Genomic DNA, 263,218 nt, shown 5'->3' on the forward strand with positions numbered 1-263,218 from the left:
AGAAAACACAATTCACCTCTATTTACCTGTTTGCTCTGAATGTTCTGAGCGAGTCAATACTTCTGCTAAGAGGGGCTGAAGAAAGTTCATCTGTACATCCATATCTGTCATTTAGAAATATTTAATGCCACTCCTTTGAATCCCAAAGCAGCTTGAAAACAAAACAATAAAACAGTACAAACTAAAGGGAAAAAAGGGGGCGTCACATTTAAAATATCACTATATCTAGCAGCAGCAGCAGCAGCAGCAGCAGGAGGAATAGTAAGCAAAAATCCTGCTTTATTCCATGTCAGACAATTTGTCCCTCTAGCCTAGTATGCCAAGATCTCAGACAGAGATCTTTATAATAGTAATTTTTAATAATGTTATTATTTATACCCCAGCCATCTAGCTGGGTTGCCCCAGCCACTCTGGGCAGTTTCCAACAATATAAAGACATAATAAAACATCAAACATTAAAAACTTCCCAAAATAATAATAATTTTATTATTTATGTCATCTGATACCTCATTCTTTAAACTTGGATGTGCCAGAGGCTGGATCTGGCACCCAGCACATGAAAAGCACATGAAAAGTGCATGCTGCATTACTGAGCTTTGGTTGTGTCCCAAGGGACCCCCCTAAACAACCACCTTTCCACAGCTCTCCCAAAGTTGAGCAGTGACTGAGTCAGGCAGACCTCCCTCAGGAAAGCCTGGCACCATGTGATGTGGCACCATGACAGAGAAGGCCTTTGTGTCCCTGTCCACCTCATTTCTGAAGGCAAGGCGAGGGAACATGTGCCTCAGGTTGAGGCATCTGATCAAGAATTGTATTTTAAAATGACCTTAAAGAAATATATATTTGTAAATGTTTGTATCTCTCATGCCAGGCAGAAACCATACTCTGGCAGCTGTTTATCTTCTTGATCAAGGGCCCCCCTGATCTATAGCAGTGCCTCAGGGTTGTAAAAGGAAATTACAGGCTGGGAGCAAAAGGTCACACTGACCATACAAATTATAGAATAATCAAGTTGCAAAACACAATTAAGAGTTGGTAAATAGTAAGAATTATTGTGCCTCCCATTAGAGACTTGAGCCACATTTTCATAAGGTTAAAAGGGCAAAGAAACAGCAGCTAGACTAGGCAAAGCAGCTCTCTGAAACTGCTTTGAATCTTTAGAATTTAGAATTTAGCTTAGCTTTTACTAAGTTCCCTTTCTTCTAAAAAACTATATATGTTATGAAATATATTGGCTTAAATGTAATTATGCAAAGGATTTAGAAAGTAAGAAATGTTAGATTCTTATTTCATAGAATCATAGAATCATAAAGTTGGAAGAGACCACAAGGGCCATCGAGTCCAAACCCCTGCCGAGCAGGAAACACCATCAGAGCACTCCTGACATATGGTTGTCGAGCCTTTGCTTAAAGACCTCCAAAGAAGGAGATCTTTCATAGATGGTGTGTGAGGAGGTGAACCCAAAATATCTGTTTAAGATAAAAATTAGAACCATTAGCCATCTGTTTTGCAGGGAATAGGGCAAGAGGGGCCAAAGGTTATCTGGTAATTAAGGTGCCTGGTCGAGGTAAATGTAAGATATATGACTACTTATTTGCCAATTATAAATAGAAGAAAATATAGCTCTCTGTCTCCCATAAAAGGTAATAGGAAATAGGTGTATCTTTTATGATTGGTTCTAGCAAACAGCCAATAGGAATTTCAACCAGGCTGATTGGACAGAGGCAGCCAAAGGAGGAGAAAGGGGGCTGGATTGAGGAAATATAAGTGCTGGCCATAATGGCAGGAGGGCAGGCCAGAGCTTGGTAACCATATACCACTGTGCCTCTTATTTATTTGTCCGACAAATAAATTATTATTTTAATTTCTCTATTGCTGCGTTGAATATTTCATTCCAGCTAAGCGTTAACCGCAAGCAGGGTGCTACAAGGTGATGGCCTGAGCAACACACAGAGGATAGTTTCCTTCAATAGCAATCAAATAATGCCTTTATTAGTATCAATTGAAAGTCATAAAGTACTGAACTAATTTTTGAGTTCACCTTAGCCTAGCTATTAAACCAACAAAAATAAATAAGAAATGGGGGCGAGGGAGGCACATGTCTGTGATGCAAAGCATATTTGGGAGCCATATGTGGCTATCTTACAAATCTAATGCAGGAAGCTCTTTGCATAATGATTAAATTAGTTTATGTCAAGCGCAAAAGCTGTCATGTTGCACCAAAGCATGTTGGGAGAAACAAGGAATGGCTACTCTCCCTTTGGGAAATGTAAATGCTGCCTTATTTGCATCTGTCTCTAGTATTTAATGGAACCCACAAGTTTGCAACATGATGGTGTGAATGCGGATAGCTGATTCCCGACTGTTTTAAAGGTAAAAAAAATCCCCACAAGGTGATTTTTCTCACCAATATTCATGTTAAAACTCTCTCTCACACACACTTAAATTTCCCCACTTCAAATATGGCATTACCTACTCTTTTCCAGGACATCACAACTCAGGAAAGCAAGGCTACCTTACTTCATTGGCCCTTCACTGCCCTGAATATCTTTGTCAGAGAAGGAGTCACCTCAAGGCAAGATGGAAGTGCACTGAAGGCACCTCTGAAGGTTAAACAGTTATTGTGCCAAGACTGGGAATATTGCCAAATACTTAATTGGCAAAGACATGGTGTCTAGAGCTGTTAAATCATTTCCTGGTTTATTAAATATTAGAGTTATTTTGCATCTAACTAAGAAGCTCCTAGGGACGTGGGTCGTGCTGTGGGTTAAACCACAGAGCCTAGGTCTTGCCGATCAGGAGGTCGGCGGTTCGAATCCCCGTGACGGGGTGAGCTCCTGTTGCTCGGTCCCTTCTCCTGCCAACCTAGCAGTTCGAAAGCACGTCAAAATGCAAGTAGATAAATAGGTACCACTCCAGTGGGAAGGTAAACGGCGTTTCCGTGCACTGCTCTGGTTCGCCAGAAGTGGCTTAGTCATGCTGGCCACATGACCCGGAAGCTGGACGCCGGCTCCCTCGGCCAGTAAAGCGAGATGAGCGCCGCAACCCCAGAGTCTGTCACGACTGGACCTAATGGTCAGGGACCTTTACTTAAGAAGCTCCTAGGGTCCTGCTGCAGTTCAAGAGGTTCAGGAGAAGCACAGTCAGGGGATGTGGTCAGTACAGTGGGCAAAGAGCCAAAGACTCAGACCAAAGGAGGGAAAAGAGGTAAAATAGACTAAACAGAGCTGGGAGGAGCAAACCTGGGACTCACATCCAGCTGGACAGAGATGGCAGGGATCAGCCACAGGTAGTAGCAGGGAGTCGCTTTGAAGTGAGATGCTGAGATCTCAGGTGTGTGTTTGGGAGAGATCTGTAAAAGAATTTCAAGGAACATGATTTAAGGTGCAATTATCAGTAATAATGAGTAGCAACTTACCTGCACATCAGTTGCTTGGTTAGGCTTTTTATATAGAAAATGAGACTATACTCTCACTGAGGTGATAAACCTGTGCCAGAGCTCAGGTGACTGAATGCAATCATGGCACATAGAAAACTAGCGTGCCAGGGGAAATTCTGAGCCAGAACTAGGGCCACCAACATATGTACCAGGCTCCATACATGCAGAAGCCCGAGGTCCTTGGCCTTCCTTAAAAAAAAAAAAAAGAAAGCCAACCAGACATTTCTAAAGAAAGTTATGAAACAAAACATGAAGACAACTCTCATGCTCTGGCACTTGGGAAGCAGCACCATTGCTAAGGAGACTTAATCACTTTTGCTAAGGAAGGGATGTTGACCACCCCCGTTTGGGACTTGGGAGAGAGCCCTCCCAGAACAGCAGAAAAAGTAAGAGAAGCTGAATGGAGGAGGGACCTGGGGCATAAAAATCAATAAAAATACATAGTAAATGGAGGTTCTGCCCCCCCAACAAAAGGCATGTCCCCCCAGCAAAAATCCTGGCTACATGCATGACCTGGGGTGTGTTTGTTTAAGCATTTTCCTCCTGTCCACATTATTTCATTAATTCCCTCTAGTCTAGTGTGCTGCTTTTACAGAATAAAACACAATTTTTGGAATGTTTTGCCTGGAAGTAAGTCCACTGAGAATGCAGGCACAAGTTTGTGCAGAAATGTAAGAGGCAACCCAGATCCAAGGTGCCCTTAGACTATGGTTACCAGAGGCCCCCATTTCCCGGGGACAGTCCCCAGATTTACAAATCTGTCCCCAGATAAAATCCATCCCTGGAATATGTAGTTGGGAGGTAATTGGTCACCTCAACTTTTGACTTATGCTCAGTTACAGCTACCCATCTCTCTGTGTTAATATTATTTGATCAGTGTATATGCCTGTTGCATGTTCTATTAAAATTTCATTTTAATGTCCCCGGATTTATATTTTAAGTGTTGCAGATTTGTTATTAGGGAGTGAATGTTGCATGATTGGTTCAACGGCACAAGACACATCATATGGGGACTTCTGGCGAGGCAAAATGGCGGGCGCAACGGCAGCGAGCAGCTCCTGAAGCCAGCCAGAGCCAACTGCGCTACCAGGCTGGCTCTGGGCTGCTGAGACTGCTGCTGCTGCTGCCACCACTGCCAAAGGGGGCACCGGGATGCCTATCGCATCAACTGGGGGAACCGCTGCCCCCCCACGACCCAAATCGAGCCGGGAGCGAGAGCACCCAGCCGACTGCCCAGAGGCACTCCGGGGCTGACGCAGGGGGAAGGAGGAGAGGAGGAGAAGGAAGAGAGAGAAAGAGGAAGGAGAAAAAAGAGGGGAGCCACTGAGGAAGAGGGGTAGGAGAGCACTGGGAGGGCAAGGACACGTGGCTGAGCCCAGGCCCAACCTGAGCAAACTCCATGGGGCCCAGAGCAAGTCAGGGTCCTGAGGAAGGTCGCGTGACAGAGGAGACCACAAAAAAGAAGATAAAAAAAAAATTAAGAAGTAATAACTTTTTTTCTCTTTTCAAAAATAAATAAATAATGTCATCGGATTCTTTGAAAAAAATCTGGTAACCTTACCTTAGACTGCTTCTCATACTGACTCTTAAACCCAAGACCTGCCACTGCATTAGCAGAGACCAGTAAGCCCAGGAGTCTCAAGCAGGCTCCATGTGGACTGCATATGTCATATGCGCACAGAGATACCAACTTGAATAAAATGTTGGGAGGGGATTTGCAATTCTGCGTGATGTACAAGGGCTGGGAGGAAGCAGGGGTGGAGCCAAGCGCGGTGGCAGCGGCTGGGAGGGTGCTGGGCTCCCGTAGCGGTTCCTCCGTCCTTTTCTAGGCAGCCCTTTCTGCCCCTTTCATCCACGCCTCGATGAAGGAGAGAGGGAGAGACCCCCGCCACTGACATGCAGGACTCCAAGACACACCCACGCCGAACAACTCTAGAGCTTATCCTGCAAATTTGCCCTTTAAATTGTTCAATCAGGGCAAAGGCTTCTGTTTCTGAAACAAAAAAACAGGAAGGGGAGGGCTGATCTCTCCACCACTTTTATTGCAGTTCTGATGAAAATTGCTCCAAACTAAACAGTTATATTACTGCATTTTAATAGAACATGCGACAGGCATATACACTGATCAAATAATATTAACACAGAGAGATGGGTAGCTGTAACTGAGCATAAGTCAAAAGTTGAGGTGACCAATTACCTCCCAACTACATTCCTGGAAAAGCCACTCTGGAGGTTTCCAACTCAAGGGTGGGAGAGCTTCAGATCGGGTCAAATTGGCTCAAAACCTACAGAAACCCCAAAGGCACATCTGGATGGTACAATACATTACATTATTTGAACAGAGTGCTTTACCATTTGCTAAAGTCTGTCGGAGACATTGGCAACAAAACATCAAGCAATAGACCTGTTTCTGTTTCCCGGTATATTCTGTTACATCAGTTTCTAAGTTAACATTCACACTTACAGCTGAAGGTAGTTTTTATTTGTCCCGTAAGACGAAATCTCCACATGGAAAACCTTCATTCAAAACTGTATTTTCACACACACCCCGCCCACCGCCTCCCCCTGTTTATACTTGGGTCAGTGAAGCAAGTTCATAAAGTATCATCCTCCACACCAGCTTGGCCTTCTAGCCGCCCTTGGAAAGCTGGACTTCCTAGCAATCTGATTTTTACTTGGGTGGCCTCATGCTTAAATGCACCTTCGCATGAAAATATCCTGGAAGATGCAAGGATCAGTCCTCTGCTTTTTGAGATGTTTTTCTTGGAACAGAATAGACACTGCTTTATATACTGCCATGGTGGGAAGCTGCCGTGATGAGTTCAGAAGCCTGTGCTCCCTACCCCCAATGCAAAGGGCCAAATTTCCTCAGGGAACAGTCACCAGGGGCTGCATTCTGGTGGTAGGCAGGGTCAAAGCCCCAAGAGGTTGGGGGCTGGGGCCCAAGCATGCACACTGTGCTGGTCCCGTGGGTTACCTGAGAGGCGAGCTCCAAGTCCGGTCCAGGGTCAAAGGTGCAACGTGGAGGCAGTCCGTAGCAGCTGAAGCTGGATGCAGGGCAGGGAGTCGGGTGAAGTCAGGAACAGGCATGCAAGCAGGGAGCCAGGGCGGGTCAGGAGGTCAGGCAGAAAGGCAGGACAGGGTCCAAGCAGGAACTAGCAACTAACAATGTTGCTCCTGCAACTTGGGACTGGGGCTGGCCGGCTTTTATCTGCCCTGAGGCATAGGACGGCCCCAATCATCTGGTGACTTGCCTCTCCTGGCCTGGAGGCGAGCACTCCGCCTGCGGGAACTTAGTTCCCTCCGCCTCTCTGCCCTGAGCCTCTGTAGCTCAGGAGAGGCTAGAGTGTCACCAGACCCAGAGGCAACCTCCGCTTCCTCTGATGCGGCTGAGAGTGGAGCTCTGCAGGCAATGGGTCCTCCATCACCTCAGGAGCCAGAGCAGACTTAGCTGATGCCTGCACCTGAGGATCCAGCACAGCACCTGAGGATCCAGCACAGGTGAGGGCCCTTCAGGCTCATGCCCCAGCCCCAGCTCAGCTGGTTCTGGAGGTGGGGAATCCTGTTCAGGCTGGGATCCCTCAGGTTCAGCATCCGAGTCCACATCCCAGGCCATCACACACACACCATTCTCTCCCCCTGCCCCCACCCCACCTCTCTCTCTCTCTCTCTCTCTCTCTCTCTCTCTCTCTCTCTCTCTCACACACACACACACACACACACACAGAGAGAGAGACTATTTGCATTAAAAAAATTGGCCTCCTTTTCTCAGTTTATCTTCCTCTCTGCCTAGATAAAGGAGACCCTCTTGTCATTGTATGCAGAGGAAATACAGAAACCTGTGCCTGTCCAGCGGCTGACAGGGCAGAGCACTGTTCCCAGCTTCACCAACCGATCCAGCTTCCATTACCAGCAGAGGAAGTGGTGAGAGTGCTGGGGGCCATATTCCTGGTGGGCTGGATTTGGCCTGTAGTTCCACATCCCTGACTCAGGCTGGAATTGATTACATTTTGCAGCTCAACTGGATCATATTGAAATGTTACAAAAGCAGAGATGTAAGCAGCTTATGAGAGCAGTAGTATTTCATACTGTATAAGTTGTCAGCACTTACAGTGTAGAAAAACTGAACTTCTAAATAGGCTGCAGTAAAGTGTACTGTTTGTTTTAAGGGCAGCAGGGGCTCAGACAGTCCACTGAAAGGGTTGTTAAATGACGCTACTGAATGCAGAGGTCTGGGGAAGCCAGTACAGGGGGGTCATGGGAAGCAGGCAATGGTAGGACAGGATATGGAGGGAAACAAAGGTAAGCCCTGCTCAAAGATGTTGGTTCAAGGGGAAAATAGGGATAGAAAGAAGAATTACTTGGATGCCAAAATCCAGGTTTGGGGCAAGTACTCTTTGGGGAGAGAACTCCAACAGATTTAAAATCACAAAATATGCAGCAAAGCTTGGAAATATAGGCTGTTTGACCTTTAAAATATGCCCTTCTGAGTTCCAAAATGCCCCTCTTCCCCCAACATAGAAAAAGACCACACATTTGGTAAGTAAAAAATTGGTTTACTTACAAACTCTTCAAAGGTCATGTCCATGTGCTTTTCCTACATCACTCAGAAAAAATTGCATAGGCAGTAAAATTTGGCTTCATTAGAAAGTGGTGAAAGTTCCTAAATTGTTGATATACAAACTCAAGAGAGGCTTGTTAGAGCCATGCAGGCTGAGCTTGGAGCAAGCAGCTCAGACCTCTTCACATGCTGAGCTTCTCAAGTAGACTGGAGGGAACAAAGGTTTGATTACCTAATACCTCCCAAGATGAGCTAAGCCTGAAAGGACAGCTTTCTCTATTATTTTCATGCATTACTTAGACTTAAACATGTTGCTTATATAAGGCTGGTTATCCCAGAATAAGGAGTCTTTATTTTATTTTTAAATCTTACTGAGTAGCACAGGCTTTCCTTAACCAATGACAAATGGGGGGAAGTTCGTGCAATTGTTGGCTCCCCCACCCCGCCCAGACAAAGAGCAGGTTTAAATTCTAGACAGGGTTTTGCTGAATTTGTTACTTGCATGCCCCATCAAGAAATGGAATTTCTCTTTCTTTTTTTGCCCTTGCCACTACAGTGAATACGAAGAGGCCTGATGGTATCCAGGTGTGAGAAGGGAGGGGGGCTTATGGCGAGCTTGTTTTGACTTGCCTCCAATATAAGTCAATCACACTTTGGTGGCCTTTGATTTTTAGCTCCTTGAAGATGAAACGTTCCACAATGAAACTACACACACATATAAATAAGATTTGTGGGTTTGTTTGTGTTCCTTTGAAAATGCAAAGACAAAAAAGGAATTATCATTTTTAATTGGCTGGCTAGTTGGTTCAGAGAACATTAAGTTAACAATAATGGAATACAGTATTAGGAAGGTTTGCAGCTGTTTGATCTATTTGCTGTGTTTAAGGGGCGTGAAACTAAGGGGCTCATACAAAATAAGTTGCCTGACTTTAAGATAGCTTGGCTGTTTCATTTCAGTTTTTTATGTCCTCTACACTGGGTTGATGAGGATACTCACAAAAAGGTGATGGATGGCTGATGAAGGACCCTGGGTGAGAGGCAGGAAGGGGAAGAATTCCCAGCATGGGAGGCTGGGAGAAGAAATGGAAGCTCCTGGGTGAGACTTGGGATGGCCCACCCCCTTTGGTGTGAGATAAGGATTAAGATCTACCCCTGATAGACGGCTTTGCATTCTCTCTCTCTGCTATCTCAAAAGCTTTCAGATATTTGGGGAATGGTAAAGCAAAACATGAAGAATTGAATAAGTAAAAACATTTTTTGAATCTAGTTTTCATTAAAGTGTGAATTTTCTCTTTCTTTAGGACTAGGAAGATGCTGTCTGGGACAATTCTAATCAGGGGCTGGACCCTATATAAAGTAGAATCACAGCATCATAGAATTGTAGAGTTGGGAGGGACCAACAGTCCTTTTTTCTAGAAAAGTAGGCGCTGGTACTCACCATGAAGTTGTTACAGTAAGTGCCACACTTTTAAACAACAATAAGAGGTGCCGCCACTGCGTACCCTTGAGTACCTCCAGAAAAAGCCCTGGGCACCACAAGGGTTATCTAGTCCAGCCCCTGCATTGCTGGAATCTTTTGCCCAACCTGGGGCTTGAACTCCCAATCCTGAGATTAAGACTCTCATGCTGCTTGGGAGGAAAAGGCAGGCGCTAGCGTAGTTCCTCTCACAACCAAGCAATGCTGCTGACATCTCCTTTTTTTTTTAAAAGAATATTTATTAAATTTTCCAATTTTTTAAACACAACAAACAAACAAAACAAACAGAAACATTAAACAAAAGCATAAAATTCATAAACCATACTTTTAGATAACAAATTTCTCAGACCTCCTCATACTTCTCCTTCTTGTATCCCAATTAAAATTATTTGTTCAGCAAATCTATCATTTAAAGCATTACAGCTTGTAACATTACCTTATTTTTCATACCCTTTCCCCCCCCATCTATGTTCTTATATATCATTTCAGCTAGAAACCTCTCAATTTCAATCCAACACCATCTAACTTACTTAAATTTTACAATATTTCTGTAAATAGTCCTTGAATTTTTTCCAATCTTCTTCAGCCGACTCTTCTCCCTGGTCACGGATTCTGCTCGTCAATTCTGCCAGTCCCATACAGTCAATCAGTTTCATCTGCCATTCTTCCAGGGTGGGTAAATCTTGTGTCTTCCAATACTTTGCGATGAGTATTCTTGCTGCTGTTGTAGCATACATAAAAAAAGTTCTGTCCTTCTTTGGCACCAATTGGCCGGCCATGCCCAAGAGAAAGGCCTCTGGTTTCTTCAAGAAGGTATATTTAAATACCTTTTTCAATTCATTATATATCATTTCCCAGAAAGCCTTAATCCTGGGGCACGTCCACCAAAGGTGAAAGAATGTACCTTCCGTTTCCTTACATTTACAACATTTATTATCGGGCAAATGATAGATTTTTGCAAGCTTGACTGGGGTCATGTACCACCTGTATATCATTTTCATAATATTCTCTCTTAAGGCATTACATGCTGTAAATTTAATCCCAGTGGTCCACAACTGTTCCCAGTCAGCAAACATAATATTATGTCCAACGTCTTGTGCCCATTTAATCATTACAGATTTAACCGTCTCATCCTGAGTATTCCATTTCAGCAGCAAGTTATACATTTTTGACAAGGTCTTAGTTTTGGATTCTAACAATTCTGTTTCCAATTTAGATTTTTCCACCTGGAAACCAACTTTCTTGTCCAAATTATACACCTCCCTTATTTGGTAATAATGAAGCCAATCTCGCACTTTATCTTTCAATTTCTCAAAACTCTGCAGTTTCCATCTGTCCCCTTCTAGTTCCAAAATTTCCCAATATTTTGGCCATTTAGCCTCCATGTTAAGTTTTCTCTGAGCCTTAGCCTCCATTGGTGACAACCACCTTGGAGTTTTATTTTCCAATAGATCTTTATATCTAGTCCAAACATTAAACAGTGCTCTCCTGACAATATGATTTTTAAAAGCTTTGTGTGCTTTCACCTTGTCGTACCACAAATATGCATGCCACCCAAAAACATTGTTAAAACCAAGATCCAAAATGTCTGTGTTTTCAAGAAGCAGCCAATCTTTCAACCAGCAGAATGCTGCTGATTCATAATAAAGTTTCAGGTCTGGCAGGGCAAATCCACCTCTTTCCTTTGCATCAGTTAATATCTTAAATTTTATTCTAGGCTTCTTGCCCTGCCAGACAAATTTAGAAATGTCTTTCTGCCACTTCTTGAAACAATCCATTTTGTCCAAAATTTGCAAAGTTTGCTGCTGACATCTCCTATCCCGCTTCTGCCTCCAGTGAGGAGTCTGTGATTAGGTCTTGAGCAAGGACATGTGTGATCAGTTGACCACTGGTGGTGCATGTTTCTGTGCCTGCACATTTGCAATTCAAGGTTGTGAGGTTTAGAATCTCATTAATGGTTCTGCGGTGCATTGTGAGTCTTTATTGTGGGTATTCCATATATAGACCCTCAAGCTTTAAAATGCCCAGATAAGTTTAATTCAAGAAAATTTAAGGAAGGCATCAAACGCAATGTCACAAGTTCCTTTGATACTCATTTTCAGCTTGTAATTAACAGCTGACTTTACTGACTTTTAATTAAACTTCACAGTCATAAAACTGTGTACGTATAATAGATCATTGTATAATAAATCATGATGCTGCTGACCTTGAGGCTTAATTGCCTAGCATTAGCTAAGCCCTTGAACTGGGACAATGGTGAAGGGAAGGTTGAACTCTGACCTCCTGAAAGTGGGCAAAACACACCTTTCATACACCTACGTTTAACTGAGTTCACAGATGAGATTTCTAAAAACAGCTTCTTCACATACTCTTAACTGCTGGAAAAAAGAGTCTTAATGTTTATTTTTCATGAGTCTTCACTAACAGAGAATCTTCTTGCAGCCCCCAAAACCTCCACTGAAAAGGCATCCTTTGAAAGTGTTATAAGAATTTTAAGATTAGATGTTAAAATCTAAATTTAAGATTAGATATATTAGATGTTCATAAATGTACCAAGCAAACACATACAAATATGTAAACCACATGTCTGAAACCCACAGAAAAGTCCTGAAACCATTTTCTCTCTTCCATATCATCCTCAAATATTTCTCTGCAAGGTCGAAGTAAATGGGGAGCCTCCCATTGTCTCTCTGCTCACAAATCCTCTCTCAAGGGCACATTTAAGATATGAATAGGGTGAGCCTGTGACCCGCGACCTGGATTCAGGAGTTGAGTAGTTATCATAACAAAAGAGTGGCCAGGATGCCCAGGTAATCCAATCAAGTAACCTAGCAGACAGGAGAAAAACAACGCACTCAGATTTCTGTTGTAGTCCGCCCCTTCTCTGATCTATTAAGGGGGTGGTCTTGGGCTCCAGGGTGGGCAATTTCAAAGTCTCTATAAGGGCTTGCACACCACTGTCTGGGGTCCTCCTCCCCTCTCCTGCATGTCGGGGGAACACCTTGTTGCAACAGCTTTAATAAAGATCAGGCTTATAGCCGCTTTGTTTTCGTATATCATGGTCTGGTCTCATTTCCCGACCAGTTTGAGCCTTAAAAGGTACGCTTTCTCCGAAGGTCCAGTCTTCCTTAAGAAGCGGAACCCCTTGAAGGGACCTTTCATTATTATTTCAAAAGCATAACCCATTGAGCACTGGAGGCTCTGCACAGATGCTTGAGTAACTTCCCGGGTGTCTCAGCCTTCTTCATGGATGAGGGGGCTGTAAGTGAGTGGGGGAGGAGTGGGGGTCCAAATATGTATGGAGGGCACTCTTGTTCATGCTGCTGGGTCTCAATTGCCCCTCTCTTCTGGGCATGTCAGCTGCTATAATATCTGCCATTCTTACAAGCTCCCCCACACATCACTTCCCATAGGGAATCTTAAAGATTTTTTAAATCCTGAATCATACATTTTGACACAACATGGTTTAGGTTTCCTTGGTGCAGAATCTGGTCTTTGAGTTGGCTACAAAGCTGGCACAGACTCACCCTTAGCCTTTGACCGCTGATTCCAGGGCAAACTATAAAGAGAAAGCAATTGGGGAAAGCGCGGGGGGCGGGCAGGCGATGGTCCATGATGCCATCTTATTAGATACGCAAAGTTGTCATGGCAACTACTGCATAATTAAAGGCTCCTTCTCTGTTCTTGCATGCTTCAATTGTGCTGCTGATGGCTCGCATCATCTGAGCTTGTAAAGCAAAAGGCAACAATTTCCCTTTGCAAAAACAAGCTGCATCAGCAGCACTCTGGTGCATCAAACTGGTCACAGTCTTTACAAACAGTGTTTTCTCAAACAACAGCTTCAGCCAAACAGTTTGCTTCCTTTAAGTACAATTTTTCCAATGAAACAGAGCAGAGGAAAAAGAAGAAAAGTTAACCTGAAACACTCCTATACAGTATATCAGTTTTATGTGGGCTAATTTCAAAATTATAGTGATATCTCTGGCTTCTGGCATCCAGCTTTCACAACAAATGATGACTGGAGATCCAAAGCTCAAGAAATGCAGTTCAGTTTTCTGTGGGATAAAAACAAACAAAACAAAAAAACAAAAAAACAGAGTTACAGCAACAGCAAAAATATAAGGGGAGGGGACGGATAAAGAAGGGGGCAAAGCAGATTTTGAGCAGCAAGTTTCTTCTCCCATCTTAAGTCCCACATACAAAATATATTTATATTTTGCATTAATGCTGGAATTCAAAGAAGACTGTGGGAAAGTCTTAGCATACAAAGTGATGTGTTCTGCCCACCTCTTTACAAACAGCTGGGCAAAGATCTTTTCTACTGCAGCATCTTTCATGATCCTTATTCATATAGCCACCTTGGTCTCATTTAGGAGGAAGGATGGGATACAAATTTAATAAAGAAAGACATTATTATGCATTGCGAGGTCATATGGGAGGCAGACATAATTTTCTCACCATGCAGTGTAAACTAGGATCAGGAGAAAACATGGTAGCAGATGAACTCTGTTTACTCACAAAAGTGAAGTCAATCTTGCTTAAGTCACCTCAGGAATGCAGTTAGAGATGGAACCAGAAGTGTGTGTGTAGCTTCTGAGTCTACTTCATTGTTTCAGAGGCTGATGACATGTCTCACCCCTTTGATTCACTGCCTGAGAGTGATTCTTTTTGTTGGTGGCACATAATCAGTTGGCTGATGGCAGTCTTTGTCTTCCCAGTTCACAGTTCACAGTTCACAGGGCACAGGGCACAATGAACATACCAGCTTTGTGTGATCATTATTTATTGTGGAATTTAAGGTCAGTCACCATGGATCACTGCACAAATGCTGAACAGCCACTATTGCAACTGAAGTCAATAGGAGTTCTACTATGGAATATAAATATAAAAGTCTCTGAGCAGTAATCCAGGAAGATCTAAGACTAGTCACACCGTTACTGCTTGACTGGAAACCTGATCTGAAAAAAACCAGCAGAATCCTTTGACTTCTGTGACAGTTCAGAACTTTTAATGTATTTGAAAGCCAGGCAATGTTGACTTTGGAAAAAGTGCAGGAAAGGATGATGGTTCCACAGGTTCCCCTGCAATTCTGTGTAGTGACTGTGGAGTCTGGCCATGAGGGGTGAGATAATGCCTTTCAAATTTCTTAGTAAGGTAGCCTATAAATAAATTTGTAAATAATAAATAAAAATACATTATGGCAGGAGAGAGGGGAACAAAATATACTAACTGAAGTCTAAAATTTTCTATTCATCAGTGTAAAAAGCATTTCATGAATTTTATTTTTAAATGTAAGTGTTTTAAATGAAAAAAAAATTGAACATGTAAAGCATGAGTGTGTCACCTATGTGGATAATACATGATTTGTTGTAGCTCCTTGTTGAGTGTACACAAAAATGTACATTAAGTGATTCCCCCCCCCCCGCGCATAATGTGTCAACTGGCTCAAGAGAAAAGGCCCTTTGTTGCTGTCAGCAATAGAGTGGTCACTTATATGTGCCAAAAATAGAACACAGATTTGCAGAATGTTTACATATGATTATATACACATAACTTTATAACATATGCAAATTTATAAATTATAATAATTCAGCATGACTCACCATAGTGGAAAGATTGTGATCAGGTGAGCTCTGTGCTTGCTCAGTCTGCTCTGCAGGTGTGCCAGCTGTTGGCAGGTGCCTTCAAGGCTCCTCCTGCCAGAGGCGGAGCTGGCTTTTCCACCCGGGGGCGGGGCGAGCATCCTGGGGGCACTGCCCGCAGCGAGCGGCAAGCAGCCCAGGGGGCGGGGGGGGCAATGTCACCCCCCGGGATGACACCCGGGGTGGGCCGCACCCATCACACCCCCTTCCTCCACCAGTGCCTCCTGCTCTCCCTTCTGCACATTTTTTATTTGTAAACTGAGTTTGGATCAGGCAGTGCATCATATAAAATATGCCTTCAAACCGAGCATTGACCTATTTAAAGTAGGACACACGGCCAACCTAATAAGCAGTTAATATTTCAAGAAACTTGACATTCTTACTCTAGTGAATCCTTGGCTGAGGCTGATGGAGTCCAACAATTTGGGAGGGTCACAGCTTAGCCACCCCTGCTCTAGTTTAGTGCTTGCTTGTTTTGCAATTATGGCTTTCCCTGAAACAGTTCCTTTCCTCTCTTTTTGTCACCATGCACACACAAAGCTTAATTTGCATGAACGTTGTCAAAAATCTAGCTACAACTAATTTCTATGATCTCATCTCATTGCTGTGACCTTAAGCTGATAAGTTTAAATTCTTAAACAAGCAACCCTTTTCTAGATCTTTCCCCTCCCCATATTTCATAAGGCGCTGCCTCTAATGAGCTACATTCTTTGCATGCCACTCCTATTATCTGTCTAAAGACTTTCCATCTTCTCAGTCTTTGCTCTGCCTTTCTGAAACCAGATGAACATTCAGAGGAGCAAACTGTTAAGAAACTAACTTGAGGGTGGTGGTGGGTTTTGCACAGAAAGAAAGAAAGAAGTAACTTGCTCTGAAATTGCTGATTTATGTTTAGTTGTTTTTCTCCAGGGGGACCTTCTGTTCTCACTTTTCTGTTTATAGACTTTGCGAGTTCGTCAAACTCAGCATTCACATAATCTTACTGTTGTGCATCTTTAATCTCTGCACACCCCTTTACATAACAGGTACAGGAAGGCATTCTGGCCAGAGCAGAAACTAAATTTGGCAGAATCTAATGGTGCAACCTTGAGAAGTATGTTGGTTTATTTTTATTCTCAGTCCCCTAGTCTTTCAGGCTTCTGTTATTGCCATTGTCCACTTTGGCTGGAAAGGAAAACAAGGGGAACTGGGTAGGTTACTGTTGTCATTGGGTTTGCTTGTTCAATGTTTATAACGCCCTTTTAATTAAAAGCTTAGGCAATGTACATGGCCCATGTTCTTATCCCCAGATCAACCCTGTGAGGGAGGCGAGGCTAGAGATAACGATTGCCAAGGCCATCCAGTGGCTCAGCAGAGATTTGACATTCAATTTCCCTCACCTAAGACAACTCTCTGGTCACTACACCACACTAGTTTTAGTAGTTGTCCTTAACAATGTATTAGTTCCAGTTACAGAAAGGTAGCCGTGTTGGTCTGCCATAGTCAAAACAAAAAAATTTTTTCCTTCCAGTAGCACCTTAAAGACCAACACTACACTTCAGATACACTAGTGTATCTGAAGAAGTGTGCATGCACACGAAAGCTCATACCAAGAACTAACTTAGTTGGTCTTTAATGTATTAGTTACAACTCTCCTTCATGGAACACACCAAAGCCTGGCGTGCTCTGATCCATGGGGTCATGAAGAGTCAGACACAACTAAACAACTAAACAACAGTTACAACTGGGGCCTGTGACAGAATATTGCAGCGTCTTTTCACCACTATTTTATCTACTTGCTTGCTTGCCACAACTGTATGGCCGCCTTGAATGGGAGAGTTGCAGAAATTAAAATTAAAAAATCTAAAAATCTAAAAAGAAGAAGCATAAAACTTGTTATTTCTGGCATAGAAAATAGTGAAACAATCTACAGCATCCATAACAATAAATCGAGGTACTTGGGTGACAAAAACACAAGTTGCTTAAAAGGCCTGACTGAAAAATTGGTCTTTACCTGTTGCCAAAGAGACCATAAGGACTTCACCAGGCAAGCTTTGCTGGGGAGGTTTTCCATAGCCAGAGTTCTACCACTGAAGAAGACCCTCTCCTGCCTGGCCTCTTTTGGTGAGGGCCCTCAGAACAGGGCTTCAGACAAATATCTGAACATTGTCGTAGGACATATAGGAGCAGGTGATCTTTCAGGTAACCTGGCCACAAGCTTAAAAGCTTGAATCTTAAAACCAGCACCTTACAATCAGCCCCAAATGTACTGGGTCTGGAACCAGTGCAGCTGACCCAGGGATGATATTTTTAGGAGTTTGTGGTGCTAGACACCATAATATCCTGGGTCTAATAGGTGTCAGAATTTAATCATGACCCAAGTGTCAGACACCTCTTTAATCCTAGGGAATCCACAAGTGTTAACAGCTAATTAAGTCAGGCTAATTTCCATTTGAGGTGATAGCCTGGAGAAGAGCCATTCAAACAACACAAAGGGTAATTCTCATTTGCAAATGACTGGCTCTCTCCTACTCTCAACTGAGAGTTAGTTTAAAAGTCAATGTAGTGGTTTAGGGATAGCAGTTAGTCTACAACAGAGATAGTAAGGTAAATTAATCTAGTATTTTCTTCTCTGTTCCCCTCCCTCCCTGGAAATACCTTTGACAGTGATCCAAATCTTTGTTGTTATTATTTTCAAAACACCAACATGAAATGAAGTAAAAATAGAAGGGGGGGGGGAGAGTCTCTATGCATTCTTATCATAAGAGGCAAACTGTTTTTTCTAGGCCAAGGGACAGTGCCTTTCTACTTCCTTTCACCTGAACCTGCTGATTTACATTATATTGAATTGCTAATCCAGCAAGTCTTGGGTTCAGTTTTCTGAAGTAAAGATTAATACCTCATTACCCACTGGCCATGTAAAACCAAGGCTGTGAGGTGAGAAAATGCTGCATCCCATTAAGAAACAGATGAAGAAGTAGAAATCTATTGCCCTGTGTAGGAGATTTCAAATGCCAGTTGTACATCTATGATCACGGAACAATAGCAAGGCTGCTATCGCTTTATTTGGATTAATCCTTTTGTGCTAGAGATTGCTGAGCTGAGGCTTCTGCAGCAACTCAGAATAGAAAGATTATTTCAAAATACATTAAATGCTGTTTAGGATTACTACTGGAGGTGAAGGCAGAAAAGGAATTGGCATGGTCTGTTATCCTTCATGCGCCTGTCTACTGTGGGATAACTGCTGCAAACATGAATTGTTTTTATTTGTCTTGAGTTCAGGCTCTGTTTAAAACCAGCTTGACCCTGCTTACATTCATGCTTACTACTTTTTCTTCCTTGGAGCAAATACATATAATTCTATTTCTGTGGCACTTTGTTCAAATTTTGTCCATCTGCTGCAATTTTATCCATAGAATCATAGAATTGTTGAGTTGGAAGGGACCCCGAGGGTCATCTAGCCCAACCCCCTGCAATGCAGGAATCTCAGCTAGATCACACATGGCAGATGGCTATCCAACCTCTGCTTAAAAACCTCCAAGGAAGGAGAATCCACACCTCCTTAAGAAGTCTGTTCCCATTTCCTCTGTCATCTCGGAAGGGCAAATCGGGACCCGCCCCCCTTGCACCATGCTGCTGACTTACCTTCACTGGATCACGCCATGCCAACCATAGAGCACACACGACAGCAGCCACGTGGGAACATCCTGGGCAGGCGTGCCAACCGTGGGCCCCTCTCTCCCGGGGGCTGATGAGAGCTGCAGTAGAGAAGAAGGGTGCCATGTTGGTGGGGGAGAAAAGCAGCTCTCATGCCTCCTTCCCAGTCATAGGAGCTACTTCCGCAACCCCTGTCCTCAGGCCGCAAGAACCAGGGCACCCCGGGACGAAGGCAGAGCCTGGGGCACCTTCAAAGGAATTGTGAACATCCCGCTTAAAACAAGGCACTTAGACTTTCCACTGTCAAAGAGCTCTTATATCAGGAAGTGCTTCCTGCTTTTAAGTCGGAACCTCCTTTCTTCTAACTTGAAGCGATTGCTTCGGAGCATGGGTGTAGCCAGGATTTATTTTAGGGGGGCAGGCTTTTTGTTGGGGGGGCAGAACCAAATTATCTGCAATTGCAAATGGTCAATTAGTTAAGTATTTCTATTTATTTACTTGATTTAGGCAGGCAGCTGCCCCCCTGCACCTCCCCAGCTACACCCATGATTCAGAGCCTACCTTCTGGAGCAGGAGAAAATAAGCTTGCTCCATCTTCTATGTCACAGCCCTTTAGATATCTGAAGATGGATATCATAATTTCCTCTTTCCTAGGCTAAACATACTCAACTTTCTCAACTGTTCCTCGCAAGGCTTGGTTTCCAGACCATTGATCAACTTGGCCACCCCCCTCTGTACACCTTCCGGCTTGTCAACATCCTTCTTAAACTACAGTGCCCAAAAGTGGACACAGGACTCCAGGGACTCAGCTATACAGCTGCAAATAAAACATTTTAAGTGTGTTTTTAGTGCAATATACAATGTGATGCTAGATGGCAATGGAGAATTAAATTCAATGTATTTTTAAAAACACTTTTAAAAAAGCATTTTCAGAACTTTTTTTATATGTGTGTAGCACTGTGGGTTAAGCCACAGAGCCTAGGACTTGCCGATCAGAAGGTCGGCGGTTTGAATCCCCACGACAGGGTGAGCTCCCATTGCTTGGTCCCTGTTCCTGCCAACCTAGCAGTACGAAAGCACGTCATAGTGCAAGTAGATAAATAGGTACCACTCCAGTGGGAAGGTAAACAGTGTTTCTCTGCGCTGCTCTGGTTCGCCAGAAGCAGCTTAGTCATGCTAGCCACATGACCTGGAAGCTGTATGCCGGCTCCCTCGGCCAATAAAGCGAGATGAGCGCCGCAACCCCAGAGTCAGCCACGACTGGACCTAATGGTCAGGGGTCCCTTTACCTTTTAGATTCCACCAAGGTGTGGTCTGGCCAACCATCTCTTTGGTTTCAAAGCAAAGAAAATGAAATTGATTGTCCATTTGACACTTTTTCATTTTTTAATCTTGAAACTGTAGCTTGATTCTCTGGTAGGAATGAAGAAGGAAATATTAGGGTTGCCATATTTTAAGAAGTAAAAATCCAGACACCCCCAAAGTTGCTGAGCTTTTCTTAGGAATACCCCAAAACTGTTGAGCTTCTGTAAGGAAAATCCCAAGGTGCTGAGTGTCATATAGTGCGCACAGTCTTATTCTAGCACTGATCTGCACATTCTGTGAAATAGAGAAAAACAGCTTCTCATTTCTTCAGGAAGCAGAATTATAGTTATGTCTTCGGAAGTAGGCGATTCATTGCAGGGGGACTAGATATTATGCAATTACAAGTGACTCAGCCTTGTACTTGTAGAACATTAATAAAGCACAAACATGCTTTTGTTGTTGTCATTTGGAACCACCCTGAGTCAGACAGGAACAAAGTAAGGCAAAAGAATAATCTCAGGGGAGCAAATTAATGAAGTAGCATTTCAGTAGCATTCCCCTCCCTCCCCTCGCAAAGTTCAGCTGTATTTACTGTAAGCTGGCAGCCTAATGAAAGCTCAGGAGGAAACCCACAGAGTTTACCATTCAGCCATGTATGCTGAAGCTCACAAGTGCCAAATGATAACTCTTCCCATTTCTTGGAATGATCTTTGCAGTTGGTCATCCTCTGAGTGAGAAGAACCTCTACATATTAATCATATATTGTCCCAGAACAAATTATTTTATTAGAGCTGAGGGGGGTATGGCTTGAGGGGGTATGGCTTTCCTCTTTCATCACCATCTCCTAATCCCTTCCTTACTCTAGGAAGAACCGAGGAGGGTCTTACTCAGAGCAAGGCATGAATGCTGAGGTGGTTGAGAAGTGCCCGCTTTGCCTCTGCAGTTTGCTGGGGTAGCTAGAAACGCCCTTGAAACTCAGGAAGAGGTGAAGTTTAAAGTTACTTGGTGTGGAGAAAAATCCTGAGTCTCCTGCCCTTAATTTCATCTGAATGTTTGGACATGTCCTCCCAGGTAACTTTCCAAATACACAAGCACAGGATAGATTTCTTTCTGGTAGGAAGACTGAGAAATCCCCCTGGCAATTCCACCAGTGATTAGCATCTTCTCCTGCTCCAGGAGACATCTACCATCTCCTCAGATCCCCCAAGATGGCAGCCATACCCCCTCATCTTCCCTAAAGATTATCTGGTAAATGTTATCTGTGCTCTGATTGACTGAAAAGGTTCCAGCTGTCACTCAGCACAATGTGGGGAGGAAATCCTTTAAAAATGATCTGTGTCCATTGTTAAGTTGTGGGTGAACATATCAGACGACACAGCGATTCTTCAAACAGCTTTTGTTTATTCACAGGCCAGAACAGAACTGAGCTGAAGGGTTCAGCCAACCTGCTTATATAGAGCTCCACTAGAACACAACAGTAACCACTTTCTGTAACTATCCAATCACTGAACGTCACTTTCGATCCCTTATTTGCATATGTGGACCTGAGTAAAAACTATCTACAGTATCCCCCTGCTGGCCCAGGGTGAGAACTTCAGTACATAACATCCATGTAGTCATGTCCCTCCCATTCCCTCATGAGTTTATCATCGGTCATCAGAAAGCCCCGCAACAGCAAATAAATAAATAAGTGTTGCTGTGCTGCCATGCAAATCATCTGGTATGGTAGCGCGGCAGCAACAACAACAAAGGCACCTAGACATTTTGTTTTGGTGCCCACAACCTGGGTCCCAGGAGCCACGTGGCTCCTAGATTTCCTATCCCAGTTTCTAACACTGAGCAAGACACATCCTATAGTTTTACAGGATTCATTAGGCAGTAATACCTCTATCACTCCAAAGGCAAATAAAAGCAAAGGCAAATAAAAGGTGTTGAAATCTCGTCAGAGAGCTGTCAGAGCTGTTGTGTTTGTACTAGAAGGGATTGCGCTTGTAAGGAAAGGAAAATGCTATGAAACCCAACATTAATTGGGTTTTAATTATTATTATTTTACTAGAACTTTAGCAATCAACCGCTTTGAGATTGAAACAGTACAGTTTTTGTTAGCCATGATATGACTACATTTTCAGATTTCCTTTCCATAAGTAAACACAATTCTGATCTTCTACATACTTGGGTTTTAAAATACTGTATAACCCTTACTTAACTCGGTGTCTCTAATGCTTTGAGAAGGTAATAAACTCATATGTGAAAAAAGATATTAAAATCAGAAACATCCCAAGGCAACTTAAACACTAACAAGCTTATCGTATGTAATATCCTCCCCTGCCATTCACTTCATGCTTATAAAAGTTTGTGCTGCAATAAGCTACCTTTAAAACGCCAGAGGAATTTTTAGGTCTAGTCACATAACGGTGTAGCTTTATACTCAGGGCCAGCCTGAGACTTTTTGCCACTGTTGACCTCTTGATGGAAAATAAGCTACATTATTTTATTTTTGCACCATATGTATTGAACGCATCAAAGCAATTAAGTTGGAAGCCACAGAAATATTTTTAGACAAAGGGGGTCCTATCTGAAGAGGCCAGACAAATTTAGTTTAATCATAGGTGGAGGCTGTACTGAAATCTGCAGGCAATACTGCATTTAATTCCCCTGCCAAAAGAACCAATAATGTCTGAAATGTACAATGACTATAATCACAGCTTGTCACATTCGCCTTCGTCCATTCATTAGTATGGTTCTGCTAGATGGGGTTTAAGTACAGAAGAATCCCCACAGAAGAAGAGAGAGCCAGAAGGAAGCTGGTTTTGGTATTCAAAAGTGCCCAGCTTATTATGGGGAGGAATGCTCTTATTCAGGGTTCCAACCAGCCATGTCCTCTTCCACACATAGTAAACCGGGTACTTTTGAATGCTAAATTTGTCTGGCTTGTTCAGATAGAAACCCTTCCTCTAAAAACACTGCAGTTCCTCAAAAGCTATGTGGTAGAAAGTAAGCAGTGTAGCCCAAATCCAAAGTTGCCCAAGATTCATGCCCTAAGAAGAGACCTTGCCCACAAATTTCACCTAATTCTGGCCAAAAATGTAACAAGTTAGAGACAGTTCCTGGGGGTGGGGGGGCGTATTTTAGAGATGTTCAGCACAAATGTTCTTTGACTTATTTGCCTGTAATGTGGCAGGCTTCGACCATTCTGAAAGAGTTATTATGCCTGCAAATTTCATTCACTTCCGTCAAAAGAGAAAACAAGTTTTGATTTCCAAATAGTGATTGAGGGTGGGGAGAAGGATTTAAATTCGGACTCCTGAGCAGAACCAGCCTCTTCACTGGTCCAAGTTGAATCACAGTTACAAAGGCAAAATTGGGGTCTGAACCAAATCTTGTGGTCAATGCGCACAGGGATATTGTTAACTGGCTGAGTCCCCAGGATGATGCAGTCGAAGAAAGTTTCCTTTTGCTGCACTGTAACTATTCAAACTCTCCTTCTTTCAGCCAAGCTGAAACTGATGATCCTATCAGGCAAATCTTGTGGGAGTAGAAGCAGGCTTCTGGTTAAGTTCTCCTGGGCACTGGATGACAGACCTTCACATAGCAGAAGTACCAGAAGCTTCTTTAACAGATAGAAGTGGTATTTGACATCTGCAAAGCTACCTGGTTCTTGCTTTATTTCAGATTACATGTAAACAGCTATGGCAGTTCTATTTAGATATCACTAGGAGTGGCTGGCAGGAAGCCACTGAGAGGCTGGACTGCAAGCGGCAGCATCACTATCACTTACTGGGATGCTGTGGGTATAGGACAGGGCAGCAGTGAGGTTGGGATGGGGTCAGTAGTGCTGACTTGGGCCCCAAACCATGGGTGCTGGCACATGCATGCTACGCCATGACATCATGGCATGATATATACTGCTTGATTGTAAAAATAAATCGCTAAGTGGTTTAGCAAAAAAGAACAACAAACTGCTTACAACAAATGAGACCCCCGCCCCATTTGGGAATAATAAAACATCACCAAATGCACATTTCTCCCCTTATTTGCAGTACAAAGGCTGAGCCAGTGTGTTGCTGCTGTGCAGTTTGGTTACTTCCTTTCTTCTTAAGGAGATTTGCTCTGGGCGAACAACAGCTGCACAATGAAAGGGTCATCTTGCCTCCTGAAGAAACCTGGCAATTTCTTAAGGAGGCCCAACTTCTGCTTGGCAATCCACTGCACCAGAACACAGGAGGAAGTCTCTGTTGCCATGTCATTTCTGGATGGTGCTGATCAGGGCCATCAGGAAACAGCAAAAAGGCAAATATTCAAGGGGAATTTGGGATATCCCATCATTTTCTCAAAGCGGGATTGATTTATCAATAGTCCTTGAAAAGCGACATGCTTCTGCCTGAGGCAAAAGACAACACGGAGCCCCTTCCCCCTCTCCACCTACGGAGGCACCAGGGCTGGCAGCTGGATCTCACTTCAGCTCTGCTGATGGGCAGGTGTCCCCCTTGTACCTGAGGCAGCAGGCTCATACGGGGGTTATCCAGGGCTGTTCAGCCCTGTAGCAGAGAAAGCCCTGCAACTCTTCTTACAGTGGGGGGTGGCAGCCCTGGGGCTTAGGAGGAACAGCCAGAGGGCAGCTGCTGTCCCTGCCCACCCAGCACCTGATGCTCCCTTTGAGTAAAGGCAGGGCCAGCCCTGCTCATGGCACATCTGGCTGCTTTCAAGATCCCATGGTTTGGAGTAAACATAAAAGTGCCAGAAAAAAATACACTTGCAGACTTTTTATTTTGTTTTCTTGGGCAGTCAGCTGAACTGCTTCATTTACTGTGACCCTGAAGCACTGAAAAACAAATGCATTCATACACAAAGGCAGCATGTTTCAGCTTGCAACAAGCGAGCCGGATACAGAACTGCCAAAAGCTTATCTTGAACAGTTTAAAGTCATCAGAGTGAAGCCTGACAAGAGGCTCTTTGTTTATAATGCCATTTGGGTGAGAATTATGAAAGTGCAGATGAGAAATAATGGGACCTTCAGTTGCCGAGAGGCAGAAAGATACAAATCCCCCACAGTAGACAGTGAAATGAGGTTCTGCCCTTGTTGGTTAAGAATATATTTAATGAATCATGGATTCATAGAACTGCAGAGTTAGAAGGGACCCCAAGGGTCATCTTGTCCAACCAGTGCAATGCACTGTCAAAAAGTTATTCCTGGTGTTTAGTCAAAATCTCCTTTGTTGTCACTTGAAGCCTTGGTTTGAGTCCTACCCTCCGGAGAAGGAGGAAACAAGCTGGCTCCATCTTCCATCTGCCCTTTAGATATTTGAAGATGGCTAGCTTATCTCCTCTCAGTCTCCTCTTTACTGGGCTCCATCAACTGTTTGTCAAAAGGTTTGGTTTCCAGACCCTTGACAGTCTTGGCCACCCTCCTCTGTACATATTCCAGCTTGTCAATATCCTCCTTAAATATTGGTGCCCAGAACTGGACACAGGACTCCAGGTGTGGTCTGACCAAGGCAAAATAGAGTGGTACTGTTAGTTGCCTTGATAAGGGCACTTGATTTCTGTTGATACATTAGCTTTCTTTTGCTGCTGCATCACATTGTTGACTCATGTTCAGCTTGTGGTCTACTAAGACTCCTAAATCCTTTTCATGTGTACTAATGGCAATCCAGATGTTCCTCATCTTATATTTGTGCAGCTGGTTCTTCCAGCCTAAAAACCATTATTGAACAACAATGGGCACAGGCCAGAACCCTGCAACCCCCCACTTGTCACTTTTTTCCATTAGTGAACACTCTTTGGGTTCTGTCTGTCAACTAGCTTGAAATCCATCTAACTGCTAACTCATCCAGCTCACATTTTACCAGCTTCTTTGCAAGAATATGAGTCTTTGTAAAAAGCCTTACTGAAATCAAGACACACTACATCCACATTCCCCTGATCCACCAAGCTTGTAACTACCGTATTTTTTGCTCTGTAAGATGCACTTTTCCCTTCCTTAAAAGTAAGGGGAAATGTGTGTGTGTCTTATGGAGTGAATGCAGGCGGGAGGCTCTGCTCAGCGCTCCCTTTAAAGAGCGCACAGAGCGTGTGTGTGGCTCTTGGGGGCTTTTTCCCGCGGAGAAAAAAGCCTTCCCCCCTTTCTCTTTAAAGGGAGCGCGGCTCTTGGGGGAGCCTTCATCTGCTGTCCTGAAGAGGCTTCGCCCGGCTATCCCAGAAGCCAGAACAGCAAGAGGCTATCCCAGAAGCCAGATTCCTCTAGCTGTTCTGGCTTCTGGGATTCGGAATATTTTTTTTCTTGTTTTCCTCCTCCAAAAACTAGGTGTATCTTATGGTCTGGTGTGTCTTATAGAGCGAAAAATACGGTATATTTAAAAAGAGAGAGATTTATCTAGCATGACTTGTGTTTGAGAAACCCATGCTGGGTCTTAGTAATCACAGCATGCTTTTCTAAGTACTCCCAGGCCAACACTTTAATTATCTGTTCTAGGACCTTTCCTAGTTACCAAGCTCTTCTCCCCCCCCCCTTTGAAGATAGGGGCAATATTTGCTTGCCTCCAGTCTGCAGGGACCGTACCTGTTCTCCAATAATGCACATAGAAGCTTTGAGATTACATCCGCAAACTCCTTTAGTACTCTTGGGTGGAGCTCATCAGGTCCTGGAGATTCACATTCCTTTAAAGTAGCTAGGTGTTCCCTTACCACGTCTTTTCCTATTTTGGGGCTCCTGCCTTACTTCATTTAACCTGTTAGCACCAGGTTGGGCACTGCTTTTCTTTTGGGTGATGTCATGCATGGAGAGTCCTCCCCTCCTTTGGTAACTTCACAGATAAGAATTAAGAAGCAGTTGATAGATTTATAGTCCTTCTATTACAGCACCATGTTGCAAGCACAAATACACAGCTCTCCGCAAGGAGGGCAGTTGGCTAGTCTAATCCTCCTTCCAGCTTCTGCAGCATTTTGGGCGCCAACAAGAAGTTCCTCCCTCCCTCTGACTCCTCTGCTCTCTGTTTGGACCTCCAAGTCTGTGGTGAGGGGGGGTCCTCCATGCTCTCAAGAGATGTCTCAACTAGCTGCTCCCTCCCCTCTGGCTCTCTTGTCATTATCTTGAAACTGGGTAACTCCTCCCTAAGCTGTTCGGCTTCTGTCTCTCTCTGCTTCTGAACATGCTGTGGACAAGGGAGGTGACTCCTCCCCCTCCAGCTCTCCATCGGAGAGAAGCTGGTCTGCCATTCCCAGTCCTCGTCTTCAGGCCATTCCCAGACAGGTGAAGACAGAGGCAAAGTACTGGTAGGTGTTGAGCAGTTCTGCCTTCTCTCTGCCACCCAATAGCATTTCTTTGTCTTCTCCACACAGAGGACCTACCATCTGCTTGTTCTTCCTCTTTCTTCAAACATAGTTGAAGAAACTTTTTTATGAGACAGAGTTACACAAATTACAGGAACATTTCACCCTGCAAAGTTTAACTAAATAGAATCAGAGAATTGGAAGGAACCACAAGGATCATCTAGCCCAACCCCCTGCAATGCAGGAAACTTTTGTCCAATGTGGGGCTCAAACCTGAGATTAAGAGTCTCATGCTCTACCGACTGAGCTAGGTCAATATGCGAGCCCAGAAGGAGTGGGGAACATTTGAATATTTCCTTATGGATTTTAGAATGTAATTTCAGCCATGTAATTATGGAGAACTTTTAGATTAATTAACTAATTAAAGATCAAGTTGTAATTGGTACTCAGGATTCAGGACTAAGAAAAATATTGCCCTGAGGACCTGGATTTCATCTTGGGGAAAGCAATCACAATTTGCCAAGTTGGAGTGAGAGCAAGACAGTGGGCGTTGCAACAGGGCAACAGTGTGAGGGGTCAGATCAGTCACGATGGAAGGTTGTAATTTGAACTGTGCAAGGAATAGCCAGAATGAAACTGTAAAAGGCGGCATCAATGACTGTGGAAGCACACACAGATTCAGGCAAGGCTCTCTTTTGGACAGACCTGCCACATTTGCCACACACAAAAACAATCATTTTGCAAAAGTTTGCAAGTGAACACAGGAGTGAGTTCAGGAAGAAACCGAGAAATCAGTGTCCTGCAGTGTGAAGGAAGCAGTGCCCCACTGCGCAGGGAAGATGACAGCAGCAGCACAGGGAAAAGTTTTTCCTTGACAAGGCTGCACTGATACTTTTCTTTCTTAAAAGCTGGCTTCTAGAAATCAAGTAAATGAATTATCTGAGGTTCCTGTGCAGGAGAAAGCCAAGCCATGGCTGAATACAAACAGTTCTAACTTGCAACTTGCAGTGGAGAGTTCATTCAAACTTTGGGAATTGCCTAGGAAAACAATAACATGAGGACATTATCATTTACATTTGTTTGACGGTACATCTTATTAGGAAGTTGAGAACTTCATTAAGCTCCCTCCCAACACCACCTCCAATAATCTGAGCACTGACAGCAATACCTAAGTCTCCAGGACTCTCCCCTTCAAAGGATTCCAAGCGCTTGGGAGCCTGTGTGTCTTAAAAGGCATTCTAAAACGGTTAAGAAATCCTGCTTACATTTTTAGTCCCTTTTTTAATGAATGCTAACATAGGATTCATTAGGAAATGGCTTGAAAATAAAACTGATGATATCATTGGAGAAATTTATGATGCAACTGCACTTGGAATACTGTTTAAGGTTCTGGTTGCCTTACCTCAAAAAGGATATTGTCGAACTACAGCCAATTAACAGATGTTAGCCTACATACCTGCAATTCCATTCACCTGGGAATAAATCCTATTTAACACACCAACACTCAGGGGTGCCAACTTGAATAAAATATGGGGGGGGCAGAGAAGCCCCGCCCCACATAATTGATCACAAGACACACCACATGCAAACTATGTGGGGGGCCTGCAATGGCAGTGGCTGCTGCAGCTGTGACTTTAATTTGGAAGGGGCTATGAAGAGAGAACTGAAGCCTTAGCCATAGCCAGTGTTCCTAATGAAACTTTTCAAGAAGAAGAAGAAGAAGAATGATAGACATCATTTCATGGCAAGCGTCCAGCTCAGGTAATCATATTGTGCCAATCTGAAATTCCTTCTGTAATTCATTTTGATTTAGTGTTGGCCTGGAAAGGGAAAGTTGCCATAATGTTGAAATGTGACATGATGAACTGCTGATTGATCTTCACATTCTGAAAATGTATTACTCCTGAACAGCCTTGATTCATTTTTTGCTAAGTGACAGAATGACTTTTGAATATTTTATGTTTCCCTACTGAGTCATTAAATGTTTATGTGTCTAAATGAAGCAATGTAGATATCCTCAGCATAGCAAGAGAAGGAATCAGGCTTCTTCTGATCCACCTTGAATAGAAGCACCTCTCAAGGGGACTGTGGGCAAACTGTGTCCTGGCTCTTTCGGAGAGGCATGAGGTCACTGACCAACTCCCATCTATGTATCTCGGGGCCAGTGCAGGACTTTCTGCTCTCCAAGATGCAGCAGCAAATGACAAGCCCTCTCCACCCCCTCTCCACCCCCTCTCCACCCCCTCTCCGCCCCCTCTCCACCCCCTCTCCGCCCCTATTCAATGTGCACAGTACCCAAGGAACCTGAGACAAAAATCCCAACTGAATCAGAAAATCTCCTCTCTAACAGTAAACAACAACAAATTACCTTTCATGATACCCCAAATAAGCCTGGAGTGACTGCCTCACTCTGCCTCATGGGGGGGGGGCTGGACCTGACACCTAATAGGTACCTAGTCGGAGGTCCACCTATTCTTGGTAAAGCTGCAGGCAGGCAGGGAGGTTGTTGGTAAGCCAACCTGAGCAAAATCCCACATCACTAACTAGAGTACCACCTTGGTCAAGGAGGTTAGGATAGGAGTTGGGCGCAATGGTAGGCAGGGGTGAGAGAGCCCAAAATCTATTGACAATCAACTGCAAACTATCAGTGGACACAATGGAGAAGTCCTGTGGAGGCCATTTGTATCCAGAATATAAATGTTGACCTTGTCTGTGCCCTGTAATTATTCTTCAGTCCTGTGTATGCCTACTCTGCTCAGAAGCAAGCCCCACTGAGTTCAGTGGGACTGATTTCTGGGGAAGTGTGTCTAGGATCACAGCCAAAGTGTGCAGATGCCAAGTTCTGAATCAAGTTTATTGTTCAGACAGCTGCAATATCCTGTCTCCTACTTAGAGTTCTACAAAAAGAGGTGGGCAGGGTATAAACAATACAATTGTTGTTAATATTTCTGGACAAATTTGTGGGGGCAGATCAACTGGTACTTGGTAGAAGAGGAGGAGTTTGGATTTGATATCCCGCTTTATCACTACCCGAAGGAGTCTCAAAGCGGCTAACATTCTCCTTTCCCTTCCTCCCCCACAACAAACACTCTGTGAGGTGAGTGGGGCTGAGAGACTTCAGAGAAGTGTGACTAGCCCAAGGTCACCCAGCAGCTGCATGTGGAGGAGCGGAGACGCGAACCCGGTTCACCAGATTACGAGACTACCGCTCTTAACACCATGCTGGCTCTCACTATTGACTATGGAATAAATGTTACCACCCATTTGTGCTTCATATCCTTTTTGCTGACTCCATACAACAGGCGGGCCCTGAGTTTATTCTATTGAACCGACACAGGGATGCAACTCACAACAGAGTGGGTGAGCAAGATAAAACTAATCTGTTCTGTTTCCCATGCCGGCAATCAATACTGTGCTGAAAATAAGGCATGAGAGCAGGCACTGAGTATCTCCACATTTAGGAAGCACCAGCAAAGAACAAGGCAATGCAAAGAGGACTGTAGTGATTTACTAGCTGTCATAATACTTGTACCACCAGAGGCTACAAGTACATTGCATTTTAAAATGCAGCCTCATGTTAAATCTATTACAACAGCAAGCAACAGACACAGTACGATGGCAGCTACATTTATAATGCTCTGCTCTTCCCTACTTGACGCCTGCTAGTTCAGATACTGGCAAGTAACTCAGTCCTGATCTGAAACTCTCATTTGCACCATTTCTGGTCAACTCTGAGGTCTGAGGAAAGGCCACGGAACAGTTGCTTTGATTACAGAATGTCCAGGCTCAGTCTCTGGAAGTTCCCCTTGAAAACCTTTTGATTGATTAAAAGGGCACATGTAGACAATATTTTTAAACAAAATTTAAAGATTTTTAATACAACAGACCCTCCAAGTGTGCATGACACAAGCACGCCCCATGGCATGCGTGAGTGATGTGAGCACTCCCTGTGGCATGTGCGCATGGCCACCACAGAATTAGGGGGCCCAGCCCCCCCTTGAAAATGTTGGGGGTCCCTTGGCCCCACAACCCCTGATGGCGCCCCTGGTAGGACATCCCTATTTTCATCGGAAAAATGTTGGAAGGTGTGGAGTTATGTGACCCCTGAGCCAAGGAGATAGGTAACTACACAACCTTTAGAAAACCTCTGAAGGCAGCCCTCTATAGGGAAGTTTTTAAATGTTTTATTATGTTTTTATATATGTTGGAAGCCACCCAGAGTGTCTGGAGGAACCCAGTCAGATGGGTGTGGTTTATTATTATCATTATCATTATCATTATTGAATAGGACATCCCTATTTTCATTGGAGAAATGTTGGTGATCATGATACAAATACTAACAAAAATGCAGACGGTAAGCACTATTTTAAAATAAGCACTCTAAACAACAGTAACCTGTGGCTGAGGGAGAATGACTGGCCCAGACTCACCCAGGTTGCTTCTTGGTTCAGCGTAGAACCTCAGTCTGCCTGGAAAAACTCTCTCTTTTACACTACAATGACTCACTAGCTTTCATTCTGCCTTTCTGTCTAGACAATATACCTGAGGGACAATCCTATTAAAATTTAATCCTAAATTAACCCCTGCTTAATTTAGGATGAAAAGAAAAACATCAACTTTTGCATATTAATTAGCAGCTTTAGGCACATGTTCAGGCTTTGCCCAATCATTCCACGTCCTGTTGCTCTCAGATGCACCTAAGCTGACTATCTTTAGATGCACTAAAGATTGAGATCCTGCTATCTCCCAAACTAGTTAGGGCAGAGAGTCTGAATAACAGCACTTCCTGATGCTTAGTGCTAATTAGATAATCTATTGTTGACTCAATACTCAGACTTGATTGTAAATGTTAATTTTACAGGTGTGACTTTCTAAAAACTTCTTCAAGCCAATGAATTGAACCACACTGGATGGATGAGTGGCACAATGGCTCTTGCTAGGACTGAGGAACAGTAACTGGTGCAGGAGCCTCAAAGTAGTCCTGGTGTAAGGACTTGGGTCAGGGCAACACACCAGTGCAGTTGTTCCATTGTGCTGGGCCTAAGACTCTTACCCAGGATACTCTAAAGAGAGGTTACATGGGCTGAACCAGGGCTTATGTTACCTAAAAAATGAGGTGCTGATGCTCATATATTGATAAAAGTGCCATGAGTACGGACACAAAATGACTGCCATGGGTAGCAACAAAAGAAGCACCAGTACTTCATATTGGTCAGTACTGCCATAAATAAAACACACCCTGGGCAGAACTAGGTATATTATGGCAACCCCAGGTGTTGGACCAGCAAGTTGCCGGGGAAAACTGGTGAGGGAATTTTTGAACCCACATTTGTAAATGTAATGTATCTTCACCCAGTTTAAACAGATGGATTATCTTGCATACTTTCTCTGGATTAAGAGATGCCTGAACATGCATGTGTATGCCCACTGGTGCTGTCTGACGACAAAAGCATCTTTCTCTTACCACATCTAATTGCAGCTATAAATCAAGAATAGTTACAGATCTGGTGTAACAGACTTTGTGGGTGCCAAGGCACCCATAACTGCTAAAGATAGGGAACAATAACATTTTGAGTTTTGAAGGGAAGATGGCAGAGCTTAGATTTAAAATGCAGGCTAAACCAGGAAATCACAGTCTTAGTGCCTGGAACCCCCAGGAATCTTGCTTGGCAGAGAGAGGCAGAGGCACCCAACTTTTGCAATAATATCCCTTTCTTAGCTGGACCAGATTTGCTACTAGTAGCCCCATCCTAGGGATTATTGTGCAAATATAAGGAGGAAGAAATAAGCCTTGCTCCAGGAGTGTGAAAAGGCAGGGAGGGGAGAGGAAGAGAGAGAATGAAGCGGGGTGGGGGGTGCAATCCATTGCTAGAGAAAGCGGATGCACTGAGAGCCAGTGTGGTGTAGTGGTTAAGAGCGGTGGACTCGTAATCTGGGGAACCGGGTTCGCGTCTCCGCTCCTGCTGGGTGACCTTGGGCCAGTCACACTTCTCTGAAGTCTCTCAGCTCCACTCGCCTCACAGAGTGTTTGTTGTGGGGGAGGAAGGGAAAGGAGAATGTTAGCCGCTTTGAGACTCCTTAAAGGGAGTGAAAGGCGGGATATCAAATCCAAACTCTTCTTCTCTTCTTCTCCTTCTCCCATGAAAGATAGAATGGGCAAAAAGGTACACAGAATACCAGAGAATTGCTTTGGGAACTGTGTCATTGTGTACTTTTATTTTTAAAGAGTGACAAGAGTGCTTGTCTGCTCAAAATAGTGGTCAGCTTTTATGATTTATTTTTTTAATGATGATGAGCTTAATTGCAACCCATGGATCATGCCCTAGGGGGGGTTGGGGATCCTGTCACGGAGAGTATAGGGGAGATTCCAACTGGGCCAGGAAAATGGCCTGCTGGATTTCTCTAGACAATGTCAAACTGTCCCCTTGGTTTTTCTGGTCAATTTCACAAATAAAATTACCTTATATTGTTGTGGTCTTGCCATTTTTTTAAAAAAAGTCAAGGGCAGCAAAGAGATTGAGGACATCTTGTTTCAGGAGAGGAAGTAATTAATTAAGAGTTTGTGAGAGCTGAAGTGCTGCAGGCAAAGTATTGCAGAACAGGCAAAAGTCTTTAAAGAAAGGACTTGTGGTGCAGGAAACAAAAGGAAACGCACAATGAGAAATCAAGAAAGAAGAGGCATCTCAATACACCATCCAGCTTTCCCAGGGATCACCCCCCCCCTCCCCCAACCTGGCCTCAGCTGGATTTTTCTGTTCACACCTGCAAACAGATTGTGTTGTTATTATGCTCTTTCTCTCCGTAACACATTTTTTTCAATAACCAAAAACATGGGTGTAGCACTGGGTGTGTGTGTGGATGATCTAGTGCCACATGGACCTCCTGCAAAATTAAACAAACCATTACACAAAAAGCACCTCATCTGGAAACAGCTTGTTGAACTGGCCGCATGTGGCTCACAGGAGGAAGACGGCATTTCAGGAAATATTCCTTTGCTAGGCCACCTTAGGAGATACTGCAGCAGCAATGGGATGGTTAGATGTTTTAGTGGGGTAAGCTCCACTCACCACGCATATCAAACAAAGCCATGCTGAGAAAACTGAGCCTGTGCTGTGCAGTGAGAATCCAGCGGAGTGGGCAAGTGCTTTCTCAGATTCTGATTGTGTATTTTACTACATGTAACATCAGTGGCTGCTTGTAGCATCCTGTTCTGAATATACATGAGAAAAGTCTAGACAAGTTTGGAATCAAGACTTCAGGGCAGGGATAGGCGAAGGCAGCCTTACAATGAAGCAACTCCTCAGGCAGAAGATTTTGGATGTCATTAAGCAAGACAGAGTAAGAACCAGCTTGACCTGACTTGTGGAACAAAATACTCCGAAATGAGCAGGAACACAGTATGCATTTTATGCAGCTTCTGCTCATTCAATAAAAATTATGCATGGAAATCTCCTGGTGAGTTATGCTCTGTGTTAGGAGGATGAGGACCATTAAGATCCAGTACGAACATGTCTTGGGCTGGCCTTAGAGGTGGGGGCCCTGCAACCCTTGTTGACAGTAAACAGACAAGACTGGCAGCAAACACAACTTAGGGTGCTTCCAGATGGGTGTTTATTGTGGGATGGGGTGGGTGATGATGATGATGATTATTGCAGCATACAGCACAAGATATTATGGGCTGTCCTGTGAATCCGCTGGATGAAATAGCGGAAGAACGTTGCCTCAGGAGAGTGAGGAAAATTCTCAGGGATGATTCACACCCTGGCCGGCATTTTCTTGATCTCCTGTCCTGAGGCAGAAGATATAGAAGCATGATTAGTCACACCAACAGGGTAAAGAACAGCTTCTACACGTGGGCTGTTAGGCTGCTGAATGAAAAGATAACAACAGGGCAGGTGACTTTCGAGTTTGTGGGTGTGCGTCAGTAAGGGGAATTAAAACTAAGAGAGCTGAGTGGGGTGCTCGTGTAATCTCACTGCATACAAGTTGTACAAGTGACAATAAAGTATTTCAGTTTCAATTTCAAGCATCCACACAACATTGTTAAACTCAAAATGCCAGTGTGTATTTCTCCCCACAGAAAATCAGATAAATTGTTTGTGTGATGTGGGGACTTGTATGCAGTACTAATATCCTGTCTGTTGCCATGCCTACTCATCAGAGTCTGGCTTGCATGCATTGCTATTGCCTGAAAAGGAAAGAGATGCACTGCATGTTTGGGAGGATAGAAAGGAGAGCAACCGATTTAGGAAGCTGCCCAGAGTTGGCTGAGGCAACCCAGTCAGATAGACAGGTATTATTATTATTATTATTATTATTATTATTATTATTATTAGACCCACCTGTGACAGTGGGAGTTCTGTGTGTAGAAAGAAAGGAGAGGATTCTAATTTTAACAGGAAGGAGAACAACACTGAACTCATCCCCTACCTTAGGCTCATTTCCCTCTATCCTCCCTATTCTGCTTGGAAAGTGAACATGTGAGGAGACTCTGCACCCCTCCCCTTTTGGTTCTGTTACTCTTCTCTTTCACACTCCCTCAGCTCTGTTTTTTCAGTGGGACTTGGGCAGTTCTTTGTTTGAGCACAGATCTACCAATCTCCTGTCCGGTCTGCCTCTAAGCCTAAAATAAGAATGAGGGGTGCAGTCAAGCTTGCAAAAATATATCATTTGCCTGATAACAAATGCTGGAAATGTAAGGATGTTGAAGGTACATTCTTTCACCTTTGGTGGACGTGCCCAAAGATTAAGGCTTTCTGGGAAATGATCTATAATGAAATGAAAAAGATATTTAAGTATACTTTCCTGAAAAAACCAGAGGCTTTTCTCCTGGGCATAGTCGGCCACTTGGTGCCAAAGAAGGACAGAACTTTTTTTATGTATGCTACAACGGCAGCAAGAATACTTATAGCAAAGCACTGGAAGACCCAAGATTTACCTACTCTGGAAGAATGGCAGATGAAGTTGATTGAATATATGGGACTGGCAGAAATGACTGGCAGAATCCGCGACCAGGGAGAAAAGTCAGCAGAAGAAGATTGGAAGAAATTCAAGGATTATCTACAGAAATACTACAAAATTAATGAACTTTGAAAAGATGCTGGATTGAACCTTTGTGGTCTATAGCTGTTACGATAAAGATAATGGGGATTAAACTTGCTTAAGTTATTAAATTTAGGAAAAATAGTTGAATGAAAAACAAGGTTTACTTTAAAAGGAAAGTTAAGAGATTAGGATTTACTGAATTAACAATTCGAACTAGAGAACAAGAAGGGGAGGTATGAGGAAGTCAAAGAAATATGTTATTGAAAGATTGTTATTGAAATGGATTTGTTTTTAATAATTTTCTTTTTCTTTTTCTTTTTGTGTTTATATAAAATTGGAAAATCTAATAAATATATATACAAAAAAATAAAAAAATAAAATAAAATAAGAACGAGGGGTGGAGGAACCATTACTTGAGAGCTTTCTGCACCACTGAGTTTAACCAGTCTCACGTTGCTTCCTAACATCCTGTCAATGGGTACATTTCCAAATCATTCCAGCTCTTTAGGTTCACAGGGAACATACTTCCTACATATAAGTTTAATATATAAAAAAGAAAAAGTGAAGTGTAGCAAGCTTTCCACCAACAGCAGCAAAATGTGCCCTTCAGTGATTATTTTGAAAACAATAATTCTCTACACAAAGCAGTACAATAGCACACTATTAAATGGAACATGCCTGCAATAAAGAATAGCCTATTTAAGGCCTTCAGCAATAAAAGGGATCTTGTGTCATGGTTTTGTGTATCATCTAACGGGATACACTGTGTTCTCGATTATTTTGCAGGACAGAAAACATCCTTTCAGTGTTATACACTGTATCTTTGAATCTCTTTTTAAGGTTTTGGTATCGTTTCTGATTTTCAGCTGCAGATTCATTTGACTCTAGACATTATTCTGCCAGAAAGAAGCACTATTATAAGCTCACTGGGAAAGAGACAGAAATGGGACTTACAAGGACTTCACTGGGCTAGATCATACATGCAGTGGGTCTTTTCTTTGGCATTCTTCCCTTCCTATTTTTAGCCTTTTAAGAGCTGCTTCCACTTCCTTCTTTGTAAGCAATCTGTTAAGAATGGGCTCAGGTGAACATCCATGTGGTGATGACTTCATCTCTGACTGCTCGCAGCTGCCTGCCTGCTAGGAAAAGGCCAGCGTAAACAAAATGAGCACATGCTGAAAACTCCCAGTGATGGAGCTATTATGTGAAAGATGCAACAACAACATTGTTAATCATTAGCTGCATTGCATGAACTGATGGAGTGGATTACTGATACTTGCATTGTCAGGAATATTTCATTCCACAGAACAGTTTTTCAGGGAAAGTTGAACGGAAAAAACAAAACCGATTCACTTGAAAATATTCTAGAACTGATGTTGAAAACCCACAATGGCATTTGCCTGAAAGTGAGGTCCTGCCCCAGGCACCCAGCTAAGCTCCCTGCTTGCCTGCTTACTTGGAGCTGCACAGGGGCAAGTGGGCCTCCCCTGGAGCTGTTTCTCTCCAGCTGATGGAGCCCAACTTTCCGCCAGCTTCCCAATCCACTTCACAGACCAACCAGTTCAGCAGTCTCTCCCCAGTCCTCAAGTGGGCAGCTCTATTGTCTTTTTAAATTTTTCCCCAAGTGGTGCCTGTACAAACACATTGTGAAACTCCCTCCCCACAGAAGGGCACCCGAGACACACATTTCAGCATCCTCCAAATTTTCTTGATTGTAATTTTTTAAGTGTTGTAAATATTGCCTTAACATTTTTTTGCAACCCACCTGGGATCTCAGGCTGAAGGGCAGGCAATAAATCAGATCAATGACTAGAGTTTAAAAACATATATATTTAAAAAATAGAATAATTTTTAAAACAGATATGCTTAGGGACCAGTTCCCAGCTCTACAGTGCTATAGTATATTCATCCAGCTTCTCCTAAAAACATGAAGCATGTTTCCCCTGACCTAGACTCAAGCGAGAATACTATGTCTGACATAAACATAGTGAATATACTTCCACACTGGGAACACTGCTAAAATAGGGCTCCTCAGAAAAATGGCATCTGGGTGGATAGTTGCTGAATTGGCCAAATGTCCAGGAAAAACCTGGACGTATGGCAAGTTAGGCTGTTTTTATTTTTAAAATCTGAAAAAATCAAAGAAAAGCCCCAAATATTTTTTTGGGGGGGGGATGTTCCCAAGAAAGGCTCAGCAACTCTGTCTGGATTTTCACTTTGGGGAAAATGGCAATCCAAGCTAAAATTATGTTCACCCTCCCTACAACACTGGTATGTGGTAGCCTGGGGGGGTGAACTTTCTCCATTTGTCCGTTTGCAGTGCAAGAGCCTGTGCAGAAGTGTCATGTCTCCTCTGACCAGTTCTAGCAGGGCAGTTTGCCCCTGAATGCCACCCCTCCTAAGAGCCATTCACTGAGCACTGCATTCTTGGAATAGATGGTGATGCAAAGGTAAATGAGGAAACTGAAGCTCTTCCAAATACATGCAGAAGCTGATCAAAAGAAGAAGACAAATTATTTCCCCTCTCTCCTCCACTGTTTGATGGGGCAAGTAGCAGATTGCAGGAGATGGGACAAAAGCACATCATGGCTCTTACGCTGTTTTGGGTTGGCAGATCCTGCTTGCATCGCTCTGCAGTAGGTGATTGTTCTGGAGTTATCAAACCTGCAGTGCTGCAAAGGATGGATTCTATCAAGCATATAAAAATAAAATCATCAAGCCTGCTTCTCTAAAATGCAGGGGGAAATTCACCAATAGCTCAGTTTCCTATCACCTGCACTCTCTGCTACTGTCACAAACTTGATTCCTGGCTAGCTAGTTACGGAAACATATATGAAGCTGCAATCCTATTCCCACACATGCGGAAGTTTATTGAACTCAATGAGTAACTTTTGAGGCTCCTTTGGGAAGATGGGCAGGATATAAACAGCCCTGAGATATTTGGGCAGTCTGCTTTGCTTCTCTGAAAGATGCCTGCTGCTCCTCCGTGGCTGCAGCAGAGGAGAATATATTGGCTGCCTGGACTGAATTCACAAAAGCCCCTGTGCAGATGGGACCTTGACAAGAGTCAGGAATAGAGGAGGGAAATGAGGCACTTAAGTAATTTTAAGACTCTGAACTTAATGGACTTGGGGTTCCCCTCTTGAGATAGTAATGTGCCAAAATAATGTGCCAAAATCCCTCCTTCAATTTATTGAAAGTTTTCTTCACCTACAAAATAAACTTCCATTTTTCTGCCTCACTTGGAAGGTGTTCTGGAATTTTTCTGTACAGTAATTTTGTTGCTGTGCCATTGTGCTTAGTTATTTTATCAGTATGAGGTGGCCATGAGTGATGTATTTGTCTTCCTAGGAAACCTTTTCCGCACAGCTCTGCAGTCTCCCTGAATGCCTCCAGTTACTGATCTTAGCGAAAACTCCATGGGAGGCGTAACCTCACAACATCTACCCCAGGGCTTTCACTGAAGAATGGGAAGCTGGCAAGCAATACCTGAGATCAGTGCACTGGCTTGTTTTGTTTTTGAGGGCAGCCCTTCCTTTCAATATGTGTGTGGTGGGAGGGTGGGGGGGGAGAGGGAGAAGGCGCTTTCTGCACTGATTTCTTTAAATGTGAACATATTTCAATTGAATAAAAACAATAAACAGCTGTCAGGCACATGGTAGGGGCCCTCCTGCTCCTACAGAAAGACCCAGCCTATGACGGAGGCTTTCAAGAAGTGTGGACACCCAAGCAGGCTGCCGACCATCGAGAGGATTTGAGGAGTGCTCACAGACACGCTCTGGCAACCTGGAAGGTATGGTAGAGGCCACAAATACATGGTACTCTGCTAGGGTTGCCACCTTTGTTCTAGGAAAATACAGGACAGGATGGTGGCAGGCAGGCAGGAGTGGTGGTGGTGGAGGGGGGTGGCAATTTTCTTTTCCACCTGGTGCTGAAATTACTTCAAAACACTCCATTATGATCTACTGCAGCCCAGCCCTACGGCCCCTCTGGAATTTGTCACATGCAGAAACACACACAATTATTATTATTTTTTGTAGATCTGTCTGTGCTTTGCACAAACCCTTTCACACACTTGCAGGCCAGAGCAAAATAAATAAATAAAGGCAAGCATATTCTGAGAGCTTTGTTCCACATGTTAAATTTCTGAAAAAGAGAGAAAATATGACAGAGTGGCAGGTTGGGGGGGTGGGAGAGCCTTGTGGGGAGCTACTTCACTCCCACCCTCCTCTCTCAAATATAATGCAGATAAATAACTACTGCATGTTCAGGACTGGGGCTTCTGGGCTACACCAAGACAAACTGCTTGCTTCTAGAGCCTCAGAACCTGTTTGTCTCTGAGGCGCCCAGTGCTCCCAGGCTGCAGCTCTGCAGATGCCACCTTAACCCAGCCAAAGCTGCAGGCAACTGGAAGGGACCACATGAAGCCTTGCCCTGGTTTGCTCCTCCTTGGGGTGGAATGAGGAGAGGGAGCAAGGAGAAAAAAGGGAAGGAAAGATGGGAGAGACAGTTTGTCCAGCCAAGCCAATTGCAAGAGCAGAGGCAGGCAATTGGAGAGGATCCTTAACTTGGCGCCAGTGGCGTAGCGTGGGGGGTGCAGGGGGGGCCGGCCGCACCGGGCGCAACATCTGGGGGTTAGGGTTAGGGGGCGCAAATCCACGGGTTGGGGGTGCAAATCCACGGGTTAGGGGGCACAAATTACTTGCCTTGCCCAGGGTGCTGACAACCCACGCTACGCCACTGCTTGGCGCACATGAGAAAGAGGGAGTACAGGAGCAGAGAAGAAATAGGAGAAATAAAGGGCAAACTGTCCTGTATTGAATCAATATAGGGCACAACGTTTTACTTTGAAATAAGGGACAATCCTGTCTTAAAGAGGACAGGTGGCAGTCCTATACCCCACCTCTGAAAATCCCACCAACATTTTCTCTCCCCTTCCATAATTCTCAGAAGGAAGTTCAGTTCTCATTAATTGATGGAGAACAGTTAGAAAACCACCGAAGGAATTTTGTTATTTGTAAAATGTATATATTTAAGCAACTCTCCAGCTCCGTGGCGACCCTCTTCTTTATTCCCCAGTGGGGGTGACCTGGCCTTCTGCCTCCAAGTCCTACCGGGGGGGATCAGACCCTCCTTCCACCGTCTTTTCCGTGATCGCTCTTCTGACCCCGGAGAAAGAGGCCGTGGCGCTTGGGCCTCTCCCCCCCCCGAAAGGCGGAGGGCGCCCCTTGCACAGCCCTCCGAAATCAAGGGGGGAAACGGCAAGGCTCCCGCTCGCTCGCTCGCTTGTTGTTTTCGAAGTTCCCCTTCCATGCGAGGGAGCCCGGCGGAGGGGGGGTCCCGAGGGGGCGGGCAGGCGGGCTGGGGGCGCCGGGCGCCTTCCTCATCCCCCTCCTCCGCCTCCTCCTCCTCCCGGCGGGGCGTCCCCCTTCCACGCCCGGCCCCTCCAGTGACATCAGCGAGGAGGTCCCTGCGCGGACGTCGAGGGGACGCCGAGGCGCTCGCTCGCTCGCTCGCTCGCCAGCCTCGCCTCCTCTTCGGCTCCCTTCCCGGCCGGGCGAGGCGAGGGACTCGGCGCCGGAGCGCTGCCCTCCTTGCTGGCCCTGGCGCGGGCGGCTCGACGGCCGGCGGAGGAGGTGAGGGAGCGCGCGGGCTGGGACTCCCCCCCCCCCGGGGCTCAGACATCTCCCTCCAAGTCCGGGGTCAGGGAGGCGGGCGAAGGGAAGCTTCTCGGCTGGAGGGATGGTGCGCGGAGGACCCCGAGGTGGGGCGGGGAGCCGGGGGCGGAAGGTTGGGGTTTTGGGGGGGCGCTTCTCCCTTGGAGCATGCTGGCTGGGGTCTGCAAGACCCCACAGGGATGCGAGCTGGGAGCGGGGGCGGAGAAGCCCAGGCGCCGGGCCCAGCGCCGCGCCCCCCGAGGGAGCTCCCTTGCGCGCCGCTGCTCGCCTTTCTGGCGGAGGGGGACTCGCGGCTCCCCGCGCCGCGCCTTCGGCCGCACCCCTTCCTTCGCTCCGGCGTGCTGGTGGCTTCATCCGGCTCGGGGTGTCTCCTTTCCTTGGAGAATGGGAAGAGCAGCTGGGGGCGAGCGACGTGGATGGAGGCCGGGGGCTGCCCCGGCTTTGCTCGCAGCTGGATGCAAAGAAGGGAAAATCGGGCCAAGTGGGGTCGGCGGGTTCCCTTGGGGCCCCCGGACCGGCGCCTCCTCCCGGCGCCGCGTGTGGCTTTGCGGATCCAGAAGAAGAACCCGCCGCAGTTCCCCAAGGCTGCGATCGTGGGAGTGAGCCCTAGTGAAGTCGGTCGAGTACACGTGGAGAAGGCTTATCTGATGTGTTGAAAACAATGGCTGTTCTTTTGAACCCCACTCGAAGGCGATTTTTTACACCAAAAGTTTAACCAGGCTTTGTTCTGAGGATCTCCTGCATAGCACCGCAAACGGGGGAATGTTAGTAAAACCAGGAGGGGAAATGTGATCAAGATGACCCGGTTCCTTTGGGGAGGGGTAATTCTGTGTTGGCTGGCGGTCTGGCTTGTTTCTGTCCACGGCTGTATTTTGTATGGTTGATTATAGATTATAGATGGGTGTGCTGTGGTTTTCATTGTGTTTGCTAAATAACTTAAATTACTAGGTTTTGTTGCTGTATTGCGTGAACTGCTCTCAATTATCTCTGAAGAGTGGGATATAAATAAAATTATCATTGTTTATTATCCTTATCCAAGCAGCCTATTATAAGTTGCCCCCAAATCTTCTAGTATAAAGCAGCAGAAAAAAATTGGTCATTCCTCCATGATATTGACAGGACATTATATTCTGCTGGTGCTTTTGTTTATTTTTTTAAACTTTACTATAGCTAATAGTAGCAAAAAAAGTGCTTACGGGCAAAAGGTTGTTCTTTAGTTGTGTAAATCATTGCAGCAACCTGAATAGCAGCGCAAACAGTTCCTGTGTTATGTCTCTCCCCAACCCCCTTTACATCTACTGAGATGATGATACAAACATTTAAGTATTTATAATGTACTATAAAACTAGAAACTCAGTCCGGATTAGAAAAACAATCTTTTTATGGCATTTTAGTATTTGCATGGGGATAGCTAAACTTTCAAAGCTGTTGGCTAAGGCCGCTGGTGAGGAGTCAGAAAGTAGATGTGACCTCTCTTATTCTACTGGGCAAATCAGTTCTTAGTGCTTTAGTTTGTTCTCCACACACCCTACTTATTCCCACAAAGCAGGGGGCAGCAGAACATTTACTTGGCATCACTCTGATCGGGCTATTTGCCTTCAAGTTTTGAGAGAACTTTGGTAGTATCCAATTCTAGACAGGTCCCGCTCAAGACAGTTTGCCTGTCCAAGAGGCTGCAGCAGACACAAATCCAGGACTCTTGGTACATCGGAAGATTTGGTGGTACAGTGACCAATGCCGCTTAATGCACTCTGATGTGTTACAGTGAGATGGGGAACCCTGCAGATGTTGCTGCACCACAGCTCCATCAGCCCTGACCTTTGTCCATGCTGACTGGGGGCGGGGTGACGGGACTTTGAGTCACAACCTCTGGATGGCGGAAGGTTCCCCATCCCTCTCTTAGACCCTAACCTCACTACATTTAAGGCAGCACCATAGCACTTTAAACAGTCCCTGAAAGAACCCTGTGAACTATAGTTTGTTAAGGGTGCTCGGCGTTGGGAGACCCCGTTCCCCTCAAAGGGCTGCAATCTGCAGAGTTCCCTGGGAAGAGGGATTGATTGTCAAGTCACTGTGTAGAAATTGTAGCTCTGGGGGGAATAGGGGTCTCCTAACAATTCTCCTTGACAGGATTCTTTGGGGGAGCCCAGGACTGCTTGAAGTGATGATGCTTTAAAAGTACAGGGCAGGTGAGGGGATTCTGAGGGACAGCACTTGAGCTGCATGCCAACATGAGTGACTGCCGGGCTCAGTCCTGATCCTGCAAACATAGGAGCCAACTCCATGGGGCCAATGTCCCTTCGGCCCACCCAATAAAATATTTGAGGGGCTGTGCCCCCCCAAGTTGATGGGTGTTGCCCTTCAAATGGTATGTGTGTGTGTTAATTATGTGGGGTGGGGCTTACCTGCCCCCTCCCATATTTTACTCAAGTTGGCACCCTTGCTTGCAAATGATGGTCTCGGAAGAGAAGGTCCCTTAATATTTATGTGTGGTGACAGCGTGGAAGAAACAAACCCTCGGCTCACTTGTTTTATTCCCTCTAACTGTGAGGCTTAGTCATGGCTCTGTTTGTGACAAGATAAGCAAACTGCCTGAAGTGATTTTGAGAATTCTGCCTTTCATGGACTGTGTGGATCAGACACAGGCCATTGCAGCTGAGCCTGCAAACTCTGCCTAAGTAAACCTTGGATGACACTGCAGCTGCTTCTAGATGCAGTTTGAGTCTGCTTTGCTGCTTAAGAATTTCTGAGGTCTTTTTTAACTATATGGTGGGGCTCAGATATTTATTTATTTTTATTCATTAAACTGATATCCTGCCCTTCCAGCCAAAGGAGGCCAGGGCTTCAAGGGACACCAATACACCAAAACCAGCACCTTAACCTTAGCCCAGTAGCTGATTGGCAGCCAGTGCAATTCTTTCAACAGTGGGGTGACCTGTTGGCAATATCCTGCCAGCTACAGCTTCTGGACCCACCTCAAGGGCAGCCCCACAAAGAGCGCATTGCAGTAATCCAGCCTGGATGTTACCAGCGCATGGATGGCAGCTGTCAGGGTATACCAATCCAGAAACACCCACATCTGTCCTGCTAGCTGGGCCTCTAGCAACAAAGATGAGTCCATGAGCCACTACGAACTTGCTCTTTGGAGAAAGTACAGCCCCGTCCAAAGCAGGCAATTGACCAATTATCCAGGGTTGTGAACCACCCACTCACAGTGCCTCTGTCTCGCCAGGATTCAGTTTTTTGGCTCACCACAGAGTCTAGGCATCAGCCCAGGACTTGCAAGGCCTCTCCTTTTTTGGATGTTACAGAGAGAGGTGTCCTCAGCATACAGGCATGCTTAAATATAAAAATCTGTCCTGAGTTCCAGCAGATTTGAAAGCTAATGTTTATTGAGCTAATGTTTGTAATTAGTTCTTCTTATTATTTTATTTATTAGATTTATATACCGCCCTTCATCGAAGGATCTTGGGGCAGTTCACAAGATAAATGCACAAATAAATAGTTAAAATAAAAACAACAAAATGATGACCATCACCCTACAAACACATTTAAAAGGCTGTAGAAAATTAATCATCCAAAGGCCTGGTTGAAGAGGAACTCTTCCCCCTGGCATCTAAAGATATACTGTGAAAGTGCTAGATGAACCTCCCTGGGGAGAGCATTCTACAGATGGGGAGCCACTGCAGAAAAGGCCCCGTTCTCATATTGCCACTGTCTGGACCTCACATGGAGGGGCACACAAATGAGGGCCTCCCTGGGTCCACCATATATGGTGAGAGAATGACTTTAGGAGAAATCCTTTTGATTTGTTACTTATTTGATTTATTAATTATTATGTTTTGTCATTCATAAGTTATAATTACCTGGCAAGAAAAACCTATGTATCTTGGAGCCAGGGAGACTGGTTAGCTGTGGTTATCTGCTAGTGCAGTATTTGCGGAGAAAGAAACTTGCAAGGGGTCGTAAGAGGAAAAAGAGGAAAAGCAGGTGGTGGGAGGAATAGGCAGGTATGTGTCACAGATACACACCCCTGTGACATCTCAGCTCAGGGCCCCCTTTTAAAGATAAAAGGTGTTGGGCTTTTCTTACAGACTATTGTGCGTAATGTGTAGTCTTCCTCTCCAAACCATGCTGGCTAGAACAACATGTACAAAAGGATGTAGGTTTTATCTAGCAATCAACTTTTCCAGATGCGTGTCTGCCATCACTGCACACAAATATTGGTTTTTATTTGTGCAGGGGTCTTTAAAGTCTAGTCTTTTTATTTGTGGAGCCTGTTTTCCAGGATTTCCAGAAGCCTATGGAGCATTTTTTGCATCCTGCCCCTTTCTAGCACATTAAAAAACCCAGTATTGCAAATTTGATTTTTTTCAGGCATCAGGGAGGTGTTTTTTTGTTTTTGTTTTGGTCAATAGGACAATGATGCTGTTTTCTTTCTGCGTGCAAGAATGTTATGGCCCAAATGTGGTGGCTTACAATAATATTTCTCAAGAGCAAGTGGCTTGCATGCATCTGTGACCTGGAATGTTTGAGCTATACAGACGCCATGTGGCTCCAGCTCTTGAGCGATGCCTATTCTACAGTGGTGCTCTTAGCCCCCAGGCTAACAATTTATTGGAATACATTTACTTATTAACATTTAACTTGGATTCCAGCAAGTAGTAGCCAGTGATTTAGCTGCAGTTTAGTGCTTTCTAATTTTAATATGCTTTCATTTCATCACATTCATGCTAATGCCTACCAGTCCTAGCTCTCTGTGAAGCCCCTGGTGTGTTCAGCTTCCTAGCCGTGACAGAAGTTGTTCCTGGGCTTAGCACTCTTTCTCTCCTTCTCTGTTTTCTTTCTTTTTAGCATCCAGCCAGCACGTCTGATTTCTCGACTCTTCCTTGCACTGTGTCAATATGCCTGCTTCCCTACTGCTTTCAAGAGGAGGAGACTCCCAGCTATAACTAGGATGCATTTATATTTCCTTACTTTTTCCTTAGTCTGAGCTGAGGTCTGCCCTAGTTTTGCACCCATGAAGGAACCTATGTAATTGCTTCAGTTTCCATTTGTAGATGGAAACTAAAACACAGAGTTAAATTCCTTGCCGTCACAGGTCCATCTGGAAAGATGGACTGCTGTTTACATAATTATTCTGAAGCTGAAAGTACAATGGGCAAAATGCATCCGTATTGTGAGGCTGGGAGTGGGGTTGATATTAGTCTTAAATTTTGCTCCTGGTCAGTATGCTGCTTGAAAAGTAAGTGCTATTTCACTGTTGCGGGACAAATGGGGGAGTTGCAAGGACAATGCACTCATGGTTTGGCATATGACCTGTGAACATGGCCCTGTAGGATAAAGGGTAATTGATTATCAATCATATTGCATGTAACTATTTTTCCTGCCCCCATACAGCAGTGTGACTGTTTGGACATCTTGGTCCTTTACAGCCATGACTGCCGTGAAGAGGAAACACAAGTAGCACGAGGGCTGCAAGTCCTTCAGTTCTGGCGCTGTCCTTGCACAGCTCTCTCTTATTGCTCTGACATTCAGCTGCTACATCTGAAACAGGAAGCCTCCTGTACTTGTGGATGCTCCCCATCTTCCAGGCAGTGTTAGCCAGGCGCATTTTGCAACTGGCACTGGTTCAGTTGTGAACATGTGGAGATCTCTGGATGCTCGGTTGGCGACTGACATCTCCACCCAGTGCCCCCTCTAGCTTTCTTAAGCAGGTGAGCAGAAGAGCTCATTTATTGCATTCATGTCACACCTTTTTCTCCAGGGAATACATGGATCACCCACCTTCTCAGTTAATCCCTACAGCAACCTGGCAAGGTAGGCGAAGAGGCCATGACTGGCCCAAGGTCATTCAGTGAGCTCCATGACCGAGTGGGGATTTGAACCCTGATCTCCCAGGTCCTAGTCTGACACTCTAATAATCACAGCACCCCACTGGCTCCCTAGAGTCCTGCTAAGGTCAGCTCTATAAATTAAGTAGGTAAATAAATAAATATGGGAAAAGCAAAAGGTCACTTAGAGAAAGATCTGAAATATTTTCCTTGAAGCTTGCAATTGTTTTATTCCGGATTGTTTTATTTGATGTTTTAATGTGTCATAAACTGCTTTGAGATTATTCTTTAAAATATAAAGCTGTGTAGAAATGAAATGAAAAATATTTTTTGCAAAACAATAAATTTCATTGCAAAAAATGACACCTAGACATTGCATTGTGGCAACCGTAACCGAGGTTTAAGGTGCCACTTGGCAATTAGCTTATATATCTCATTTGCTAACACTGGTAGAAGTTAAAACTGCCTATTTATCCCACATGTCTGACTTTCAAATACAGGAAAGGCTGGTAGTAATGTCAACAGTGTTGCAAAATGGTGTCCCTATGCTATCTTTAAAATCCCTTCAGCATTTTGTGAAGCAGGAATTATGTATAATCCAGACATGAGATCTGCAATCACAAATGGTGACCTGAAGTTAATAGATTCCATTTGGTTTTTGTGTTATGCCCTAAATCCAAAAGCAACTAGAACGAAGTTTCAGAATAGCTCTTGGATCTTGGCTTGGCTTTCCGAGACTGATCAATTGGGAGGCTGGAGGGGGTGGGGAGGGGGAAGGGGGGCTTAAAGCCACCAGTTTCCCCATCCTCTGGACTCAGATCCTCATTTTTAAATGGCTTTCCATAGCCTTAAGTGATCATCTATGTCAAGTCTTATAAGATAAAGTCAAGTATGCAACTACACCAGCAAATAGTATTAAGTCATCATGCTGAAAGGAAGTAGTAAGGAAAAGATAGCTGTCCATTCTGCTGGCAATCGCAGTGTAAGTGTAGCTCATTTTGTTGGGCATAAACAATATATAGCTGAATAAAAATATATGGTAGAAGTTAAAATATATAGCTTGATTCCATTCTTTCTCCAGACACTGGAGTCTTTTGCAGGATCTTAATTTTCTGCAGCACAGAATTATTATGCATAATTTAATCAGATTTCACCAATAGACAAGTTCTGCATTTTGGTCTTTTTGTCATATTAGAATCAATTTTTCCCTTCCCCTTTTCTCTCTCTTGGCTGCCATATGTCCTCTTTTTCCCCAGGACGTGTCCTCTTTCTCAGGGGTAAAATTTCTGTCTGGTTGGATTTTTTGAATTTTCTAAAATGTCCGGGAGTGGGCTACTCTTTATGTTGCCTACGCAGTACTAAAGAACCAAGTGCAAAACATATACATGCTGTGTGAGTCTTGCATGATGCAGGAAAGGACAGGTCCTTGTGTTTGTATATATTGAAGGGGCATTGTAGAATGTGCCCACTCCTGCACACACATGTGTCCTCTTTTTTTCTCTTCATAATATGGCAAGCCTTCTCTTGGGGTGACATCAGTGTTTGGGTGTGTGGCTGATATGGTCTAGCTGCTGCTCCACTGTGAAACTTTTAGTTTGACTACCCATCTATAGCAGTGTTGGGAGATTAAAGGCAGTGGTGGTGGAGTTGGAACCAATCTGTCTTTGAGATCAGCCCTCCATAATAAAGCCACAGAAATCTAGAAACCGCTAATTCATATATGGATTGATTCCCCCCCCCCAGATTAAATCCGTGCAGCTGAATTGAAACTAAATGTGTTCAAATACTCCAGTAATGTGTTTTGCACAGGATTAGAACATTGATTGGAAGTTAGTTTATATTTAAGGGTTACCAACCATGTTTGGAATAGTAACTGCAGCACCGGAGCCTCCGAGAGCACACCTCTTTGCCACATAAAATGAGCAGGGAAGTGCCAGAAGCAGAACGTTTTAAAGTAGCTTCTTCAGGCTTCTAGAATGGTGACAGTTTTGGGGAGTGAATCCAGCATTGCAGGCTGCCTTATCTGCTTCAGCTACTTAACAGAACTGTAGGGAAACACAGTATGTATACTACTGAGGTGATGAAAGAATCCATTTATTGCTTCTAAGTTATTTTATTTGTTATAGTTCTTAAAAATGTCACACCATTAGAGTTGTATTTTCTGCCCTGGGCCACTTCCTGCACTTTGTGAAGTACATTGCCATCTGTGGAAATCATCAAAGTGTTCTACCGTGCGCTAGACACCTAAGCCATTTTGCAGGTGAAATACTCTAGGATAGGGATTTGTAACTAAATCCTGTGTAATCTAGTTAGTAGAGCTGCCCTCTAGTGCAGTGTAATCTCTTGTTCTGCAAGTAGGAGGGGAAACATGATTTCTTCACTGCTTTCCAAATCTGCCCTGAGGAGAGAGAACCATTTCCAAAAAGATACGGACATAAATCAGCCAAAGTTAGCCATGACCAAGATCCACTGGTAGCAGCGAGAGTTACGTGGTCACAAGTCAATCAAATAACGCTGTTTCCAGTGGGGTTTAATCATGGGTAAAATTTGCTGGGTGGGGGCCTGATATTTTGAGCATTTGTGCAAAAAAAAAGTTCAAGGCCGTCCTCTGTTCTTTCTTTTCTAAAATGGCTATTGCTGCCCTTCCTCCTCCGCTCTTTGTGGTAGCAGGACATGCTCTCGATTCTCCCTTGTTGACCAAGTTCTGCTTGCACTTGATTTTTATTTTCACAAATTTGGGGCTGCTAGCAGATTTCATTAGAAGTCTGAGGGGCTGCCCAGGTAGGCAGTGTCTTGAGAGGAAGGGTTAAGGCAGGTTTCCCAAACTTGGGCCTCCAGCTGTTCTTGGACTACAACTCCTATTATCCCTAGCTAGCAGGACCAGTGGTCAGGGATGATGGGAACTGTAGTGTAAAAACAGCTGGAGACCCAAGGCTGGGAAACTCTGGGTTGAGGAACAGTGACAGCAAGCCTCTGTGTGGCCTGTTTAGGAAGGCAGGGAGCCTTGAGGACTGTGGTTGGCCTGGGGGTATGCTGAGAGCGGTCAGCCTGTTTCTGTAGCCTGATATGGGTAGGGAAAATGGTGACGCAGTGAGACTGTAGCAAGCCTCCGCCCTTGCAAAGACAACCAGGATAACAATTCATTCCTGCGGGATCAGAGCAAAGGTCTATCTAATCCAGGGTCTTCTTTCTTACAGTGACTGACTGCAGTCAGCCAGGTGTTCACAGAGCAGACGGTGGGGCAACAAACCAACATTGGGTGAAGCAAACCATGGTTTCTTTGCCAATCTGCAAGACAGATTGTGTCCTGTTCAACAGTGTATAGAACAAGCTATAGCTGCGCCATCATGTCTGAGTGTGGCTCTGGTGTCCTTGCATAGCACGTTAAGGCTGGTACAGTGGAACCTCGGTTGTTGAACATAATCCGTTCCGGAAGACCATTCAACTTCCGAAGCGTTCGACAACCAAGGTTCCATTGTATTGTTCCTTTGGTAGATGGTCGTGGAGACAACTAAAATATATGGATAAGCATTAGAGGACATTTCTATGTTTCAATCAGTGTGTGTTTCTTGGACAGTGTTAGGAAAACAGCAGTAGCTCTAGGCTTGAGAGTGTGTGAGGACAGCCTAAGTTTGCAGGGGGGACCTTTGTGTGCAAGCCTTAGCAAGATTCAAGAAGCAGCTGTGTTCCCTGCTGCTCCATGAGTGTGGTTGGCCCTCAGTGACCGCCGACCAAGCAAGCTGCTCATTTTCAGAAGTGCTTTTTCCATAGCAGCATAAAGGAAAGCTGGCTTGGCAAAGAACCAGATCATTCTTCTCATGTTTGTCACCATCCCCTTGGGGACTATTCTTAGTTTTCTGTTACGTAACGCTCTTCGCCGTGCCATTCTTTAGCGATGAAAGGGAAAAGAATTTATATACAGTGGTATCCTGCAGAATTAAAGATCTCTGCAGGATACTGTAAGCCAAACAACCTATTTTTGGTTGTTATTTATTTATTTATTTCAAAGGTATATTGTCAAGCATGTGGGTGAGGAGGGGAAGCCTGTGGAGATCACAATAAATATATATGGTCGAGCTCTTTCCCCTCAGCAACAGTTTTCAAAGAATATACATTTCTACTGACTTTGGATTGATACAAATTTCCCCTTTTGATCCTCTTTTCATCTCTATTTGCTTTTTGTAGCTTCCAAACTCTTTGCACTGTTGTGAACTACAACTGTCAATCATCAACTGAGGGTGGGAGTTGGGAAGAAAGGGTTAGCTGCTCTTACTAACAGTTTGTCTTAACTCTGTCAGTACGAGAGGCTTCTCTTAAGCCCTCCTTTAATTCAAAGTGTATTTTATTTCATAAATAAGGCCCCTGCTTGATTTCAGTAGGCAGGGAGTTCCAAAGTGCAGGTGCTGCCACGCTAAACAGCCGAGCAGAACGGGTATTTTGTGGCACTTGCAGTAGTGCCAATTCTGTTGAAGTGGTCAAGTGGGCATGTGTAGGGTAAGGCGACCTTGTTAGGGGCTCTATATACTAAGAGTAACACTTTGAACCCAGTAGCAAATAAACAACCAGTTCAGACCTCTGAGCCTCACTCCTGTCAGCAATTGTGCTGCAGCATTCTGCACTAACTGCAGCTCCCAGATCAAGCACAAGGGAAGCCCTCCATAGAGCACATTGCAGTAATCCAACTGCAATGAACTACTGTGGTCCAGGAATGGCTGCAGCTGTCGAACCAGCCACAGCTCAGTTGGTTAGAGCGTGGTGCTGATAGGTCATGGGTTTCATCTGCATATGGGTGCATATTCCTTCATCTCAGGGGTTGGACTAGATGGTCCAGGGACCCTTCCAACTTTATGATTCTATGATTAGGCCCAACTTTTAAATATATCGTTTATGGCTCTTCCTGCTCATTGTGTGACTGTGCTGTTTTGGGATTGCTTGACTTCACAATAGTACAAATCTTGCCAAACATTCTGTTTTGTTCTGTTAAAGTCAGTCTTGGAAGCAGCCCAGCTGCATCTGAGCAGCAATGCTTTTTAAAATATTCGTCATAATTTCCAACATTTCTAAGAAGTAAAACATAAACGCAAACGACTGTACACAGAGTATGCAAGAAAATGAGTGTTGCATTTGGCGGCATGATACAGACAAAAGTGGAACCATTTTTAGCTCCCACGGATTGAAATCAGGGATTGAAGTTAGCTTGTTATGAAACTTGCCAGGGTTTGTTTTAAACCAGGATCTTGAGTTCATATGTTAACATTCACACACACACACACACACACACACACACACACACTTTGTTGCTTTTAAACAAAAACAAAAAAAATTACAGGCACTTGGCAGTGTAAAAACATTGCTGGGAATGAGCACATTACATCATAAATTCATCTGGGATGTAAATCGGTGTCCAAGCTTGTCTCTCCATGTGTGGCCAGTGGTTGTTGCCCCTGTTTCAATGAATGGAATAAAAGGATACCAAATGATGGAAATAGTCTCTTTTGTGCTTTTCTAAGCTGACAAGTTTATTTTTCAGCTAAGCAAGAGCCCAGACTCGACCATGTGTTCAGGAAAAGTCCCTTCAATACGTCCCACTTCTAGGTGCAACACTTTTCCAATGTTAACATTAAGTAGCCAGGGGGATCCTTGAAAAGTGAAGTTAACTGCAAAAGTTGTTCTTTTAGCCACTGGTGGAGGAGGAAGGTGGAGCACAATAGTCCAGTGGCGCTTTGTTCAGGCACAGTTTAGCTTTGTGTGCAGTCCTCTTTGCAATATTATCACCCCATGTTATAAATAAGGTCTGGGTCTGATAGAGAGAGAGGTATGTCACCTAGTAGATGTATGGTTATAGTGAGGTTTGAACTAGTGGCGTTCTATTTCTTGGTTCACATTCTTAGCTGCTATAAAACATCTTTTCTGTCTGTTGGTCTGAGACAGAACAAAGAACTTGAGCTTGCCAGTAATGCAACCCAAAACTGAGCAAAACACCACAAGGGCATCCAATAGGATTTAAACAACACCTTGCTCATGTGGTGAGATTAAATGTTACCAATTGTGAGTGGGAAAGCAGAACTAGGAAGAGGTGATGGGAGCACTGAAAGTTGTGCTCATCTCATGGCAGGCTGACTGCAAACTTTGCTTCTGGTGTAACAGTGGCTTGGTAGGAAGAACTTTCTGCTGAAAGCGTTCAAGGATATGCAGTGTGTCACTTCTCTGCTTAGACAGAAATACCCGTCTACTAGTTGGAGGAGCCAAAGCAGCAATTTCCAGGTCCAGCCTCTCTACGCTGTTGGCCTTCTCTTCCAATTTTGTGGTCACTTGGGAAAGGGGGTGAGTATATCTTTGAGGACAGGAAGAGCTTGTCATGTAGCCAGCACATTAATTCTGCAGGAAATAGCATGGTTAAATCAACACAAACATGGCAGATTTCATGCTGTGTGTGTGTGTTTTTTATAATTATGGTCATGCAAACATGCATCCTCATAATTGCACAAAGGGACTTGGTGGATCCAGGCCTTTTATTGACTGTATGATTCAGCTAGATGAGTGCATAAGCAAATACTACCAACAATTAAACTTTCAACATTGATAAATGGATTTTGTTGCTTTGCTTCAATGGCTCTATCAGAAACAAGAGCTACGAGTATGATTGGCTTGCACAGATTGTGGATATGCAGCATTTATTCCATGAACTGCTAGGTTGTAAACAATACTCTCATCCCCCACCCCCCTTCTTTTCTTCATTGACGTTCTCTGACCTGTATCAACTAGCAGAATACAGTGAATCAGGAATGGCAAAAGAGCCTTGATGAAGCTATGCTATCCTTGGGCCAGAGCTTTCTCTTGAAGAATCTGAAGCCATAAAACAAGCTTCTACGGTCCTAGCTTTACACCCTGCATGTCTTTCAGTCACTGAGATATACCGTATTTTTCGCCCTATAGGACACACTTTTTCCTCTCCAAAAATGAAGGGGAAATGTGTGTGCGTCCTATGGGGCAAATGCAGGCTTTCGCTGAAGCCTGGAGAGTGAGAGGGGTCGGTGCGCACTGACCCCTCTCGCTCTCCAGGCTTCAGGAAGCTATCTGCAAGCCTCGCGTGCCCGGTGGGAGCTCGGGCTTCCCCCGCCCCAGCCCCGCAGCTGGGGGGGGGGGGAAATAATATTTTTTTATTCATTCCCCCCCCCAAAGGAGGTGCGTCCTATCGGCTGGTGCATCCTATAGGGGTAGCTAACTCCGTCTTCCTCATTCTGACTGGCTTGAGAAGTTCTGCAAGTGAAGAAGAGAGTTATCTTTCCCACAGGATCCTATCTATGGTAAATGCAGATCACTAATGAGCTATCTTGTCTAGATGTGTCTTGTGTCAAATCCAGTACAGTATGTTACTGCTAGATTTGTAGCCTGTTAAAGAAAGGTTGTAATTGAGCAAAGACATTCTGGGAGGTTCAAGATTTTTCAGCAGAGTAAGTTTTTGTGTGTTTACCACTTCATTGCTTTATATCTGACTGGCTGCTATTTTTTCTGCCGATTGAGACACTGGCATTGCAGCTCTGCATTGCTCATGGCTCTCCTTCCCCCAGCAATGCTCCCTAGCAATCTTACAATGGCACTTTGTGCATGGAGCCAACTGCACAGTTGAACAGAGTACAGTTGCATAAGCCGTGTTGAGAAGCCTGTGAAAGAGCTCCCAGATGCTATTGGGTCCAATGAGAGTGCTTCTCCATTTACTCCCATCTATCTGTGGAAGAAATGAATGACAGACTAAGAAATCCAGGGCAGTAAAGGAGACTAGAAAAAGTATTTTACTCAATAGAAAACAGCTTGGTCTGGAATTTTGTTCTCCACGGAGAGTGAAATGGGGCGAGCCAAAGATGTAACGTCTCTTATTTCTGGGAGCCTTGTGAACCTTCCCTAAATTTGTGGTAAAAAGTGAGTGTAATCCTTCAGAATAATTTGGCAACAAACAAATTAGCACAGAATCTCTATAAAACGTGCGCTTAAAAGTCAGTTTCTAACGTGGCAGCATTGGTGGTTGCTAGTAGGCCTTAGTACTTGACTGATCCCGCCACAGAACTTGAAGTTCGCCTGTAGCATCATTTCAACAGTTTCCGTGTGGCAACTGCACATGGAGTTATACAGAACTGTTAAGTCTTGAGTCAAAGTGACAATAAAACATTTGGTAGCTGCAGCAGTAGCTTGTCTCGCCATGTTGCAGGGATGATTGAAGTAGCAGCTGTGAAGGCAGAGGAACACCATTAATGACAAGACATTGATGACCCTTTACTGTGTTGCATAGTCCTGTTTACTGTTGCACTCCCCATGTGTTTACTGTAATTCTTAAAAGCCTGTGTGGTGTGTACTGTAGCTCATTCTCCTACTTGTCACTGGGATGAATGAGCAATATGCTATCTATCCTATGGTCTTCCTTGGTAGGAATTTTTGTGTATGTGTGCCTGTTCCACCAGGAACGGATCTGAACAAGCAGGATTTCAAACCAGTTCAGCTCGGTTAAATTTCAGAGGAAAAGCAGTTTTAAAGGGTTAGAACAGGGTGCTGATACAGGCCACATTCATATTCCTGCATCACAGGGGGTCCAACTAGATGACCCTCATAGTCCCTTCCAACTCTGATTCTATGAAATGCAGTTGTAAAGGGACTAGATTGAAGCAGAAGGCGGGGAGAATGAGTTAGATTTCTTGTTGGAGTATACTCCTCATGAAGAAAACTAACACAATCATCACCATTCTATCATTTATTCAATTTGTATCCTGCTCCTGCAAGGAGTCTGGGGTGTGGAGGACACACGGATCTGCCTCTTCTCTGAAATACTGCATCATACCAAAGAGACCCAATTCACATTGCACAAGCTGCAATCAGAATTGACTCAGCTTTTTCCTGGCAACGGTTAATGTTTTGCTAGTTAAAGGAAAACCATTTGTTACTGCAAGAATTTGAGATAATATGTAATGGCCTTTTCAACCATTGCTTAAAAGTATTGAAATCTGTATCCAGAGTTCCCCGTCTTGTGACCTGGCTTGCTGCCTCCTCAGCTTGTCTGGAACACTCTTTCATTCAGGAAACTTCCCAAAGACGCACAAATTTCCTTGGGAAACTTGACTGTTGCTCTGATTAGCTGCACCTGAGAGACCTGGAGGACTGGATAGCATTCCTACATTGCTGGAGTCCTAGACCTTCGACTAATTAAACGGTCTATGGCCTTTAAAACTGTGGAGGTACTGTTTTTGTTTGTTATTATGGCATGCATTTTGTGTTTTTATATTGAAAATCACCCTGTGATCTTCAGATGTAAAGAAGTTTAATAAATAATAATGGTAATGTGCAAGGTTTCAGGTTCACTACTTGTCACCCCAGTTAGAAAGTTCTCAAACACTGCCTGAGACTTTGGTGGGCCAGGGCCAGTTGGAGGGATGTCCTTGTTTAGATGGGCCAGTCCTAAGTCTGCTTCCTAAACAGAACCCTCTACTTTTGCACTGAGTGAAGGCCTTGTGCATTTCTGGAAGGGAAAAGGAGTCTCCTCTTCTTTATAGGACCAGGTTGTCATCTGACAATTGATAACTGCAAGCTCTACACAAGAGTAGTGGCCACTTTATGACACCATGATGAACCATTTCTCTTTTTTCTTTTAATTCTGTTAAAATTAACAGAAGACTCTTGCTTCCTTGCAAGAGTCTTATCTCTGTCTTGTGATGACACACATTTTATGTCAGCAGTGCCGGAAAGTAAATACCGTATTTTTCGCTCTATAACACGCACCCGACCACAACACGCACGTAGTTTTTAGAGGAGGAAAATCCATAGGCATGCCACTCGTAGGCATTCCCTCCATAACACGCACAGACATTTCCCCTTACTTTTTAGGAGGAAAAAAGTGAGTGTTGTGGTGCAAAAAATACGGTATTTTCTTCTCTCAAGCTCATTACCTCCAACATTTATTTAAAAAGATTGACTCCTTTTGATATTTATTTGATGTAAATGTTCTTCTAAATAAACTTTTTCTTTTAGCCAATTAGCAGAAACAGTGATTTTTTAAAAAAGTGTCCATATGATGCTAAGAGATTTATATCTGTTCCGAAAATGCACAATGTCCCATTTAAGCAGGCTGCCCATATACTGTTCCCTACCCTAGTAGATTTGGTTTGGACAAGGGAGCTATCATTATTTTATTTTATTTTATTGCATCCTGAGTGCAACTTGTTAGAGTAAGTCTGCAGTCTCTGCCATCTGAAGACGGTAATTAAATGCAGGCTTTGTGGCCTCAACATCAAGCCAGTTTTCACCCATCTCCTCCTTTCCCATTTTGCTTAACATCCAGCCTGATGAAGAGTTGTGGAGAACTCAAAGGCTTACTCATTTGTTTCGTGATATTTTGGCTGATCCTAATAGTGGAATTTCCAAATGATGGGCTTTTGGGTTTTTCTGCACTCAGCTCTCTCTGTTTCTTGTATGCCACATCAATATGACTTGTTAGGCTTCAGACCACACTAACATGTTTGATGCTGTTCTCTGATCAGTTTGCTTGATGTTCTGCCGAAATGTAAGGAAAGGATTCTAATATGACTGGCAACTATCTCACTAAAAGGCATTGGTCTAGGATGCACGGGCTCAGGAGAGTTTGTTGCATTATGTTGTCCTGTCTTAAAATACATAGAGTCATAGAATTGTAGAGTTGGAAGGGACCTCAGGGTCATCTAGTCCAACCCCTGCAATACTTGTTAACCCATCTATCTTTCTCAACAGAATGTTGCTTCTGAGGACAGTCACCCAATTTAAGATGAGAACTCTAACCCCTGCCCCCTCAGAGTATTATAGTTATTGACATTCACCATTAAGGATAATCTGTTGTAGTATAATGGATTATTAACTATGGCTCAGATCTCCCCTCTAGCCACAAACTCAGCAGGTGCCAAGTGGCCTTCAATCTGACACTTTATGTGTCTGAATCTTATTTGCACATTTAATAATATCCCAGGCAAGATTTAATAACTGTAATTTAATTAATGCAGCTGATTAAGAACAGTACCTGACTAAAATGCTGATCTATTTTTCTTCACCCTGTGCTCTGTGATCCCTGTATTAGTTCATATCAGGCCATGGCCAAGAGCAAAATGTGTACAAGTGGTGCAAATTCTGTGTTGTTTCAATATATATCAACTGCTGTGGGGGGAGCTAGTTATGCAATTAGAGCTGTAAGAATGCCGTTTTCCTTCCCGCTGCAGCAGTACCTATTTATTGACTTGCACTGGCATGCTTTTGAACTGCTAGGTTGGCAGAAGCTGGGACACAGCAACGGGAGCTCACCCCATCACACAGATTCGAACCTTACCTTTTACCTTTAGTAAATAGCTCTTTACAAGGACTAATCCATTCTCATTTCATATCCATCACAGTCAGCTGTGTCATTAATTGGAGTAATCCGTGTTTCGGTTTGTTCTGGCTTGGCTTTCTCTGTAGATGAGACTTGGACTGCTCTTTGCAGCGAAACTGTTTAGCCTTCTTGTGCCAGTGCAGAGGCGAAGAGCTGGCCCTGGCTCCCTGCTACCCACACTTAAGAGATGGGGGGCCAAGGGCCACACTCTTGTTTCTCTGGTGCTGCCACAGTAACAGGCATCTCTGCCATGTGAGTGAATTGGTGAAACGTGTAGAGTCAGCTTCCATTTGGGTGTTTGGGAAGCACCATGCAATGAACTTTGACAGGTGTCAGTCACCCGACATCATTGACACCAGACGATTGACAAATGTCTTGTCCCACCCACCTGTCAAAACTGATCTACAGGGTGCAATGAGATAAGGCTATGTTTTTCCAAACCAACCAACCACCCCCCCCCCGCACATGGGTTTTACTTCCTCCCCCTTCTTAGTTATTTGCTGAACAGGATTGGGGGGGGGGAGAGAGGAAACAGTTCAAAATGACAGTTTTAAACTGTCCTTGAGGAATCATGAAGCAGTTTCTAGGCAACTCTGGGGTTTAAGGGGTCTCTGCTTCCAGATCAAAGTCCCAACCCATCTCATGCTATAAATGAAGCCTTGCTCACTTTTAGAAATGGTATTCAGGTTGATATGTTGTAGTTTAACGTTACTGTTTAGCTCTGAAATCTTGATTCTATTCTACTCTTTTGGTAACAAGCAGGTTCCTTTGAAGGCCTCTTGGTGGAGGGTTATTGTTGACGTGCTTCTTCTGCCCTGGACTTCTTGTCTGTCTCTCAAGCAGAGTACAGTGGTACCTCGGGTTAAGTACTTAATTCGTTCCAGAGGTCCGTTCTTAACCTGAAACTGTTCTGAACCTGAAGCACCACTTTAGCTAATGGGGCCTCCTGCTGCTACCGTGCCGCCGGAGCACAATTTTTGTTCTCATCCTGAAGCAAAGTTCTTAATCCAAGGTAATATTTCTGGGTTAGCAGAGTCTGTAACCCGAAGCGTATGTAACCTGAAGCGTATGTAACCCGAGGTACCACTGTAACTCTGAAAGGAATGGAGAAGTCCCTGACATTTAGCAGACATAAATCTCTCTTAATTTTTTAACATAAAAATTGAATGATTATCAATACGTTGAATATTTAATGTGGAAGTCAAAGCTACTGGCTCTGCTGCATTAAAAGATCTAAATTGTTGCACATAAGATCGTGGTTCTGCAGCCTGAAACTTGTGGGATGGGCTGCCAAATCTTAATTTTTTTTAATACACACCTGTACTGAGACGAGAACACCCAGGAAAACTGGGAAATTTTGGGTGGGGAAAGTTTTTTCTAAATAGAAAAAACTGGAAATTTGGGGAAAATACAAAACCAGAACCTCTTTATGTGGTACTACTTGGTCTTTTAGAATGAGTGATAAATTTTTAACCGACATAAAAGAGCGGGGAGGTTTTGGACTCCCAGACCTGAGACTATATTACGATGCGGCATGCTTTACTTGGATCAAAGATTGGATCAAATTGGATAACAGCGACATTTTGGATTTGGAGGGATGGAACAACAGATATGGTTGGCATGCCTATCTAATTTATAACAAAGTGGCAGTCCATAAAGAATTTCTAAGCCACTTAATTAGAAATGCATTATACAAGGTCTGGGTGAGACATAGAAGGTTGCTAGAACCGAAAACCCCATTGTGGGTCTCACCGCTAGAAGTAATATCGGTTAAAAAGATAAATAGTATAGGAAGAATGGCAACATACCAGCAGCTCTTAAAGGAAGAACAGGGCCAATTAAAACTAAGACCATACGATGAGGTGACCCAATACTGCACCACATGGTTACAATATCACCAAATTGCACAAATATTCAACCAGGATAAAGTAATAGGATTTGAAAAAGAAGAATCAAAATTGCAAAAAGCATTATTACAAAACTCAAAAAAAAAAAATATCCAAAATGTATAATTTATTATTAGAATGGGAATTAAAGGATGAAGAAGTAAAAGAAGTTATGATCAAATGGGCATGTGATATAGGATATGTAATTCGGCTGGACCAATGGGAGAAATTTTGGAAATATGATATTAAATTCACGGCATGTTACACAATAAGAGAAAATTTTATGAAAATGATGTACCAATGGTACTTAACTCCGGTAAAATTGGCTAAAATTTACAAATTAAAATCGAATACCTGTTGGAGATGTAAAAAAGAAATAGGAACAATGTTTCACATGTGGTGGGAATGCCGACCTATTAAACAATTTTGGAATGAAATCTATGAAGAACTCAAAAAGATGTTTAAAATATCGTTCAGTAAAAAACTGGAGGCATTCCTTTTAGGTCTAATTACAAATGATATCCCCGAAAATCAAAGGTAAGTATTCCTTTACGCAACAACAGCTGCCAGGATGCTTATAGCTAAAAACTGGAAAGGCAGAAAAATTCCATCAGTGAAAGATTGGCAAATTAAATTATGTGAATACATAAATCTGGCAAGACTCACAGCTTACATAAGGGGACAATCGGACCAGAAATTATTAAAAGAATGGGGTTGTGCTAAAGAGTATATGAAAAAACATTGTTCTGGAGTAAGTATATTGGTATGTAATGAATGATGCTTTACAGGGTTAAAGAAAAAGAAAAATGGTGTAAAAAATATATACAAAGGTGGAAGTAATCTAATTAGACACAACAATGCAGTAAGAGTAAATTTTTCGAGGTCTTAGAACAAAGGAAGGAAGTCAATTTGTGTTTATGTACGTCATGATATGGTTTTTTTTTCTGTAGATGTGTGCTTTTTCGTTTGTGTTTAGTTTAGTTTTGTTTCCTTTCCCTTCTTTTTTTCTTTTTTCTTTTCTGTTTTTTTTTTGTATGTTCCAGTTTTTGTTTGGCTTGTACAGTACTATTTTGGATTCAATGTTTGTAATTTTTGTTATGATTCTGCATTGAAAATAAAAAAATTCAAAAAATAATAATAGAATGAGTGATTTATTTTATTAGAGTAGTGGCTTAAAATAATCCTGCTACAAAACTTGAAAACATGGTTTCAAGTTTGCTTCTTTTGAACGCAGCTTGTCAATTCAGATGAAATAAACAGGCGGAAAACTCACATCTGAAATGGCAATGTCCAGAAACCAGCAGGAAAACATTTCAGCTTTCCAGGTCACTCTGAAAAGAGGAGCTTTGAAGGGAGACTCCAGCATGAAACTGCTGAATTGCCTTTTGAACAGAAACTCAATTCTAGCACCTGCAACTTGAAATGACAAGATTTTTTATTATCCTTCATGTGTTAATTAGCTTACCAATGCCAGGATGTGTGTCTTAACACCAACGCAGCCTTGTTAATCATTGCTGTAACTTGCTTTTACATAATTATTATTTTCTGTCCTTTTTGTTTTCTTCTGACGTCAACTCCATTTCTTCCTTCCCCCATATTCATGCAAGCACTGTGTTTGCATCTATGCCTGCCAATTTATTGCAGTCTGCAGATGAGGACTAGGCCATGTGAAAAATAAATGTGAGATTTTAGCTGCAGTTCATTCATTATCAGCTTTGTATTTTTGCAGGGGTGAAACTGGGCTTTCTTTCACCCTGACACACACCTGTGCGGACACACCCACCCCTCAACACATTTGTTCTTAAAGGTGCATATTGCATAAAAAGTAGGCAATATATTGTTTGACATCGTGTCTGTTATGGCATGGGCAGCTTCCAGAGGCTTCAGCTGAACTCAAGATTTGCACTCTAAGGTTTAGAAATATTAAGAAAAACTTTTGCCATAAATTTTGAAGCTTAAAAGTTCCCCCATGTTTAACTTGTCTTTAAAAGTAACATCCTGACCTCCGCAGCCTAAAACATGGCCAGTTCTGAGAAAGGAGGAAAAAAAGGGTGTGCTAATGTTTGTTGTTTGAAAGTAGCTGGGGAAAAGTTAGCATCTCCAAATAATAAAAAAGTAAGTGTGTGTGTGTGTGTGTGTGTGTGTGTGTGTGTGTAGATCTCCTCAGAGAGTAATAGCTCATTTGAGGAATCCTAAGAACTATTATGACTGTATGACCAAAGAGAAAATGACCGTCCCTTCCAATAAAAGTAATTTGTTTGTTAAAAGTAGAGCTTCCTTGTACAGCAATTGTCTATCTGAGGTTGGGTTTTGACTTGGATTTATTTAGTCAAAGGATCATTAAAAGGCTGTATTTCCATAAGATCAACCAAGACCTTCTGGTTCCCATTTAAAATGTTTTGGGGTTTGTTTGTTTTTTTGTATCTTTGAGGATTCCTTTTAATTTTATTTTTGTTTGATTAGTCATTTCAGGAGATGATGCTTTCCTATGTATTAAAAAATAAAGTTTTCTTAAAAAAAACCATTTAAAGGAAGCCGCCTCTCCCATTCTTATTTCAGACATCGTGATATATTGGTATATCACGATGTTTAGCTGGTGATATATTGCGGTGTTGAAAACCAGGTATCATCCATCCCTAGTTGGCACTTTGCAAAATAAACTGGAAACATCAGCAAACTATTAATAAAACAAACCCCTGGTCTTGGAACTGAGGGAGACCCTGCGCATGTGGGAGGCATCTTCACTCTCATGATAGTGTAAGGAGCTCCAACCTGAACCCAAAGATGTGTCCCAGTTTACGCAGAAGCTTCTGCATGCAAAGGCAGGAGGACGACTGCTGTGGAATTTCCCTGCCCAATAGCAATAGTTTAACGGTGCCAGCATGTCTTTAATAGCACTGACCAGTGCTTCTTCGCTTCTGCTTGCAATTCTTTGGATCCAACTCGTTACCTTTAGTCATTAATACGCATCTAATGTCATTGTTGAGGGACGCGGGTGGTGCTGTGGTCTAAACCACAGAGCCTAGGGCTTGCCGATCAGAAGGTCGGCGGTTCGAATCCCCGCGACGGGGTGAGCTGCCGTTGCTCGGTCCCTGCTCCTGCCCACCTAGCAGTTCGAAAGCATGTCAAAGTGCAAGTAGATAAATAGGTACTGCTCCGGCGGGAAGGTAAACGGCGTTTCCGTGCGCTGCTCTGGTTCGCCAGAAGCGGCTTAGTCATGCTGGCCACATGACCTGGAAGTTGTACGCCAGCTCCCTCGGCCAATAAAGCGAGATGGGCGCTGCAACCTCAGAGTCGTCCGCGACTGGACCTAATGGTCAGGGGTCCCTTTACCTTTAATGTCATTGTTACTTAACTGAAACAGGAGTTGAATGTTCCTATTCATAAACAAGGACTTAAGTGGAATAATTTTTGTTAAGATTGCTGGTAGTGATTAAAGGTTTTGACCAGGGGCATCATCATAGCAGTTACTAGGCATAAAAGTAATTGTCGCTACATTTTATGCACCTGTTGGTGCTAGGATACTAAATGTGGGAAACATTTATGGAGAGCAGTCAAGCACTCTGGCTGAGAAGCACTGGTAGAATAACTACTTTGGGAGTGGATGTCCACTTGGCTACATAGCTGGTTAACTGTTCACACCCTGGACAAGTTGCTGGAAAATGTGACCATCTACCGTATTTTTCGCTCTATAAGATGCACCAGACCACAAGACGCACCTAGTTTTTGGAGGAGGAAAGCAAGAAAAAAAATATTCTGAATCTCAGAAGCCAGAACAGCAAGAGGGATTGCTGCGCAGTGAAAGCAGCAATCCCTCTTGCTGTTCTGGCTTCTGTGATAGCTGCGCAGCCTGCATTCGCTCCATAAGACGCACACACATCCCCCCTTACTTTTTAGGAGGGAAAAGGTGAGTCTTATAGAGCAAAAAATACGGTATATTTCCTTGTGTTTTCACCTGATGAATTGCATTTCTCCTTTGGATTTTATCTATGCTAAATCTGAGCAGTGGTCCAAGCCAAATTGCTGGAAAGACTGATTCAGTAGTGTGAAAAGTATGTGTATTCATGAGAATCTTGCGGAACACCCAAAAGAAATATATCCCATTGGTGGGCGGCTTATTTTGAACTAGGTGGAGTACAGAGAAGGTCCTCTCTAAGGAGGAGAGATCTCTGTGTCAACATAACTTAGATTCTTGTAGCTCAAACTTGCTCTGCTTAGACGGTAGTTCAGTGCAGTCCTGGCCATGTTGAGCACCAGCCAGCATGATCATTGGTCAAGGATGAGAGGTGTGGAAGGCCAGCAAGTTCTGGAGGGCTACAGGTTTGTTGGTTGTTCTACCCTGGCCAAAAGAAAACAGGTTGAATAGGATGTTGCTTTTGAAAGGTATACTGGTCAAAACCGAAGTCTGCCTCTGGTCGTACTGGATATATATGGGACAGAAAACCTTCTGTACTAGAGTGACTTGAGCAGGTGTTGTAAAGAAACTTACTCCTCCTTCAACATATTTTAAAGTAAGCAATATGGTACTTTGCAGTGGGGAAACAGGATCCTATAGCCCCCTCCCAGGTTTGCCTCATGGCTACATGAATAGCCAAAAGTAGCTTATTTGAGTTCCCCCCACCATTTCTTTGATTATTTGTTGTAGTAAAATAATACACTCAGATGTGTTTTTCAGACTATAAACTTTAGAGTAAAATTGGAGAAGAAGTTTTCTACAACAGACTCTCATGTCAAAGTTGGAAATGCTTAAGAGAAACCATGTTGTAACTCTCCCACTCTTTTTCTTTTCAGATTTGTCTCAAGTTGTAAAAAAAACACCCCCCAAAAAAACAAATAGCACCCTAAATGCACTGGTAGCTTAAAGCTTCTGAAGAAAAATGGCACAACTCTTGTAGAGAAGATGGCCCACTAGATTCTCAGGGAAGGGCACAAATCTCAAGATGGCGGCCCAGAGGATTCGTGCTGCCAATGCCAGCGGGCTCCCACGGTGCAGATCTGAGGGGACACTGATTGACCTGAGTGAAGAATTTTCTGAAACCAGCTTCAGTTCCGTCAAAGGTGAGAGGGTTTTTTGTATGTAAGTTGGAGCACCAAAACTGAAGTGCCTACAAGAGAAGGGAGTCTGTATGCACCATCACAGTAAAGTCACCAAACTAGCTCAGTAGTCACCAGTCTTTTCAGACCAGTGGGCATATTTCAAATTGTGAGAGGGAGCTCCTTCTCTGATAATGTTCTGCTGACAACAGATGGGCATTTTTATTTAAACAGAGTGCAGGTCTCTTAACTGGTTTTGATTTTTACTGGTGCCTTGCAAGCTTTATTATTATTATTATTATTATTATTATTATTATTATTATTATTATTATTATTACCACCTTTATACCACCCTTCACCCGAGGATCACCAGGCAGTTTACAATATAAAAGTACAAAAATGCATAACATAGTAACAAACAGAAAAAACAGTGCCCCCCCCCAATATATGCCCTCCCAGTGTCTGAGTGGGTATCCAAATGAAGTTGGTGTTTATATGAAGTATCTTCAATTCCAGCAAGGGCATTAAGGTCTTCATAATAGATGTTGAACATTTATCCTTCCATGCCTGGAGCGGAGGGTGTGTGTGATCCTACACATGTGCATAAATGAGCATTAGGATGCTATATTGGTTCTGGCTTCCCAAAGCCAGCACACTGCATGGGCATGCAAGGATTGACATATGTGCAGGGTCATCACACACAATGCTCTTGAAGCCAGCAATACTTTTAATTCCAGATTCTACCATGAGGAGCCTTCTGTATAGGATGTGATGTGTGAACTGGCCTTAAGTTCTGGTTTTCTTTGAAAGTGGAGCCTGCATTCAGCCACATAGGAGAGTGTTTCCTTGCTGATTTATTGCGTTGTGTTGTGTCTCTATTGTTGTGGTTGGCCACCTTGAATGTTATCTGGTGGAAAGTTGGGATAGAGATTTAATATATAAACAGATGTGGACATTTGGACTGGGTGACTTTAGGGTTCCTTTAGGCCCTAAGATTAATGCGCTGTCTCCTTTAATATGCTCAGACTGTGATTATCTAGTAACCCAGATTTGTGTGCATTAAGACCTCTAAGCTTCTCAGCCGCAGATTAGTATCTTCATTTCTCCCTACTCATTTACATCAGCTCTGCTTTGGTTTGCCCTGCTCAGCAGTTATCTTCCTTAAGAATAATGGATGCAAAGCATTCCTTAAGTGTGGCTTTCCCCCTTGTCTAAGTTACCTTGAAGCATTAATGTTCTTATCATGCAGCAGCTTCCTCCCATTGTACGTGGTGTTCTGAGCCTTCTTCGGCAATGGTATAACACTTTGCCTCTTTGCTATAAGATGTAATTCCACTTAAGATTCAGCAACGTGGAATCTCATAGTTTGTTTTTCCTTTGAATTTATTACTGTGAGCCTTTGAGATCAGGCCATCGCACTACTTAATGTGTAAGCCTTCCTGCATGGACAAATTATCTTCCATGACTTGGATAAAATTTGCACTACCATTAAGACTCTCTTAACTCTTTCCAACCTGGAGCAACCTGCATTTCAGTACTGGAGAATGTGAAAGAATGTGAAAGTGGATGGGTCCCTCAGATTTCTGCCAGTTTTGACTATGGCAGACCAACACGGCTACCTATCTGTAACTGGACCTATGCAGCTGTTTGTTTAGATTTGGCTCTTTCTAGCCTGGAATTGGATTTGTAAGTTAATGAGGCAGTTGTTTAAAAAAATAACTATCCGATACAGGAGTAACCTGATGCTTGCAAATGCTTGTACAACAAATACTCGTTAAAGCCTCGTATAACAAAGCTGAATCAGTTCATGGCCAATGTCATTCTCAATCAACTTCTTTTTCCATTGTTGTGTGCCACTGCCCACATTTAGCACAGCGTCTCCTTGTGGGTCTAGTGATGAATTTGCCCACACATTAATCTCCAAACCTGCAAGTAGTTAACTCAACCACTCAACCCACCCTTTCCCCAATAGAGATTTACAGTGCAATGTATGCACATCTATTCATGTCTACTCAGAAATGAGCCCTATTGAGTTCAACAAGGCTTACTCCTAGGTAAACTTGGTATCAGATTGCAGCCTCTAATAATGCAGAATCCATTAATCTCTTAAAGGATCTCTTGAAAAATAATGTGTGTGTGTGTGTGTGTGTGTGTGTGTGTGTGTGTGTTTTTATGCATGCAAATATCCTGATTCAGAGTACAAGCAAAAGAGCTACAGTATAATTGTGCAATGCTGGTAGATGGTTGTTATCACCTGCAGTTACTCACTGCGTTCTGCTTTTTGATTTGCAGTGCCTTCTCCCAGTGCCTTGATGATAGACAATCCTACGTCATTTGGAAATGCAAAGGAAGTTGTAGCAATTAAAGACTACTGCCCCAACAATTTCACCACCTTGAAGTTCTCCAAGGGTGACCACCTTTATGTCTTAGATACCTCAGGAGGTGAGTGGTGGTATGCTCACAATACCACAGAGATGGGCTACATCCCATCCTCCTACGTTCAGCCTGTGAACTACCGGAACTCTTCATTAACGGACAGTGGAATGATAGACCATCTGCTGGAAAGCTCCGATGAGGGAGCCAAAGAGCTGGACCTGCTTGGAGACTGGACAGATTTAAACTTGAGCTTAGCCAAAAACAACCCTTTTATGAATAACATGCAGACTAACCCATTTCTGAATGGGAATTTGCAGATAATGCCTGATAGGAACAAGGATTGCTCCCACCAAACCACTGTGGATTTGTTGCTGTTTGACACAGGGGCCCCCACCTTTACAGGGTCAAGTTCTGCAACTGACAGCAGTCTAGGTAACCATCTTGATGAGGGTCCATCAATGAATGGATTTGAGTTTGAGCAGCCAAGCAGGCGGGACAATCCTTTTTTCAGAAGCAAGCGCTCCTACAGTTTATCGGAGCTCTCCGTACTCCAGGCAAAGTCAGAAAACCCAGAATCCTCAGGCTTCTTCACAGGGTTGAAATCTCCTACCCCGGAGGAATTCCAGAGCAGAGAAGACTTCAGAGCTGCATGGCTGAACCATCGGAAATTAGCAAGGTCTTGCCATGACCTGGATCTGTTGGGCCAGAACCCTGGTTGGGGTCAGACGCAACCTGTGGAGACAAACATAGTTTGCAAGCTAGATAGTTCTGGGGGAGCAGTTCAGCTTCCAGATACAAATATCAATATGCGTCTTCCTGAAGGGCATGTGGGTGCTGGCGACACACAACAAATCTCCATGAAGGCTCTTTTGGATCCTCCTCTTGAGCTCAACAGTGACAAATGCAGCACCATCAGCCCTGTGCTGGAGATTAAGCTGAGCAACATGGAAACCAGAACCCCCATCCTGCTGGAGATGAAAATTTCAGCGGAAGTGAAGAATGACCCAGTGAGCAAGAGTCTGGTGGGAGTGCAGTGCCTGCGCAGTGACATGAAGGACGGTCCATACACACCGGTGCGACTTGGCTGTTGCTATGGAGACACCATCCAGGTTCAGCTGGAAAACCTGGAGCCTTGCATGTACATAGCCATTGTGGCCCAGGGACAGAACATTCTATATCCTTACACTGTCTGGGATTACATTAGTAAAAAAATCACAGTTGGAGTCTATGGGCCAAAGCACATACACCCTTCTTTTAAAACTGTGGTGGCCATCTTTGGACATGATTGTGCCCCCAAGACTCTGTTGGTGAATGAAGTTACACGTCATGCACATTGTACATCGGCAGTGGCGCTTCAGTTGTGGGGGAAGCACCAGTTCACCTTAGCGAGGCCGCAAGACCTAAAGCTGTGCATGTTTTCAAACATGACTAACTATGAGGTAAGAGCCAGCGAGCAGGCAAAGATCGTGAGGGGCTTCCAGATGAAACTGGGCAAAGTCAGCCGCCTCATATTCCCCATCATGTCCCATGATCCCAACGAACTGTATGACTTCACCCTGAGAATACAAGTCAAGGATGCCAAGGATGCCATATTGACTCAGTTCTGTGTCCAAACACCACAGCCTCCTCCCAAAAGTGCTATCAGGTCAACTGGGCAGCGAAGGTTCCTGAAAAAAAATGAAGTGGGGAAAATAATCCTGTCTCCTCTTGCAACCACCAGCAAATACCCTGTCTTCCAGGATCGGATAGTGGCAAGCTTAAAATATGGGAAACTACTGAAAACAGTAGTGCGGCAAAACAAGAACCATTATCTCTTGGAATATAAGAAAGGGGATGCCATAGCCTTGCTAAGTGAGGAGAAAATCAAGTTGAAAGGTCAACTCTGGACAAAGGAATGGTACATTGGTTACTATCAGGGTAAAATTGGCCTTGTCCATACCAAAAATGTTTTAGTGGTTGGGAAAGCCAAGCCGAATTATTTCTCTGGGCCCGAGCTCACCACCAGTATGTTGCTGGAGCAAATCCTGCGGCCTTGTAAGTTCCTCACCTATATCTATGCTTCAGTAAGGACTTTGCTCATGGAAAACATTAGCAGCTGGCGTGCATTTGCAGATGCTCTGGGATACAGCAACTTGCCACTTGTTTTCTTCTGTCGAGCGGAGCTGGACAGTGAGCCAGAATGTGTGGCTTCTGTCTTGGAGAAATTGAAAGAAGACTGTAATAATTCCGACAGTAAGGATAGGAAGTCTTTCCAGAAGGAACTGATGTCAGTAAGTATTCTGGTTATTGGCAGTATTAAGTCAGGAATGGTCACCTGGTTTCCAGCATTCTGTTGTGTTAAGAGCTCCCATAGCAAGCTGCGGGGGAAATAACTAAGACTGTGAAAGCTGCTGCTTGTATCTAGCGCAATTGAGCACCAAAACCAGTTCTTCTTCACTGTTGCCATGTGTTTAAGTACCACCCAGGTGCTTCTCAAGAAACCAGGGTGCCTGGGGTAATGGCTGAGCATCCCCTTGTACATTACTAACATTACACCTATTGATAGCACAATCCTACTTAAAAGTAAGTTATGATGAATTCAACAGAACTTACTTCCAGGTAAATAAGTTTAGGATTGCAGCCTTGATTGTGTTAGGCTGCAGACCTAAACTTGGAAGTAGCTATCATTAAGATAAAGGGGGCTTACTTAGGAGTAATCAGGATTAGGATTGGGCTGCTATCCATTCTGCTTTCAATGACTGAAGTGCAGGTACATGGCATTGTACAATGTGCATTTCCTTGCCATTTTTATAAATTTATCTCAGGTGATTAAATCAAGAGACAATCACCGAAAAATCTTTGACTGGATCCCTTTCCCAGCTCAGAGGTGCATTTTTAGGATTAAGTAACCGCAGGTAAATTTCATCTTTGGGTTGTACCTCCCTCCGAAATTGCTCATTAAAACTTTGCTTCAGTGAGCAAGGAAGTGCACTGCAACTGACAAATTGAAAGCCAGGTCTCTCGGGATTTGGGCCTTCTTAATAAAAGTGCTACTTTTCTCATTAAGTAAAAATGACCTTCCAGAAATCCATCTTGTGGAACCAGCTATATAATTATTTTACTTCTTCCTCAAGAGTATAGAAAACTTCATGTGCTCAGGGAAGTGTTATACAGTAGTTACCCTCATTTAAAGCTGCAATCAAGCTGCCCCACCTTTTTAAAAAAGGATGTTTAAAGGAAATTGAATTGAACACCCAGCGTCTAAAACCAGGATGCACAACACATGTCATATACACAATACATGTTGATTGGTTTAATTCCTACAAGAATTCTACCTTAATGATGAAAGCTCTTTTAGAAGATGCTATAAAGTGATGGTTGCCTGAAGGGGAATCCTTAGGTTAAGCTGATGTGATACAGAATGATAAGGAAGGAAGTGGGCATTCAGTAAGGGGTGTGAGCGAAGGACAGGAGGGAGCCGGCTCTGCTTTGCCAGTGGGAGTAGTGCAAAAGTTTGCAAAGGCATGATGGTTGTGTAGCGCCATCAACGCAAATGAATTATCAGATTACCTGGATATTCTCCTTGATTTGGAAGGATGTTAAGAAGTGTACAAATAGGGGTTGTAAACTGGAAGATACTACTTCTGCCTGCTGGGAAATCAACTGTTGGAGTTCATGGGGGAGGAAATGCTCTAGAAAGTCAGAAGATGAGTCTGCTGCCCATGTCCTATAGGCCTGTCAAGCAGAGCAAGAGCAGGGCAAACTCTTCAATGGCGTTAGGGGACACCCCCCCCCTGAAATAGGGCTCATTTCAGGCTTGGTTTTGGAGTTTGGGGGAACATGCAGGAGGCAGCAGGTCTGCCTTAATAAGATTAACTTCTAGCTCCCATCATTTCATACTGAGACATACATGTGTGGTGCCCTGACTATCACTCAGCTTTTAATGGCTTGGGGGAAAATACTTAGCGGGGAGAGAATCCACTTTGTTTAAGAATTGAGGGCCCTTGCAATGGGTGCAGAAACCTGCTATCACTCCACTACCTATAAGCTACTTAATATCCAATCAGCTATTTGGAAACGAAAGTTTGCCCACTTTTGAAGCATTATCTAAATATTGAAGAGTACACACCGTACTTTTCACTCCATAAGACGCACCTTTTTCCTCTTAAAATCTAAGGGGAAAGGTCTGTGCGTCTTATGGAGCAAATGTGTGGTCCCTGGGGCTGGGGGGGGGGAACCTGGGCTTCCCCCGCCAGCCCCAACAAGCTTGGGGAGCAGCGGGAAGGCTGCGCGCAGCCTTTCTTCTGCTCCCCGACCTGCTCTTTGGGGCTGGGGGGGGGAAAAGCCAGGCTCCTCCCGCCAACCCCGACAAGCTCCTTAGCAGCTCTGGGCAGCCCGCAAAGCCTCCACAGGGCAGCGGGGAGCCTTCATCCTGCTGCCCTGTGGAGGCTTCATGCGGCTATCCCTGGCTTTTGCGGGAGGTGGGGGAAGGGACAGAGCGAGGCTCTCTCACTTCCCCCACCTCCCGCAAAAGCCCCCAAGAGCCACATATTTTTTTTCTTGAATTCCCCCCCCCCAAAAAAGTAGGTGCGCCTTATGGTCAGGTGCGCCTTTTGGAGCGAAAAATACGGTACATTTGAATTACATTCTTCCGGCACTTCTTTTGAAGTGTGACTTTTGAATTTAAAGTATTCTTTGGTATGCTGCCTGCTGCTTTGGTGTAAATGCTAAGGTATGCTTCAGAAATGGTAAGCTTCAGTAAATGCTAAGGAAGAGCATTGTTACTACTGTGAAGTAATAGCCAAGTGCCAGGCAAGTGGTCACTTTAGAGCACACAGACGAGATCCACATCCTCTTTCCCCCCAGAAATTGAAATAGTACAATTAGGAGGAATTAAAACTCCTGTTGTCAAATTTGCTAATCCCAGCAGGAGTGTAGTAATCACTTTTAAGAGCATGTGGGCTATAATGTAATTAATGCACATTATTGAAGGCCAGACCACAGGGATTCTCCTGTCTATGCTGCATATCCTAATGCATAAGCTAGTTTTGCAGTGCCTTTGCACACACGTAATTAAAATAGGATATTTACATTTAATTTAATGGAATAGCAAGGTCCTAGAATAGAATACCAGAATTGTAGAGTTGAAAGGGACTCCGAGGGTCATCTAGTCCAACCCCTGGAATGCAGGAATCTCAGTTAAACCATCCATGACAGATGACCATCCAACCTCTGCCTGAAAACCTCCAGTGAAGGAGAGTCTGTTCCACTGTGCATCAGCTCTTACCATCAGCGGTTCAGTTGGAATCTCCTTTCGTGTAACTTGAAGCCATTGGTTCAGGTTCTACCATCTGGAGCAGAAGAAAACAAGCTTGCTCCCTCTTCCATGTGACAGCCATTTGAAGATGGCTATCATATCTGTTTGACAGTGGAACAGACTCCCTCAAGTGTTATGAGGTTTTTAAGCAGAGGTTGGATACCATCTGTCATGGATGTTTAGTTGAAATTCTTGCATTGCAGGAGATGGACTAGACGATGCTTGGGGCTTTCCAACTCTACGATTCTATGATTCTATCTTCTCTCAGTCTCCTGTTTTCCAGGCTAAACACACTCAACTCCCTCAACTGTTCCTCATAAGGCTTGGTTTCCAGACCTTTGAACATATTGGACAAATTAGTTACACACTTCTATTTTGCTTGGCTTAAGAACTAAACATTACCTGAACGTACTCCTGTTTGGAGTATCTATATAACCAGACAGAGAGGGGAATATAAATATAAAATAGTAGTGGTTTTTCTCTATCTTCTGATCTCCTACAGAAATGGCCTGATGCTCCAGTGAGGTTGGGTGTCCATGGCTAACTTGACTTGTTCTGCATTCCTTCAGGCCTTGCTGAAAATGGACTGCCAGGGCTTGGTTGTGAGGCTAATTCAGGATTTTGTGCTTCTGACTACGGCTGTGGAAGTGGCCCAGCGCTGGAGAGAGCTTGCTGAGAAACTGGCCAAAGTCTCCAAGCAACAGATGGATGCTTATGAAGCCCCCCATCGAGACAAGAACGGAGCTGTAGATAGTGAGGTAAGAAAGCTTTCATGTAATGCATTCTGGGTTTTGCTGGATGGTTCACTTGGCACTATAGGTTGGAAAAACAGTTTGCTATTATGTCCAGCTCCCTTTTTGATCTTGAATGATGACAAAAGAGCACAGCAATTTGTTGCATGTTTGCTGTGGTAAAAAAAGTGGCCACACAGGAAGAAATGCATTCCGCCTTGAGTGTTATTCCTCTTCCATGGTCTTGCAATTGTTGTATTTATCGCAAAAAGGTATCAAAGTGAAATGGCTCGCCCTTCCTAGTACTTACAATCTGAATGCCAGCCACCCTCAGATTTAATCTGTTTTCCATGTTCACATTTAGCTGGAGTGGTTCAACAGAACAGGGAAAGTTGGCGCAGACAGCACTGGGTGTTTCTTTCCATACAGCTAACTATTGTCTCTATTTGTAATGTTGAAAGAGTTATTGAAAACCTCTCAGTACTTACAAGAATACCGAGCCATTTGTCAGCTGAAAAATTGAGTTAGACCCAAATTTGCAGCACACTAAGCATCTAATTTGACAGCAGTGTTTCTGGACTTTGTGTGCTGTGTCTGAGACCTTTTCCTTATTCTGTCCTCTAGCTTTTGGTTTTGCGGGAAACCCTTTAGTAAAAAGAAATGTAGCTTAGCCTACTGCAGTATTTCTCATAAATTTGTTCTGATATGGTTTCTTCTAGGACTGAAATTCCTGCCTTTCTTTTGGTCTAGTTCTCATTGAAGTCGCAGCTGGTGTCAAGGCTGTGCCACTTCAGCCTGTATGTGTTGATTCACATGGATGAATATCTTAGGTATATATTTCAGGATTTTTATCCCACGTCTGGTCCAGTCAAAAAGTGTTATAAGAATGAGACAGCCCTTGCTCTTTGGTCTGCAAGAGACTGCAGAGACGGTGTACACAAGATGGTTTGGTTTGGCTGACATAAATCCTCATGGCAGAGCGGTCTTGTATGCTGTGTTAATGCTGGTTTCTTGTTTTGGCAGGCAATGTGGAAACCAGCGTATGACTTTATGCTCACATGGAGCAATCAGATGGGAGACAGTTATCGCGATGTGACACAAGAGCTGCACATTGGCCTTGACAAGATGAAAAATCCCATCACAAAACGCTGGAAGCATCTCACTGGAACACTAATTTTAGTCAACTCCCTGGAGATTTTGAGGGCATCTGCCTTCAGCCCACAAGACCATGATGATTATGCTATATGAAGGGGAGCCCTAACTTCTCGATGCTTCTGATTTGTATGTTTTTAACTAAAACACAGTGGGAAGACACTTCTGCAAAGCCAAAGTTTTGAGCAATAGTTTCTGTGCTCAGACTGCAAGCTTCTTACTGTTGCCTCTCCCTGGTGCAGAAGACACTCAAGACTCTTGTTTTCTATGCTCTGTGGTTGACAGCTTTTCTTAATTTGTAACATTTAAAATGGAACTTTTTTAGGCATTTGCAGATATCAGCCTTGAAAGTTGAAATTACTTTGGAGAGCTACCATTTCTGTGTAACATGAAACACATTTTTGCCCCCTTTAAAAATATCATTCCTCAATGAGTCATTGATATGCATTAAAGTGAAGCACAGTCAGGCATCTTGCAAGCATTTGCAATTTCTAATGTGCCGCTCTGAAAACAGTTTATACATTAGTGTGCTAACAGCCCCCCCCCCAATCCAGTGATCCTGTCGGTCTTATAACGACTCTCCATGGTTCGCTTTTATGTACACCTTTTTGTAAGGAAGAAAAAGCACACTTCCTCCCCCACCCCCACTGAAGTGATTTTGTTAAAATTTAGGACTATGTGCTAGTGCCCAAGCTGCTTCAGATCCATGATTAGAAATAACTAGAAACAATTTCAGATTATAGGACTGATCTATCCCCTTTCACATTTTAGAAAATTGTAATGGGTACCACTTATGGTCAAATAGCATTTCACAGGTTCATCCTCTAACAGTAGTGTCTTGACCATCTCTGCTGGCAGGTGGCTGTCACCAGAAGTTTACAGTGTATTATTTTAAATGCAGAAACAAGTATTCGATAGTGGTTCTTAAGTGTGCCATTGTTTAAGCTGAAGTTTTAGGATTAGTTCTTTTGAGGGTCATTGCCCTGTGTTGAGGCTGCACCACTTGAAGCTCACATGACTGAATGTGTCTCTATTCCACACATTCTCTGGATGCAGAAAACTGGCTCCTCAAAGGGAAGCCTATAGTCCACTCCCCCAGCCCATAACACATAGAGCAGCCGTCTGCAACCCCCAAAGGTTCTTGAGCTCCATCAGCCTTAGTGCGCGTAGGGATGATGGCAGTATAGCCTCAAAACATCTGGAGGACCACAAGTTGTGAAGAGCATACTTACCATGTGAGGCCCTGCATGCAGTCTGAAGTATTTTCAGCCTAGACACATTTTCCACCTTAAGCAAGAACTAGACCTACCTCTGATCAGGTGCCTAGTTGGTCACTCAGAAATGCTTGACTTGACAGCACTCTCTCATTGTGTTCCCAAGGGTATTCTGTTTATTTATTAGCCCTTAGGTCACTCGGATTCACCTTATGTGCTGTATGAGCATTCAAGAGCTGAAATGACACCACCTCTGTGATGTCATGTACCATATAAAGCTATAGAAAGAAGTCTAGTTGAACAACTTTCAAATGAAGGTTTTGTGAAGCCCTTTAAGTCTACCTCTTGATTCCAAAATACTTCATGTGGGAAGTGTTTTCATTTTTTCTAGTGTGTGAATTGGTTTTTTGCACAAGAGATTTTCATAACACATTTACTAAATTTCCCAAGGCACTGTTCAAATGTTGAATATTAAAGGGAACGTGATCACTATTAGTAATGTTTTAAACCTGTTTTCCCATTTTAGAAACATGTCACAGCTTTGTTCCTTGGAACAAGCTGACCTTTTAAGCAACTTGGGTTATACAACACAACTTTCCTATCAACAGTTCCAGAATTTGAAGAAAGCATGATCCAAGCTTGTTGGAAAGGTGTTCCTGTTGTTTGCGTACATGTTTAATTAGTGAGGAAAGTGCTTGTCATTTATTTGCTTTCTTAGCCGGCTCCTTTTAAATGGCCTCCCTACCTACTTTCCTACTCTGTCTAATGAAAAGCACCTTAAACTTGGGGTTTTGTTGCAAGAGATTGAAGCAGATTCCTATGCAAGTGTTCACCTCACATGTTTGAAGTTGGTTAGGCTAGTGGTATTATCCTGTGCTCATGGAAATCATTTTTCCAAAGCATGCCTGTTTTTCTCTCTTGACAAAACCAGAATCTGCACATGATCCTGAGTAGCATGTTTGAGTGTAGGGAAGGAAAAACAACCCCCCTTGCATTGTAGCCCATACAAAAATATGATGCAAGATGGCAGCCAGAGCAGTTAAGAGTAAAATATTTTTAATTGGGCTGGGGGGTGGGGCTTCTCTTTCATTGTGATATTTTTCAGAAATAAAACAAGTCCATGGAATGGTTAGTCTCTCTCTAGATACACGGAAACCTGAGGGGAATATATTGCACATGATAGTCTAGGCTCCCCACAGATGGATGGGGATGTGAGAATGCAGGCCCCCTCCTGTGTATAAATGTTCTCACTGTATGTGCGCAATCACTGAGCTAATGATAATGTGTTCAATGTCGCCTTATTCTGCACCTGCCTCTGTGCCAGACGCGTTTCACCCGTGAAACAGTGATTGTGGACTCTACAGATTCAGTCACAGAGTTAGTTTGTACTTCTGTGTCTTGTAAGAGCAGAATCGAGCCACAGCAATGAGATTTTAATCAATTTTAATAGTGGGAGTTTAAAGCTGGCTATTGGGGGAGATTTCATTTCCATAAATTGGATGGAATATTCCATGAGATTTTTTTTGGGGGGGGAGGCAGGGAAATGGTCTGGTTTGCCTTTTTCTGCCATTTTTATCAAACTACCTCAGGTCTTACACACTTTTTCATGTTTTGACTTAAAGTCTAAAAGCTCCCCTGGATGATTACTACACACCACCAACACCAACACTATGGAGAACTATCAAATCACAACAGCAGCTTTTCTAGATTAGTTTGATGCAATTGCTGCATGACTGATTTTCTGTTTTGACTAAAAAAAAGTCAGGTCCTAGCACATAGTTGGAGTGGTTTGTATGTTCAGCCAAATGCCTTTCACTCAAAGTATGTCCTTACATTGTAAGCTTGCTTTGGATTTTACATTAATACACTGTACAAGTAGTTTGTTGTACATTTTTTTAAATAAAAAAAAACTTGTCAAAACTACAATTAAAGCAGATATTTGAACACTGCTTTGTTTCAGTGCGATTCATTTTGGGGGAGCTTGACTCAGACTTTTCTGTGTTTGTTCTTTGAAGCAATGACCACTCTGCATATTCTCATTGAACTGTCACATCAGATGTAGATTTTAGTCATTGTGAAGGCTGGAATAAAAACTATTGCAGAGACCCTTTCTGGGGTGGTGTCAGGTTCTCACCAGAACTGAATGGGCTCAGATGTTCCAGTTCCCACCTGAAAGCTTTCTTCCCCTAGCATCAAGAAATATACCCAAGAAGCATGATTTAAATCAATAGGAACAAACATTCATTGAACAGGTAACTTCCTCTGTGTCAGGCCAGCAGTTCAGCGCCACTGCTTACAACTTGGAGCTCATTTCCAAAAACAAGGCATGCCAGACGAATCTCATTTCCTTTTTTGATAAGAGTTACAAGCTTGGTGGGTGTGGGGGAATGTTGTGGGCGTAGTTATCTTGATTTCAGTAAGGCTTTTGACAAAATCCTGTATGATACTCTTGCAGAGAAGCTGGTAAGATGTGGACTGGATGAGATATTGGTTTGGTGGATTGTAGCTGGTTGACTGACCACCCAAAGAGTGACAACCCTCATCCTGGGAAAGTGACAAGTGGAGTGTCACAGGTTCTGTCCTGGGCCCCTTTTTGTTCAACGGCTTTATAAATGACTCGGATGAAGGTCTTGAGAGGAGGCTCATTCCATCTGCAGACACCAAACTGGGTAGCCAATGCCACTGAAGACAGAATCTGAATTCAAGATGGCCATGAGAGATTAGAGAACTGGGTCAAATCTAACAAAATGAATTTCAATATGGATAAATGTAAGGCAGGAAAAACCAGCTGCACAAATATAAGATGGGGGACGCCTGGCTTACTAGTACTACATATGAAAAGGATCTATGGGTCTTAGTGGACCAGAAACTGAACACAAGTCAACAGTGTGATGCAGCAGCAAAAAAAGCTAATGCTATTCTAGGCTGCATCAGCAGAAGTCTAGCATCCAGATCAAGGGAAATAATAATACCACTCTTTTCTGCCTTTGTCAGATCACACTTGGTGTACTGTATCCAGTTCTGGTTGCCTCAGTTTAAGGAGGATATAGACAAGCTGAAGCATGTGCAGAGGAAGGTGATCAAGATGATCAAGGATCTGGAAACCGAGTCTTATGAGGAATGAGGGAGCTGGGTAAATTTAGCCTGGAAAAGAGGGGACTGAGAGGAGATATGATAGCCATCTTCAAATATCATAAGGGCTGTCGCATGCTTGTTTTCTCCTGCTCTGGACGGTAGGACTTGAACCAATGGCTTCAAGTTACAAGAAAGGAGAGTCAGACTAAATATCAGGAAGAACTTTCTGACAGAGAGCTGATGGACAGTGGAACGATCACCCTTGGGAGGTGGTTGGAGGCTTTTAAGCAGAGGCTGAATAACTATCTCTCATGGATGCTTTAGTTGAGATCCCTGAATTTCAGGAGGCTGCACTAGATGGCTGTTGGTGGCCTGGGTGCCCTTGGTGCCCTGTGGTTCACTCTAGGAGCAAAGAGACCTGGATTCAAATACCCACTCAGCCATGAAGGTTGTTGGTGATCTTTGATGAGTCACTGTATCTCCTCCCACAGGCTTGTTTTGAGGATAAAGTGGGCAAAGGGCACACTGCTCTGAATCTGCAGAAGTAGAAAATTAATTGAAAGCAGTTGCCATCTGTACTTCTCTGCTACAACCTACCTGCCACTTACAATGAGGATGGGCAACCTGTGGTCCTTCAGCTGTGGTGGGGCTCCCAAATCCCTTTAGCCCAGACTCCATGACCAGCAGTCAGCAATGATAAAAACTGTAGAGCCAACAGCATAGGGAGACACAAAGCTTCCCATTCCCTAGCAGACTCACACAGTTCAATAAAACTGGTGTGTCTGTCCTACAGATGGTCTTGAATGCTGGCATCCATAGCCCAGCCACAGAGCACACCTTTGACATGTTCATAATGCAATTCCACAGGTGGGTATCTGTGTTGCGATGCACCCAAGGGAACAGGGGCAATTGGCAGGCCCACCTGGTTCCAGCCCACCAGCCGGTTGCTGGTCGAACTCCAGTCCTTGGTTCTGCATCAAAACCGCGACTCAGAGCTTCACAAGCCTTTCAGAAGCTGAGCACACAAGTCAGCAGAGATAACAATCTCTTTGCGACAGAAGGGCAGACAGAGGCATATGTAAAGCATATTTACAAGCAGTTTATTCAGCATAGATCAAGACAAAGAAAACATGGCTGCTCTCCTTCATGTCGAAGGGCAAGAAGCATAAGGCAAAAGCTATACACAAACGGAAGTTCCCAGCAAGCTGTGCTGGAATGTGACATGCAACAGCTCCACACATCTGTTTAGGTGAAATGGAACATCAATATCCTAGCAACCTGTACCTGTCTTTGTCTTGGGTTCAGCATTTCGCTTACAACTAACACCACCTCTGCTTCTGTTTCCCAACAAGGGAGCAGTCCTGACAGCAAGACAGCAGGTACATGCAACTTCTGTAAGCAGAAAAGAACATTCTACAGTCATGATCTTTTTTTTTAATGCCTGCCTTTTCTTGTTAGAATATAAGACCTGGACAATGCTTCAGGGGGCAGTATTAAACTACTGTGTCCGGTCATTGCAAGGAGGCTCTCTGCGCTCCATGTGTGCCCTGTGCTCTCTCCAAATCCACTCCAGAGTTTAGAGGGCTGGGTGGGAACCCCAAATAGACTTTGGGGACACTGTGGGATGAGAGGAAGTCCTGTTGTGCAAGTGAAAATCCTTGCAATGAAGGGTGCAACATCGTGCTACATTGGGTTCCACCCACCATATTTTAGTTCCCAGAAAATCTTGAGGATAGTTATGGGGCTATCCAGTCCACATTATCATACATGTAGACCTTTGTATTCTGAGCTGTTTGTTAGTGTACGCGCTGGAGATGTGTGTGAAAGCTGTCAGGGCTTTGTGGCTTATTTTCTGTATGCGGATAGCTTACTTATGAAAAATGATTAATTAGGGTTAGGAACTGAATCCTGGATTACAGCAAGAATCCATAAGCTTCTTTTGTAATGCATTGTATTGCATTGCAATCCTTTAATCCATAATTAAAATTAACAATTGGATATGTTGGACATAAACCACGAATCAAAATTAAGCCACATTATCCGTATTGCTCTAAAGATTTGCTCTGGGGGCTTTTGTGCTGAAAGAATTATATTATTACCCTTTTTTGCTGGTATAGTCACTATGGCTTTTTCTCTTGCTCCACATGGACTTGAGCTGCTGCTTTCTGGGGGCGGCAGGAGGGGGAGGAGTTGTGAATGTGATCGTGTCACAGTGACAAGTACCCAATCTGACTTGACATGGCAACACCCCCTGAAGGGGCAAGGGTAGCCAGTTCCTGCATTGCACTGCCCTCACTCTGGGTGGGGAGGAACGGAAATGCAGCTACTCTTGTGCTGCTGTCACCTTCTAACTAAAAGGGGTAAAACTTCACAGCTCTGTTTGAAGCCTTCCCTCAATGCTCCTTTCTTTAGTTGCCTGATAAGAGACTGCAGCTCTGAGGGCCTGGCCTTGCTGATTGCAAATCATGGGTTCACTACATATTCTTTAACCAAAATAACCGACTCCTTATTTGCTTTTAAGTCCAGGCAGTCCAGGTAGTTGTAGCATAAATGAAATCAACATGCAAGAGTATTCCTTGGTTTGATGAGGGCTGGGTGTTTGTCCTTGGCATGAAACCATGTGGTGTTCCACGGGAGCACCCACATTTTTAACCTGACATGCCAGAAGACTTAAGAGAGGCTGAGTTTGCATATAATGGAGCATTCCACTTGCCCCTGCTGTCTACAAGGAGGGTTGCACTGAAAAGGATGATGGAATAGAAGTTTCTACAGTCATGGATTCTGTTAACAAAGAGAAATCAAATGAGCATGAGAAACTGAAAAACATGCTTTTTATGCTCTTGAGTTTTAATGTGCTCTCACTGTGTAGCCAATGGGACTGTAAACCTTTTCTCCGCACCTTCATGCCTGGCTGATTATTATGGTTTACCCTTTGCTGGCATACGGTGTACCTTCCGTGGTCTTTAAAAATGCTATTCTTTCCAATGAATCATCATACGTAATTCAGCTAAACTTCAAGGACCATTTAAAGCCATTTGATTTTATTGTATATTCAGAGCAGTAACTGAAGGGAAAATGCTGCAGTTAAGTTCACCTTGAAAGTACATATCCTCACTTTCCTCCTGTATTTTGAAACTAAAGTGTTCTTGTACTGTAATACTTCTAATTACCTTTTTTACTGAAAAAATCTGCATCTCATTAAATGTTTCTTCCCCCACCAGAAAAGCAGATGATGAGCACTGAGCTCAGGATGCAGATTCACATTTACCCTTCCATCCTATATCGCGCTGAAATCACCCGTATTAATTAATTTTGTATACTGCCCTGTACCTGCAGGACTCAGGGCAGCTCACAGGATAAAATCACAACATAAAAACCCCAAAATACACAATCAAAACAAAAACAACTCAATAACACCCCTCAACACATTGTAAAAGGGCATTGGATTTACCAGTCTGATATTAGAAATGACAATATAGAAAAGCCAGTAAGGGAACATTTCACCTCCCAGGACAATCTCTAATGAACCTTAAGGTTGCTTTCATTGAACAAAGAATCAATTGAATTACAATGAATTACATTCAAGAGGTTCAATGCTATCACTTGTGGACTAAATTCATATAACTGATTTCTATTTTGCTGCACTCAATTATTTACTTTGTTGTCACAATCCAAAAGGCCTTCTTTGAGGGCATTTTGGACCCAATTCCTGCTTCAGAACTCTTGCAATGCATTTCCATGATTCACAGGAATCAACTGATGCTAGAATTGGAATATTAGGAGCAAGCTTTTAAAATCCATTGGATGTTATAGGTGCTGACGGAGCAAATTAATTTTGGATGTTTTCACAAAGGAAGCATTTGACCTGGATTTCTGAGGCCAGATAAAGTCAATGAACCAAGGCAAGCAAGGAAATTGAAGCAAATTCTTTTTGCATACCAGATGTCAGGACCTTATCAAGGTTGCTTAAAAGCCTGATAAGGGGTTTGAGAAGGATTTGGAAGGTACAGAAACAGGCTTAATGATTCCTCTTTACCTTCTGTCTGCAGTTTCATCTGTGTTTCTTGCTTTCTTGATAAGATCATGGTGCTTATGAGAACCACTATGGTGTGCAGGTGGTTAGAGTCTGAGGACTTTCATCTGGGATAGTAAAATTTATTTATCTACCCAATGAGGTGATTTCAGGCAAATACTGCTTTTGTAGATTCTGTTCTCTGTGGCAATAGGACTTGCTTCCAGCACAATGGTCTTGTTATGCTGCTGCAGATTCATTGTGTTGGTGTATTGTTTTGTTCCTCCACTGGCACATGCGAAGTTGGCAGAGGTGACCCTATTTTGCCCATCCAGCATAAACACGAAGATAGACTTGCTCTTTAAGAACATCGAGGGAATCTGTGGTTGAGTGCTGTTTGAACCCCACTTTTCAAACCCCAACATGATATTTACAGTAACTTGGAGGGGCAATACCCAACCAGATAGCTTCTCTAGTCATCAGTCATAAGCCCTTCTCCTTAGCAGTGGTGGAGCTTCATGCTCCAGCACCAGGAGTGCGGGTGGTGGAGAGCAGGTGTGGGCGGGGCTGGCGCACCGCTTGCAGGGGCGTGGTGTGTGTTCTGGGGGTATAGCATGCCGCCTGCAGGCGTGTGGCATGCATCCTGGTGCGGGGTACGCCACCTGCAGTGGCGTGGCGCCCAGCATAGGGGGGGGGGCAGCCACGATGGCATCCCACTGGGATCGCGCAGCTGGGGGCGGTGTGCTACTCCCACACTCCTCTTCCTCTGCCAGCGCTCCTTAGTTCATAAGAACATCTAGTATCTTGGTTCTCAAACTCAATCTGTTCTGGAAGTCCATTTGACTTCCAAAACGTTTGCAAACCAAGGCATGGCTTCTGATTGGCTCATTGGCCCTGGAAACAATGCCGACAGCCAAACGGACGTTCGGCTTCCAAAAAACGTTCACAAACCGGAACACTTACTTCCAGGTTTGTGGCATTCGGAAGCCAATTTGTTTGGGAGCCAAGTTGTTTGGGAACCAAGGTTCCACTGTATTGTCAACTCACACCTCAGCCTACTTGCATAACCTGGTACTAATGTGGTTATTATTACCCCACTAAGTGGAAATATTAAGTAGGTCCCTTAGAGCGGAAGGAGGGGCACAAGTGATTTGCTCAGCTAAAACAGTTTTTGATGCCTAGGGTGGGCAAGGTTAAGAAAGAATGAAAAGAGAGGAGAAATAGGGAGGGGCATAAACAAGGCACATAAATACACAAAACAGTGCATCATGTTCAGTCACTTGCCAAGAAGAAGATTCACCTTTTAGAAGCGGGAGTCTCACAGGTTTCTGCCATGTTAACTCTTGAAAATAATCAGGAACCAGGAACCAGGACAGAAGTCTAGAGCAGGAGCCATGGGCACCTGTTGAGCGGGGCAGAGCAGCAGCCCAGTCCCTGTGGATGAACCATAATCTCCTGATCCCCAGATTTCATTTTAATTATTTATAGGAGTATTTCTAGCATTTCTAGAACCTGAGATATGAGGTGTCATTCTTCTCATTCCTTTGTGAGAAACTAGTCTGCTCCCACCTTCTTTTGTCACCCCCCTGGGACAGCGGAGGGTAGAGGGGGATGGCATCCCTTCCTGGGACCTCCTTGCAGAGATGGAGGAGCAGAGGAGCAGCTCTTTTTCCCTCCCCAGTTGCTCCCAGGTGTGCCAAAGAACCGCCTCACGGGCAGCTGCTATAACCAGGGATCAGTTGCAAGACAAGCAGGTTTGCTCAAGCAGCAGCAGAAAGCAGCTTCAGAATCTTCCACAGTCTTTAGCATTTAATTGGCCTAGGAATCGTACCCCATATTCAGTATCTCTTTGCTGATAGTTAATTATGCATTTCCTGTAATTTTGTCCTGACCGTCCCTGCATACCAGCTGAGTCTCTGGGCAAAATAAATGAACCACAGACGGTTGCTAGGCAACAGAACCTCAGGCTGAACCAGTGGATGTCAGTAGGTTTCTGCTTGCTCAGTCTCTGGCACTGAGGGAAATGTGAGAGGAAAACCACCATGCAGGCCACAGGCTTGGTCTAGTCCATCCCAGACCTTTTGCATGACCACCCTGGTATTCCTTTCTTTCCCCCACCCTTCATGAAGGATATGTTGTCATTTGCAGGACCTTATTTCACAGCCACCCACTTCAATCCCAGAGCCATTAAGCTAGAAGGCAACAAAAAACCATCTCCCTGCTGCAAATGAGGCCCTCTGTCCATTGGCATTTTTTCCTGCCCTAAGCAGCCCATGCAAATCTGCACTCTGGTGTCCTGGAAGACACACTTTGCTATAGACTTGTATGCTTACCAGATTTTTTCAAGGAATCTGGGGACACTCCTCCCCCCTTTTAATTTCATGCTTCATTATTTTAGGAAAGGGTTGCCCAGAGTTCTTGACCTTTTTTAGGGGCGGACCCCCAAAGTTGTTGGGCGCGCACCTCAACACAAGGCCATCTACAAACACACAAACACAAAAAAGAGGTTGGTGGTGGTGGGGAGAGAGATTGCGTAAAGGCCCTTGCTGGTCTTGGGAAATCGCGCATGGAAACACACACACAAGGCACCGCTTCCCGTAACCGGGAGACCGCTGGAGGGCCAGTGCAGTCTCTATGGAGATTTAACTGGTGGTGGTGGTGTCTCGTTACCAGAGGTGGACAAACTGCGGACTTGCACACAGCCCTCCTGAAATATACTCGGAGTCGAGAGTGGATTTCATGCTCTTTATTCAGCTTATAGTGGTGAGGAGGAATGGAAGTTCCCCCAGATTGTCGGCTTTATACACATTATTTACACAATGGGCCCCACGTGATTGGCTAATTCTGGGATTCACCTGTAGGCCAATCAGGTTGCGGATTCACTTCCACCTGGAGCTAGATTGGGTGGCTCCTGTGGACCAATCAGACTGCTGCATTTGGATCCTTTTCAACTCAGTACATAACACCTCCCCACAAGAGAGGCTGCTGGTGCTGGAGGAGGCGCGGAGGGAGGGAGGGAGGCTCCGCCTCCCGAGAACGTTTCAATCCCCACCCCCTGCGCCCCACTCCCAGCAGGAAGGCAGCACAGCAGCACCGGGGACAAGGGGCGCTGCAGCGCCTTCCTTGCCCCACCCCCGCTGTTAAACTCACCATCTCCGCAGTGGCTGTAGGAGGGAGAGAAAGCAAAGGAATAAATCCGGGGACATTAATTAAAATCCGGGGACAGATTTTGTCCGGGGACAGATTGGTGAATCCGGGGACTTGTGGGGAAGGGTCTGCCACTCTGTGGTGCACCTCTGCTTTACATGCAAAAGGTTCAAGTTTCAAACCTTGACCTCTCCGGCTAGGGCTGAGAAAAATTCCTTTACTCCTCTCTCCTTTAGTGATGGGTGGGGAGACGAGTGCTGAAAAAGCCGGTCAAGGGGGCAGGTTTACTGAGCAGAATTCTCGCCCTGCTTTGTAATCTTATCACAGGTGGAGGGTGGGGGGTGGGGGCTTCCTCTGCCACTGAGGGGGTTGGTAGAAGATAAGCAAGAGATTCTAGGAAGGGTAGCAAAATAATCTGAAAAATCTCAGGCATGCAGCATCCTTTCACAAATCTGCTGTTTATTCTGAATTACCAACACTTTCTTCATATTTTTTTTACAGGCTGCTGTCTACATGATGAAATAATTTACCTGTGGCTATGCATTTATTTTTGTACACATACACTATTACATTTTTTTGTTTGTGCCATTTTAGCAGCATGGTTTTTTATAATCTTTAATTTGCACTAAAGTGTGTGTGTGTTTCTGCAATTCAAAAGGGGTTTCAGTGCAAGGCTGTTGCTTTTTAAGCCATCTTTCCAGTCAACCTTTTCGTTAGTAACAAAAACAAAACAGTTTTAAGCATAACTTTATTTTTTAAAGTATTAATTACACAAGAGTGCCTAAAAAATGCTTTAGCACAAATTAAATTAGTGAGCTTTTAAAAACTGATCAAAAATGGATTTTTAAATTGGCATGTTCAGAAGTGGGTATTTCCTTCCAACTCAGCAAGAGTGATATGCCACACTCACCAGTGTGGACAGAATATGGAATGTGTGGAAGGTCAACTGCAGTGCCAGATGCAGCTTAGATCAACAGAGCTGATTTGGCATCACCAAGAGCCACCAGTCTGCACGTTCAGATAGTGAAAGCCTCCTCAGGGACACCCCACCTGGCAGCTCCTGAAGTTCCCCCTTAGCCAGCTCAGTTCTGCTGCCCCTCCCTGCTGCCTGCTGGGTCCAGGAATAGTGACTATGGGCTTCCCAACGCAGGCAGAGCTATGCCAACACACATCATTCTCACCCTGCTGAGGTTATTCCAGCATGTGCTGGAATAGAGAAAATTAGGTTTGCAGGTAGACACAGAAGGAAACCACAGAAGGACCCTCTTGTAGCCTTCTGCTCCCCAATTCAAACATCTCACTTAAGAAGGTTGGGGCTCTCTGTGTTGCATTTCTGTAAGCATAAAATATGGTGGGAATCTGGAGAAAGTTGGCATTATTGATTATCCCAACCACTCTTTCAACCTAGGCATTTCCAGACAATCTGTTTATTGAGTATCTATCCTGATTTGTTTGCAGGGAGGCTAGATTATTTTTTTGTGGCTGGGATAGCCCAGTTAAATGGGCAGCATATAAACTTCTTCTTCTTCTTCTTCTTCTTCTTCTTCTTCTTCTTCTTCTTCTTCTTCTTCTTCTCAAGGTAAGTCATCCCAAATCATCCCAATCCTAGGTGTTCTCTAAGAGTATACCCTGATTACGGCATGCAGAAGGATTACGTCCTGAGTTCACACATGTCTAAAGGGGCACCTTATTATTTGCTATTACCACTCATGTTCCACTGCCAAATCTTGTCAGGTAAGTTTGGGGACTGAATGTCAGCCTTCAGGAGTATTAATAAAAAACTGATAAAGGAAGAATCCAGGATGTATGGTTCCAACACAGATAAAATGTATCTAAGGTTTTCACCATCATGATACCCAGGGGTGGCCCATTCTGGTTCGCCATCACAGGCACACACACACCTGCCCAAACCTTGCTTATTGTGGCTGCACCACTGCCCTGGCTTCCACAGAGCTCACAAGATCTTGGCAGAAACCACCATGCAGCTCAGTGGTGGCCAGGCCAGCAGGCTGACCGTGGGATTCTGCCACTCCAGGAGGCTGCTTCAGTCTGCCTCCGGGGTGGGGGGCAGCCCTGGTGATACCAACATATAGAAAGGTGCTACTTTGCGCACACAGAAAAACAGCCAATTTTTCTATCTTTATGAGAGGTTAAGGCTATGTGCAACTCTTTATTTTCTATCTCCATAAAGAGTAAATTCTGCTAAGGGGACATGAAGAATGGCCTACTCCTTGCCGGTTTCAAAAGAATGCCAGAAATGTTCCTATCTCCTGAGGAATGCTGGCGCTGGATGGAAGTCAAGAGGTGTACATAGAATATGCTTTGATCTGAGCACAAAATATCTCCAGAGGTGCCCAAGGTTGTTTTGCCAGTTCCCAAATCCAAAACTTATAACTATTTCCAACTTGCTCTTAACCGGTTTTCTACCCCTTCCGTCACGAGCGCTGTGTTCTAGGGAAAGATGTAGCATATCAGTATTTTGACAAAGTCCACAGGCCCTGACCAGCACACGAGAACCAGAGAGCCTCTTGCCTTCACAAAGATAAAAGCTACCATGCAGAAGCCGGCTGACATCTGTGGCAGGTCTGGTTTAGATCTCAGAAGGAGCACTGTGACCTAGAAAAAGAGAAAAGTGATCTTTAAATACCTCTGCTGACTCACCAACCAGCACTGCACAACACAGATGTCACTGAGACAGAGGCCGGGTGTGAAAAAGGCAAGCTATAATTCTTAGGGAAAGACTTCAAATGAAATGCCAAGATTAATTTATTTGGACCAATTATCTTTACTCGCCCCCCTCCAATTTCTATAATGTGCATCTATGAAATTGGCTGAATACAGTTGTAATGAATGTTTGGAGCAAATGTATCTTTCCCACTCACAATTTTTGTATTTTCAGTTGAGTATAACATTTGCAAATTCATTGCTAGGTTGCAGAAACCTTCCTGGCAAATACTTCAAATCAAGCAGATAAGATCTATGAACTGCACCTGAGTTGAAGGTTGCTATTATATCACTTTTGGATGAAATCTGCGGGTGGGAAGACAGGAATATTTATCTTCTTTCTTCTTCATATTCTTCTCAAGACCGGATATCAGGGACTTCTGTTGCTGTGGAACTAGAAGCTGCTGCTGCTGCAATGCCAGCAATGTGTCAGATGCTTATCTGTGTCTCAGCTGTTACCAGGAAACAAAATGTTGACCAGAGAGTTTGGCAGGGATGAGAGAAAAAAGAAATCAAGTGACAACTGTTTGCTTTAAGGAAACTGGAATGTTCTCTGCAAAAAACCAAAACCAAACAAAAGCCCTGGCAAAGTGAGGCAGGATCTGTTTCAGGTAAGAAGAAAGTAGTGGTGTGACTGGTGTTATTAACTCTTCCAATGTGGTGTAGTGGTAAGAGCAGTAGTCTCGTAATCTGGGGAACCGGGTTCGCGTCTCCGCTCCTGCTGGGTGACCTTGGGCCAGTCATACTTCTTGAAGTCTCTCAGCCCCACTTACCTCACAGAGTGTTTGTTGTGGGGGAGGAAGGGAAAGGAGAATGTTAGCCGCTTTGAGACTCCTGAAGGGGAGTGAAAGGCGGGATATCAAATCCAAACTCTTCTTCTTCTTCTTCTTCTTCTTCTTCTGCTGCTGCTGCTGCTGCTGCTGCTGCTGTAGATATACTTCTATGATGACCAATTAGCCAGCAGCAGCAATTGGCAGGCTAAAAGTGAGAATTATAGGAGCTGGGTTAAAAGTTGGCAACCCTAGGCTATGTGCCACATAGCATCGTGTTTTTAATATTGTGTTGGGGAAACCTAGCCAGATGAGCGGGGTATAAATAAATAAATTATATTATTATTATTATTATTATTATTATTATTATTATTATTATTATTACTGGTAGGGTGGCCAATTCTCCACCTCCCGCTGACCGAATTCCTGTGTCTCTAACAGCAACATATTAGGCATCTTTTCAATGGGAACAACTGTTTATATATATATAAAAAATCCTCAAAGCAACTTAATAATAAAGTAAAGTACAAAGAGGTAAGATAAGTTAAAGCCAAATTTTTAAAAAAGAAAAGAGCAACATACAAAGAAACCTCCTAAAAGATGGACTTAGTAGTGGTTGTGATCCTGGTCACTTCACTTGTCAAGCTCATTTACCCCCTTGCCCCTCCCTTTACATTTCACACTTCTTCACACACCCAACACCCCCGACTTTGCCTGCCTCTGCAGTTTGCTTGGACTGCTTGCCTACTAACCTGTCCACACTTCCCTCCTCAGCTTCCCTCCTCCTTGCCTCACCTGGGCCACCCACTTGCTGACCTGCCCATCTCCATCCTCTGGCTCTCTTCTCTCCTCGTCTCTCATGGCCCTACATCTCCACCCTTTGGATCCCTCCTCCTAGCTTGCTCAACAGCCCCACAGCTCTTTACACGGCAGGTCACAGTGCCACCTCTCTGCAGCTGCTGCCCCTGCTCACATTGCCCACCACACCCACTCTCCACCTGAAGTGAAGGACATGAGGCAGGAGTTGATAATGCAGGTGAGCTGCGCACAGGTGGGCTGCATGCAAGCTGCCGGCCAGCCCTGTGGAGCCTCCTTTTATTGAGACAAATATGCAAACCAGGCGGATACATTTTGGGCTGTGACCTTTACACATCTTCCGGTCCCGAGATTGTGGGGTGGTACAAAGTTATTTTGGCACCTGTTTCCACCGCGTCATTTCCCCTTGCCCAGTGTATGACGAAGGAGACAAAAGGTCTCAGAGACAAAGGTTACAGACAGGACACCGCAGACTACTGAGACCGCAAAAGGTTAGACAGAGGGAACAATGTTCATACAGCTGTGGCTTGTCTGGGGTGTGTGTGTGCCCTGCACCCCAAGGTCACGCGTGCAGGCAGACTGTGGCTGCCTGCTGGTGGAGAGTGTGCTCCCTCTGGACCCCACTCCCCACTCCACGATCATCGCTACACCACCCCCTTGACAAACACTCTCCTCCCCCAACTCCTTCCAACCCCAGCCATCCCAGCCGATCTGCCACTCCTATCCCATCCCCAATTCCCATCCTCACATAGCTTGTCCCAAACTCCCCTCTCCCCATCCCCCCTCAGCTTGCTCTAACCCAGGGGTCAGCAACCTTTTTCAGCCGTGGGCCGGTCCAGCGTCCCTCAGACCATGTGGCGGGCTGGACTATATTTTTTTTGGGGGGGAAATATGAACAAATTCCTGTGCCCCACAAATAACCCAGAGATGCATTTTAAATAAAAGGACACATTCGACTCATGTAAAAACACGCTGATCCCCGGACTGTCTGCGGGCCGGATTGAGAAGGCGATTGGGCCAGATCCACCCCTGGGCCTTAGTTTACCTGCCCATGGCCTAGATGAACTCAGTTGTGTTTTTACTATTGTGAACAAAAGCCGATTGCCATCCATCAGTGGCGTAGCGTGGGTTGTCAGCACCCGGGGCAAGGCAAGTAATTTGCGCCCCCTAACCCGTGGATTTTAGCACTCGAGTGCAAGCGCGCCCCCCCCAGATGTTGTGGCCGGTGCGGCCGGCCCCCCCTGCACCCCCTCACGCTACGCCACTGGGGCTGGGGGCGAGCGAAGGAGCCAAGGACCCCCCCCAAAGGCTCAGCAGGAATTTATTAAATTTATTATTTGCGGAGCCCCCGTGGGCCAAGGCAGCCGAAGCCCCCTCCCCTCGGGCGCCTCCCCGCCCCCTCCTCTCCTTGGGCTGTAGGTGGAGCCCGCGCTCCGAGGCGCTCCAGATCCGGGCTTGGCCTCTCCTCCTCCGGGAGGCGCCTCTCCTCCTCCCGGCCGGGTCCGGGGGCTTCCAGCCGCGCTCAGTCCTTGCCCCCCCCCCGCGGCTGAGACTTGCGCTGAGAGCCGGAGCCAGTGGCACCCCCTTCCGCCGAGAGACCCTTGCCCGCCCGCCGGCTTCGTCTCGGAGGGTTTTGGGGAGGGCAGGGCGCGTCGAGGCCCCTCAGAGCTCTCCTCCCTTCCAGTCGGCAGAAGCAGCCGCCGCCTGTGGCTGGGCCAAGGGGATGGCGGCGGCGGTGGCGGCGGGGTGCGGAGGCTGCCCGTGCCCGGCCAGGCGTCGGTGGCGGCGTCGGCGCTGCTGCAGCGGCTGCTCCTCCTGCGAGCAGTGAGTGGAGTGCAGCCGCAGCGGCGGCGGGGGGGCGCGCGCGCTAGGGCGCAAGGCTGGCGGTGGCGGCGGGAGCCCGGCGGAGGAAGGAACTTGTCCCTTCCCTCTGGACTCGCGCCCCCCCCAGATGTTGCGCCCGGTGCGGCCGGCACCCCTGGCACCCCCCACGCTACGCCACTGCCATCCATGACTTCTTTTCCTGACCTGTGGATGAACCTGCATTCCTGACAGTCCCTGGATGCTATGAATGCCAAAATTTGGGATTCCCTCCAACCCGTGCCAATGTTTTGCAGCCATTTTGCAGCCCCCCAAAACAGAAATTGATCCATCAAACCAGGGTTCGTAGTTAACACCCCAAAACCCAACAGCGTCCAAATCACTTCAAACCAGGGCCAAAGTTTGGCAACAGTTTTGCCACAAAAACTCCACAATTTCCAGCCCCCCCAAGTGAGTAATTTAAACTGAAACTGAAGGTCATAGGTATCACCCCCAAACCCAACGTTGTCTGATTCACTCCAAGCTATTAGCCAGTAGTCCAATAGCAGTGTTTTTCAGCAAATACCCTAAGTTTGCAGGGCCCCACCAATCTTAGTAATTGATACTCAGACTTGAGGGTCATTGGTATCAAGCCAAAGCCCAACACTGTCTGGTTCTTGTAAAAACATGCTGACTCCCGGACCGTCTGCGGACCGGATTGGGAAGGCGATTGGGCCGTATCCGGACCACGGGCCTTAGGTTGCCTACCCCTGCGTCTAATCCCATGATCCGCCGCTGCTCACTCTGCCTACTCATGCTGCCAGGCTGCCTGCTTTGCACAGTTACTCTGCCTGCTATTGTCATGTTGGAGTTTGCATAGTCACCTGTGGGAAGTGCAACATGGTGACACCTTACATTTCTATGTATATAGAAATGTATATAGAAAGATGTAATTATATACACACACACACATATATACATCTATATTTCTTAGTTCCCTATATATATAAGGTACATGGAGACTAATAATAATAACTCTGGGCAGCTTCCAACGAAAGATTAAAAATACATTAAAGCAGTGGTGTGTAGAAGGTGACTGCATTGCAATATGTTCCATGGGGCTCACACATATATAACTTGAAAGGGAAATTTATTGCTGCAGCTTGTGAAGTTGCAGCGTATTGGTTACAAAATGTAGTCATATGTTAGGCTTATGAAGGGCTCACATAGGTATGAATTTTGGCTTTTATTTTCTAAGCAAACATGAGAAGGGCCCTGATCCTGTCTCAGTCATTGCAAACAAATATTTTGAGGGAGTGGGGCAGGGTGATGGGGGGAACTCATACACGTAACAAAACTCTGTGCCCTTCATAACTGATGCATGAGTCCAGGAAAGCTTTTGCAACAATAACACTCCATTGCGTTATCTTTCTTACAATTGATATCCCAGAACAGTTTTCTATGTCTATGTAGTCTGAACCACTGCAGAGTGAACTGGAAATTGAAAAGATTCTTTGACCTTTCCTAGGGTAGCAATAGGCATTGTTTCACTGCTTCAGCTGGAAGTCAAATGGGATACTGAACCTGAACCAATTGTGGATTGATTAGCAATGTAAGAGTTGGTTTACTTTGATGGGCTCTGTTTGGGAGATTTGATGTGCTCTGTTTGGGAGCTAGCCTAGACAGCTCAGTTGTGACATGCTGCACAATTTTTAGCACATTTATCCACAGCAATGCTCACTGAGGTCAGTTTCAGACAGTCTGTTGACTGAGCATTCATCCTGATAGGTTGTCTAACCTCCCTACAAACACATCAAGCAATTGTCTCAAACTTTACAGTGCATTTTCCTGTCACTTTCCTTGCTACAAAAGTCTGGGGTTTTGTTTTGTTTTTTATTGGAAGGTGGTTTGTAGCTCAAGAGCTCCAAATTCAATTGAACTGTGCAACCTGAATTTGCCAGTGTGATTGAATCCCACCCACAAAATAGGAACAGTCTCAAAGTACCATGAGTTACAGGGAGCTTACTCCCAAAGTAAAAACACAATTTACCAAAGCTGTTTTTAACCAAAAAGAAAACTAAGGGCCGTGTCAAACATGAAAATAATTTCACTACTTGGAAAGCAGGAAAAGGTGGGCAAACCACATGTTTGGAGACTGATTTATCTGAATAATACTTGCATTTGGTCATTTTTCTTCCAGCACCTGTGATGATCAAGGCACATCAGTTTTGCTGTGTGTACACATGATATACATGTACAGCTTGTATACAGGCAGAGAAGAGACATATACCAACATTATGCATGGTGCATGGTATGTTCATGCTTTTCCCTACACCTAAGTATTTTGAGGAAGCCCTGTTTGTTTTTAAAGTCACATTTTGCAAAACTGGGAAAAGAAGTGTGCAACTGCATAGCTGATTTTTTTTTAAAAAAATACCTCTACCACCACCTACTGGACATAGTAAATAGTGTAGCATTATTCTTCAATGACAAATGCATCCATCAGAGCAACTTTTTCATTTTCCACATCTCTCTCTCTCTCTCTCTCTCTCTCTCTCTCTCTCTCTCTCACACACACACACACACACACACACATGGTCTTGGTCCATGGGAGTGATCCAGCCCCTGGCCAGTAAACCTTGCTGACCCCTGGTCTAGCTCCTACAATAGAAGGGCAATCAATACCCTGTCCTATTCAAGGGACTAGTAGTTAACTGCAGGAAATGGAGAATGACTGTTCATACTGGGGGAAGTGGCTATAATACTGGACCGGGGTGCATAGTATATAACCAAATAAAGAAAGGAAAAGGTAAACTTAAAAAATGTTCTTTTCCTGCAACAGATGAATTAGTGGAAGTAAAAGCATTTGTGCTCCCTGCAACAATTGAAAAAGATACATATGCATTATACAAGCTGTTCCTTTGGCAATCTGTGCTTCTATTGTGTTCTGACTGGATATCAGATCTGTCACTACCTATCCATACATGCTCCCAGTCACCATATTTCAAGCATTCAACATGAATGATCTGTCATGCACGCTTCAACTTAAGGAAAGAAGAACTACACAATATTATTTGAGATTTATTTGCAGAACAGCAGTCACAGAGATCAGCAGAGTTTAATTAATTAGCATGGCACAGTGATTTCAAATGGGGGAGAAACTCTCACTTTGAAGGTATGTTAAATACAGTTAGGAGACTGATTTATCTGAATAATACTTGCATTTGGTCATTTCTTCCAGGTGACCTAGCCAAGGTGCAACTGCTGGCCTAATTAGAGTTTCACCTGGCTTGCCAGTAGTATATATGAAAAGGATCTTGGGGTCTTAGAGGACCACAAGCTTAACATGAGTCAACAGTGTGATACAGCAGGAAAAAAAGCTAGTGCCATTCAAGGCTGCATCAACAGAAGTATAGTGTTCAAATCAAGGGGAGTAAGAGTACCACTCTAGTCTACCTTGGTCAGACCACACCTGTGCCACAATTTAAGAAGGATATTGACAAGCTGGAACATGTGCAGAGGAGGGCAACCAAGATGATCAAAGGTTTGGAAACCAAGCCTTATGAGAAACGGTTGAAGGAGCTGGGTATGTTCAGCTTAGTAAAGAGGAGACTGAGAGGAGATGTGAAGGCCATCTTCAAATATCAAGAGCTGTCACATGGAAGATGGAGCAAGCTTGTTTTCTCCTGATCCAGAGAGTAGGACTCAAACCAATGGCTTCAGGACACAATAAAGGAGATTCCAACTAACATCTTAGATTCTTAGAGTTGGAAGGGACCCCAAGGGTAATCTAATCTAACCTCCTGCAATGCAAGATTCTCACAAAATTATTGTTCCAAGTTTCTGAATATCTGTCTCTGTCTCATAAGACTAGACATAATGGACACCTAACGAAGCCAAATATTGGAAGATTCAGGACAGATAAAGTATTTGTTCACACAGCTCATAGTTAAACTATGGAATTCCCTCCCCCAAGAGACAGTGCGGCCACCAACCTGGATGGCTTTAGAAGAGGATCAAACATGTTCATGGAGGAGGAGGAGACTCCCAATGGCCACTAGCCATAATGGCCCTACTCTGGGTGGAAGCTGTAATAATTCTGAATACCAGTTGCTGGAACCCACAGGAGGGGAGAGGGCTCTTGGGCTTGGGTCCTGGCTTGCCAGTTTCCCACGGGTATCCAAAGTGACTACCATGAAAACAGGATGCTGGATTAAATGGACCACTGATCTTATGTTTCTGTGTACAGGATGTTTCTGAAAAGGGCCCCTTATAGACAGCCAAACCGGCAGTATTAGTAAGGTGCTCACAAGGATGTTCACTGTCTTCTTAATATTACAGGAGTTGCTGTCACAATAACATTTCTGAAGTTGGAGGGGAAACAGGAGTTTGTTCTAATGTTCTAATTAACACTTGCAGCCAACAAACACGGCTGTGCTGCCATTTCAAAGGGAGAGGGTCATCTGTGAAGGCATTTATGTTTGGAAAGTGCTTGGACTTGGATTGACTTTAGACACCAGTAACCCACCCAACTAACACGGGAATGGCTCATGGATACCATTAATAGCCAACCTTCTCAGTCCACCAGCAAAGCAGGTTCCACTTTAAATATATTGCATATGCCTGTCCTCCTTCTCCTTATATTTAGTGGCATTATAAGGCCACACCTTGTTCTTCTCTTTCCAGGATGAGGGGGCAGGGGGTTCCTATGGAAGGCGGCATTCCCATAAGCAGCTTTTATCAACCTTGTGCAATATGATCCACTTGTCAGAGTCCACTCTCTCACTCAATTGTTAAAGGTAGCCCAGCTTCCTTTCTCTGCTATCTGAACGTTGTGTTTTCCATCTCTCTCTTCCTATTAAAATAAACCTCCCTCAAAAACGCTGGTGGCACCACTGACCCCATGTGTGGACCTCGACCCATCAGTTCAAGATAAGTTATGCAAACAATTGATTCCCCAACAGATCAATCGACTACAGAACTGTGGGATTTGTATGGAAGTTCACAGGTCCCTTGGCTATCAGATTGCTTGTTCATTGACTAAATTAGTTTGAATTCATATATAGGCATGGAAGTGACCTTGCAAATCATCATGTATGTGTTTTTAAGAGCTCCTGCAAATTGGGAATGAGACTGAGGAAGGATGCTTTAAGACAGGGGTAGACAACATAGTGCCCACCAGATATTTTGTACCACAGCTCCTGTCGTCTCTGACCATGCTAGCTAGGTCTGATGGGAGTTGCAATCCAAAACCTCTGGAGGACATCATGTTGGCTGCCTCTGCCTTCTGAACCCCAAGAGCAGGACCCAGTTTCTTCTGTTCCTCTTCATCTTCATGCTCCACCCCATTTCAGTGTGATTTTGATTTGCTTTTCTTGCTCATCCTTCCACTTTTACAGCAACACTTTCTGCAGCAAAACAGGCAGCACTTCAGTGAGATAAATAGGGCAAGGAGTACAACAGCCAGGAGGAAGGCAATGACGTCAAGAGAGTGATACTGGATCCAGTTGAGGTCATGTGCTGCCGGCCTCAAGTGGGCAGCCCCCTTGTGCTTCATCACAAACTCCACCCAATGCACCGCAAGGTCAAGAGGTTCAATGGGCCTGTCCAGGTGGAGAGCTGAGAGACGCTGGATGTTCTCTTTATACCTAAAAGAAAAGAACCTCTTTAGGAAATAAATATTACGGGGAAATAAAACACACAGCATAGAAGCAGATTTCCAAAGCATTTGAAATCCAAGTGGGGTTGATACTGTTCTGAGAGACTGGGGACATGGGATGCAAAACCCCTCCCCTGTTCCTGTGTGTGCAGATGCACACACTTCGGGATACTCTGTATGCAGCTTATACAGGGTGACTGAGGCCAGAGTTCCGGTGCTTTTAGTAGCTGAACCCTAATTTTTCTCTGGTGGATCTTTCACACAGCTGATCTGTCTCCTACGTGACAGCTGCTGCTAATCACAGGTCCTTGGAGATAAAAATGGAGAATGATGCAGTGTCCAGGAAATTCTGTGTGGCAACTGATGAGACTGGTGACCCCCAGCAGGTGGCAGTTGGAGGAGGGATGATCTCAGTCACTGAGCAGTCTGCTGATCTCACTCAGCAGAATGTGGCCTGCTGAGGGAAGCAGGAGCTGGTAGGTGGTCAAGAACAGGGCCACTTCCCAATGTGGAGGGAGATGCCCCCTGCCTTCACTGCTGCTTCCTGACAGTTCCTCCAAGGACGTCCTTTTCCATTCCCTTCAGTTGCCCCTCAGTGACTGCGTAAACTGGAAGTAGGACGGTATGAATCAGCACAGGGTATAATAACAAACGGCAGATTTGCTGGCTCCCCTTGGCAGAAACAGCATTGCCAAGGAGCAGAGATGGAATATTGTGCAGGACAGTGGTTTGTGACGGTTCTGTCTGTGAAGGAACCCCTGGAAACTCCTGCGCATTATGGAGGATTTTGGAGAATACTCCAGGGCACTTGGCTCACCTGGAGCACTGGCGCGGCTTCTTGGCCCTCCCCCCTGCCCCCCCTACTCCAAACTCTCTTGCAGCTGCTCATTGTAGTGAAAGCTTTCTTTTACAGAACGTTGCCATTACTTAACTTTTCATTGATATTGCTCTGATTAGCTTCTGAGAATGCCACGGTCTGAGAGAAGACATTTTTAAAACCACTACTGTAGAGGACCCAGAGTCCCGATAAAGAATCAGAGCAGTAAAAACAGAGGGGTTGTTTAGAAGAGACTTTCTTCTTCACCTGTCACCAGCAACCCCCGCTGGTTTCAGTGACAAGCAGTGGCTCTGCCCCCTTGCAGGGCCCGAATCACCAAGCAACCGCCGTGCTGCCCTCAAGCTCCCATCCCACCAGGAAGTCCACCCCCAGCAGCCCCCCTGCCACCCAACAGACCCCCGTGGCCCCTACAACCCCCCCCACGCCCGGGGCAGAATGCTCCGCCCGCCCCTGCCTAGCTACACTCCTGGTCACCAGACATTATTTTATTTCCTCTGAATAACCAACAACTGCCAGTGAGAAAGACAACAATGCACTGAAGAAAAGAAGAAAGAAATTTTCCATGGTATATTTCCATGGTATACTTCCTTGCATATTCTGATTTTAAATGTACTTTGGGGCAACCCTAAAATGAGTTTTGTACCACTCATTTTGTACCACTCATTACTCACTTTTTATCATAAATAACAGCCTTCAGTGCATCAGATAAATCCTTGGAAGTCATTTCAACCACATTCAGAGTCACTCCTGCTCCTCGTGATTCCATCCGCTTTGCATTGTCCATCTGATCTCCAAAAAGCGGCATCAGCACCATTGGTACTGCATTGCAGATTCCCTCATAGACCCCATGGGAGCCAGCATGAGTGATAAAGGCCCTGGCTTTGGGATGAGCTGTTGAGGAAAGAGCAGGAGGTGGAGAAATACCAACAGGTTTATCATTCTGCTAACGGCAACGTATCTAGGCCAAGTTTTAAAATTGCATTTTTATGGAAGCAGCCAGTTGAAGTTCAAATTAAACAGCTAAATGATTAAGCTGATCTCCTTGGACTGTTATGTACAGTCTAGCAAAATGTCTTTCAGAAGGATGGTACAGAACTGTGGGAGGAGAGAAGTGGCCCCCTTCTAGGACATCTAGGCCAGGGGTGGGGACCCTCTGTCAGCCAAAGGGTCACCTTCCTTCATGGACAGCCTTCTAGGACTTCAGACCAGTGGTGGGTCCTGCCACTCTCCATCCAGGCAAGGAAGAGGTGCTATCACAGTTCAAGGGCCCAGTCCAGGCAGGTAGGGTGCAGAGTAGGGCCAGTGAAGGATGTGGCCTGGGGGCATGGCCTGTCTTGAGTCCTGAAGGCCAGATAAAGAGGCTTGGGTTCTCCATCCCTGATCCCTCTATTCAGTACAAAGGGTGGAGACCCTTTGGCCTGAGAGCCAGAATTGACCCACCAGATTTGGCCCGTGAGGCTGTTTTCTTCAAACCACACCCACCTGCCCCATATTTGACACCACATGTAATGTCAGATGTGGGACACGTAGAGACACAGAACTGAACATCAAGTGATGGGCAGGGAGTCCCGTCCTCTTGGGACCAAGTGTGCACCTGTAGAAAGCAGGATATCAGCTGCCTCCTGTTTAGTTTGGTGCTAAAGTCCATTAAAGCCAATGGTACTTTGGTCAGTCATGGTTTTCAATAGAACTGAATGCAATTTTCACTCCAGCAAGTGGTTATGGGTAAAGGTAAAGGTACCCCTGCCTGTACGGGCCAGTCTTGACAGACTCTAGGGTTGTGCGCTCATCTCACTCTATAGGCCGGGAGCCAGCGCTGTCTGGAGGCACTTCCGGGTCATGTGGCCAGCGTGACAAGCTGCATCTGGCGAGCCAGCGCAGCACACGGAACGCCGTTTACCTTCCCGCTGGTACTACTTGCACTTTGACGTGCTTTCAAACTGCTAGGTTGGCAGGCGCTGGGACCGAACGATGGGAGCACACCCCGCCGCGGGGATTCGAACCGCCGACAATGCGATCGGCAAGTCCTAGGCACTGAGGTTTTGGGATGAGCAAATCAGTCAGTTTTGGTTTCTCCCAGTTTCTCATCTTACCAGTCTTACGTTCAGTTCTCCATACTTCTATGCCAGTTTGCAATTATTATTATTATTATTAGTCATCATGAAAACTCACCAGTTTTAGTGTGAATTTCTCCTAATATAATGGATTCCTGTAGGTTATTTTTACTTCTTTCAGCATTTTTATGCATGCCTCACCATAGTATATACATTTTGTACATTACCTGCATTGCAGAATACAGAGCAGTGTGAATTTTGAAGGATGGCTGTGATTCAGTTCACAGATTGTTTTGGATAGTGCGAATGAAGCAAGCTTGCCTTTAAATGCGAACTGAATCAAATTTCCCCCTCACCCCTATTTCATGGCTCACATTTTGGCATCTGTGCCCACTGTCCTTTCAACCATTTCCTTATGTTTTTATGCACACTATAAGCATAAAGCTCCAGGCAGGGTTTTCTTTTCCTAGTCCAGCTTTTGCAGCTACAGGGCTTTGCTATGAGTCTACATGACCAAGAGCAATGTGGGAGCATGTCCATCCAACATCACATTACTTTACAGTACTAAACAGTATTTAGATACACTCTGTTATGGTATTGTTAAGAGGCTAATGGCATTGAAGCAGCGTTAAGGGCTGGTTATAGACAACAACATAATTCCTGCCCCAGACATACCAAGCAGATCATTTTGCGGTAGCCACTTCACAAGCTTTGTGTTCTTTGCAAGATTGGGGGGTGTTTCTCCTGTATATCTCCATAGCACCTTCACGAGGAAGGAAACACATAGATTAGGAAATGTATTTTTACACTTCAAACACTTACAAAAACTACAAATTGCACTTGAACAAGCATTCTCTCATATCTCTTACGTAGGGTGCAATGCCTCTTGGAAGAGCCCCATTAGTTGGAAAGGTGGGATATCGGTTAACAACAAATAAATAAGGTACTGCCTGTATATAAAAGAATGAAAGTGCACTTCTAGTTTTTACCCATACATAAGTTTAACTGAAGAATGAAATATCAAATCTTATTATTTTCCCCAGGGGTTGTGAATGCATATTTGTATCCTTTTATTTTGTGTGTGTTTAATTTTTATTTTTATGCAATTGTATTATGTCCTATTTATTTCTTTTTAAACATGTTATTGAATAATATGATTTCAATTAAATAAATAACAATAAATATTTTTAAAAGAATGGATTAAAATTAACACATTTTTTTAAAGGTTACAGTCCTATTCTTTATGCGAAACTGAATAACATATATCACCTATGCTTAAAGCAGTTCTATTCCCAATTTACTGATGGAGAATTCAGGCCTATTTAACACCCAGTGGCTGTGTTTGGATGATCATATCTCAGCTTCATAGGCTGAGATACGAACAAGCCTTTTGCCCCTGCTTGCAACCCCTTTGCTACTCCCTTCTTGGCACAAGACATCAAGCCAAGATTAACCATGGTTCCTTATTTCATCCAAACCAGGAAACTATGTGGTCAAACCTTGGTTACAGAATGTAGTTAAGGAACAGAGACCTTAGCTACAATTCTCAGTTCAGATGACATGCTATGCCAAACCTTGGCTTAGCTGCCATGCCAAGCTCAGGTTAAAAACCCAACAAGGAGCAAAACATGTGTGAGTTCCTCTTCGGGAGCCATCACATAGTTTGCCTTGCTGTGACGTGTGAACCAGGCCAAAGAGTTAGCTAGGATTTGAATCCAGGTCTTGTGTCTAAATCCAGCACATTTCAGTAGATAGCAGAGGGAAGATAATTCACTGCAAATGCTTCGCCCTAAGTTAGGCAAATATAAACAGAAACAAAGAATATTGCGCACTCTCTGTGACTTTAAAAAAATGTAAAAGCTTACAAAAAACCAAAACACAAACCACTCTCAATCATTTATCTCATAAAATAGCATGTAATCATGACCATAAGTCTGTAATGGTCTGAGTCTGCATGGGATCTCAGGCTAGGATAAAGTAATATGGAATTAGTGTCATGATTATCCAGACACTGAAAAATAATAAGAATTATTTCTTCACAATATTCAAAGGGAATACTTTCAAATATTTAAAAGCTTTCCTCAAATATGATCCCGGACACCAAACAGGTTTAAGAATGTCCTGGAAGACAGATTTAGAATGTGACATAACTGAATATACTTGGTTTACCATGGGGAAAAGCTCCTTTTCATAATATATCAGCTGAATGTACAAGAAGACTCTTGTATATAAATTCATCAGCTTACCCAAGGTACTGGAGGGGATGTTCAGAAACTGGGCCATTCAGCCACCTATGGTGGGGTTGTGTTAGAGTGCAAGAATTTTCAGCAACAGCATTCAGAGAAATGGATAAGATCTTAAGCCGCCACATTATCCTAACATCTCAATTAGCCCTTTTATTTTTACCCTTATATTTGAGGGTAATCAAAACTTGCACAATTTGCACAAAGTTCTGATAATACAGCTGCTTATTGCAGCTTACTAATGACCACCACAGTTTTGGGGGAAAATAGATGGGGCCAATCTTTCTGTGTGATATTGCCCTGCTAGAAAAACTAACTAATAAGCTGAGAGTCCTTAGGGGCCAAAGAAAGAAGGAAGATTTTGTATTTGTTTAGTTTGACTTCATTTCAGTTGTAAGCAAAGAGAAACATGGCCAAGGACACCCTCAGCCTAGAAATGAATATGGCTCAGTGACTCAGGGCATTTGAATACTTTAATCACTTTCCCTTGGTATAACAGGGTCTACGTTTTGTAACTTTCTCTTGTTTAACCATTATGTCTGTGCTATAAATAGCTCCAGTCACTACCTCCCACACATTCACTTACCTGTAGTTTATTTATTTTGGTTTTATTTTATGTCCGCTTTTGTCCAACAGTGATCTATGATTTTATAAAGAATTTGTATATTTTCATCAGATCCTGTTTGTAGAATTTTGTAAACCATTTCTCTCCTTTTCTTTTGAAACTTAACAAAAAATTATTTAAATAATAAATAAATAATAATCCAGGCACTGAGAGAGCCTATTTTTATATTACCACGGCAACATGGTTTCTTCCCCACCATCGTGATGGCCTCCAGTTGCTCTGAACTACAGCTCCCATCTTCCCTGACCACTGGCCATGCTGGCTGGGGCAGATGGGAGCTGTAGTCAAATGCATCTGGAAGCACCAGGTTTAGGAAGTCTGACAAAGGGCAACAGGATGGAGGCCGCTAAAGCAGCGATTTCTTACTTCCAAGAAGGATGAGGAAAGTTTGGGAAATCCATTTATTATTGACTCCTTTCACTTCTTAGCAGTGAAGGAGCTGTATTCTCAGAGGAATGAGGAAAGAAGTCTCATGTTATGGTAGCAAAAAAATGCAGAGGAGGCAAAATTTCACTAGTTTCTGGACTGGTAATTGATTAGTTGACATGGCTATACTACAATCTATCATCACTAAAACTTTTTCCAATAGATGTCCCTAGCCTCTGGATTTCAGGTGGTGTGCGTGGATAATCTTTTAGCCCACCCTCCCCAACTTAAAGAAACAAGGCCTAGTCCATATGATCTGAAATTTAGTTGCAGAATGTTGGTTATGAAGATCAGCAGGGTTTTCTGCATTGTTCCACTTGCGGTTACTGTACAATTAGGGGAACCCGCCGAGGGCTCAACTCTGGCAGCTTTATCTGGAATGCAGCCAAACGTGACAACTGTCAGGGAACTATTCACATCTTGTTCCCCTGTTGTCTTCTTGCAGCAATATCAGCTGTAGCTGTGCGTAGCTTTTGAGCAGGGTCTGAGCCAGCAGCTGGCATCTAAATTACCATGGCAATATTTCTAAAGAGCTGTATGTGAACAGCTTCCCAGTTCATGCTGTGTCAAGCTGCAAGATTGCTTGTTGGACTGAGGCAAAGGGTTGTGTGTCAACTTCAGCTTCGGAGCCACTTTTAAAGCAGACAGCAACACATGCATAATGAACCAAAATATTTAACATCCTAGGTGAATACCATTTTTCCTTCTTACCGTCTGAGGTATTGTTCCAAACGCTTCAGCAATCTCCATAGCTTTTTTCATTGGAATTTCAGAAACCATTGAACCCAAGGAAAACACCACAATGCCATGTTCGCCAGAACTGTTTACCATGGCTTCAAATTCCTAGGCAAAACAAACAAACAAACTTTTGGTCAGAATTCTGCGTCACGTGGGAATATTTTCATCTCTCCCAAAAAGCTAAAAGAAAAAGTAACCTTTGCTGGGTAAGTGTGTGTGTGTGTGTGTGTGTGTGTGAACATTAGACCATTTCTAGGACCAGATCTGTTGTGGGGGGCAGTGTCGGATCCAGAACAAATCCTTCTGTGGAGGCCCTCCTGTTGCCCCCATCTCTCCTCTGCCCTCCCCAGCAGGGACTCTTCCTCTCCCCCCACTTACTTTTGCTGTTGTTGTTTTGCCACTACTGTAATAGCGGCAGCCTCTCCTCCTCCTCCTCCTCCTCCTCCTCCTCCTCCTCCTCCTCTCTCCCCTGCCCTGGCTTACATTTTTCTTTTGCCCCTGAGAAAAATTGTCCTAGACCAGCCTAATGGTCTACCTGCCCTCACATTCAGTCTTAGACATTGGTCAGGATATTGAATTTCAGGAATCTCTGTAACAACATATCATATGTGTTCATTCATTTAGGATATTTCTAAATTGCTCTTCATCCCAGAAGTCATCACAGAAAACAACAGAAAATACAAATGCAATAAGTACAGCAGCCAATAAAAATAATAAATAATAATCATACACAATAAAGTTTTCCACATCAGCAAAGCAAGTTAGTAGGCTGACATAAATATGATATAATAAGGCGGTTCACTAAGCTCAGCTAAGGTATTAGGCATTAGGATTTATAAGCCCAGGGCCTCTGTGCATATTATTTTAAATCTGCTGCTTGGTAATTGCATTGTGCCTCTTGATTCCAATATTAAGTCTCCCTTCCAAGTACTAAGCAGGTCTGACCCTGCTTAGCTTCCGAGACCAGACAAGATCGGGTGTGTTCAGGGTAGTATGGCCGCAGACATTCTGATATTATGTCAAAAGGGAGATGGCACCATGCTATTAACTTTTCCAATCTACTGAAATATCTTAGTCCTAATTCCTTTCTCAGCCTCCATTTTTAAACTTTTGAACCGTCTCGGTAAGGGGGAGTGGAGAGGTGGATTCCGACCTGAGTTAGTGGATTTTCCTTTGCACAGTTTATACCCCCAATGAAGACCATGTTGGGCATGATAGGCCTGGGATATTCAAAAACAAAGTCATAGCGCAGGAGCCAAATTGATGCTTGACTATAAAGGTCTGCTACTGTCACATCTTGGTGCAGGAATTCCTTGTTCAGTGTTCCATAGGGTGAATAAAGAAAATAGCATATCATGAATTCCAGCGAGCCGATTAAAAAATTCTTCACTCTCTGTTTAAAGTTCATGTGATCTGTATTGCCCGAGAAAAATTTTGGGACATAAGAATGTGGGTTTGGACACTGTGTTGCCACAAAGTCTAAACCACATGGAATTCCCCGCAAGTAGTAAACAGAAGGAAGGGATAAATACTCAGCCAAGATCTGCCCACATGGAAACACTGGATCCATAACTACAATGTTGAATTTGGTTTCTTTAAGGTAAGAAATCAGTTCTTTGTTGTATAAAAGCTGCTTGCAATTATTATATAGAAGCATTGTAATATTTCTTATTCTTGAAAATGTCCCAGTCATTCTTTCCAGGAAAGGCTGACGTGCAAAAATCCTGTGACCAAGCTTTTGGAATTCTGCTTTCAAGTATTCCTTTGAGTAGGGCACGGCAAATGTTTTCAATGTATAATGTACAGATGACTTTATCCATAAATTCGTCTCAGGAGCAACGACAACTACTTGGTGTCCTCTCTGCTGAAGATGTTCCATAACTGGATGGATACTGAGCCAGTGACTGCCATCATGGGGTATTACCAACACCTTTCCTCCATCCGTAAGGCTCCAGAAAAAGAGAGTAAGCAAAACACAAATGCCTTGACGCATAGAAATCTTCTTGCTGCTTGCATTGTGGCATAATTCTAACCCAAAATGAAATGAATGTAAAAAAACCATTGCGAACAGCACAGGAAACAAAGCCTCTTGTGAGCCTTTAGCCCTATCTTCTTCTGCAAATATTTATTTTCTGTGACACATTTATTAAGGCAGTGTGGAATGTCTAAATCTTGGTCAAAGGTCGGTTTTGCAAACCAACCTGGATTGGGTGATAAGGAGTCTGCAGGCTAGCCTGTTGCATAAGTGTCTCTACTACCACTTCTGTACTCAGCCAGTGACTTCCATCCTGTGGCATCACCAACAGCTTCCCACTTCCAGCACAACGCCACAAACAGAACCAAAAGGCAAGGCCAGCAGCAGCTGGATGAGACCTTCATCCTTCCTGTCATGGAATCAAGGAGCCCTGAACTCGCTATGCGCTTTGTGTGCCTAATGTATGAAAGCAGATGTTGCAGAATAAAACACTGGTGCAGCCCACAGGATCACAGATTCTAAGCATCAAGTAAATGTTTAATTTGTTGCCTCTGCTGAACCTCTTGTCAGGACAAATAGCCCATACAGTGGTACCTCGGGTTAAGTACTTAATTCGTTCCGGAGGTGCGTTCTTAACCTGAAACTGTTCTTAACCTGAAGCACCACTTTAGCTAATGGGGCCTCTATTGAAGCACTATTTCTGGGTTAGTGGAGTCTGTAACCTGAAGCATATGTAACCTGAAGCGTATGTAACCCAAGGTACTACTGTATATCCAATTATAAGAGCAATGTCAACTGAGTTGATGTTTTAAATGGCTCAGGACCACAATACCTCAAGGACTGTCTATCTCAGTATGAACCGACTCAGATCCTGCAACCATCCTCTGAGGTACTTCTTCATGTGCCTCCTCCAAGAGAGACCAGGAGGGTGGCAACATGAGAACGGGCCTTTTCTGTAGTGGTTCCCTGTTTGTGGAATGTCAACTGGTGCCTTCATTATACATTTTTAGGTGCCAGGCAAAAGCATTCTTTATCAACGAAGACTTTGGCTAATTAACAGTCTACGTCCTTTTGTGGAATCAGGGTTATTGGTTTGTTTGGGTTTTGTTCTTGTTTTGTTCTGTATTTTGTGTTATTATTCTGTATTTTTATGCTGTGAACCCCCATGAAGTCTTCAGAAGAAGGGTGGTATACACATTGAATAAATAAAATAAAACAAAATAAAATAAACCCCCCAAACCCTTTAGCCAGCAAATAAAACTATTATTTTTAAAAATCAAATACAGTACAGTGGTACCTCGGGTTACATACGCTTCAGGTTACATACGCTTCAGGTTACAGACTCCGCTAACCCAGAAATAGTGCTTCAGGTTAAGATCTTTGCTTCAGGATGAGAACAGAAATCGTGCTCCAGCGGCGTGGCAGCAGCAGGAGGCCCCATTAGCTAAAGTGGTGCTTCAGGTTAAGAACAGTTTCAGGTTAAGAATGGACCTCTGGAACGAATTAAGTACTTAACCTGAGGTACCACTGTACTCAAACTAAAAAAATACTAAGAATAAGCAGTACAATCCAGGGATCACTTGGGAAATACTCAAACTGCTCCACACAGGAGTTTACTGTCAATTTTCTGTTAGTCATGTGTATTAGTAGAGTTTTTTGCAATCTCCATTTGACATCATTCTGAGCAAAAAGCCAGCACCCCCCTCCAATTTCCATTTAATCTAGATTTCCCACTTCCTAAATAATTGGATAAGTAAAAATGACCAAGTACAAAACCACAGTTGCTGACGGTGTGGAAGCTGTGTGTGTGTGTGTGTGTGTGTGTGTGTGTGTGTGTGTCACATGGGTGGTTTCCTTATCACTGCATCCCCTACATTTTGCTGCTCACCTGAACAATTCTTGGGTTTCAAATAATGATGACTACAGTTCTTGAAGGTAGATTAGCAGAGATACAATACATATGTTTCTTCTCTTGCAGATTGGATGACCTTCCTCACTATCTGCTCAGTTGCATACAGTAAGCCCACAGTTTATGCAGGGGTTATGACGAAAGAAAGAAAGAAAGAAAGAAAGAAAGAAAGAAAGAAAGAAAATACCTGCATCACTGTAAGCAATGCTAGGCTAGCATTTCTGCTTCTACCTTTGCATCTAAGCAACAGCTCAAAACTCCTTCTAGCTATGTGAGGGACTGTTTCTCCTATCCAAACACACTTTCTGTTTTTCTCACAGCAGATTTCACGAACCCTCAGCTTGCTAAATGGCATTTTCAGCAGTTAGGTAGGTGATCAGTATAGCAAAGGACAGTACCATAGCTCAGGGGCAGAACAGAAACCTGATGGGGAACATGTCTCTGGCTCAGTCCGTGGCGGTTAGGGGGTAGAACTCAGCCGTAAAAGTACCAGCCTAACCAGTTTCTTCCTTGGGCCTTTCAGGCGCAATTCCCTTCCCCTGCAGGTCTGAAGCAACATGGACACTCAAAAAAGCAGTAAAGATAACAGGCTTTTCAGTTCTGAACAATTAATTGGAACAACAGAGTTTTTGGTGCATGGACGAACCGGAAAGTGCCTTAGCTCTTCTCTAAAATTATTATTGCTGGAATCTACCACTTCATTTGCACTAAAGAGTTGGTGGTAATGGAAAAAAAAGAGCTTTGTTCCATCAATGGAGCAACTAGGATGTCTATGTCCTAACACTTAAGGAGATGCACAATAGGAAATATCATTCATGAAGGATAAGGCAAGTGCCAGAAGGTCACGAAAGGCAGCAAATAAACAACAATTTCACCATAAAGAATTGCAAACCTTGGATAATGGCTTCTTCTGGGCACAGTTAATCCCTCCAATGAAGACCATGTTGGGCATCACCGGTCTGGGGTAATCAAATGCAAAGTCTTGTCTAATTAGCCAAATGGATGCCTTACCAAAAAGTTCTAAGAGTGTAATTTTCCTTTGCAGAAATTCAGTTGCCAGATGTTCGTATTTTCCATAATATGAGTAACAATATAAAGAAGCTAACATCGACATTAAAACATTCTTCACACGCTCAGTAAATGTCATATGATCCGAGTAAGTTGTAAAATCCGCTGGGATGTAAGAAATGGGGCTTGGGCACTGAGCAGCTTGGAAGTCCAAACGACATGGAAGTCCACGCAAGAAGTAGACTGTAGGCAAGGAAAGATATTCAGCAAGGATTGGAGCGCAAGGCAGCACAGGATCAGAAAACACAGCATCAAAGTTGCTCTGCTGGAGGAACTGGATGAGTTCTTTGTCGTATAAAAGATGCTGACAAGCAGAAACAAACATGGTAGTAACTTGAGATATGTTTATATACATCTGTACCATGTTCTCTAGGAAATTCAGATTCTTAAGAGAATGCTCAGTCATCGAACTCAGAAGTTCATTCAGCTTCTCCTGGGTGTAAGGCACGGAATGTGTTCTTACAGTAAAATGCTCAGAAGACGTTTGCATGACCAAAGTGTTTTCTGGCATCACAACCACAACCTCATGTCCTTTTTGCGCAAGCATCTCCACTACCACTTGCATGCTTAGCCTGTGACTTCCATCTTGAGGCAACACCAACAGCTTCCCACTTTCGGCACAATGCCACAAAGAGAACCAAAAGGCAACTCCAGCAACCAGTTGAGACCTTGAATTCAGCCTTGCCATCGTGGTATCTAGAAGTCCTGACTTCCTTACACGCTTTGTGCCTAATATATGAAAGCAGATGTTGCAAGTATAACGTTGGTGCAGCCAATGGACTCACTCATACTAAGCATCAAGTAAATGTTTAATGTGTGCCCTCCACTGACGCTACTTTTATCAGGATCAAAGGCTGTGCATGAAATAATATTGAACAGATAAGAACAGGGCCAACCAAGTTCATGTTGTATGTTAACAACAACAAAAAAGAAAACTATTCAGCCACAAGAGTTGTAGAAGATGATTTAGCACAATTACGTGGTGTGCTTCTGTAACCCTCAGATTTTAAAATGTTAAATAGAATAAGCAATGATGGAACTTCAAAGAAAGGAGAGGAATTTAAGATTGAGAGCTGTCCCAGAAAGTGAAAAGGAAAGTTTGGCAGAGTTCCTTACAAGAGAATTTTTGGAATTTTGGCAAGTAAGTTTGAAAGAGGAGGAATTCAAGATAGTTACGGCCTTCAGACTGGGCAGAAGACAAAATAGAAAGAATCCAAGGGACTGCCTGATAACTCTAAGATCCAAGGAGGAGAGAGATAAAATATTAAACTTACAATATCAAAAATCTTTGGAGATTGAAGATTCTTTTGTGCAGATTTACAAGGATATTCCTAAATATATCTTGGAAGCGAGAACCTACTACAAGGACTTGACCACTCTGCTGAAGAGGAACAATATAATATACAGATGGGAGTACCCACAAGGCCTGTCTTTTAATTACAAAGGGGAAAAAATTAAAATTAAAACAGTGCAAGATAAAGAACAGTTTCTGGATAGGAACCAAGAGGACCTTGTGAAGGAAGTGGTGGACCTGACTACTGAGGTAAAAGACTTAGCGGACATCTCGAATTTGTCATTTGGACTTCAAACTTTAATAAAGGAAGAACAACTGCTGGGAGCTGTTGGGGGAGTATCTAAGTAAATAACAAGATGGCCCTACAATTTTTAAGTTGGAATTGTAACGGTTTAAACCTTCCCAGAAAAAGACGTGAGGTTTTTCATATTTTAAAAAAAGAACAATTGGATTTGATTTGTTTGCAAGAAACCCACGTGATTAGAACACATAGAAAATTACTTGTTAATAAAAGACTGGGACAGGAATTTATTTCATCAGACAAAGTGAAAAAAAGAGGAGTGGTGATTTATGCCAAGGAAAAATTGGCCCCCAAGTTGATGTTTAAAGATGAACAAGGAAGATACCTGGCAATTGAAATACAAGTCCAAGGAGAAAAATTATTGATAATTGGGATTTATGCTCCGAATGAAGGGAAGTCAGAGTTCTTTAAGAAACTACATGGGATATTAATGGATTATATGGATTATAATGTAATTATGATGGGAGACATGAATGGAGTGGTCTCTACAAACATGGACAAAGCACTAAGACAGGTGGTTTCTAAGGATGGGAGACTACCTAAGACTTTCTTTGAAATGACAGATAATATGGACCTGATTGACATTTGGAGAACAAGAAATCCTCTGGAGAGAGAGGGAACTTTTTTCTCCGAAGCAAAAATGACCTGGACTAGAATCGACCAAATTTGGGTAACTAGTGGGATGGCACCAAAGATAAGAAAAGTGGAAATCTGCCCAAAGACTTGCTCCGACCATAACGCCGTAAAGATGGAAATGAACATAACAACAGCTGGCTCCTTCAGATGGAGGATGAATGACTCCCTATTTAGAGACGAAGAGGTGTATAGAAAGGCCCAGAAAACAATCAAGGACTACTTTGAAATAAATCTGAAAACAGAGGTGGAAAAAAGAACAATTTGGGACGCAAGCAAAGCCGTTATGAGAGGATTTTTGATACAGCAGAATACTTTAAAAAAGAAGAGACAGAATGAAAAGAAAGACAAGATTTTGGAAAGAATAAAAGAAGGTGAAAAGAAATTGAGATCAAAGCCAAAGTCTCATGAAATTTTAAGAGAAATAAAGTTTTATCAGAGACAATATATGGAACTGATGAACCAGGAGATAGAATGGAAAATAAAACAAATGAGACAAAGGACATTTGAATCGGCGGATAAATGTGGGAAACTTCTGGCATGGCAATTGAAGAAAAGGCAAAAGTTGAATATGGTAACAAGCTTAGAGGTTGAAGGAAAGAACATTTTTAGGCCAAATGAGATCAGAAACTGCTTTCAGAGTTATTTCAGAAAACTTTATGCACAAGGGCCGGTGGACGAAAAAGAGATAGAAGAATTTCTTAAAAAATATGGATTACAAAAAATATCTGAACAAAGTAAAGTGACTTTGAATCAGAAAATAACTGAGCAAGAAATAGAGGGAGCCATTCAAAATATGAAATTGGGAAAATCTCCAGGACCAGATGGCCTGACTTCCAGATATTATAAAGCCTTGAAAGACTGGTTGATTCAACCGTTTAAGGAAGTCTGTAATGAAATTTTAGAAGGGAAAAAGGCACCTGAATCGTGGAAAGAAGCATATATTACACTTATACCAAAATCTGAGACTGAAAAGAATCAGATTAAGAACTACCGCCCTATATCATTGCTGAATGTGGATTATAAAATTTTTGCAGACATTTTGGCAAAAAGATTGAAGAGGGTTTTGGTGGGTGAGATTCATAAAGACCAGGCTGGCTTTCTCCCGGGAAGACATTTATCAGACAATGTGAGAAATATAATAGACATTATGGAGTTGCTTGAAAACAATATTAATACAAAGGCAGCATTAATATTTGTGGACGCTGAGAAAGCCTTTGACAATATCTCTTGGAGTTTTATGAAAAAGAATCTCAAAGGAATGGGGGTAGGCCAGGGTTTTGAGAATGGTATAGGTGCAATATACTCTGAACAAAAAGCAAAACTAATTGTAAATAACGTGGTCACTGAGGAAATTGCTATTGAAAAAGGGACACGACAGGGGTGCCCAATATCCCCATTACTTTTTATATCTGTTCTGGAGGTGTTATTAAATATGATTAGAGGGGACCAGCTGGTAAAAGGGATTCAGGTCGGAGCTAAACAATATAAGTTGAGAGCGTTTGCAGATGACTTAGTTTTAACTTTGCAAGAGCCAGACACTAGTACGAAAAGAGCCTTGGAGATAATACAAATCTTTGGTCGAGTAGCAGGTTTTAAGTTAAATAAACAAAAAACAAAGGTACTGGGGAAAAATTTAACAGTGGAGGAAAGAGAGAAGTTTCAGAGTGAAACTGGATTAATGGTAGCAAATAAAGTGAAATATCTAGGGGTTAATTTAACAACTAAGAATGTGAATTTATTTAAAGATAATTATGAGAAATGTTGGACAGAAATTAAGAAAGATTTGGAAATATGGTCAAACTTGAGACTTTCCTTGTTAGGCCGAATCGCTGTTATTAAGATGAATGTTTTGCCAAGAATGTTGTTTTTGTTTCAAACATTGCAGATTGTGGACAGAATGGACTGTTTCAAGAAGTGGCAGAAAGATATATCGAGATTTGTCTGGCAGGGCAAAAAGCCCAGAATAAAATTTAAGATATTAACTGATGCAAAAGAAAGAGGGGGGTTTGCCCTGCCGGACTTAAAATTGTACTATGAAGCAGCAGCTTTTTGCTGGCTGAAAGACTGGCTACTTCTTGAGAACACAGACATTTTGGACTTAGAAGGGTTCAACAATAGGTTTGGTTGGCACGCATATATATGGTATGACAAGGTAAAAACTCATAAAGGTTTCAAAAACCATATTGTTAGGAAAGCATTATACAATGCTTGGATTCGTTATAAAGATCTGTTGGAAAGTAAAACCCCTAGATGGTTGTCACCAATGGAGGCTAAGGAAGTTAAAAAACTTAATATGGAATCTAAATGGCCAAAAGATTGGGAAATTATAGAACAAGAAGGTGGAAATGTGAAATTACAGAGCTATGAGAAACTGAAGTCCAAAGTAAGAGATTGGCTTCATTATTACCAGATAAATGAAGTATTTAAACAGGACAGGAAAATTGGCTTCCAGGTGGAAAAGTCAAAGTTAGAAACAGAATTGTTAGAACCCAATACTAAGAATTTGTCTAGAATGTACAATTTGCTGCTGAAATGGAATACACAGGATGAAACGGTTAAATCAGCTATGATTAAATGGGCACAGGACATTGGTCATGACATTATGTTTGCTGACTGGGAACAGTTATGGACCACCGGTATAAAATTTACGGCATGTAATGCCTTAAGAGAGAATATTATGAAAATGATTTATAGGTGGTACATGACCCCAGTCAAGCTTGCAAAAATTTATCATTTGCCCAATAACAAATGTTGGAAATGTAATGAAACTGAAGGTACTTTCTATCACCTTTGGTGGACGTGCCCAAGGATTAAGGCCTTCTGGGAAACGATATATAATGAAATTAAGAAGGTGCTTAAGTGTACCTTTCACAAAAAACCAGAGGCTTTTCTCCTGGGCATGGTAGGCCAATTGGTGTCAAAGAAAGATAGGACGTTCTTTATGTATGCTACAACAGCAGCAAGAGTTCTACTAGCAAAGTATTGGAAGACACAAGAACTACCCACACTGGAAGAGTGGCAGACGAAGGTGATTGACTACATGGGACTAGCAGAGATGACGAGCAGAATCCGTGACCAAGGGAAAGAGACGGTGGAAGAAGACTGGAAGAAATTTAAATTGTATCTTAAAAATTCCTGTAAAATTATTGAGTGTTAAAATGTCATGGGTAAAGCATAGCAGATTTGCAGCGATAAATGATTAGACAAGAGGAAAGAAAAGGGTTAAAGAAAGGAATTAATAAGTAATTCAGACCAGGGGTTGCTGATAAAATTTAAAACAGGGATGCAGAAAAGGGAGGCATGGGGAAGTCGTTGAAATTGGGTATACGAAAAAATTTATGAAATTATACATGTTTATACGTTTGTTTGTGAGTGTTTGTTGCTTGTATTGTAAGAGGCAGCTATTCAGTAGCTGCATTCACGGGGCAATACTTTGTCCCTTGTTGGCTTAAGCGATTGCCAGGCTGATTGTCTTTGCCGCTCAGCAGCTCCCATTCATAGCCCCCAGGTTTGAAGTACAACAGGAAGCTTTGCATAGTGGCGGGGAAGCCAACATTTGGTTTTTGTCGTTGACAGCCTATTGTTGGGGGCTTAAGGGGCAAGTGCTTCGCCTTCCTATTGCCAACTTGTCCCTGCTGCTCAATTAATTTCAGTGCTTTGGGGCTGCTATATGGAAATTGTTAGTGCTCACTTTAGTCCAGTGCTGTGTAGCTGAGGGGTTTTTTCTGCTGCTTGGAAATTGAAACTTGGTAGCATTGATAGGGCTAGTAGAATACTTTTATTGCATAACCACCCAGTAATTGCTTACTTTCAGTGACATTAAAACTGACAAGTTTACAGAGGTTGAGCAGTTGATCCTTCAATTAATTTTATTAATTAATTGGTACTACAGCAATAGCAATTGGCGGTTGATCCTTTTTTAATTAGTTGATTTTATTGATTAATTGGATCTACAGCAATTGTATCGGGCTATTGATCCTCTTTGAATCAGTTGATCGTTCAATTAATTTTAATTAATTTGGAATAAAGCAATAGCAACCGGCTGTTGATCCTGTTGGATAAATTCGAAATTTTATCAGTCTATTTTAGACAGTAGGGTGTAAATTAATAATTTCTCGTTAGTAACTATTTCATTGTAATATTTGTATAAAATAATTAATTAATTAATTATTACTAAATAAATAAATAAATAAATCATAAATATTATATAAATAATAATAAAAATAAAATAAAATAAAATAATAATAATAATAATAATAATAATAATAATAAATAATTAAAAAAATAAAATAAAAAAATAAAATATAATAATAATAATAATAATAATAATAATAATAAAATTTATAAAATAATAATAATAATAATAATTAACATTAATTAATTAATTTTAAAAAAAACTTTTTCCTTATTAGGATAGTAGTGGGATAAGGTTTCAAGCTAGGTGTACGAAGCACATCTAATGGCTCCCAAGAGAAAGCGCGCGTCTGAAGCAGCACGTAGCTCAGCTGCCAGCGCACCCCGGGGGCAACGGGATAGAGGCAATAACCAAAAGCCCATTTCTCATTTCCTTAAAGCATTTAGGTCGTTTATAGATGACTACGAACATCGCTTCCCCGACGAAAACCCCAGTCCCCCATCATCTCCCGATTTGATTCCTGATACGCAGGTGGTTCCGGAGAGTCCACGATCTTCCCAATGGGATGATCTACCCAGCACCTCGGCCGCCCTCTTTAATGATTCTCAATTGGCAAGGGCAGGCACGAATTTCAGGACGGAACCGGTTAGGACCAGGTCAAAGTCACAGTCTTCCACACCCGTGACTCGGGGCCAGGGGGGGAAGGCGACATCTAAGTCTACCCGCGTAAATAATCCTGTTGTTCCTAGTTCTTCCAGATGTTTGCAGGATAAAAGGAACAGGGTGCAGTTACCGGAATCGGCCTCTTCATCCGAAGCTGAGGAGGATCAGCAGGAGTCGGAGACAGCCAATACTACAGAGCCCAAGGAAAAGCCTTCAGGGAAGAGGCGCGAGAAGAGAAAACACACTTGCAAGAAAAGCAAGTCGAAGAGGAAGGATTCAGATGATGAGACAGGTAGTTCTTCTTCTTCAGATTATGATAGTGACGCGTCCTTGGGTTCTTACTGGGGAAAGGGAGAGGAAATATCGGGTCTCCCAGACTGGGCTCTAACTAGGAGAGCGAACAGTCATCGGAAAAAGTTTGGGGGGACACAGGAGTGGAAGGACGGGGCCTTGGTAAAAGATTCAGTCACGTCCACCTATTCAACGGCAGATGTGATCCCAGGTGATCACTTATCCCCAAAATTGCGCGCAAAAATTCTGAATGGGGAATTTGTTGACATGTTTAAGTTAGTTCCCCCAGCAGAAGAGCTAGGGCGGGGCGAGAAGCGGCCTTCCCATGGGAAGCGTAGGACCAAGTACCCGCCCGTGCCAAGGACATTCGAGAACTGGTTGGATGGTTTCCAGGCTTTCATGGGGACGATTGTGGCAGCTTACCCCAAGAGGGCGGTCCACCTAGTCGCCTACCTTTCGCACATCCGCACCGCATGTGCCCTGTCAGGCGAAGCCGCTGCCATAAGTTATGATAAAAAGTTCCGTAGGAAGGCTTCCAGGATCCCATCAGCGCGCTGGGACCAGATTGAGAATGGCATCTGGTCAATAGCAGTGGGCCCATACGTTGAGAAGAAACCAGTAGAGTCCTTCAGATCGGCCAGAGCTGAACCCAGAAGGGAGTTTAGGCGTAAGGTATGCTGGGAGTACAATAAGGGGTCATGCCAAAGGCCGGCCTGTAAATATCCACACGAATGCGATAGATGCGCCGGGGCCCATCCTGCAGCATCCTGCTTTAAGGGGGGAAAGCAGCCCTTTCGTGGAGGCCGGGGGTTCCATCACTCCAGTTCCAGGGGAGCCCCCGCGGCCGGGAACAGAAGATAAGGCAGTTTCTGAATTGGCGTTTTCCCCTATTAAGCTAGCCCCACTTTGTGATCTCCTAGCCTACTACCCAGATAGACAGGCGGCTTCTTATCTTCAGGAAGGTTTTTCCACTGGTTTTCGAATCCCAGTAACAGGTTCCTTGACAGCAAAAGATTCACCCAACCAGAAATCCGTTAGAGAGAGGCCGGAAATTGCCGAACGGAAAATAGCTAAAGAAGTGAGTGCCGGCAGAGTAGCTGGCCCGTTCGATAGTCCCCCAATACCAAATCTACATATATCACCGTTAGGGATAGTGCCCAAGAAAACCCCTGGGGAATTTAGGCTCATTCACAATCTTTCGTACCCTAAAGGGGGATCGGTAAATGATGCCATCCCAACAGAGTTAAGTTCAGTGAAATATGCCACATTTGATCAGGCAGTAAAACTAATTAGGCGCTTTGGTCAAGGGGCACTCTTAGCCAAGTGTGATATAGAATCGGCCTTTCGTCTTTTGCCAGTGCACCCCAATGACTTTTGGCTGCTGGGATTCAAATTTCAAGAGAAGTATTATGTAGACAAGGCTATGCCGATGGGCTGCTCCATAGCTTGCTCGGCATTTGAGTCATTTAGCACCTTCTTGGATTGGGCTCTACATTTTCGAACTAACGCCACTGGGGTCACGCACTACCTAGATGATTTTCTTTTCGTGGGGAAACCAAACACTGGGGAATGTGCCTCCCTGCTTGGGGCCTTTTCAGCGCTGGCCCAGGACTTGGGTGTTCCCCTTGCAGCCGAAAAGACGGAGGGCCCGACTACGTGCCTCACGTATTTGGGCATTGAGCTGGATACAGTTGCCCAATCATCCCGCTTACCGGAAGAGAAGATTGACACCCTTAAGAAACTAATTCATGCCACCCTCACACTTAGGAAAATCACCCTCCGACAGATACAATCCCTGTTAGGCCATTTCAATTTTGCTTGTAGAGTGGTTTCCCCTGGACGCCCTTTCTGTGCCCGCCTAGCCAGGCTTTCGGTGGGTCTCAAGCACCCACACCACAGAGTCCGTCTTCCAAAGACAGTTAAGGCCGACCTAGAGGTTTGGGCGACATTTTTGGAACACTATAATGGAGTGTCCCTATGGCAGGATGTCCTTAACTTGTCCTCAGATTTTCAGGTACAATCGGATGCAGCAGGCTCTCTGGGCTTTGGCTTGTATTTCAAGGGTCGATGGTGCGCCCAACATTGGCCAATGGGCTGGCAGGGCAAGGGCATCACGCGGGATCTCACTTTTCTCGAGTTTTTTCCAATAGTAGTGGCTGTGCATATCTGGACGGAGGAGTTCCAAAATCGCAGAGTGTGCTTCAGAACCGACAACCTGGCAGTGGTGAACATTCTAGCGAGGCAGTCATCCCGGTCTGAGAGGGTCTCCTCTCTCCTACGGTTGTTCGTTCTTCGGTGCCTTGAGTACAACATAGTCTTTTCAGCCAAATTCATACCGGGGGTCAATAATGATATAGCTGATGCATTATCTCGCTTTCAGATGTCTCGCTTCCGGTTGCTGGCACCTGGAGCACAGCTGTTGCCCGAACCCTTTCCGGAGCACCTGTGGAACGTTGGAGACGCAAAGTGATTAAGGGAGTATTAGCGTCTGTTGCACCCTCCACTCTCAGGTCTTACAAGAAGGCCTGGTGCGATTTTTTGGGCTACAGGTCTGGCTCTTCGGGGCTTTCGGCTAACGCGCCTCCCACCACTGATGACGTTTTGCAATACCTTGCGCACCTAGATGACCTAGGGCACGCGCCTAAAACATTAAAAATACACGTAGCTGCCATTAGCTTCTTCGCTAAGGCCACGTTCTCCTACGATCCATGCAGTGACTTCCTGATCCGCAGAGCTATCGAAGGCTGGGGCAGGTTGCAACCCCCTAGGGTTCAGGGCCGTAAGCCAATTTCTTATGGGTTGCTCTCTCAAATACGCAAAAAACTTCGGTCAATCTGTTGGTCCCGGTTTGAGGCCCGCCTCTTTTCCATGGCATATGCCATCGCCTTTTTTGCCGCCTTAAGAGTGGGCGAGGTGGTAGTCGAAGGTAGCCCAAATGGTTTGATGCGTGGCCTCCTTATGGAAGACGTGCAGCTGTCTGAGACGAGCGTGATGGTACGGATACGTCAATCCAAAACTGATCAGGCCGGTAGGGGTGTCCTTCTTAAACTCACAGCGTCTGGGGGGCAGGGCCCATGCCCAGTAAAGGACACTAGGCGGTATCTTTGTCTCAGACCGCCTGGCCAGGGTCCGCTTTTGATTCACGAAGACGGGTCCCCCTTATTGAGACACCAATTCACAAGGGTACTCCGCAAAGCTATTGATGCTTGCGGTTTAGCTTCCTGGGATTATGCTGCCCACTCTTTTAGGATCGGCGCTGCCTCAACTGCTGCGCGCTTGGGCTTGCCCGCGGACAAGATTAAAGAAATGGGCCGATGGAAATCCAATGCTTATAAAGGGTACATCCGCTAGTTTCCCCTCCGCTATGTTGAACCTACTTACCCGTTTTTCCCCCTTTTCTTTCGTCCTCAGCCGTTCTCAGGAGAAGTGTGTGGATTTGCGGCCACAGTATAGTCCATTGGGCCTGCGTTCGGGCGGTCAGCTGCGGCCTTACCCACCATCTTGGTTTGCCACCTGGGATGCGAGTTTCCTGGTTTTCGAAACGCGGCATGCGGTGGGAAGAGCTTATGCCATTGCTGATTGGGCAGAGTAGCCACGTTTGGCCCTCCAGACATCCTTATCATTCACTTGGGAGAGAATGACCTTGCTAATATGAGAAGCGTGGACTTGTTGTGGAACATAAAAAGAGACTTGGAGGCGATCGCGGCCTTGTGCCCCAGAACAATGGTGTTCTGGTCCTCCTTCTTGAAAAGAATTGTTTGGCGCGGTGCGCAGAGCTGTATGGCCATTGAAAAAACCAGGAAACTCTTGAATCGGGCGGTAGCCCGTTGGGTACGCTTTATGAATGGCCGAGTCATTTATCATGACCGTATCCGGATCGGCGACCAAGCCATATACCGGAATGACGGAGTTCATCTAACAGACATTGGGAATGACATCTGGTTGGACAGCGTTATTAGTAGCATTAGGGATTGGTTGCAGCTGTGAGGGTATTGGCGGCGAGCCCCTTTGCGGCTCGGGTGGCGGTTAGGCATTGGATTCATGTGTTGTGCTGTGTCAAGGGCTAGGTGTGGCCATCGCCTATGCTATCTACCGTGGGTTATTCCGTTAAAGGAATCTGGCGGTCGTGTATTCCGTCCGATGCCTGCTTGGCGGGAGGCCATGGCACGACCCTCGGTGACATCAGGGGTGAGCCTATAGTTGGATTAGCATCAACAGGCTCCACCTACTGTTGAATAAACCCACCTCCTATAGTCATCCAATGCCTAAGCCAATACCTTTTCACTGCTGTAATCAATAAAGTTGTGGCCTTTCCTTGCCCATTAACCTTATATCACGTGTCCTTGTGTATTTATTTCACTTAGCGGGGGTCGGGCCCTCGATCCACAATAAATTGCTATAGCTGACATACAGAAAGACAGAGGGCGTAACACTAACAAAATAACTACAAATGTCATGATAAAGTGTTACAAACCTTGGATAATGGCTTCTTCAGGGCACAATTAATCCCTCCAATAAAGACCATGTTGGGCATCACAGGTCTGGGGTAATCAAATGCAAAGTCATACCTCAGCAACCAAAGGGATGTTTTACTAAAAAGTTCCAAGGCTGTAATCTTCCTCTGCAGAAACTCAGTAGCAAGCTGTTCATATTTTTCATAAAATAAGTAGCAAACTAAAGAACTGAACTGAGCCATTAAAACATTCTTCACACGCTCAGTAAATGTCATATGATCCGAGTAAGTTGTAAAACCCTCTGGGATGTAAGAAATGGGGCTTGGGCACTGAGCAGCTTGGAAGTCCAAATGACATGGAAGTCCACGTAAGAAGTAGACTCTAGGCAAGGAAAGATATTCAGCAAGGATTGGAGCGCAAGGCAGCACAGGATCAGAAAACACAGCATCAAAGTCGCTCTGCTGGAGGAACTGGATGAGTTCTTTGTCATATAAAAGATGCCGACAAGCAGAAACATACATGGAAACACCACGAGATACATTTCTATAGAATTGAACAACCTTCTCCAGGAGGTGAGCATTATTAAAAATATTCTCACCTATTGCCCTGTAAAATTCGTCCAACTGCTCCTGGGTGTAAGGCACGGAATGTGTTCTTACAGTGAAATGCTCAGAAGACGTTTGCATGACCAAAGTGTTTTCTGGCATCACAACCACAACCTCATGTCCTTTTTGCGCAAGCTTCTCTACTGCTATTTGCATGCTCAGCCAGTGACTTCCATCTTGAGGCAACACCAACAGCTTCCCACTTTCGGCACAATGCCACAAAGAGAACCAAAAGGCAACTCCAGCAACCAGTTGAGACCTTGAATTCAGCCTTGCCATCGTGGTATCTAGAAGTCCTGACTTCCTTACACGCTTTGTGCCTAATATATGAAAGCAGATGTTGCAAGTATAACGTTGGTGCAGCCAATGGACTCACTCATACTAAGCATCAAGTAAATGTTTAATGTGTGCCCTCCACTGACACTACTTTTATCAGGACCAAAGGCTGTGCATGAAATAATATTGAACAGATAAGAACAGGGCCAACCAAGTTCATGTTGTATGTTAACAACAACATAAAAGAAAACTATTCAGCAGCAAGAGTTGTAGAAGATGATTTAGCACAATTATGTGGTGTGCTTCTGTAACCCTTAAATTTTAAAATGTTAACTAGAACAAGCAACACAGAACAGAAAGGCAAGGCCAGTGGCTCGTTGAGACCTTGAATTCATCGTTCCTGTCATGGTAACAAGAAGCCCTGACTTTGATATACTGTATGCCTAATGCACAAAATCAGATGTTGCTGAGTATAATATTGGTGTAGCCCACAGCATCACTGATTCCAAGCATCAGGTAAATGTTTAATAAACGTCCTCCGCTGATCTTATGACCGGGGCTACATTCAAACTTACTAAATAGATAAGAATAGGGCCAAATGACTTTATGTTGTACATTAACGAAACAAATCTCTTCAGTAGCAATATTTGCCTGCAGATGATTCAGCATAAGTTTGTAGTTTTATCCTGTAGTTCACGGAGGTCAGGCAGTATAGTTACCATAATGTCATATATTGTACTCTTTTTTGTGAGCTTCCTATGGAGCATCAACTTTATTGTTGCTAGAAAGGGGACCTCCCTAAACCCGATAAATTAATAAATGGTAGAATTCTGATTATTTGGGATATGAAGGCAAAATACAAGCTGCAGAAGTATTTCTGGGCTAGTTTATGCAAAATAACCTAGCAATGTAGGGCCATTAAAAACAACAAAGGGCCATTGGCAAGGCAAGAGTCCTTTCCTCTGCCCTGAGGTGTGAACAGATATGGGGAGATGGGGTTGGAAGGTTGACAGGGTAACTGGATGTCAAAGGAGCCAGCCTCTGCAGAGGATTGGGGGGCAATGCAACATTGTGCAATGTGCTGATGTCCCATGTGCAACATCATCTGAATATTGAGGATGGCTGCCCCTCAAAAAAAAAAAAAATATTCAGGGGGCTGAAACTGCCTTGGCCCCTAGAAGTTGGTGCCTATGCTGGGTGTGATGTCACAGAAGAGTTTGGGGCCTTTGGCACAAGGCTTGGAATAGCTGAGAACAAAGGACAGAACCATTTGGGCAGGCTGGCTGAAGGGAGGCTGGGAGAGAGGCCTTGGACTCCAGGGCTGCACTGCTGTGGGGAACAAGCCTCTTTTGACATGACCATACTATAAGATCTGGACTCCCTCCAGGCAGACTGAAGGTGTAAATAGGTGAATAAACCATATTTCTTAAAGCTACGACAGTGCGTCTTCAATTCCCCAAAGGAGCACAGACCCTGGTTTATGGCCAAGACCTCTGGAATCCTGTGCACGGCTCAGCAGGAATTGGGGTGGCCAGTAACAATATTAAAGAAAACATAATCTCTTGTACATATTTCTATGTAAAAGAGAGGACAAGTGGAGCCGGAATATCTTATTTCTGATATCAAGCATTACAGCTAGCAACTAATTATTGTGAGTTTCCTCATAGAGAGGAAAGGCAGAAATTAAAGGTATTATACAGCCTGCCCCCATGACCACCCAGAGCGAGGCAGATCGAAGAGGCAGCAGCAGATAGGCCAGCAGCAGACCAGGAGTAGCCAGTGCCAATTGCGGCATCATCCTCTCTTGTTACTTAAAAAAACAACAACACATTTTCTTAGTCAGATGGCAGCAAGCCAGTGTAGCATATGGTAACAGACATTCATTTTAATATTTTTATTTTAAATATATATTGAGATGTATTCAATTCTCCCTCTCTTTGCTTTGTGCAATGAGTGCAATGGGACTCCTGTTTCCTCGGCTTCCCACATCCATCTCCAGAATATGCAACAGAGGGACTTCCAACCATCTGGAGTTGATTTTGAGGGTTTTTTTGGGGCGGGGGTGGGCTTGAAGGGAATAGGAAAGGACAGAGTTCCACTGCCTGCACAAAGTCAATTGCACTGGTGAAGCTTCAGCACTGGGTATCACCCACTATCCTTTTTTTACATGAAAATAGTGCTTAGCTCCAGACAAACATGTTTGGCATCAGTGGAGTAGAAACAAAAGCAAATCAGTTTGTCAAGGATCCCAACATATTGAGTAGAGTTGCTACCTCCTTAATAACACTAGTCAAGGCACAGATCATAGCATAATGCAGGCGACGGAGGTCCTGTAAAATTGCAGATATATAGTAATTTCATGAGAAAGTGTTTCAAACCTTGGATAATGCCTTCTCTGTTCAGAGTTTATCTCTCCAGTTAAAACCATGTCTGAGGTAATCAAATGCAAATTCATACCTCAGCGACCAAAGGGATGTTTTACTTTTAAAAAAATCCAAGATTGTAATCTTCCTCTGCAGAGATTCAGAAGCAAGATACACATATTTTACAAAAAAAATAAAGTGCAAAATAAAGAATTTAAAACCATCATTAAAATGTTTGTTACATGCTCAGTAAATGTCATATGATCTGAATAAGCTGTATAAGTTCCTTGATAAACTAACGGGAAGGATCCGAAACCGGCGGGACCAGAAGTTTACCAAGGACTGGAGTAAATTTACGGATTATTTGAAAAGTATTTGTGACGACCAGATGACGTTTGTAGGTTTGCAAGAAGTTCTGTGAGGAATAATATTAGAAATATTGCAAAAATGGAGAAGGAGACGTGATATGTTAAGAGATGTAAAGACAATAGTAAGTTAGGAAATGCGTAAGAAGTGATTAAGACGGAGGATTGTCAGAGGTGCTGATGGAAGTCCAATAAGAATATATTTGTGATAAATTGTGTGGTATGTTTTATAATTTTGTATGTTAAAAACCAATAAAAATATTTAAAAAAATAAAATAAATAAAAAAGAATAAGCTGTGTAAGTTCCTGAGATATAAGGCAGGGGGCTTGGATTCTGGGCTGCTTCAGAATTCAAACCATATGGAAGTCTATGCAAGAAGTAGACTATAATCAAGGAAAGATATTCAGCCCAAGGAGCAGGGGATTCTAAGATGCGGCATCAAAGTTGCTCTGCTAGCTCTCTGTCATGCAAGTAGAAGCAAACATGGAAATAATCTGAGATATGTTTTTAAATACTTGAACAACCTTTTCCAGAAGTGAGAATTATTTAAAACATTCTCACCTACTGCACAGCAAAATTCACCTAAGCAGGCAGGGGCACGGTGTGTGCCCTGGGGGCATGACATGTTGCCCCCAGGGGCATGGCGCGCATCCCGGGGGTCTGGTATGCCGCCCGCGAGGGCATGGTGCGCCACCCGCAGGGGCGTGGCACATGTTCTGGGGGTGTGACGCGCCACCTGGGGGCGTGGCACCTGGCGCACACGTGGGGATGTACGGCACGTGTCCAGGGGGCGCCGCGATGGCACCCTACCGGAATAGTGGTGCCGGGGGCAGTCTGCTCCCTCTACACTCCCGTTCCTCTGCCAGTGGCCCTGAACTCATCAAGTAAATGTTTAACGTGTTGACTCTGCTGAACCTATAGCCACCAGCATTAGACCATTATCTAATCATAAGAATTCCAGTTGAGTTATTTACATTAACGAAATCTTAAGTTACTACAGTTATAGAAGATGATTCATCACAGTTAAACACTTTGGTTTTGTAACAAGCGGAGGTCATAAAAGTTCATAACTACTTGTTGAAGATGTTAAAGGTTATTACATTCCAGCAAGATGAATATTTTGTTCTTTTTTTCTTTAAAGTTTATTAAATTTCTCGCTCCTAAATTTTTCGTCATCTACATGGTGATGTCTAGGTGGTGCTTTTTATCACCACACACCTTCTGTGCGCTGCTCACCTAAATACAATCTAGCAACAACTCAACTCAAATGATCTTAATTCGTCTATTGCAGGGGTCAGTAACTATTTTCAGCCGTGGGCCGGTCCACCATCCCTCACAGACCATGTGGTGTGCAGGACTATAATGAACAAATAAAATAATGAACGAATTCCTATGCCCCACAAATAACCCAGAGATGCATTTTAAATAAAAGCACACATTCTACTCATGTAAAAACATGTTGATTCTCGGACTGTCCGCGGGCTGGATTGAGAAGGCGATTGGGCCGCATCCAGCCCCCGGGCCTTACGTTGCCTACCCCTTGTCTATTGCCACTGACTGATGCTCACTGAAGGCATGCCCAAAAGATCTTTGGCGACTGTAACTGCAATATATATATACAACCCTTAAATAATGTTTCTAACACAGAGGTCTTCTACAAGACTGTTTTTGCACAAGTCCTTTGTATTATTTTTATTTTAAAAATATAGATGCCATTGCAAAAGTTGCAAGCTTCTGTTTTGCCCATTAGCTATTAGCTTGATTTGGTATTTATTTCATCTTCTTTTTTACCTACAGTTTAGACTCAGTGGAGCACATGCTCCTTTTTCTGTTGCTGTTAAAATAAACAACAAAAATGGAGAGGACCGGTCTCCCCATCAAATTGCTTCCTTACAGAATCAAGAGTTTAAGCTTTTCTATCTGGCTTGCTTGGTTTTTTTGAGAAACAAATACAATATAATGGATTCTGGTAGGTAGTCGTGTATATCTGAAGAAGTGTGCATGCACACAAAAGCTTATACCAAGAACAAACTTAGTTGGTCTCTAAGGTGCTACTTGGGAGGGACGCGGTTGGCGCTGTGGGTAAAACCTCAGCGCCTAGGACTTGCCGATTGTCAGGTTGGCGGTTCGAATCCCCGTGGCGGGGTGCGCTCCCGTTGCTCGGTCCCAGCGCCTGCCAACCTAGCAGTTCGAAAGCACCCCCGGGTGCAAGTAGATAAATAGGGACTGCTTACTAGCGGGAAGGTAAACGGCGTTTCTGTGTGCTGCACTGGCTCGCCAGATGCAGCTTGTCACGCTGGCCATGTGACCCGGAAGTGTCTGCGGACAGCGCTGGCCCCCGGCCTCTTAAGCGAGATGGGCGCGCAACCCTAGAGTCTGGCAAGACTGGCCCGTACGGGCAGGGGTACCTTGACCTTTACCTTTAAGGTGCTACTTGACAATATAATTGAATGCTGTAAGGTTTTTTGTTCTTTTAATGCTTTAGTTTTAGTGACATGCATTGCAGGTTGGGAGCTCCAAAGCTTTTGTGTGGCCAAGTGCCCAACGTCAGCCCCATGGCCTCCACATACTGTAGCGCTAATTTTCAAACCATCTTCAAGGGTAGCTTCCCACAGAGCACATTACATTCACCCGAGCCCATGTACACATTTGATCAGAAAGGGAATGTACGGTAATCACCTGGTGCCCATTACCGGATTTATATAAAGTCACTCAGATTCGGGAAGAGGTAGACTCCACCATGGGAGCAGGGCCAGGGCAGGAGAGTGCTAGAGTCCTGTCTAGTCAAGTTGCTTGGGATCAATTTCAATCTGTTACCTCTGAGGATGTGGACAGGCTGCTTGGACGAGTGAAGCCAACCACCTTGATCCTTGTCCATCCTGGGCGATGGGCTTCGCAGGGTGGTGAATGCTTCTCTCTGTGAGGGAGCCTTCCCAGACCCGCTGAAAGAGGCGGTCATTAAACCGCTTCTTAAAAAAAAAACTCTAGACCCGGGCAATATGGCCAACTATCGCCCAGTCTCAAATCTTCCATTCTTGGGCAAGGTGATTGAGCGAGTGGTTGCTGAACAACTCCAGGCACGCCTGGAAGAAGCGGACCATTTGGATCCCTTCCAGTCTCCTGACTCCTGATTCAGGCCTCATCATGGGACTGAAACTGCCTTGGTCGCGCTGGTCAATGATCTCTGGCGGGCTAGGGACAAAGGTGAGAGCTGTTTCCTAGTTCTGCTGGATCTCTCAGCAGCTTTTGATACCATCGACCATAACATTCTTCTGGACCGTCTAGAGGGGCTGGGAGCTGGGGGCACCGTCATACAGTGGTTCCGCTCCTTTCTCCTGGGCCGTGTTCAGAAAGTGGTGGTGGGGGATGAGTGTTCAGACCCCTGGGCTCTCACTTGTGGGGTGCCACAGGGTTCTGTCCTCTCCCCCATGCTTTTCAACATCTATATGCAGCCACTGGGAGAGATCATCAGGGGGTTTGGGCTGGGTGTTCATCAATATGCGGATGATACCCAGCTCTACCTCTCTTTCAAATCAGAACCAGTGAAAGCGGTGAAGGTCCTATGTGAGTGTCTGGAGGCGGTTGGAGGTTGGATGGTGGCTAACAGATTGAGGTTGAATCCTGACAAGACAGAAGTACTGTTTTTGGGGGACAGGAGGCGGGCAGATGTGGAGGACTCCCTGGTCCTGAATGGGGTAACTGTGCCCCTGAAGGACCAGGTGCACAGCCTGGGAGTCATTCTGGACTCACAGCTGTCCATGGAGGCGCAGGTCAATTCTTTGTCCAGGGCAGCTGTTTACCATGCATACTTGGCTTCAGACACATGCTGAGCGCATGATAGATGTCATACAGTCTATACAGTCTATATAGACCCCGATCTTTCCACAAGTGGAATTGCTCACACCTCTTCCTGTCTGAAGGCTGGATGATTCCAATATGGAAAGAGCAGAGAGGTGCCCTGGACCAGAGAACTTCTACACTTCCTCCACATTATCAATGCTCTCTTCAGAAAAAGATGAGATACATCCCTTAATATAGGTCTAGATATACTAAGAAACAGCAGCACACATATTGAAGGACTAGAGGGAATTAATTCATAGGGTCTCTTTGGCTATTTTAATTAGCTGCTTTAGATGAAAAGCCTCAGGATAGTACTTCAGATCAGGCATTCTCAGTCCTTCCTTCATCCAAGGTCTATAGAGGGTCTTACTGGTCACATGACCACGCTTCCCCAAGCGATAAATCCATTGAGCAACAGTTGCCATTTAACAAAGGTATCTGAGGGGATAGTTACAGGGAGGGTTTGAAACAAAAATGGGAATCTTGGTAAAACAGAGGTCTTAATTGCTGCAATCCAGTCCAGGCAACTAAGCCGTAGGTGTTTCCAAGACTTCAGCTCGGCTTCAATTGAATTATGCCATTTCCCCAAATTCCTTGGCCAAAGTTGCTTGAGATCGTTCATGATAATCATTGTTGCAATCTAGCTCATGGAGAAAATTGGAACATAATTTTTGAGCCATTCATGACTTGATTGAGAATGAGAATACCGATATTGCTCATGTTCCTGAAACCTGGGAGGATGAGCTGGGATGAGCTGTTCTGACTCAGCTGTGGCTGCCCAGAAACTAGACACAACATCAGCGCATGCTGCAGGCATGCTCCTTTAGGCACCAGGGGAAATCTCATTCAGGCAAGCATTTTCAGTTCAGTTAACGAGGTGTTATTAGGAGAGTTCTTACCACTTATAGATATTTTGTATATTTTATAGACTATTTATAGATTAGGTATTTAGTGAACTCATTGCATGTTTTCTATTGAGTTTTTTTTTTGTTTGTTTTTTTTTGCTGGGGTGGTGGTTGGAATTAATATCAAACTGTACCACAAAAGAAAAAATAGCACTGGTTGCACCAAACTGGTGATTGACTAGAAAGTCTAAAAATCATGCTTCTACTCATAAAAGAAATTCTACAGAATTCAGAATCCTGTCGTAATAAATTTAACAACAACAAAAATAAAATAATCATAACAATAAGCAACAGCAGCAGCAGCATTACCAACCTGAGATAACGGCTTCTTCCAGGCACAGTTTACCCCTCCAATTATAATCATATTTGGCATTAATGGCCTTGGATATTCAGCCACAAAGTCCATTCTCATCAGCCAAATGGATCCATGACTTAGAAGTTCTGTGAGACTCAGATCTCTCTGCAGAAACTCTGAAGCAAGACTTGCATAAGGAGAGTAGACAAAACTGCAGAGGAAGTATTCTGCCAGGTGGAACAGCAGATTTTTCACACGCTGGGCAAACGTCATATGATCTGAGTTTCCTGTCATACCTCTTGGGACATAAGAAGGAGGCCTCGGACAGTGCGTAGCTTCAAAGTCAAAACCACATGGTATTCCTCGTAAGAAAAAGACAGAAGGGATGCCAAAGTAGTCAGCAACTATCTGGCCACAAGGCATCATAGGATCTGTAAAGAGAGCATCAAATTTGCTCTCCTTGATATAGCTCATCAGTTCTTGGTTGTATAGTAAATGTGTGCAAGCAGCTAAGAACATAGCATTTGTCTGTTTCATTCTCTCAATTGCTCTAAAAAACCTGACCAAAAAAGGAAGCTCTTGAAAATTGTCATTTCCAAATTCTTTAATAGAGATATCCATTTCTTCTTGGGTGAAGGGCACTGGATAACTTTTCAAAGTATAAACATCATCTGACGCTTTTATGTGCATATTGATTTCAGGTGCAACGACGACTATCTCGTGTCCATTCTTCTTGAGTTGGTTCAGGATGGATTGCATGCTGAGCCAGTGGCTTCCATCCATGGGTACCACCAGGAGTTTCCCACCAGAAACAAAACTCAAAGAATATAGAAGCAGCATGAGGATGGAAACGTATGCCTGGGAGCAGGCCATAGGAGCCATTTTTCTGGTCTGTCTGCTTGCTTCTCTCTCAGAAAGTATCAGGTGTATGCTCCAAACCAGCCCCTTATATACTGAGTGCAAAGTCTGACCTGGTGTGCCCTCTTGAAGTAAACATTTAACTAAAAGCCAAGGCTTCTGGTTAAACATTTACTTTGGGAGGTGCTAAAGCTTATAAAAGGTACTACTGGAATTATACAAAATGTTTAGCCATCCTTCGTTTTCTTGTTATTGCTTGCATTGTTACAGAGAATACTTTTGCAGTTGTTATGTTTGAAAACAATAAAAACTTTCCATTGTAATTATAATAAAAGAAGTGAGCGAATGAGTAGTGGTTAGAGCCTGCTCAGCTAAGGAACAGGCACAGAGTCAATGCAGTATTTAATCCCATCCTTGCATCCATCAGATGCCATTGTCATAAATGATGTCAGCCGATGGGCAAGTACAGCTGGTGGGCATCTGAGAGATTCAGGAAGGGGTTGCACTGAAATCCATGCTAAAATGAAGGGGGAATACTTGTTTTACCAGCTTCTTGCAAGGTGTTTTTAAGTCTCAACTTCAGGACTTCAAAGCACCTTGCCCACAGGGTCAACCCTGAGAAGGATCAGGCCAGTGGAAGCAAGATATTTCTCCAACCCTGCTAGGAATTTATCAGTGTGGACTTGATAGTTCTTGTTCTTACATAATGAATCCTATTTATTCTTCAACTGAAAACATCATTGCTCTATAGGATTGTATTTGTGTGACACGTTATTTAATTTAAATGTTCATATTAAATAAACTTATTGCACAGTTTCATCACCACCTAATATAACACTGTGCTCTGCAGGAGTCTTTCAGCTTCTGAGCTGACTCATCATTATCTGAGCAGTGATAATGTGAGATTTTATCACCAATAGCCTCAGATTTACCCATAATTCCCCTTCCTACTCCTCACAAAGTCTGATACAGTTCTTTTAATTGTGTGGTGCCAGGGGAGCATGTTTGGGATGCAGCTATGACAGCGACACCGCCATTGCCAGCCTTATCATGAGCCATGCTGAGCTACATCTCTCTTCTCCCCATTTGCGCCTATCATTCCCCGCTCTTGCTTTCCTAGCCAGCTGCCGGCCTGACACAAGGGATGTGGGAGCTCCTGCTTTCCCCCTGAGGAAGGGAGTGCTGGACTTTTTTAAAGAACCCATTTATCTTAGCCAAATGGAGCTGTAACACAGACATCGGAGATATGTTAGGTGTCAGTTTGTGTGCTGGTAAGGAAAAGAAGTAATAATTCAGGTTCTGTTGAATCAAAGTCAGGCAACACAGAGGTCAGATAAGGCAAAATTCAAAGAAAACATAGTATCAGCATCAAGTTTTATTTCGGTCACAGACCAGCAAAGACAACATAGCACCTTGGATAGCTCCTTGTGACTCTCAGGCTGACAGAGCAAAATCTCGGGCAGCAAGATTCACAGGGGCAGCAGATTCAGTCTCTAAGAAATGCATTGCTGGCTGCTACTTGGAGGCACGTCTACCACCTCCTTGGCAGCCCACCCCCAGGCCACCTCTACAGAGGCCTCTCTGCAAAAAGGAGGCACTGCTCATCTCCCACCCATAGCAAGAAAATGGTGAGGGCTGCCCTCTGGGGTCTCCTGGGTTCTGCACCCCCAACACAAAATAGTCTTTGATTCCCACTTCAACCATTGGGTAAGGCTGATTTGATTCCCCCCGCTCTTGCTGTAGATCTTTACTTCCTCCTTGTTCTCTACGAGGATCTTTATTACCCCTCTGTTCTTGATCTTCACTCACCCCTTCTTCCCTGGTGGATTGGGGGGGGGGGCATTTTTTGGTTCACCTCAGGTGACAAAATGTCTTGGGCCAGCCCTGGCTCTAACTTACTTCAGGAGCAGCTGAGTGATGGTGCTGGGACATCCAGACAGGAGTCTGTTCTGCTGGGACGTCCAGACAGGAGTCCAAGGATGGCAAAGTGGTGCTGGCAAAAAGGCTCCTCCTGTACTGGAGTCTCCAGGACACAGGAAGGGCTTGCGGTCAGTTCAGATCCTCAAGCAGTGAGAGTGATGTTCTCACCTGATGAGGTTTTGCCTTTCCACCCCTCCCAATGAGACAAGAGGATCTGAAACCAAGCTTATTGTACAAACACCAAAGAGAAATGTGCATGTAATTGCAAATGCAAACAGCCAATACTGTAACTTCGAGCCTTGGCAATTTTAACATAAATATGGGGCATATTGTAAATAAATGTATAGATTCTGAGGGAGGATGAGAATGGCTAAGACCAACATTTGTTCCACAGAGACCCCTGACACTGAAGTGGAAGACTTTTCCCAAGCAAAAGCTCCACTTTAACAAAAAGAGGATACTACACAAATATGCCTCCATAAGAACGGAACAATGGGAAGCCATATATATTTACAAAACCACTGCCAAGATCTGTAGCCAGACTCTGCTGCCAGAATCTAGAGCATGGGCAGAGAACATTTTTTAAGTCACAGGTCACAATGCTTTCACAGGCAACTGCCTCATGCCAGTGGTGGGCAAGGCCAAAATCAAAATAAGTTCCAATTAACACATATTTATCCACACATACATGCTACTTTCAAAAACTGGTGGTGTTGAAAATTTTCCACTGCTGTACTTTTCCATTTAAAAATGAATTTCTAAAAATGAATAGTTTTGTTAACCTAATTGGTAATGTAATGAATGGAAACAGTCAAATTGAGCAGTTTCTGCTTGTAATAAACTTTTTCAGGTGTCTGTCTTTAGGAACCACACTTGCATGTATTATATATAGCCAAGCCGACTTTAATGTATTTTTAGGAACCATCAGTTGTACAATTTCAGGATGGTCCTCTGACCATTTAGTTTCTAAAAATGCACACACTAAAAGATACAAAGTTGCAGAGCGAAATGAAATGGAAGTGAACATCATAAGTGACACTTTTGGCACATCATAAAAGTGTATGCTAATGGGTTGTATATCTTAAAATATTTTCAAATTTTCAAAACACCTTTTTTAATTGTCTTAAAATATTATAATAAAATGATATCTTATTTGTTGTATTTCTATTTCTGTTTATAGTTTTAATAATGCATTCCAATAAAAATGCATTCCAATAAAAATGCTTAACAGTGGTCTAAGAATATTTTTAAGTATTGTAAATAAAAATTAAAGCTTTGAATTTGTTTAGATGTGATATTAAAAAATATTAAGTATGTTTTCTTGAATCTCCAACTTACCTACTTCTGACCATGTGTGGTAGTGATAACAGCTCTGAGTTTGCCCCTGGGGTCAGAATGGGCAGGTCAGAGTACTGATCACCTCCACCTGTTATTGATGTCAATGCTCTTCATACCAAGTTCTGCATTGGATATGGCAGATCTTGTAGGAAGACACAAGTCTGAGGAGCAATTTTAATTTCTGTTAATGTCCCATGATGGTGTCTCCTCCCTGAAAGGAATGTTGATCCAAGATGATGCTCAGTTCCTTCAGGGAGCAACAAAAGGGTAGGACATTTCCTCATATCGCCCATCTTCTTCAGTCCAACTATTGTGGCTTCTAAAAGGGGCCACTTTTGCACCCGCTGCCATAGGCTCCTGGACGGGGTTCCTTCTCATTGTCCCAAGACCTGACGTGCAGCCACTCTTTTTTGCCAGTTGAAAGAGGCATGCAGTCCTGTTAATCTGAATGCATACTGCAGTTGCTAATCCCTGAATCAAAAAGGCATGTACTTACAAGGTGACTCTGGAGGAGGCCCAGGAGAGTGTATTGTCCCTCTGTCCCCCTGCTGGCCACGGGTCTCTCTCTGCCTTCAGAAAAGGAAGTGGAATTACCAGAGCAGTAGAAGGAAGCACAAGGGACGCGGGTGGCGCTGTGGGTAAAACCTCAGTGTCTAGGACTTGGCGATCGTATGGTCGGCGGTTCGAATCCCCGTGGCGGGGTGAGCTCCCGTCTTTCGGTCCCAGCTCCTGCCCACCTAGCAGTTCGAAAGCACCCTTAAGTGCAAGTAGATAAATAGGTACCGCTTTATAGCGGGAAGGTAAACGGCGTTCCGTGTGCTGCGCTGGCTCGCCAGAGCGGCTTCGTCACGCTGGCCACGTGACCCGGAAGTGTCTTTGGACGGCGCCGGCTCACGGCCTCTAGAGCGAGATGAGTGCACAACCCTAGAGTCGGTCACGACTGGCCTGTACGGACAGGGGTACCTTTACCTTTACCTTACATGCTACTTTCAGAAAACCTTTACCCATCAGCATCCTCCCTGCCTCCCTTCCAATCACAGCAATTTAAAACTCCCTTCCACCTCACTTCTTCTTTGTTTATTTCTCTTTTCTTTCCCTTTCTCCCCCTGCAGTTAGTCTTTTAAAAAGGTCGCATTTCCCCATTAGTCTCATTGTTCTGCAGGAAGGGTGTGATTTTGGAGGTAGCTGCCGCTGTCTCATAATCCTGTGCCTCATCCTGGCACAGCAATTTGGGGGAAGTTCCCATGTACTGAGACTAATTGCCAAGTGGGGTGCAGTTAGGGGGAGATGGCAACAAATGGGGAGAAAGTTAAGGCTTTTCTCCCCAGCTGCAGAAGACATGGCCAGTAGACTAGGAGAAAATGTCCCACCCACACTTCTTTGGCTTTTGTGCTTCACTTTACACTTGCTAACATTGAATGCCATCTCTTTTTGTTTTCAGCACACTGAAGATTTTGTATCATCAGCAAACTTGCCTATTTCACTGCTCCTTCAACGACCCTCAAAGCACATGTTCTCCCACCTTGTGGGCTCTAAGTATGCACAGCATAAGCCAAGGGATATAGCCCCATTTGATTCCCCTGTATAGTAAGCCCACAACTTACTCACATTTAACTTATGCGCATTCAGCTTAATTCACTTGGCAATGAATGAATAAATAGGGGGCAGAGGGAGGGAATAAAAAGGGGAGGGAAAAAGTACTTTGGCGATACCACCTGCCATTGTATATTGACTATTCATGGTTTTAGCTTTAGGCACAATCCCTGAAATGTACCCCTGTGTAAGCTGCAGGCCTACTGTATACTGGTGCGCTGTGACTGGGTGTCAAGTTGCACAATATCCTATCATCCATCATAGTAACACATGCAGGAATGTACTGGCAGGTAGTGGGGGCTGTCACTCCTTATCAGGGCATTAAGTACTTGCTACCACAACTCTTTTAGACCAGAGCTTTCCTTATTGTGTATTGCGACACGTTAGAGTCCACCTGATTCCTGAGTGATGTAACATGATTGGCCGACCCATATTGGGGGCTGCAGGTCTGCAGTTAGGCTGCCAAAGTCTAAAATAAAAATTTGCCCCCATTTTCTGTTCCTTCTCACACTATCCCCTTGGTTCACAATTCTCTGTTTTATCTGGAAATGATCCCCGGCAAGAGCTACGAGGTTAGGACAGGATGCATTTCTCAGTTCCAGTCAACACCCCCTACTGAAATGCAGATGAGAATGCCCCAGACTTTTTCTGCTGACTTGACAGCTGAACTTGGAAGAGCTAAAGTCATGTGTTCCCTGTTTGATAATTCAATCAAAACCACACTGTATCACTTATCAGTTGGCTACTGAAACCTCTGTGACCTTCCAATAAGGCTGCAAACACAATTAAAGCTCCCCTCACAAAGAATCCTGGGAACTGTAGTTTGTTAATCACAGAGCTACAGCTCCCAGCACACTTAATCAATCACAGTTTCCAGGTTTATTTTTCCGGGGGGGGGGGGTGTGTGCTTGAAATGTACGCATCCATCTAGAGTCAAGCATTCCCTGATGTCAAGGACATCTCATTAATTCTTTCCTTTTCTGCACCTTGATACTTCATTGCAAATGCATTTAGTTCGTTTGTTTTTTCTTTCTAAGACTATAACTGAGCTTAGACTTCTGAAACCAGTGTAATTTTAGGGGAGCAGTTAGTGGCATAAACCCAGGCAGGCTGACTCTCTTGAGTCTCCTTGCTTTGAGCCCCCATCCCTGTAGCTGCTCATCATGTGATCCTTGCCCAGTAAAACATTGTGCTCAAGGAACGCCTTCCTTTTTAGATTCACCCAGGCACTCTTGTTCCCCCTCCATTTTGACATGTTTCTCATATAGTTTGTAAAGAAGGCCAGGGATATAACTGCACACATACCCATTTCTTCTATTTCTCTCTCCTCCTTCTCCCCAGCTTCTACTACACTGCTCTTTTTAATCTGATCCAGTTCTCTGTGGGGGTGTTGGTTTGTATCGTACTCAAATAACACCTTTTTCATCCCCCCCCCCACCCTTAACCATCCCTCCTGAATAACAGTGTAGCTTGCATGGGGCCTATTAAAGAGGTTGCAACTAACTTGTGACATAAAAATATAATAACAATTAAAAGTCACAAATGAAATGGAAAACAGTAGATATAGTTTATACACTATCCCTCAATATCAACAAGCACCAGAAATGCAATTTTGATAAACCCCTGCTGTAACAAGTCAATACGGCCATGTTTCTCAGATCAAATAATCACAGGACCAGGCAGTTTTCTTTAAGCAAAGGTTTATCTCCACAACTGCTGAGCTACAGCCACAAATGTCCCATCCCATGCCCCTACCGACGTTGTTTTCAAACAGGAGTACAGAAATCAACATCTCACTATGATAATTCATTCAAGTGTGGCTGTGTTGGTAGCAAAGAACATGGTAGCGACACAGATCTAAGCTCAAAGCCATTGATACATAGCACCTACCTGTGGCAGGATTTTGCCTTCCTCACAGTTAATTCCTCCAATGAAGACCATATTTGGCATCACAGGTCTGGGATACTCAAATACAAAGTCATATCGTAAAAGCCAGACAGAGCCATTTCTGTAAAGTGTTGGTAAGTGAACGTCTCTCTGAAAGAGTTCTGAAGCAAGCTCTTGGTAAGGAATGTACAGTCTCTTAAAAAGTGGCGTCTCTAAGAAGCTAATGAGCTGGTTCAACACTCGCTGGGCAAATGTCATGTGATCAGTGTGGCTGCTATAGCATCTCGGGACATAAGAAACTGGGTCTGGACATTTGCTGATAGCATTCTCTAAACCGCATGGGAATCCACGAAAGAAGTACACAGAAGGGATGGAGAGATGTTCAGCGAGTATGACTCCACATGGCAAAGCTGGATCTGTGAAAAGTGCATCAAACTGAGTCTCTTCCAGGTACTTCATGACTTCTCTGTTCCTCAGAAGGCTTTTGCAGTTAATGAAAAACATCTCAATGAGATGCATTAAGCTCCTATATGCTCCTAAAACCATGGCAGGAAAAGAGACTTCATCAAAGGGCTGGTTGCCAAACGAACGGAAACGCTGGGAAAGATCATCTGCCGTATACGGCACAGCAAATGTTTTCCTCGTGTAATACTTTGATTCTTTCATGAGCAGATTAACTTCTGGAGCCACCACAACTATCTCATGCCCTCTTTCACTGAGCTTCTCCACCACAGCACGCATGCTGAGCCAGTGGCTTCCATCCTGAGGTATCACTAGCAGCCTCTTCGCCTCTCCAAAGCAGATGAGAACAAAGACAAAACAGACAGCACTGCCATGAAAGCGAGGCAAGGCGGAATCCATCTTCAGTGACAGCCTATATTTGTTATGTAATCATGTAACGCTACCTTTTAAATCCTGAGCAGCGTGCCGTTAACCTTGGATTTACCTGCCCATATTGTTAATGATTGGTATAAAGCACAAGGTTGCTGATTAATGAGAGTCCCTTTCCCCAGTGACACGGGTGAAATACTTGCACTGGATCAGTTAGAAATTTGGCCTGATTTTGTAGCTCGCACAAAATCTTCTTCAGGCATGGGTGCCCAAAATAATGTACCAGACATAGCTGGCTTCTTGTCTGGAGGTGACCTCCTTAATACAGCATGCACTTCTTCACATGTTTGTGGCGTGATCTGCTTGCTGTTCCAAATTGATCCCTGAGGGTCAAACTGCAGGCAGCACTACTCATACATATGCTTGCATCAGCTTGCTTTGTTTACCAAGTGATATTTGACAAGCGGTGTGCCACATGATGTCAGTTACATGAATGATCAAACAGGAGTAATATGAACCAACTTTATTCAAACAAACTTGCTTTCAACTCCCCAACTCTCTCTATCTCCGGTCTGTTTCTGCTAACTCAGTTCCTGGTAGCTGTTCCCTTACATTTATCTCCCTGACTGCTGCCCTAAACCCTCTTTACTTAGTTCCATTATGCACTTGGAAGCTTTAAATCCAGAGCAGAAAGCTGCTCTCCCTACCCATCAAGAAGGAGCTCTTTTTTCTCTCCATGGAGTGAAAAGCAAGTTGTGGGTCATTTCGACTGGGAAAATGGCATGTTAGTATGGCCATGTTTTAACTCCAAGTAGCTGCCTATCTATGGCTGCTTTGCACAAAAATAAAAAACCATTATGGAATTCTAACTGTCAGGTAATTTAACCTTAAGGCTGTACATTTCACTGTACTGGGCAGAGGTGGGAGAAAAGTGAGAATGAAAATTTGCCATCAGGACCTTGGAGCCTTTGCAAAGGAGCAGCTGTTGGAGGAACTGGCCATTCAAAACAGTTTCTTGTTTCCCCCCAAACTTAATTTCATCTAATTCTGAAAAAAAAGGCTTAAAAAAGAAGACCATAGTAAAGAGGGAAGTGTAATGCTTCAGTTTTCCCAAATGAAGAAGCAGAATCTGACCCAAGCTGAACAACAGAACTTCTGAATTGGGCCAGGTCAAATTGGGCTATTTCAGAAGTGCTGCATCAATCAGGGTCAAACTGAATAATAAACTCATCAAAACTGGCTTAGGATGTATTTCATCCGTCGGCAGTAAAATACCAACAATCCTCTATTGTTTTTTAATTTATTAAATTTGTATGCTGCTCTCAATCAGGGCGGTTCACAGTATTTACAAATGCAACAGTCATCTTTTGATGTCAGGCCATGGATTACATCGGTTTCTAACCTGAATGTGAAATAAAGGTTGTCTTCTTCAGTTAAAAATGCGGTTTTCTTTTTTGTGCCCACAACTCCAGCCTAGGTAGAATAAGAAATCCATGTAGAATGAGAACGAAGCCCACCGAGTCATCAAGTCCAACTGCTGAACGCCTGACCTACAGTAGGAATCCAACCTATACCTTATCAAAGGAAGAAGTACCACAAAGGAATACAGGGCATACAACTGGAATCATTTTAGCATTTTTAAGTCAATCATATTTATTTATTTATTTCACGTTTATTAGTTCAGAATGTCACTGCTGTTTAGATAGGCTGTATTTCCCCTGGGGCCAAAAACCCAGTTTGCACCCCCTACCCACCCATCCAAGCATTTGTGTACACACACACACACACACACACACACACACACACACACACACACAGGCTGGGAGCCTCAGTGGTGCCCCTCTGGAGGCTTCACCTGGGGCAAAAAACCTGTCTAACCCTGCTCCCCCCCCCCCATAGCTATGGCTTTAGGTACCTTTAGCATTACCACACATATCACAAGAGATCAGGACTGGCGTGCTCCACCTAAAAAACCCTCAAGCCCCATTACCTAATCTAATTAAGATATTTATATTTGATCACTTTGACTATAATTGGAGAAAGGGAGCCAGAGGTAACTGCAAAGTGGATAGATCAAGAAGTATTCGATCCTCTGTCCATAACAATGGAAATGGGTCCTTTAAAATGTGTGTTTGCAATGGAATTTGTATGTCAGTATAATTTGTATCTTCTTCATGGGAACCCTGTAGACGTATCTAATGGACATTAGACTTGCAGTTTATTAGGAATTCCAGATGTTCACGGTTGCCAGAAACAGACTGAAAGCCAGTGGAGCTGCTATAATAATGGAGTCATATGCTCCTTATTACCAGCCCGTCAACAGTTTGTTTGCGCCTCTTAGGGCCAGTTGAAGTTTCTGACTACATTTCAAAGGCAACCCCGCAGTAATCCAAACAAGATGTAACTAAGATGTCTCATTGTGGCCAGATCAGACTACAGGAATGGGCACAGATTGTGCACAAATTTTAACTGTGCAAATACATTTCTGGCCACCACAGAAACCTGGGTATGCAGACTCAGTGCTGAATCTACTCATACATCTGGGTCTACATGCTCAAGTCCAACCGGCTGCAACACATCCAACAAAACATACTCCAACAGCACAATATGTCTATTCAGAAGTTAGTCCCATTGAGCTCTCCCAGCAATTACACAGAAGACCCTGGCAACTCTGATATAGTTTCTATGCAGCCAGTCACCCATGCAACTATAAACCAGACTTTTACCTAGTTCACAAAGTGTAATCAGAACATTCTTTTATAATATACCCCTAGCATCCTATGTGTGTTTACCTGGAAGTAAGTTTCACTTAATTAAATGTAACTTACTCTTGATCAGCTGCAACATTAGTTTTGGAGCCATGTCTTAAATTCTATCACTTCGTGTATTCTAAACGGTTTGATTTCATTTGCAATGTTATCTGGATGATGTTCCATTCATTATGGAAATAACGCAAATCTAACCCTCATGATTGACGTTCACAATGTGCAATTTATTATTCATATCCTTTATGTGTACTATTACATGCACAAGCACTTCTTACTTAAATGCAATTTTTATTTTTATCCTTAAAGAATTTGTGAATAAAAAGTAATGGACGTACCTGTGGCAGGATTTTGCCTTCTTCACAATTTATCCCTCCAATGAAGACCATATTTGGCATCAGAGGTCTGGGATACTCAAATACAAAGTCGTACCGTAAAAGCCAGACAGAGCCATTTCTGTAAAGTGTTGGTAAGTGAACATCTCTTTGTAGAAATTCTGAAGCAATATCTTCATACTTATTATACAGAGTTTTAAAAAGTGATGTTTCTACAGAATTGACAAACAGATTAATCACACGTTGGATGAAAGTCATTTGGTCTGTGTACCTGGTATAGCATCTTGGGATATAGGAAGTAGGGTTTGGAGATTTACAAATTGCATGCTCTAAACTGCATGGGAATCCACGAAAGAAGTACACGGAAGGAATGGAAAGATGTTCAGCGAGGATGACTCCACATGGCAAAGCTGGATCTGTGAAAAGTGCATCAAACTGAGTCTCTTCCAGGTACTTGATGATTTCTTTGTTCCTCAGAAGGCTGTCACAGTTGTAGAAAAACATATTTATTATATACATGTTGTTCTGATATTCTTGAAGAATTGTGTAAGGAAAAGAAACCTTACGGAAAAGGTTGGAAGCAAACTTTCGAAATCCAGCATCAAGATCTGCCTTTTTGTATGGCACTGGGTAGGTTTTCTGTTTATAATGCTTTGATTCCTTTAAGAGCAAATTAATTTCTGGTGCCACCACTGTTACCTCATGACCCTTTTCACTGAGCTTCTTGACAACAGCATTCATGCTGAGCCAGTGGCTTCCATCTTGAGGTATCACCAGAAGCTTCCCAGTTTCAGTAAAGTTAATGATAGCAATCAAAAACAGAAGCCATGCAGTCAAGTGGATAGGCCGATGAAAAAGATAAGCCATCTCTTCATCCAGAAAAGGTCTGTCAATAAGAGGAAACCCTTGTGTATTTCTGTATTGTGTACTTGTTTAGCGCAGGAATAAAAAACTAATCCTGCTTTAGTCTATAAGCCAGATATTCTACCTGTCTGCATTAATCATTAGTCCAACATGATCTGCTGAAAGTTCATGGCCATGAAAGCCCTCCTGTTTGCCCTGAGAATGAAGCACCATAAGCAATGGTGCAATGCTACAGCTCATTTATGAACTAACAAAAGGCCCTGACTAGGAAGGATCAGGAAAGGAAGTGATAGGCTAATCTGAAGTGCAAAGTAGTAAAAACAGGTTTTGTAACAGCTAGGGAAAGCTGCTGATAAGAGACATGACAGTTCAGAGACCAGATCAAAATGTGATTATAAACTCTGGTTTTGTGATATGTCTGTAAAGGAAGGGGGGCTGGATGAGAGCCAACAACCTGAAGCTCAGTCTGGATAAGATTGAGGCTGTTAGTGGGCGATTCCCTAAACCAGATGGATAGAAGGCTGCCTGCTATAGATGGGGTGCCTTCCATCAGCTTCAGCTGGTAGCCCAGCTGTGCCCCTATCTGGACAGAGACAGCCTAGCTCCTGTCGCCTGTACTCTAGTTAGTGTCTTCTTCATTAGATTATTACATGTTATACGTAGGGCTGCCTCTGAAGACAGTTCAGAAACTTCAGAATTTGGCAGCTAGGTTGCTCACCAGGGCAAGATGGCTTGAGCATATTACGCCAATCCTGGTCCGACTGCACTGGCTGCCAATTAGTTTCCAGGCCTAATTCAAAGTGCAGCTTTTGGCCTATAAAGCCTTAAATGGCTCAGGACTGCAATTCCTCAAGGCCCATTTTTGTGTGCCCCCTCCATGAGATTTGTGGAATCTTTAGGCACCAGGCAAAAACGCTACTCCTTAACCAGGCCTTTGGCTGCTTAACATTCTATGCCCTTTTAAGTGTGGGATGGGAGTTATTGGTTTGTTTTTCTTATGTATTTCATGCTCTCATTTTGTATTTCTATGTTCTGAATCGCCCTGTGATCTTCCGATAAAGGACGGTATACAAATTTAATAAATAATAATTAAAACATAGCTTATGATCATCAGTAGCAGAAACTGTGATTTTGAATACGGGTTTAAACCATGTTTTGTGCTTACTTTGGTCGGGTGAAATATCAGAGTCATAGCTGTCAACTTTCAGATTTGAAAATAAGGGATCAGCAGCCTCACCTGTCCCGGAGACAGTGTACGGGATTTCTAACAATCCGGGATAGCAGCGGAAAACCATGCTGAAATAAGGGAATTTCCCACAAAAAAGGGGAACGTTGACAGCTATGATCAGAGTTGATAAACCATAGTTTTGTCTGTTGGTCTGCCTCTGTGCTAGGAAACTGGAGTGTTTCACAGACAAAAAGCTGTTAACTATGGACATGCTCAGAGGTTAGCTTAAACTAAGTTCTGCTGCAAAATCAGCTCAGACCAAGGGCCAAACTACACATGACAATGGCAGATTTGACACACTGGAGATGTTTGGTAATCTAAACTGGATTTTGAGGGCTCAGGCCTCACTTCAGAGTAGTTGATTGGGCTTGGTGTGCTTATGTAAAAGGAAGTAGCTCCCCAGAATAAATTAGATTACCAGTATGGAGCACCTATACACATACAGCTAACTTGTCACTGAATGTGTATGTGTTATATATGAGCAGTGGAGGCAGCAGGGCACATAATCTCAGGGGCTATATCTTTTTTCATGTGTAGTAAACACGTGGAAGCAAAGCTTAAAAAGATCTATATAAAAGTTAAGCAGTCTTCAATTTGAGTTAATGAAATTTCATGGAGTCTAGTGTGTTTTGTGTGCCATGAAAAAGTAGAGAGATTTCTGACTCCTGCCTTTTCGCTCTTAAAATGGATCTTCTGCATGATATTAGAGGGGAACTACCTACCAATTATACTAGCTAATAGGGCTGTGCATAAATAATAAAATAAAGATATTCACCTTCGAACTCACTTTTGTTTGCTCAGATAACAGGTTGCTGAGATGACAGGTTGCCTCAGCATGATTTGACATTATGTGGTTTGCATCTGAGGTGAAATGTCACCTCATTTTCTGAAGCTCCTGATTACTTCCTCCTGGACTATAATTGGAAAATTAATAACTATTTATAAACTTACAACATTTCTGATAGAATTGGATGAAATTTGGAGCATAGTACCCATTCAGACAGAATGAAGCCTGTCAAATTTCATATTAATAGGTGGGTTTTTGTTGCTGTACAGGGCATCTTTAACATTTGTGTGTTACTTAAAGGGAAAAAGCAATTAATTCCTGTAACATTTTTATTTCTTGACAAAATTATTAGAAATAAATAGAAGCTTTTGTGCTGGGTTAGGTGCCTGTAACATTTTTAAAGGGAAGTAACTTTCCCCCCTGTGGTCAATGTTATGTGACTGCTACATGCAGTGTTTTAGGGTACACAATAAAAATTAAAAATAACCCTCCTCACTTCTAAGCCTCACTTCATGATAAAGGTGTTTTGGTCTTCATTTCTTAGCCAAGATGGCTGGCTCATCACTTTGGCTTTATTTCAAAAGCAGGTTATTTTTGAGCTATTTCTAGTACGCTAGCAGGTGTCTTTCTCTCTTACGATCCCACTCTCTGCCCTTACCTGCCTGATAGGTCCAGAGGTACTGAACACAGGATTAATGCAATCAAGCTTACCTCTGGAACGTCATAGTGCATCAGTTACTACAGGACAGTATTTTGTTTTTCCCATTACCATCATCTACTCCCTCTTTTCTGCATTTACTGTCCATGCACACAAGTAGTACAAGTGATACTTCCCAGTATAATTGCATTCTTAGTCATTGCTTTCCAATGTTTTCTTTCCAAGTAAATATGCACAGGATTGGGCTACCATGTTTTAAATACTGTCAAGCAGATAAAGAACAATACAACTTTTAGAAAACACCTGAAGGCAGCCCTGTGTTGGGAAGTTTTTAATGTTGGATGTTTTATTTTGTTTTATATATTCTGTAAGCCTCCCAGAGTGGGGAAACCACTCTTGGGCAGGATATTACTGTTGTTGTTGTTGTCTTTCTAATCCTGTCTGTCTTCTCTTGGCCAGCAATGATGAAGAGGACATGTCTTCATGCAACTTAAAACAAACAGTGCATTAGGTAAGACTAAATTCTTGAAGTGACTATTTTGCAAATGAAGCCAGCAGTTTCTGTATCTGATTAATTAATATCAATCGTTCGTACAAATGGGAGCACATGGCTGGTCCAGAACATTTTGCTGCCTGAATTGAAGGGCAAAATGGCACTCTCTTCATTCATGCTGCAGAATAGGCACAAAAGTTATAGTTCTTTTAAGGTGAGCATATTTCAAAGGAACGGATTAAGATAAAAGGTCCTCTATTTACCTCTGACTGTACTAATATCTGACTAGCAATTAAACATTGGTTAGGTATCACACTGTTGCCTTGCATCAGGACTTTAGTAGATATCTCCCTGAAATTGGATCAAATGTTAAAACAACAGACTTTGAACTGATTACGTCCCTATGGATAGGAAGAAATGCATTTAAAATTCAAGCTGATTGTGTTGATTCACGCTAGGTTAATCTGTTAACTCGATTTTATAGTGGCTATTCTCAAGCTATATTAACTAGAACTTGTTCTTTCATCATCCTGTTCTTTATTGTTTTAAACAGCTTTTGTAAAATGTGCTAAAGTACCTTCACCTCTAAACTGGGTAAACAAGCTAGCTCCAGAGCTATCTTTTATATCCAACACCCCCCCCCAACTGGAGATGGTTAATCAGTAAGAAATTGTACCAGAGTTCTGAGAAAAATTTAAAAAGTTGCTGAATATTTTATATACAGTATTGAAAAAGAGATGTCCAAGTCTCAATGCTATCTAGAAACAATGTGTTCTGATCTGAAAGTCCTGGATGATTTCAATGCCATGCAATAAGTACAGCCAAGAACACCAAGTAGGGTGCCTTTCCCCCCCCCATATTTTCAATGAAGGGGCTAGGCCCTCTCAAATTTATGCGGTGACAGAGCAAGGCAGCATGCATGGGTACAGCCAGGGCTTTTTGGGGGGCCATAAATTGCCAGATCTCAGTTCCAGCACTTCTCAGCTGAGCGCCATTGCCATTCTAATTACTTTACAGTAATTACTTTTTACATTTTTTAATATTAAAGATTTCTGGGTTTACAAAGGTATGCCTAATGTCTCTTTTTTCAAGTTACATTTAGAACAAGGGTGAGTTCACGGTGAGTTCTGGCACCTCTTTTTCTAGAAAAATTGTTATGTACTGAAGTTCTCACCCTGGGCCAGCAGGGGGATACTGTAGATAGTTTTCACTCAGGTCCACATATGCAAATAAGGGATTGAAAGTGACGTTCAGTGATTGGATAGTTACAGAAAGTGGTTACTGTTGCGTTGTAGTGGAGCTCTATATAAGCAGGCTGGCTGAACCCTTCAGTTCAGTTCTGTTCTGGCCTGTGAATAAACAAGAGCTGTTTGAAGAATCACTGTGTCGTCTGATATGTTCACCCACAACTTAACAAAAATAGCACTGGATACAGCTATATGATCTAGTGTGTGTCTGAACAGCTTCACACAGAGTCTTTCACTTGTGCTCTAGCTCTAAATCAAGCATCACTCAAGCAGAATGTAAAATGCTGGTTCTACCCCGTGTCTTTTTGCACATGAAAAATGTGTTTTTAATTTGAAAGGGAAGAAACAGTATCCTACTATGACAACCTTGTAATGTAATCCACTACTAATACTGCAGGTAGGAAGTGGTCTGGGGTTAAGAGGGAGAGGTTTTCATCTACCCTGTAATGTGTTTCAGGGTTATTTTGTACCTTCAAACACACAGCTACACTTTCCCACAACAGAGTTGTCCTCCATTTACCCACTCATGGGAAACATGTGTGTGAGGGGTGGAGTAAGGTAACATGCAGTCTTGTACTGGCCAATTCAAGGTAGCCTCTTCACGGATATTGAAGTGTCAGCCCCAGACCCATCTCCAACCTGCAGTATTTACATTACAAGGTAGTCAGTCTCTCTTTCAAAATAAAAGTACATTTTTTCATGTGCAAAAAGACATTAATTAGAAACAGCATTTTAAATACTGCTTCTTAGTCGAAACGCTACCCCAAACTCTTTCTATAATTGTTACGGAAAGGGGGGGGCATGTCTTCTTCACCTTCTTCTTCGCTACAATATATCCATTTATTCCCAATTGTCAATGTCAAAAGGGACTAAAATCTATAAAATCCATAGAAAATCAACGTGCCAATTTGCTCAATTTCTCTAGGACTCTATGACACCTCCCCTGTCCTCCATAATCCCTCAAGTAAGGTGCTCTGCCAAGCCTTTCCTCCGGGCAATGCCAGGTGGCAGACTATGCATACATGGACCATTGTCTTCCCATCACCGGCACTCAGGAAGCGCTTATCTGTGCATATCTCCAGCTCTGCATATTCCCCCCTCCCTCCTCCATATGTTAATCCGGTGTAACCCAACCTCTCCTTAATGTATTCATGATGTAACTGGGATGTATTTTGCACTGTATTCTGGGACATGGGGGGAGTTTCAAAAGTTCATGTCACCCCTTTCTCGCTGTTCAATCTTGTCTTGAACCTGTTGCGCAATAAACTTGGATCTTCTGCAGTTTGCTCCTGTCCGGCTGAGCTCATTTTCTTCCGCAGGGACCCACGGACTTAGTCCGATGAGCTGGGTGGCAGAGTAGCCCCGCACCCAGATTTTAGCCGTAACAATAATGTTATGAGTTTGTGGGTTCTAGACTCCCCATAGAAGTTAATCAATGCTTGGAGTGTTAAAATCTGGCTGCTAGACACTGGATTTAGCAGTGTTCAAAGACAGCCCAAACCAGCTTCCCATGTGCAGAAAATCTCCTGAGGTGATGGGCCATTAGATAGAAGACAAAGAAAGGTGAGGAGCCCTTAGGAAAGACAAAAAGAAGGGACTCTGGGCCAGATGACAAATGGGAACTAACTCAGAGTTAGTTTGAAAGACAAAGAGCAGAGTTTGAAGCAGAATTGAGTTTAGGATTGGAGTTTGCAGGGTGTGTGACGTAGGGGAAAAATGCCACAAGCTGGAGAGAGGGTCAGAGTCCTGTTTTTGGAGCATGTTTGATTTCTGTTTGAACCCAGGGCTGAAGTTATAGGAGAATCAAGATCCTCTTGGAGTTTTCATGCTGTGAACCTCTCCATCATAGGCTCAGGTTGCATATACAGTGGTACCTTGGGTTACATACGCTTCAGGTTACATACTCCGCTAACCCAGAAATAGTGCTTCAGGTTAAGAACTTTGCTTCAGGATGAGAACAGAATTCGTGCTCCGGTGGCGCGGCACCAGCAGGAGGCCCCATTAGCTAAAGTGGTGCTTCAGGTTAAGAACAGTTTCAGGTTAAGAACGGACCTCCGGAACGAATTAAGTACTTAACCCGAGGTACCACTGCATGTGTAAATAAACCATGAATCATGAAGACAACACATTTTCTGCTGTTTCATTCCCCCCCAAAGAAACCTGGACTCTGGGTAAACATGCCTGGAATCTTGCACCACTTGGAAATTTGGGTTCTGTATAACAATATGATATGGCATCTCTTTATTATTTACGCAAGCAACCTCAACATTTTCAAGAATAATGTGTGTGTGTGTGTGTGTGTGTGTGTGTGTGTTTGTTTCTACACACACACACACACACACACACACACACACTATTTTTTCTGAATCTGGACTCTGACACTCAATCCATGGACAAATGTACTTATTTTACATACCTAGATATTTGTTTTGTTTTTCTGTTCTGTTTTTGATACTCTCTTCCAGCTGTTTCTCTAATTTTTAGATCCATTAATTTTTGCAAACCAATAACATGCAAGTCTTGATAAGCAATGCAGTAACCAAAATGGTTCAGCAATAAAAGTAAAATATATCAGAGACAGCTAGTATCAATATAACATCCTTTGTCAGGTAAACATCATACATCCATTACAAAATTGTTCTCCCCCGCCCTCCACTTTATTTGCACCTCTACACACAAACACACACCATGTTTAGCTATACCTGGAATAGCTGGAGAAAAGAAAAATAACGAGCGAAACTTGTGGGGGGGGGGAGGGAAGCATACTTACCCCACCAGAAACCTGAACTAGCTTCGTGCCATTTACTAATTTTTTTGCTTCTAGAAATTTATACACCGCTTGATTGTAAAAATAAAAACCCTCAAAGCGGCTTGCAAAAAAGCAAAGCAAGGAAGTCGAGAAAAATTCACAGCCATTCTTTGAAACACACAAAAGTTAAAATACTGAAACAGATGGAATTACGTGAACCGGCTAAGCACTTGGGAAAACTACAACTCCCACAAGGCATTGCGGCCAGCCGGCTGGGCGGCGCTCGCGCTAGAAGCCGGGGGGAGACTACAGTTCCCAGCAACCTCTGCTGCAGAGTAGAGGAAGCCCAGCGGCCTTGGGGCGGCTTTCGGGCTTCTTCCTCAAGGCGCCGTCGGCTCCGCAGGCGAGAGGGAAGCGGCCAGGCTGGGCTGGCGGCGCTGCTGTTGCTGCTGAGGTGCGCGGCTGCTGCCCCCCCTCAAGCGCCCCTGGGCTGCGGGCGGGGGGTGGGCAGGGGGAGCAGTGCCGCCGCCGCCCCGTGAAACGGCCCTTCGGAGGCTGGCGTTGCAGGCCTCGTCACGGGCCTAGTCCTCAGTGAGGTGCTTGCGCCGGGGGCCTGGGCCCCACTTCTTCGGGTGGTTGCTTGTCGCTTTTCACGTGACGCGAGCATTCGCACGGAGAGGAAACGCGTCAGGGAGAAGAGTCCCGGCCGGATCCTTCCCCCCCTCCGCCTCCCGGCACCTTTGACAACGGGACTTGTTTGCCCCTACAGGCAGCCGGGAATCGGGGCCCTCGCGTCGTCGCCTCTTGCGTTGCCCGGGGGGAGGAGGCCGCCTTCCTGAGGCGCCTCGATTTCGGACCGAGGACCGTTTCCCCGTGTGAACGCGCAGGGGGATCAGAGGCAGGTTTCCTCTCCAGTGTTTTGGGGCCTGATACTTGCACGGGGGCCAAGCATGTTGCCCGTGTGAGTAACCCACCTGCTTCCCCCTCCACGCCGCATAGGGCAGCTGGGCTGGGCGTTAGGCGGGTCCCGATGTGGGGCGTGGAGTGTTTTCACAGGCAGGTGCTGCCCCGGCTTCTCCTTTCCTTCTACCTAGTTGTCCTTGGGCTATGCTGCCTCCCCCCTGCTTCTGTTTCCTGGTGGAAATCTCCAAAACATGTCTTCTCCCACTTGGAGCTGCTCAGGTTGCTCCACAGTGTGGGTATAAAGGACTTTCCAGGTACAGTGGACGCTCGGGTTGCGAACGTGATCCATGCGGGAGGCACATTCGCAACCCACAGTGTTCACAACCTGCAGCGCCGTGTCTGTGCACATGCAGGTCGCGATTCAGTGCATATGCGCAAAGCACGATTTAGCACACCTGCACATGTGTGAGCGCCGAAACCCAGAAGTAACTTGTTTTGGTACTTCCGGGTTCAGCACGGCGTGCAACCCGAAAACGCGCAACCTGAAGCGTCTGTAACCCGAGGTATGACTGTACTTGATAACTCTGTCCTAAGTGACATATGTAATGTCCTGACAATATATATGCTGGAGGAACCACAGCCAGCTCCCATAGTGGCTCCTCTCTGCTCCCCACAACCGCCACCAAGGGGGCAAATCTAAATAGCCACCATGTCCTGAGGGGGAATGAAAAAGATGCAGTAACAGCTTTTTCTAAACAAGTTAATCCCACCCTGCCATTTCTGTTACAACCTTTTTAAAGCAATGCTTATCATTGTAATCACTTTTTGAGGTCTGCCTGAAAAGTATATGAAATAAGTAAATAAAATAAATGGATTAGGATAAATCTGCACTTTAAGTAGAAATAGGTTGGTTAGTGGAGTAGTAAACTTCCTCTTGCCGTATGTCAAGATATTGCAGATGATCAGTTTACCAGGTACTTCCATATATGCCTTGATAAGTTACTGCTTAGTGAAAAACAACAACCAAAAGCCATTTGTATTCACCAATACATTTATTTCCATATGGGGTGGGGCTCTATACAGGGCCCATCATATGTAAAAAGAGATAAGTTGTGTAAACTGGACTAACCACTTTCCTTGATCAGTCATTCTGTCCACTGTTTCTTGATTTTCATTCCATACTTATATCTTTGAAATCTATGCATAGTTGTAATTTATTCCCCCCCCCCCATGTTGTGAATGGAGTCATGTCAGAAGGATAGGAGTCTGAAGACTTCCAGCCATGTAAATTGCAATAATTTCCTCCAGTCATTAGCAAACCTCAACAAAGACATTCATTCAATGCTATCGTTGGCTATTTTCAAAGGACAAATATTATATAAGCATCTTTCTCATGGTTTTAATTGTACTTTAAAATATGGATATTTTTTCAGATAACACCAGTGTAACATAATAATGATGAAAATACAAGATTATTTTATCTTCTTCTTTAAAGGTCTGTGTTATAATTTCACAATGTTTGGAAATTTATTTGATGAAGACTTCTCCTTTTTGTCAAACAATCAATGTGGGAAGCAAAAATCAAAACACAAAGATGCTGAGCTGCTTGTTCCTAGAGAAAGCACCAATTTAAGTGGAATAAAAAATCAGGGTGGAACCTGTTACCTTAATTCACTTCTTCAGACTCTACTATTCACACCAGAATTTAGAGGTACTGTACAGTATTTTAACATTTTAAAATAGCTTTTTCTGAATGTCGTATTTTGTGGTATTTCATACAAAGTAGTTTACCTTACTTTTCTTACTATATAACCCAGGAATGAATGAATAAAAAACTTACAAAATTTATTTCTAAATGTTGTATTGGATTATAGACCAGAGAATCTAAGGATTGAGTAAAATTCACAATGAAAGATACAAAGGTTGAAAGTAACAAAACAGGCTTGTGTGGCATAATGAAAGTTAACAAATGTACACTCTGAAAAAGTATATTTGGGTAAGACTGTTGATATTTTTCCAGCATCAAATATTAGGCTAGATGGCTAACTGTTGATTCAGAGTTGTAGCATAGACTTATTTTATTCAGAATTGATTGGTGGTTTTGCCTGTTAATGTAAGTTGGTCATCACCACAGTGCCTGATCCTGAATCCAAATAATATTTCTGCTTCATGTCTGTGTGCCTCAGACTTAGCTTTAACCTTATTAGATCATCTCATCTCTCTATGGATGAATGGGCAGGGCTCGCTTGCTTCCCACTGTATTAAAATGGTCCTTTTTGTCTGCTTTCTTTGAACAGACATTAAACTGCAATCTCACTATTTTTTTGAAAAGCCAAATTGTGCAAGGACCAACACTGACAACTTCCTTAGAATAAATAAACCTTTTGTCCCATGGGGAATGGACAAAAGCAAAATGGTCATGCTAGCTGGTGCCTATGGAAATTGTGATGCAAACCCATTTGGAGGGCAAAGGAGCAAAATGAAGTCTGATTTAGAAAGTTAACATTTTTATTGCACACTTCTTTATAATTGTGTTGTTGGTAGGAGATTTGTTCTCATATTGGTATTTTTCATTTTTGTTGTAGAAGCACTGTTTTCTATAGGCCCTGAAGAACTTGGTTCTTTGGAAGACAACAGTAAGCCTGAATCAAAGGTATTCAATTCTATACTTCAATCAGCTCAGAGCAAGTGTGGTGTAGTGGTTAAGAGCGGTGGACTCGTAATCTGGTGAACCGGGTTCGCGTCTCCGCTCCTCCACATGCAGCTGCTGGGTGACCTTGGGCTAGTCACACTTCTTGAAGTCTCTCAGCCCCACCCACCTCACAGAGTGTTTGTTGTGGGGGAGGAAGGGAAAGGAGAATGTTAGCCGCTTTGAGACTCCTTTGGGTAGTGATAAAGCGGGATATCAAATCCAAACTCTTCTAGGTTAGCTTGGGCCACTCATTCGCAGCCTAAGCTACATCACAGGATCATCATGAGGATAAAATAGGGAGAAGTATGTATGCCACCTTGATCTCTTTGGAGGAAAGGTGGGGTATAAATGCAGTTAATAAATAAAATATTTATGAAGGTGACGGATAATGTATTTATAATGCGAAGCTGGGGATGCACACATTACTTCATGTGCTCATATAATCTACAAAGCAGCGATTTTCCTGCATAGATTCTGGTGCAGTGCTTTCAGAATACACACAGGTCCTGTTGTGCAAACACTCATTACACAAACCTTTAGTTATTTGCACATGAAGAATTTCTACCCTAACATCACTACATGAACATCTACTTTAGATATCTGAGCATGTTAAACAGTGAGCAGTTGTTCGGTGTCTAAAAGATTCTCTGACCAAGTGCATTCTCTGTAGTTGGAGTGACTAATCAATATAAATAATATCAAATCTGCCTTAGCCCTGTGCACTTAAAAGCTGTGAGGCATTATTACCATGCACAGGGGAAAGCCTGGACTGTCCCTTGATATATTCTTAAGAAAAGTAATTAGGTGAAATTGGGTTTAAGCATAATTATTTTTATATGGAAGAGAGAGCAAGTTTGTTTTCTCCTGCTCTGGAGGGTAGGACTTGAACAAATGGCTTCAAGTTACAAGAAAGGAAATTACATTAGGAAGAACTTTCTGGTGGTAATAGCTGATCAACAGTGGAACAGAGTCCCTCATGAGGACTCTCCTTCCTTTTAAAGCAGAGGCTGGATGGCTGTCTGTCATGGGTGCTTTGGTTGAGATTCCTGCATTGCAGGGGGTGGACTAGATGACTCTTGGGGTCCCTTCCAACTCTACAATTCTGTAGTAATGACTTGTAATTGGATACCTCATTTATATTTGTTTCGTTATGTTTGTTACAGGTTATAACAAGTTCTTTACTGATTAGCCAAACCTTTTCTTCATTGAAATGAAAACATTTAAAAAGCACTTTGGGGCTAAATGTTTTCATATGGCTATTGAATAGAGATGGGGAATCTGTGGCGCTCCATATGTTAGGCTTCAACTCCCATCATACCTGATCACTGGCCAGACTGATGGAAGTTGTAATCCTAACATCTGGAGGACTACAGGTTTCTCACCCTACTATATAATATTCAACTAAACAGATGTAGTAGTTTGCTAAATGCATGATCCAGCCAAAGCTAAGCAGACTTCAGCCTAATTGATATAAATGGAAGAACTGAACTGTACTTAATTCTTTCCCACTGAAATCAGTGTAAGTTAGAAATCTGGTTGAATCATGCCCTAATATTTTTTGAGGCAGCACAGTTAGTTATACCGTAGCCTGCAGAGGTTCATCTTGAAGCAACTTGGAGGAGGGCATTCTTTGTTGTGGCTTCCAGGCTGTGGAGTGAGCTCCCCACTGAAATAGTGCAGGTATCTACTGTGGTGAACTTCTAATGGGCTGCTTAAAATATATCCATTTACTCAATTTTTGCCTCATCTTTGATTACAGCTGGAAGATTTCTAGCTACTGTAAATGTGATGTTTTGTTTTTATTAGATTTTTTTATTGTACATTGAATTGTTTGGATTGAATTGTGTTTTTTGCATACTGACTTGGTATTTAATGAAAGGCAGTACAGTGGTACCTTGGGTTACAAACACTTCGGGTTACAGACTCCCCTAACCCAGAAGTTGTACCTCAGGTTAAGAACTTTGCTTCAGGATGAGAACAAAAATCGTGCACTGGCGGCAGCGGGAGGCCCCATTAGCCAAAATGGTACCTCAGGTTAAGAACGGACCTCCGGAATGAATTAAGTTCGTAACCAGAGGTACCACTGTATGTAATTTTTTTAATTTAATAAATATCTTCCTTGAAGGTTAATGGAAAGTCAGCTTCTTAAAGTTTATGATCATTTCTGTTTAGGTTCGAATAATCCCATTACAGCTCCAACGGTTGTTTGCCCAACTTCTGCTCCTAGATCAACATGCTGCATCTACAACAGACCTCACTGACAGCTTTGGATGGAATAGTAATGAGGTACAATATAGTATTCATTGATAGCATCGCTTGCCCTGAAGGTGGTTTTCCCAGTGTTTCCTTTTCCTTCCAGAAAAAAAGGAAATAAGAACGGTATATTTTGTCAAACTACTTTTGTTCAGAGCTTCACTGAAGGTAAATATCAGTTTCCTTCATAAAGGAAGGGAATATGAATATTTATATGGTATCACTACATTTGCCAAATAATTTATTAATAATGTTGACAATTTTTCAAACCTTTAACATTTGTATGAAATCCCTCCGAAGTATTTTACTAGCCTGGCTGCCTATATTGTCAGCCATATATTGGCCTAGGGTAGGGATGGTCCACAGCTCTGCTTCTCAACCCACACCCCTATAATCCACCCCATTCATCATAGTTTCCTGACCCTCAGGAGAGGCTCGGGGTGGCAAGATACTGGGAAGGATCCAACCCTTTGAGGTGGTTCCTCCCTCCTTCCTGGTTAATATTTCATAGGTCTTCAGACTTTAATTTCATTGGTAGTTTATTAATTTTAATTGGTAGGCATACAAGTTAAGGGCATAATTATTTTTGAAGATTCTTTTATTTCAGGTATGTTTTTGTAATAGGAAATGAAAGGCAAACTATTAAAATTGTATAATTTCCCAACAATTAGTGGTAGTTCATGACATGTTTGCGCTCTTAAAATGCTTTCATATGTTGCTTTCAATATAGCTTCATCTCGCCTTTGGAACGCATGAAAGATGCTCAGACAGTTAAAATGGGAATTGTGCTTTGGGCCACAGGTCCATTGCAGACCATACTCTAGCACAGGAATGGCTAATGTGATGTTCTCCAAATGTTACTAGATTTCACCTCTCATCAGCCCCAACCAGCAAGGCTAATGGCCAAAAGCCAGTGGGAATTGTAGTCCAGCAACACCTGCAAGTCACCACATTGGCTGTCCCTCCTCTAGTAGATATGAGGACATCCCATAATGGGAGTTCATGTTATATAGCTATCAGTTGGAAAGACCACAAAGATTCCAATTTAGTGGGTGTCCCTGACACCAGAAGAACAAACTAAAATGACAGATAAGCAACCACAAAAAAGACACTGCTGGGTTAACATGACATCTGTTGAGCACTGCTGTGGCAAGAGCTTTAGGGACGTTGTAAATTAGGTTAATTTGCATAATTGGATCATAATTGAAATGAAGAGGAAAACTCTTTTCAAGCAATGTCAATTCTTTTTTTAAAATAATCTCTTATCTTGCAGGAAATGAGACAACATGATGTGCAGGAGTTAAATCGGATTCTATTCAGTGCTTTAGAAACCTCCCTTGTTGGGACCTCTGGTCATAATCTAATAAACCAGCTATACCATGGGACTGTTGTTAATCACATTGTCTGTAAAGAGTGCAAGAATGTCAGTGAGAGACAGGTAATTCCATGGGCAAGTTTCAGAACAGTATTCTGTGCGCTCTCTTGTGTTTCCAGTGACAAATTTTTAACCGGGAGTCCTCTGCAGCTTCACATTTAGCAATGCAGTCCTGTTAGAAATGTGCAGATCAAATTTTAGTCAAGTTAAAATTTCTCAATACAGCTATCTGTTGTTCAGAACTCAATGTGATTATTAGAATTAGTAATGTTTTTAAAATAAACATTATGGTACAAATGTAATCTTAGAAACTAGTCCAGTTCTCAACCTTTGCCCAAAATTTCAAAGATCCTTGGGATTGCAATGCAAATCGCAATTGTATATTTTTAACTTTTGCTATGCATAATTGACACAGCTTTTGAGCTAAAATAACCTTACAATAAGCCAAGGTATGAACAAGTCTTTCACCTCACACAGCCCTAGCAAGCAGAAAAACAGGAAAATTTCCATTTAACAGTAGTTTCCCATTTTATCGACACCAGGAAACTGGTTGCCATATTCTGAACAGGCCAGGATAGTAAATCAAGGTTTGAAGTTAGCTTGACTTGTTCTGAACCTGTTAACCATTGTTTCCTGGCATTGGTGGACTCGGGTTGTAGTTTTCTTATGAGCTATACAAATAAGTCCATAATGTCTTTAAAATACATTTTTAAAGGAGGGCTTTCCTCTCTGCTCGGCTTGTAGGAGGATTTCTTGGACCTAACAGTTGCTGTCAAAGATGTATCTGGCTTGGAGGAAGCCTTGTGGAATATGTACGTGGAAGAAGAACATTTTGAGAAAGATAACTTGTATCGATGTGGAGCATGCAATAAATTAGTTGAAGCCACAAAGGTAGTATTTTACAGTATTGCTTATTCAGATGTTGAGTATATAACATCCTAAAATAAGGCTAATTATCTTCTGCGCAAAATTCATTTAAATGTAAAATCGATTCATTGTGTCATGTGCTTGGATGGTTGTACTCTAGATGATGGAAACTTATTCTTCTTGTAATTGGGAGAAATGGCCAGTGAAATGTTTTGTAATCATGTGCAGAGCTATGGTAATTCTTCCAAGATGCTCAAGTCACCCCTCTTCAAAATGGTGCCCTGGATATGTTTTGGAGGGCTTCAGGTTGGGGAAGGCTGACATAGATCGTGGGAAGGGCAAGTATTCTATTGCATTTCTGAAAGTCCTACTTCCCTTGAAATTTAAAGGAGCTTCAAGAAGTAAATATATTGCAGAACTATGATCCTCCTGCAAATGTAGGGACTTGGTGCAGACCTGCTTTCAGTTCTTATTGTCGAATATGGATTACTAGAGTGTGAAAATATGAGATGATTTTAACTTTTCCAGAATGTTTAAAATATATTCTCTTGTTAAGTACTTTTAATGATTATGAATAAAATCTGTATGCTTTAATTTATATATATTTGCTTGTATAATTTTACCTTGCAAAATTAGGCTAAGCTGTCTTCTCTTTGGATCCCCCCCCCCCCGGTGTATTTTGTCTTACTCATGGACTATCATTATATTTGTAAAATTTACATTCCACCTTTCCACCCAGTTGTACTGGTAGCAATAAGATACAAATAAAATAAAATAAAATGCATTAAAATGGGAATAAAATAAAACAAAAAATAGAAAAACATAGCTTTGGTCACCAAAATATGATCACTTTCCTAAAAACGTTTTACTTATTTTACAGTCTGCTAAACTACGCAAGCTGCCTCCGTTTCTCACAATCTCCCTCTTGAGATTTAACTTCAATTTCGAGAAGTGTGAACGATACAAGGAAATAAGCAGCTATGCATTTCCAATCCGGATAAACCTCAAGCCTTTTTGTGAGCAGGTTGAACTATTTTTATGTGTCTAAATTTTCATCACTTTGAATCATTAATGTTTTATGCTGGGTGATTTGGGGATAATTGCAGAAGCTGTGCTCTTGTTTACTGGTACAATCTTCACTTAATTCTATGTCCAGTTTCTTACTGTAAAGGTTAGAAGAGGTACATATCTTACTATAGTATCCCTTAGGGCTGCTTGGTCAAACATTTATTTATTGCACTTACACCCCACTCTTTTCTTTAAGGAGCTCAGGGTGTCATACATGGTTCTCCGCATTTAATCCCTACCACAATTGTCTGAGGTAAAGGTAAAGGGACCCCTGACCATTAGGTCCAGTTGCGGACGACTCTGGGGTTGCAGCGCTCATCTCTCTCTATTGGCCGAGGGAGCTGGCGTCATGTGGCCAGCATGACTAAGCCGCATCTGGCGAACCAGAGCAGCGCACGGAAACGCCGTTTACCTTCCCACCAGAGTGGTACCTATTTATCTACTTGCACTTCGTGCTTATGAACTGCTAGGTGGGCAGGAGCAGGGACCGAGGAACAGGAGCTCACCCTGTCGCGGGGATTCGAACCGCCGACCTTTTGATCGGCAAGCCCTAGGCTCTGTGGTTTCACTCACAGTGCCACCCGCATCCCTGTCTGAGATATGTTAGGCAAAAAGACAGTAACTGTGCACAACCGTGCAGGAGTCTAACCTGGAGTAAGTAGGTTGTCCACACCATGGAGGAATGGATGAGAAGAGTTCCTGATGGTGGCTATTTATATTATAAATGTTCAAGTGCCCCAAAACAGCTGTATCTCTCACATTGGAATATCCATGTAATGGCCTGTACTTTGATATTTCCAGTTCAATGCATTCTGTTTTTCTTGCTCTGTCTTTGATTGTTTTTACCTCAGTTGTGGAAATAGCTTTTGATTATTGTTGTCTTTTTTTTTTTAAGACTGAAGTGGATGATTTCAAATACATGTATGAGCTCTTTTCTGTTATAATACACAAAGGTGGCTGTTATGGAGGACATTATCATGTTTACATCAGAGATATTGATGAACTAGGAAACTGGCAGGTGCTAGTAAGTTGATTTCTATACTTGTATACTTCGCAAATAAAGAATTAAGGCATTTTTATATGAACACACACTGGAGTAAAGCATAAATCATCATTCCTCCAAGGAGCTGATGACCACATATATGGGAGTTATCCCATTGTATCTTCATGCCTAAGACTGTTAAATGCAGTTCCTGTCGCAGTGTATAGATGAGTTTCCCCTTTGTTATTTTCTCAGTTACTCTGTATAAAGAGACGAGATCATATAAGTTTAGATTTGATTATTTACTTCCCTCCTAAAGCATCTTATGTGATTATTTAGATAAGTATAAATGATTTCTAGTATTTAAAGGTTCTGAGTTCTCTGTATCAGATTTTACATGATTTCAGGACCGAAACTTCATCTCCGAGGCCAGGCATCTCATATATGTTGTATTGTAGAGCACAATTTTACATGAAGGTTCAATAGTGAGAATTGGTATTGATATACATTAATAATACATTTAATAAAAAGCATGAAATAATGACAGTTGAGTACTACATGATAATCAGTGGAAGGCAGGTAGACGTTTTAAAAATGCTAGCCTTCCTTTGGCATAACAGAATGCATAGCTCTGTCTTTCTAGTTCTTTTTTCTTTTTTGAAGTTGTTTTTGATCTCTTGGAGGAGGAAAGCAACATGAATGATGAAGATAAGGATTTGAAAGATATTGAAAATGCAAAAGAGAAGGAAAATCCATTACGAATTTTAAGAAACATCTTATTGGAGGTAGGGTACGCCAGAATACCTTTCATGCTCCTTAATTATATTTAAGCTGATATGTATTTAAACTGTACATTTCAACACTGCTGTTTTAAGTTCAGCTCTGAGACTGAACATTTCAGATTTTTCTTTTTAAATATTGAAGTTCAAGATCTGCTGGAACTTTATGTGTGTTAAAATAATTTTCTTTTTGTGTGTAAAAAAAAATTTATGTGTTACACAAGTTAGCAAAACTGAGAAGCAAACACAAGATTTGTCTTTGAAACAATTTCCCACTTATGTCCTTCAGCCGCTGACTCTTATACATGAACCAAGACAGTCATGGAGTCAGTAGTTGGTACATAAAGAGGAACTTTTTAAAAAGCCACTTTGGTGCCCACAGTTCAGAGGGTGTGTTAAAGGATCTGTTTGTGTTTGGGAGTGATTAGGTGAGCTGTATTATAATGGGGGAAGGGACCATGTTTGGGACCCGATTTGGCCCCTCTGCTAGCACTTGCCTGTCCCATTTTGAGTAATAATTAATTTTAGTGTCTGCAGATCAGTCAATAGTTATCTAATCTTGTAGGAAGAGTCTAAGGAAATTGCTGTGGATCGGTTGGCACAGAAACTTTTGGAGAAAAAAAGTGTGTCCTGGAACAAGAAATACCGTAAACAGCATGGACCAATACGGAAGGTATTTGAAGATAATTCTGTTTTATCTCTGTTGGCTTTAATCCTTTTGCACTTTACAATATGTCTTACACAGATCAGCATAGAAAGTGATACTACCTGAGTTAGTGGTGATTTTCCTGTGGCATGAGTGGCCATCCTGTTGTTTTACACTTCCCAGCAGGTCTTGCTCCTGCGGAGCAGTTGCCAGGACTGAAGGTCCCTGCCTTCCACCCTTTCTCAGGCTCCTCCTCTCCCAGATGTTTCCCAAGCAGACTCAAACCGTGTCTGCACACCTCTGGTTTCTGTTCTGCTCTCCTCATTATTCTCTGTGTTCTTGAAGATCAGGGAGGAGGGGAGTTTGTTGCAGTGGGAAAGTCCCTGGATTCTTCAGCAGCCTCTTGACCCCGCAGGCTCGGTGTCTGAACTGCTCCCTGTCGCCGGCTCTTCCTGCTCACTGAACCCTGTTGCCCCTTCAGCATCCAGCCCCTCCTCCCAATCCTCTCCCTCTGACCTCTTCTCTCTGTCCCACTACCAATCCTCTGGCTCTGAGCTTTTGGACTTTGGGCTTTCCCTTGGTTCCCCAGCTGGTGCTTCCCACCACCCCTCTGTCTAGCCATTCCCTGACAAATAGGTATGCCAGAAGCATTGATTTAGCTAAACACAAAGCTAACATATTTGATTTTTATATAGGGTGGTGTGATTTTTACATTGTGTTCAAACCAGGAGTGTATGCTGCAACACTGAACAAAGATTGTTAGCTCTTAACTTGTTACCTTTGTTCCTGTGAAGCTGTGATCTATTTTTATATTTTGTTTTTTCTTTAATGGTTGGTTGACCATATTGAATATTAGATTGACTGATTCTATCAAAGCCTTTCCTCAGATTATGGAAAAGAGACCAAGTACAAACTAATATAACAATGAAGTATACAGAAAATCTCCAAGTTTCCAATGGATCTTACATATGCTTCCCTACATATAAAGAGAAAAAATATATTAAACACATTATCTTCCATTAGTAATGATAGGTGAATAAAAGTTGGGGAAGGCCAATATATGTTGAACAGCCCTTTTCTTTGCACCTCATAAATCTTAGGAATTGTTGGGAGATGGAAATTTTGCCTTTAGTTTTGACTAACCAAAAGTTAGCATTAACATCCAAACATGAACAAACTAGTTAGGCATAACTATGATTATTATTATTTTTAGCCAGCTTCAAATTTGGCTTATGATACTGACTTGTTTTAGTTACCTTAAGCTGCAGCTAATTTTAGATATGGTTAAGGGTGTAACACCAAATACAGTAGCAGAAAACAGAAGAGTGAACTTCTGAAGATACAATGTGAGAGAGAATAGGTGGGAGCAGCTCATGCAGCCAAATTCAGAAAAAATCAGTTCATATCTGAAGGAAGTTAATTAATTGATATTAAGTATAATTAATTGATAGTTGTAACATTTTAAACTGGATTTTAATAACACCTTTTTGTCACCCCCTTTCTCTTTTACCCTTTAGTTTTTGCAGAGTCATTATCCAACATTTCTTCTAAGTTCTGATGAAAGCAAAGTTAAGCTGAATGATCATCATAAACTCCATTTTGGATCAGCATCCCAAAGCAACCCTCTGAACCATGAGGTAAAGATGTCATCAGAAAAAGCAACAACAGGTTTACGGGAATATTCATCCGAATCCCATTGGTTTGATTTGAATGACTCCAAAGTCCAGCCAATCAGAGAGCAAGAGATTGAGAAACAGTTTCAGGGGAATGAGAGTGCCTACATGTTGTTCTATCGACAATCCCAAATGACAAGACCATCTGAAGGTACAAAAAGTATAAGTGTGTACTTTGGGTCTTCATATTGCTTTTGGTTATTTCCTCTTTATTAAACAGTCATGAAGTACCAGTTTGTACAAGGCTTAAAAAGACAAAATTTTAGAGACAAAGGTTGAAATAACGTAGATCAGAATGTTCTGCTGACTTCAGTAGCAAAACTTGTTATTAAGTGTTGTGAGGAATGTAGTCTTACCAAAACAGTTGTTGTGTTCTGAGCAGTTAGCTTTAGGGATTTCCATGATCCTTCAGCATCTTTTTTGAGGAATGGAAGTTTTTGAGTGACTTTCTCTTAGTTTGTAGTTTAATAAACTGTAAGCCAGAAGAAGAGTACCCTAGTGATGTAAAAAGGATATGCATGAAAATCTGAATTTCAGCACTTCCTAGCCCTTTTAATATGTGTTTTCAGTTATTCAATTAATCAGTTTATTTTGATACAGCTCGAGGAAATCCAAGATACCGGGTCCCCATCCATCTCTTGAATGAAATGGATGCCGCTAATATCAAACTGCAGAAGAAGAGGTAAGTCAGCTCTGATGGCAAACGTGTGATGTGTAGTTCATGCAGGGCTTCTGATCAGGATTGCAAAGATCATACAATCACCTTGCAGCTTTGGAAGGCTTTTTGTTCCGGTGCAGGCTTCTATGAACAGAACGAGAAGGGAAGGGAGGTGATAGTTGCAAAAACAAGCCACCCACAGCTTTCTTCTGCAAGCCCCCCACATCCCTTGCCAATTTCCATGTTGTTCCAGAATCTCCCCCAATGTTCTTGAGCAATTGGATATGTGTGCAGAGGTGCAGAAGGAATGGGGAATCAACCAAATTACCTTTCTCCATTGTAATCACAGAAGTCTTCACTGGATCAGAGAGCCTTCTCTGATCAGAGAATCAATTACACTTTTTGAAAATACTAAATTCCTTATAAAATTCCTGCACAGTGCAACATGCATAATTAGTAAAAAATAAATAAGACTTTTAGAATGACATTTTATGAAGTAAGATACAAATGAAAGAACTTGTCTTTACTGTGGGAAGTTTCTGAAGGTATGATTTGTAAGAACATTAAGTTTTTTGTTCAATTGTGCTCAGATTTTTCACTGAACATACTTTTCTGTTAATACTTCTTAAAGGGCAGAATATGACTTGGCAAACAACAATATTGATTTACATCTCCATATATGTTCTCACTATAAATTTTACAATGGAGCTCTGCACCCAGTAGTTTCTCAGAAGGAAAGTGTTCTAGATCTTACTATTGATAAGAGAAAAACACTGGGAGAACTTCAGCAATTGGTATTTCAGGTATTTGCTGTTATTCTATTTCCCCAAACTTTCACAGAGTTTAAGTTTCTTTAGTAATAATAGGCTTGCAGAACAAGCAAGATTGTTTGCCTACATACTTTGATATGTACCGTATTTTTCGCTCGATAACACGCACCTGACCATAACACACACATAGTTTTTAGAGGAGGAAAACAAGGAAAAAAAATTCTAAATGAAACAGTGGATGTATCATTTTTGTGCTTCATGCTGTGGCCACAGACATGTGATTTGACGGTGAGTTTGGGGTAGCCCAATGCAAAAATCCTGAGAATCCATGTGGATCTGTGCTTTGTAACCACGTTTTTGCACCATTGCAGTCCCAGGCAACAGTGGGTACGTGATTTTTTTGGTGCAGGCTGTAGCCATGGATATGCTATGTGATCTGATGTTGAATTTGGGGTGACCCTATGCAAAGATCCTGAGGATCCATGTGGATCCATGCTTTGTAACCACGTTTTTGCACCATTGCAGCCCCAGGCAACAGTGGGTGCGTGATTTTTTTGGTGCAGGCTGTAGCCATGGACATGCTATGTGATCTGATGGTGAATTTGGGGTGACCCAATGCAAAGATCCTGAGGATCCATGTGGATCCATGCTTTGTAACCACGTTTTGCACCATTGCAGCCCCAGGCAACAGTGGGTGCGTGATTTTTTTGGTGCAGGCTGTAGCCATGGACATGCTATGTGATCTGATGGGGAATTTGGGGTGACCCAATGCAAAGATCCTGAGGATCCATGTGGATCCGTGCTTTGTAACCACGTTTTTGCACCATTGCAGCCCTGTTTTTGCATCAGATCATTGCTATGTGATCTGATGGTGAATTTGGGGTGACCCAATGCAAAGATCCTGAGGATCTATGTGGATCCGTGCTTTGTAACCACGTTTTAAGTGGGGAGGGAAGGAAAAACATAGAAGGGACAAGGAGCACCGAGAGGGGTGTGCGGAGAAGCAGCTGGCTAAGAATGCAGGAGAGGGGTTTTACCGGAGGGAGGAAAGGAAGGCAAAAGTTCCCCCACCCACCCACCCAAGCCAGGCAGCTAGCTCTCTCTCTCTCTCCCCCCCCCCCACCTGCATGTTGCCTGCGAGTCCCTAGACGCAGGAATTAGAAGGAAGGACGCTCTGCTTTCCCCTCTGCTTGCCTGGAGGGGAGGTGTTTTCTCTGCTCTTTGTTCCGTTTGAGCAAACACAGTAACGAAACAGAAGCGGGTGGGCAGTAAGACCCTGAGGCAGAATGCAGGAAAGCAACAGCTTTCTCTCTCGGGAGGCTGAACGCACGTGTGGCTGCCTGCAATCAGTTTACCACACCGAGAATGAAGATAAACTGGTAAAATAAGGGGGCTGGGTTAAAGCTAAAGGGAAAACCTCAAAGATCCCTCAAGAACAAGGCAGGGGTTCAGGGCTCCCAAAGCCGAGCTGCAGCCTTAGAAGGGAAAAATGGGGCTTTCGGAGGTGGTTTTTACTGCCCCGCTGCTTCCAATTTTTTAAAAGGCAAATTGCAGGAGAAGATGCAGCAGTCAGTCACTCTCTCACTTCCTCCAAGCACCCACGCTAGCCAACAAACACACAGGCAACCACACACTCACAAAGCACACACGCTAGCAAACACACAGTCGCGCTGCAGAGTGGCCAAACCTCCTAGCAAGCACTTCCCTGGCTTCTGCTGACCGCAACGGAGACGACCCTCGAAGAAAATGTGTGATGCACTCGGGCCAGTCGGCTTCAGGGACCACACATTCGCTCAATAACACGCATAGACATTTCCCCTTACTTTTTAGGAGAAAAAAATCTGCGTGTTATAGAGGGGAAAAATACGGTACTTTAGTAACTTGTAGAGTGGATTACTATAAGATGACTCTTATGTATTATAAATTATTTAATACTATGGCATCCTTCAGGAGAGCCACAGCTACTTGTGTGAATCGTTTATAAACAACATGATTTACATAGCCATATCTGCACTTCTGAAATATATTCACTTTTTGTGAATAGTTGCTGGAATTTTGGGAAGGAGACCTAGTTCTCAGCCTTGCAAAGCCTCTTCCAGCTGGGCTGCATATATACCAAACACTTGAAGGTAAGATATCTTTAAAATTACATACATGTAATTGTAAAAACAATCCCCCACTCCAAATACTTGTAAGGAGATTAGACATATTTACAGTGGTGCCCCGCAAGACGAACGCCTCGCAAGACGGAAAACCCGCTAGACGAAAGGGTTTTCCGTTTTGGAGGCACTTCGCAAAACAAATTTCCCTATGGGCTTGCTTCGCAAGAAGAAAGCCCATAGGGAAATCCCCGGGGACCTCTTTTAAATGCTGGCCATCGGGAGCAAAGACTTTCGCCCACCGCCGGCCTTCAGCGCGGCGTTTTCCTGGGGCGATCTGAAAATGCTGGCGGGCGGGAGCGAAGGCTTCGCTGCCGCCCGCCAGCATTTTAAAAGCCCCCGGGACAACGGAGAAGTCTCCGCTGTCCTGGGGGCTTTTAAAATGCTGGCAGTCGGGAGGAAAGCCCTCCTGTCCCCGGAGCTTGCGGGGTGGGAGGTGGGGAGAAGGGCTTTTCTTCCCACTGCCAGCCTTCAGAACAGCCTTCTGAAGGCTGGCGGTGGGAAGAAAAGCCCTTGTCCCCCCCCCCCAGCCTTCAGAAGAGGTCGGGGAACAGACTGTCCCCGGACCTGGTCTGAAGGCGGTTTCCATAGGAACACATTGATTGATTTTCAATGCATTCCTATGGGAAACCGTGCTTCGCAAGACGAAAAACTCGCAAGAAGAAAAAACTTGCGGAACGAATTAATTTCGTCTTGCGAGGCACCACTGTATTGGATTATGCTGGAGTGACCAGTTAATCCTTTCTTCAAATATACGTATGCATCAAAAAGCATCTTGATTGCCATGGTAGACTTCTTCACTAATATCAGTTACCATAGAATTAAAATTTTATGTATGCCACATTTCTAATATGCACGATTACCTTCCTCTTTTAAACATGGCATTGAGACACAACATTGAGTCAATGAGCCATAGCAATAGTGGGGAACCATTTTCAGCCCAGGTGGCAGTAGCGGGTATTTGTGCAAGAAGCCAAAAGTGGGTGGTGCAATGGACACGACTTACCTTTGATATAGTAGATTACATCCAAAAGTCAGAAAGTTTCTACACACACACAATCTCTGTTCCCCATCTGCAGAACAAGCTACGGAAAAACAGCTTGCGGAAGGCATGGAGCAGCAGGGCTGATGAGTGGTTTGGCCTGCCCTGGGGAGAGAGGGGGTGACCTGTGAAGAGTCCCAAGGGCTGGAAAGAAAACTGAAGGGCAATAGCAACTGGTCCATCAGGGCAAATGGGGCACTATCCAACCAAACTCAGCCTGCCCTTAGTCAGCCCCCACTTGCCATCCTCCCATAAGGGAATTCCCTTATTTCGAATAGGATTCTTCGCAAGAAAAAGGAAAATTTGACAGCTATGCTTCCTCCTTACTTACAACCAGCCCAAAGGATGGCACTGGCTCCTCCTTAGTCTCAGTGCTGCCTTCATAGAATTCAGCAGGGTATAAGAGGGGACAAAGCCAGAAGTGGTTGACTCTGGCTTAGCCTACTGTCTGCCTCCTTGCCTTCCACCCATCCCTCTTGCTCTCCTGGCTTCAGAGATAGCTGCGCAGCCCGCATTCGCTCCATAAGACGCACACACATTTCCCCTTACTTTTTAGGAGCGGGAAAAGTGCGTCTTATAGAGCGAAAAATATGGTAGATTTGTCCTTTGTCTTGTTTACTAATTTTGTATGGTCCTACTATTTCTTTTCTATGTGGCAGAAGTATTAGACTGACAAAAAGATCCAAATTCTTTCACAATAAATAACTCAGAAGAAGCCTAACTAAAGAATACAGATTAATTAACTTGATGCTGTAAATTGGCTTTTGGGCTGCATAGTTTGGGGGTTTCCTCCGTTTCAGAAGGAGAAAGCATTTAGGTATAAAGTTACACTTTACAGTGAAATGAAGTCAAATGTTGTTGGAGATTCTTTAGACATAATTGGCTTATATAATTTTAGAGGGCCCTTTTACTTTTCAGTGTGTCTTTTTGGAGTTAAAAACTATTTTGTTTGTCAGGGGATGATTCTACGTTGAGTGGCATTGGACTTTCTGATGGAGCCAATATATTCGTGTGGAATGGAAAAGAGGTACAAAACTATCTACCTTGTGAATGGGACAAACACGTTTTGTTGTTTTTAAAGTTTATTTTCACTTTAAAGCTTATTATTTGTTGAATTGCATACCATATCTTAATTAATGGCTAGAGTCTGTTTATGCCTAGAAGAAACATTGGTTTCATTTCCTTGTGGCAGGATCTTGTTGTTCTGCTATCATTCTTGTGTCATTTGCTTTTCTTGTTAGGAGTTTGCTTACCTGTGCCAACTGTGTGCATATTATTTCAATTTTCACAAAGCTCAAAAATTAAATGATAGCCACAATAGTTTCCTACACAAGGGCACAAGCACACACAACTGGATCTCCCTATCAACCCTGTTCTCTCCCCCCCCCCTGCAATTTTACTATTGTATAACTAACACTTTTTCTCAACTAATGGCTAAATGCATTTTTTATGAGCGTTCTGTGTTTTATTTTGATTTGTGGTTGAAAATGGACTTTGTTGTTGGGTGTTCATGCTATGCATTTTAAACATTTGTGGTGTGATAATGTATTATGTTTTTACCTGCAAGTTACCTAGAGGCATTTCACCCCCTTCTGAATAGTTGCATATGAATGGATACTAACATCTATTTGGATGCTTTAGTTAAGATTCCTGCTTTGCAGGGGGTTGGACTAAATGACTCTTGGGGTCCTTTCCAACTCTACAGTTTTATGATTCTAAGATCTGACTTGAATGATTTGCTGCTTTGTATGTTCTATGAACATTTAGTGATTTAATAAGAATACAGTAAAATTACCTGCCTTTGAAACCAATTAAATATTTCAACACAGAGGCTTGCCAACTCCCTGATTAAAGCCTTCACATTTTATTACACCTTAACACAGTTTTGAATATTAATTAAGGATATTGCTCAAAGTATACTGCTTGTGGCATACAAGGAAGATCCTGGTTTTACAGAAACCTGCACTTGAAGCATTAACTAAATGTTCTCTCACCTCATTATCTGTGCTCAAATAATTCTGCTTTGTTTCTATAGGTTGATGGAGTGGAAGTTCTGACTGGCATTGACCATGAACCTGTTCTTATAAACGTTCTGCGTTTAGCTGGACATAATGAAGGACGAGTGGGACAGCAATTTATGGAATCCCAGCATGTATTTCCATGTAGTTCAAACCTGAGAGCTATTTGTGATGCTTTAATGTCCCCCGAAGGGATTGTCTTAAAGAACCATTCAGGGTCTGAGAAAGACTCTGAAAACTGGAAAGTCATTCCTGAAGAAGATATGAAACAAACGCTCAGAAATATTGGGCTCAAGAATGGAAGCTCAGTCCTAGTTTTAGACAGCCATGACCAAAGGTAAATCTTGTGAATTGAATTGAGATTAAGTATTTATTCTCCTTTTATGTTTCATTGTGTAATTCAGTTGTGGAAAGCTATATGACAAGCCAGTTATGTGTTTGGTGATTTAAAAAACCCTCTAGGACCCATGCAATATTGAGGGCAGTTTATGAGGAAAGAGTGGGAAATGGCCATCTCAGGGCCCACTCACACAGGTGTCTCTTGACTGTGATCCAAGTGAGACTCAACAGAGGTCCTCATTTTCCTGTGAGGCAGTTTTCCCCAAGCCACACCCACCTACCCTATATTTTACCTAATATGTAACATTAAGTGTGGGACAGGTGTTGATGTGACGGCAAAGAAACCTCCTATAGTTTCTTGGCAAACTGGGTTTGTTATTGGTGCGTTTTAAATTTGGCACCAAATGCAAGCTGTACTGGGACTGGTTCCACTTGGGAGCTCCTGATCAGAATTCCCAAGTGCAGCCAATCCCTGCAAGGTTTGTAGAGATTTGTTGGTAAAACCTGCAATCCCCATTTTGATAGGGATGTTCCTTTGCAGCCTGACTGGAGTTTAAGCCAGACTGCAAAGGAAGAAAGGAAAAAATTAGAGTGCACTTAAAGTGCCGTCCCAATTCTTTCCTTTGACGATTGGCCACCTGAAGCCATGGTGGCACCAGGTGATTGACAAGTAGGCACCCCACCCACCTGTCAAAGTGTCCCACAAGGGGTGGAGGAGCCCTACTTAATCCCGTTTAACCCTGAAGAGGCTGTTAGGGTTGGGGGCTGTGCCTTGCAGTGTACCCTCATTGCACAAGGAGGCTTCAGCAGTGGGAGAGGACACTTTTTTCCTTTCTTGTTCTCTAGAAATGGCTTGCTCCATCCTGCTAAGGCTTTCAGGTTCAAGCTGACAGTGAGAGGTTGTTTCAGAAGAGTGAGAAATGAAATATTTCAACCCTTTCTCCTCCCGCTCCCAGTTTTTTCTCACCTCCCCCTCACCCCGTGTGCCCTGAACAGTGCTGCAAGGCACCTAATCCAGGTTACCTGGGACCATGAACAGGAATTCTCCTACTAGTGCCTGTGACAGTAATGCTTTATATATATATTTTTTTGCACATGCCACCACTCTATAAACATCTTTGATATAATTCAAGTGGGATTCTGTTGTCCTTCTTCTACCACCACCTCTTTCCACTATCTCAAGGACTCACAGCTGGTAACAATGTTTTTGCAACCAGAAGCATAAATATATTGAGCAAGGTCCATCAGTCTGTAGCTGCAGCCTGGTGTAAAGCTCAGTGGAGCCCCTTTTCTTTCCCTCCTCTCTTACACGATTTAGGGCAAAGAACATGTAGGCAAGAGATTAGTTCTATATTTAAGAGTATTTGCTAAAAGTCATGCCAGCTGAGAAGTTTTATATGAAAAAGATTTATCACGGTAAATAATTCTGAATGTGACTGGGATGTGTATTCCAGAATCTGCTTTCTTTTTCAACATTTCCTTCTAATCTTTTTGTGCTGGAGCTCTTTTTCAAGATGCCTAAATTACACTGCCGCCTTCTTTTCTGTCTCTTTCCATAGATCCACTTCTGTGAGAGAACCTAAATTAGTTTCATTCCCACATTTATTACCTAAACCCACTAATACAGAGAGTTCGTGTGTCTTTTTGTATAGTTTCATTTCTGTTGATGTGGGAATGCATATTTCCAGTGTACTTTGTTAGAGATTCTGTGTTGGCCCCATTCGCATTAGTACCCTATATATACATGATGTCAGCAGGCTTTGACTGGATCTAGGTCCTGGATTATGTGCAGTCAAACTGGAATTTTAAGGCACCTGAAGGGTTTCTGTGGGAATAGGATTCATAGGGCATACTTTAAGAAATATATGGGTGGATGTTGCAGTATAGGAAATTAACATATAGACAACGTTGAAGTGTTTTATCAGCTGTGGTCTGAGCTGGCCATAAAAATGCCAGCATTGCATCCTGAGCAGTCCATCAGATTATCCAAAACTAGTGTTGTGGTTAGTTACGCAGTTGGCTCAATCAGCAGCAATATGGCTAAAAATCGCCACCAGCAGATTTAAACCACAGCTATCATGGATGGGTTCCAAAGCTTCTGCAGGTTCACTCAAGGACACTATGCCATATCAAAACTGCTTTTGAAAGTCTCACTGATTTCAAAAGATGATTGCTCTGCACCATACTTTTCAAAGCAGTCAGAAGCCCCCAAACCCTTTGGACCCAGAATTCTAAGGGATCTGTAGCCCATGGGTTGAAAGGTTTGAACAGATTTGCACTAAATATATGTATGTGCAACTGCATTAATCTTGATATGCAGCTGGTTATCTTTTTTCTTTGGGCTAAACTCTAGGTTGAAATCTGCGTGGAACAGACATTAAGGCACTAAGATTACTTAACTTAGAAGTGTGCCATACATATTCATTGCAGTGTTTGAGTAATTAACAAATAACCAAAAGAGGAGAAGGATAAAGAACAAGAAATCTAGTAGGCAGATGATACTGACTAAAATCAGATTTACCACCTGGTGTTGTGACTTCTGACACTTGCATGTCTAGTACTGCCCACCACAGTGTCTCCTTGATGACAATGGGGGATTGGGGTTGTGCTGCGACTGATATTTGCAATGTTAGTTTATTACATAAGAACGAGACCCTACCTTGCTGGGTCATTTAGTTGCTTAGATTAGTACCATTGTTTAGAATTCATTTCCCTGCATTTTGTCTTACATGTGGTGCACAATTATGCATTCTAAGCATGTGTTGTTTGCAGCATGGTGAATGTGGCAGGCGGCAATTTGACTGCTTTTACGCATGATATCAGCTGGTTACAAGTAAAAAATTTCTGTAGATTGGAGGCTGAAGAGATACAAGTTAAAATTACTGCAACTATTGAAACAGTAAGTAAAGCAACTGTGATTGCACGGCTCTGAGAGATTTCATCTCCACTGATTCATTTCCTTCCATTCAATTCAGCTCATCTACTTTGTTTTGCTTTCCAAATTGTCCAAGTCCAGAAAGCTGTTTACCTTGTTACTTTTGCCTGCTTGTGTTTTAGATGCTTATAGGAAAGTAGGAAGATGTGCATATATTTGTAACACCCCTAGTGTCAGCTGTGAATGTGAGGACTGATTCACACATTGCTTTTTAAACTAGGGCACAGAAACACACGTTTCAAGTGCTAAACACATATGGTAGATATACATTTAAATAGCTTTGCTTGTCTTCAATAAATGGGTTGTACTCAGTACAGTGTTAAGCAGATAGTACATCAGCACAAGAATTTCTCCTTGCACGGCGGAGCAGTCACCCCCTCTCCTCTCTGTGCGCCCCCTAAATCTGTTGTGGGGTTTTCTCCACCCTCTGGAGCAGTTCAGGGGATGGTGCAGGGGCACACACAAGGGAAGGAGGGGGAAACCACATTGTGCTAGCACTTTGTGCTGTTTAGTTTCATACAACCTGAAGTATTTATGTATTTACTGTTTGTACTTGGTCACATATGTTTGGTATTTGCAGCTGACTCCTTGCATAATTTCAATACATGTGTTACTGGACATCTTGTCCTTTACCTGCATGCATCTTAAGAACACAAGTTGGGAAATGTGATGTAGGAAGTAGTCTATTACAAAAAAGGACTGAAATGCAATTAAAATAAACAAGTTCCATATTACACACTTTTTGTGTCAAGGAAGTTAAAAATGTTTTAGTAATAGCTCATTAGGTTATGGAGAAACATAATTGATGCAAGTTGGGGAGATTCTTTTAAAATGCAAATAGCTGCATTTTATGGCTCAATAATACATTTAAGTCTATATTCATAGTCAACATACCTTATTGACTTTTCTATATAAGGTTTTTCCTGTTCAACTTATTCATCTGAAAATATACAAGGTTTTATAGGAGTAAAAGAAATGCAGTAAAATGAATTTTTTGGCTGCTAATAAAAATGTTTTAGCCATCAGCTGTTAAGGGGGTTAAGTACTAAAACATAAACATTTATGAAATCTGCATTCCTATGCTGAATCACATTTGCATTTAATTAATGGTTTTTATTTTAGGTGATGGCAGACATCAGGATTAAAGCAATAGAAGAAATGCAGTTGGACAAGGAGCTAGGTAAAATAGTTTTACAAAATTTAATTTTGTTCAGTTGGTTATTTCAGAGTTGGTGTTGAAGATACCAAGTGGTATCAGATCCAACAAAAGCTGCTACTGGAGGAATTTCCCTCCATTTCTTCCTTACCTCTGTGGCAGCTTTTAAGAGGATATAGGCGGCTGCAGGAGGAAGGATGAGTAGCTGAAAACAGCCTTTTATTCACCCTGAACTGCATTTCCTCCAGCAGGAGCAACCTTGGGAGCAGAATTATATGCATGGGACATGTTAATCCAACCCATTTATTCTTTTGTTTAAATCGTAGATAAAACAATAGGCATGTGGGTTTCTATCAGTTCTAACAGAAACTGCTAACAAAATGTATTTGTGTACATACAAAAGCTATCAAGGGAAGAAGAAATGGTAATTGCATATTATTATACAGGTATGAGAGCACCTGTGTGATTAAGGCAGAGGGATCAAACACTTTCTACTACAGTAAGTCCACAACATATACAGGGGTTACATTCTGAGGATCACACCTAAAGCCAAAATCACATAGAGACAAAACTCATTAGATTCAGTGGCAGGTGGGATTGCCAAAGTCATCTTTCCCAGAACCCTGCCCCCTTTCCATTTATATTTTTGCCACAAACATAAAGCTGAATGTGCACGAGTTAAATGCACATGAGTTGTGAGCTTACTATGTTTCAAAGACTGAACATTATAATGGTTCTAAAAATAAGACAATTTGCCCCAACCACACAGTTCATTTTCTGGAAATGTTTACACATTTCCTTGAACATCACATGTATCTATTTTTGTAAATGTTTCTAATCTCAAATTAATTTAATCTCAGTGTTTGAAATTTGTTTATTTTGAAATGCATATAAATGAGCAGAAACTCTGGCTTGGAAGGGATAGCTCAGTCAGTAGAGCATGAGATTCTTAATCTCTAGGTTGTGGGTTTGAGCCCCACATTGGGCAAAAAGATTCCTACATTGCAAGTGGTTGGACTAGATAACCCTTGTGGTCCTTTCCAACTCTACAATTCTGTGATACTAAGACCCTGATATTGGGAAAGATTGAGGGCACAAGGAGAAGGGGATGACAGAGGACGAGATGGTTGGACAGTGTTCTCGAAGCTACCAGCATGAGGGAGGCAGTGGAAGACAGAAATGCCTGGCGTGCTCTGGTCCCAGGGGTCACAAAGAGTCGGACACGACTAAACGACTAAACAACAACAACATTTTGTTCTACATTCCAACCTGGAGGAGCAGTTGTCCATTCAATTAAATTGCCTTTCTATTAATGAGGTGAAGAAAAATTCAGGCAAATGAAACTTCATAGATTTGTATTGATTCCATCTTTATTCTCTTTTTTTATGCTGCAGTTAACAATAGCTGTCTCAGGCCCATTAGCAGAAATGGAAAACTTCTTTGTCCAGGTAAGCTCACATATCAGTCCTCCAAATACAGCTTAATGCAGCTGTATGTTTGTGGTTGTGCTATCGTTTTTTTAAACAGAAGAAGTAGGGTTTATGATCAGGCAACCATTTGTTTTGTCTTTGTTATTTGCAGCTTTTTTTAATTCGACATCAGATTCAGCTATACAGCAGCAAATAAAAAGTTTAAAGCAGGGGTCAGCAAACTTTTTCAGCTGGGGGCCGGTCCACTGTCCCTCAGACCTTGTGGGGGGGCCGGACTATATTTGGGAGGGGGGATGAACGAATTCCTATGCCCCACAAATAATGCAGAGATGCATTTTAAATAAAAGGACACATTCTACTCATGTAAAAACACGCTGATTCCCAGTCTGTCCGCGGGCCGGATTTAGAAGGCAATTGGGCCGGATTTGGCCCCCAGGCCTTAGTTTGCCTACCCATGGTTTAAAGTGTGTTTTGGGTGCAATATACAGTGTAACCCTAGATGATGATGGTGAGCCTTATGGAAAATTCAATGTATTTTTTAAAATGCTGTAAAAAAAGCATTTTCAGAACAGTTTATATGTGTGTAGATTCCACCTTATGGTTGCATTGCATATTATATCATAGAATTGTATAGTTGGGAGGGACCCCCAAGGGCCATCTAGGCCTAACCCCTGCACTTCCCTTCACTTTGCCAAGCTTCATAGACATTAGTTTATTCTTGTTGGTAAATAGGGGAAAGGGTGTTTTGATTTTTAAACTTTTAACATTTGCAAAGGAAATCGTGTAGGCTGTTTATGTTGGCCAGATTTAACATGTTTCCCTCGGCGGTAGTGAGAGGAAGATACTTAGCTATCCCAGAATCAGAGCGTCTCTGTAAATGCAGAAAACAGGAACCCAATACTCTAGAGCATATATTCTTTTCCTGTGATTTTGGCAGCTATGCCAGAAGACAATTATTTGAGGCCCTAAAATTTAATAGACAGTTTTTTACACAACCAACTGTTCAGGACCTGCTGGCGGACAGTGATGATCAAATTACTTTAATAGCGGCTGAATTTTTAAGTGCTGTCCATGAAGAAAGAATGGGCCATGATAAAGAGACTTAGTGGTTTCTAATGGTAGGTGATGTTGCTGTGTTGTATTATATTATTTATGTACATTGATTTATTTTTTGGAGTTAAGAATAGGACTGGGATAAATTGTGTTCGCTGAGCCCGTATTTTATACAGTCTGTATATGATGTTTGTTTGTTAATGTGAGGTGTGATATGCCTAATAAAGGATTTTGAATAAGAATTTGCAAAGGAATAAAGACTACCCACCCCCACATGGCGCCGGGTAAGAAAGAGGGGGTTAGTGTTGTTTTTTACTGAAGCCAGGAGGCTGAGAACAGAAGCGGGGGCGGGGGGGGGGAGCAAGAACTGCAGAATGTTTTACCTGGAGGATCAGCATAAAAAGAATCTTTGAACTGGTGTGAATTGCTTTCACAGAAAGAGGAAACGAATTAAATCTGGAGAAAAGGATCAAAGGATTTGCCAACAACAATAAAACAATTGGAACTTTGCATTTGCATGTTACCAGGGGATTAAGTTCTTTGAAAGAATAATTATTTTAAACTAACATCTATGTAGGTCTCTGCTTTTTAAACGACTAAACAACAACAATAATAACTATGTAGGTTGGCAAAGTGAAGAGTAATTATATTGGATTTATTAAAAATACCTTATAGTTAATTAATAGTACAAGCACTAACTGAAATATGAACAGCCAGTGGAAAAGAATAAAGGAAAAAATAATTAATGATAAAATGTTAAACTATTTCAAGTAAAGGACTGAGAAGCAGAGGTTCCTGGATGTGTCAGTGCCACCTTCCATGGTGTTATTAGGTATCATCTATAGCAGGCATGTCCAACAGATAGATTGTGATCTACTGGTAGATCACTGGACGTCTGCGGTAGGTCACTGGAAGATCATTGGCTCCCCCCAAAGAAGCTGAACAATTGTGACTCCCCTAAAAACAGCTCAACATTTTACCTCCTCCCTGAAAAAACTCAAAAAAGCTCAACAACTTTGACTGCCAGTTTTTAACTCTGTGAATAGATTGCAGTCTCTTGGGAGTTGCCCCCCCCCCATCTATAGATAAGTTTCAAGGTGAGTTCCCTTCTTTTGGCTGAGATGGATTTAAAGGGAGGTTTAGACTACAGTTTGGTCCATTGGGTTGTTGTTGTTTAGTCGTTTAGTCGTGTCCGACTCTTCGTGACCCCATGGACCAGAGAACGCCAGGCACCTCTGTCCTCCACTGCCTCCCGCAGTTTGGTCAAAGGTCCATTGGGTAGGGTCGTGCTAAACTCAGCGCCCTGCACCCCTGCCACTGGTAAAGTTTTCCACCTCCATTGACGGCAGAAGCTGGCTGCAAACGGCATCGTCCCTCCCCTCCAAATTCCGGGGGGGGGGGACGGGGACCGGATAAGCCTCCTCTGGCCCCCCTCCCTCCCTCAGGCTTTGGAGAGCCTCAGGGGAACTACTTCCATGTTTGTGGCCAGAAACAGAAGTCTAAACCCAATCTTTCTAATTTGTATGAGGTGCAGTGCATTTTGGAGTTTCCTGGTTAATTTTTACATTACTGCTTTAAAAAACAAAGCATGATTCTTTGTTCCTGTTTTGGGCTACTTAAGTGCCTGAGGATTATACTGTTAAAGAAGCAGAGCTGAAAATGGGAAGCCTTCTAGGACTGTGCTCTGGGAAAGCTCCAACAGCCACTGAGGTAAGACAAACTGTATAAGAAGGTTTTACAAGGGCTTTTGGAAACATTTGTCACTATTTTTATTCTTGTCATTTTGTTGTTGGCACTGTTAGTGGCAGAATAAGGTAAGTGTACCTTTGGATGAAGCCCACGCCTTGCTGAAGTTTAATACAATGCTTTGTTCCCATGGATTCCTCCACTAAAATAAGCTGAGTGGAGGCAATTTTCTTTCATTTCCCCCTCCCGGATTCAGTTTCTGCACCACCTTCCATGCTGTTGTAGAGGGTCTTGAGCAGTTTTGCAGAGGGCTGCAGTGGGTAGGGAGGGAGAAAATCGCCTAGCTTCCTCTTACATAAGCAGAAGCTTCTGTTGGATGAAAAGCAGTCATGCTAGCAGAATGGTAGTGTTAGATTCCACCCACAGTGTGTTTAAGGCATGTCACTGCATTGTTCACAGCTAGTGTACTGAATATTAGTAGTTTCCTTTGAAATTCCACATAACAGTGTCTTGTTTATAAATTGTTTCCTTAAATCCCAGCGCTGGGTCAATCTTTTATTAGCAATCAACAGATTGGATTGTTTGGGTTCAGAAAAACTGTGATCTTATAAGGGGTAATTGAACCATTGCTCCCTAGTTATTGAACATAGAACTAAATGAAACTTATACTGTCAGGGTTCAAATTAGTAGCCTGAATGACTAGCATCAGCTCCCAATAGTGTCTGGAGGGGGAAAAGTAACTCTTAACCTTCTGCTTTAGATGCTTTAACTGAAGATACCAGAGAATGAACCTTAAATCTTTTGTATATGTGCTCTGCCATTAACTTATGCCCCTCCCAAACTAAAAATACAGTTGAAAAAGGGAATTTACAGAGCAATCCTATTGAGTTGGGGAGAGGGAGGATCAGTGGTGGATGAGCAGTCATACACTAAGCTTTGGTGGGCTCAGGCTGGCAGGGTGGAAGGTAAGGGGAAGGCATATTTTCTTTTTGGTCCAGTGGGAGTGAAAATAAATGTACTTTCCTCCAGCAGTGTGTTTGGCGTATGTAGTGGATTTGATCTAAGCCTTGGGAATTCCTCCATTGTGCCCTCTGTGCTATTGTAGCATTAATGGCAGCGAAATACAGATGGTGGTACCCCCCAATACTGTCTGAGAGGGGGCTTACAAGGGCAGATCATCCAGTCTGCAGGTGGATCTCCTCCTCCTCCTCCTCCTCCACCACCTGTGGAGAGAGAGATCCACTAAATTCTGTAGCCCTTGGGACGCCATCCCAAAGAACATAGGATTGTGCACTTGCACTTGTTTTCAGCCACATACTTTCATTTTAAATTCAAAACACATTATGGATGCTTACATTCAGATATTCATATTTCAGACATAGAAATATTTCCCCTCCCCGCAATCACCTGTGATAAGCAACATTCTTCCCCAGAGGATTAAACAGGGGAGCTTTTGTTAATTGAAAGACTGTTTTGTTACTGTTTTAGGCCATTGATATGTCACTAAATGCCAAACTTTACAAATTGATTTGATGACTTATTTTCATGGCTGCCATGTTCCGTATTGGATTATGTGTCCATAAAATGCCTTAATCTTAAAATGTGAAGTATGCTAAGCTTAACTGTATATGGAGCAAGAAACCTGATGAATCATCTTTCTTCTAGCTTTTTCTGTATTATATTGTGGGCCATGAGCTTCAGTCTAGTCCAGAGATGGAGATGGTGGTGCAGGAGACTACAACTGTAAGAGAGGTAAATACAGGAGCTATACATTCTGTGTAAACACATTGCTGTAGAGATATTTCAAAATTCTTGCTTGGCCACTCTAGTACTACCACTATAGCACTGTAGTGCTGTTGTAGACATTGGTTCAAAATTGAATGTTCCTCTGGAGAAACAAAAAAACCTTAAAATGCAAAAATGAATTGGCTTTTTAGGTTTACATAATTTGATCAGTCTAATCAGAGATCAGCAAAAAAGTTTAAATAATTTAATAATAAATAAATAAAATGAGGCTATGAGCAAATGACATATCTATTTTGTTCTGTGTGGTGTAATAGGGAATGAAAAACAAAATCTTAAAGATGGCCTTTTTAAGGTTGAAGTGGTAGTTTTTAATTTAAATTGTATGTCTGCTGTTAGACTTATGCAGACAATTAAGAATATACCTTCCCACAATACTGACCTAATTCCTGGTTTTAACATTTTGTGTGTGTGTGTTTTTGTATGGTTCTGTGTTCTGTTTCCTAGTTCTTCTGGATCTCTCAGTGGCGTTTGATACCATCAACCCTGACATCCTTCTGGACTGTCTAAAGGGGCTGGGAGCTGGGGGCACTGTTATACAGTGGTTCCGCTTCTTCCTCCTGGGCCGTGTCCAGAAAGTGGTGTTGGGGGATAAGTGTTCGGACCCCTGGGCTCTCACTTGTGGGGTGCCTCAGGGTTCCGTCCTCTCCCCCATGCTTTTTAACATCTATGTGAAGCCGCTGGGAGAGACCATCAGGGGGTTTGGGCTCTACCTCTCTTTTAAATCAGAACCAGTGAAGGTGGTGAATGTCCTGTGTGAGTGTCTGGAGGCGGTTGGAGGATGGATGGCGGCTAACAGATTGAGGTTGAATCCTGACAAGACAAGTACTGTTTTGGGGGGATGGGGCAGGCAGGTGTGGAGGACTCCCTGGTCCTAAATGGGGTAACTGTGCCCCTGATGGGCCAGGTATGCATCCTGGGAGTCATTTTGGACTCACAGCTGTGCATGGTGGCACAGGTCATTTCTTTGTCCAGAGCGGCTGTCTACTCTCTCCATCTAGTACACAGGCTGAGACCCTACCTGCCCACGGACTGTCTTGCTTGGACTACTGCAATGCGCTCTACGTGGGGCTACCTTTGAAGGTGACCCGGAAACTACAATTAATGCAGAATGCGGCAGCTAGACTGGTGACTGGGAGTGGCCGCTGAGACCATTTAACACTGGTCCTGAAAGATCTACATTGGCTCCCAGTACGTTTCCGAGCACAATTCAAAGTGTTGGTGCTGGCCTTTAAACACCCTAAACGGCCTCAGCCCAGTATACCTAAAGGAGTGCCTCCACCCCCATCGTTCTGCCCAGACACTGAGGTCCAGCTCTGAGGGCCTTCTGGCAGTTCCCTCACTGTGAGAAGTGAGGTTACAGGGAACCAGGCAGAGGGCCTTCTTGGTAGTGGGACCCGCCCTGTGGAACACCCTCCCATCAGATGTCAAGGAAATAGACAACTCTCTGACAACGTCAAACATTAAAAACTTCCCTAAACAGGGCTGCCTTCAGATGTCTTCTAAATCTGAAGGCAGCCCTGTTTAGGGAAGTTTTTAATGTTTGACGTTTTATCAGGGGTTTTAATAGTTGGGAGCTGCCCAGAGTGGCTGGGGAAATACTTTGTTTAGAAATATTTTTATAAATAAAATAAATGGTCATGATGTACCACAGTGAGTGCTGTTCATCAGTATTTAAATTTTACTAACTTTGGTTATGGTGTATTTTTCTTTCAGTGTTTAAATTTAATGCTGAAGAAGTCTGGCTTAGCTGGTTAGTATAAATTTAATATAAATGTTATTATCTTTATTTTAGTTCTTTATTGTTATTAAATATTACTGTTGTGAAAATTTTGAAGCCAACAACAAGAATTGTGCCATAAAGCAGTCTTTACAAGTGGCAAAATATTGTTCGTGATTTTGGTGCGCTTTGGCAGGAATCTAAAAGTCACCTAGTCTAAGGAAAAATCCCCCACATCTAATTATTTGCTAAGTTGGTATAATTGAAATACAATATTCTCAAAATGGCATCTCTCTTGCTACTCCACCTCAGACCTCTATATTGAGTGATAACCCCACGTTAGTCATACTCTGAGTAGATCAATTACATTCAATAGACTTAAGTAACTTAAGTGTTGATTATCAACAGATGCTCTCTGAGTGTGGCTTATGAGGCAATGCAAGCCCCAGCTGGTGGGGTTTCACTTAGCAGGGCTACACCTGCAGCCCTGCTCTGTACAGCAACCAGGGATGAAAGAGGGGGGCAGGATTATCCAAGATGGAATAGTCATGAGGTCTGCAGGTGCCAGCTCAGACCTTCCCTGCCTCTGGAACACTGTTTTTATTCAGTGGGCAGAAGGGGAAGCTCTGCACATGACTCTGGAGCTACTCTGGTGGCGGCGGCAGCCTGCAAGATGCCAGCTGAACAGAGTGAAAGGACATCTGCTCAATCTCAGTGCTCCCCAGCTCAGCACAAGGAGGATTTGAATTGCTCTGCCCATTGTATATGGCCCGCTGTATTTAATAAAATGATAAATATGCAGGAACAATATTTGTGATGTGACTCTTGTTATTTTTTATGTTTCACTTTGACGATTTCCTGGTTTCTTTTGCAGGGGACAACTGGCACTTGAGAAAGATTGACTGGTGCTATGAAGCTGGGGATGCGTTAAGTGAGGAAGTAAAAAAGCTAATTTTTTCCTTCATTTTTTACATTCATTTGCATAAGTATTCCTTTTGATATTACTTCTATAGGACTTTGTAAATACTGTATAAAGGTTATAGCTCCTGTGAACATACTTGTTAGTCCAAAATACATGTGCAACTGTAGCCCCATTATTTAACCCATTACTACTTCAATACTTTTAGTGCCCTTTACAAAATGGAAATCAGTTATTTAAAAATGGCATTGAGATTCTGCTATAGGCAGACAGGGTATACTGCTTACAGTCCCTGCCCTTTTTATTTATTTTTTATTGTGTGAGCTTTGGTTAGGTGCACTCCTTTCTTTTGTACACAGGTGGGTAATACCGTTACTGGGACAACCAAAGGGTCACCCAAAATGTGGCAAACTTTCAGGCTTTCTAGAGCTCTTTTTCAGGCAAAATATTACATAGAGCAGGATGTAGTGCAAGAAGGAAAACTGAAATGAAATGAAAAGTAGGAAATGTAAGTTATATCTTGTAACCATGAAATCAGCATGTAGACTTGGTTCCAAGATGGAAATTGCAGGTTAAGTTAGTCCCTCTCAAAAGTAATGAGTAGTATTAACCGGGTGGCGCTGTGGGTAAAACCTCAGTGCCTAGGACTTGCCGATCGCATGGTCGGCGGTTCGAATCCCCGCGGTGGGGTGCGCTCCCGTCGTTCGGTCCCAGCGCCTGCCAACCTAGCAGTTCGAAAGCACCCCCGGGTGCAAGTAGATAAATAGGGACCGCTTACTAGCGGGAAGGTAAACGGCGTTCCGTGTGCTGCGCTGGCTCGCCAGATGCAGCTTGTCACGCTGGCCACGTGACCCGGAAGTGTCTGCGGACAGCGCTGGCTCCCAGCCTCTAGAGTGAGATGAGCGCACAACCCTAGAGCCTGTCAAGACTGGCCCGTACGGGCAGGGGTACCTTTATCTTAATACTACCATATATGACTTCAATTGACTATTTTACCTAATACAGGAGGCTTCCTCAACCTCAGCCCTCCAGATGTTTTTTTGGCCTACAACTCCCATGATCCCTAGCTAGCAGGACCAGTGGCCAGGGATGATGGGAATTGTAGTCTCACAACATCTGGAGGGCCGAGGTTGAGGAAGCCTGTAATACGGCATCCAAAATCAATCCCTGGCTTTCCCAAGATAAAGGCTACAATGTTTCTCATTACTTCTGCAATCTTCTTACCCAGGAATCTGTGTATTTTCTTTAAGATGTGGGTCAGATCTGGAATTCAAGTCAGACTGTGTTTTCTCAGACCATGGGAAAGGGTTTATTCCAGAACCATAGGACGGCTGTGTGGGACCTAGCCTGCAATTTCCATCGTGGAACTGAGTACATGTTGACCTCACAGCAACAGCATCTAGTCAGTGGGTGGGGAACAGAACCTGGCAGTGACCTGGATTCTCAGCTTTCTCACCTCCAGCAGGCCCACCTGTTAATCACCTAACACCACCCTGAGTCAGGTGGCCCAGTCTACCTTCGCAAGGCAGCTTGAGTTGAAGCCACGCTGTAAAGAGAAATCCTAGCCAATCCAAGCAGGACTTGAAGTCCCTGATAATCAGCTGATTGGCACTGACTTTGAAACCTCACTTTTGACAAGAATCAGCTTCACTCAGGATGTCGGATTGGAATTTCCTGAGTGGAACTAATCCCAGAGGGGTTTGCATTTGGTGCCCTTTTTTCTCATAGGTGTATTGTTCTAACCAAAGACTTGTAGCAATAGTATTAATAAAATAATACAGAACTTACACCTGTAATATAAGCCAACATCTATTTTGGAAGAGAGAGAAGATACCAGACACCCCAACAAGCACTATCAATACGCGCCCCACTTGCCAAGGAACAATCAGGAACACATTTGAAGGTTCCCAATTGTTCCTTTGCAGCCATGTTGGTACACCTGAGTCGTTGGGGGGTGGGGGGGGCAGGCTTGGGGCAGAGGATTTCCCATTGATGAAACAAACTTTGGAGGGTTTTCCCCCTTATGGATAAAACATTGCTATCTTTTGCGTTTTCTGTATTCTCTTACATGTTTACTTTTTTTTAAAAAGATATTTATTAAAGTTTCCAAAGTATTACAAAAAGAGAAAAAAGAAAAAGAGAAAATACAAAATAAAAACAGTTAAAAACAATTCAATCTTTCCGTCTCCTATCTTTCATTTGCTTGTTTCCCAGACCTCCTCACACCTCCCTTTTTTGTATTCCAGTTCAATTTATTGGTTCAGCAAATCCTTTCCCTCTTTGTTTTTATCCTGATCTTTAATCTTAATATATTATAGCTTTAAAATATCACCTGTTAACAATCCATTTTTACATATTCCTGACCTTACTGCTAACATCATTCTAACATTCATTAATTTTGCAATATTTCTGTAAATAGTCTTTAAATTTCTTCCAATCTTCTTCCACCGACTCTTCTCCCTGGTCTCGGATTCTGCCGGTCATTTCCGCCGGTTCCATATAGTCCATCACCTTCATCTGCCATTCTTCCAGGGTGGGTAGATCTTGTGTCTTCCAATACTTTGCAATAAGTATTCTTGCTGCTGTTGTGGCATACATAAAGAAAGTTCTATCCTTCTTTGGCACCAATTGGCCGACCATGCCCAGGAGAAAGGCCTCTGGTTTCTTCAGGAAGGTATATTTAAATACCTTTTTCATTTCATTATAGATCATCTCCCAGAAAGCCTTAATCCTTGGGCACGTCCACCAAAGGTGAAAGAATGTACCTTCAGTTTCTTTACATTTCCAACATTTATTATCGGGCAAATGATAGATTTTTGCAAGCTTGACTGGTGTCATGTACCACCTGTATATCATTTTCATAATATTCTCTCTTAAGGCATTACATGCCGTAAACTTCATACCTGTGGTCCATAACTGTTCCCAGTTAGCCATCATAATGTTATGTCCAACATCTTGTGCCCACTTAATCATAGCAGATTTCACCGTTTCATCCTGAGTATTCCATTTCAACAGCAAGTTATACATCCTTGACAAAGTCTTAGTTTTGGGATCTAACAGTTCTGTTTCCAATTTTGATTTTTCCACCTGGAATCCAATTTTCTTGTCCAAATTGTATGCCTCCATTATTTGATAATAATGAAGCCAATCTCGCACTTTGTTTTTTAGTTTTTCAAAACTCTGCAATTTCAATTTATCTCCCTCTTGTTCCAAAATTTCCCAATATTTCGGCCATTTGGCCTCCATATTGAGCTTTTTCTGAGCCTTTGCTTCCATCGGTGAGAACCGCCTTGGGGTTTTATTTTCAAGTAGGTCCTTATATCTTATCCAGACATTAAACAATGCTTTCCTGACAATATGGTTTTTAAATGCTTTATGTGCTTTGACCTTATCATACCATCCAAATACATTATTAAAACCTTCTAAATCCAAGATGTCTGTGTTTTCAAGAAGCAGCCATTCTTTCAACCAGCAGAAAGCTGCTGATTCATAATAAAGTTTAAGGTCTGGCAGGGCAAATCCACCTCTTTCCTTTGCGTCTGTTAGTATTTTAAATTTTATTCTAGGCTTCTTGCCCTGCCAGACAAATCTAGAAATGTATCTCTGCCACTTCTTGAAACAATCCATTTTATCCAGAATTTGCAATGTTTGAAACAAAAATAACATTCTAGGCAATACATTCATTTTTATCGCAGCAATGTGGCCTAGCAGTGAAAGCTTCAAATTTGACCAAATTTCTAAATCTTTTTTCACTTCCGTCCAGCATTTTTCATAATTATCTTTAAATAAGTTCCCATTTTTAGCTGTCATGTTAATCCCCAGGTATTTCACTTTCTTAACCACTGTTAAGCCTGTCTCGTTCTGAAACCTCTCTCAATCGCTGTTAAATTTTTCTCCAAAACCTTTGTTTTTGACTTATTCAGCTTAAATCCTGCAACCTGACCAAATTCTTGAATCAGTTCCAAAACTCTTTTAGTACTAGATTCTGGCTCCTGTAATGTCAATACTAAGTCATCTGCAAATGCTCTCAGTTTGTACTGTTTAGCTCCGACTTGAATACCTTTAACCAACTGGTCCCTTCTAATCATATTCAACAAGACCTCCAGGACCGATATAAAAAGCAATGGGGAAATTGGGCAACCTTGTCGTGTCCCTTTTTCTATCTTAAATTCCTCCGTCACCACATTGTTAACAATTAATTTGGCCTTTTGTTCAGAATAAATTGCACTTATACCATTTCCAAAACCTTCACCTACCCCCATACCCTGTAAGTTCTTCTTCATAAAACTCCAAGAAATATTGTCAAAAGCTTTCTCCGCGTCCACAAATATCAAAACTCCCTTGGTATTAATATTCACTTGTAGTTTTTCTAAAATATTAATTATGTTTCTCAAATTGTCAGACAAGTGTCTACCCGGGAGAAAGCCTGCTTGGTCTTTATGAATCTCCTCCACCAGCACTTTTTTCAATCTTTTGGCCAAAATATCTGCAAAAATTTTGTCTTTGGTGCCATTCCTCTAGTTACCCATATTTGGTCAATTCTTGTCCATGTCATTTTGGCTTCAGAAAAGAAGGTTCCCTCTCTTCCCAAGGGATTCTTTGTTCTCCAGATATCAACTAAGTCCAAGTTGTCTGTCATCTCAAAAAATGTTTTCGGTAATCTACCATCCTTGGTGACTACCTGTCTTTGTGCCTTGTCCATATTTGTAGATACGACTCCGTTCATATCCCCCATCAAAATCAGATTATAGTCCAAATAGTCCATCAAGGTCTCATGCAACTTTTTAAAGAATTCAGATTTCCCCTCATTAGGTGCATAAACTCCTACTTTCAGAAATTTCTCTCCTTGTATTTGAATCTCAATTGCCACAAATCTTCCTTGGTCATCTTTAAAGATAAATTTCGGTGATAAACTCTCCTTTGCATAAATCACTACTCCTCTTTTTTTAACTTTATCCGATGAGATAAACTCCTGACCCAGTCTTTTATTAATCAATACTTTTCTATGTAGCCTTATCACATGTGTTTCCTGTAGACAAATCAAGTCCAATTGTTCCTTTTTTAATAAATGAAAAATTATTTTCCTTTTCTGGGGGAGTTAAGACCATTACAATTCCAGCTTAATAGTTGCAGAGCCATGATGTGGTTACTTTGCTTTTCCTCCAACTGCACCAAGTGTTTATTCTTGTTCTGTCGGTGGTGTCATTTTCTCTGAACTATGCATTCCAAAAGATAATTTTTCTATGTCTAGTATTCCTCTTTCCAGTGCTCTTAGCTCTTCTCCAGATTCTTTCTGCAGGTCTTCTCCGTGATCTTTCAAAAATCTTTCTTTGTCGTCCACTGATCTTATCTTTATCTTCCTTCCTTTGAAGCTAAAAGATAGGCCTTGGGGAAATTCCCAGCTAAAAACAATTCTGTTACTTCTCAACAGGGCGACCAAATCTCCGTAGTTGGACCTTAGTTCCAAAAGATGTTTCGGAATGTCTTTAAATATCTCCACTCTTGACTGATGTATTTCCAAGGTCTTCTGGAAATGCAGATTCAAGATTTTGTCTCTCTCCTCTTTTGTTCGGAGGGTAATCAAACAGTCTCTCACCTTGTTCTTCCCCCCCTTCCAAGCCTAAATGCACTCACTATCTTGAATTCTTCCTTCTCCAAATCTGGTTTCCAAAAGTCTGCAAATTCCTGCATAAGAAAGTCAATCAAATTGTCTTTCTCAAGTTGAGGTACAGCCCTGATCCTCAAATTCGTTTGTTTCTCCTTCAAGTCAATCATAGACAACATCAACCTGTGGTCCTCAAGTTGCCTATATATTGGTGGTATCTTCTCTTCAGCAGCAGCTGCTATCTCCTTTGCTTCTTCAGCTGTCTTTCGGGTCAAAGTAGATTCCTGTAGCAGTTTCTCAATAGTTTTTGTATTAGTGTTCACCTTCTGTCCCAAATTATTAATGCTTGTAGTGTTTTGATCAATTTTAACTGATGCTTCAGCTACTTGTTTATTTGTTTCAGCCACTTGTTTACTTAGATTTTCCAAAGATTCATTAATTTTAGCTAGTGCCAAAGCTAAAACATCTTCAGATGCCATTCCTTTTGGTTTAGATTGTACAGGTGCAGCCCCTGATGGTACAGAGGGGTCTGATGTTGATGCTCTTCGCTGCAACCCGGTGTCTGTGCGGAAAGATCTACCAGACCTCGTTGTTTTTTCTTGAAGCAACTCTATCTTTTCTTTTCCATCTGCCATAACACTCTAGTTAAAACCCAAGGTCAGTCCCCCGGCCAGAGTTTGTTTTAAAGTGGAAAATTCCCCTGGCCCAGTTGTTATTGTAGCAGTTTCAAACTTCCTCTAGGGGGACACAGTAGCAGTAACAGAACTTGTTATCTTAAAGAAAATAACTTTTTTTAATCCCCCAATTCAGAAAATAGACGACAGTTTCAATTTCACATAATTTCCAGTTACTTTAAAACCAGGAGAAGCCAGCCAGAAACACTGTATCTCTCTTGCAGAGTTAGCTGTCAAAAAGTACTCTATTTACCAACAGCGCTTTTCACAGTATGGCATTCCTATTGTCCATTGGCAGTCCGTTCCCAGGTTTTAAGCGATGGATTTTAGCTTCCTTTCCTCTCTTTTTTGCAGGAAAATACAGTTCAAACCTTTTCCCCCTCCTCTCCTGCAACCAGGGGGGGGGGAAATCGCTTGTTTGACGTTAGGATTATAGTCCTTTTCAAACGTCTTTCAAGGTTTTAGCTTACAGTCTCATTGCTTTAATCTATTTACAAGAAACGGAAGGCGGACTTCCTGTTTATACCTCCCCGCTTCGGTACCGAATCAAGCCTTTTTTTCTTCCTTTATTTCCAATCTTATCCTACTCACGGGTAGTTGCTTTTTATAGCCGAATTGTCACAGGAAAAAGTCAGCGCTCTCCGGTAACGGCTGTGCGGCTTCGCTCCGCGGAAGAAGCAGTTGACTCACAGCACCGCGCCGCTTGCCCCGCTTAGCTCCGGAGCCCGTAGTTGGGTTCCTTTGCAAATTGGGGGGGGGGGGCGCGAAAGGTGCCCGCCAAGTACCACGCTCACAGGCTTCACCCGCCTGTGATTTTTGAAGGGTCCCCGCTTCGCCGCAGCGGTGCAGACCCGATTCCCGCAGAGCTGGTCCCTCAGAGTCAGAGGGAATCCGCCATTACCGATGGCGCCAACCCTGAAGTCCTCTCTTACATGTTTACTTTTGTTTCCTCAGGCTGCCACACTAAAAGAACTAAATATCTGCAGCGGGGATATACTGAATGTTGCTGAGGGGAAGCTTCCGCCAAAGGTGAAATAACATTTTTTGTACTAAAGTTTAGTATCTAGGAAGCTGGCCTTTCAGTTTCAGCATAGCAGTGACAACAGCATGCTGAAGTAATGTAATCAGTTTTCCCAGAGAAAACCTGGTAGTTAAACCTGAAAAAATATGCTTATTTTCAATAAAGGCTGGGGGAGAGATGACTGTGTGCCATCCTAACGCTGCATCCCTCAACCTGGGGCAGGGCATTGGGATTTATCTGCAAATCATAGACTACTGAGCACTCTGCATTGTTTTTGCTTAATCCTTTATTCAGAAGTATTACAATTAGTATCTGTTCTAAAGCCAACACTTTTTGTTTCTTTGTAGCAGTAAATTATAGAATGTTTTTCATTAATTCCCAAAGGGGTTCCTGAAAGTGTCTGTCTGGTGGTACAAAGCCTTCTCTCAGTCAAGGCACAAAAGGAACAGGCAAGAACAAGGAAACTCTGTCTGCAAAAAAGTGGAAGCTCTGGAACTGTCCGCATCTGGAGGTAAGTTATAAGTCTCCTAGCAGTACACAGAAACAAACAAAAACAAAAACTAAATATATTTTCAGCCCTGGAAGTAGCTATTTAGCCATCCCCATATCACCATGTCAGCAAGAGTTTGTGTTTGAATTATTATTATTATTATTAATTATTTTTTGAAGTTCAATGTAAATAATCATTTCTTGGACCAGACACTTTCTTAAAAAGAAACAGGGGAAGCCCTTGTAAGGCACTGAGACAGGGCTATTTATTTCTCTTTTAATTAGATAAGGGAGAGCACAGAGCTTGGAGCTCCATTTTAGTTTAGTATTGATAACACAATTCATGTTTTACTAATTGTGTAACTGAAGAACTCTAAATTTAATTAAACACTGACTCTTGATGTTCTTTAAAGATACACCAACATTTCTACAAAGTGAAGTTGACCTATGTTATGTGGGTGATATAGAGATCTCAGGAGACGCTTTCCTGGAAGACCTAAAGATGCAGGTTAGATATTACATTTTGTTAAGCGAAGACAAATCTACTCATTAAGTAAGATCTATTAATATATATTTTTTATTTCCTTTCCTCTGTCTCCAGTATGTTCTGATATGGCATTTGCTTAGATGCCATTTTCAGTGGTAAGTACAACCAGGGACTTTTGAGACACTTCCTAATATCCACTTCTAGCAGTTTGTCATCTGTTTCATGTGTCCTTAGCTGCAAGACTCATGTGACACTTCCATCAGAATTGCAATTTCTGTATGTGAATGCAGAACATGCAGTATCGCAGGAACCGCTCTGCATTTTGACCCGAGTTCCTTTATTAATGGTTTTTGTGTATGTGTCCTTCCTGTGTGGGGTGTAAGAGGTTGGTGGTAATATTTGTGAAATTGTCAGTTTTAACTAACGGGAAACTTTTAGGTGAGGTGAAACATGAGCATAAACAGTTGCTTCATAATGAATCAGGCCATTGCTCCATCTAGTCCAGAACTGCATTCTTCAACTGACAGCAGCTTTCTAAGATCTCAGACAGTGCTTTTCCTCAATTTTGCTATCTGAAACCCTTTTTAATAGGTTTAATCCTGGACACCTTCCCAAGGTCTTTTGCGTGCTCTACCACTAAGTTCCTGAACAGTAATCAAATTCTTAAAGGGGGAAAAACCAAGACATACAACTTTCATTGAGATTTCACTGCATTGACAAGGAAAATTGGCTGTAGCCCAGTTAAGACATAGTTTAATACAAACTATGTTTTAATATGAATGAGTTTTTCTCCAATCGAATCATAAATGTTAAAAAGTTCTGATCTTGGCTTATCACTATAAATTGTTTGTAACATGAAAGCCAGTTGTGTACCGAAGTTTCCATGCTCAACTAAGCATTGTTCCACCTGATTCTGGTGTTAAGCTTTATGCTTTATGCATAAAAATAGAGTGGGTATAAGTCTGAGATCTGCTCCCAGTAGCACTGCATATAGAGGTTGCAGTGTGGGGAATTATCTTTTGAAGATTTTATGTGATGTAGATTTTAACAGAAAATTAAAAATTCCTAGGACCCTCTGCAACATTGCATTTCAATAATATTGGGGGAAATAGTAAAGTTATTAAAAGAAATGTGATGTGGTGGTTAAAAATTATGCTTACATTTGTAGTCCTGCAAATTAGAAAATGACTAGTTTTCTGAGCTTAAACTAACATTTATTCTAAAATTGCTAGCAAAGTACTTTTCTTTTCAGGTGATGACTTTGCCATTCTCTGAAGAGTTTAGTATTCCACTACCTGAGTTTCTCCGAGTTTGGACAATGGAAAATAAGTGCCCTTGCAGGCTTTTACGAAACAATAAGCAGCAACTCCAGTAGGTTTCTATGTATAACATTCAGTTAAATAAATGTGAATGAAATATATTTTTACCATTATTTTTAAGTATCACTGCAATCCTACACACTTAACTAAGAGTAAGTCGCTTTGAATTTGGTGGGATTATGATTCACATACTTTGAGGCTGAAATCCAATTTCCTAAAAGAAAGTTTTCAGTGGGTTTTACTTTTCAGTAGGCAAATTGCTGTCCTGCAAGCATTCATTCAGTTGTTCTTTACTATCGTAAGCAATTAAAACACACTAAGCATCATTGATTGTGGCCTAGACCTCTTTTTGATTAATTCTTTTCAGGAAGGTAATCTGTTCTGTCTGTATAAATTAGGCAGAGGATTTCTAACTACCCTGTGTATAAGTGTTCTGGCAACAGTTAAATTGACAGTCTATGATATTTCAAAATCCAACTTCTAAATGTGGAACTTGTATTTTTAAAAACATATTTATATCCTGCCTTTCCTATTCTGAATTTAAAATATTTACTATGTTTCTTTTTCAGTAAATTCAAACTAGGAAACAGAGTGGAAATTTGTATAGAGCCTTTACACAAGGAAGAGAATCTTGGGTAAGATATTCAGCCACAATTCATCAAAACAGGTTTTAGAAAACCTTGTAAAATATTTCTTTCAAATCCCAATTATTCTGAATTTTCCTTCTATAGTACTTTTTTTTCAAAAAGAGTAGGGAATCTATGGATTCTCTGTGACATTAATGTAGACATATATTTTGAGAATGTTAATTGCATTGTGTATGTTTCTTATTACAGACCAAAGGATTTGCTTCTGCGAGTGCAGATGGGCATACCAGGGGAAAGAGATTATTACCATCCTGTGGATTTGGTATGGGATATCTCCAAAGAGTGTACAGCATGTGCATTGAGACAAAGAATTGCTTCATACTACTCATTACCAGCGGAGCAAATTGAAATTGCTAAATATTCTCCTGAGAAGTTTGAATGGATACCAATATGTAGTTGGGTAAGCTAAGAGATGCCAGAGACATGGAGCAATATTGTCAACAATTCTTTGAATTGACATTTCACATTATCTTAATAAAAGATCCTGTGTAACAATGACATTTAACACAGGAAGGGTTGAAAGAGAGAGAAACAGGATAAGTTTTTTAAATATTGTTCTTACCTGTTCTTTGTGCTGACTGACACTACTGTACTTAATTAAATGTAATGTGCCATCGAATTTAACGTGTACCCTAAATTTCGCAACGTAATTTGTCAAAAACAGGTGCACATTATATTCTTTCTTCCATCTGATCCCTCTTCCCTTCTCTCTGGCCGGGAAGGGAAAAGAAGGAAGGAAGGAGGGAAAGGAAGAAGGAGAGCAGCTGCGATCTGGGCTGGAGAGGGAGAGATGAAGGAAGGGAGCAGAGTAGTGCAGTGTGTAAGGACTGCCGCTACTGGGGTCAGGGAGCAGAGCACCAGGAAACAGGGCAAGCAAGGCACTCTAGGCACTCACACTGGCAGACACAGCCAGCTCCTCTTTGAATTGTTGTGTCATCCTCATCATGGTAATTAGTAGTAGTACAGGGGTTGTTTTCTTTTTTTTCTTTTTTTCAGAAAGCAATAACGCACCAAAAAAGAGAGAGAAAAGATTCACAATGTAGGGGTAAAAAGTTAAGATTAGGTGATGGGAACAGTCAAGGAAAATTAACATACTGTATTTATTCGAATGTAATGTGCCATTGAATCTAATGCGCACCCTAATTTTCATAACGTAATTTGGCAAAAAAAGGGTGCCTTACATTCAAGTAAATATGGTAATTCACTGCCTTTTCTCTTTCCCTGGTTTACAGCTTTGGCACCACTTCTTCTTTTTTAAAAAAACAAACCAAAAAACCCCCAGCTTTATTCCTGAGGTGGTCTCATCCTGTCAGTGATAAGTGGGTGGCGCTGTGGTCTAAACCACTGAGTCTCTTGGGCTTGCCGATCAGAAGGTCGGCGGTTTGAATCCCCGTGACAGGGTGAGCTCCCGTTGCTCAGTCCCAGCTCCTGCCAACCTAGCAGTTCGAAAGCACGTCAAAGTGCAAGTACAGTGGTACCTCGGGTTAAGAACTTAATTCGTTCTGGAGGCCTGTTCTTAACCTGAAACTGTTCTTAACCTGAGGTACCACTTTAGCTAATGGGGCCTCCCGCTGCTGCCGCACCGCCACCACATGATTTCTGTTCTCATCCTGAAGCAAAGTTCTTTATCCAGGGTACTATTTTTGGGTTAGCGGAGTCTGTAACCTGAAGCGTCTGTAACCCAAGGTACCACTGTAGATAAATAGGTACCACTGCGGAGGGAAGGCAGCCGGCATTTTCATGCGCTCTGGTTTCCATCAAGGTGTTCCGTTGCACCAGAACTGGTTTAGTCATGCTGGCCACATGACCTGGAAAGCTGTCTGTGGACAAACGCTGACTCCCTCGGCCTGAAAAGTGAGATGAGTGCCACACCCCATAGTCCCCTTTGACTGGACTTAATTGTCCAGGGGTCGTTTACCTTTTACCTTACATTTTATTACATTTATGTTCTGCCCTTTTTCCAAGGAGCTTGAGGCAGAGAACGTGTTTTCTTCTCAAAACAAAACTGTGTGGCAGGATAAAGACAGAGACTAGCCCAAGGTCACCCTGTGAGCTTCAAGGCTAAATGGTATCTCCCGGAGTCTCATCAGTCCTAGACTTAACAATCTAACTGCTACACTACACTGGCTTTTAATGTGATGTCATCATCATCCTCATGCAGCCAATCATATTTGTGTATGTGATAAGATTACAAGCCAAGTGGGCAAACCCTGAAAACACCCACTAAAATGGGAAGTGGCACATTTTACATGGGGGCAAAATGTATCTCCCCTCCCCCATTTGTATGTGTTAAAAAAATACACACACACACACACACACACACACACACCCCACACACACGTACGTGCTTGATATTTGAGACATGGAAAATGACACTGGATGAGATCCAATGTGGTGTGAATGGATTTCTGCTCATGAAGTGGGACTTGAGCTTCATCTCCTCTCCTCTCCTTCACCCCACATCCCCCAACCTGTTCTGGAGGGTTGGGCACCCCTCTGAAGCAGATTTTGGGGTGCCCAGTGGGCTGGAGGTGTGGAATAGAGAAACAAAATCCTATTGCACAAGCATTTTTGTTTTGCAAAAGCTCAAGATGGAGAACGTAATCTATTTCTAGTGCTCCTAAGCAGGGAAGCATTTACACTTAGCAATAAATATTAATATTTATCCTCAGAAGTTTATTGAGGACTTTTTTTTTTAGCAAATCCATATATCTTCACCCCTAATCAGTTTTTGTTTTTAAAATTTTAAATTACCTTTCAGTTGTAAAAACATGTTTTATTTTTTACCTGGGAATATAGGGAATATAAAATATTCTCACTCTCTGCACCAAAATCACAAGTAACCTCTGTTAGTTTATGAAGCTTTTTTCATGTTAGTTCTCATTTGCATTCAGACACAGCAAGTTTCAAAGCGAAAAAAGAAGAAGAAAGGTGACAGTTTACAATTAAGCCCCTACAACTTGAAGGATGGAGATATTATTGGTGTGAAGGTAAATAAACTGATTTATCCACAAAATTCCTCTGCTTAATTCCAAGTGATTTCTCCACCACCACCACTGCATCTCCAGATAACAGAGCCCACAAGTTTTAGCAGGTTTTCATGAACCACTGAAAGAGGCTTTTCAGGGAGTACAAGTTGCTGCAGGCAAAGTTGGAAAAGAGAAAGCTCCACAGTGTTGGATCTCCATACAACCCAGATTTAATAAGCTGTAAATTACAAAATCTAGGTGAATGTGTGCAGAAGTGTACAATGCTTTTGAGGCCCTAAATTATGTGCTTTTAAATTGTGTTTTGGTGTATCTTGCAGCCGTAGATAATGAGGCCAGTTCATTTATGGTAGCCTATCTTTTGTTTTACTTACAATCTGAGATTTTTCTTTTGGGAGATCTGGTTTTCTATCACTCCCCATTTCTGTCAGGGGCGTTCCTATTCTGCTTATAACTTCTAGCTGTGTTAAGGGGTTTTGATCTGATAAAGCAGGATAGAAGTTTTATAAATAAGCATTGTGGGGTGGCTTTGTCCTCCTTTCCAACTGAGGAAAGTGCTTTTGCAAGAATTTTATTTTGCATGAAGGTCATGTATTTCTACAAACAAAAGAAAAAAGAATAGCAGTTTAATGTCATTAGTAAAAAATACCACTTGTAAAAATGTATCTGCCTTTATAAGGAGAGTACTATTAGGAATTGTTTTCACAATTATTTCATTAATTTGCACAACAGAATCTCCTACTTGATGACAGTAAAGACTTCGGTACCATGAAAGATGACATTGGAAAACAAATGCAGAAGCAACTTGCTATGGAAAAAACAAGGTATATCTTTAGTTTTTTATAGAATTTATACCATGCCTTTCTCTCAGCAAGAAGCCCATATAAATTGTCTAAACATAGAAAGCAGTAAAATGAATCCAGTTGTGTCCTCAAATGTGGTGATTGGATTATTTTATGTAGATTTGGAATTTGAATAGGCAATTGGAAAAGAGGCCTGTTAACAAAATGAAGAAGTCCTTGTTATATAGAAAGGTTTCACATTTCTGTTGACTGCACATACATCTGTTCTAGAACAATGTAACTCTGGTTGTTGTCTCACTCTTTCCAAAATATGTATTATTCAAGACAACAGCATGGTCTGGAAAAGATGTTAGGGTTACAAAGGATTATTGTAACGCATCTACTTGCTTGCATTGTTGGGCAGTGACCAGTTTGGCATCAGGGAATATGCAGGGCTAGAAAACCATTCAGCTGTATTTCCATATGATGTTCAATGAGTCAAATGAAAGATTTAATTACAACAAAGTATTATCTCAAAAGTTAGTAGGATGAATTATGATTTAGATTTTAATGCCATAAATTCAAGGGCTATTCAGTTGCACTTGTTTGCACATTTGGTCTGCTGCAAGGTAATAAAATTGATTTTGAAAGAATGTGAATAATTGAAAAATGAAATTTTAAACCACCATATTATAGGATCTGATCTAGTTAAAGTTAATCATAGCCAGCATTAACTAACACCACATGAATGTGCTGGTCCATTTTTGTTTGAACTCTGGGTTTGAAGGAATGCTTCTATGGCATCAACCGAGGAGCAGAACAGGCTGTTTTTATCCAACCCATTGATCTGTAGTGACCTTGCCTTTTTGGAAATGAACTCATTTATCCACTATGATATGCTGGGATTCTGCCCAATTTTCTAATACAGGATTCAAGTTTATGTGTTTTACAGCACATTTAGGATATTAATTATATACACTTCAGGGTTTGCATATTATAAATGTGCAATAACGAAAAATCCTGCAGAAAGAATTTATTTGCAATGGATTTCTATGATTCACCTCCCAGAGCAGTTCATCAAGATACTATTCCACATTTCTCCTCAGTAGAAATGCCCATCAAAATAGCCTGCAATTGCTGGGAGAGCTCAAGCTGTGGCCTGCCAGCCAGATCCTGCTACGCACCCCTGCTTCAAGGAGCTTTGTGTTCCAGACTCAGGTCTGCCTTGCATATATTTCTAATACTTGATTGACTAACTTTAATAGTGTATCTGCTTTTTGTTTTCCAGTAGCCAGAAGCCTGACTGTCTGCAGAATGATCATTACTCTGAAAAAAAGATGGCTAAGAATCATAAACCTGAAGCAGCACTCTCCATCAGTGTAGGGGTTTTCAGCTGACTCCCTGAACAAACCTTGTATCTTACTGAATAGAATGGAGTTGCCTCAGTTTGGCTAGCCAAGGAACAGTCTTCCTTGAGACAAGCGCTCTATCCTGTTGTGGAAAAGTGCTTTAATTCTATTATAGTTCAAGCACTTACTATCAGGGTGGGTATCTGCACTTTAATAATGAGAACATATACAAATATCTTAATCTTTCAGTGGTTGGTTGTAATAACCATGTGCTTTAATCTGATCATATGCAGTATTATCACTGCAGTGATTGCTTTCCCCCTCATGGATTTATGTACGTGAAAATATTTATGAAAATGTAGCCTGAAAAGTTAACATGCGCAGTGAATTCAGAAGGAAACTTTTGTCACCCATGCGAGTGACTCTTCAGACAAAATGTGAGAACTATTAGTTGAATTTAATGCACCCCCCTTTTGGCCTGGTTCAAAATACACCAGGCCAAACGTCTCTCTATGCACATTGGGTGAAGTGAGATTATGTCTTTTTAACCCAACTCAGAAGGAATTCCTCTCCCACCTGATAACCACATGTGGGAGAAATGTTTGCCTATGGCTTAAATGCATACAGTGTAACATGGCATAATCTGGGACGTTCTTCTTCTTTCATACACCTTCCTGAAACATTGCCCACATATATCGACAGCTGCTATCCTAAAGGGTGGAATCGGTGTGTTGGGTGGACTGTGAGGACAATATACTTTTGCTCTTCTCCACGTATGAGAGAGAGAATGGAGGAAAATATGCTCTAAACCAGGCCTTTGTGGAAATAGATTTTTCTGCCAATATTCTGTGCAATCCTATATAAATAATACAGAGTTCAGAAATGTGGTGTACTACTGAAGTAAACAGAGATTTAAATAAATGGGGAAAGGGTACAAGGTAATATCAGGATGTTTGCTGACCTTTTTTGTATATCATTTCCTAAGAGGCAGCCTGTATTTCTCATGTCAATGTATGTCTTTTGTTCATATAATTGCTGAAATGCCTGTTGGGAACCATATATCGTGAATGAACAGAATCCACCAGGATATAGGTGCATAGCATGTTTAACATTATAGAAACATTTCTCCAAGAATTTCCCCAGAATCATTTTTAAAATGATTTAGGAAAAAGCTAACTGTTCCAAAAAATGTTTTTGTCAATAGTCCTTCATAACTTATTTCCACAAGGTATTTGTCCCAATGCACACTGTACATTTTCACCCCAGTATGAACTCTAGCAAATAATGGTCTAACCTTAAAAATTGGTATTTGAATACATATTTTGGAGAACAGGCCTGGGAAAGAAAGGCCACTGAGAGTGTAAATTGAAATTGAGATAGAGGTAACTGGGATTGGGCAGGAAGAGGCAGCTGTTTGTATAAGCAAACTTTGTTGTCATGGTTTCAGTTTACTGACTGATAGAACTATTAGCAAGTTATCCCTGTTCATTGGGTTTTCACATTTTGAAGACCATTTTGCTGTTTGCATTCTTAACTGAAGTATAGATTTAAATTTATCACCTATCCAGACACTGTACTGACATAGGATTCTCCAGAACCAAGTATCTTAACTGACATATTTAAAGATCTAGTGTGTCGCAAGGCGGAAACACAAGTCATAGCATGCTGTATCAGAGGGTATAAATAAGTTTAATAAAGCTTGTGCAATCACACCTGGGGGTGAGGAGGATGCTCCTTAATCCTTCATGTAGTGATCACTTGGGATTTGAGCAAATGCTGAATGTTCAGCATCTGTCCACCTGCTATGGAACCCCGATCTCATAACAAAGAGGCACCCAAGATGTAGAAAAATTCTGCTAGTTGAGGAATCTGGGAATACTGCCTCATAAAGCAATCCCATGGGAGATTTTTTAAAAATATTACGAAGTTATTTAATGAACATGAGACTCAGTGGAACTATGTGCCTTTAATAAACTGTAATGCAGTAATGGCTGCAGGAAGCCAATACCAAGTTGCTTGTGATGTTGGCTTGATTGTTTTGTTATAAAATTATGGGACGTTCCACAATCGAACATTTTGTGAAAAGTGATACCTTTATAATGGAATGTCCAGGATTCCGCAGTTCTGGTTGTATTACAATGCAAGTAATTTTTTATAGTTAATTTTTAATAAGTCTGATTTTTCTTGTACTTGCAAAAGAAATAAAGAGCTTAAATGTTTTGTTTGTACTGTATTTATAATAAGGTATTTTATTTTTTATATTTTTAAATTGTTATGTCAAATCAAACACTACAAACAATAAACACAAATAAATATCAAAAACAAACATAGACAAAACCCCCCGACATACGTTTACCGCAACTAATATTTCACCAACGTGACTTCCCTCTACCACAACTTTACATCCTTAAGCCAGTATTTTTTATTTTATTTTTATCATCATCATTCCCCAGCCAGCCACTCTGGGCAGCTTCCAGTACATACTAAACATACTAAAACATCAGACATAGTTATTTATCTCCTTGACATCTGATAGGAGGGCGTTCCACAGGGAGGGTGCCACTGCAGAGAAGGCCCTCTGCCTGATTCCCTGTAACCTCACTTCTCGCAGCGAGGGAACTGAATCCCAATTGGAAGGGATCTAAATGGTTCACATCCTCTAGGCTTGCCTGGAGTTGATCAGTAATCACATAATCGCCTTGCCCAGGAATAGAAGATTTGAGACTGGTCGATAGTCGGCCATAGTGGCCGGGTCCAAAGAGGGTTTTTTAAGAAGCAGTTTGATAACTGCTTCTTTAAGCGGGTCAGAAAAAACTACCTCACAGACGGAAGGATTCACCACCCCACAGAGCCCATTGCCCAACCCTGCCCAAGCCACTTTTTATGAGCCAAGTGCTTTGTTTCAGTAATAGATTAATAACTGCCTTTTTAGGTAAAGGTAAAGAGACCCCTGACCATTAGGTCCAGTCGTGACCGACTCTGGGGTTGTGGCGCTCATCCCGCTTTACTGGCCGAGGGAGCCGGCGTACAGCTTCCGGGTCATGTGGCCAGCAGGACTGAGCCACTTCTGGCGAACCAGAGCAGCGCACGGAAACGCCATTTACCATTTATCAAGTTAGCGAAATTTTTCGAGATAAATGGGAAACAAAATACAGATATAAATGTAGTTTGGGACGCAAGTAAAGCGTACATGAGGGGTCTTGGAATACAACAAATGGCTAGGCTGAAGAAGATAAAAGACAATATCCAAGAGCTAACTAAACAGATAAGAATTAATGAAAAAGAGTTGATCAAAAATCCAAAAAGTCATGAAATAGTACAAAAAATAAAGATAGTGCAATCCCATATCTCTAGTATATTAAATAAGGAAGTAGAAAATAAAATTAAATGGGCAAAACAAAGGTATTTTGAGTCCGCCAATAAGCCCGGTAAGTTGTTAGCATGGATGATAAAGGAAAAGAAAAAAATAAATAAATAAAATTTTGGACCAAGGGGAGGAAATAACCGACCCAGTAAAAATAAAAATAAAATTCTTAAACTTTTATAAAGACTTGTACAAACAAGAACAATTAGATGTTAATAAAATGGAAGAGTATTTACAACAAAATAAATTACCAAGAATTGAAAAAGAAGAAGTTGAGGCCCTAAACTCCAATATAGAAATAGATGAAATAGCACAAGTAATAAAAAAAATGAAAGGTGGCAAATCGCCAGGTCTTGACAGAATCATATTAATGTACTATAAGAACCTGGAAGAAGTAATCTTCCCTATATGAGAGCCAGTGCGGTGTAGTGGTGAACCGGGTTTGCGTCTCCGCTCCTCCACATGCAGCTGCTGGGTGACTTGGGCTGGTCACACTTCTCTGAAGTCTCTCAGCCCCACTCACCTCACAGAGTGTTTGTTGTGGGGGAGGAAGGGAAAGGAGAATGTTAGCCGCTTTGAGACTCCTTCGGGTAGTGATAAAGCGGGATATCAAATCCAAACTCTTCTTATTATTATTACAAAGAATAATGAATAATGTACTGGGAGGGAAAGATATACCACAATCATGGAAAGAAGCACTGATCACTCAAATCCCGAAACAGGGAGTGGAGTTGACAGACATGAAAAATTATAGACCAATGTCCCTGTTGAATACAGACTATAAAATCTATGCTGGAGTGATGGCTAATAGATTTAAAAAGATTCTAAACAAAATAATCAGCAGAGACCAGGCGGGCTTCTTACCGGATAGACATATAAAAGAATATAAAAGTCATTACAAGAATAATAATTGACCTTTTGGAGTATGTGGAAATGAAACCAAGTAAAAAGATGGCCATGTTATTGGTTGATGCAGAAAGAGCTTGGTTGTCAAACGCCTTGGTACTCGTACGTTTCGGCTCCCAAACGATCGAAACCTGGAAGTTTTCCAGTTTTCGGGAAAAAATTTGGTAGCTGAATGTCCAATGCAGCTTCCGCTATTGTTTCTGGTGCGCCTGCACCTTGGTTTCTGAATGTTTCGAAAGTCGGAACGGACTTCCAGAATGCATTCTGTTCAAAAATCAAGGTATGACTGTACTAATCTGTTACCAATGTGCGTGTACTCAATTTTTTAGGCTCAGTACAAAAACTGTACACCATAGAATTGTAAAGTTGGAAGTGCTCAAAGGGACATCTAGTCCAGCTCTCTGCAATGCAGGAACCAGTTATTCTAAACATTCTGGAGATGACAGAAGCCCAAGATAGATGCAATAACGTTGACTTAACATGGCTGCTCTTGGTTATATGAGGGTCTTCACTAACTTAACTGGAATGTTTTCCTTTTCTTTGAACATGCTTTCATTATCTTTGAGCATACCCATGTGCCATATCAAGCTGCTTTTAAAACCCCCTTCCATTCCACAAAGCAGTTTATCATGCAATGTTGGGTTAGCACCTCTGTTTTAGAACAGTGTGTGAAGCCACTCTTCACGAGTCACTGGCTCTTCCGAGGAGATGCTGGGATACTGTTTACCACAACGTAGTATTAACATTGTGCATTTGCACTTTAACATTTTCTTCAAAATTGGATTTTGCCAACCTTTCATGGTTTCTTTTCCACATACTTCACTATCAAATAAATTGTTTCAACCTAAAAAGGCAGTTTCCTGCCAACCTAGCAGTTCGAAAGCACATCAAAGTGCAAGTAGATAAATAGATACCGCTCTGGCGGGAAGGTGAACGGCGTTTCCGTACGCTGCTCTGGTACATCATGGTGGCTGCAGCGGCACAAAACAGCTCCTGAAGCCAGCCAGAGTAAACGGCTCTGTCTGGCTGACTCCTGGGCTCCCAGGACTACTGCCAACAGCACCGCCAGCAGAGAGGAATCGGGGGCGCCTGGTGCATCTATCAGAGGAGCCAAAACACCCCCCATGACCTTGATTGAGCTGGGAAGGCACCCAGCCACCCACCCAACAGCCCAGAGGATCTCTCCCAGTCCCACCAGGAGATGCTGGGGACTGAACCTGATGCCTTCTGCATGCTAAGCAGTTGTTCTACCACTGAGCTATGGCCCTAGCTCACAATATTGCTGTCCGGATAAAATGGAGAAGGTGGAGGCTGAAGTGTGTATGCTCTGTGGAGGAAAGGTGGGATAGAAGTGTAAGAAGGAATAAAGTATGTAAACTAGCCTAGAAGTGAATCAACTACAGTATATTTTTAGCTTACTCTCCTAATAATTTGTATATAAATTATAAAAGTATATAAATTTTGTTAAATGAAAAAGAGGAAATGTTCAGACTTTCAAACAGTGTGTTATGCCTCAGCCTTCATTGCTGAAACTCCCAACAGCATTTTCGTGCTCACAAACACCTGATGAAGGAACCATTGTGACATAACCCATTCAAGCAGATTTAAGGGGCAACAGGCTGTCAACAGTGGCAGTAGTTGGGAGCTCCCTGCTATTAAAAAGCCACAGGAAGTCTTTTCGTACTGCCTGAGGAATTAATCCCTTATTTAACGTTCAGAATTGCTGGATCGATTGAACAGGACTGGAGCTAACATTTGCTTGGATTTGGCACCTTTGATAGGGAACTGCCTGCTGCGTCCTCCGCTTTGAAGTCACCCTGGTCTTTGGGCCTCCAGCACCTTCTTCAGCATGTCCAACCCATCTAAGAGGCGTATGATAATGGTGTTCTACTGGGTTAGGAAGAAGCCCCAGACAGAGAAGCCGTGCTCTACCACCTCGGCCAGACCTTCTGCCTCTGCACCGGCTTGCAACACTCCTCACATTTCGCCCTACTTCACAAGGAGCAAGACACAACCCGCTCCGCTCAGGAGGTCCAGCAGGCGCAAGGTGCCGCGATTGCCGAATCTCACCGACCCCAAGTTTTTAAGATCGGTCATTGGCAGCGTTGGCCAGAAGAGAGCCCGCAGGCGTGGCAAGCCAAAGAAGGCTCCAGCGGGAACAAGAAAAGGGGAAGCGGCCTACTGGAGTCGCCACTGACATACACTCTCAGCCAGAGCCAGTTTGCCAAGCAGAAAAACTCCTGGCCAGCCCCGAACAGGGCAAGGGCCACGTCCACGGCCAGGCCAAGAACCAGCCAGCAGCCCAACTTGGAGGAAGGGAGATGGCCCTCCGGGGAGCGGGGCCAGGTGACAGCGGCGCCTGCGCAGTGAGGGGGCAAGTGGGCTTCCCTGACGAGCTCGAGGGAGCTTACAGAGAAAAACAAGCTCAAAACACAGGAGGAAAACAATTTTTAAAATAAGAAGAATTGAATATGGATAGACTTTATAGGCTGCGAACCGCCCCGAGGCCTCCAGATGAAGAGCTGTATATAATAAATAGTAATAACATACATAAATAATTACAATAAAAACATAAGGACTCTAGCAAAAAGTACGTTCCCTGTTTTGCTTTCTATTTTTATCTGCCGCCCTTTTCCTTGACAGGAACTCAAATTCAGCGCCTCAGCGCCTCCGGGGGAAGCGGTCAAGCGGCACACAGATACCTCCGCCTTCCGGCCGGGCTCCCGGGGCCTCCCGACGTCACCTTCCCGCGTCGCCCAATGCGGGCGCCGGATGCGGAGGGGCGGGGCAAGCAGGCCCCGCCCCGGAGCGGCCTTCTGTTGCTAGGGCCGCGGAGTCGGGTAGCAACGGCGAGGAGAGGCCGGAGGGCGTGCGCCCCGCGGAGCGAGCGAGCCAGCGTGGGTGGCCGGGAGCGGCGTGCCGGGGCCTCCTCGCTGGGCGCCTGGCCTGGCCGGGGCTGCGGGGGCCATGCCAAGTTTTTAAGATCGGTCATTGGCAGCGTTGGCCAGAAGAGAGCCCGCAGGCGTGGCAAGCCAAAGAAGGCTCCAAGACTTCTGGTTTAACCACGGACATCGTAGAAGTGCGGAAAAACGTCTCTGATGCTTTTCGAGCGGCACGGGGGCTCTGGGGGTGGTGCAAGGGCACTGCGCACCTCCAAAACTCAAGGGGATCATCTTTGGGGGACAGAGGCACCCAGCGGCGCCACAGCTGCTCCCCTGTTTTCTCGGGGTTTTTTTTAAAGGCCCGAGAGCGGGACGGATTGGCAGGCACGAAAGGGAAAGCACCACCACCCCCGCGCTGTGCTGTCTCTAGAAATGTATAGAAATGAAGAAGAAACTGTAAGAGAAGATGTATATTAAGAAAACCGCAACTGGGAAGGAAGGAAGTCGAGGCGTGATTTTACGCAATGTAAATAAGATGATATTAAGAATGATTGTTAAGACTGTTTTATTTTGTTTGTGGGAAAATTCAATAAAAAGTATTATAAAAACAAAACAAAAGAAGACTCCAGCGGGAACAGGAAAAGGGGTGAGGGCTAGGCTAGAGGCAAGAAGGCTCCAAAGCTATTTGCGGGGTGGGATTGCTTTGGAAGATGCCTTCTCACAATCTCTACCCTTGAACCACGTGAGGACATAAGAAGTGCCTGCTGGATGAGGCCACATTGGCCTGTCTAGTCCAGCATCCTGTTCTCACAAGGCCTAACCAGAGGCTGGGGAAACAAGAGCATTCTGTATTCCTATACTTTCCATCAACTACTATTCACAAACATTACTGCCACTGACTGTGGAGGTAGAGCATAGCCATTGTGCCTAGTGGCCATTGATAGCCTTCTCCTGCATAAAACCATCCAAGTTGGTGGCCGTCACAGCTTTGTGTGGGATTGAGCTTCCAGAGGGGTAGCTGAGCTGCAGCAAAAACAGGCATTAAAAGCACATTTCTCCCAAAGAAGTACTGGGAACTACAGTTTGTAAAGGGTGCTACAAATTGTAGCTAGGCGGTAGAAGGGTAATCTACAGTTCCCAGGATTCTTACAGGGGAGAAGCAATAATGCTTTTAATGTATGGTGTGGTGTTGTTGTTGTTTAGTCGTTTAGTCGTGTCCGACTCTTCGTGACCCCATGGACCAGAGAATGCCAGGCCCTCCTGTCTTTCACTGCCTCCCGCAGTTTGGTCAAACTCATGTTCGTAGCCTCAAATTAGCTACGCCACCTCTGTAATACTAGAGCAATGATTATAATGCATATTGTTGTTGTTGTTGTTGTACTTTTATAAATATTATAAAACCCATTCCTGCAAGCCATGTGGTCTGGAATAAACTCAGTCACCTCTCCCATCATTAATTGTAGTCATAGGAGTTCCTACATGCAAATGGAGTTCATTAATAATAACTAATAACGACTTGGAAAAGAACCTCCTGAAGCTTCGGAAAGACCAGAAAGGTTAGTTGGTATGTTGCAGGGACGACCTCTAAAGGTGTGTGTGTGTGTGTACTGAACTTAATTACGCAGCAGGTGCCCTTTCGCAAAGTCTTTTTTTGTTCTTTTGAACAACAGCCATGGGAAAGTTGCGAGTTTAAGAAGAAAGACGGGTGAGAGGAGAGGTTGCTTGACCCTGCGCCCTCCTGGCATTTTTCTGATTCAAAACCTCCCACCAACACCGCAGGCTGCTTTTCTACTAGGGTGGGGAGGCTGTTTCAACTTCTCCCCTGCCTTGAAGAAAGGCGCAGGTCAGATGTGTGCCCAGACCTGGCCACGCTTCGCAAGAGAGGTGTGTTGGTTCAAGGTGGCCACGCTGCCTGCAACTTGCACTCCTTCCTGACATGTCTTCCCCAAACCCCTTCTTCCAGAGGCTGTGCTGAAGATTTCCATCACGTGGAACACAAACTCGCGGAACTACCTCGAAGCTCAGGCAGCGGTGGAAACCCTCCTCAAGCATGAGACGGCAGAGAGCCTCTTGCAATACGAAGGGATCAAAGCAGCTGTGGAGTCTCTCCTACCATACACGGCACTTCCAGAGGCTGGGCCGGTTACTGCAGGCCTCCATGTTCCTCGATTTCATGTGGCAAAAGATGAAGCTGCCTGACGCCGCCAAGTGGGACGAGGAGATGGACACCTGATGAGCTTCGGGTGCCAGCGGCATGCGGGGCAGAAGAGCTGGACACTCCTGCCAAGTTGGTACTGCTCTCACCTGTGGAATATGTTGAATTGGTTTGTTAAAAAAACTCCCACAAATGCACGTTTTTCATTTTGTAAAGGCATAAATCTCCTGAGAGTGTCTTCCTACATAAATCCCTTCCCCATCCCTGTTAAAAATGAAATAAAATTATTTAGCATTTAAAAAAATTTTTTTTTATTAATTTTTCAGTTTATACATCTCAAAATAAACATTTTACATAATATGATGTAACAATTGACTTCCATCCTTCCCCTTTCATGGTTCATTCTACTTATCAACATTCCTGCATATTTTACTATAGCAAATCTAATCATTTCTCCATTTGACATCCTTCAAATATTTACCATACTGTTGAATTTATCTAAACACTACCAGCATTTTCAATTGTACACAATTGTTTTCTAAATATTCAGTAAAATTTTTCCACTCCTCTTTGAATAAAGATTCTTCTTGCCCTCTTATTCTATGTTAAACCTGCTGCTTCTGCAAATTCTATCATCTTAAGTTGCCGGTCTTCCTTACTAGGGATCTCGCTCATTTTCCATCTTTGGGCTAGTGTGGAGGTGGGGGTGAGTGTATGTGCATGCACTTTGTTTGATTAAAAAACCTTTCATCACTGCCTTACTGGCATCCCAAACCATATTTAGATCTGTTCCTTTATTAAGGTTGAGGTTGAAAAATTCTTGTAGGGAACATATTCCCTTATTAACAATTTCTATATGATGTAGTATCGTATCATTTAGCCTGCCATGGTCATAAGAATACCATTGTGATCTGATAACGTCCTTGGTTATATCTCAACCTTTTTCACTCTAGTTGTCAGGTCTTTCAAAGCCCATAACAAGTCTTTTCTACTTGAAGAATTGTTGCCTTTGAGGGAAAAAAGTGGATTCCCGGACCAGTGGGTGTCTGAGACACCAAAGATCAGTTAGATCCATGTTGGCCACCATGTTGAAGAAAGCATTAGGTAGTTTCCCTTTAGAGTCTGATTTTTTTATAGATCAGTCTAAATCTAGGGACACCACACCATTAAAGTCACCCATCATTATTAATTTGCCATCAAATATCAAACAGTTTCTCTTCTATAGTTTTGAAGAATTCAGCTTTCTGCTTGTTAGGAGAATATACCATATTTTTCGCTCTATAAGACGCACCAGACCATAAGACGCACCTAGTTTTTGGAGGAGGAAAACAAGAAAAAAAATATTCTGAATCCCAGAAGCCAGAACAGCAAGAGCGATCGCTGCGCGGCGAAAGCAGCGATCCCTCTTGCTGTTCTGGCTTCTGGGATAGCTGCGCAGCCTGTATTCACTCCATAAGACGCACACACATTTCCCCTTACTTTTTAGGAGGGAAAAAGTGAGTAGAGCAAAAAATACGGTAATAGCCATGGTGGGCTCTGGTTGGAAGTGGGATTCCTTCCTTTGGTTGGAATCCATCTGTCTTGGGAAACTGGAAGAGTGCACTTTTGGGGATGAAATCAAACTTTGAGATTTACAGCGTCGGCTGCGTCTCTAGAGACTGATATCACCCATCTCCCTTCTGCGCTGAGTATAAGACAATCCCCAATTTTGAACACTGTTTTCCAGTTAAAAAGCTAGTCTTCTACATGGAAAAGTATGGTATGTCTCTCTCCACACACACACACCCCATTCCCTTGACCCTCACAACTGTAGGCCAGACCAAGAAACAAAGCAAGTGGCATCTAATTGCTCATCTAATTCCAGCACTCCAGCTCATTAACCCCTCATTTGCTGAATCTTCAGCAGGCAGCGCATTTCCATTAAACCAGCGCTTTTCAAACTGTGTGTCACAACACATTCGTGTGTCAGCCGCGGTGTGTAGGTATGCTGTACAAATGCTCCCCGCGCTCCTCTTGGGGCTAGAAATTGAGGATTCTCAGGCAATCTAAACTTCACTGAATTGCAGGTCCTGGTGCATGCACAAGATGGTCAAAACACGTGTGATCCATTTATCCTGTTGGCTAATTCTCAGGGGGCAGCAGTGCTATTGTTATTTTGCATGCGAGGGCTCTGTGACCCCCTCACCCCCAATAGAGGAGAACAAGCAGGCAGGACAAGGAGTGTAAGTGAAGAGTGGGCCAAATAGGCCACAACTTTATTGATTACAGAAGTGAAGGATTTGCCTTAGGTCGTTGGGCAAAACATTTGAATTCCAGTCCGACTGCTGGGTGTGTATTCTTGGGTAAACCCAACGGGGGGGGGGGAGTGTCCTATGACCCACATCAAATAGAGGCATCCCCTCCCCCCAAAGTGTCCCTGTTTTAGGTGTGCTATGGCTCTAGGCCCCGCCTGGGCATCCAAAGAAGCAACTGCTCCTCACAGATCCCTTGAATGGGCAGGCGGAGGCTACAACCTGCCCTCCATTTAAAGACTAAGGCTGACCCAATGCCCAACCGCCTTACCAGTTTGCCAAGCAGAAAAACTCCTGGCGGGGCCCCACAGCGTCCATGACCAGGCCATGAACCAGCCAGCAGCCCATCTTGGAAGAAGGGAGAGGCCTGCGCAGGAGCCCGCCTTGCACGGGGGCTGCAGCCCACTGCGGGACTGCGATGGGGTGGGGAACGGGGCCAGGTCACGGCGGCGCCTGCTCAGTGAGGGGGCAAGCGGGCTTCCCTGACGAGCTCGAGGGAACTTCAAGGGTTCTTGTGGGGCCAGGCCAACTCCAGGTTCTGACGGTCCTCTCAGGCAGTGGAGCCATCAGGCCAGGAATCTGGGGCAAATGTCCATGGGCCCCACTTGGCACAATGACCAGAACCCTCTCCCCCCCCCCCAGTTAACTAGGCTGGCGTAGCACATTTTAAATTTCATTCTGAAAACTCAGTATGCTAAAGAATTTCATTTCATTTTTAAAGGGGATGAGGAAGGGATGTATGTAGGAAGACACTCTTGGGAAATTTCCCAATGCTCCAGATATTTTGCATCTGTTAGACTAGGACCTGCAAAAGCAGGGTTCAAATCCCAACTCAGCCATGAAGTCCACTGGGTGACCTTGGGCCAGTTCCTCTCTTTCCCTCAGCCCAACACACAGTAACACATTCAGTTCATACACCACCAGTCTTCAGCTGGTGGGTTGGCACACACTAACATGCTGCAGCCCCATCCAAGGTGGGTTGCAACCAGAGAGCTACCACCCTGCCAATATATGGGGAAAGATTAAGAAATGGGTCCCCAAATGCATGTATGATTAAAAGTAGGTCCTGGGTCTTCAAAGGCTGAAGCTACTTGGTTTGCGCTGATTGGCAGCAGCCCTCCAAGATTTCAGGCAGGATCTCTCCCAGTCCCACCAGGAGATGCTGGGGACTGAACCTGATGCCTTCTGCATGCTAAGCAGTTGTTCTACCACTGAGCTATGGCCCTAGCTCACAATATTGGATAAAATGGAGAAGGTGGAGGCTGAAGTGTGTATGCTCTGTGGAGGAAAGGTGGGATAGAAGTGTAAGAAGGAATAAAATTGTATGTAAACTAGCCTAGAAGTGATTAAATAAACTACAGTATATTTTTAACTTACTCTCCTAATAATTTGTATATAAATTATAAAAGTGGTATATAAATTTTGTTAAATAAAAAAAGGGGAAATGTTCAGACTTTCAAACAGTGTGTTATGCCTCAGCCTTCATTGCTGAAACTCCCAACAGCATTTTCATGCTCACAAACACCTGATGAAGGAACCATTGTGACATAACCCATTCAAGCAGAGTTAAAAGGGGCAACAGGCTGTCAACAGTGGCAGTAGTTGGGAGCTCCCTGCTATTAAAAAGCCACAGGAAGTCTTTTCGTACTGCCTGAGGAATTATTCCCTTATTTAACGTTCAGAATTGCTGGATCGATTTAACAGGACTGGAGCTAACACTTGCTTGTTTTTGGCACCATTGATAGGGAACTGCCTGCTGCGTCCTCCGCTTTGAAGTCACCCTGGTCTTTGGGCCTCCAGCACTTTCTTCAGCATGTCCAACCCATCTAAGAGGCGTATGATAATGGTGTTCTACTGGGTTAGGAAGAAGCCCCAGACAGAGAAGCCGTGCTCTACCATCTCGGCCAGACCTTCTGCCTCTGCACCGGCTTGCAACACTCCTCACATTTCGCCCTACTTCACGAGGAGCAAGACACAACCCGCTCCGCTCAGGAGGTCCAGCAGGCGCAAGGTGCCGCGATTGCCGAATCTCACCGACCCCAAGTTTTTAAGATCGGTCATTGGCAGCGTTGGCCAGAAGAGAGCCCGCAGGCGTGGCAAGCCAAAGAAGGCTCCAGCGGGAACAAGAAAAGGGGAAGCGGCCTACTGGAGTCGCCACTGACAGACACTCTCAGCCAGAGCCAGTTTGCCAAGCAGAAAAACTCCTGGCCAGCCCCGAACAGGGCGAGGACCACGTCCACGGCCAGGCCAAGAACCAGCCAGCAGCCCAACTTGGAGGAAGGGAGATGGCCCTCCGGGGAGCGGGGCCAGGTGACAGCGGCGCCTGCGCAGTGAGGGGGCAAGCGGGCTTCCCTGACGAGCTCGAGGGCGCTTACAGAGAAAAACAAGCTCAAAACATAGGAGGAAAACAATTTTTAAAATAATAAGAATTGAATATGGATAGACTTTATAGGCTGCGAACCGCCCCGAGGCCTCCAGATGAAGAGCTGTATATAATAAATAGTAATAACATACATAAATAATTACAATAAAAACATAAGGACTCTAGCAAAAAGTACGTTCCCTGTTTTGCTTTCTATTTTTATCTGCCGCCCATTTCCTTGACAGGAACTCAAATTCTGCGCCTCCGCGCCTCCGGGGGAAGCGGTCAAGCGGCACACAGATACCTCCGCCTTCCGGCCGGGCTCCCGGGGCCTCCCGACGTCACCTTCCCGCGTCGCCCAATGCGGGCGCCGGATGCGGAGGGGCGGGGCGAGCAGGCCCCGCCCCGGAGCGGCCTTCTGTTGCTAGGGCCGCGGAGTCGGGTAGCAACGGCGAGGAGAGGCCGGAGGGCGCGCGCCCCGCGGAGCGAGCGAGCCAGCGCGGGTGGCCGGGAGCGGCGTGCCGGGGCCTCCTCGCTGGGCGCCTGGCCTGGCCGGGGCTGCGGGGGCCATGCCAAGTTTTTAAGATCGGTCATTGGCAGCGTTGGCCAGAAGAGAGCCCGCAGGCGTGGCATGCCAAAGAAGGCTCCAAGACTTCTGGTTTAACCACGGACATCGTAGAAGTGTGGAAAAACGTCTCTGATGCTTTTCGAGCGGCACGGGGGCTCTGGGGGTGGTGCAAGGGCACTGCGCACCTCCAAAACTCAAGGGGATCATCTTTGGGGGACAGAGGCACCCAGCGGCGCCACAGCTGCTCCCCTGTTTTCTCGGGGGTTTTTTTAAAGGCCCGAGAGCGGGACGGATTGGCAGGCACGAAAGGGAAAGCACCACCACCCCCGCGCTGTGCTGTCTCTAGAAATGTATAGAAATGAAGAAGAAACTGTAAGAGAAGATGTATATTAAGAAAACCGCAACTGGGAAGGAAGGAAGTCGAGGCGTGATTTTACGCAATGTAAATAAGATGATATTAAGAATGATTGTTAAGACTGTTTTATTTTGTTTGTGGGAAAATTCAATAAAAAGTATTATAAAAACAAAACAAAAGAAGACTCCAGCGGGAACAGGAAAAGGGGTGAGGGCTAGGCTAGAGGCAAGAAGGCTCCAAAGCTATTTGCGGGGTGGGATTGCTTTGGAAGATGCCTTCTCACAATCTCTACCCTTGAACCACGTGAGGACATAAGAAGTGCCTGCTGGATGAGGCCACATTGGCCTGTCTAGTCCAGCATCCTGTTCTCACAAGGCCTAACCAGAGGCTGGGGAAACAAGAGCATTCTGTATTCCTATACTTTCCATCAACTACTATTCACAAACATTACTGCCACTGACTGTGGAGGTAGAGCATAGCCATTGTGCCTAGTGGCCATTGATAGCCTTCTCCTGCATAAAACCATCCAAGTTGGTGGCCGTCACAGCTTTGTGTGGGATTGAGCTTCCAGAGGGGTAGCTGAGCTGCAGCAAAAACAGGCATTAAAAGCACATTTCTCCCAAAGAAGTACTGGGAACTACAGTTTGTAAAGGGTGCTACAAATTGTAGCTAGGCGGTAGAAGGGTAATCTACAGTTCCCAGGATTCTTACAGGGGAGAAGCAATAATGCTTTTAATGTATGGTGTGTACACAGCCTCAAATCAGCTACGCCACCTCTGTAATACTAGAGCAATGATTATAATGCATATTGTTGTTGTTGTTGTACTTTTATAAATATTATAAAACCCATTCCTGCAAGCCATGTAGTCTGGAATAAACTCAGTCACCTCTCCCATCATTAATTGTAGTCATAGGAGTTCCTACATGCAAATGGAGTTCATTAAAAATAACTAATAACGACTTGGAAAAGAACCTCCTGAAGCTTCGGAAAGACCAGAAAGGTTAGTTGGTATGCTGCAGGGACGACCTCTAAAGGTGTGTGTGTGTACTGAACTTAATTACCCAGCAGGTGCCCTTTCGCAAAGTCTTTTTTTGTTCTTTTGAACAACAGCCATGGGAAAGTTGCGAGTTTAAGAAGAAAGACGGGTGAGAGGAGAGGTTGCTTGACCCTGCGCCCTCCTGGCATTTTTCTGATTCAAAACCTCCCACCAACACCGCAGGCTGCTTTTCTACTAGGGTGGGGAGGGTGTTTCAACTTCTCCCCTGCCTTGAAGAAAGGCGCAGGTCAGATGTGTGCCCAGACCTGGCCACGCTTCGCAAGAGAGGTGTGTTGGTTCAAGGTGGCCACGCTGCCTGCAACTTGCACTCCTTCCTGACATGTCTTCCCCAAACCCCTTCTTCCAGAGGCTGTGCTGAAGATTTCCATCACGTGGAACACAAACTCGCGGAACTACCTCGAGGCTCAGGCAGTGGTGGAAACCCTCCTCAAGCATGAGACGCCAGAGAGCCTCTTGCAATACGAAGGGATCAAAGCAGCTGTGGAGTCTCTCCTACCATACACGGCACTTCCAGAGGCTGGGCCGGTTACTGCAGGCCTCCATGTTCCTCGATTTCATGTGGCAAAAGATGAAGCTGCCTGACGCCGCCAAGTGGGACGAGGAGATGGACACCTGATGAGCTTCGGGTGCCAGCGGCATGCGGGGCAGAAGAGCTGGACACTCCTGCCAAGTTGGTACTGCTCTCACCTGTGGAATATGTTGAATTGGTTTGTTAAAAAAACTCCCACAAATGCACGTTTTTCATTTTGTAAAGGCATAAATCTCCTGAGAGTGTCTTCCTACATAAATCCCTTCCCCATCCCTGTTAAAAATGAAATAAAATTATTTAGCATTTAAAAAAAATTTTTTTTATTAATTTTTCAGTTTATACATCTCAAAATAAACATTTTACATAATATGATGTAACAATTGACTTCCATCCTTCCCCTTTCATGGTTCATTCTACTTATCAACATTCCTGCATATTTTACTATAGCAAATCTAATCATTTCTCCATTTGACATCCTTCAAATATTTACCATACTGTTGAATTTATCTAAACACTACCAGCATTTTCAATTGTACACAATTGTTTTCTAAATATTCAGTAAAATTTTTCCACTCCTCTTTGAATAAAGATTCTTCTTGCCCTCTTATTCTATGTTAAACCTGCTGCTTCTGCAAATTCTATCATCTTAAGTTGCCAGTCTTCCTTACTAGGGATCTCGCTCATTTTCCATCTTTGGGCTACTGTGGAGGTGGGGGTGAGTGTATATGCATGCACTTTGTTTGATTAAAAAACCTCTCATCACTGCCTTACTGGCATCCCAAACCATATTTAGATCTGTTCCTTTATTAAGGTTGAGGTTGAAAAATTCTTGTAGGGAACATATTCCCTTATTAACAATTTCTATATGATGTAGTATCGTATCATTTAGCCTGCCGTGGTCATAAGAATACCATTGTGATCTGATAACGTCCTTGGTTATATCTCCACCTTTTTCACTCTAGTTGTCAGGTCTTTCAAAGCCCATAACAAGTCTTTTCTACTTGAAGAATTGTTGCCTTTGAGGAAAAAAAGTGGATTCCCGGACCAGTGGGTGTCTGAGACACCAAAGATCAGTTAGATCCATGTTGGCCACCATGTTGAAGAAAGCATTAGGTAGTTTCCCTTCTTTAGAGTCTGATTTTTTTATAGATCAGTCTAAATCTAGGGACACCACACCATTAAAGTCACCCATCATTATTAATTTGCCATCAAATATCAAACAGTTTCTCTTCTATAGTTTTGAAGAATTCAGCTTTCTGCTTGTTAGGAGAATATACCATATTTTTCGCTCCATAAGATGCACCAGATCATAAGACGCACCTAGTTTTTGGAGAAGGAAAACAAGAAAAAAAATATTCTGAATCCCAGAAGCAAGAACAGCAAGAGCGATCGCTGCGCGGCGAAAGCAGCGATCCCTCTTGCTGTTCTGGCTTCTGGGATAGCTGCGCAGCCTGTATTCACTCCATAAGACGCACACACATTTCCCCTTACTTTTTAGGAGGGAAAAAGTGAGTAGAGCAAAAAATACGGTAATAGCCATGGTGGGCTCTGGTTGGAATTGGGATTCCTTCCTTTGGTTGGAATCCATCTGTCTTGGGAAACTGGAAGAGTGCACTTTTGGGGATGAAATCAAACTTTGAGATTTACAGCGTCGGCTGCGTCTCTAGAGACTGATATCACCCATCTCCCTTCTGGGCTGAGTATAAGACAATCCCCAATTTTGAACACTGTTTTCCAGTTAAAAAGCTAGTCTTCTACATGGAAAAGTATGGTATGTCTCTCTCCACACACACACACACACACACACACACCCATTCCCTTGACCCTCACAACTGTAGGCCAGACCAAGAAACAAAGCAAGTGGCATCTAATTGCTCATCTAATTCCAGCACTCCAGCTCATTAACCCCTCATTTGCTGAATCTTCAGCAGGCAGCGCATTTCCATTAAACCAGCGCTTTTCAAACTGTGTGTCACAACACATTCGTGTGTCAGCCGCGGTGTGTAGGTATGCTGTACAAATGCTCCCCGCGCTCCTCTTGGGGCTAGAAATTGAGGATTCTCAGGCAATCTAAACTTCACTGAATTGCAGGTCCTGGTGCATGCACAAGATGGTCAAAACACGTGTGATCCATTTATCCTGTTGGCTAATTCTCAGGGGGCAGCAGTGCTATTGTTATTTTATAATACGCCCTTGCATGCCAGGGCTCTGTGACCCTCTCACCCCCAGTAGAGGAGAACAACCAGGCAGGACAAGGAGTGTAAGTGAAGAGTGGGCCAAATAGGCCACAACTTTATTGATTACAGAAGTGAAGGATTTGCCTTAGGTCGTTGGGCAAAACATTTGAATTCCAGTCCGACTGCTGGGTGTGTATTCTTGGGTAAACCCAACCGGGGGCGGGGGGGAGTGTCCTATGACCCACATCAAATAGAGGCATCCCCTCCCCCCAAAGTGTCCCTGTTTTAGGTGTGCTATGGCTCTAGGCCCCGCCTGGGCATCCAAAGAAGCAACTGCTCCTCACAGATCCCTTGAATGGGCAGGCGGAGGCTACAACCTGCCCTCCATTTAAAGACTAAGGCTGACCCAATGCCCAACCGCCTTACCAGTTTGCCAAGCAGAAAAACTCCTGGCGGGGCCCCACAGCGTCCATGACCAGGCCATGAACCAGCCAGCAGCCCATCTTGGAAGAAGGGAGAGGCCTGCGCAGGAGCCCGCCTTGCACGGGGGCTGCAGCCCACTGCGGGACTGCGATGGGGTGGGGAACGGGGCCAGGTCACGGCGGCGCCTGCGCAGTGAGGGGGCAAGCGGGCTTCCCTGACGAGCTCGAGGGAGCTTACAGAGAAAAACAAGCTCAAAACACAGGAGGAAAACAATTTTTAAAATAATAAGAATTGAATATGGATAGACTTTATAGGCTGCGAACCGCCCCGAGGCCTCCAGATGAAGAGCTGTATATAATAAATAGTAATAACATACATAAATAATTACAATAAAAACATAAGGACTCTAGCAAAAAGTACGTTCCCTGTTTTGCTTTCTATTTTTATCTGCCGCCCTTTTCCTTGACAGGAACTCAAATTCAGCGCCTCAGCGCCTCCGGGGGAAGCGGTCAAGCGGCACACAGATACCTCCGCCTTCCGGCCGGGCTCCCGGGGCCTCCCGACGTCACCTTCCCGCGTCGCCCAATGCGGGCGCCGGATGCGGAGGGGCGGGGCGAGCAGGCCCCGCCCCGGAGCGGCCTTCTGTTGCTAGGGCCGCGGAGTCGGGTAGCAACGGCGAGGAGAGGCCGGAGGGCGCGCGCCCCGCGGAGCGAGCGAGCCAGCGCGGGTGGCCGGGAGCGGCGTGCCGGGGCCTCCTCGCTGGGCGCCTGGCCTGGCCGGGGCTGCGGGGGCCATGCAGGGCTCCATGGTCCGCCGCACGCAGGAGCTGCTGGGGCGCGTGATCCGGAAGCCGCCCCTCACGGAGCGCCTTCTCAGCAAGCCCCCCTTCCGATACCTGCACGACGTGATCGGGGAGGTCAGCCCGGGCTTCAAGGGGGCGATAACGGGGGGGGGGGGACACCCGCCGAAAGGACGCGCGGCTTGCGCTCCCCGGTTGCCAGGCGACGAGCGGGGAAGGGAGGGATGGGGCCTCCCCTCTCCCCGCGCCGGAATTTCTTTTTCTTAAGCGGTTTACAAAAGAGGAATTCTCGAAGGCTAATAAGAATTCGCCTCCTTGGTCCTGGGCATCCCTTGGGCACGCGGCCTTGTCTAGGCGAGAATGTTCTTGGCAGGCGGCGGAAAGAGCGCAGCCAAGGCTGTCTCATGAGGCAGGGAGTTCCAGAGGGCAGGCGGGTATCCATGCGGCGCCTGCAGCAGAGGAGGGGTCCCAGTGGGCACATGCCGGGTAAAGCAGCTTCGTAGGTGAACTGCTCCCAAGTCCCTCAGAAGTGGGGGTGCCCATCACTTCACCATCCCCCCAGCCCCGCGCCCCCATCACCATTCCCAGTTGTAGAATTCAGCAAGGTCGCCCACTCCCTGTCTAGTTTCTGTGCAGCTACCCCTTTTAGCAGACCACAGGTTCCAAGCCAATAAAAAGAGGCGCAGTATTATAAAACCTCAAAATTGTATAGCCTTTGATCTTTTTTAAAAAATTAACAATCACCCGGATGAAAAGCCCTCCCATATACGCAGGCATATGAAGCCACCCTTTCAGTTGTTAGGCTTTTTAAATAAAAATAAAAATCTGATAGTAGCAGCCAGGGTTATCCCAGGTCTAGCAGGCTAGCATAGTAGGTGGAATGCTGTTCTTTTGATTTCCACATGCCATGAAAAAGCTTTACCTATGATTTTTTGTAGGTCAGCTTGCAGTTAAAGTTGCCTAGGCCACTATGGAGGGAGATAGGGGAGAGACCCTAGGGGCATTGAAGGTGGTGAAAGAATGGCACCCACCCTGCTAGCTCTTCATTGCAGGTACAGTGGTACCTCGGGTTACAAACGCTTCGGGTTACAAACTCCGCTAACCTGGAAGTAGTACCTTGGGTTGAGAACTTTGCCCCAGGATGGGAACGGAAATCGCATGGCGATGGCACGCCAACAGCGGGAGGCCCCATTAGCAAAAGTGTGCCTCAGGTTAAGAATGGTTTTGGGTTAAGAATGGACCTCCAGAACAAATTAAGTTCGTAACCCAAGGTACCACTGTAGTCTTTTAACACTGAAAAAACTACCAGATTCATTGTATCATAATTTTCTCCGCAAAATAAATTAGATGTTAAATTCTCCACTTTGGCTTGTTCCCATACTGAAGATCTTCAGAAAGACATCTAAGTAGTTTTAAGCATTTACTGAAAGAGAAAGAGTCCAGTTTGCTGGTTAATTAGTCTTATTTTTCTGTTGGCTTTTATATACTTTCACATTTTATTTTTATTACTGCCTGGCCTTTGTTAGTTACCAAATTCAGACTTAATTGTTCTGTGTTAGATCTCCCTGCCCTTGGTGGTGGTTCTCAAATAGTTTCCTAAGACTGTAAATGCTGACAACTTATTTGAGACTGTTCTATAATTCTCTATTGAGGAAGGCTTCAAAAAATGGCTTCTCTAGAACACCATGCAGGTAGAAGATGCACCTGCCTAAACATGCACTTCGTTGCCGTAGTTAGAGTCATATGACGTATCACACAGAGAATTTTGGAGCTCTTACATATTACCAGCCAATGATAACATAGCAACTGACCCATAATATTCCCATGACCTACTGGTGGCTTCTGCCCTGACATTTGAGCAATACCTTCCTGGTCTTGTAGCTTATTAAAAACTGGTTTACTCATGCTTTTGTTTTACTCATCCAATTTACTATGTCAGTGCCTTAACTGCAAGTTGCATTTGAAATGGTAATGAAGAGAACTGTCTTCAAAACTAATCAGCACTGAAAAGTTACTCATTGTTTTGGAAGTTATCAATCATAATATTATCTGAACTGAAAATTCAAGCCCCTCCAGAGTCTCACAATAATCCAAGTTTCTTTCACCTACCCATCCCACCTGCACAGATACGTATCCATGTACTTATAATATTAGTTGCTAAAAGAATGCTTAATCTCTGTACAGATAACAGTTGTAACCGAAGAGTTGTTTTGTTATAAACAAAATGTAAGAATACCATAGAGCAGAATTTCTCCAGAGGCTGTCATGGACTGTCGTGATCATCTCTACCATTATCTGTGCTCTAGTAGCAATTGTGTATGCTTTGGCACAACCCCCCACTCCTGATAGAATTCTAATATATGTGAAGTGTCATTGAAAAGTCATAAAATCTGTAAACATTAGAACCCCTATAGAAAATCAGACATCATAAATCAAACTGCCTGCCAAATCCAGAATCAAAACACATTCTTTTCTTTTATAAAGGTAATTAGATCAACTGGTTTCATGAAAGGACTGTACACAGAAGCAGAGATGAAATCTGATAATGTTAAGGTATGCAAAGCCTTTAATTGTTTCAACTTTTAAAATGAGAGTATAATACACATGCACACTAATCTGATTATATGCCAGGAAGATCACAGTTTATGCTGAAATCTGGATAATTTTATTTAATTGTGTTGCCCTACCAGGATAAAGATGCAAAAATCGGCTTCCTTCAGAAAGCAATTGATGTTGTCATCATGGTGACGGGGGAACCTTTGGCAGTGAAGCCTGCACGTATTGTTGCTGGGCATGAACCTGAAAGAACCAATGAACTACTCCAGGCAATTGCCAAATGCTGTCTTAATAAGGTAGGATCTCTACATGGAGCTTTATCCGTGGACTTAAATCTTACACAAAGTTTCCCTGCAAACACCATACTGAACTTGAGCTGGGGGAAAAGCGAGGTTGGGGAGTCACAAGGGAAAGGCACCTGGGGGACAGTTGCCGTGGAAAAGCTACATGCCTCTCTCACCACCAACTCAGTGCTTCCCTCTTGAAGTTTATCCTCCCAGTGCCCTTTGCAGTACTGTAGATACATAGCAACCAGGCATTTGTATACAAGAGTTGGCTAGTAACAGGTCTCATAACGAGTCTCCTGTTACTGAAGGCACTCATTAAGAATTCACTGTATAGTTAACTTACAGTACAATGGTATGCACTTCTACTCAAAAGGAAGTCTCTTGTGCTTAATAGGTATCAATACATTGCCTGAAACTGGTTTAAAGTCAAAATCGCAAGAGCAATTTCAAAATTTCCCATCAGGCAATCTATTGTGAATCCCTGCTTGCCCTGTTTGCATTCAGTATTGCACACTTCAGTCAGGCCTGATGCTCGCCCACTCTGTCCCTCCCTCCGCAGCCCAGCTGCCGGCCACGGTATCAGGGGCTAGCTTAGCTGGTGGGCAGGAGGCTCCCCACCCCCAAGTTGAGCAGTTCAATGAAGCTCTGATGCCCCTCCAGCTTGTGTGAGCCAGTGCGATGTTGGAGCTTAGTAGGGCTGGGCGATGTATTCTAGCTACTTCTTCCTCTAAAGTGGGGAGAAAGAAGCAGCTGAGATACATTTAGCTGCTGATATATCACAATGTTGAAAGCCACGTATCGCCCAGCTCTAGTGCTTAATGGAGTTTACTTCCAGGTAAATGGGTACAGGTTTAGACTCTGGTTTTAAAGCCTCTCCACTGGCAAAACTTAGAAGCTGGATGTCCACCTAACTGCACTGAATTCAGTGGAACATGCTCCTTAATAAGCATAATTAGGGTTGTTGCCCTAAAAGGAATTGTTCAAAATTGAAAGGAATGATAACTAAGATTGTATACATATTTTTCTTTTAAGACAGAAAGAAATCAGCATTGTGTATAAGATAGAAATGACTATTGCCAAGATTATGCTCAGTTTAACAGGTTATCTCTTTGTAGCTATCCAGTGATGAAGCTGTTCAAAGAGTTCTTGCTGGGGAGAAAGCTGATATGAAAGGAGGGATATCATCTTCTAAAACCCAAAACAGAACAGAAGAGCAAAGATCCCATAAAGAGGTGCTGCAAACAACTTTTGGGTTAAGGGGAGTATAAATAATTCTTGTTGCCTGAGCAACTAGAGAGAAGACTGTGTTACAATTTAATAATTTTACATTTTATTATATAGGGAAGAGGTGACTCAGAAATAAAAGACCGAAACTCAATTCAAGACCAAAAACCCAAAGAAGAGATAAAAGAGGAAGGGAGCAGGCGAAAAGAAAGAGAAAGTGACAAACATAAGGATTATGAGAACCGGCACAAAAATCTTGATAAAGACAATTTTAAAGAAGGTGAGAAACATGAAAGGGAGAGAAATAAGAACAGGTCAAGCAAACAGGGAAGAGAGTCAGAGAAAATCAGAGACAAAGAAAAAGGAGATGGGGAAGAAGAAAAAGAGGAGCACGATAAAGAAAAGGACAGAGAAAGGAAACAACATGAGGGTGTAAGAGAAAAAGACAGATTAAGAGAAAAAGACAAAGAGAGGGCCAAGGACAAGGAACATGAGAAGATCAGAGAAAGGGGAAAAGATCGAGAAAAAGATAAACGAAGGGAACGAGTGAAAGAGACGGAGCAGTCACGTGAACAAGGAAAGGACAAGGCAGATAAAAAGGTAAACGGATTTTTTTTTTATTTAAAAAAGGCATAAAGTAGCCGTTGATGAGAACTATAATTAGCAGATCTGTTCAACAATCTCTTTGTGTTTTTCTTTCGGTTTTGCACATGAGGCTTCTGTGTGGAATCAGGCCTGCTTGTTATGAATACCTTGGGGGTAGGGTGGGTATCAAAATCCTGCACTGGGAAGAGCAAATGAATACAAATGTAACCTGGTTTGAGGGTGGCTGGTTAAACCAAAAGGCTACTGAGAGAAAAATAAGCAGTGGCTGCTTTCTCTTTGAAAATGCAAAAGCTATTTATATAAGTTTGTCTGTAGCACTAATCAGAACGTGTGGCTCCCTTGTAAGACGGAGCTCAGGAAAAACGTGGTTGCCTTCCTATTAGCAAAGCTAGAGATGGATTTTCAGAAATAAACCACAGGAAAATCTAGGGGCATGCTTCAGTTGCTGAACTGATTAAGGGAGTATTACAGTATATAGTCTCTTGGTTAAGAGGGTGCCCACCCTGATTGTGGAAAAAGTGTGTAAAATGTATATGGGAATAGTGTGTTAACTGTGTCTGAGGAATGAAATCCGTGTTCCCAAATGCTTTTTACAATAATAGCCTAATACCTATGTCCAGTGAAGTAATGTGTGAAACAGTCCTGAACCCATCTTAGAAGCTCCACCCACTTTTGCACCTGGCCCCACCCACCAGTGGCATGTAGCCCCAAAGGTTGCTCAAGGGAGAATGTGGCCTTCAGACTGAAGAAAGGTTCCCCGCCTCTAAAGCCAAACCATGGTCTAGCTCGCAGCAGCAGGAGGACCAAGGGAGGAGAGTAGGACACTCAGTCTCCTGTCTAAGAATCCTCATGTTCTCATTTGGCTTAGCATAATTTGCATAATTAGCTCCTACTAACCATTGCAAAAGTTCAGTATAAATATTTTTCTGTAGCTTACAGGATCAGAGGAGAATGTAACTAAAAAACCGTTGGAACGATCTGTAAAAGATAAAGCTGAGCCAGAGAAAGAAGTAAGTAATCAAGTATACGCATTTTGCAAAGCAGTTCAAATGTTTCAATTCTGTACTCAGTACAAGTGAAAATCAGCTTGTGATTTCAAAATATTAAAGCTATTTAAAAACTTACTTATTTTATTAACATATTTGGTTTGACATTGCATGAACAAACCTTGTTTTATTTATCTGTATACAGCATTTATACCCCACTCCTCTGTCAAAAAGGCTCCCAGAGCAAACTACTGATCAGTAAAAAAAGACCATCCCTGCTCTTAGACCTGCAACTAAATGACACAGTACCAAAGGGAGAAGAAGGGAAAAAACCAAACTCAGGCACCAGTTCTTATTTACAGAGTTCTTAGAACGTTCAGCTGAGATGGGACCTGTTCAGTGAGAGACAGAGTGAAGAGAAACTGGTCTCTGGCCAGAGTAAATGAAGGGGTCCTGCTTGCCCTCTCCCCTCTGCCGCAGCCTGATGCAGTGGCTACTGCTGGGTGACACAGTTGATGGTTTGGCATGTGAATGAATCCAAAGGAAGATGCTTTACAGTCAGAAACCCTTGATGGGGCTGAGGTGTCCACTCAAGGGAAAAGGGAGCTTGTTTAACTATTCCTGTTTCTAATAGTCTTCCTGATTTTAATGATTCATGCTGTGGTCAGAGAAAAACATATTACAAAGAAATCACAACGTAACCTTTTTAGAATTGTGTTATTGGTTAAGTAAACCTGGTGCCTGTTCCATTTTTTTGTTAAATGTTAGCATTTTACTTCTGAAAAATGCTCCCAATGTTTTTTCATATTCCAAAATTGTGTGATGCATCTTCACCTCAAGTCTATGGGCTTCTGGGCTTGAATGAAATTTGTAGTGGAGATGAAATGTCACAAGGGATTCAACTCCAGTTCATTGTTTGGTGCATAGTTGAAGAGATGGGTAGGAAATGGGTTCTAGAGAAATTCCCATACTTACACTTTTACTGAGGTGACCAGAGGTAAAGACAAAAGTTTTAATAGTTACGTAAGAGAGGAAATTTCAGTGCCAAATAACAAGCGGTATCTCCCAAAACAGAACTGTTACAAATACAGATGCCTTGTGCTCCTTTCCCGCTATATCACTCCTTCTGGGAGCTTCTCCTATTTATCTTCTTCTTCTTTAAGAAAAGTGTGTGTGTATAAATATAAAATATGCCATCTCTTTATCATCACCTCCTTCCTTACCAATAGGGAGGAGCAGCTGCTCTGACCACAGTGTTTACACCAGTGCTCAAATTAATGGGGTAGGGGAATTTATGGAATCCACACACCCCAACCCTGCTTTCTCCCAAAAATAGTAGCAAAATGGATTGCCACAAAAGATAAAGGCACCAGGCTCCTTCAGCACTAGTGGTGAATCTTGCTTACTCTGAAAGTGTGGAAAACTTCAGTAGACTGAAAAATTGTGAGATGTGCCTTTTTAAATTGCGTGCTTTGTATATTTTTTCAAGAGTGAAAACGCAGCAAGATTATCAAGGCAACATTCAACAAAGGGACCAAGACAACGAGCCAAACCTGTTGGTGAAGGTAGCCAAAACAAGTCTTTTTGTTTCATTCTTTCCTGAGAATTCCTGTATTTGTGGCACTTCATAATCTACAGTCCACCTAAGGCACAAAGGAAGCCACGGTTTCCCACTACATGAACAAGTGCTTCTCTTTTGTGTGCCAGAGGAGCTGGAAGCTTCTGCTTTTAGTTTTTAACTAACTACAATTCTTTGTAACATGAATACAGATGTACCTTGGAAGTTGAACAGAATCTGTTCCGGAAGTCTGTTTGACTTCCAAAATGTTCAACTTCCAAGGCATGGCTTCCGATTGGCTGCAGGAAGTTCAGCTTCCAAAAGAACGTTTGAAAACTAGAACAATCACTTCCGGTTTTTTATCGTTTGGGAACCAAAACATTTGGCAACTAAGCTGTTCGAATTCCAAGGTACGACTGTAACTGTATCAGTCTGGTTTTGGGATCAAGTGTACCCTAAGAAAGCTGGAATTATAAAGTACTATAAAATAAAAAGCTATAAAAGTAAAGTACCTTTACGTTACAGAGAAGTCATTTGGGGTCAGTAGGACCCCGTGAGGTAAAGTACTTAAACATATAAGAAAGGGGTGTGAGATCTCACATATTTTAAAACACAAAACTTCAGTTAACATGTATATAACGTAATTAGAACAATTGCATAAACATAACAGTCTAATAATTACGAGGAGTTAATGATCCACAACAACAATAAACTTCACAGAGCTTTCAGCCATGGCCCACACTACTTAAGCAGCCTGCGTACAATTTCATTTTCACACCTGTATGAGTTGCATGGACGACATGAGTGCAAAGGAGATGCAAGGCCTTTCTCTTAGCCCCATCCCAGTCCTTATGCTGCTCTTGTCAGCTGTTCTTGAGTTCAGCTGTAACCTCCACAGCAAGGAACTGCTACACGGGAGGCTTGCCATGTGATTTATGACCCTGGAAGATCAAGGTTCTTAATTGCAAGGGAAATCTACATGAACAGAAAAGGTCATGCATCACAGGGACATGTACTTTAAAGTAAGAAGTGGAAATTTGCAATCTTCTTTCTGGTATGTGAAAGAGAAGGATAGGGGAGGAGGGAGCCGACTCATTCACATAGCAGGAAACTATGGTTTCCCCCCGTGTCTTTATCAGGTCTCTGCATATTTTAGTGTTTCAAAGGTTATAGTATGAGCTGCTGATGTTGTAGCAGGAGATATCTGTCAGTGTACAGGTTTGATAGTTTGAAGAAGTAGTAGCACAGCCATTTGATAAATCGGCTAGGTAACATTGTGGTGAAGATCTCGATGAAGTGTCTGCATAACTGCCAAATCTAAACATGTCTAAATGATCCTAATAGCATATAGTACACATTTCTCTGTGAATTCTCTCATGTCAGGGCGAAAGGAAACTAGTAAAAGTGTATCTAGTGGTGCAATTGAAAGAACAGCTAACATGTTAAAACAGAAAATTGAGCCAGTTATTACAGCACAAGAGCCAGGTAAGAAAAGGCAAAGCTCACTTGCTTCGTCTTTGAGCACTAACTAGATGTCAGTTTTTTATAAGTGCTATAATTACAGCTTTTGTTTTACCACGTATCAAATCAACATACAGTGTGTTGATGAAGTGCTTTTGAATCCAAGAGAGCTGATGTACTTTAGTCACTAAGACACTGTGCTACACATCAAAAAGTCCCTATTGCAAACCATGTGTCTATTTAGATCTCACTGGGTGAGTCTCATTCAGATTCAGTCACTTATCTTCAGTATAGGATGATAATACTGACGTGCCCTGCAATGTTGGAAAGAGCTACATGATAAGTATTATTACCAATCTTTAATGGCAAGAATTGCTAATACGTTTAGGGCAGGAGTTCGCCAACCTTGTAAGTGGCAAATCATTGGGGACTCCCCAAATGCTACTGCCTTCCGTAGCAGAGACATGATTGTTAAATGGAAAATTTGCCAGCTCCTTTCCTGAATATCCCAGTAAATTTTCTTCTCCTGCCTCTGATGAGAGGGAATTGGGAAGGGTATTCTGTCCTGAACTATCAGCCTAGAAACTGGAACTGTAGTTTTTGGGTTTCCAGAACTTTTGGCAAATATGTCTAGGAGAGTTTTTAAGAGGATGGAGGGTGAAAACCTGTATTGTCTCATGGCTTCCTACCACAAACTTTTATGCTAGGAATATTAATGGGAACTAATATCATTGCAGCTACACTTGCAGATGAAAAACCGGCAACTGTTTTACATGGAAAAGCTGAGCCAGAAATTGCAATAAAACAGAGAGGTAAGCAAAACAGTAGGCACTTTTCAGTGCGCTCTTTGGAAGGTTATCTTTTCAGAGCCATTGTTTCTTTGCACCGTAGAGCTTCATGTTTTGTTTTAACCTCTTTTTAAAAAATTCTCTTCCATGTCAACGCCTTCCAGGGTGTAACTTGAAGAGACTGATAGTTAAAGTATTAGCTTACCAGACATAATTATCACAATAGATTTGGAATTTTTGATTCCCCTGCCATATTTGTTGTAAAGAATAGACTCTTTTCAACATAGTTTTTTTCTCTGAAGAAGAAATAGAGACTGATAAGGTCGAAAGCAGCTATTACTAATTAATAGCTTGCTGCCTGGAGCAATTTTGCTGTTTTTTCCCTAGGGTGAAAATATGGCATCCCAGGACAAACTGAGGGAAACATGTTGTGTTTGATGTGTGTTTGCATTTTCCTGCTCCACTCCCTGAATCGTACACCCTGACCTCACAGAATGTGAGCCTACCTTTCTAGTAGATGTACGGCAACAATCCAGTAATCAAGAAGAGTGTTTTGTGTTGCTGTCCTGCATAAAAACAGTGGAGTGTCTAATCCAATTTTTAATTGTTCCTAAGCATGAGGAATAATTAGTATGTATTTATGTTGCAGGTGACTCATCCAGTGATGCAGGTAAAAATTATGCTGAATTTTAACACATAATCATTTTTTAAAAAAATTTAAGAGAATTTTAACTATGGTGAAGTAGAGCTTGGAAAGAGACAGCTTTTTCATATTGGTATATGGCTATTAATCTAATGTTAATTTGTTTTTACATTGGAATACAATAAATGTCACATAAGCAGTAAAGGAGAAATAGATTGCCAATTGGCCTTTGTTTCATATGAAATACTGAATTTATCTCTGCAGCATAATAATGGCATCTGTGTGTGCTGGGAGGGGAAGTTCTGCTTATTTCAGTATTAGAAAAGAAATTATTATTATTTATTAAATTTATATATGTTACCAGCATTTGGTATTTATACAGTTTTCAAAATGACAGACTGTTTTGTTTCATAGAAGGAGATGTTTTGAACACTGCTGCCCCTGAAAAAATTGTTGTTTCTGAAAATAGTGAAATTACTAATGAGCTTCCTCCTCAAGTCACCCAAAGGTATGTCTGTATCTTCCCTTTTATTAAAGACTAAAAATTTGGGGTACAATCCAGTTTAAGTTATGCACTTAAATGCTACTTATTTCAGTTAGAAGGATTTGAACATTATTAATTCATTAATTTAAGTCAGTGGTGTGTAAACTTACTTATGGTTTGGATTGTAACCCCATGAATTTAAACTGACAATGGCTTGATGACACATTAGATAGTAAATTGACCATAATCAGGAAATTCATCAAAGCCTATGAAATTGTAAAAGCTCTGATCAAACTGTAATACAGTGGTACCTCGGGATGTGAATGGGATCCGTTCCGGAGCCCTGTTTGCATCCCGAATGGAACGCAAGGCGCGTCTGCGCACGAGCGGGTCGCATTTCGCCGCTTCCGTGCATGTGCGTGATGTCATTTTGAGCGCATGCGCAAGCAGCGAAACTCGGAAGTAACGCGCTCCGTTACTGCCGGGTTGCCATGGAGCGCAACTCGAACGCGCTGAACCTGAAGCACATTCAACTCGAGGTATGACTGTATTACTCAGTAAACTGTGATTTGCTAATTAAGAGGTAGCTAAGAGTTCCCGGCTTCCTTTCCCCCCTTCCCCCAGAATAATTTCCCCCCTGCCCTTGTTGGCGTTAAACATGGTTTAGAATTGCAAGTGCACAAATGCTAGCCTGAGAATAATAGAACTGTAGAGTTGGAAGGGATCCCAAGAGCCCTTTAGCGTTGCTAACCTTGGTTGTTGTTAATCATAAACCACAATTTGAACCCATGGTTTGAATTCTTCCGAATTTTAGATTGTAGTTACAAGAAAACCAATTTAGGAGTAAACTGTGGTTAGTGTCATGTGTATATGTTTATAAAGTGTCAATAGGACCAATAGCACACAACAATGGAAATTTGCTATGGAGTGGGAATGTATGTCTCCAAAACTCCTAATTTACAAACAATGGTTTTCAAGGAATCAATGTAACACCTGCACAGGACCACAATGTTGCTGAAATACGACTTACTCCTAAGTGTTGTTTTCTACTGTTTTATCTTTAAAGTTTGTGGCACTTATTCTAATATGCAATATTATGCCTGAATAGAAACAACAAAGAGTAAAATTAACTGTAATACATAAATTTCAGATTAGAAACATTTGAGCTCTTACCTCTTTAGATGTAATCCAATTTAAAAGGTCGTCTTCCCCAATATAGCAGTACCTTCTGGCATGGCGTCCTTTGTTGTAGTGAACGGGAGAGCCTGCGTCCAAATCAGGGCACAAGGGCAACTGTCCTTCAGAGACTTACTCTTCCTTCTCTGCATGTGGGCCTAGAACATACCCATTGGACCTTGTAGCCATTGATTGCTTTATCCTCCCTAAGTCTGTTTCATCCTCTTTAGAAGCCGTCCAATTTCATGGCCATCACTACTACTTGGGGAAAATGTTGATTTGCATTATTAATATTAAGCTTATTAAATTATGCAAGTTGCATTCAGCAGGAAAAGATCGGCCTCGGGTTAATTTGTTATATCCCTTCAGTCATTTATGTACAGCATTGTACAGCCAATCAGCATTGTTCAATCAAAATGAAATATACCGTATTTTTCATCCCATAGGACGCTCCGTCCCATAGGACGCACCTAGTTTTTTTTGGGGGGGGGGGAATAAAGGAAATTTTTTCCCCTTTATTTCCCCCGCAAAAGCAGGTCGGGGAAACCGAACCAGGTCGAGGAACAGCGGGATGGCGGCGCTGCGCCTCCCTGCTGTCCCCCGAGCTTGTGGGGCTGGCCGATGTCTGCCCGGTGCGAGGGGCGCTCTGCTTCAGGGTGCCCTGCCCACTGGGCAGCAGGCTGCTATCTGCAGCGTGGGGAGCCCTGCGGGGAACTCCTGCAGGGCTCCCCACGCTGCGGATGTATGCCCGGCGTGCGGGGCGCTCTGCTTCAGGGCGCCTCACCCGCCAGGCGGCAGGCTGCTATCCGCAACATGGGAAGCCCTGCGGGGACCTCCCGCAGGGCTGCCTAGGCTGTGGATGTGTTTCCGAAGCACCGGGCGCTCTGCTTTCAGGGCGCCCAACGCTCCGGGAAGCAGGCTGCTATCCGCAGCCTAGACATCCCTGCGGGACCTCCCGCAGGGCTGCCTAGGCTGCGGATGTCTTCCTGAAGCCTGGAGAGCGAGAGGGGTCGGTGCGCACCGACCCCTCTTGCTCTCCAAGCTTCAGTGAAAGCCTGCATTCGCCCCATAGGACGCACCCAGATTTCCCCTTCATTTTTGGAGGGGGAAAAGTGCGTCCTATAGGGCGAAAAATACGGTATTTCAATTCCGTTGATTTCAGTAGAAGTGAAATATGTGTTTTACTGTTTGGCATTGAAATCAGGGTACTGTACTGTACTTTGGCTGGATTTGGGGGGGAAGGGGGGGTCTGGCTTTGAATCTCCTTGTGTTCTGATTAGAATACAATGAATTAAGAATTAAACAATTCTTTAATTGCATTGTATATTCTTTATTAATGAAGGCATGCCAGTGCTTGATAAGATTTTTGCAAATTGCTCAAAATAAGTGGTTTCACACACTGATTTGTGTTAAGAAAGGAAATGCTCTTTACCTCCCTTTACAGAAGACTTCCACGACCCAGCAGTGCAAGGCCAGCTCCGCCCCGGATAAAACGCCAAGAAAGTGCAGAGGTTTTAGCACCAGAGAGGTCAGGAAATATTTTATATTTCTGCTGAAGTATTGTTCTATAGTTTGTTTTATTATCAAATGTGAAGTCAAGTGTGTGTTAATCTTTCTAGGCCTTTAGAAGACTAGAAAATTGTCCTCGACACAATTTTTCCTATTGATGTGGTATATTCATAAATGCAGAAATGTGATAGTTACAGCAAATTAGACTGCAGTCCTACAGCATCCATGATGATGGCATACTCTTGAGTCTCTCCTGTTTCTGCATTAGAATGTTGAGAAACATAAGTGTTTCTAAGCTCAGAGAAGAAAACCTTTATCTTGTTTACAATATTGTCAATAGTTTTCATTTTCATATTTTTCCACATTTTTTGGGAAGTGGCCATAAGATAATGTAGACTTTTCTCTGTGTGTCCCCCACCTTCCCCAGCTTTCTGCCCTGACTAGCATCAGATGAGCAGGGCTTTGGGTTTTGCAGTTCTTGTGCCACAGATTATTTTACAACCACACACAACTGCTCTGCTCATAAATCAGTGGAACTTTAAAAATTGTAATACTAAACTGTACAAATTTCTGATCTGGTAAGTTAAAAATAATACATCTTGTGTTCTTAAAGTATGTACAGGTTAGATCCAGTTTTGAGTTACGCTTTAGTCACATTAGAATAAATGAGATTTAAGTTAAACGTTACCTGCTGGTCCCATAGTTTTCGGTGTGGATCCAACTAAAAGTAAATGTTGTGTACATTTCAGTTCCACCCCTCACCCAACTTGCCATCTTTATGGTGGTAAATAGCTTGAAAATTCCCAAAACCTTTTTATCTTTAGACAGGACTGAATACACCTTTTTCTTTTAAAAAAGGATTCTACAGTATTTTCTGCCTTGAATGATCACTTGTAACACCATGCCTGAAGTATAGTCCTGTTCTTTCTTTTAGAAATGGCAGTGCCAAAATAGTGACAAATGTCATTATAGACAAAGAGGAGGAAGAAGATGACGATCAGTTTGTTGTGGAGGCAGCACTGCATCTGCCTGAAATGGCAGAAATGGCAACGGTCGGTTAATACATTTTCTCATACAGATGTGAACCAAGCATTAACTTTGTGGTGTCTGCTGCTTCCTTTTGTCTCTTTCTGAATAGAGTTCCAGTGGCATGCTTTATGCTTGATATTGAAGCATGATGAATGGAAGTGAGTCTAAGCTGGAAGCACCCTCCAGCCCCATTAGGAAGTTTGTGTTGTCATAGTGTATGATTAAGGAGAGGAACAGTGAATTAACAGTTACAGGCAGCCTAGAAGCCTAAAGCCCTTGCTTCCATTTCATAATTTTGCCAGAGCACGAGGTGCCCCTGATTACCTTAGAACGGCTGCTGTGGAACCCCCTCCCCCTCTGTATTTTATATTACGAGGATCTGGCGCAAATCCTGTTGATAGTCAAACCACATGTCATCTTGATTGGTCCATGCTCCAAGTTGTACAATTGAGCTCCCTTTTTATTTTACAGGGACGGATGATAGAATTGTAAAATACAGTTCTCAAGTTGGCAGATCAGTGGGTGTTTTTTGGTGGTAAGGTGGCGGGGAGGCAGTCGCTATTCTTAGAACAGAGAGAAAATGAACGGTCCGCTCTCAAGTATTATTGTCTCCTTACTTGTCTAGTTTTGAGTTATTAACTTCCCTTTGATTTCTATTGTTCAGGAGGCAACAGTAGAGTTGGAAGAAGATGAGAAGCATGGCAAGTCTTTTTATTTTCTTAAGGTTTTTCTTTACTTGCTTGTTTGTGATTAAGTCCCTCATAACTTGTCACTTCCTATATCCTTGTTCTTCCTTTCAAGATTCAATGCGTATGCAGTCCAATTCATGCTTTCTAGTCAACTACTTGCTTTGACTTGAGATAACTTCAAAATCCCTTTCCATCCTTTTTGTTCCTTGTTCTTAATGAAACTTGGCACAAGTACAATGATTTTGACACTTGTCAGGTCTTCGATAGATCCAATGATTGTAATCCAATTAAAAATATGATTCCTTCTCTTGCTGACTTTTATTATACCTTAGTGGCCGTAAGTACATTATATGAGTTTCAGAAAGTATGTTTCATTTCAATGTTCTATACAGAAGAAACTAGTTGGGTGCATGAACCAAAACTAAGCCACTATAAGCACTTTTTTTGCCTTTTTAGAGAGGTCTTTTGCAGTTAAGAACTATAATTTTTAATCTTCAACAGGTGGGCTTGTCAAAAGAATATTGGAAACAAAGAAAGATTATGAATTGTCCCAGTTGCCAAAATCTGCTGAGAAGGTAATCATGCAATAAACCTCAAAGAATTGAGTGTTCTTAGTTGCTTATTCTTCAGTGTTTTCATTCCAACCTCTTTTTCAATGTTGCATTGCTCTGTATCCTACAAAGTTAAACTAATGTCAACAGATTTCCAAAGAAGGAACATTTTTAGTAACCTCTTATAAAATAAAATAAAAGTGGGACGCAGGTGGCACTGTGGGTAAAACCTCAGCGCCTAGGACTTGCCGATCGTATGGTTGGCGGTTTGAATCCCCGTGGCAGGGTGAGCTCCCGTCATTCGGTCCCAGCTCCTGCCCACCTAGCAGTTCGAAAGCACCCCCGGGTGCAAGTAGATAAATAGGTACCGCTTTATAGCGGGAAGGTAAACGGTGTTTCCGTGTGCGGCACTGGTGCTGGCTCGCCAGAGCAGCTTCGTCACGCTGGCCACGTGACCTGGAAGTGTCTCCGGACAGCGCTGGCCCCCGGCCTCTTAAGTGAGATGGGTGCACAACCCTAGAGTTGAACACGACTGGCCCGTACGGGCAGGGGTACCTTTACTATAAAATAAAAACACCTAGCAGACACCGTCACGTTTTATGAAGCACGTATGTTAAAGGCTGTCTGGTTCAATACAACCAGGAGCACTTTACTTCCCTCATCACTCCAGCAAACCTCTAGCACAAGTCATGTGTGCATCTGCTATGCTCTTGGAAGAATCTGCCCATTATCCTGTGCTTCCTAACAACAGACTTGTTGAGCCTGCAATAAGAAGATCATAAGAAACCCCACCAGCGGTGTTGGGTTAATGGCAGTGTGGGCTGGGCTGCACCGCTGATCTCTTTTCCCAGCATCGCATGTTGCAGAGAAGGGGAGAGACGAGGCCGCAGAGAGCTTGGCACAGCAGCAGGGGTGTCAGATTGGCTCTGTTGCTGTGCCACTGCTAAGCTCCCTACTGCCTTTTCCCTCCCTCCTGGTAACTGGCAGCAATGTGCAGCATTGAGAAGCCTGATCAACAGCTCCTGTTGGTTGCTACTGTTTGATAGCCAAACAACCATTGCTGTCATCAAGTGACAAACTGACTTCAATATTCTTTGTTGAGTTTTGGTTCTGCATAACTCTGCTGCCGAACATGCTGTGGCCTCAAGTTACAAACCCAAATGAATCCATCCTAACCCACAAGGCAGTTCCCAAACACAGCAAGTCACACTGGGAGAGAACCAATCATGGTTCTTTTGGACACAATCCTTTCCTCAGGCAGGTCCAAGAGAACTAGCCTCAAAAGCACAGCTCCCTCTTCACTGCATACACATCCTGTCTGCAGACATATACCTTCTGTTGCAGGCTGCATCGTACTTATGCCCCACAACCTGTTACTTTTTACCCACATTCATTATATCTTTATTATTTGTTGAAATGTGTACATAAGCACAGTCGTACCTTGGATCCCAAACGCCTTGCGACTTGAACGTTTTGGCTCCCGAATGCCGCACACCCGGAAGTGAGTGTTGTGGTTTGCTAACGTTCTTTGGAAGCCGAACGTCCGACGCAGCTTCTGCGGCTTCCGATTGCGTGCAGGAAGCTCCTGCAGCCAATTGGAAGCCGCACCTTGGTTGAACGTTTTGGGAAGTTGAACGGACTTCCGGAACGGATTCCGTTCGACAACCAAGGTACGACTGTACTTCATTGTTGCATCACTGAATCTCCCTGTGTGCTGGTGTGGATAGATTTTGGATAGATTTTCCCCAGGATTTTGACCTGGATGGATGGATGAGAGGAGTAGTTTATGCCGTCCTTAACTCCTTGAAGAAAGAATGGCATAAGAATCTATTATTATTATTATTATTATTATTATTATTATTATATGTATATGCCATCCCTCTGACTGGGTTGCCACAGCCATTGTGTAGCTTCTAACAAAATATTCAAACACAAAAAACCTCAATCCTTAAAAGCTTCCCTGTACAGGGCTGCCTTCAGATATCTTCTAAAAGTCAGATAGATTTTAATTTTCTTAACAGCTGATGGGAGGGCATTTCACAGGACGGGCACCACTGCTGAGAAGGCCCTCTACCTGGTTCCCTGTAGCTTCGCTTCTCACAGTGGGGGAACCGCCAGAAGGCCCTTGGAACTGGACCTCAGTGTCTGGGCTGAATGATGGGAGTGGAGACGCTCCTTCAGGTGTACTGGGCCGAGGCCGTCTAGGGCTTGAAAGGTCAGCACCAACACCTTTAATTGCACTCAGAAACTTACTGGGAGCCAGTGTAGATCCTTTGAGACCGGTGTTATATGGTCCTGGCAGATCATAATGATTTCCTGTAATGGTAGTAGTAGCTAGTGCTACTGAGGAAAAACCTGTTGCACCCCTCTTACATCTTTGTCATGTCCAGAGCAGGAAGTTCTCTGCTTGGAGAACTTAGTTGGTGGAGATCGCATGTAAGGTGTTTAGTCATATAGTAAGAGAGGCAGTGAACATAACATCCTAAGCCAAACAAGTCAAAAGCAGAATCTTAAATCGGCCTTGAATGTTAATGGGCATACAGTAATGCAAATAATGTAGTTTTGGCTGTGTGTCCTTTTGCATCTCTGTGCTTTAACAGAAAGTGTGCTATCTTTGAGATCATTCTTGACCTTTGCACTATTTTCCAGTGGCAGAATTGGGCTAAGGTGAGCGATCTTTAATTATTAGTATTGGTGTCATTGATGTGTCTCAGAACACACCCTTTTTCTATTTTTATCTTTTGGTTTTCAAATCTATCCCATATATTTAATTCACCCCTTAAACAACAATCTCGTTCCTTCGCTTCAGTCTGTTTGTGTGTGTTTTTTTTAACAATTAGGAAAGACCACTTTTGTCAGAAGCAGCAAGGAGAAAAGAGAAAGATCTAGTAGCAAAGGAAATTGAGAAGTTCCGTGGATCCATTCAGGCCCTTTGTCGGAGCGCTCTCCCCCTTGGGAAAATCATGGACTATATTCAGGAAGATGTGGATGCCATGAAGAATGAACTCCAGATGTGGCAGAATGAAAATAAACAACTTGAAGAGGCCCTACAGAAAGAACAAAGGTGAGAATATTTGAGAAATTGCACGGTTGCTGCGCAATTGGTTAATCCAAAACAACATGCATAGAGTTTTGTGATGCTAATCAGGTCTGGGAGGGCCAAGCTGAGGGAGAAGGTGGGGCAAGAAAGGTGTATCCCAGCAGTGAAGGCTTCTACTGCAGTAAAATATAATGGGCGGAGTTAGAACAATCCCACAAACTTAAACGGTGTGAGCTAAGTCTATTGTCATGGTAGTAGAAGCAAATGCGCAGGTGCTGTTGCCTCTGGGGTCATGTCACCGTATTAAGCTAAAGGCAAGTGGGCAACTCAGCAGCCTAACACAAGGCTTCCCACCACTTACGTGTTGACTGGCACCCAGCTGAGCAGTCAGCCAAGCTCTAGCTCCAAGGAGGTTGGGCAGGGAGGTTTAAGGAGTACAGCAGCACTGCCTGCCCTCTGCTCAAACCAACCTCCCCTGAAAGTTGTGAGCCAAGGAGCTTCCTAGCTGCTGCCTCCACTGGGAATTGTGAGGAAGTTCCTTCCACCTGTCCGGTACACGAAGAGGACATTTGTTTGATTATATATATTTACCAAGTCATCTCACGCAGTGATCCTCTAAGTAACATACAATATAAACATTGGAACATACAAAATGCCAACAATTCAAAATTGGGTGATTGGACTCAATCAACAATAAAGGACAAGTTATCTGCTCTGGCACAATCATATAAAAATGAAAACCCCTAAAACTTATTTCCAGCAGATTAGAAACTAAAATTGGAGATGCTGAAATAACATTAAATTGTTAACAGGCCTGGGAGCATAAGAAGGCCACTGCCTGGTGCTGAAAAGACATTAAAACAGGTGTTAGGCACATCTCTTTAAGGAGAGGTTTCCAAATACAGGGAAGGGGCCACCACCAAGAAGGCCCCCTCTTTGCCACCTTCCCTGCTTTGGTATGAGATGACATTCATAGGAGAGCCTCTATAGATCCTATTGGAGCTTGGGTAGGTTCACATGAGAAAAGGTGTTCCATTAGATGCTGAGGGCCCAAGTGGTGTGGAGGTTTAGAAGGTAAAGCCAGCACTTTGAATTGGTCATGGAAATAAATTGGAAGTCACTGGAAGAAGGAAAGGGTGTAATATACTCAAAACACTTGTACCAGTTAGCAATCTTATCACCACATTCTCCACTAGCTAGAGTTTCTAAGCTGTTGTTGTTGGCAACCCTATGAACAGTACATTGCAGTTGTCCAAATGGAACGTTACTGCTGAAAGATGGACTGGAAACTTTATATATAAATAAATTCCAGTAGGTGGGCCATAAAGCAGTCAGTGGGTTAGCACTAGGCATAGGTGGGTCAGCAGAAACCTGTCAGGATTTGGGGGGCTAAGACTGAAAATGCTTACCAATCTTCCTAATCTAGCATTTGTAGCTAGAGAACTACCCAAATAGAACAGAGGAAAGGTAGCTCTGTCAGTCACCAAACTATACTTCTCTTTCTCTGCCTCCCGCCTCCTCTCTGCCTAGCATGTTCCCTTTATTGCATTCTTAACAAAACTCTGACCAACAAACTTTGGAAGCCCTCCTGAGGCTACAAAACAGTTCCAAAGCCTCAGAGACAGTTATCACCTTGGACTGTTTGATATCTAAAGCAGTCTTAGATTCTGAGGTGATCTGAATATCTCCAAGATGGGGGTCCTTGACTCCGCATTCCATTGGAATACCCAGCCCTTCAAAGGAATTCAGGGTGTTAGCATATGTGGATGATCTTGTTTTATCTGCAGGACAGTCCTTTAATTAGAGATTGTGACTTAACTAAATGCTATTCATACAAGAGTATTAAAGCCCCCAGTACTACTCCCCCCCCACCCTTTTCGCAATGCAACACTGACTCTTCCCACTGGTATTAATGACAGTGGGTAGTACAAAGAAAGTTATGCGGCTGTTTCTCACCCCTGCTAAGTTATATATAAACACTATCTTTATGATTAGTATCTGCCTATGATGAGGTGTAAGATAAGGCTTAAGATAGCTATCATTCCTGCTCATATCAGCTTTGTCAGGCAGATACCAACTGTTCTTGTTTTACAGAATAGTAAACAGAGTAAGATGCTTGCCTAAAAGCAGTTGAGGGTTTCCCCCCTCTGAACTGGGATTTGAGTGTAGAACTCTCAGAGCTCATTCCAACCTCCTGCTTGACCTCCTCTTCCCCTACCCACTACAGTGGTACCTCAGGTTAAGTACTTAATTCGTTCCAGAGGTCTGTTCTTAACCTGAAATTGTTCTTAACCTGAAGCACCACTTTAGTTAATGGGTCCTCCTGCTGCTGCCACGCCGCTGGAGCCCAATTTCTGTTCTCATCCTGAAGCAAAGTTCTTAACCCGAAGCACTATTTCTGGGTTAGCGGAGTCTGTAACCTGAAGCGTATGTAACCTGAAGTGTATGTAACTCGAGGTACCACTGTATAGGCAAACATTAGAGTGTTTGTTTGTTTGTTTGTAGTATGTACTTTTAGTTTCTCCCCTTACATTTGCTCTCTTTGCTTCAGATGTGTTTGTCTAACCATAATGGATTTCACAAGAATTTTTGTGTAAGTTCCGTGTTTTGTCTCAACAGTATTACAGACAGTGTTGTGGAACCATTGAAAGTAGAACTTGCGGAGCTGGATCAGTTGATCAAAGACGAACAAGATAAGATTTGTGCTAAAATGGCCAATGTTTTAAAGAATGATGAAAAAATTCAGAAGATGGTTCATAACATCAACTCAAGGAGGTGAACAATGGAACATGAGAGCTGGAAGGGATTTTCTTCTAAATAGAAGAAATAAATCTTTGTGTTGAAAGAAATCTGTTGCATACAGCAGCAAATACAGTTTCAAATAAACTTATTCACGTGATGGTGTATGGCCTCGGGAGATTTATATTGTGTAGGTGAAATTTGCCATTTATTCAATGTTTGTAAAAAGCTTTAAAAAACAGTCAATGCAAAACATTCGCTATATTTAACCTATATTGTGATAGGTTTTCTATTGTCAGCAGAGCTCACTTTCCTGGATTGTTTAATAACAATATACTCTGATCAGGTTTTGTACCCTTCATGTCTGGTATATGTGTGGCATTTTGAGCAATATATAAATATATTGTATGAAATTTTGGGTGTAGCTTGAATTTACTGTTGGAGTAGCTTGAAATATGACCTTTTGTTGGCAAACCCTTTAAGAAGAATTATTTAAAAATTCATGCAGATCAAGAAGCAAAATTGGGTTTATCTGTATTTCCTTAAGTCATACAAATAAGAAAGATAACAAAATAAGTTTATCTGAACACGTTAATTATACTTGCCTTTATTTACGTAGTTAAGTACTTTTTCTCCAACTAAATGGCCAGTCATGTATGTTTTTACTTTAAATCATTCTGAGAGAATTTGAGCAGGGGGTGTATGCATTTTTGCATGAAGGGTTTTTTTTGGGGGGGGGGGTCAAATTTTTTTTTGAAGAGTAGCTGCAATACTTGCACTTGGAGACCCCATAAATCTTGGATGGTCTTGGTAATCAACCATATTTGTGGCTTCTAGCCTTGCCTAACGGAGTACTGTCTGATGTCATACTGAGTTGTGGAGACGTTCTTAAGTGCCTCTCATTGCAAAGTCAAAAATAATGCAGCTGTGGAATAGGCCTGAAACTTAACTATTGCATTGCATTTCCAGGGTGCTAGGAACTCCTTCAAGGCATATTGAAGCAACAAATCCCAGCTCTTCTCCAACACTTGAGACAAAAGAATCTCTGCTGTTGTCCTCTGCTTCTGGGGTGTCCCAAGCACCTTGGAAGCAAACACAACACATATAAGCCTATCTCTCCTCCTGATTTCTTAGTTCAGGAAAGGGATAGTGTGTTTGTGCAGATCTTCTGGAGCATTTGAGCCTTTCTGAAGTGTAGCCCAGCTGCCTCATGGTAATGATTTCCCAGCTTCAAATTCATGAAGAGGGTTGGGACTTGTTCACGTTGCATTGCACTTGCAGAGTGCTTAGAGTGCCTTAGAAACAGCACAACTGCATGAATTTCCCATCCCACTTTACTTCAAGCTTGGAAGGACACCTGAGGCGTGTCATGCTTGGCAAAAGCGGGTAAGGATACACCATGCTGTGTGTGCTTGTGGACCATTGCTTATTGATGTCCCTTTGTCATATAAACACAGACTACATATAATCTGAATCTTTTGAAGCTATGCCATTATTTAAGTGAATGTGATTCAAGTTTCCATCCCCCCCCCCGCCCCCGGTGGATTGGATTTGAGAAATCTCATGGTCTCTCCATTTGCGTATCTACCATCTCTCCATTTTCTCATAAAATTATATTTCTTATGGGTTAAGTATGGCTTGCTGGATGTTGCACAGGAGAAACGTAATGTGGGATATGGTTTGAAACCTTGTGTTTACTGACTGAGAAGTCTCAGAAATGTTTAAGGCTTGGTGAAAAATGCCATGTTGCAATAGTTTAGCAAGCTATTTAATAAATTGTGTGCACTTTATCCGTCTGACACCCTGATCAAAACATTTGGAAGTAATGACATTTACTTCTAATAAATAACACAGCTTAGGATAACAGTCTAAGCCCTTACTGAGGAGTGTATATGATTTGTGTGCTGTCTAGTAGAGTTTTTGACTGAATGGTTCCCGAGGCCTTTATAAAGAAGCCATCCCAAAATTACTACAACAAATGTTTTTGCATATATTTCAAAGTAACTACAGAGCCTTAGTGTATGATTGTCATATTTGGAAAGGGATGTTAGAAGTTAATTTGGGGAAAATGTCTTAAAAAGCATCATCAGAAGTGCTGAACTCTTTTCAGCTGCAGTCTTTTCAAAATGCATATAATTGTATATAGGACTGAATTCAGCATTGAAAAAATCCCGTCACATTTAAGTGTGGATCTGTATATATGGTTAAAACTGTTTGTGTTAGAAGAATCCAGCATTTTCTGTATGTGAGTAAAAATGTACAGCCTAAAATATAATTTGTATTATAAATTTATTTTCTTTTTATATATAATAATTAAATGACATATTTTTTCTATGAATAGTGGTGTTTGGATTGTAGTTATTTTTGAAAGCCAATAAAATGAGAAAGAAGACTGTTTATAGAAACAAAGTATATACACAAAGTATCAAATGTGGTGACAATAATAATAATGCAACAAAACAACAACACCACGAACTGTCTTATAAGTATAAAACCAAATTTACTAGAATAATAACTAGAATAGAGATAGACTAGTAACCATTCAAGCGGAGATACTGTAAACATGGAGTGGATAAATGTACAACTGTATCGTAACAAGTTATATGTGCAATAAACTTTATGCAGTGGTACCTCGGGTTAAGAACTTAATTCTTTCTGGAGGTCTGTTCTTAACCTGAAACTGTTCTTAACCTGAAGCACCACTTTAGCTAATGGGGCCTCCTGCTCCTGCCGCGCTGCCGGAGCATGATTTCTGTTCTCATCCTGAAGCAAAGTTCTTAACCTGAGGTAATATTTCTGGGTTAGCGGAGTCTGTAACCTGAAGCGTATGTAATCTGAAGCATATGTAACCCGAGGTTCCACTGTACAGACTGGATAAATGAACCATTCAACAAGTAGCATAAGTCCAATCACAGAACGGCAACCCCGTGCTGCCACAATGGCAAGAGTAGCACACTGGAGAATATGAAAAACTTTTTCAAAGCTGTTTTTCAAAGATTGAACTGGATGAGATGTTCTTCAATAGGTCTTGAGTTGGAAACACAAAGCAAGTGGGCAAAAGGAGACCTGTTCTCCGGATATATTACAGGTTTCGCTACACGCTGTGCCTGTGAATGCTTTCTTTATCCTGAGCAAACCGTTTTGTATGACTGGCTTTTCGGACTGATGAAGCGTGCTACCCTCGAATGGTTACAAGTCTATTCTAGTTATTATTCTAGTAAATTTTGTTTTATACTTATAAGTCAGTTTGTGGTCGTGCCGTTTTATTGCATGTCATATAAACAATCCATGGTGACTGCAGGGGTACTTGCTCCCTGCTGCAAGGTCTTTTCCACCTTGCCTGGAGGGCAAGGCCCAGACTCCAGCTCCTGGGGGGCACTCCTCCATCTAAACCGAAGGCTGGCCAGTCAGCTTCCTGGTTTTTTGGGGGGAGTGCCCTCTCTCACACTGAATGGTGTGAGGTCTTCTCAACATCGCTCACACCTCCAACCAGGCATTACCAAGCTATTTGGGCCCATGGACACATTTACAAGCCAAATAAACTCACAAGCACCTCGTGTGCTGCAACCAAGCACACATGGCAAGTGTGGTGTAGTGGTCAGAACATTGGACTGAGACCTGATAGACCCGGGTTCAAATCCCCGCTGAGCTGTGAAGTTCATTACGTGACCTGGGGCAGTCACTGTCTCTCAACCTACTATATACCTTGCAGGAGAAAACGGGGAAAGAGGAGAACCACGAGTGGCACTTTGAGCTCCTTGGAGGAAAGCTGGGATATATTTATTCCTATTTATGGAAAAACTTGAGGTCATCGCACAGCCCTCACTGGAGGATCTGTAATGTCACATCACAATCGCACAATCTCCCAAACTTGTACTTGATACAATGTATGTGGAGAGATGATTTCCAGAGCCCATGGGTAAAAAATTTACAACTGAAAATTACGGCAATGGGAATCTCCCCATCCAAATTACTAGAGCAGGATATAGTTCCAGCTAAAAGAACAGTAACCTGTAAACTAGAGGAGATGGACTTGCAGCAGAAAATGGTCTTGGTACCTGCTCACCTCTAAACCTTGGTTTATTACCCCTCTTAAGGCTCCCAAACTATTTGAATTCCTTAACTTCTTCGGCTCATAGATATGCCTTTGTAAAGGCAAGATTCAACACCTTCCCATCGAACATGCTGAGAAATAGATTCTCCAATGGACAGATATCGCTCTTATGTGATTGTAATTGTGGGGCACCGGAATCGTTGCACCACATAATTTTTGATTGTGCTTTTCACTCATCGGCCAGGAGCAAGTTTCTTGCTCAATATCTAAAGGGAATTGCCGATGATACGAATGAAGCCAAACTGAGATATCTATTAAATGATGATGACCCCCTAAGATCACTCATGGTTGCCAGATTCTTGATCAGCATCCTATCCCTAAAGAAGAGAAACGGACTCCTGTGCGGCTCGGCTAATCTTTTTAAACTATGATCTATGTTTTAGGATGTAATTAGGTGATTTCACCATTGATGTCTTCTACTAATTTATGAGTAGAGGGCGATGTTTATGTTACAAATTTATTGTAATGTATGATGTTGGTCTTTTGTTTTTGTTTTGCTTTGGTTCTTGTCTGTTTTTTGTAAGTCTTGGCGGTTTTAAATTTGGAGGTTTAAGTACATTATGTTGGTATGGGAAACTGTCGTGTGATGGGCCAATGGCCGTAATAAAGATCAATACAATACACATCACAATCGACACAGCAGGTTTTAAAAAACTGAAGGGGGAATTACCATTTTAAACCAGAAGCAATTTAACCACCAGAATGAATGAGGTGACGTTGAGAGGAGGAAAGTGGCAGTTTAAAACAATATTTGTATCTAGTGAGAAGGAAGTTTGGGAAACACTCTGTTGTGTTAGCCTTTTGGTGTTGTGTCCATCTCTGCTCTTTCTTTTTGTTCAAACTGGTTGGTTTTTCAGAGGGCATAACTGAGCCTGGATCTAAATGTGAAATGGAATCATCCCACCACTTTTTTATGCCCAACTTTTCTTTCACACAAAAGCTCAACAGCTGTTCTGAAGCAAAGAGAAAAGTAAAAGCAAAGCAAGCATTCTCCTACACAAACACACACAGAGAGACAGAAAAAAGCAGGCAGGCCGTCTGCCACACCTGAACAATGCCTGTTCCCCATCTAAAACACCCCTCTAGATTTTCCAGATGTTGTTGATTGGCTTGTGGAAAGGACCAGCAACCATAGTGAAAGCAAACATGACAAGATGCTGTGTTTACTTTCTCTAAAGTTCTATGTATTTTGTACAAAACAACAGGTAACAAAAACTTAAGAAATGCTTATAGAATTGTTAGTCTATTTTTTTTTTAATCTAAATGCTGCAGTGCTACTAAAACATGCAGATTTCTCTTCCATTTGTCTGGTTTATTTTTTACACAGCATTTTAATTGTTGGAAGTTTATCATAATTTATTATTGATTACACAGAGCTCTCCAAACAACTTACAACACATTTATTTTATTATATTTTGAAAGCATGGCTTGAGGTAATAAGACCCCATATGTATACAGATTTCCTACTGTGCAGGAAAGTATAACTAAAGTTCCCACTTTTTTTCTTAAAAATTATAGACTCCTTTTCATCCATCAGATTACACAGCAGTGTTTGATAATAAAAATACAATACAGTAAAAACAATATATTCATCTGCCGGCAGAAGGCAGCAAAGAGGGGGCCAGTCTTGCTTCTCCAGGGTAGGAAGTCTGGGATCCGTCACCTTCAAATACCTGAAGGGCCGTCAGGTTTATTAACCCTGTTGTTTGACAGAGACAGAGACAGATACACACACACACACAGAGCGCAACTAGCCTTCTGCCAGAGGTGTGCTGCTTCTGAACATGAATGTTCCATTTAGCTACCGCAACCAATTGCCTTCAATCGGCTTCACCTTCACAAATTTGTCAAATCCCCTTTAGAACCATCTAATTGTGTAATCATCACCACATCAGGTGCAAGTGAATTCCAGGCATATGGACTGTGTGGAAGAAGTACCGTATTTTTCGCTCTATAAGACGCACCAGACCACAAGACGCACCCAGTTTTTGGAGGAGGAAAACAAGAAAAAAAATATTCTGAATCTCAGAAGCCAGAACAACAAAGGGATTGCTGCACAGTGATCCCTCTTGCTGTTCTGGCTTCTGTGATAGCTGTGCAGCCTGCATTCGCTCCATAAGATGCACACACATTTCCCCTTACTTTTTAGGAGGGAAAAAGTGAGTCTTATAGAGCAAAAAATACAGTAGTTTCTTTTTACCTGTCCTGAATCAGGAGTGCCAACTTTGCCCTGTGACTGTGGGCGCCTGGGGCTGTGGGTGCCATGAAGTGTGAGTGGCTCTGGCACCAAAGTCTGTGGGTGCCCAGCCCCTTCACGGGCAAATTTGTGGGTGCTTGGGGCCCCAGGGTTCCTGGCAGCTGGCACCTCTGTCCTGAATCTACTGCCCATCAGTCTCATTGGCTTTCTAGTGTTCTGATAGAGAAACGATTCTGTATTCACGTTATTAATGTTTGTTTCATAAAAGTTATACACTGCTTGATTGTAAAACAAAACAAAACTTCAAAGCGTGTTTTTTCCCCAAAAAGATAAAACAATAAAATTGTCAGAAATTTACAAGCAAACTTTAAAACACAGGAGCTAAAATAGATTGACATTCACACCAGCTTTCTAATCATCTGGGCAAGCCTGTCTAAACAGGAATGTTTTTTCAAGCAGGCACCTGCCTGGTGTCACGAGGCAGGGAGTTCCGAAGGGCAGGCGCAGCCCCGCCAAAAGGCAGAGTTCTTACAACATGACCAGCCTCTATCCTGTCTCCTCTCAGGCACCTTTTAAAAACGAAAACCTATCGAGCCCCCAAACGCTTCATGCTCCGACCCCACGCGAAACCCAGAGGGAAAGACTTCCGCGAACCACCTTAACTTCCGCGAACCACCTTAAGGCGAAGCGGGAAGCCCTGGCGTGGTGGCCTTTCCGCCAATGGGGCGAGAGCGAAGGCGGCGCCGGGAGGAGGCAGCCGGAGAGGCCCGCCAGGCCGCGCTCCCTGCGGGGCTGATGGCCGAGGCGAAGCCGGCGGGCGAGGCCCAGGGAAGCCCCGAAGCCCCGGGGGCTCCTCCGGGGGCCGCGCGGGGCCAGGCAGGTAAAGTGCGGGGCGCCGGGGATCTGACGCGCTAAAAAGAGTCAAACGCGTGTGTGTGTGTTCGTGTGTATGTGTCCATTCCTTCGTGTCAGCTGCTGACATTCAGGCTTCTTTCCAGTAAGTGGTGCATATTTATTCCGATATTGAATTTTCCAACCGAGTATCTACCAGGCACCCATCAGAGCGGACTTCGGAAACGCTGAACAAACTAAACCAAACAGGTTTCTGCTTCAATTTACCAGGATCCTCAAGAGACTTAAGCGGCTCCCTGGGCATTGGAGGCACTTGAGACGCATCCGGTGCACATCTTGCTCCTATTCCCAACCTGTTACTTCTGATCCCTCGCGCTTCTCTTCTGAGGCTCAGCGAGGGAGGGATGGTTTGCGCGTGATTTTTAGTAGTTATTCACTGGAAAATAGCCTTGCTAATATAACTAGATAGCTTTTATCCTCACCATGATCTACTGGACGGCATTTGATAAGAGTAAGCAGATTGTATGCCAAAGCCAGTGCTTTCAAAAAAAGCTTGTGCTTTTTTGTTTTTGGAAACCCTCTGCTGGGGACTGTGGTCACTTTTGTGGGCTGGACATCAAATGACCTGTATTCTTAGCTCAGCTGCCGGACGAATCTGGGGGAAATCTTGCTCCGTCTCCCCTGCTATTTGTTTCGGTAAAATAGGGATAATGGTGGTGCCATGGGCGTGGCCGGGAGGGCAGGCTCCTCCCCCCAATCAATCAAAATTAATAAAAATCAATATAAATCCAAGGTTCTGTTCCCCGCTAACAAAAATCCTGGCTACGCCCATGAGTGGTGCTTTGATTTTCTACAAACATTGAATGCTGAATGCATATACCAGCAATACAGAAGCCCTTGCCACTCCTTCTTGGGTTTTACCCTCATTGCAATAGTGTTCAGTGCGGTGGAAAGAAAAGATACAAGTTTAATAAATTAACTAAGCACAGTTCTTTACTCTTATATTCAAAAGGTAAATTGGAAGACTTAGTAGTGTGAGTACAGAATCTGCTTCCTCATGCAGTCACCCAAATACAGGAAGCAAGGAATGTCTGATTGAATTGAATTGAATGCTTCAAACAGGCTTTTCTGTGTATATCTGGGGCTTTGCTGAGATTAACTTTCATGAGCAAATTTAAAGCACTCTACTGTCTTGAGCATCTACAGATATGGCATCAGCCACTCCTCTATAACACCAGCAAACACACACACACACACACACACAAGAGAGAGAGAGAGAGAGAGAGAGAGAACGAACATTGTATTATTAGTAGGACATGTTACAGAATACCTTCAGAATATTTAACAGGCAAATATCTCTGAATCTTACACATGCAATTATAATTTAATTTCACCTAATCAGATCACAGTGACTTGTTTGGGGAAGAAATGTAATTGTCTGCTAATGGATTTCCAGGCCGCACAGTTGTTCTCAGTCATTCTAGCAAATGGGTTTGAAGATTGTGGCTTTTAATGCAGCAAGCAATTATTCTTAATTCATGTTTGCTTTACTTCCTGGGATTCCCAGAAAATGTTAATAACAGATTTCATCGCAGGTTCTTATACATAGTTACTAAACTAATTTTTCATGTTGTTTTCTAGATGATGTGGTGATAGATAAGTCTTTGTATTGCAGTCTGTATGACCTGAAGGAAAACACTCGAAACATACAATCTCAGTGAGAGAATTAGGACTCGATTGCTGATGTCTAATTATGTTAGTTTCCCTGTTTTCTCTAGGTAGTTGCTAATATAATTCAACTGAAAATTGGTTTTTGTGAACATATTTATTTGTATCTTGATCCTGTAGGGAAGGAGTGTCAGATGATTGTGTTCATTTCCTTTTGTTCTGAAGCTCCAAGCTAGGTAACGACTCTAAACATCACAAAGCACTTCGTATGTTACAAGTATCCTTTGCCTGCATTGTGCTAGCTCACATCTCAAGGAGTCCTTGAGCAAAGGAGACTGCTCAGAATATATCTAGGGACATTTTGCCCCATGCCTATTTGGCTGGGTATAATGGAGGAGCCATATTACGAAACATGTTAGGCAACTTTACAAATCTTTGATGTTTTTAAATGTGATGGTAAGTGGCTCAAACACCTGTTCGCTGCATGCAAAGGCATTTGTTTTTAGGACATATTGGATGATTGTAAACAATAATTATTCGAACGTTTGGAGACAGTAGGATAGTGCTATGTCCCACAATGGTCTCTTGTCAAATAGGTTTTGCTGATGTTTTAGCTATTTTCTTCCCAACCTATAAAACCTATAAAAGAACATCTTATACTTGAGGGCAAAATAGTCCTGCCACATGACCTTCAAATATCTGGAAAAAGCAACAACCAGTCTGTACAGGATCTCAAAGAGGTTGAAAATATCTCAGGCCCCACCTGACCTTCTCTGTGCTTTCCAGGCACGGTCTGTGCTTTAAAGCTCTGTGTCTTTACCGCTGAATCAGAGCAAACAGCAATTCACAGAAAACCTGAATTGCCATTGGTCGTGCTTCAGCTTTAAAGAGTGGGTTTTTACAGAGAATGTTTTGGGGCGAAAGAAAGAGCAGTTAGATATGGAGCTTTAAAGCACAGACCTGAGCAAAAGGTAAATGTGGTTGAGTCCTCTCTTGTGGCCCTGCTTCTTTCTCATCCACAGTGGGTTACTCCAGTGACCATAGCAGAACCTCCTGGTCAGGGCTGAGCTCCTGCTGAGTTTTATGACCTAAAGCAGCAACAATCTCTCCAGCACAGGTCGCAATCTGAAGGAGTGGCTGAAGGAACAATTCTGTGACCACCCCATTGAGCACTGTGAGGACACCCGGCTGCATGATGCTGCTTATGTGGGAGACTTGCAAACCATTAAAAACCTGTTGGAGGAAGAGAGCTTTCAAAGGTAGCTCTCAATTTTACTGAAATGGAGCATGGATTCTCAGGTGATAAATCAAACACTTTAGCCCTGAGTACATTTTAGCCTCATGCAAATAGTCACTGAGGAACACTGAGGGTTCAAAGGGATGTATGAAGATGGGGATCTCCTACTGATCATCCTCCTGGGCTCTGTATGTTCCAGGTTCCATCTGCACATTTATTCCATCTATCAGATCTGTACTGTCCATGTTTGTAGAGTTCAGATTATGGGCAGCCTTCCTGTATGAATTATTCAGGCGTACGTAATTCTGGGTGTATGTATCTAAGCTGGGGTTGCATATAGGTTTGGGTGTGCATGTGTGCAGTCAGTGACAGACTGTTTGCATCAAATGGATACTGGAATCGTAGTCCAAAACAACTGAAGAGTGGCAGGTTAGCAAAGGCTGCATGTGATTGTGCCTTATATATCTATTTAGACGTGATTTTATTCCCATGCTGTCAGAAAATTGTTGTTATGGATAACATAGGACATCCAGGGAAAGAATCCAGGGAGGGAAAAGTTGGTGTTTGTTCTTAATTTTTGCCCCACACTTGCTGAGAACAGTGCATGCTCACAGGGGGAAGCAAGGCAAGATCCAGGCATGCTCATGGATTACTTAGTTGTGCTGCTTTTGCTTTCTTCAGCCGCATCAATGAGAAATCCGTGTGGTGTTGTGGATGGCTGCCTTGTACACCGCTGCGGATTGCTGCCACGGCAGGACATGGAAACTGTGTGGATTTCCTGATTCAGAAAGGGGCAGAGATTGATCTTGTGGACGTGAAAGGGCAAACTGCCCTGTACGTAGCTGTTGTGAATGGGCATCTGGAATGCGCACAGATCCTTCTGCAAGCCGGAGCTGACCCCAATGGGAGCCGTCACCACCGCAGCACCCCTGTGTATCATGCTGCCCGGGTAGGCAGCACTGACATCCTGAGAGAGCTGATCAGGTAAGTGCAGAGTGATTTTGCTTCATCTTTGCCCAGGAGCCAGTTGCCGGTCAGCCAAATAGGGTATGTTTGCTACGGAAAGGATTCTGAGTTGTCCAATTCCAACAGGCAGCAATTGTCAGTGAGAGAAGATAGGCAGAGTTGGGGGAGGGTCCTCAGAAAACGGAAAGACTTGAGAATTCCATTTTTAGGGTAGGAGAAATTCAGAATCCTTTCAAATATCTACACTTCCTCGCAAAATTTAATGTGTTACCATTCTGACAAAAACGTGCTCAAGACGGCACACTTTTATTCTTCCCTTCCTGACCATTCTGAGAATAAGAACATATATGAGTTATTCACCCAGCAGCTGATGGCTGGCATGTGGAACAGGGATTGCAGGTCAAAGCCCTTCATGTCCCCTCTTGAAGGTCTGGCTTTCCATCTTCTCTCTTGCCAAAGTTAAACATTTAAAGTCCCATTTTGACCCCACCTCTCCACTCTCAAGGCAGCCGGTAATGAACGAGTCATAAAAACATCAAAAATGGTTAAAAATATGTCTCACCACTACAGTGAAATTGTAGCCAGCAAAATTCAAAGAGAGAAGCAACAAAGCCTGGTATGGGAACCAGACAGATTACAGCCTTCACCAATAACACATTGCCTTAACCTGGGGTCTGAAGGCAGATAAAGAGTTGGCATTCTAGGGCAAATATGTCCAGAGACAAACAAACAAACAAAACAATAACCCCTGGGATTGCCACCTAGTGTATACTCAAGAGCCACTCACACCACCAGTCCCAAGTCTCTAATAGGTGTGCCTTCTGATAAACTTGTTGAAGGGTGGGAGATAAATGCCTACAATAGATAAGATAGATACACATTCTTAAACACCCATTAATTAAAGACCACTTTACTTAGTTAGGTGTACACATAAAATTTTCGGTATACAGATCTGAAAAGCTGATGTTTGAAGTGTCATGTCGCAGTGGAGGCAGCTGAACCATTCAGTTCTGTGAGCCAAACCACATGTGATGGTGGCAGACCCACATGTCAGAACCACATCCAGGGTTTCTTGCATCTCCATGATCTATATGAATTTATGAAGCAAGAGCCCTTTTGGTGTAAGGTGATGGTGTGCAGATTTATACTTCGGCTGCAAGGACTCTTAGCCAGCAATATTAAATGTAGACTTTGGAAAGCTTTCAAGTTTAAAATTAACTGACCCTGGCCAATATCTTCTCATTAAATAATTTCTCTTTCAAGATGACTATGCTAATACCAGATTGTCAAGTTGAAATGCAGCTATTAATCAGTTTAAATTGCTTTGTGGAAAGCTTAAAATATCAATTATGCCACTCATACTACAGAAAATGCACTCGTCCAATAAAATACAGATACATACATATGCCCAGCTGCTAAAGAAAGCAAACAAAATTCCACATCCAGTCTAGCTTGACCCTAAGAATTATGACCTAAGTAAATATACTTTTGGGGGGAAGGGACTGTCCTATGTTAGAACATCTCTCCAACATTTTTGACCTGGGTACATGATAAACCATCCATCTGACACATGCCCTAGTTTAGCAATGCATGCAGCTACACTGAAAGCACACCTGTGTCCCCATTTCCAATTCACAGAGTACATGGTTTATCTGAGATGGCTTTTCATGTGTCTGTGCGGGAAAAGAAATATTAGAAGGTCTGAGAAGTGAATAGGAGAGCTTCTGCTTCCCATCCCTCAACTAGACTGCAATACAACTTTCCAGGTGCACGTCGGATTCATCTCCTGACAGCCATTCAGAAGCAGGGACACCATTTTTTATTTGGGGTGGTGAGAAATAAGGTTCACAGCAAGATTCAGGAGGCCATTCTTGGATATTTTCAAAATTAAATTGCAAAACAAAAACAGTTGGAGCTGAAAAACCAGGATGAGCAGAAAGCAAATAGCCACTACCACTGTTTTGCAATTACTTGGGCAAGTGTTGCTCAAACTGATAAGTTCTACAGCAGTTCTTATCCTTTCAAACACTCTTACAGAATCAGAAAACATCTTACAGATTTAGTTTCACTTGTCAGCCTTTTCATGGGCAACACTCTGGCATGAGAGGCCATGGATGCTTTAGCTAAGATTCCAGCATTGCATGGGGTTGACTTGATGACTGGGGTCCCTTCCAACTCCACAGCTCTAGGATTCTATCAGGTAGAACAGCCTTTTCATGAGTCGGAGGCTCTTTCCTCATCATGTGAAAGGGTTCTGGAGAATTCCCTCTCCTGAAAGGCCAAATCAGAAAACAAAAACTGTAAGCAGACCATGTGCCACCCCATGATTTTATGTGGCCTGACTAGTCTCTGAGCCTGCAGATAGTGCTGACTGACTTCACAGGGAATTGTCTGTGTTCTTCAAAGTGGTATTTTCCAGCTCCGCAATGACTAGTAAGTTCTACATACAGACGTAACCAGGACTTTCCCCCGCAAACCTGGCACAGAATAATATCACCCTTTCCTTATTAACCAGGGAGTGGAGGTAGAATGGAAATATATAATTAGGAAAGCAGAACCTCATTCTTAGACTGTTTGGATGGGAAGGGAAAGTTATTCCTAAGTCATATAAATTACTCCATAGGGACATTTGGAGACTCTGCTTAGAGTGGAATCCCCTTCCTGGTTACAGCAGAGCCAAACACAACTGCTCTGCTTCTGGTGACTTTTGCCTTGGCAAGCGCAACTAGTCTGCAGGATTTACATTTCAAACAAACATGTTGCTCTCAGTGATAGCTTTGAAATCCTGCTCAACTCTTTGAGATCTATCTAGCAATAAACAGAAAACGAATACTTGGCCATTTATTTGACGAGCTGCCATTTCCCGCCTTCCCTGTTTGCTGCTGCTGCCCATGCTTTTCTACTCTGCCAACCGTTATTATCGCAAAAGGTTGGTTTCCTGAAGGTGTGTGCATCTTTGTGTCTGTCAATAGTGAAAGTCATATGAGGAGATCTCTAGAAGGCAACAAGTTCGGAAATGCTGTTGGTGTTTGTGTGAGTTGACAGCACTGGAACAGTCACATTAAAGGGCCAAAGAGGCAGGACAAGTGGTAAGCGACCAAAAATGGGGCTACCTCAGTGGCACCCCCAATTCCCCCCCTCTCCCCCCCTTGAGTTGGTATGGGATAGAGGAGGAAGATCAGCACAGTAGTACTACTACTCCATAGTAATAGAGTACTTCTAATATTCAAAGTACTTAATATGCATGATCTAAAACAGTCCTCTAGTAGTGTTGTTATTATTATGTGCATATACAGTGGTACCTCGGGTTACATACGCTTCAGGTTACACACTCCGCTAACCCAGAAATGGTGCTTCAGGTTAAGAACTTTGCTTCAGGATAAGAACAGAAATTGGGCTCTGGCGGCGCGTCAGCAGCAGGAGGCCCCCATTAGCTAAAGTGGTGCTTCAGGTTAAGAACAGTTTCAGTTTAAGAATGGACCTCCGGAACGAATTAAGTACTTAACCTGAGGTACCACTGTAGCAGGTAGGGGGACTGAAGGCAAAAGGCAGAGGCTTACCTAAAACCGTCTTGTGAGTTCATGGCTGTAGTAAGAATTGAACCAGCCGTCTCACAGCCCAGTTTCTTAGCCATTGCTCACTTCTAGTTAGGGAAGACGTGTGAGTCCAGCCCAGAGAATCTAGCCAAGGCCTATTGCAGCTCCCTCTGCTGAAAGCTGAGCTGCTCATGTGCTTTGCCTTTTTTATTGACTTAGCAATGACTCCCTTGTGGGAATTCTATGGTTGTGGTCAAGTTAGTGTCTACATTGCAGCCACCAATTTTCCATTTCAAAACAGCATCAGCTTGACCCCTGCACTCATTTCCAACAAGGCCAGGAAAGGTGTAATATGCCTGCATGAGACACTGTGAATTTGTTTTAGGTTGACCCCTGGCCCACACCTATTTTTGGGAGTGGGAAGGAATAATAATAATAATTTTATTATTTATATCCCGCCCACCTGACTGGGTTGCCCAGGAAGGATTCAAAATACATTACAGGGCAGAATCTCAAACCTCATGATCTCATCAGTAATAAATGCTGAAGGATTTTGTTAACACTTAACCTAAATTCTTCCGAAATCTCCCTTAAGTTATGGATATGGCATACTGTGGCCTGCATTGAGGGGGCTGATCCAGGCATGGGGAGAATTGTACTTAACTTAGACAGGAGATCGGCTGGAATACCTTTAGTAACTTCTGGTTCTGTGCTTCTGCAGTCCCACAGGACTGGCTCTTTTAAGGAATCTGTGTCCCCGCATCCCCCTCCTCTATTGGGCCACATTTTAGACAACCTTTGCTTCCCAAAACAGTCAGGATAGCATGTGTGATTTTTCATTTTAGTCGGGGAGAGCTCAGTCCGGGCTTTCCCCCAGTTTTCCCACAGAGGGCGGCACAATTCTTTCACACCAGCACATCTCTGGAGTCTTGGCTTTCATAGTTTGCATTCTGAATATTGCTAAACCCTCTCTGTTTCCATCTTGCCATGTGAAAGCTGTCCTAGCAACTAGCAAGCTGGCTACTTGGCAGATATATATTCTTGTCTGTAACCACATGCGGTGAAAAGCAGATTTAATTGGCACTACCTTTAGAGAGGGATTTAACAAAGCCTCTTTGCCTCACCCTGATGCTCATGTGAATTTGTAGCTTCTGAAACTGAAGAGGGAGAGGCAGGAATCGTCAGTGCAGTGACAGGCAAAGAGGGCAAGGTGGCCAGACGGCTAAAGAAAAACCCAGCCTGAACAGGGAGCCAGTATAGCAACCGAGAGCAGCGTTTGATGATGCAGTTATAGTCAGAGAATCGTAGAATTGTAGAGTAGGAAGGGACTCCAAGGGTCCTCTAGTCCACTCCCTGCAATGCAGGATTCTCAGCTAAAGCATCCATGACAGATGGCCATCCAACCTCTGCTTAAAAATCTCCAAGGAAGGAGAGTCCACCACCTCTCGTGGGAGTCCGTTCCACTGCCAAACAGCTCTTACTGTCTGAAAGTTCTTCCTGATGTTTCAGTAACTTGAATCCACTGGTTCAGTTCCTACTCTCCTGTGCAGAAGAAAATAAGCTTGCTCATCCTCCATGTGACAGACCTTGAGAGATTTGAAGACGGCTATCATATCTCCTCAGTCTCCTTTTTTGCAGGTTAGACATACCCAGCTCCTTCAACAGTTCCTCATCAGATTTGGTTGGCAGAGCCTTGATCACCTTGGTCACTCTCCTCTGCACATGTTCCAGCTGGTCAATATTCTCCTTAAATTGGGGTAACCAGAACTGGATATAGTATTCCAGGTGTGTTCTGACCAAGGCAGAGTAAAATACGACTATTACTTCCCTTGATCAGTGTCAGGGAACTGCCATCGGAGAAACAGGAGGTTAAAGGGCTCACAGAGGCTGAGAGAGACTTATCAGCTGAGGAGGGAACCAGCAGGGGAAGAGGAGGAGCTCCAAGGGAAAGTGAGTCAGAGGGAGGGCTCAGAGACACTTCCAGCGAAAACAGTGGGGAGGTTTCAGGACCTCCCATAGGGACACCCACTCCTCGCTGTCGCGCCAAGAGTCCAGAAGACGCGTTTCCGTTAAGGAACTTTTATGCTGGAAGAAGTTCCGTAAACGCCCACTGTCTGATACTACAAGCGACTGACAGAGCCATGCTTAAGGAGCTCCGTCACAGACAGAGGTTTGTGGACTTAGCCAAACTCTGAGGGACTAGGAATTTTACGCACAATCAGCTCATCATCCCATCACAATCAGTATCTATGCTATTGTTGATGTAACCTAAAATAACATTAGCTTTTTCTTTTGTTGTTGTTGCTGCATCACACTAACTCATATTAAGCTTGTGTTCTCCTAAGACCTCCTTTTCACATGTACTACTGACTGGGTGTCCCCCATCGTATATTGGTACAGCTGGTTCTAAGTGTAGAACTTGTTGTTTGTCCCTATTGAAATTCATTTTTTTAGCTTGGGTCCAGTTATCCAATCTGTTAAGGTCACTTTGAATTCTGATTCTGTCTTCTACTGAATTAGCTACCCCTCCCAGTTTGGTGTCATCTGCAAATTTGATGAACACCCCCACAATTCCTTCATCCAAGTCATTTATAAAGACATTGAACAACAACAGGCCCAGAACAGAACCCTGAGGAACCTTTAAGGAGCGCTCCTTGGGATCAGTCAGTCAACCAGTTACAAATTCACCTAACAGTTACCTTATTCAACCCACATTTTACCAGCTTCTTCACAAGAATATCATGAAGAACTTTGTCAAAAGCCTTACTGAAATCAAGACGCACTATGTCCACAGCATTCCCCTGACCCACCAAGCTTCTAACTCTATTGTTTTTAAAAAAGAGATTTGTATGGTATAACTTATTTTTGAGAAACCAATGCTGGGTCTTTGTAACCACAGCATGCATTTCTGAGTGCTAACATACTAAATGTTTAATTATGTTTTCTAGGACCTTTCCAGGTATTGATGTCAAGCTCACTGGTTGGTAGCTACCTGGATCTTCTCTCCCCCCCCCCTTTTGAAGATGGGGACAGCATGTGCCCACCTGCAGTCTGCAGGGACCTCACCTGTTCTCCAAGAATTCTCAAAGATTATAGACAGAAGCTCTCAGATTACATCCTCAAACTTCTTTAGTACCCTTCAGTGAAGCTCCTCAGGCCCTTAAGTTCATTTAAAGTAGCTGGGTGTTCCCTTATTACCTCTTTTCCTATCTTGGGCTGCAGCTCCCTCCTTACATCATTTACTCTGTTATCACCAGGCTGGGCATTGCTTTCCTTTTGGGTGAAGACAGAGGCAAAGTAGGCCTTCACTCTGCCACCCAGTAGCATTTCTCCGTCTTCTCCATGCAGAGGACCTCCCACTTGCTCGACTCTCATCTTACTTCGGACAAAGCCAAAGAAACCTTTTATTATCATTTTTAACTTCTCTTGCAAGCCTGAGCTCGTTTTGAGCTTTGACCCACCTGACCTTCCCTGGGCAACTGTGCTACTTGTGTATACTCCTCCTTTGTGATTTCCCCTTTCCTCCATTTCTTCTCTAAGCTCCTTATGCAGCCACACCAGTTTCTTTAGTGCCTCATGCTTTTCTTTCTTGTTGGAATTGTCTTTATCTGTTGTCTGAGGATTGCACCTATTATGTATTTATTGCATTTATATCCTACCTTTTTCTCCAAGGAGCTCAAGGTGGCGTTCTTGGTTTTCCTCCTCCTCCTTTAATCCCCACAGCAACCCAGTGAGGTAGGTGAAGCTGAACCAGTAAGCTTCATATCCAAGGGGATTTGAACCTTGACTCACCAGGACCAAGGCTGACATTGAAATCACTGCACCCCACTGGCTCTCACCTAACGCTAGAGGTACATAATCTGGTGGAGGACGACCACCTCCTGCTCGACTTCACAAGGTTTTATTCCTATCCCTCCTGGTCCAAGGCACATAAAGTCCGACAGGGCAGGATTTTGCAGCTTGCCTAGCCACCATCTCTCCGCCACAAGAGAGCTTAATGAAAGCAGGGTTGCCATAGTCTTTCCCAATGAATTTCATTTTCTTTCCTCAGGTATGGCGCTGATGTGGATGTAAATCACCATTTGATCTCGGGGACCCCCAGCCCATCTTCCCGGCCGCTCACCTCCCTGGTGGTCTGCCCGTTGTACATTAGCGCAGCCTATCACAACCTGCCGTGCTTCCGGCTGATTCTGCAAGCAGGAGCCAACCCAGATTTTAACTCCTGCGGCCCCGTCAACATCCAGGGCTTCTCCAGGGGCTCTGCGGTGTGTGTCATGGATGCAGTCTTGAGACATGGGTGTGATGTGGCTTTTGTCAACCTCTTGATTGACTTCGGTGCCAACTTGAATCTGGTGAAATGGGAGACTCTGGGAGAAGGAGCTACAGGAAGGATCAAAGTGAACCCAGAAGCCTTGCAGGTGTTCAAAGAAGCCAGGAGTGAGTGGAAAAAGTTATTTTGGCATTCATATTCTATCCCTGCAAAAGGAGTGCGTAGTGAACCGAAAGTACCTCTATTAGGGTTGTCAGCTGGTTTAAATTTTCATTGGGGATTTTTTTAACTGATGAAAATGGGGAAATGCTTTTAATACATGACATAGAAATTTAGTAGTGTCTGAATATGATTTTCATTTAAATATAGTAATTTATATAGAATTTTCCATATGAATTTCAAAAGCAGCACACAAACAAAAAGCTAATAAAACACCCATAAAATAAAATAATTTAACTAAAACAGTAAAAACAAAAAAAGAAACACAGCTACAATCCAAATCAGAGCCAGAACAATTAATGAATTCATTTTCAAAGGCCAACTCAGACAGAAATCTTTTTGTTAGCAGGGAGGAGGCTGTAGGAACTTGTTGTGACCCACAGTACTGGGGTCCCTGCAAGGAAGCCCTACTCCTTGTGAACAAGGTTTTAGAGGTTTTACTATGGTCAATTGGTGTATAAAGTTTGTTTACTGTAAACAAACAAATCTTGGCTCCTCATAAGATGGAATTCAGAGGAGGAGCTCATCAGTGCTGCAGAGGTGGGTGTGGCAGGGACAGTGCTATTTTTCTATTAAAAGAAGTGCCGGAACTCACCGTGAACACCTCCCTCATTCTCTTAGAATGGCCATGGCGCCCAGCTGAGAGGGGCCAGAACTGAGTTCTGGTGAGTTCCGGCTGAAAAAAAGCTCTGCGCATGGAAGTCATGCAGGAGGTGATGTTCCCTGAGATAATAAGGATTAAATAATCATCATAAATCATCTGTTTATACCCTGCTCTTCTACTAAAAGTAGAAGAGTGCAGAATACCACATAATAATAAAACCATATAATATTAAATTTGATAGGCAGTACAGATACAACTACAATAAAACCTGTTTTAGTCTTTACAAGTAAGAACCAGCCCTTTGAGTTGGGCCTGGGAACAGACAGCTTTCTGTGTCATGTGGCCAGCAGGACTAAACCGCTTCTGGTGCAATGGGACACCGTGACGGAAACCAGAGCGCACGGAAACACCGTTTACCTTCCCACCACAGCGATACCTATTTATCTACTTGCACTGGTGTGCTTTTGAACTGCTAGGTTGGCAGGAGCTGGGACAGAGCAACAGGAGCTCACCCCATTGTGCGGATTCAAACTGCCAACCTTCTGATCGGCAAGCTCAAGAGGCTCGGTGGTTTAGACCACAGCGCTACCTGCTCCCTTAGAGTACCTGCCTAATATCAATGGGTAGGTAGTTCCAGCTGTAGGTACTGCTGCACTGAATGATCAATTCCTTGCAAGTCCAGAACAAACCTTATGAAGTATGTGTAAAAGTGCCAGTTCTTCAGATCAAAGCAGTTGTGTAGCACATACAAAGTAAGGCAGTCCTTCAAGTAAACTTGAACCTAAGCTACTGAGGACTTTTTATATACTAACAGTACCACCTTGAATATGGCCTGGTAACAAATCAGCAGCTAGTTCAGATTTGTGAGCAGCAGTGATATCCAACCAGCTCCTTCCTGCAGAGTCGCTGCTTAGTTCTTACTCTCCCTGCTTATGGCTTTTCCACACTTCCACTTGTCTCGTGCCTAGAAAGCAGGGGACTGAGCGTTTGCTACTCCACTTTCCAGGAAAACCCACTCTTTAGTGCTGAATCGGAGCAAACCCCAATTTGCGGGAAGCCCGATTGACATTCTCTCCAGTTCAGCACTACAGAGTGGGTTTTCGCTGGGTGAAAGCGATGAGCCCTAAGTTCTGCTTAGAGCTGGGTGCACCTCTCACTTCTGCATGCAGCCTAAAGGTATAAACTAGGCCTGGGTGTTTGTGGGACTAGGAGTTGTGGGTCTGCTGTGGTATTCAGTTGTTTCTTTTTCTCTCCTTGTCTCTTTCTCGTGTGTCGCATCACAGGCTGCCCTAGGAGTCTGATGTCTTTGTGCCGCGTGGCAGTACGAAGGACACTCGGGAAACGTCGTCTGCACCTGATCCATGCTCTTCCAGTGCCAGACCAAATCATAAATTTTTTACTCCATAAACAGCAGTGAGGTCTCCTTGGATGTTTTGGAGGACAATTTCCCTTCCTTCTTTGTCTCTCCCCCCTTTAATGAGGATTTTGCTTTTTTAAGAGTGAGCAATTGAAAACAGGAAGAATTGTTTGTGTTTGTTTAATGCTATAAAATTATTTTCATGATATTATTTCTGTCAATTATTCTATATACTTTGGGTTTTAGCAAAGCTGCTTCCTGGTGAATTTGATCTGATGTGTTACAGTGCTTCACGTATCATGGGGAAAAAAAGGACGTGGTCCTATAGCTTTAGTGCAGATAGTATTTGTTTTTAGTGGTGTGGATGTGTTTATTTAAAGCATGTGCTGTTGTTCCAAAAACAGCTCAAGGTATTTATTTAGCAGGCAGTGTGGCAAGGCTGTGCCTCCGGGCTGCCACAGACACCTCACCCTTCTCCATCCTGGGATGAGGCAGCAACTCAGCCAGAGGGAGGCCAGGTGAGCAGTCCTGCTCTTCTGAGGGCTCAGGATGAGTTCTGCAGTCATAGGCAGCAGAAAGTAGTTCAGGGTCGCAATCTACATGGTTTTAGTTCCAAGACTTACCTCATCCCTCGCCATACGGCCAACTCCAACAATCTACATATTCCCAGTCGTGCCTTCCCAATTACATATATGTTTTAAAATGCACTCATCTGATTTTTTCACGCTATTCAAATAATCACCAGTAAATTATTGTTGCTGTCTTGATGATTAGCTGTTGTGGAATTTATTCCAGTTTCTTTTCAGCACAGTGTAAAGTATACTAAAAATCTTGTCCATCAGTAGCATGAGGTAACCACAGTTCTGAAGCATTTTATCTTGTGTGTATGTGTTTAAGAAATCATGTTGGCTTAAAAAAATCTTCAAGGTAAGGCGAATGCAGCATTTTCTGATGTCCAAAATATGTACCTTTGGCTACTAATGCTATTCGTATTTATTATTCACAAAGCACCTGCATTTTTCTATGTGCTGTAAAAATATTTAAAATATTGGTTGTATCCAATGTAGTGCAAGCAGAGTTCCTCCTTCAGCAGGACTCCAAGGCTTTGGAGCAGATTTTGAGGATGCACAGAGTGGACGCACAGGGTGCAGGAAGCATAGAAGAGTTGGAAGGAATCTCAGCCAAAGTATCCATGACAGATGGCCATCCAACATTTGCTTAAAAACCTCCAAGGAAGGAGAGTCTTTCACCACCGGAGGGAGTCTGTTCCACTGTTGAACAGCTCTTCCCGCTGGAAAGTTCTTCCTGATGTTTAGTCTGACTCTACTTTCTTGTAACTTGAAGCCATGGGTTCGAGTCCCACCCTCCAGAGCAGGAGAAAAGAAGCTTGCTCTGTCTTTCATGTGACAGCCCTTGAGATATTTGAAGATGGCTGGAAGGGAGAGTCTTGTGCATACAGAAGGCGCTTCCACCGGTGCCCTCTTACTGTTGGATACAACCATAGTCCATGACCACAGGTTTACAATCTACCACCAGACCTTTTCCTTGGTTAACAGGACTTGAGTCTGATCAGCTGCATTGATCACGGCCATTGCACAAAGAGAAAACTGAAGGATCACAGGGAGGGTAGAAATCATTGTTTTCCTTACATAGTCAGAGATATCTCAAACCCAGTGTGTAAACAGAAATTTGTACATACAAATAAATATGTGTGGGCCAGACTGGGATAATGCTTGCAGAAGGGGCTGCATAAATAGGTTTTCTATGCAGGACCTGTACCCTCCCTTTTTGCAGAGCCAAAGTTGCATGTGAGAATCCTACATGTGCGTGCATTGGGTATGGGCTCCTATGCAAACGAGGTCTTGAATGTGGGCTGATAATGCAGTCCTGGGTCTCCTTCCATGCAGTC

General features: G+C 43.2%; 6 protein-coding genes and 3 long non-coding RNA genes across 26 annotated transcripts; 4 read left to right on the top strand and 5 right to left on the bottom strand.

Moving 5' to 3' along the window:
• Positions 1–1,940: 1,940 nt before the first annotated feature.
• Positions 1,941–5,952, bottom strand: LOC128402986 (uncharacterized). The gene is made up of 3 exons (XR_008327828.1): positions 5,904–5,952; positions 3,091–3,352; positions 1,941–2,731 (listed from the first exon to the last, which is right to left on the bottom strand). It is a non-coding gene; the product is annotated as an uncharacterized LOC128402986 (long non-coding RNA).
• A 35,992-nt stretch (positions 5,953–41,944) lies between these two features.
• On the top strand, positions 41,945–78,901 carry SH3BP4 (SH3 domain binding protein 4). Its single transcript, XM_053363844.1, has 5 exons — positions 41,945–42,010; positions 65,941–66,207; positions 68,476–70,829; positions 74,425–74,613; positions 75,610–78,901. The coding sequence occupies exons 2-5, from the start codon at positions 66,090–66,092 to the stop codon at positions 75,832–75,834; spliced, it is 2,886 nt and encodes a 961-aa protein (XP_053219819.1). The 5' UTR covers positions 41,945–42,010; positions 65,941–66,089; the 3' UTR covers positions 75,835–78,901.
• A 17,463-nt stretch (positions 78,902–96,364) lies between these two features.
• On the bottom strand, positions 96,365–143,890 carry LOC128401060 (UDP-glucuronosyltransferase 1-6-like). 5 transcript variants are annotated; one of them, XM_053363960.1, is made up of 5 exons: positions 142,786–143,890; positions 105,853–105,984; positions 102,523–102,610; positions 100,465–100,684; positions 96,365–98,944 (listed from the first exon to the last, which is right to left on the bottom strand). In XM_053363960.1, exons 1-5 carry the CDS (start codon positions 143,647–143,649, stop codon positions 98,647–98,649), a joined length of 1,602 nt encoding a protein of 533 aa, XP_053219935.1. In that variant the 5' UTR covers positions 143,650–143,890; the 3' UTR covers positions 96,365–98,646. The 5 variants fall into 5 exon arrangements, with proteins under 5 accessions (XP_053219935.1, XP_053219936.1, XP_053219921.1 ...); XM_053363961.1 differs by lacking the exon at positions 142,786–143,890 and adding an exon at positions 138,855–139,751; XM_053363946.1 differs by lacking the exon at positions 142,786–143,890 and adding an exon at positions 131,274–132,188.
• Positions 122,550–123,690, bottom strand: LOC128401106 (UDP-glucuronosyltransferase 1A1-like). Its single transcript, XM_053363962.1, has one exon. The coding sequence runs from the start codon at positions 123,487–123,489 to the stop codon at positions 122,605–122,607; it is 885 nt and encodes a 294-aa protein (XP_053219937.1). The 5' UTR covers positions 123,490–123,690; the 3' UTR covers positions 122,550–122,604.
• Positions 143,891–151,142: 7,252 nt separating the features above from the next.
• Positions 151,143–201,014, top strand: USP40 (ubiquitin specific peptidase 40). Of its 10 annotated transcripts, none has more exons than XM_053363896.1 (32): positions 151,143–151,262; positions 153,207–153,422; positions 154,297–154,364; positions 156,576–156,689; positions 157,930–158,094; positions 158,776–158,922; positions 159,779–159,922; positions 160,862–160,990; positions 161,629–161,733; positions 162,293–162,400; positions 163,891–164,197; positions 164,647–164,728; positions 165,336–165,507; positions 167,519–167,603; positions 169,632–169,702; positions 170,711–171,030; positions 173,805–173,931; positions 175,090–175,147; positions 176,518–176,571; positions 179,228–179,316; positions 180,958–181,044; positions 182,812–182,848; positions 183,690–183,754; positions 190,968–191,042; positions 191,419–191,545; positions 191,937–192,031; positions 193,263–193,381; positions 193,899–193,964; positions 194,166–194,376; positions 196,871–196,966; positions 197,696–197,787; positions 199,034–201,014. In XM_053363896.1, the coding sequence occupies exons 2-32, from the start codon at positions 153,227–153,229 to the stop codon at positions 199,140–199,142; spliced, it is 3,720 nt and encodes a 1,239-aa protein (XP_053219871.1). In that variant the 5' UTR covers positions 151,143–151,262; positions 153,207–153,226; the 3' UTR covers positions 199,143–201,014. The 10 variants fall into 10 exon arrangements, with proteins under 10 accessions (XP_053219871.1, XP_053219861.1, XP_053219842.1 ...); XM_053363886.1 differs by lacking the exon at positions 151,143–151,262 and adding an exon at positions 151,616–151,706; XM_053363867.1 differs by lacking the exon at positions 151,143–151,262 and having other exon boundaries at positions 199,037–201,014.
• A 5,780-nt stretch (positions 201,015–206,794) lies between these two features.
• Positions 206,795–211,591, bottom strand: LOC128401122 (uncharacterized). Its single transcript, XR_008327445.1, has 2 exons — positions 210,964–211,591; positions 206,795–208,550 (listed from the first exon to the last, which is right to left on the bottom strand). It is a non-coding gene; the product is annotated as an uncharacterized LOC128401122 (long non-coding RNA).
• A 1,889-nt stretch (positions 211,592–213,480) lies between these two features.
• On the top strand, positions 213,481–242,627 carry TRAF3IP1 (TRAF3 interacting protein 1). Of its 5 annotated transcripts, XM_053363963.1 has the most exons (18): positions 213,482–213,585; positions 218,937–219,080; positions 221,448–221,516; positions 221,654–221,815; positions 222,922–223,038; positions 223,148–223,630; positions 224,569–224,646; positions 226,112–226,187; positions 227,564–227,665; positions 228,379–228,453; positions 229,079–229,099; positions 229,487–229,580; positions 232,177–232,260; positions 233,176–233,293; positions 233,935–233,971; positions 234,461–234,534; positions 237,351–237,574; positions 240,170–242,627. In XM_053363963.1, the coding sequence occupies exons 2-18, from the start codon at positions 218,958–218,960 to the stop codon at positions 240,327–240,329; spliced, it is 2,097 nt and encodes a 698-aa protein (XP_053219938.1). In that variant the 5' UTR covers positions 213,482–213,585; positions 218,937–218,957; the 3' UTR covers positions 240,330–242,627. The 5 variants fall into 5 exon arrangements, with proteins under 5 accessions (XP_053219940.1, XP_053219938.1, XP_053219942.1 ...); XM_053363965.1 differs by lacking the exon at positions 229,079–229,099 and having other exon boundaries at positions 213,481–213,585; XM_053363966.1 differs by lacking the exon at positions 227,564–227,665 and having other exon boundaries at positions 213,489–213,585.
• LOC128401189 (uncharacterized) lies at positions 214,087–218,767 on the bottom strand. Its single transcript, XR_008327446.1, has 2 exons — positions 218,168–218,767; positions 214,087–215,722 (listed from the first exon to the last, which is right to left on the bottom strand). It is a non-coding gene; the product is annotated as an uncharacterized LOC128401189 (long non-coding RNA).
• Positions 242,628–247,305: 4,678 nt separating the features above from the next.
• On the top strand, positions 247,306–261,611 carry ASB1 (ankyrin repeat and SOCS box containing 1). The gene is made up of 5 exons (XM_053363969.1): positions 247,306–247,480; positions 250,238–250,379; positions 251,039–251,341; positions 258,911–259,296; positions 261,236–261,611. The coding sequence occupies exons 1-5, from the start codon at positions 247,321–247,323 to the stop codon at positions 261,367–261,369; spliced, it is 1,125 nt and encodes a 374-aa protein (XP_053219944.1). The 5' UTR covers positions 247,306–247,320; the 3' UTR covers positions 261,370–261,611.
• Positions 261,612–263,218: the final 1,607 nt, after the last annotated feature.

This window comes from Podarcis raffonei, chromosome 1 (assembly GCF_027172205.1).
Source record: "Podarcis raffonei isolate rPodRaf1 chromosome 1, rPodRaf1.pri, whole genome shotgun sequence".
Lineage (NCBI taxonomy): Eukaryota > Metazoa > Chordata > Lepidosauria > Squamata > Lacertidae > Podarcis > Podarcis raffonei.

Bases quoted from the DNA above. Each gene is read 5' to 3' on its own strand.
- SH3BP4 (XM_053363844.1), top strand. From the start codon at position 66,090: ATGGCGGCCCAGAGGATTCGTGCTGCCAATGCCAGCGGGCTCCCACGG. The intron at 66,208-68,475 runs GTGAGAGGGTTT...TTTGATTTGCAG, and splicing joins CAGCTTCAGTTCCGTCAAAG to TGCCTTCTCCCAGTGCCTTG. The intron at 74,614-75,609 runs GTAAGAAAGCTT...TTGTTTTGGCAG, and splicing joins ACGGAGCTGTAGATAGTGAG to GCAATGTGGAAACCAGCGTA.
- LOC128401060 (XM_053363955.1), bottom strand. From the start codon at position 107,941: ATGGTTTTTTTACATTCATTTCATTTTGGGTTAGAATTATGCCACAAT. The intron at 102,611-105,852 runs GTAAGAAGGAAA...TTCCTCGTGAAG, and splicing joins TTGGAACAATACCTCAGACG to GTGCTATGGAGATATACAGG. The intron at 98,945-100,464 runs GTGAGTAATGAG...CTTTTCTTTTAG, and splicing joins GCTGTTATTTATGATAAAAA to GTATAAAGAGAACATCCAGC.
- LOC128401106 (XM_053363962.1), bottom strand. From the start codon at position 123,489: ATGGCAAGGCTGAATTCAAGGTCTCAACTGGTTGCTGGAGTTGCCTTT.
- USP40 (XM_053363896.1), top strand. From the start codon at position 153,227: ATGTTTGGAAATTTATTTGATGAAGACTTCTCCTTTTTGTCAAACAAT. The intron at 159,923-160,861 runs GTTGAACTATTT...TTTTTTTTTAAG, and splicing joins TCAAGCCTTTTTGTGAGCAG to ACTGAAGTGGATGATTTCAA. The intron at 193,965-194,165 runs GTAAGATATTCA...TTCTTATTACAG, and splicing joins CACAAGGAAGAGAATCTTGG to ACCAAAGGATTTGCTTCTGC.
- TRAF3IP1 (XM_053363963.1), top strand. From the start codon at position 218,958: ATGCAGGGCTCCATGGTCCGCCGCACGCAGGAGCTGCTGGGGCGCGTG. The intron at 221,816-222,921 runs GTAGGATCTCTA...ATCTCTTTGTAG, and splicing joins CCAAATGCTGTCTTAATAAG to CTATCCAGTGATGAAGCTGT. The intron at 228,454-229,078 runs GTAAGCAAAACA...TTTATGTTGCAG, and splicing joins AATTGCAATAAAACAGAGAG to GTGACTCATCCAGTGATGCA.
- ASB1 (XM_053363969.1), top strand. From the start codon at position 247,321: ATGGGGCGAGAGCGAAGGCGGCGCCGGGAGGAGGCAGCCGGAGAGGCC. The intron at 247,481-250,237 runs GTAAAGTGCGGG...TCTCCAGCACAG, and splicing joins GGCCGCGCGGGGCCAGGCAG to GTCGCAATCTGAAGGAGTGG. The intron at 250,380-251,038 runs GTAGCTCTCAAT...TGCTTTCTTCAG, and splicing joins GAGGAAGAGAGCTTTCAAAG to CCGCATCAATGAGAAATCCG.